The sequence below is a fragment of the Colossoma macropomum genome, unplaced genomic scaffold (genome assembly GCF_904425465.1).
Source record: "Colossoma macropomum unplaced genomic scaffold, Colossoma_macropomum, whole genome shotgun sequence".
Classification (NCBI taxonomy): Eukaryota; Metazoa; Chordata; class Actinopteri; order Characiformes; family Serrasalmidae; genus Colossoma; species Colossoma macropomum.
In genome coordinates, this window is record NW_023494801.1 from 13,351,783 (window position 1) to 13,640,140 (window position 288,358).

At 39.2% G+C, this 288,358-nt stretch overlaps 5 protein-coding genes across 8 annotated transcripts; 3 read left to right on the top strand and 2 right to left on the bottom strand.

Annotated features, from left to right (window-relative positions):
• The first annotated feature begins 13,118 nt into the window (after positions 1-13,118).
• On the top strand, positions 13,119-17,431 carry msl1a (MSL complex subunit 1a). Of its 2 annotated transcripts, none has more exons than XM_036590252.1 (9): positions 13,119-13,204; positions 13,984-14,724; positions 15,046-15,242; positions 15,398-15,657; positions 15,794-15,858; positions 16,195-16,262; positions 16,349-16,473; positions 16,589-16,661; positions 16,904-17,431. In XM_036590252.1, exons 2-9 carry the CDS (start codon positions 14,080-14,082, stop codon positions 16,992-16,994), a joined length of 1,524 nt encoding a protein of 507 aa, XP_036446145.1. In that variant the 5' UTR covers positions 13,119-13,204; positions 13,984-14,079; the 3' UTR covers positions 16,995-17,431. The 2 variants fall into 2 exon arrangements, with proteins under 2 accessions (XP_036446145.1, XP_036446144.1); XM_036590251.1 differs by lacking the exon at positions 13,119-13,204 and adding an exon at positions 13,267-13,561 and having other exon boundaries at positions 16,904-17,324.
• A 5,202-nt stretch (positions 17,432-22,633) lies between these two features.
• casc3 (casc3 exon junction complex subunit) lies at positions 22,634-37,168 on the top strand. The gene is made up of 13 exons (XM_036589771.1): positions 22,634-22,819; positions 23,865-23,889; positions 24,014-24,069; positions 25,573-25,767; positions 26,004-26,152; positions 26,364-26,540; positions 28,920-29,746; positions 31,691-31,752; positions 31,924-32,032; positions 32,195-32,302; positions 33,219-33,424; positions 33,578-33,700; positions 34,901-37,168. The coding sequence occupies exons 1-13, from the start codon at positions 22,634-22,636 to the stop codon at positions 34,937-34,939; spliced, it is 2,262 nt and encodes a 753-aa protein (XP_036445664.1). The 3' UTR covers positions 34,940-37,168.
• A 19,165-nt stretch (positions 37,169-56,333) lies between these two features.
• rapgefl1 (Rap guanine nucleotide exchange factor (GEF)-like 1) lies at positions 56,334-100,533 on the top strand. The gene is made up of 15 exons (XM_036589327.1): positions 56,334-57,541; positions 72,003-72,081; positions 77,580-77,730; positions 78,075-78,172; positions 78,946-79,058; positions 80,340-80,507; positions 81,774-81,871; positions 83,315-83,437; positions 83,853-84,031; positions 85,076-85,166; positions 85,723-85,773; positions 85,871-85,958; positions 91,674-91,738; positions 92,844-92,898; positions 98,439-100,533. The coding sequence occupies exons 1-15, from the start codon at positions 57,160-57,162 to the stop codon at positions 98,561-98,563; spliced, it is 1,866 nt and encodes a 621-aa protein (XP_036445220.1). The 5' UTR covers positions 56,334-57,159; the 3' UTR covers positions 98,564-100,533.
• Positions 100,534-102,922: 2,389 nt separating this feature from the next.
• Positions 102,923-174,957, bottom strand: ppp1r9ba (protein phosphatase 1, regulatory subunit 9Ba). The gene is made up of 11 exons (XM_036589517.1): positions 174,845-174,957; positions 172,124-173,563; positions 126,682-126,814; positions 125,493-125,613; positions 122,838-122,942; positions 117,355-117,490; positions 112,933-113,076; positions 111,909-111,962; positions 111,537-111,766; positions 111,321-111,417; positions 102,923-108,265 (listed from the first exon to the last, which is right to left on the bottom strand). The coding sequence occupies exons 2-11, from the start codon at positions 173,504-173,506 to the stop codon at positions 108,212-108,214; spliced, it is 2,457 nt and encodes an 818-aa protein (XP_036445410.1). The 5' UTR covers positions 173,507-173,563; positions 174,845-174,957; the 3' UTR covers positions 102,923-108,211.
• An 11,112-nt stretch (positions 174,958-186,069) lies between these two features.
• Positions 186,070-208,442, bottom strand: col1a1a (collagen, type I, alpha 1a). Of its 3 annotated transcripts, XM_036589997.1 has the most exons (51): positions 208,228-208,442; positions 206,259-206,450; positions 205,776-205,798; positions 205,454-205,489; positions 204,748-204,840; positions 204,133-204,201; positions 203,572-203,616; positions 203,339-203,392; positions 202,813-202,866; positions 202,370-202,423; positions 202,067-202,120; positions 201,913-201,966; positions 201,762-201,806; positions 201,551-201,604; positions 200,913-200,957; positions 200,713-200,766; positions 200,146-200,244; positions 199,988-200,032; positions 199,747-199,845; positions 199,533-199,586; positions 198,961-199,068; positions 198,369-198,422; positions 198,140-198,238; positions 197,664-197,717; positions 197,254-197,352; positions 196,877-196,930; positions 196,716-196,769; positions 195,349-195,402; positions 195,198-195,251; positions 195,041-195,085; positions 194,826-194,924; positions 194,362-194,469; positions 193,127-193,234; positions 192,980-193,033; positions 192,529-192,582; positions 192,133-192,240; positions 191,820-191,873; positions 191,630-191,683; positions 191,326-191,487; positions 191,126-191,233; positions 190,799-190,906; positions 190,589-190,642; positions 190,345-190,452; positions 190,148-190,201; positions 189,670-189,777; positions 189,282-189,335; positions 189,011-189,118; positions 188,641-188,920; positions 188,283-188,473; positions 187,924-188,166; positions 186,070-187,504 (listed from the first exon to the last, which is right to left on the bottom strand). In XM_036589997.1, the coding sequence occupies exons 1-51, from the start codon at positions 208,307-208,309 to the stop codon at positions 187,358-187,360; spliced, it is 4,344 nt and encodes a 1,447-aa protein (XP_036445890.1). In that variant the 5' UTR covers positions 208,310-208,442; the 3' UTR covers positions 186,070-187,357. The 3 variants fall into 3 exon arrangements, with proteins under 3 accessions (XP_036445890.1, XP_036445891.1, XP_036445892.1); XM_036589998.1 differs by lacking the exon at positions 206,259-206,450; XM_036589999.1 differs by lacking the exons at positions 189,670-189,777; positions 190,148-190,201; positions 190,345-190,452; ... (3 more) ...; positions 191,326-191,487; positions 191,630-191,683.
• Between the last annotated feature and the right edge of the window lie 79,916 nt (positions 208,443-288,358).

Here is a 288,358-nt window from a genome sequence, read left to right on the forward strand (position 1 = left end):
TAATATCACAAAACATAAAGAAGCTTTTACCATACACAATATATAATATTTATTTTTTTCTCACATCTGATATGTTGGAATGGACAAAGGTGTGCCACACACTGTAAAAATGGCTCGTCAGTTCAACCTAAAAAATTACTTCATGTGGTAACAAGCAATTGAACTAGTTTTATTTAGCACAAACATTACACTGATTGAAAGAATCCTTAATTCAAAGTATTTATTTAGGTTGCATAATACTAGTTAATTTTTGTAGGTTGAACTGACAAGCCATTTTTAACAGTGCATTTAAAAAATACAGTGAATGCAATGATTATGAATATTCAACACTTTACATGCTGTGCTACACTAAATCCAATTAGCCTGGCCTAATTATGCTCTCTTTGTAATCATACATGTACTTGAGAAGTGTTTCTTGAGTACTGAAAACACCCATGATACACTGTAAAAATGGCTCCTCAGTCCAACGTAAAAAATTACTTCATGTGGTAACAAGTTTATTCAACCTAAACAAATACTCGATATGAATACGAATGAACAATTCTTTTAATCAATGTAATTTTTTTAGTTGAATAAAACTAGTTTAATTGCTTGTCACAGCATAAAGTAATTTTTTAAGTTGATCTGATGAGCCATTTTTTACAGTGTATGTTCAGAAAAGCATATTGTCTCATATTGTGTTCTAATTTATCATGACAACAACAAATATTGTCATGTTGATCGATCTTATTTGAAAGTAAATTAAAATGCAAGGAGTAAAGGTTAATTTTCTTTTCTCTTAAAAATGATATTGAGTACAAGTGCAAATATTCAGTTTTAGTAACTTGAGTAAAGTACAGATATTCCAAAATAATACCTAAGTACAGTGACAAAGTACAATGCACAATATATCAGAATCAATGTACTGGCAGACAGTTGCTTTAAAAAGTATCAGAATCAAACAGAAGTTTAGATTAGACCAACATTTAATGACATATTTATTGGAAAAGCAGAGCATTTAAGCCAGTAGTGCACAACTCCAGTCCTGGAGGTCCAGTGTCCACCGCAGTTTGGTGATTTATCTTCTCAGACAGATGTGATTACACTCATCTGGTAATTGCCAGGCTTAGTGAGTGTGGTTGAAAAAGGACACCTCCAAGCTGTGCTGGACACTGGCCCTCCAGGACTGGAGTTGGGCACCCTGGTTTAGACGATACTGCGTTACTGTGGCTAAATGGCTGCATTTTATTAATTTTACTGCATTTGTGACCCTGTGGAAATAAATGTTAGCCTGTATTTCTCTGTAATGCTTATCCAGGTAGATCTCATCCCAATTTTTACACCATAAAAAATGGCTTTTCAGATCAACCTAGAAACAAAATCTTGTAGTAACAAGTAATATAAAATAAAATATCAGATATTCACATTGGCCCACAATTGTTATTTGTTTAGTATTTTCCATACTTGTAGAAATAGATTTTAAAAAGTTTTGGTATGATTTTCATGTTTCATAAAGATATTAAAGCAATTCCTATTGCTTGCCTGACTGATTCCTTCATTTGTAGAGAGTTGGTTCTGTGTAGTGCAGGGGCAAAATATAATGAGCTTCCAGAGAGAAACATGAAAGTAAGTGTAAATTAAACGTTATGATTAGTCTCATTATGTACTTTGATGTAGCTTGGTAAGAAAAATATAGCATGCTTTCTATTGTTTATTTTGTAAAAATACTTTATTTGTTGATACCCTAATAATGACAGAAGCATCATTATAAACACTTTAAGCCATGCTTAATCAAAAATCATTTAGTTTTCCCCCTAGCCTACCCAAAAGAAGTCACATGGCTTTCTAATCTAAAAATGGTCACAAGTACCCTGCATAGCCAAGTAACAACTATCCTGAAGCCTGATATTTGTCTGTACTTTTTTCTGTTTTTTATAGATAACAGTATGTCATGCAGTTTTACAAACCACATAAGGACGTCTGTTTTAGATTACCAACAACTCAGTGCAGTTTGAGGTAGTGTGTGATGACTTAGTCTTGCAGTTTGCACAATACTAAACTGGTAACTGTAGGCTTCCATTACTTGTTAGCTACATTAGCCTCATAGCTCCAGTGCAGAGCTAAAAAACTTAAGACACCAAAGAAGTCTTGGTATATTGAGTATGGGGCAAGAGGAAAATTGTATAATTTGTTTTTTGGCTGATTGTCATTAAGTTGTGCAGGGTAGGATATTGTCTTGCTATTTTCAAAATCCAGTCCTTTTCATTTACACTATTGAAACTAGTTCACATATTATGTGTAGTTTAAGTGGGTTTAAATACTTCTGGGTGACTAAATTCATGTTTAAAACCATTATGGAGCACCCAAGAATTAAAGGCATCACATTCAAAAGGCATCAAAAACAGGTTTCAGTGTTGACTAAGAGTTTTCTGGAAGGTCTTGGCTAAACCTGCTATATTTGTTTGTGGGGAAAAAAAATCGACAGACTGGCTCAATAGGGCTCTAGGCCAACTTCAGCCTGGAGACTGCACAAACCTAATAAAAGCCCTTAGGCTACCATTCCACAGTGGTCTGAGGCTATATAAACCTGAACTTGGTCTGAGTTTTACTCACCTTGATTTAAGCTGCTCAAGACTAACCCAGCAAATCTTGTGCCTAAAACGATGCATTCCTCTTATCCTAAATGTATTGGATCAGACAAGTTTGTTGTCCAAAGTTTGCCTCTTTAGCAGGCTAATGTAGCTAACGAATAATTACATGTCTAAATCATAACATTTGCCTAAGAACATGTACAGTTATTAAGTAGTTTTACATAGACTTGCTTGTATGGGTTCCAACACTGGATGACATACTGTTATTTATAAAAATGGACAAAGTGTAGCTAAAACAGTTGCAGCATGTTGAGGTCTGAATTTTATTCTGTACTTTTGTCTGGCTTTATAGATATTTAAATGTATAGACAACAGTATGTTGTACAGTGTCAGAAAGTACATAAGCAAGTGAGATTACTTAATCGCTGAATATGCTTTAAAGCAAGTTTGTGATGATTCAGGTGTTAGGAGTTTGCACAGTGCTTAATAGTAGGTATAAATTCCATCACTTGTTAGCTGTTAGCCTCGTAGCTCCAGGGCAAAACTAAAGAAGGAAACTTTGAATGCCAAAGATGTCTTTACATTTGGAGTAAGTGGGAAATGCAGTTGTGAAACTGTCACTTTAACAAGCTCATCCAACAGTATATGTGACTCAGAGTTTGCATTTTGCCCCCAGTTATAATTAGGAGTTCATTACTCATTCAGTGCCAAACCTTACAGTTTTGTGTGGCTGATCAAGTGCATTTGAGGAAAAGAAGAAAAATTGGGTGAATTTGACTTTTAAGCAACATCATTTTAATCAACATTTTTATTCCCTGTTACAAGAGAATGCCTCTGTTTGGGGTGGGTACCGTGCAGCCAGCTAACATATTCATACAGAAATAGGCTGGATACAAATAGACTGGATTTGGGGGACCTTGAATAGACTACATGACAACCCCAAATTATTGGGTGTTCATTTGTATGGACCTGAACCCTTTTACTCATGACCTTGATGAAATCCACTGTCACTGACAAAACATTTCATTTCTGGTGGATGGAGCTTTTATTTAAGGAAACGTTATTTCGATTCTTGATAGTCTATTGTGATTGCACCCCCATAAATAGACTGTAATGCATGTCCTATTTTAAGTGATAAGCTATACACACACTTCCTGCCTCTCATGTATTGTGTCCAAACAAAGAGACACAATCAGCACGCATTCAGGCCCTATTTCTGTGATGTAGGCTATTTCTCCCCCAAACGAAGTCGAGCAGGTGCCCTAAATAGGGCTGCGTCCGCTGAGATTGGGCTGACCAGGCTCGCTGGACCGTTGTCCTCTTTTTTGGCGTGGGCACGTGGTGTTTTGTTTCGGAAATAGTAGGTCTCAGAGCGATACACGGCTGTAAACATGAACTCTCTTTGAATCCGCATCCACATTGTTGACTCACGCGCGCTGTTAATATTAAAGCTACTGAAGTCTGTTTGTGTTTCTCACTCTGTCGCGCTGCGTGGTCGCGCACGTGACTGCAGGCTGAGCGTGTTTGTCCCGCCGCCCGTTGGCGGAGCGTGTTTCTGTTATTGTTTACAGGAGCACACACCGCTCCAGGTGAGCTGAAGGTGACCAATTCCCGACATCTAGACTGTTTCCCTATCCGATATGTGAGACCGGCGAGAAAGATGAAGCCCCTTCGTTTTCGCCAGCTTTCATTCCGTTCCACCTTAAATGGTACAGGCACCAGAATGTAACTGCTGCACAATTTAAGGTGGAGCCGAAAGTTGGAATAAGTAGTCAACTTCAGCCTCGTTGAACGGCGGATGTTTTCGCCGCGGCCGTTTGTTTGTGTAGCGCGAGAATGTATCAAGGCCACGGGACAAACGCGGATAAGCGAGCCCGCTCAAGTTTATGTCACGTTTGTGCAGCACGATACCTGATTAAACACCACGAGGCCAGGCGATGCGCACGAGGCGATCCCTCTGAAGTGGACTTCCCGACAAAACCTGCACTGTTTTGATCATAAAACCCACACAAATCCTCATTAGGCTCATGTGTCTCCACCAGCGCTTCATCCATAGTGACCAGTTTCGGCAGTGGCACGCAAAGACATGCCCGCGCCCTGACTCTGCGTTTATTTACCAGACTACAGTGTTTCCCATGGTGTCCCCCGCTGGAGTCCCCCTCTGTACAAAACAGTCTTCCTGGTCATTACTTGTGCTGGGAGCAGGGAAAACAACGTGCAGAGCAGAGGACCTCCGGAGCTGGAAAACACTACACTGTAAAACCTGACTGCACATCTTAATGAAAGAATTAAGTTAACACAGCTTAAATACTGCAGAAAGTTGGAGTAGCTTAGAGATAGTAACTCAGTCATTTTGAGTAAGATTGCTTTTTCAGCATATTTTTGAGTTAGGTAACTTTATTTAGATGTATTATATTCACTATTTTGACTTTAAAAAATTAACTTGACTTCACAATAATGAGTTGTTTTTAAAGATTGTTGAAAATTGTGTGTAGCTGGATTGTTTTTTCCCTCTTCTAACTATAGATGCACAGTTGTAATGAATGTTTACTCCATGTTTTAGTCCCAGTTTTAGCCTATTCAGGATTACCCACGTTAAAAGTGATGGTTGCCAAACACGTCTGTGTGTTGTCCTTCTCCCCAGCCTACTTTGCCTGGGTGACTACCTGGTTTTCTAAACTTTTGTGGTTCATGTCACTCAGCAGTTGAGGGAACTAAGTTATCAAGCTCGCAGCTGCTGAATGTGGTTCTGTTGTGGCTAAATGCTACAGAGACTACATCTGCATTCTGGAATAAATTGTCAGCTTTTGGCAAGAGGGTCCAGAGTAATGTTAATTTGGACAAGACATTGTTATCAGTGCCTACTGTTATCATGTCTCTGCAATACAATATGAATTTGTTATAATGATAGCACAGTTTTGCCCAAAGTTGAATTTTCATTTACTTAATTGTATTGAGTTAGTATAGCTATAATGTAAGTCCTCTAAAAACCCAATCATTTTACTATCAGCAAAACAAAGGAGTTAGTACAATTTACTCAGTTTACTTAAGTGTATACAACAATAAACATATGTTTTGTTCATACTCATTTCAGGTAATTATTTCACTTAAACCAGTTAAGACAGTCGGTTTCCTCAAACCATTTGAGTTAACTTATCAGGTTTTATAGTGTAGATGCCCTACCGTTCAGTAAAGGCACTCTCATTCTTTGTATGAATAATGAATGATGTTCTGTTGCTCAACACAGAGAGGAAAATTGAGAGTAACTTGGCCTTACTTTTTTTTGGTGTTCATCTGACAGTTTCTGTCCTCAGTGTTCACGTAGGTCAAGACGCACTGGGGGCCATGGCGCAAACGTTCCCACAGAGGCACGGCCCCCTAAAATCTTTGCCCCTCATATTGAAACTGACACAATTGTATACCCACGATTATCTCCCACTAACTGATAATGTGTCTCATCCATGATAACCCTTTTCAAATGGATCCTTCACAACCTGCAACATACATTCACTATTTATCATTCTGAAATCATAAAATCATAAAGTAAACTTTGGTTTAATGTTAACTGATATGGTACTTCAAGGGCTCTTTAGAAAAGCAAATGGTCCGATGTACAACCATGAACACTCAAAGAACTCTTTGCATAATTAAAGGCTTCTTTGCATCATGAAAGAATTTTTTGGATTGACGGAAAATATGCATAAATGTGCTATAGATGGTTGTATATAGAACCTTTTTAAAGCTTGAAACTGTAACAATAGAAGCGCACTTTTGGGTGCTATATAGAACCATTTTCAAAAAGGTCCTACATAGAGCCATTAAAAGCACATTTTCCATCAATCTGAAGAACACTTTCATGATGCAAAGAAGGCTTTAATCATGGCAATGGTTCTATGTAGCACCATTTTCATTACTAAAGAACCATTGAAGAACCATCTTTTTAAGTGAGTAGCATGCCTTGAGAACATCAACTTGTTTAATAGTAGCAAGTAAATAAGAAAAATGTCATTAAGATTATTTGGACAGATGAAACCAAGATTAAACTGTGCCAGAAAGATGGGAGAAGAAGAGTATGGAGAAGGAAAGGAAGGGCTCATGATCTGAAGCATCATCTGCCAAGCATTTGTTGAGGCAGTGTTATGGCAAGAGTATGTATGGCTTCCAGTGGAACGTAGTCACTAATGTTTAATGATGATGAGACTGCTGAAAGAAGTAGCAGGGTAAATTCTGAAGCATATAGAGGTATACTTTCTGCTCAGATTTGCTCAAATACTGCAAAACTGATGGAATGGCGCTTCACAGTACAGATGGATAATGACCCAAAACCACGAAAGCAACTCAAGAGCTTCTCAGGGCAAACAAATTAAATGTTCTTAAATGGCCAAGTGAGTCACCTGACCTCAACCTAATTGAGCAAGACAAAACTGAAGGCAGAAAGACCCACAAACAAGTAGCAACTGGAGCCAGCTGCAATAAGGGCCTGGCAGAGCATCTCAAGGGGGGAAACTCCACGTTTGGTGATGTCCATGAGCATTCACTGACTGCAAAGGATTTGCATCCAAGTATTAAAAATAAATCTTGTAATTGTTAATTGTTACTTTTGAGCCTGTGAAAACGGAGGGACTATGTAAAAAAGGCTGTAATTCATAAAAGGTTAATGCAATATTTTTGTTAAACCTCTTGAAGTAGAGCTGAAAGTTTACGTTTCAATCACATCTTGACTGCTTTATTTCAAATCAACTGTGGTGGTGTACAGAAGCAAAATTTCCAAAATTGTGACTGTCCAAATACTTATGGACCTGACTCTATGAAAATGTTCTCTGCTCTGATTGACCTGCATTGTGCCTTAATTAAAAAGCAGTCCAGGTTGAAACACTCCTTATAACTTCAGTGGGAATGGGCGGGGCTAAACTGCTGCAGACTGAATGTGTTCGTTTTTGTGACATCTCAGAATCAGTGAATTCTAAACAAGCTGTTTTACATCATATGTCACACGTATGGAGTATATGACCTGGAGAGTGAACGGTGTGCTTTGACAGTTTAACAATTTATACATACCACATTAAACTCAAGGAAAGCAAGGCTGGTTTTTATGATATTTAAATCAGATAAAAACACCAAATTCAGTAAGGCTATTTATCAGTTCTTGTAGAATTACATGTGCAGGTTTTTTGATTGCTGGCCTGTATGTCTCTATATAAACGCATCGATGTAGATTGTACTATACTTAGAGAAACATGTTAGGTTTCAAATTTAAATGTCTTTTCGCGCGAGCCCATAACACGTGTCAGAACCAGCCTATCGAAAGCTCGCGAGAGTCTACTGTTTCGACTAACCCCTAATAAGTTACAAGTGCGCATATAGAGCCTGAATGTGTTCATCTAATCGCCCGTGGTCGTGAGCAATGTGCCCTCTTTTCAGCAAGCGCACTCTGATACTGCTGCAAGCATAGCAGCGCCTCGCGCCCTGAGCGCGCGTGTCTGTCCTCGTGAGGAGGGAATGAAAGCCTCGCACTCTGTCTATAGTCTGTACATAGACATGCCAACGTGCAGCAGCCTTAATTACCACACAGATATGATCATTTGCTGCCATTGTTCTATTTAAAATGATTTCGCACCTTAACATAAAGCCTAAAGGTGTGAATATGAATCAATACCGGACAAAATGACAATGAACAGCATGAACGAGAAGCAGGAATCCACCGTCTTTCTTTATTCGACATATCCGACTGTACACAGCGGACGCGCCGTGATTATTTATTAGCCTAGCATAGCCCGACCGAGCAAAGCGTCGCTGAGGGAAAAGCACTTTCTTTTGGGGCAGCGCTGCTACACTGAAACGGTGAGACGGAGGTTTAACTTCGGATAAATCTGGGTCATTTCTCCGAGCTAAGCCGCCTCCTAACCTACTGTCCGAGTGAGTCAGTAGGCTGCAGCGAAGACTTTCTTGGACGCTGAAGCCAAGCTAAACATAATCTCATGAGCTAGCCTCTCAGCTGCAACTCAGACCCCCACTGTGCTCCGCTGGTTCTGTCTGAGTGGGTGTGCTGGGTCGTAGTCTAGCACTAAACGGGTAAACGAACTGGTCAAATCTGAGTTAGCAGCTGTCTCATGTCGAGAATGTAGGAAAAACGTTTTTTGGGCAGCAAATTGTGTCCTGGCACAGTCACTATAGCAAAGTCCTGGATCCCGTATCAGTGACTGAGGGAGCGTCAATTCTGAGAGCATCATCAAATATCTCAACCAAGAATGGAAGCTCATTCCCGCCAAGAAGAAAAGAAAGATCCTCACATATTTTCCCCATTCTCTGTTTTTGACTTAGTATTTCAAAGTATTGACTAGTTATCCCAAAAATTTGTCTGAGTCCCTCTATATAATGATTATTTTCTCAAAATTTCGACGTAATAGCTCGAACTAATTACTTCTCGAGAGTTTGAGTTATTAAAACGAAATTTCAGTTTACTACGTCCAAATAATACTAAATTTAAAAGGGTAATATTTATATTGGCATAATAAGTCTATTTCGAGAAAATAGAATCTCAAAAGAATATATGTATATATATTTTTTGAATGACGTACTAACACATTATTTTGTCATACCAAGTCAGTGTTTTGAGATACCAAGTCATTATTTCGAGATATTAATTCTTTATTTTGACATAATAAGTCAGAGTTTTAAGAAAATTAGTCATTATTTAGGATACAATAAGATACATTGTCGACAGTTTGCCAGTCTGCAGCCATAAACAGAGAAGGTCCGTGTTTCCCATAACAAAGGTTGTTTTTCTTGAGCCAATAAAAATAGTAAATAAAAATACAAGACCTCAAAGTCCAGCATTAAGATTGATTTCCGCATGTTTTAATTTGGTATACGGGAATAGAGGTGCTCGTAAAAAACTTCAAGGTATTGTTTTTAAAGCTTCACAGATATTGGACATCTCTACCATTCACCTCTACCGGTAGTCAATTCTGTTTACATTCAGTGCCCTTAAACGAGCAATAAGGATATTTTTGGATTCCTCACACCCAGCTTATCTTTTTAATGACTTCCTTCTGGGACAGGCCTGTTCAATTGCCAACTGAAACAAGTATTTGGAACTAAGATGGACTTTAAAGTGTCCCCTACTGCCTGTAATACCCACTACTGTTGGGTTTTCCCCTCTACTGTTGGGTTTTCTTCAGAACCGAAGCAGTAGGCTATTATTTATAAACTGCCTCGCGTGAGTGAATGTAATAGGAAAGGCGATATGTCTGCCTAAACCCGTCGATGAGCGACCGCAGCCTGTCTAGTGTCTGTGTTGCTCTTTTCCTCCTCCACGCCTCTGCGGCAGGGTCCCCGTGAGCCATGTGAGAGAGCTCCAGTACCGAGGACAGTGCTGCGCGCGGCGCAGCGTGACGTCACGAAGCGCCGCGGTCACCGGGCCGGTCCACGTGAGGGGGGCGCTGTTACGAGCGCAGCGGCGCGATGTGGAGCAGCCAAGTGGGCGGTGACCCGGCGCTCTAGTTTCGTGGAAACAGCATCGAGGTGCGGTCAGCGGTCGGCGTACCTACACAGCAAGCGGACGTGTGAGCGGTGGGGCGGGGGTCGTAGGGTACTATTCTCTTTGACTCCTGCTCACAGAGAGTCGTTTCAAAGCTTAAGAAGTCAAGTTCTTAAGGCTGACCTACACGGAGAGGAATTAAATGTAGCCTGAGATGCCCGTTTCTAATAATAAGATCATAAACACCTGACTTCTGTTCTGTGATTGTGCTGACAACCAGAAAATTAATCACGGTTTCCTCCTCACTCCTGTTTATTTCAATGTAACAGTAAATTACAGGTTTAATCACCTTCCTGATAAAATCCCTCCCATTAACTATGTAATTGCCGTCATTTGTTGCTGTATCTGTCGCTCGATCTCTTGCATGTCACTCATTTTATTGTGTAGTTTACTTCACCTTACAGTCCGAGAAGCTACTTACAGAATCAATTTTCCCTCGCAAAGCGTCTTTCTTGCTACCTAAAATACAGCGGTTACAGGCTACAACATTTGCAAATATCAAGCACACGTGATTTTCTACACGTCCTTTATCATCATTCATGGCCATATGAAATACTGGTAGTCAGCTGTCTGTAGCTGCGCTGAAAGCGCCACTACAGTTATTGACATCTTCCTCATTGACATCTTCAACCGTTTGTGAATGAGCGAAGGACAGTTAGCCAAGGACGCCCTCTAGTGGTTACATGCACCACATGCACATCTACTGCTAAAAGCCTGCTGATATTTAGTACTACCTTTCCATGTTCATTCTTAAGAGTGCCTTTCTCTTGAGTTGTGCCTACAAGCCCCCCATCCGGCCAAAAAACACACTAAATGGTAAAAAGCAATGTTTCAAGTGAGGTGAATAGACCTGCATTCATAACCATTTCATTGAAAAGCCTTTTGAAATAAGCCAATGTACCCTGCTAAAAGAAAAAAAAATCATAGAAACCATTAAAAGTTTCTGTTGGTTCCTGGTGGTCTCCAGTAACCACTAATGGTATTCTGTGTTTTCCTGATGGCTCGATATCGTGTAAAAGATTCTGAACGTTTAACAGATGTTCTGGGACTGTTTCCAGGTGCATTTGATGGTTTTCTAATGGGATCTATACCTAGTGGTCTCATTAAGCCAATTCCCATTAGAAAGCAAACTCGTCAGGTTTTAATGGTTATAATTGTCTTTTTTTCAGCATTTCTGCTTCATTAAAACATTCAGATTATTTTGTTTTATGTTGCTAGATTTAATTTTTTCAAATGTAAACACATTCAGAGTGATTTGATATGAGCTAGTCTGTTGTAGAGAGATTATTATTATTGTTGTCATTATTATTATCATTTTTTTTATTATTTATTATTATTAGTAGTAGTAGTACACATAAACTCAAACCAACATTATATGCGGACCTCATAGGAAAAGAAACATAATAAAAAACAAGAATAATATAGGACATTGGCTCTGGTTCCAATCAAAAATTTCTTATCCAATTAGTCTGAATGACTTTATTTACATCTTAACAATTTAGTTATGCAAAAAAGGTGGAATGCTCTTTTAACAGTAGCATATTTCAGGTATACTAACGCTGTGTGATAGATAGCCTTCACACGCATATGAACTTGAGTGGCATCCCATTCTTAATCCATAGGGTTTAATATGATGTCGGCCCACCCTTTGCAGCTATAACAGCTTCAACTCTTCTGGGAAGGCTTTCCACAAGGTTTAGGAGTGTATTTATGAGAATTTTTGACCATTCTTCCAGAAGTACATTTGTGAGGTCAGACACTGATGTTGGACGAGAAGTCCTGGCTCGTAGTCTCCACTCCAATTTATCCCAAAGGTGTTCTATCGGGTTGAGGTCAGGACTCTGTGCAGGCCAGTCAAGGTCTTCCACACCAAACTTGCTCATCCATGTCTTTATGGACCTTGCTTTGTGCACTGGTGCACAGTCATGTTGGGCCCAACTCCTGAAAAACAACCCTATACCATAATCCCCCCTCCACCAAACTTTACACTTGGCACAATGCAGTCAGACAAGTACCGTTCTCCTGGCAAACGCCAAACCCAGACTCGTCCATCGGATTGCCAGACGGAGAAGTGTGATTCGTCACTCCAGAGAACACGTCTCCACTGCTCTAGAGTCCAGTTGTGACGTGCTTTACACCACTGCATTCGACGCTTTGCATTGCGCTTGATGATGTAAGGCTTGGATGCAGCTGCTCGGCCATGGAAACCCATTCAATGAAGCTCTGTACGCACTGTTCTTGAGCTAATCTGGAGGCCACATGAAGTTTGGAGGTCGGTAGCGATTGACTCCGCAGAAAGTTGCCGAACTCTGTGCACTATGCGCCTGCATCTGCTGACACCGCTCTGTCATTTTACGTGGCCTACCACTACGTGGCTGAGTTGCTGTCGTTCCCAATCGCTTCCACTTTGTTATAATATCACTGACAGTTGACTGTGGAATATTTAGTAGCGTGGACATTTCATGACTGGACTTGTTGCACAGGTGGCATCCTATCACGGTACCACACTGGAATTCACTGAGCTCCTGAGAGCGACTCATTCTTTCACAAATGTGTGTAGAAGCAGTCTGCATGCCTAGGTGCTTGGTTTTATACACCTGTGGCCATGGAAGTGATTGGAACACCTGAATTCAATGATTTGGATGGGTGAGTGAATAATTTTGGCAATATGGATAGATAGATAGATAGATAGATAGATAGATAGATAGATAGATAGATAGATACAATGGGATAGCCAGTTACTCTCATGAAACGATAATCCTCATTTTTTACTTTTCCAGGTGGGGTCCCAGTATTGGGTCCTAGTTGGGTCCCCAACTACTGGACTGTTTGATATTTGCTCAGACGTTCCTTTAAAAAGAAAGCTAAAGGACGTCGAATGATTACGCAATGCAACATTTGCATCTTGTTAAATGAATCTGTGCCTAATTGATGATTACAGTATACCGGAGGGCGCCGCTAGGTGGACAAAACCACCGCGCGGGCCAAATAAAGCTCCAGGTCGGCGAGTCGGACAGTAGCCAATCAGATTTCGAGTTTAGCGTGTTGAACGCATGCGCGCTATTTGTATTTTAAAAACACAGGAGAAGCTCGGGTAAGTAGTGAGGCGCGAGGCGCTTTCGGGCGGGGACAGGGCGGTTTAAACAGCGGGTTATTTTAAACTAATTAGCTTCAGTCACTGTCTAGGATTTGTGCTGAAGTAAGCTGTCCACTGTGTCGCAAGGTCTAAAATGGCGTCACCCACTAGCCTTTGCAAACGAAGACGCGGCTAGAAGTGACTGTCATTGTTTATGCTGAAGATCTAAAATGGTGGACACAGCTGCATAGGCAGTGCAAGCTGACATGACGCTGATTTTATATGCCATAAAGTGCTGTTGTTTCGTGCAGATTTTAAAGAGCTACGGAATTATTACACCTCTAAAACCGTGGACGTAGGACAGTAACGGTACATGTACGTAGTAATGAAGCAGTAACGCACAACCGTTTGAGATGCACACACGAACCTGTTAGCGGGGAGTGTTAGCAGGTTAGCTAACGTTAACCAGCTGCACTGTTTTGAAATATCCAAGCTGGTGTGCTAGCATGCTACGTAACCATTAAAGAATAGCAGAAAAAACTCTAGCATGTTCTCGTTGAAGTTCCTGGCTTTTAAATTGCATTGGCAGAGGTCACAGTAGTTACAACCATTGGAGTTATCAGTGTTTCATTGATCAGCTGAAGGGAAACAGTAAAGAAATTGGCAGCAGTTAAAATATTTTAATATTCTCATGCACTGCGTTCTAACGAGGAGTTGTGGAGTCAAGCCTTTACCTTGAGGTTTATTTCATTACTACAGCAAACATAAAACATTTTTTTTTATTTTCTTCTTCTTAGAATGGATGTGGACAAGATGCTTCGACTACACCGCACTCTCTCACTGAGCCCCCCTTAACCGCAGCGGTGGGTGTTGGTAAGCGACCGCCACTCGCCATGACTATGCGCTCCACTGTGTTTACAAGTGGAGGAAACAAGCTGGACACAGACGCCAATGACCAAGGCAAAAAACAAGCGGTAGCTGCTGAATCTCAGACTGGCTTGAAGAAGGAAAGCTGTGAACACCCTGTCAGAGTTCCGGCTGTCTTGAGCACCATTCATAATAGCAGCGAACAGCATCTCCACAGCAAAGCAAAGATCTTCTCAAGCAGTCAAAGTGCAGTGGGCAGACCTGGCCAGTCTCCAACAGTGAGGAAAGGGCAAGAGGAGAACTGGGTGAACCTGGGGTGTTTGACACTTCCACTGGCCAAGCAGATGGGGGCCGAGGGTACCCCAGTAAAAAGCAAATCACTGTTCGGACAGGCCAGTCACAACCACTTGGGCAAGATGGATCCAGTGGCATCCAACGGCAGCAAGCAGCCCAGGAAGGCAGGGCCAGCTGGTGGAGTAGCGATAGCTGGAGTCCCCTCACCAGAACATGGCCCTGATGGAAAACGCCGAAATGTGGTGAAGGGCACCGCCACACAGACTAGCTGCATCCGACAGATCCTGCTGTTACAGCTAGAACTGATTGAACAGCAGCAGCAGCAACTGCAGAACAAGAATAAAGAAATAGATGACCTCAAAGCTGAAAAAGAGATGGTATGCAGAAGCTAACTATGATATTTCTTTTTGGTCTTGCATTATGTTACATTTACACAGGTAATTTACTGTTTCCTACCAACATCATTCTGATACACCAGTGGGATCTAAATGAATGAAATCAGAGAATCGGACCTTTTCAGACAGATAATTTGCCTAAACAACACAACACAATGCAAGTTAGAAATAAATTTTTTTTTATGCATATGCCATGTTTGGTTTTGTAAAAGAATATGCATTATAGACCAAAGTGTTAGCCTAGCTCTTGGCTACACCTGTTGCAGTTTACATAAGCTAATTTTTGTCCATGTTGCCGTACAGTTGATGGCACGCATCGAGCGAATGGAACGGCGGTTACAGGTGGTGAAGAAAGATGGAGTTGAGAGTCGGCCAGCTCAGACTCCTCGTCGCAGGGAGACTGTGGAGCCCGTCTCAGCAGAAGGCACGGGACACTCTGAGGGACAAAGCCACACCCCTAGACAAATGCCTTTTGGAAGGGGTGGCAAGGGCCTGAAAAGGTATAAGTTTGAAAACTTCTGAATACTCTTCCGGCTTCTTTATGAAATGGTTTAGCAACGCCTAAGACCTGCAGTGTTTGGAATGAAAATAATGTTGCTAACCGAAATTTACCATGCAGACAAGAACATGACTAAATGTTCTTTTGCATTTATAGGAGATTCCTTTTCCAAGAGTCCAGGATGTCCAGGTCTAGGCGTGGGCAGCCTAAAACGTCCCCTCCAAAGGAAAGCCAAGCTTTGAAGGAGGAGTCTGAGGATGAGGCAAGTCCTGAGTTTAAGTCTCATGGTTCCTCCCTCGTCGAATCGGAAGAACTGCCTTACATGGCTACGACTGAGATGTACCTCTGCTGCTGGCACCAGCCACCACCGTCACCATGGCGAGATCCATCTCCTGTACAGGAGGACACAGTTGCCGGTGAGTTGAGTCAGTCCTGCAAGCATGCTTGAGCACAATTAGTTTATGCAAATCACTCACAAATCTGGAATGAAATGATGATAATTGGGCAAGGAAGAAGGGCCTTTGATAATAACGTCCCTCTTTCTTGTTTTAGTCCCTTCTTGGCGAGAAATTATTGTGGAACCTCTGGAAGACAAAAAAGCAACAGACATCCCTGAGGTGAGAAACATCAATGCCGAGAGATTGATAAACATTGTTCATCCCTAAGACCACAGAACAGCATTATGTGGCTATTAAATTCATTGAATGACTTGTTTAATTGTAAAGGATTAATACTGGGACTTCAAGTGTACATTAGAGTCTATCAGCATGGTATGTGACCACTTATTCAGTGACTTAGTTATTCTGACTTTGGATTCTAAATTCCGATCTGGGTTGCACCAGTAGAATAAAATTGTAGGAGTGATTTTCTATGGTTTCATTTCTCCATTCTAAGTCTAATACTTTGTATCTGAAAACTGAACTGTAGAGTGACCTAAAAATTATTTCATTCAGAGTCTGGATGACGGAGTTTTCTTGAAGCGGCATTCAAAACTGGAGCTGGATGAGAAGAGAAGAAAAAGGTAAAGTGATGAATCCCCTTTGGGCTCTTGTTGAACTGATTCTTGTTTTTTTCTCCACAAAGTCCCTAATTTCCTGTCTGTCTCAGGTGGGATATTCAGCGCATTAGGGAGCAGCGGATGTTTCAGCGACTCCAGCAGAGGATGAACAAGCGAAAAGTGATTCAGGAGAGTGAGCCAGAGCTACTTTCTTTCTACCCTGAAGCTGAGGATGGTATGTCACTTTAAACTACTACAGTTCACTATGTTTGTTTTGTAAGGGTTATTTCCTTGTTCTGAAAGTCAGTGCAGATTAACCAACAGTGTTCTTGTTTCTCTTTTCCTGCCAGTGGAGTCTATAATGATCACACCATTTCTTCCAGTGGTGGCATTTGGTAGACCTCTCCCTAACATTCAACAACAGTAAGTTTGCTCTTGCCATTCCTAAATGCATATACATGTGCCATAGTACTCTGAGACACTGCTACAGTACTCTGAGACACAGATACGTACATACATTTAATAGAATATTGGCATTGATTCTTAATCAAGATAAAGAAAGTACTCTTGAGCTTTTGTTTACCAACTTTAACATGTTATTTTGTTTACTTTTTCTCTTAGTATATACTGTGCAATGAAATGTTACTTTCTCCAATTTTGTACAGGAATTTTGATATACCTTGGTTGGATGAACGCAGCCGATGCCGCCAAGAAGTGTCCAAAAAGAAGACGCCCCATCGGACCTGCCGCAAGTGAAACAGTCCTGCAGGAGCGATCAGATGAGAGAGGCAGTGGGGTGGCTCACATCTCCCATATCGTGGAGATGCTGCTTCAGCTGTGCTGTCCTGTGGCATGTCCTGTGTGCTGTAGGATCATCTTGGCAATATGCACTCACTCTGCATACCCGATTGCCTTGGTTGCACTTTTGATCTTTAGGCGGACTATGAAGTCATTTTGCTCCTCCGTAAAGCCTTTATTTGGCATTTTTGAGCAAAGTATGTGGCAGTCAAGATGGCTGAAAATCAAGCTTTCAGAAGTTCATGTTTATGGTTGTTTCAACATTGCAAACTGTAACACTTGTTCTCTGGTCACTTTTGCATCATCCCATACAGATTAGCTTTCAAATAAGCAGTATGGACCAAAATTCACCTAACGAAATGAGATCTAACAGAGAATGTCGGACTTGATCGGGTAATTTTCTGTTCATTGTGAATGGATGGTGTCTATCTAAGAAAACATAGTGTATCTTGTAACATAGTGTTGATTCAAAGAATAAGTGTAAAATACTCTAAATGCATCTAAAGATAATATTTCAAATATTAAAATAAGTTCTAAATGAATTGTTAATGTGTTTGTATGTTCAGTGTTATGTTCTCCATGCACACATATTCAGTGTTAATTTTGAGCTTAAACAGTCCTTACCCATAACGCTGCTGCCTTAAATTGCTGTATTTACAGCTCTTTGCCACCCTCTTCATTAGCTGATCATAAGGCATGTTTGGCATACACTGATAATTATATAGTAGTTGAACAGTTATGTAAGGATGATCATCCTCTCTCAAGAATGCTACTAGTGTTAAGAGCCTTGCTGTCATTCACTTGTTTCCTGAGTGGCCTACTCTGTTTTATATTATGTTATGCCATTTTATTTCTCATAAGGTAAGCTCACATATTAAGGATAGGAGCACAGTCTGAGGCAAGTATTCTAGCTGAAAGTAGAAATTGTAATCAGCCCTAATTGAGATACATTGCTGCTGGTTTTCAAAAGAAAACCTCACATCTCCGTTTTTGTTGTTATTTACATAATATACCTCATGTCTCCAAAATGCTAACTTGACAGCAGAAGAAAAAATAAATATAAAAAAATAACAAAAATGGAGATTATTGGAGAAATGAATTAAGAAAGTAATTAAGATTTTTTTGAGAGGATATTTGAAGACATTTCTTTTTCATGAGAATTGCATTTAAGAACTCTGGGCCTTGTTCACCAACTGCTCTTAAGAAGAAAATTTGTCTTAAACCCACTTATCCAGTTTTCTCGAAGATTGTGACATTCACCAATGTTTTCTTCTCTCTTTAAGTACAACCTTAAATTCAAAAATGTTGGGACAGTAGGTAAAATGCACAGCAGTAATTTATAAATGCACTTTGACTCATGTTTAAACAAAACAGTACAAAGACAAGATATTTAATGTTTTACCTTATGAACTTAATTATTTTTGTAAATATGTGCTCATTTTGAAATTGATGCCTGCAACATGTTCCAAAAAGAGTTAAGACAGGGGCAGTTTAAGACTAGAAAAACCCAATAAACACCTTAAACAGGTGATGCAGTCATGCTTAGGTATAAAAGGAGCATTGGGAAAAGGCGTAGTTGATGGGTCAAGGCTCGCTACTTTGCCAAAAAATGCATCAGCATTTGAAAACAATTTTCCACAACGTGCGATTGCATTCAATGAACAGTGTTTGTCGCTATGTCCACAAATACAAGTTCAGACTGTATTATGCACAGTGAAGGCCATACATACACAGTGTTCAGAAACTCTATCAACTTCTCTGGTCTCTGAGCTTGAATATATATTTACAAAAACAATGAAGTATATTGTGTATTTGTATTGTTTTCAATTCAATACAGGTCAAACACAATTGAGCCCTTGCAACTAAAAACAGTATAAGTGACATTTTTGTAAAAATCATATAAGCATGCTATGGCATTGTTTGGCGCCCTGTATTCAAAATTAAGGGTCACTAAAATGTAAATTAGAGGTGGGTGATATGGTAAAAGTATAATATTGTGATACATCAAAAACATTTTCATGATATGCGATATGTCACAATATTTATTTTTTCAGACATCTGATCAGTTGGAGCAGAGAAAAAAGAAGCAGTGGTGCTACATTTAAAAAAACTGTCAATGATTTTTATTTAATATGTGGCACAATTTAGTTGCACTAAATTGAGTTAAACAGGACTAATTTTGTTCTCTTTATAATTAAAAATACAGTTGGTCAGTGTTAATGAAAAAGGTTGCACAAAATAAAATAGGAAACAAAATAGCTAAAAATCCAAAAAAGAGTGGATTGGTTAATACATGGTTTATCATGTAGGGGCTCAATTTACTCATCACTGCTTTCTGTTTTCACTGGAATTTCACATACTTTCCCAACTTTTTTGAAAAAAAAATGTTTGTTTTAAAATATGTCTATATAACTAAACAACTGTATGTTTAGTTAAGACAACATATTATGTGTGTGTGTGTGTGTGTGTGTGTGTGTGTGTGTGTTCCACATACACTGCAGAAAATCCCCTCTGGTCTTTGCCTCTGGGGGTATTTATTATTTTAACTGCTGCATCTAATGAGATGGCGTCTGGCCCCATAAGGCTAGTCCCCCTAAAGACCAGTGACTCTTATCTGGAGGAAAAGAATGTGATCCTCTGTATGTGAGAGCTGAGTGTGTCTTCTCTGTAGATCAGCAATCCAGTTTCTCCAGGAGTTCAACTCATTTCAGCCATCTCCTGAGCTCTGATCAGCTCTGTTACCTCAGAGTGCTTTCAAGAGCGCTCAGTGAAGAGGATTCACTCCGTAAAGGTCCTCTTACCGTCAGCCACTGCTGCCTGTGCAGAGCACTGTTAGGACATGTGAGACGGAGATCCGTTTGCTGGCCAACTGGAGGAGAACCTGAGTGAGCAGCGAAACAGCTGCTTTTTGCTCACCACCTACCTGAACAGTGTTTATAGCCTGTTTCTGCTCCTGGAGCATCTTCTTCCTCTGGATTCTCTGCTGGGATTTCCTTTACACCTCCTTTAACTGACCATGAGAAGACAGATACTATATTCATAGATCTGTTTATAATTATGACCTAAAAGAGTTTATATTAATGGTGGCTAAACAGTTTCACTCTTGCTCTAAAGAGCTTTGGCAATGTCCAGAGGCGAAGCCAAGGAGTGACCAGGGGTGGCCAGTGCCATCTTGTAATGTAGCTTGGCCACATTAGTTATGGAAGGTGAAGCAGTCAGCCATCATCAGTCACCCATCATGGTGAAATGAAGTGTAATTGATGCTTTATTAATTTATATTCGATGGTAAAATGTGTTAACTATCAAAAATTATTTAGCGATAATCATTTATCATGCTAACTAATTTCCTTCTACAGTAGAATACATGCATATGTTGTCGGCCACCCTACACAGTTTGGTAAGCTTTTTAATCATTAGACTCATGTATAGCGAGGTCAGCCTAAATTAATCATTTCTATGGCCTGTCTATATAAAGTTTTAAAGTGAATCTTGTGCGCTGAAAAAAACGATGTATTTAATTTACTAGATTCAAATCATTTCTTCATTATTGACCTAAATACGTTACTCCAACACAGTTTTGTCTTTCAGTTTACTTTCGGCAATAGTAGTATTGATGTAATATTTTATTAATGTGGAAATGATTACAGATTTAGTTATGTACAGAGAAAAAACATGTATCAAGTATGTTTTAATACAGTAATGTTTATTCATTTACTTATACTCTGGGTTTTACCTGGCCACCCCATTTTAAAAGTTCTTGCTACGTACCTGGCACTGTCAAGTACAAAGCGGTAAAAAGAAAGGATTGATGTTGGCAGGGCAAAGTGTTACTGACTGGTCTTACTTATTCATTACTAATGCTGAGAAAGCACAAACTTTGTACCACTTCCTAATTCAAAACACATTCACTTTTTTTCTAAGTAATTTCAAAATCATTACAATTAATTGAGCACTTGAAATCAGTTTAAATTGTATGACTGTCTTGTAGGCTACAAATGATCCTTGTCTAGAAATAGACAAATAGCATGAATAGTTTCTAAAAGACTTCTATTCCTCACCTGTTTCACACTTTTTTCTGCAACAGCTGTAACTGTATCATGGCCTTTGTGTTAATGCAGTGCACACAAATAACAGATGAATCTTTGGTCAGTGCGACAGTAGACCTTCAGCTTCTCCACCACTTCAGCCAGCATGTTGTTTCTGCGTAGAACAGGCCTTGGGGTGAAGGTTTCTCTGCACTGGGGGCAGATGTACACTCCTTTCTGATCACACCTCTTTAGGCAGCCATTAGTACACCCCATACAGAAACTGTGTCCACAGGAAAGAGTCACTGGGTCCTTCAGCAGATCAAGACTGACTGGACAGCTGAACTGGTCCTGATCTAGTAAAATACTGGCCTCTGCCATTTTTCTGCAGTGATCAGTTTTCTATGAACCTCTAAAATCTGACTGAGAAAAATGCCTGAATTAATGTAATGCTTACCTTAATTCAAATGCTCATAACAAAACAATATTGCCTATAATTTTATAATATTGCATGGGTTTCGCTGCTCAACATACCAGCTTTCTAATTAACTAGTTCAATCTTTAATCCTTCAGTCTAGTTAGCTTGTACAGTTTTCTCTGCTGTGTACAGATTGGCTAGTACAACTTGGCGAACTCAGTTTTCCTTCTAGTGTTCCAGTTGGATAATACACTTTCCCCCCTGTGCTCTGATCGGCTATTACAATTTTTCGTCCGTTGCTTTAATCGTCTAGCACAATTTGTTCTCCTGCACTCTGACTGTCTGAAACTCCACTCAGAACCTAATTCAAGTTAATTAGCAAAGACATTTTTATTTCCACCCTCATATAACACCTTGGTGGTAAATGATAAACCGTGGTTCATAATTGATCAAATCAACACTGTTGTAATAAAATAATAGGTCATCTTATCAAATGATTCTTTAGTGTTTTAAAAAAGAAGAACAATAGTAGTACAATAAAAATATAGCTAAAGGGTTTATTATTTATACTAAGTACATATAATGATTTAAACTAATGGTTTGTATTGATTTATAGTCCAGATTTAAACCATATAGAGAATATTTGGTCTCACATTAAACACAAACTAGCTTGACAGTGTTTTTCAACTGTTTAGCCATCAGTGCTGAGTGGAACAATACTGACTCTGTTTCTGTGAAAGACTCTCTGTAAGTTTAGCTACAAGACTTTGACATTTAAAGAAATCAAACTCACGATTTGTTGTTAAGACCATTAAAAGTTGCCATTTTGGGCTTGGCCAAATTCAATTTGATCAACTTTTCATCAGTTAAATTTGTTTATTTTGTTGTTTAAGCACATTTATTGTGTGTTTTTAAGTATTTTATTGAGTGTTTTTAAAATATTTATTCGGATCTATAGCTATATTTAAGCACATTTATTCAGTGTTTTGGTGTGTTTAATGATTTAAATGGGTTAGTATATTTATATTTAACCACATTAATGTTGTGTAAAGCAGCAGTGCAGGGGTGTAGAGATAGTTGACGAGGAAATGACGCACTTCTTAACACCCACATTGCCTTGCGCCTTTCCGCTCTCCCCTTCCTTGTGAGTTAAGATGGCGGACCGGCGACGACGAAGGAGGCGCGCTTCTCAGGACAGCGAAGAGGAGGAGGAGGAGGCTTCGGGCTCCGACAGCGCTGGCTCCGCGTCCCCAGGCGGAAAGCCCCGGGCGAGGCTCTCCGAGCCTGTCGAGGCTCCGGCGGTTCGCGGTGGCTCCAAAAGCGACGTGGAGTCCGAGTGTGTGAGTGTCTCGGGCGGCCAGCGGGGCTCCGGCGGCGGGAGGACCGGGCCGAGTGTCCGGCGGCGGCTTATCTGGCGGGTGAAACGGGTTTGGGGTTATTAACCAACGGACCAACTGGTTGGGGTGGTTAGATAGTACTGGTTGTCTTTTTCACGGTTTTTTTGTGTACATGAGTCACGAGAACGCACCCTCAACCCAGCAGAGCCTCCCCGATGATGCCCGAGCAGAGATGCAGCAGCCTGGTTGTCTGCTGACCGTTAACCGGTTACACAGGCTGTTGGTGGGCAGCAGAAATGGAGAAGATACGCTGAGTCAGAGAACTGTAGTGTACTGTCGATTTTATAGTCCTAACCGTTACTTTTGCCTACGTTCACATTTAGTACGGACCTCATCTGAGTCAGAGAGCTGTAATGTGGCGTAGCTTCAATAAAGCCCGGCGTGTCACTTGAACACATTTGCCTACCTAGTACTTTTTAATGTCTACACTCAGCCACTTTAGAGCTTCTAGAGTTGCCGTTAAGCGAGGTATTTAGAGATTAACGACTGACGCATTTTCCTGATTAAAGTCAGGTTGTGAAAGTGTGCTCTGTCTCTGCACTGGATTGTCTGTTACCTGCCTACAAAAAAGTGTCTGACACTTAATTATCTGTCGACCTATGAGCCATGAGTGTAGAGCTGGTGTGTCTGGGGACGTAGCTGAACACATCTCAGTTTATGTTCGTATTTTCTTTACTGCTCTTATTTTACTTTCATTTTGGCACGTCCTCCGATGTGGATTCGTTTTGCTTCATGCTCTTGATCATGCCGTTTGCCAGAGCTCACCCTCTTGTACACATATTCCTTGGTAGAGTTTGTTTTATGTGGATTATTGTTGTTGACATTGCTTTTATTTTTTTATTATAAAGAATGTAAAGTTTCAAGTAGTTCAGTCAAGTGCTGTAGATAAAGCAGTTATAGGTTCCAGTGCTATGGGAAAAAACAGTACAGAAACTATGATTTGCAGTTAACCAAGAGTCTCACTTTAACTCTTTTCATTCTCTTGTAGGAAAGTGAAGATGGTGTGGGTGAAGGTGAGGTTTTTCTCCACTTTTTGCTTTTTGTTTTGAAGTGCTGGCATCAATGATGTGCTTAAATCAGTCATTAAAGTCTGTGTGGTGTATTCGAATAGCTTATTCTGGTTAATTTTTCTTGCAGCTGTCCTTTCGGACTACGACAGTGCCGATCCGGAGGAGAATGGCTCACACTCTGAGGTGAGTCACCATGGCAACACCAGACTTGGAGGGCTGGTGAGGAAATCTGTCCCCATACAGGGCTTGAGTACAGGACTGATGTTGTGCCTTTGGGTGTTGGGTATTTAAGGTTTATTGGTGTTATGTAGGGGAGAAATGACACACTTGGGTCAAGATTCAATTAGATACTTGACACTGGGTTCACAATTTCATATTATACTTCTATTTTGAACACAGTTTGAATGATCAAAATGATTACTGTGTGCTTGTTGTTGCATAACTTACTAATGAACATGCTATTCTTGGTTGTTTGCAAACTTTGGTGCTCAAACAATGCAGTTAGTAGAATGTTCATTCTCAGCGATGCGTTGTAATGTCTGATATTCTAGCGCAATATCATAGTGTTGCAATGCATTGTTAAAGCCCTTGTGCTGTATAGGTTACAGGTTGTTTAGTGATGTTGACTTTGCTTTGATTGTGTTTTGTGTGTGGTTCGGTATTTTGATGGATATGATCTCTATCTGGCTATTAAGATGTCCTGATATCTGTATCTTTTCTTTGTATTGCTTTGTGGCAGAAGAACCAGATTTGTTCAGTTTCATTGTGCATTGGCTTGATCTGCAGCTGACTGTGCCTTCATGATGAGCAATTTGTAATGTGTTTGACTGTTGTGTATCAAAATTATTATTAGAGAGATTCGTCTGTTGGTCCTCTGTTGAAAGATGGTTTTGATGTTTAATTTCACTGTCATGTGTCAGTGTTTTTCTTGATAATCCCAGCTAAAATTATGACTTATGAATCATGCTGGTTTATGTGGGTGCTTGAGAGCAGAAGGCCTGTACATTGTGTGCTGCAGTTCTCCATGTGCTGAGTTAAATCTAAACAGCCTCTTTTTCCAATGCGGCCGTTTTGCTGGGTGTCCTAGCAACCCTGTTTCCTCAATCTTCTCCACTGTCTGGCTAAATGAACCCCAGTCCTGCACTCGCAGTTTATAGTCTCACTTTAGATGAAGAACTGTTTGCCTTTTTGCTTCCATCTTTTCGTCAGTTTTGCCTGCACAGATATTTGAAGTAATTGGTAGCACCAGTATTTACAGTAGAAAACAGCCTTGTATTGATTTAAAATGCTGTTATTGATCAGGGTGACAATACGGGTTGATATGTTTTATACAAAGCTGATGGCACATGTGACCGTATTTATTCATGGGCACAGACTAATCTTAGTCACAAATGGGAGCCAGATTATTTGAAGTGTAATGCTTTAAGAAAGCTTAGAAACAAGACATGTTGACCTGTTGTATTTTCTCAGCACCAAACAATAGACAGATTAGTCAAGCCCCTTTCTTTTCCTTAATTTGTGTAGCTGGTGTCTTGCTTGAATAGAACCACACCACAAAATTGACTAATTATAGAGAATGTTATGTAACTCTGGCTGAATGTAAATGGCTTGGATTAATCGAACAGCCAAACTCACGTGAAGAAAGTGATGTCTGGTGGTCATCCCTTTAACCTTGTTTTATCTCAGGGAGGAGAAGATGAGGAGGAGGAGGGAGAACACTTCAGTGATGAAGAGGCTGCACGCCCTGCTGCAGAACAGAAAGCTGCAGTGGAAGCTCCTGCAGAGGAGTTGGGAGAGGAAGAAGAGGAGGGAAGGATAAAAGAAGTAAAAGCTGAGGAAAAAGGCAACCTGGCAGGAGAGAGACAGAGTGGAGATGGCCAGGTATGTGATGGAATAACAAGAAATGGCATTTCTTATGGTTTTGTACTCCATAGAAATAAGTGTAATCTCTATAATCTCTGCTTTTCTGCATGGATGTTACTGTTGCCATTGTGTTTTGGTGAAAGGTGTCTTGTCTTGCATAGACACCAGGTGCTGTCTTTTCCTAGCTGGTTATTTTTGAAGACTGTAGTTTGTTTTGGGTAAAGCTTATGTAATAAGTGTGACACCTTTTGCAGGAGAGTACAGATGATCCTGAGAATAAGTCAGCAGGTAAAGCAGGTCAGAAGCTGGATGATGATGAGGACCGGAAGAATCCAGCCTACATCCCCCGCAAGGGACTGTTCTTTGAGCATGACGTGAGAGGCCAGGCCCAGGATGAAGAGAGGTGAGAATGCTGGGAGAAGATGCTTGGAAGTGTCAACAGGTTTAAGAGCTGCAGTGCTGCCCAGTGGAAATTAGTGATTTTATTTTTGATGGTATTGCAAGAGGTGAAAAAAAAAATCTAAGGAAACATCTTTGGATTCTTACTCTCTTGTTTTTCCTTCCTCTGTATTTCTTCTTATTGCTCTGCTTATTACTTGTTACTTCATTTCCAGACCAAAAGGCAGACACAGGAAGTTGTGGAAAGATGAGGGACGCTGGGAGCACGATAAGTTCCGGGAGGAGGAACAGGCACCTAAATCGCGTGAGGAGCTGATTGCTGTGTATGGTTATGACATTCGCAACGGCACCGGGCCCAGCGAAGGCAGACCATACAGGTCCCGAAAACCCAGGTGAGATCAGCAAGACCCCATTCTCTTATCTGCTTTACTGCAAAGCTGTCTTAAGGTGTTTTCAGGCTTGCCGATTGCTCTGTTAATGTGGTTCATTTTGAGGACGTAAGAATACTGCCGTTCAAATTCTGATGTGCACCATATAAGAGACTCTGAGTGAGTCGGTCTCCGTTCTCTTTAGAACAAACTCTGGGGTAGTTTGTTTGGTTTTGTTTGTAGAATGAACTTAAGTCAGACCCAAAATGGCAAAATGTGACTGTTTACATCTTTTGGTAAGATGTGAAATATGTTAGTGTGAACATCAAGCAAAACAGAGTGAAACAATATATCATTTTTGTTTTTGATCCAAACTAGAAGTATAAATGCACATTTAGGAAGCCACAGCCTCCGTTAGGAATTGCATCACTAAAAAAATACATAGAAAAAATTTCTCTGTCTTTAGCTATATCAGCTAGATCAGTGATTCCCAAACTGTGGTACGCGTACCCCTAGAGGTATGTGGAATGACTTTGGTGGTTTGTCAAAAAATTCTAACATTTAATAATCTTTTTTTTTTTTTTTCATTTAAACAGCTGGCTGTACAGCTACTTCCCCAATAACGAATGAACTCCAGACTAACCCACACCTATAATACTGTAATACAGAAGCGTACACCTAAAATTGTTTGTTGTTGTTGTTGTTGTTGTTGTTGTTAAGTATTGTTCGTTTTAAGGTAAACATTAACAAAGACGTTGTTGGACAACGTCGGAAAAAAAGTACTGTATAAGTAAGTAAACATACTCTCAAAAATACAGCAATGGTCTTAAGGCTTAATTGTGTACCATAAATGAGTTTTAAAGGTACACTACGTTTCCTTTTCTAGGCAAAGGGGACATATTTGTACCTTTACATAAGATTTTTTTAAAACGAAAAAGGAAAAAAGTTGGAGATGGAGAATATGGAATAAAAATATGAAGATACCTATGCGAGTATGTTTATATAAGGTGCAAGAGGGGAAGCACAGCAGGACGTTTAATGTGTGAAAAGGGTACAAGACTGTAAAAAGTTCGGGAAGCACTGCGCAAGATGCACCTAATGTTAGCTAGTTAGTTACTTTGCTAATTTTCTGTGTAAGTGGGAATTTTTTTCTGAAATTGTAGATTGTCTGAAGTCTTAATTCTACAAACGAGGCTAGATTCCTGAGGGTAAAAAAACTCATGAAGGACATTAAAACAAACACTAAGAGATGCATAATGTTCTAAAATATTCTTAAAGTCTTAATAATTTTCTTTAAAAATATGATTTGTTTTTGTATGTATACTATGTTATTTGTCATGTAGACTATCAATATCATGTTACATTGATATGTTGTGAAACTCATTAGACGTTTCAGTTCAGTTTTTACCGCCATTTCTCAGTTACAGTCATCCTGTCAGAATGTGCAGACATTCAGTCGTTTTTACTTTGCACACTTCCACATCAGTAAAGGTTCTGGCGCCATTTAACAAGCCTTGAAAATGACCCCAGGTACTATTAATCCCATGTGAATTGACAAAGCGTTTTTACCGACATCATGTCCTGTGGAAAGTGAGTTTCTTTAGTGTGGAGACACTAGAAGAAGCATGTACTTGTGTTCTCTGACAAAGCTAAAGTCAGCTTCTTATTCGCCAGCTTCTTGGTTTTTCCAGTTCCACCTTAAATGGTCCGGCAGTCATTATTGTAACGCTGAGGTGCTAGACTGTAATTGCTGTACCGTTTTAAGGTGGCACAGAAAAAAATTGAACAAGAAGCTGGCAAATAGGAAGCCAACATTAGCCTTGTTGTGGCTAAAATCAGGCCGATATGTAACATTACTGTCCTGTCTCAAATGTACAACTGGGAGCATGTAAACATTACAGAAAACTTTGATTTTATGCAGCCAAGTTAACTGTTTGCTGTGAATTCCCAAGCCAGTGATGATAATGACACACTGCGTTCACTTTAGACAGCCAAAGAAAATCAAAAGTGCTGCATTTTTGTTCATTAGTTTAAAGCACAAGTGTTTTGTGCTTTAAACCCCCCAACATTGGTTTGACAACACCCACTTGATCTCAGAAAGGACCTGTTAAGTAGCTGATCAGTTGGATTAGGTGTGTTGGAGCAGGGAAAGCATTAAATATATGCAGGGCATGAGTATTCCAGGACCAAGGTTGTGAGCCACTGATTTAGTGCACGTGTGCACTTAATCTACAGCTGTTAAAATTTTTCCAGAAGTATTTGCACATGGAATTTCTGTGACCTCAAATCATTTCAATCAGTTGTAATCGCTCTTATTTTTGTAGTGTGTTTATGTTAAAAATGTGAGCTACGTCCTGAAAAAGATACGTTATGTCTTGTGTATTTGCACTGTCCCTTTTCTAGGCACACTGGGTCATTAAACCAAGACCCCAAACGTTACAGAGACAGTGAGAAGCCCACACGCACCTCATGGCAGGGTGCAGCACCTGGCATGCGCAGTACTCCCCCAACCACAGTGACCCTCCACTCTGGCCCTCCCTCTGCTCCCCCTGCAGCCCCCCGGCCTCAGGCTAGGCCCTCCTCCCAGCCGCCTGTGCGCAACTTCCAGGGAGGCAGAGGCCCAGCATCGTCCCACCGCTCTGACGGCAGAGGACATGGAAAGGCCCCCTTTGAGGGGCCCCCGCCTCGCAGCGCTCGTCCCCAGCCTCTTGAGGGTGAGCGGGCACCCAGGCTGAGAGGCAAGGGCTCTCATGGGCCCCCTGCCGAGCGCAGCCCTGCTGTGGTGGTAGAGGACGTACGAAGTGAAGACGAAGAGGAGGGTGAGATTCCTGCTGTGACCACCACCTACACTGCACACCACTACAAGACTGAGAGAGAGACGACTCAGTCACCACGGCGACAGGAATCCAATCTGGCAGCTGAACCAGCAGGCGGGACGGGGCCAATAAGAGAGTCTTCACCTCCTCCAGAAAGGCCTGTGGAGAAGAAATCATACTCCCTTGCACGCAGGACCCGGGCAAAGCCCTCAGACCTCAGCAAGCAAGCATCTCTGGAGGACTCGACACCGTCACTGCAGCCCACCCCTGCAGCTGTCAAGAGCGAATCCTGGCAGGGGGACACGAGCACACAGAGTGGCCTGACAGGACTGGATCAGGACCTGGCACGTCTCAGCATGGCTGGGCAAAACTGGGCCCAAAGCCCACCCTCTTACCTGCCGCCTGAAATGAGGGGTAGGCTCATACTCTTGGCTCTAATTTAGTTCTGTCTAATTAAGTATTATTTCTTTGACTCCTGTAGTTTTTCCCATTTATTTATTTATGTATTTATTTATTTGACATTTCTATTTAAGATTGAAAAGATCAGATTATTGTTTAATATTCATTTCTTGTGTGCAGTTAGCATAAGAGGGTATCAATTGGTTGATTAAGTGATCTTTGTTTTAGATTCATGGGATTTGCAGAACGATAAGAGTTGCACCCCATACACAATGTTCAAGTTTGTCAACTTTTTGTTTTAAATGTTTTAAATATAGTGTCGCTTAGGTCAGGGGCTCTCAACCTTTTCCACCCCAAGGCCCACCTCGGTATGACTATAAAGCCTAGCGACCCACAGAAAAACTAAAATCAACTTAATTGCTCACACTGAAAACCTCCGAATTAGGGCCTGGAAAAGATCAGACTGTCCATTGCACTTTGATCACAGAAACTTGATCACAGAAACTAAGATTTGCAGTTATGTTAAACATATATAAACAAAAATATGTTTGCAGAGGTGTTAAAAAAGGCGGAAAAATTTAAAAAGGTAGATGTAGACTGATTTTGGAAATACTCTTGCGGCTTTCCCACAGAAGTAACTGTTTGGTCTGGAGTCTCTTTAGTTTTGAGGGTTTTAGGGCCTCATTTGAAATAAATCACACTCCACTCACTGGGCCTTTGGATTATCGTCACCACAGTTAACAATAATAATAAACCTTACGTGACATCTTTGTGATTATGTTATCAATTTAAGTTTAACTACTCAGGTTGCTGATGCACAGCCAAAAATCAAATGCAGGTCTCTGCTATTATATTAAGACTCGTCTTTTGTTTTTATCAGCTGCAGCTCAAGCTGCAGAAACGATATTAGAGCAATAATGTGTAAAGAGTCAGACATTAAAACGGGCAGATTATACTGACCGTATACAGCGCTGACATGCTGGCAGAAGCATTTCATCATAAAATGTGTCCCACCAGCAGTGAACTGAACAGCGTTCGTTTAGAAGCAGACAGACACCTGCGCATTTTAACGGACCGGTTCACTTGTTTGATTCAGACCCAAATACGGGTGGAGTGTTGACATATGTCAAAACAGAGCAAACTAAAGCGCACTGAGAAACCTCTCTATCTCTGGCTAACTGTGTGCACTGTACCCCAGTGGCTGCGTTGTCTGAAACTGATGATGTTTAATTAGCCTGCAACTGTGATGTTTTCATTTATTTGTCCCTACTGGCCCACTACGAACTGCTGCCTCCCCCTGAGCACAGGCCCACATACCGCTAGAGGGTGCTTCACAACCCACTGGTGGTCCCCGGCCCACAGGTTGAGTAACCCTGACTTAGGTCACCATTTAGCTCAACGTGAGAGACAATTAATTGTTTGTGTTCTGATATTTCCTTTTCTGTGTTGTATGATATGTCAGTTCATTTAAACCATACATTATATATTATTTTTTTTAGATTTTCTTCCTAATTACGGACGCCTTATTGAAATACTACGATTAGTTCAGATGTTTGTATATTTGAATAACTGCAATTATCCATAATTTAAATACTTTCGCTGCAAATTCCTTGGGCTTGCTTGTCCCAGGATAGCTTAGGCCATGAGATGCCGAAGTCGATCTAGTTGATGTAGGTTAAGTTACTCCCAGTTGAAATTCAAAGGCAGTAGAGTGTATCTTATAACTGGAATATCAAACAGCGTTTATTCTAGTCAACAACTCTGCAAGCACCTCGTCTAACGTTCTGAATTCAGCTCACAGAGACCTTGCTTATTAGCTAATGAGTTGAATCAGGTGTGTTTAATGAGGCAGAATGCTGAAATCTGCAGTGCTGTGCCCCACAAGTACTGGAGTGTGACATGTTGTGGAATGAGTATATTTGTGTAATCTGCATTTCTGGTCTTATTTTTCCCTACTAGGCATCCCTAGCTCTATGCATATGGCAGGTGGTCCTCCTCAGTATGGCAACATTGAGGACATGGTGAGTTCCTAGCCACTGGACAAACCCTTTTACAGGGATCACATGTCCAGCTACCATAAACAATTCTGTTAAGCATGTTGGACCACACTACATCAGAAGCATCTGGAATGTTAGAGGAATACCAGGAAAAACTTGTGTTGACCTTTACGAATACTGATCTATGTCTGGCAGGGTGTTGGTGGTGGCCGGGCTAAGCGGTATTCCTCCCAGCGGCAGAGGCCAGTGCCTGAGCCTGCACCCCTGCATATAGGGGTGATGGAGGGCCATTATTATGAACACAGTGAGTGCATTCCCACAGGCAGCCTTTAGAGGGCACTGTGGGTTTTTTCTTTCAAAACTTTCATCTGTTGGTGATGGTAGTCCTGCAGTTATTTTATTTAACTCTTACTTGTGTAGCATGTTAAGTGTCTTTTGTTGATATTAATATTCTTTTGGCTTGCAGTGCCATTCCAGGGACCAATCTACACACATGGTGACAGCCCTGCTGCCATGCCACCACAGGGTCTGCTGGTTCAGCCAGAGATGCACCTTCCCCATCCCGCACACCCAGGTGAGACAGTGGCCGTTTCTTTGGGTGTCTTATCTCTGCTTAGTACAGTGGTTCCCAACTCCGATCTTGGAGTAACCTGCACTGCTCTAATACACCTGATCCAACTAATCAGCAAACTAACAAGCTTATTCTGAGTGGAAGTGGGCATGTTCAAACGGGGGAAAAACTAAAAGCTGCAGAGCAGGGAGCTGCCAGGACCAGATTTGGGAACTGCTGGTGTCCTCAGTCCCTCCAGTTTTTTCAGACCAATTGTATTGTGTGCTGCAGAAGCTTACAGGGTTCCTATGAATCCTTAGTCCTACATGGTCTTTGAAAATAGTGAGAGAGTGTATTATAAATATCTTTTAAACTATTGTAATTATTAAATTGTAAGGTAATGTTTAAAGACTGGCTTGAAAAGTGTATAGTCTTATTCAGAATAGTACATCAAAACAAAATATCCAATATGCCAATAGTAATATGGCAGTGGTCCTGAGATCAGAAAGTAAATGTTGAAGGACTAGATGGCAAAATCAAATGCGCTGAAAAGACTGTTCGAAAAGAGAGCAGTTAAAAAAAAAGCCATCCACATTGCTTGCAGGCTTCAATAAATGTACTTGACTCATGCAGTGACTGCTCTGTCTTTAATTTGAAGTTTTGTACTCCATCCAGTCTAAAGTATGTTCCACATTTGGCATTTCCATCAACACTTAAATCAGTGCTTCACAAAAGCTGTGGTTGGCTTATGGTCAAAAGCAGATTATTTTTTTCCCCTTGCTGCATGTACTGCATTTGTTCAGACCGTTTACTAACGTGGCGCAAGTGCAGTAGGTTCTAACAGCTGCTACCTGCACATGAACGTGAATACTTTGTACTTGTACCAATTATATTTCACAAATAATTGGCATCATTTAATGGAAAAAGTTTTGTCTTTCAGGCTTGCATCCACACCAGTCAGGAGGGCCTATGCCTAATCCTGCACTCTACGCTGCCCCGCCTGTTTCTATGTCACCTGGGCAACCTCCCCCTCAGCAGCTGCTGCCTCCACCCTTCTACCCCCCACCTGGAGTCATGACTTTCAGCAACACCAACTACCCCTATCCTGCTGGAGCTACACTACCCCCCATGTACCCCAATCCACAGGTGACGATTTCTTTGACACTGTTAAACATCTCAGAGTTTGTCAGTTTAAGAGTAAACTTGTCTGGCATCCTTTTAAATATGAGTCTTGTGTGGGATAATAACTCGCACAGTGTATTCACACACATCCTGAACCTCTCTGTTCATTTTCTTAAGGCGCAGTCACAGGTATATGGTGGTGTGACATATTTTGACACGGTACAGCAGCAGGCCCAGCCCAAACCCTCACCCCCGCGACGCACCTCCCAGCCAGTCACCGTCAAACCTCCCCCACCAGAGGTATTGCTTGAAAACCAAAAAATTCTAAATTCTTCTTCTTCTTCTTCTTCCTTCTCTTCCTCTTTTTCTTCTATTTCTTCTTTTCCCTCCTCTTCCTCTTCTTCTTCCTCCTTTTATTCTTTTTTATTAGGACTAGCCTGAATAATTAGTGCTATTCAGCAAAAGAAGGTGCCTAAGAAATATGTCGGGGCACTTAAAATTATCAGATGATAAGTCTTGTTTATTGTGGCAAAAAAAAAAATTACAGAATTCTAAATTACACTATGAACAAAGAAGCAGCCTCGCTCAACACTTATTGTGGTTCACTGACTGTTGACAGTAGGCTTTGTGTAATCCAAGAACGTGTCCCATATTTTGTAAAGCATCTTAATCTTTTTGTATTCTAGGCGAGCTTTTCAGTTGGAAGGATTATTATAAATCATTTTGCACCACTGATCTTTGACTGGGGGCCTGGACGCAGTCCGGTTAAATAGTGCAGATATGTGAAATGTTTCATTTTTTAACATATCCTTCCCTAATATATGAACAAGTCCATACACAGTGAAAGGACATGCCCTTGTGTTATTGACATTTAGTGCATAGATCTGATCTAGATGGGTCAGGTTTTTGGAATTTCTCAGGAGTGATAAATATCCTATGAACAACCTTCAATAGCCTCTGTAAACTCATGGGAATTGGAGCTTATTAAGGCAATCAAAACAAGTTTGAGGAGTTTTTAAAAATGTAAGCATTGTGATCCTTATCCCAGTACAGTTAGGAAGACCACATGCTTTCCTTACAGCACAGATGATTTCAGTTCATTTGCACCATCACTGGTATACACTTAACATATTTCTACCTACAGGATGCTTTACATTATGGTCAGTTACAAAATGTTACTGTTGAATATTGTTGTCTTTAAGGGTGACTTTTGAGAATGAGTATAGAAATACCACTTTGGAAATGCCAATTAATATTTGAAACCTGCGCAATGCTGTTTGTGACAACAGTTTATAAGAAAAAATAAATATTAAAATAATAATAATAAAATCAATTAGAATGCAAGTTTGATTAAATAAAAGGGTTTTTACTGATGAAAGCAGAAAAGATTTGTATTTTAGAGTATTCTTAAACAGCTAAAGATTCTAAACTGTATATATTGTGAAGAATGGTTTTTAGAGGTTGTCTCATTAACTTTTTGCTTCCTTTGCTGTGCTGCAGGACCAGAGCAGAAAGCCCAGTGAGGAGATTCGCTCCTAGCTGCCGCTGACAGAAGCGGAGGCTGCATCGCTGCCTTCCAGGACCAGCACCACTTGTGGATAAATAGAATTTGCATTCTTGCTTTTTATCTTTAGTGTTTTCCTTTTTTGTTTGTTTTGTTTGTTTTTATTCCTTATTGTTTGATTTCTCATTTGGTCAGCCTTGTCCACATTAACCCTCATGCAAGGTCCTGTTTGCAAGTCATTTCTTGGTCATATCAGTTCTTTTGACCTGCGGTGTTTTTGCCTCTCAGCCAATTGCTGTGTGCTGCCATCACTTTCTCTTTCAAAAAGGCATATCTCGGCCCTTGATGGAAACATACTGTAGAATGCCTTGTAACCATCAGCCTGACATGACGGGAGGTTTTTGCAGCTGTTAACCTTTGTTGTAACTGTCTTCAAATATCATACTAATAAAACCTACCTTTTTCAGGTCAGAAAGGCAGAGAATAGTTAATACTATGTACAATCTTTTAGGTTAGTCATATATGTTAAAGGAGCTACGTGTAAGATTAAATGTGTACCAGTCATGCAGTACATACTTGTTATAAAAGAAAGCTTGAATCTGCATGATCCTACTTTGGTGGAATTTAACAACACTACCACATTTGTTGCATTTGACTGAATGAAACATGACGGCAGAACAGAGGCTTTTGGAATGCCTACTTAGAAGTACAGTCAGCTACAGTAACATTACTATGTTTTTTAAATCCTACAAATAAGTAGTTGCAATTTAAAGAAAAATAAAACAATTCTTGCATGTAGCGCCTTCAATTTTGCATTCACATTCAGCATTAGAAAGCAGTTGGCCTGCCAATCTATGCATTTACTTTAGCTTTTTTTTCCTCCTCCCTCTCTCTTTGTGTTAGTCGATGAAATAAGGCAATACATTTCACTCTGTCAGCTAATAGTGTGGTTTCCGTGCCAGATGGAGAAAGCAGGGGGCCTCGAGCTTTGTGTAACTGTATAATCTTCATCAATAGACAAATTGATTGACCAAAAAAGTAAAAATTTGGCTTCCCAGCTGTGTAAACAGAGCCATAGATTAAAAAGCTCGAGGCATATTAACGCAGGAGTTTGTATTACACCTGTTCAAGGGTCGAATGGAGCACAATGACATTCATAATGATTTGGATCATAGACTGTTCAAATAAACTGGGAGGGTCTCAAACAGATATTGGTCACATGTTTTTAAATCTTTGATACCAGTGTTCTGGTTGTGGTGGTTTTGTTTTTTGTTTTGTTTTTTGTTTTTTCTTTGCCCCACCACAACAGGTTTTCAAGAGTGCTCAACCAGTAGGAGTTGTGTAAACCAACCCTTATGGTGCTAGACTTTTTGTGTAGCGAAGGGTGAATTCCTCACTCTTCCCCACATCTACACCGCACCCTATGAAATCTCTTTGTATTTTTGACATTGTACTGTGTTGAAATAAATACTGTAATACCAGAAAAGAACCGTTAACCTTGCCTGAAAACTGATGTACTTGACAGTGCTACTGCTTGATGATAGCTTCCTAATGTAAGTGTATATAGAATAAATGTATATTGAAGCCTGTGGTTTAAAGAGCAGTAATAGTTGAAACTTGTAGTCATCAGTGGAAAACTGTCACCATGAACAAAGTCGGCAGGGAAACCTAGCCCTGTGTTTTTTTTTGTTTGTTTGTTTTTGTTTTTTTTGTTTTTTTTTGTTAATTTCTAATGGATTAACTGAATGAATTAACTTGCAATTACAAATTGTTTGTCTACTTATTTTTAGATATGCTGAATGCAAGAGTTTTTATTCTTTTTCTCCTTTTAGAGGCACTGTACAGGCATGCATGAGAACATGGATACATTTCTTTGTGAAAGCAATTTTAGATGGGCACCTGGGGCTGAGAGGCTGTTACCTTATACCCCGCTGGGGTCTGTTATGGATGCATCCTTTTAAATGGTTCCATTTATTCGTTCCTGATGACCTGCCAGTATAACTGAAATCCTCTCCTGTGCGCTCTCAGTGTTGTTTAAATGTGGCTCATAAGAAAGTGATGATTCGAGGATGTTACTTTATATATGCCTTAAAAAGTTGAATTGGTTGACATATCTGTTCTGATTGACTAGACCTGCCAACACTGTGAGGGGCTCGTACGTTTCATAGGTGTTTGAATATATTAAAGTGTTTCATTTTTGTTTCTTCTGTTTGTTTTGTGAAGCAATTTTGTCAAGAGAACTATTAAACAAGACCCAAGTGTAATTTCTTTGTGTGTTTTCTTGGGTGGAGGGTGCAGTTGGACAGACGCTGTGTGATGGGCAGAGAGAGGGTCACTTCAACCAACACTGGCACTGCGAGCATTGAACGTGCGAGACGTCTAGGTTTTGTTAAAACGCTCTGTTATCCTGATTGGTATGTGGAAGCCAACGTGGTGCAGATGGCTGCATTTTTTTCCCATGATGAGTAACGTCAACAGTGCATCTTGTTGGGTTTCTCGTCTTTAAAGAAGCTGATCGGTTTCCTATCTGAACTTTAGCTGGGGACGCCAGAACGGAAACCCAGAACAATAAACCACCAGGCTGATTGTGGATTTGTCAGTGACTCTCTGGTTCCCTCGTCACATGCCAGTGCTGACTTTGCCAGGAGCGCAGAGCGAGCAGCCTTCTGCTGCTGCCATCTCAGCCAGGCAGGAGAGCCAGAGTGTTCCGCCCACAGCGCTCCATTACAGTGGAGCTCTGCTGAGCCATTAAAGAGGGACAGGCAGGGCCCTTACAGCTGCGACTCTGCTACTGCTGCGAGTTTGAATTTGTTTGGCTCATGGCGTTTCATTTCGGCTTAAAGGGCCACTCCGGCCCAAATGAAAAATTTCACCATTGATACATCTCTTGTAAACACGCCTACTTGCATTCTGCAGTCGTCTGCAGTGTAAGATTTTTTGGTTTAAAGACTAGGAATACCGCCTTATGGTGATGTGTCCTAAAGGTGGGAGCAAAAACTTAGCTTCAGGGTGGATTATTTTTATTTATTTATTGTAATTTCTTTTCCTTTTTTCTCCCCAATTAGTTGGTGAGTGCAGAAGGAAACTAGATACCTAACATTACTGCGAGGAAGCCAAATACCTTATAGCAATATCTTTTCTCTAGTAACTGTCAAGGCAAACAGCATTTACTGGGATTCCTAATTGTTGCATGTATTGTGTATTTGCATAGTGCATGCTGGGCATTGTAGTGCGAGAACATTGACAGCAATCACAAAACTAGCATGCAAAGCAACTGAAATAAAAAATAAGAAAATTTTGAGATGCACAACAGAACACTGCTTAACAAATAACATTTAAACTTAGTTTTCGGCTAGAATGATGCCTTAATATCAACTCACTTATGATCAAAAATATTAATGCAAATAATGCAATTAATCTGTATGGGTTTGGTGTATTGATTTTCCACGATTTAAGCTGCGTATAGTTTTGCAAGGCAGGACTGTTTTGATTCATTGTTTTTATTGCTGGGAATAAAGTGTGCGTAAATGCAGCTGTTTTACACATGTGTGTACTTGTTATGCAGAGTTTTGGTATAACTGCGGAAATGGTAGATTTGGCCACTTGGAGGCGCTGATCCCTCTGATTTATAACCTCCTGCTTATTCCAAACTTTTGCTGCACTTAATCAATCTTAATAATCTTTAATTCTCAGATAATACAGGGACAGTGTAAAGAAACAACGGAACACAGTTTGCTTCTTAATTTCAAGTGGAAGTGTGAGAGACAGCTGGGCTTTGTTTCAACACTTTATTCTTCTACTTGCAAATAGAAGCCAAGACTGTGCAGATGGCTTTTTCATAAGTAGTAGTTTTGTAGTTTGGGGGGAAAAAATGCTCCAAACTAGCAGAAACCTCTCTGAAACTGAACTGGGACCATTGAGAAGAAAAAATGTGTTCAGACGGTCATTCCTCGTCACTAAACTGAGCAGGTTACCCTGTCTTGGCAAGGATTCAGTTAACAGGAGTTAACAGGATTTTATCGTTGTGTTGGTTAAAGGGTACCGCCACCGATTTTTCAAAGTTTCTGCATAATTAAATGGTCAGCGAAATCATTGAGAATGGTTCGGTGTGAAATGCCCTAGAGAAACTTACCAACTCATAATTGTTCACAGTGGTGGCGATAAGAACCAGACATCTGGAGAGTTTAATGCCTCTAAACGCTTCATCACAGAAAGTTACTACATGAAATTAATATGCTGCCTGATGTCTGAGTCACTGTTTTGCAGCAGTTTTGCCATAAAGTTTTGGCCTAATTTTTTTTTTTTAACATTTATTTTAATCCATTAATGGTGGAGGGATACACGAAGGATGTTCTAAGGCAAAATAGTCCCCAAAGGAAAGGTTTTTTAGTTTTATTACTATTTGGTGACTATATATTTTTTTTAGACTTATGACTATTTTACCATCATTGACATGACATATAAAAAACTACTCGTAAAAATACACGTGTAGGTTCACTGGAAGTTTTGGATAGTAAATATCTATATTTATGTTGTATACATTGGGACCCTTGATTCCAATCACCACCACTGTAAGGGAATCAGAGTCAGTAAGTTTCTCTACAAACGAACCATTTCACATCACTTCGAATGAGTTTGTTTATATCTCAGCCACTGTATGATACATAAATTTTGAAAAATCGGTGGAACTCCCCTTTAACTTACCTGGTTTAATCAGCGCCAAATTCTCCATGTCAGTAGCTGCTGCCCTCGCGCGCACAATCTTACTCTCAATTCAACGGTCACTCAGCGGATTAGCGCGACTGCTACAGGTAAGGAAAACTGTTTATTTATGTTGTTGTTTTTAAAATATAATAGGACAATTTAATGTTTTTAACAGACTTGTAATGATGTAATTATATCATAATGACGTCATTTTGGGAATCAACTTCAGTTCACTGTATGTCAGTTTATTGTGGCCTAGTTTACTCCATCTCTTTTTAGTCAAGCCAGCTATCCTAGCATTATTTCATAATGAGGTAGATCGGCATTTATAGTACTCACTGTTATTTTGCTTTGTTTAATGGAGTGTTTGGGATAGAGTGGTGTGATAGCGAGAAAAAAATGTCAGATGATGAGTGATAAATAGGCTTTTAATCTGTCTTCGTCTGGTAGTGGCTAGCTAAATCAGCTAACAAAGCGCTAAGTTAGCATTAGCGTTAGCTTGTATTCCGCTAGCACTGCATGTGAACAACGTTAAGTACGCAACTAATAGTAAACTAGTATGTAGCATGTACTTGCTATATGTTTTAGAGTTCTTTCCACATACAGCTTATTTAGCTAGCTACTGAACCAAACTCAGTTTTGTTAAAGTGGAACTATAATCAGCTGCAACTGACCTCTGTGCTTTTTGTGTTCACAATGTAGCGTTAAGCGAAGTATAAAGGGAGCTCAGTTCTCTTTCTGGTCCTAATTAGCACTGATGAGATATCTGTTGTCTTTGTTATTATTAACTCATTAGATCTAGGGAGCAGGTTAAACTAGGGATGCACAATAACAAATTTGTATCAGTATCAGCAGATGATTGCGTTAAAAACAGTTATTGGCATTGGATAGATGTTTAAATTTGACTGATATCTTAAACTGATGGTTGGTGACATATCTGTTGTACTCTGGAAGAGCAGAATGTTTAGGTGACACTGGGTTATTATGCTAAAATATCTGTGTTTAGAATAATTAATTTTACTACATTTGCAACAGAAATAAATATTGTATTTCTCTCTTATGGTAATTCAGGAACATGCAGATCCAGTTTTTGTATTTTATAAATGGTTGTGTATCAGCACTGACAGAAATATACATAAAAAATATTGGATATTGACATTGACCCAGAATTCCCATTTCGATACATCCCAAGAATAAACCCACAATTTGAGCACAAAATCCAGGTAAACTTTAGAGTGAAATGTAGAACAGCAAAAGCCTAGTCACTGTTTGCTGAGTAGATTTCTATTTTTTTTTTCATTTGTAAATATACATCCATTCCTGCCGTTCAGGCCTGCAGCACATTTCAAAAGCAGTTGGGACGAGGGCAGTTTAGGGCTAGTAATGAGGTAAAATGATTAAATAATGATGTGATTTGAAACATGTGATGCCAACAAGTGTTTGTAGTCATGATTTGGGACAAAAGCAGCACACACTTTGCCAACAAATGCAAAAGAAAATTATTGAAATGTTTAAAAACAATGTTCCTCAAAGAACGATAGAATGGGATTTGGATAGCTGGAGGAATCTAAAGGAATTTCATTGTGTAAAGGGAAAGGGCGCAAGCCTAAGCTGAATAACTGTGCTCTCTGATCCCTCAGACAGCACTGTGTCAATAACCGTCATTCATCTACAAGTGATACAACCACATGGGCTCAGATTACTTTGGTAAACCTTTGTCAAGCACTACAATATGTAGTTACATCCACAAATGCCCCATATGAAAAAATATATACTCCAAATGTATTTATCACATATATTTTTGCAATGTATGAAAATGGCCAAAATAGGTATATTTATTTGTTAAATATATTTTAAAAATGTATTTGTTTGTATTTGTTATTGACTTTACATTAACCATGAACATATGTGGTAAGACAGCGCTCACACAAAATGTATTTCAAATAAATTCAAGTAAAATTATATTTGGTTAATATGGCAGTCTATTCTAACATATGTTTTAGTATTTGGAATGTATTTCGGCATGGACTACAATGTATTTCAAATGTATTTTAAATATATTAAAATACATGTCCTTACATTTTTTTCATATGGGACCAGTTAAAACTTAGCCTTATGTTAGCAGTGTCCAGAAGCGCCGTCAACTTTTCTGGGCCTCAGAGGCATCTGGAATGGACCATCACACAGTGGAAATGTGTATTGTGGTCAGATGAATCAGCATTTCAGGGCGCCGTGTGTCCAAAGATCAAAGGAGCATCCAGATTAATACCAGCAGTTGTTACCAGATTGCTGTGTCAGTGCCCTTGGCAAAGGTAACCTACACTTCTGTGATGGCACCATTATTGCCAAAAAGTACATAGAGATTTAGGAGCATCATATGCTGCCTTCAGGATGACATCTTCTCCAGGGATGCCAATGCTTATTTTAACAAGACCTTATCCTGTACACATTACAAAAGCATGGCTGCCAAAGAGGAGGGTGTGTGTGATGGACTGGCCTTGCCTGCCGTCCCGACCTGTCCCCAAGAAGACTGGCACGTTTTAAACCACAAATGTGACAATGAAGACTATGCACTCTTGCACACCTTAAAACTTGTTTGCAGAAAGAATGGGACAGAATTACACCTAAAAGACTTCGTCACTTGGTGTCTTCATGCCCTTGAAAGTCTTTTAAGGGTTGTGAAAAGTAATGGCAACATTACAAAGTGGTAAATGTTTTACAGTCCCAACTTTATGAAATATGTTGAAAGAATCAAAATTGAAATGTGTTCATTTTGAAAAAAAAAAACCCAATAAAGTTCATGGGATAAAACATCAAATAATGTGCTGTCGTATTGTTCTCAAAGTAGTAAAAAATAATTTACAAATCACTGTTTTCAGTTTTTATTTTAAATTAACATACTGTCTCAACTTTTTCTAATTTGAGGTTGTAATACAGTATGTTGTTTGAACCAGATGAGCTAAATAAGGCTGTGTAAAACTTGGCACATTTGTTTTTGACTAGAAAGTATAGGAGGAAATATCAGCATTATAAGATTGAAATCTATTTTGTTTACAGTCCATCTTTAGTGTGTCTGATGAATGTGTGCATAAAAAAACTTCCAGAAAATAACTGCTTTGAATTTATGTAGATGAGTATGGACTTTTCCTATTGTTCCAATTGTTTCCTATTAGGCAGGCTTAATTATAACAATGTATGAATAACTCTGCCATGTGGAGGCTGTATTTTAGCCTGGCTAGCTCTCATTTTGAGTTGCTTATGCTTGATTGGTGCAATATTACAGCCACCAAGAAAGTAATAATAATAGTTCTGAATTATGTGACTTATACACACAACCGTATAATTGAAAAATACTAATGATAAAAATGTTATGGTACTTTTCTGTTACAAAAAATGATCTTCATAGTGAATCTTAAAAAATATTTGTCAAAATGCTCAGATGAGGTAGCTAATAGGAATTTGGGATGACCAAAAGCAAATTCTACTTTTTTAACTACAAAAAATATCTCTGTTACATTTTACCCTGCGTTAGGTTGTGCCCTGCTCTCCCCTGCCAGATGAAGTGAAATAAAGTAGCTTGTTAAAGAGGAGTTCCACCGATTTTTTTTAAAATTTCTGGATAATTCAGTCTTTCAGATGTAAACATTCAGTCATTCAAAGTGGTTTGATGTGAAATGACGGTCCTCTGTAAACCTATAAATGTCTTCTGTGTTCCCTTTGTGTGATAATGTTAAAATAGCAGTAAATCTCAAAAAAAAAAGTTTCAGAACCATTTTGTACAACACCTTGTCTCCATCACAAATGGATTTAAAAATGTGTTTTTGTCCAAAACCTCGTCTCACAACTACCATAACTATAATTAAACAATGTTGAAGGCACCAGGCAACATATGTGTTACCATTGGTGTAATAATCTTCTGTGAGACATCTTTGAACTATAACTGTGAGAACCATTATGCTCTATGAAAGTCTGGTTTAAGAATGGAGCATTTCACATCAACCACTACTTTCTTGCATCTTAAAGATTTAATTATGCAGAAATGTTTTTTTTTTTTTTTGAGTATGGGTTAATTTAGGAATATGGAATATTCTTTTAATATTTTTTGGATAAAGAACCACTTAAAGCCCATTCAGTTCTGTGTAAAACCAATAAAACCATAGTACCAAACTGAACACTATTTTTTTTTCTGAAGTGAATGGAAATACAGTACTGCAGATCGTCACCTGCTTCTCACCTCAATGTGAGTATAGATCACATACTAAAAGCTGCATTGCAGCACTGACCCTGTGTCTAAGAGGCTTTAGGTCCACTATTGCAGTAGTGGGTTACCTACTGTACTGTAGGCTGTAACACTGAAACGCTTTACATACAATAGGCAACCCAGTGCTGCAATTGTGATCTAGAAAATAAATGTGGAGCCTCTTGGACTGAAGGTCAGCCCTGCTTACTTGCAGTGCAATCAATTTTTTGCTTCCTTGTTTTTTTTGTATTTTATATACTGTTACAGATCCTGTGTAATTACGCATCACACCATCGCATATGCCATACATCATGCACAACAAGCACAACAATCAGTGTCACTTTTACAGGAACATTTGAGGAATAGCTGAAATAGCCTCTTCGCTGCCTTAACTACAACTTCAGCCCAGTTGCTGGGTTACGTTTCTTTCCTCTGCTTTTTGTGTTTCTGACAGAACAGGCCTCCGGGGCCAAGCGCCAATCATCTGCCCACCGCACAAATGTCTTATTCACAGAAAAGCAGAATAACATAATGAATATTCATCCGATTCACAGCGAGACCTACTGGGTGATTGTATTGGTTGGCATGGCGGTCAGTTTGCGCAAATGTATCTCCTTGACCAATCAGCCAAAGAACGCTGAGGCGGCCCTGCAATGAATATTCATGCACATAGCAGCTGGAGGGAACGCAGAGGCTGCTGTGATGTTCTGGCTGAGACGTTTTAGTACGCATGCATTACTTTAGCATTGCTTTAGCATCACCAGCTCTGTGCTGAAACATGCTGGCAATTCTTTATGACTGACAGGTCTGAGCCACTGCTCGGTGAGAGATAGGGAAGTGGGATCCAAGTTCGTTATGCAATCACATTTGTTTAGGCAGAAAAAAGAGCAACTCTTGCCATACTTACTTCTTCGATTTCCTGTCTGGCTAATGGAGATTTCACACTTACAATGTGTCAAAAAATGTGTTCCCTCTCCTGCTGGCATCCCTCTGTGGCAAAGTCTGTGGCATCACTTAGTGTTCTGATCACTGTCTTTTTATTACTTTCCTTCACTAGTGGCTTTTCCTTGTGTAGGCCTACAGAGGCCCAGACCTTTCTCGTCCACTCTTCCCTGCCATGGCTACCCTTTTAACCCTCTTAGCTCCCCCATTGAAAAGATTTTCTCTAAATAGTCACTCTTAGCTCACTGACACAAAAAGTGTGCATTCAAATCTTTCATTTCCTACACGTGTGTTTGTAAGAAGAAGAGGAGATATTTTATTATGATTTGATGATTGTTGTTGTTTTTAACAAGTCTTATTTTTTGTGTTTGCAAAAAACAAATTGGAAGTGCAGACTTGATCCTGTCAATACAGGATGTATTTTGAATGTATATGTAATACATTACATGCAGTGCTGTGCCAAAGTCAGAAGCCACTTTTCATTTATTACGTTTCCCCTCAAAATACAAGTTATTTAGAAGAAGATATTTTCGAGAACATTAGATATAAGATAATCTACTTGCATAAGGAATGGGGAAGTCAAAGGAAACAGAAGTGAAAAAACAGGAGTTTTCAAAACTGGAGTTTAGAATAGGATTAAAAGATATAGAGGAAATGAGACTCCTAACTACCATGCAAACCCTGGTAGACCACCTAAACTGTCACTGTCAGAAAAACAGTATTTGCCTGTTGCCATAGCCTATTAGTTTGAAAGGATGTGTAGCAATCAAGAAGCTGTTACTGAGAAAAGGAAATAGACAAAAAAGAAGAAAATTTGCATATCAAACAAAGAAGCTGCTGGTGTTCTCAGAAGACAGTAGACTGGCCACTTCAGAACCCAGAGCTCAGTTTCACTGAATATTTGGATTGTGAGACCAGTTTGTAAGACTGAGATTTGGAGGTGTGGAAAAAAATAACTGCAGAATTCTTTGAAAAACTGAAAACAAGACTCCTGAGAAGAATGAAAGCTGTAATAAAGGCAAAATGGGGACAAACTAAATACTGAAAGAAATTCTGTTTTATATATGTTATTGTGTTATATTTAGTATTGTGGACAAATGACAGGCCACCTCAGAGGAATCTTCTATTTCTGTTTTTTTCCTCTGTCATCACAATATTGCAGTTCAGTACAGCATACTCTCCCAGCATTTTTTCTAGCCAGAGAGAGAAGGCGTGCTCGCACATGTTCCGTTCCCTGCGTCTGCACTCACATACACAACCGGTGATACATGAAGCATGCTGGCTGCGCGGGTTTGTTTGGGCTTTCTGTCTGAGCTCACTGGAACGGAGAGTAATTTATGACTCCAAGCTCTGGGTGACGCTCCTCAGAGGGAGAGTGCTGAAATGGGATCAGTGTGTGTCGCCCATATCTTAATGAAGACATTTGGATGCGTGGTTGGCATTTTGAGACTGGACTGGCATTTTGAGACTCTTCATGCGTCCATGCCTCAGGCGAAACTATCAGAGCGTTAGATTTCATCATAAAACCATACTCTCACCTCCAAGCCATATGGGACTAAACATCTAATTACCAGTTTTCTGGACACAAGCTACAATTGTGAACAAAAATATGTACACTGCCCATCAAAAGTTTGGTTTGCTTTTTACAAGAATGTTAATTAATTAAAGAACTCATTTTCTTTGTTGATTTTCAGGTACATACAGAGTAGAAAGCTATAGATTCTCTAGAATTAGAAAGTTTAGAGCTTGCCATTTTTCTTTGTAAAAAAAATTGCAAAATGGAAACAACTGACAAAAGTACTATCTTGGGAATAACACCATTTCCCATACCCAGACCTTGTGTTTAAACCACCTCTGGGGCAGGAACGCAGTGAAAATTTGTGAAAAAACATTACTATTTACATGACTATTTTCAAAAGTAAGCAAGGCATCCTGAACCTTTTGACAGGCAGTGTAAATTAGATGTAGATGAGTATTCATGGTCTATTGACCTTGTCTATAACTAGAAAACCATGAGCAAGTCTTGTAGGCACAGATTGCTCGTAGTCCTGAAATTAAACTAACAATTGTTCAAAAGTAGATTCATTTCAAACTGCCTTTACATTCACACTAATTTAGACATCTTTCATCAGTTCTCTCAGAAATGTTATGTCCAAGAAACTGATCCATGAAGATGCTGGTGAATAAGTAAAGGATCAGAGTAATTGGTCCCGAGTCCTGAATGCTGAATATTACTTAACATGATGTTGGCCCAGTTGAGGCTCTTGTTTAAAAGCTACAGAAGGTCCAATTAGGTGGCTTTCTTTCAGTGCCTCTGTCAACGATGCATTTTTAATGAGTGATGGTGCTGGTGTCTGCATATTTAAGTGAGTTCACTCGTTCTGCTATTGTTCTCCTCTAGAGAGACACATTGCTGGGGTGGGACTGACCCCTCTGGCGTTGTCACAAGGCGACAGCGACCAAACAAAGCGGCCTGCCACTGAGGATGATATCACCGTGTTGCCCCATCCCCCAAACTGTGTGTGTGTATATGTGTGTGTGGTGTGAGTTTGCGGGTGCGTGTGGTGTGTGTGTATGCGTTTGACAGTCATTAGACTCACGCATGATTCATGGGAGCCGTTTGAGAGCAGCCACCCAAAGAGACAAATTATGAGGTTGCTAAACGACATGCGTGTGTTGCGTGACCACAGATGCTCTTGCACCCGGTTGTGCATTGGAAACACCACACTGACACAGTAAAGGAAAAAAAAACAACACGATGCCCCCTTTATCTCAAACACATCTGTGCTTCATAGACAACCTGAAATCAAAATGGACCTTTTTTACATTGACAGTTTCTGCCTTTGGTCATATTAAGCATAATTCCTCATATCATACCATTTAAAACACAAACATTTTTGGTATCGGCAAACTTTTTTTGTAAGTTGAATGAAAAAAGTGTTGTTGACAATCCTAAAATATGACAGACAGTTTCTGTTTCCATAGCTATAGTCAGGACATTTTTCTAAATTATCCTAAATTAGCATTTGTCTGAATTATCTTTGTAAAGTGCAATTTTCTTTTAAGTTTTTTTGTTTTGTCTTGTTAACTGAAAAGACAAAACTCTTTTTTGTTGATCATGTTAAAGTTAGGATTAGGCCTAGAAAATAAATGTATGTGAAACTGAGACATTGCCATATCATATACACCCAGAACATATACATATATACACATACATACGTATGAAACAAATGTATGACATCATGTTTTGGCGCTATATAAAAGCAACGTAGCTGTGCACTTGCCATTTTCACCTCCTTTATAAGACCAACTTTCTCTTCTCTGTTCACCGCATTTTAATTTTATCTCCCTGTTTCTCTATTTATTTCATATTTGACATATTTGAACACTTGAACTACTACAGACTAATCACCTCCATTTTGTGTTTGGCCATTACTTATTTGTCTGATGTGTCTGTAGACAAGTGTGTCTGCCTTTAAATGAGTAGATCCCATATGGATCCAGGCCTTACCTAATATAGACTATATTAAGACATCTATCAGGCATCCAATTAGTGATGACACCTCTCAAAAGACACAGAGCTAAATTATGCGATATGCCCCAGGATGACAGTGAAACATAATACAGTTTAAGTGCTTTTTTGGAGACATTGTCCACATGATGATACATGATGTTACTATTTTTTTCTGGGCTATGGAGAGGGATGTTTCTGTCTAGTGAGCCATTTCCCTGTGTAGTGTGTATGATGCATTCGCCAAAGCATGCGTGGGTGTCAGGGATGGGGGTGAGAGCTCCATACATCACTGCACTGCAGGCTAAATCTGTTTGAAGAGTTAAAGATAATCTGCTTATGAGCGGAACGACTCCATCCACCCTCTCTCTCTCTCTTTCTCTCTCTCTCTCTCTTTCTCTCAACTCACACTGGAGCTGACTACAGACTGTGATCCTGCACACAGGAGACCCTAGTGGTTTCCCTCTGATAGTGTGTATGTGTGGAACAGTGAGTGACTTCTGCCTGGATTTGGCTGATATGTGGTTGTGGACAGGTTTTGCTGGTAGCTTGTCAGGACTCTTTATGAAGTGTGAATGTGATGTGTTCCTTTAGAAAGTGAATTGCTTTTTCAGTGCATGCTAGAAGTGCATATCAGAAGTGGACTGGCCATCATGAGGACCAGTACAGTTTATGGTAGGCCACTATGAGTGTGGGCCGCTGAGAGAGTGGGAAAGAGAGGAATGCATGATAGTTCTCATGTTGTCCCAAAAGTGAGTGGGGGTCGGGGGGAGCATGATAAAAAAGACAGAAAGTTACTTAAACAAGACGCAAAGAAGTGAAGAAATGAATATATGCAATTTGTTTGTAAATCAGAGCGAGGAACTACAGGGCCAAAGTGGTATTTCAGGGTTGTGTTTGGGGGAGAGGTCATTGTGGTTGTAGTGGGCTGGTCTACACAGAAGTCAAGGGCTGAATTTAGTTCCCAGTCCAGCCCCAGAAGTGTTAATTCTGTTGCGCACAACCTAACATGGGGAAAAATATAACATGGATTTAAATGTATGTAGTTAAATGCGATTTCTATTTACTACAGTAGAAAGTGCAATATACTCTGTACCTGTAACCAAGAGCAAAAAATACCAGTTTTCGCATAATGCTGCTTTAAAATGTGCTTTTGGACATCTCGTACTCTCATAACAACCTAATCCGTGCATTTTGACAGCAGTTGGACACAACATTTTTTAAAATAAAAATAACTTTTTCATCATACATGTTTTTGAGCATAGAGTTGTGTGTAGGCTATAAGTCAGTATAGTGTAGGCTATAATTCACACCTATAATATTTTAATGACCCTCTTTTGGCTGTAATGCAATTTTAAAGCATATGCATTTTATATAAACAATTCACTGAGTTAGCCAGGCTAACTACAGCCTCCACATGACGGGGTTAGTTATATGCAGAGATCATAAATGTACTACAAATGTCATGTAAATACAATATATTTCATAATTATCATACTGATAGTTTTTGTTTTACTTTCTGGTCAAAAATAATAATTTTATGATTATATTACAATAAATGCAAATAACATTAATACAATAAGTAGTGATTTTATGTATACAAATGTGTTCGTCTAACCTTTTCTGAACCCCTCTATATTGCAGCCCAGTATTCCTTGCTTAATTGACTGATCAGTGCTTCATTATGTTAAGTAAAGTGTGTTAGTGATGGAAATAAACAAAACTGTGTGATGACTTGGGTCCTGAGAAGACCTTTGTTCTTTAAACTAGCTTACAAGATATCAACTGCTGTTTTCAAAATAATACATTCTTATTACTTTGTACTGTATTTATGTTTAGTTGCATCTATTGTAATAGATATATGGTGTTTGTACAAGCAAATTAGTTGTTGGTGTTTTATTAATAAAACTACTCCTACTACTACTTTTACTATTAATAATAATAGTAATAATAACAATGATAATAAATAATTGAACATTTTACATTTTAACTTTATAGTGAATTATTTATTTGTTGGTGTGTTGGTTTGGGTTAAATAGAGGTAAATGTAAAGTATTAGTTTGCAGATTTAAACAAAGAAAGAAACCTCTTATACACATTATATTTTTAGAAACTAACTGCATGTGGTAGCAGAAAATCAGCAGAGAGAAACTCTATGAACTGCCACTTTATGAAGGCTGGAACAGATGCAAACCTCTCATCTGCACCAAAGCCAGAAAGGCCAGATGACAAGCTGCTGAAAAGAATAGGTATGCAAAGTAGGCCTTTGTTAAGTCAGCCCAGTACTTACGCTCACCAAAAATAGGGGTGTGGACTCAAAGAAAGCTGTAATTCCAAAACATTGGGACATAAATTTGCTTAACCCATGAAATAACATGAAAAGCCACATTCTAATTCATATTTACTACGCAGTATTTGACTATACCACACAAATAACAATTTTGAATTCTGCACAGCAGTAATGAGCTGTGTGCATCAGAACACTGTGGGTTCATGCACATGGGAAAATTTGCAAACAGTGTGCCTGAGTGTGTTGTGTACTTGTTTGTGTGTATGGTGTGGGCTGGCACGGGGTATAAGAACAGCATTGTGACAGCATGGAATGGAGGGGGGGTGTTGAGGGGAGACTTACTTGATGAGTCATCACAGATGTGTGCTCTGGCCCTGTCACTCTGGGGCCAGCGTGTTACGCTCTTGAGGTCATTTGTCATCTGTGTCTGTGCGTGTGTTCATGTGTTTCTGTGTGCATGTGGAGTGGGTTCTCCTTAGCTGTACACACATCCTCAAGAGTCACATTCAATACAGGCAGAGATAAGGTTACGCAATTGCCAAGACAACTGCTCAATGATGTGTAAAGGCCTTTCTTCGCTGTTCTTTGCTCGCTTTCCTTTAGAAGGGGATTACAGAAAGATCTACACAAACACCCCCGCTTAAAATGGAAAAAATGAATCATGTTTGGTCATCACATGCAGTAGAAGAGGACCCAGATAAATGGGAATTGGAACTCTCCCTCTGTTATGACCCCACAGTTTGTTAGCAAACAAAAATTTTGAGCAATAGTTTAGTTTGACAGTGGACCTAAATAACATGACTGCTTTAGACACAGTCATAGGCCACCTTTGAAGAGCCTTCCTTATCCATGGTGCGATGAAACAAATACTCTTTTTGGTAAAGTTTTAAGAGTCAGATAAGTCTGTGAGTGAGTAGTAGATAGTAGAGATGTAAATGATTAACTGATTAACCACTAACCAACAAATAAACAATTGTCTTACCAATGTGATGAGTTAAAAAAAAAATCTTATTTTATTCCCAATATCTGGCAGTTACTGCTTGAATAGGTGGGCTTATCATTCAAGTTAAGGAATATTTTTAATTGTGTTCATGTGGGCACAAAAGGCAGTTGGTTCTGCTAGATGCACCTACTAAAAAATAAGCGTACAGCAAAAAAAGTGGTATTTGGGACATATTCAAGAGGACAAAGGAACTACACCTGTGCACCATATTGAGAGAAAACATTTGCAAATGATAAGAAAAGTATTTAATTTGTCCATGATCTCTGAGAGAAACTGTAATGCATAGCGGTGTGAGGAAAACACACATGGGTGCGCAAAACTATAGGGAAGGATATGGTGGATGACGATGGCTTTTGAGAGCTACTGATGTATGTTGAGCCAAACCATCAGATGTGCTCTAGTAGTTTTCTTAGCGTTAAGCATGTCCTCCTCCATCACCTGGCTGAAGGAGAACAAAAGCCCCTTATTTGGACAACTAAAACAACTAAAACATCCATGCTGCAAAAGAAGCATGAGACAAATTTAGTTTTTCAAAGATTGGAGAGCCAAAAAGGGAAAATAAGCATCAGTATATTTCCATTCAATTTACAAGTGGGCTGCTGGTACCATTGGTCATTTGCTGGAGTATGGGGGAATGCAAGGTTCTGTTAATATATTTTTTTCCCCAAAGCCAATGAATTGAATAGAATACAACTTTTAGATGACTAAAAGCAGTACATAATTTCAACCGAGAACACCACAACATTTTACTCTCTTGCATTTTATGCTCTAGAAGTAACCGTGAAGGTCAAGTGCAGTTCTCTAAAAGGAGACTTTCTTCTTAAAGTCACCAGTTGTAGAGTGAAATTAAGTCACATTTTCCAACTCAGAGACTGTCATATGATCTGAGGTTATTTGACATATGACGCTTGACCAAATCACTGACACATTTTTCTTCAGCACACACACACACAGAGTTCCTGAGTGTACTGGTCATGGTTTTCACACGACACAACTATCAGTAGTAACATAGAGACTGGCAGAAAAGTGATGCAAGTGCCATTCAGAGGAAAGATAGTTGCCACTTCAAAGTGTCTAATAAAATGGAAGCCATTAAAAGGAAAGAGACGTGGATCATGTGGTGAGAGTGAGAGCAAGTGTATGCGTCTTGTTCTGTCAGTGAGTGTGTTGAAAACACCACCACACCACTGTGTCTTAATTTAGCGCTGTGACCAGACGTCAACCGCAGGGTCGTGGTGCTATGCAACACCTTCCTGCATCATGGTTTCATTCTCAAGCATTATTTCCATGGTGACAGTGGAGGATTCTCAGAGAATAAGCCTAAATTTGTATTGTTACACTTCTCACTTCACCTGCTCTAGGCAAATTTCTAAAATCAGTCAAAGGACACTGTTTAATTCAAGTTCACGTTTAGATGTTGGCTTGTTGAGGTCAGCAGTATTTTCCTGGTATTGAAGTGTCCCATAGGTAAGAAGTAGATGTAATGGAATTCTTTTGAATTCTTTGATATGTTTGGTTTTAGGCAGTAATTCATTCTGATGTCCAGTTTTGTCAATACTATTTGGGTAGCCCTGGCCATTTTACAAGTAAATAACTTCAAAAGAATCTACTGATTCTAATTTTAAGTGGTTGATGTAAAATTTCATTGTGCTGAACACCCCCATAATGCGCTGGACCAACACCCTTTTCGGGGGTATCAGGATTGTTTTAGGTGTTTTTTTGCATCAGTCAAGACCTGAGGACTGCATGCCTGCTCCTATGCCAGCAACACTACCAGGTTTCACAGACAAAGTGCTGTTTTTAAATTCCATGCAGTTCCCTTTTACTCTAAATGTCCTATCAATATTTGGAATGGAACAGTTTGACTCAATTCTAGTCTCACAAGCCAAAGTATCATCTATCATCAGAGAGCCTGGTGCATTTCATCCTAACATGGCCAAAAACCATCTGCAGTGACAGGAGAGGGCCATTTGACTGACATTCAAATAAACAAACCACAGACCATGATGTGTAGAGGCAGGCAATTCTCAAAACAAGGCTACAACAAAAAGGTGTGATGCCATTTAGTTCACAAACTTTTTTCTAATTCAGTGACTGTAATACTTTAAATAAGGCACAGTCAATGGCTATTTTGTCAGACTGATAAAACCTGCTACACAGAAGTGTGTACACATGTCAGTGACGATAACCAGTCGATATGGATCTGACAAAATTCTGGTACTTGTGGCCAGTTTAGTGTGCAAAAGATAATAGGCGGTCTGTGTACATTTGTGGGCAGAGTGTCTGAAGCTGAGACTATTTTAATCCAAATGTCTTGCCAGCAATACATTCAGACCCTTTGGTGAAATCCCCTTTAACTCATCAATATCTATCGTGTGCATGTCCATGTTCAGAATAGCAAGATGCCACAGTACCTGATATTGTATCTTTCTGTGTGCTACTGTTTTTAGAAATACTGTTCATTCTGTGAGCCTAAACTAATTAGCTAAAATCAGTATCTTCACCCCCCTGCTACTGACATCTTTCATGTTGGATGATTAGTTCTGGATCACAAACAGCTCTCCAGCTCATCTCAGAGGTGTTCGATGGTGCTCCATCACTCCAGAGAATGCAGTTCCATTGCTCCATAGCCCAGTGCTGGGGAGCTATATATCCCTATAGCTCACACTCGGCATTGGGCATGGTGACCTTAGGCTTTTGTGTGGCCACTCCAGAGCGCCCCGTTCTGTTGAATTGTATATGCACAATTAAATGCCTGTGTCAGCAATGGGTGCACTTAAAGTACTTGAAATCACTGTTTAGAAGGAATGCCTGGTTATTGTTGGAAATGTAGTGTATGTCTATGGCATCATTTTACACATCTATAGAGACAGTTTCAGATCTGGTGAACATAGATGAAAATAATTCTACATCATTGCAAAGTTTTAAATTACAGCTGACAGTTTATATTTTAACCCACATAGTCACATAAATATAGTATGAAAACAATAAAAAACTACAAATATTGGAGAGCAATGTATTCAGAGAAATGCAACAAGACACATCACATGTGTCCTCCATGAGATGAATGTTAAATGAGAGGTTTTACTGCTTTTACTCTGTTTCTGAGGAAATGACAGGAGGCAAAAAGGCAACATAACACTAATTATCGACTTACTGCTTTTTGGCTTACATTTCTTAGGCAAATGAATGTTTAGCCTTGTTATGGGTCTACATCCAGTGACATATCTCGTAATTACTCATTTTAATCAATTTGTGACGTCAAGCATGAAGAGATCCAATTACTGTGCATACATATCCTGTTTGGTTATGTCTTCCATCTGGACCACTTGGCCATAATGACAGGTCTCGCAGAAAGTGGAACCAGTCTCATTAAACAAGGTTGGAAGAGAAAACTATTGATAATTTGGTGGAGTAACAACTCAAGAAAAAGTAGTAGTTAGGGCTGGGCAATGTGACTGTATATATCTTTATCATGATACTTTATGTCACAGTACAATACTTATAAACTGGATTTAGTACGAAATATTGAATTAACGTCATTGTGCTTACAGTTTTGGTGGTATTTTTTTTAAATGTAGCACTACTGGTTCTTTTTTCTCTGATCAGATGTCTGAAAAAATAAATATTGTAATATATTGTGTATCAGGAAAACATCTTGAAGTATCACAATATTATATTTTTGCCATATTGCCCATCTAGTAGTAGTAGTTGCTATTTTTTAACTTTAAAATCTTTGAGTTCCCTGTAGAACTGCAGGGGAACTTATTAGGATCTCTAGAATGTACAAGCATTTTTCTCTTTTTGGGATCCTGTTGGTCTGAAATAGACTGCTAAAGACTGAAAGTGAGAGAGGTATCATCAAGAGGCAAACAGTTAAGGTGGTGTCAACTACTAAACATAACTTCTTGTATAGTGTTCGCAAGTAACTACGCTAGTAAGCTTTTTTTGTTTCTCACAAATCCACACAGACAGACTATTGTATGCTAGTCCAACTTTTCAAAATAAGCAAAAAATACTGTATAGAGAAGGGCTGGCCAAAGGTTGCCTGTAAGGCTGTTTGATTTGGCCTGTGAAAAAGTAACTGTCACCCCACCCAATGAGAAATCAAACATACTTTTATACTTCATGTAACTTTTTGATTTATTTTTTTAATGAATTTTTAAGTATTTTAGTAACAAAATGTAGTGTAATGTTATAAGACGCCTTTTTGAAACCTACCTATCTTCTTCACTGATTTGTCTTTTTGGCCTTTGGCCTGCCACAAACATTGCACTTTGGCCCCCCACGACAAAAAGTTTGAGCACCCCTGGTGTAGAGCAAGGAAACACGTTGGGCATCTCAAGTCATCCATCTCTGGAAATTAGAGACAGCACCTGCCGTAGATTTATGGAAATTTAAATTTGCAACTTTATTTGCGTTTATCTAATCGCGCTCATGTGATCGCGTGCCTGCCCTGTCTTGGGGAAGTCTGTAATTGCTGCTGTCCAGCGGTTGTAGACCTACGGCACCGCCAATAGCTGCAGAGGAAGGCGGGGGGAGAAACGAGGAGGCAAATCCGCCCGTTTTCCGACAAGTCCCACCTGTTAGGTAAGGATTGGTTGGTCGTTCATATTCACAAGAAGGCCGACCCTGGCGCAGGACTTCAACAAAATCAGCCAATACCCGCGCAGGAGGCGGGGAATGTCGGAATACGGGCGGGGAAAAACAACGCTACCGAACCACCGTCGCGCTTCAGACACACACACTCACACACACCCCCGTTGGGTGTGTATCACTGTAGCCCATGTAGGCAGGAGAAAAGCTCTAGACTTCTCACGATCGAAGACAGCGTACCACGTTACAGGAGAGAGGTGGACGAAGAAAGGACGTCGCTGAATCGAGCAGATATGTATTTGTCCAGCCCATTTTAGCCTATTCTCTTTATTAAGGAGGCAGAGTCTCTGCCTCTAACGCCAGCGCGGTTGAGCATCTCTAACAGGCTGACTGCATCGAGGGCAGTGTAAAACGGCGCCGTGTTTATCTGGCCCTGCTGCTATCGCTTATCTCTTCCTAATTTACGTGATTCTGACTTTAACCGCGCTTTTAGCCTACCAGTGCTGATTAGCTAGCCGTCTGGAGCCGCGCTTGAGGGGGGCATGTGCTCTGTTCGTTTACTGCAACGGAAAGCTGTCTGTCTCTCTCACACGACCTGAACGACTGCAGAGGACGGCGAGACAGGGAGCGGCTGCGCTGGAGCACGTTTTTGGGGTTTTATGTTTTGGGGTCAGTAGCTAGCTGCTTGTGGACTCTGGTAGGCTACAAGACTGGAACCCTGTCAGTCCATTTGTAGGCGAGTAGCCTACCGAGACGGTTCATTCTTTAGCGGGGATATTCATATTTCACCGATGGCCGCGTTCTCTTGACACAACCGCGGCAGGGAGTGTAGAGCATATCCTTGTATTTTTGAGTTTTGTGCTAACTGAGGTAAAATGTAAACGCTCGAGATTTACAGAATCGTCAGAATTCGCAATTCAGCATTAATTAGGATCGACGCAAAGGCCTTATCGCTGTATCCCCACCAAAATGCCGGCTGGAATGAAGCCGCTGGAAAAGTTTCTGAAGAAGCAGACCAACGCACTCACTCGCGCCGGGGGCTTCGGGGACAAGGCGGTCGGCACCGGGGCGTCGCGGCGGCGGGCCAGTCTGTCTCGGGTGGTCCCGTTCTTCAGGGAGACCTCTCCCGAGGGCGGCCCGGCGCGGGACGTCTTCAGCCCAGAGACGGAGGAGGCACCGTGCTGGCCGTCCGCCGCCGCGGACATCAGGAGCCCCTCTCTGTCTAGCGACGAGCAGAGCTCCGAGGCGAGCCTGGACACCAGCTGGACGCCTCTGGCCGCGGACACGCCGGAGAACCTGGCGCTGGCGCTGCTGGACAGCGTGGCGGGCAAGCGGTACGGCAACTGCACTGGTAAGAGCCTGTGGTTTTTAAAGAAATAAATATACAGTCCCCTTTACTGCCTCTGTCAGATGCATTATCGTCACCAAACCGCAGCACCGTCGTGACTCCCCACTCATCCCGCTTATCTCGTGCGAGTGGGACGCTGAAGTGGAGGCGTTTGCGCTGCAGACATAACAATTCGCCTCTGCCCGTGTTATTTCCAGCTTATTGCGCGCTAAAAGAAATTCAAGCAGAGCACAACTGCAGCGCACAGTAATATCTGAAACAACGCCAACAGGCCAAGCTACCACACGAGTCCTGAAGTAGAAACTGCTCAGGGCGAAATTACTCCCCATTGCACCACTACAGTACACTACTCTTAAGGTTACATAATAACACGGGAGTTACTCAGCCATTACGGTAAGCTCGTTTTTTGCGAAGAAAGAAGCCAGTTATGGCAAATATGGGTTAAAGCCATGCTGATAGGCTGCCCTTGCAAGACAAAGGTAAAATGAGTAGTAATTAATTTAGCGAGGATCGGCCCAACGAATTTGAGAATTTGAATTGCCTGTGGTTCTACCTGAAGTGGCTTTGCACAGCGTGTCGTGTGTCGCCTCCTTATTTATTAATTCGAGAAACGAGGTCATGTTTCTCGCTTAGCAGCGAGAGTGTTAGTGGTAGAAAATGGCTGGTTATGATCATGTGAAATGTTTAAGGGCCATTTACTCTTATATCCAATATATTCAAGGGCTGCGGTGCGTGTAGTTGGCATCATGATGAGTTTAAGTTCACAGATGCCAATTTACTTGGAAGGATGACATAAAATGACTTTTATTACCAGCCTTTGGTGAGAAATGAGTGGAGAGAGAGATTCTGTTTCATTTTCAGCTGGGGCATTCCTGTCTGGAAGCTGTATTGTTTAGGCTGTGTATGTGGGCAAAGAAAATGATTTCCAAGGTGCTTTCCTTGTGGTTCTTCCTGTTACAACTGTCAGTCAGTGTTTCCCATAACCCACAGCATAGTTTGGAAGGGTGCACAGCACTTGTTTACTGTACCCAGACTAATGATTAACAAGGGCTTAATCACTTAAACACAGCGTCATCGTAAAGGCATGAACATCATGCACCTTGAGAACGCTCCCACTTGTAATGCTATCGATAATGATTTCTTCAGTATTCGTTGCTAGTAATAATTCTCTGTGGTGCAGCAGCGGCAGCCATTGCACATGTGCAGTGAAGTGTTATTGTGAAGTAACCATGGAAACTACAGGGCCCTGAGAAGTATGGCTTTGCATAAGGGCCAGTCTGTGGGAATGGTGCTGTATGTAAAATCAATAGACTGACAAGTCATTTCCTGTGGTCCAATGTATTATTGTCCTTACTTATAGAAGTTCTGCTGCTTCATTGATGAAGCAGATAGCATTTGCCTGGACAAAATTCTCCCTCCCATGAGTCCTATGACTGTCTAAATATGGCTCAAGCTTACTAGTCTTTAAGAGTCAAGGTTGTGTGCTTGTCGTAAAAAAAACATGATACCCAAGGAAATTATTACTTGTATAAAAAAAGTGCAGAAGGTAATGGGAAAAGAGACCAGGAGTACTTATAATGGTAAGCAGTCTTAAAAGGTTTGTCTCATCTGTTTCAGCAGCTGAAATATGTCGGCCAACAAACAACACCTCAATAAATTGTCAGCTGTAGATAGATCACATGTTGGAATTTTTCAATAAACACATTCTTTGGATGTCCCTGTACCCCTCAAAGCATGGCGTCTACATTTTTTTCAGGCCATGTTAAGATACATGTCTGGAATTTAACATTCTGGCTCTATCGCTCTCAGCATGCTAACCTTCTTTCCCTTGTCCATTTAGTACTAAAGAGATCTGGTGATGTGGGGTATAGCTGTCAGAGAAGGTCTCTGTCTGACACAAATGTAATAGTAATAAAAAAAAATACCAAAAAGTTTTTTTGATGCTCATTCAAGTAGCAAAGTGTGGTGCAAAATTGAGTCTGTTCATTTTAAATTCTATTACTGTTAGATATGAATTTGCTCTGGTATCCCCTTTAAGAGCTTTATCTGATCTATATCCAGAGTGATTTATAGACTTAATGTATTGTACACATTTGACGGTTGAGTTGAGAGCGTTTCCTGCCCAACCTGTTACTTGGAACATTATGGTGTCATTTGCAGCACGGTCTCTAATTCCAGAGGTCTGAGAACATTTGAAAAAACACTGCTAATCCTGGATTAGCTAACGATAGTCCCCCAGATTGACTGTCTCATCCAGACCTGTTGTCTGCAGCAGTGAGTCTTTGGATTATGGATTGGGGTGGTCTACTGATCCCAGGTCATGAGGCCAGTGTATCATCCTGCTAAACTCTTTAGACTGCTTTCCAATCAATACCACACAAAACATCTACTGATGAAGCGCCAACAAGTACCAAGTCGATCTACCTAAAAAAGGCCAATATCACCTTAGTGATACCAACTCTCACAACGGTGATACAAGTCAAAGCTCATCTTTAGTTTTGGAGCTCAGTCTCACATCTGCCAAGGCAAGTCCGGGACACATACTCTCAACTGAAACTCTCTATATCATTGCATGGTACGTTTCCGAGAGCAGACAGTGAGTGATGGGAGTGTAGGCAAAGGGATGAAATCAATGTTTTGCAGTTCCCTCAAAGTTGACTGGTTGATTGTTATGTAATTGTGCTTACCTCTGGAACTTCCAGTTGTTGTCCAAACGCACAACACATTTCACAAGCGTGTCAGGGCAGGATTTCAAAGGGCAACATTAGACAAGGTACAGACAACGGTTTGGCAAGCGGTTTCCCTTGATTTGGCTGTACAAGCCGGTTCTGCACAGGGAGATTCTCTTGTGTGAAAGAGGAGTGGTTTGTTCTTTCCACACTTCATGTGTAGGAGGGGGAGTGTTGTGGCTGAGGTGTAACCACCCAAAGCTGCCAACTTTAAGCATTAAGCATAAATTTGATAAGCAATCAAATTTACACAAGGCTCCCCTTACTCTCAATGTGATCAATCAGCCAAGATAAGTTTGCTTCTTTAGTTTTACACTGTAGCTACGGTGTCAGTGTGGCTAACAAGTAAGGGAAGCTTAGCACGCATTTTCCACAAACCTCGACAAGTTGATAAGTGTTCTCAATTAGGTATACTTACGTAGTTTTTAACACTGTATAACATACTGTGATTTATAAAAAGGACAAAAGTATGGACAAAATTTAAACTTAAAGGTTTCTTCCAATAAGCGCCTTACTTTTGTACCCAAACTAATTCTTTAAATGCGCTGTCTGGCTGTTGATTAGCTACATGACATTAGTTTGTTGTCGTAAAAGCCTATCTTTTCCTGTTTTCTTGGGTTTCTGGAAGGATCTAGATTGCTGCGTGTCATAATTACTGTTATCGTGTGAGTCACAGTCCACTCAAGGTGTTCGTGATGGACAAGCATGACATCAGGAAGCCATTTTGCCTTCTGCAACCACAGCTTACGCTGTTTATCTTCAGTGTTAGATCCTCTGCGACTCTGACAGCTGCAGTTAGTTGTGCACGCCCACCCGCTAGCATTCAGAAAATAGATTGGCTCTAACTACACTACCTGCTAAATTAGCTGTCCACTTACAAGCTACAAACTACTGCGTGCTCAACTTCGTTGTTGGAGTATGCTAATGAAGGACGCTAATCAGGTGGACTTAGGCTAAGAGTCACCTGTGCTTTTTGACAGTTGGCTGAGTCATCCGCCACTACACTAATCAAGCTAAACCATGTGGACCCTCTGTGGCCTGAAGCCTGGTTGAGTTAGCTTTACTGAGCCGTCCACACGCCGCCTTTCGTAAGGCAAAGCATTCTTTAGGCACATTTTCAAGGAGTCTTCAGCGAGCGAGAGAGAGAGAGACAGAGAGAGGGAGCTTAGCGGAGAGAGTGCGAGTAAAGAAAGAGATGGAGAGAAGGGGAGAGACACAAGTGCAACGTGAGAGAGTGGTGGCATGGGTCTGTGTGGGAGGAATGTTGCTTTTTTTTTCTGAAAAGAGCGAGGGATTAGGAAGAAATGGCTGCCCACTCACTGGCCTCCCTTTAGAGGGCTTTACATAACATCAGTATTTCTCTCTCTCTCTCTCTCTCTCTCTCTCTCTCTATCTGTCTCTCTTTCTCCCTCCCTCTTAATGGTTGTGCCCACTCGCTCTGTGCATAACCCACGCACCTGGGCCACTCTGTGCTGAAGAGATGGAATGGGGGGCCCCCAGGGCTACTGCTCTTGACCATGTGCAGGATGAATGTGTGTTGCCTTTAAGTGCATGAGTGTGTGTGTGTGTATTTGTGCATTCATGCTGCCATATTAATGCATGTTTGCATGTGTGTGTGTGTGTGGGGGGGGCATTTTCCATGCATTTTTCATGCTCTTTCATGCATGTTTGTGACTCTTATTCATTTTTCGACATGCCAAGTATTTGTGTGTATCAGTGGTTGAGTTTGTATGAAGGACTCTATATGTTCTGATGCCTACAGTGATATTTAAAAGCTTGAACAGCCTTGGTCAAATTACATTTTGTTAATTTTCTAAGAGAAAATAGGTCATTCAATACAGGAAACAAATTTAAACATTGAAATTATTCAGCAAAGTTTGGAGTGCAATTTCTCTATATTTTGCTTAATATTTTTTTTTTTAACATATTGGAAAAAAGAAAAAAAACTAAATAAATTAACATTTTGCACACAATATGTTCAATTGAGCAAATAAATTGTAATTATGCATTAAAGTGTGCAAAATAATCTGTTAAATTTTGTGTTCTCTATGGAGAATGTTAACTTTTTTATATTTACATCACTAATCATCTTAAATAAAGTGCTTCAAATAAAAATAGCTCATCATAGAAAAACATTGAACTGGCATTGGCTGATGATCAAGATTTCAGTATTGGTATTGGAAAGGAAAAAGTGGCATCTTGCCATCTCTACTCACCATTTTTAGATACACAGGGTGTTAATATGACAGTGACAGTGTACTGCAAGTTACATTGCAATATGAAGCAATATAATCACAACATTACCGTTTTGTCCAGATCATGCAACTCAGATGTGTGTGTGTTCAGTGCAAATGTTCCTGTGCACGGAAACACTTCTCTTTAGGCACAGCACCTGTTCACATGGCAACCAGCGCTCTCACTTGTAGGGAGGAGGAGGAAGAGGAGGAAGAGGGGACAGGAAGGAAGGGAAGGGAGGATGAGTGGAGAGTGAAGCGTAGTCTGCAGGGATGGGGCAGTCACTTTGGGTGTAGAGGGAACGCTGCTTTGATAAAGCAGTAAAGAGGGCAGCTCCAAAAGTGTGCCTCGCTCGCCCTAGCTTCCTCTAACTCTCTTTCACTCATGCACTCTCTTTTGCACGTATGTGCACATCAGGTTAAAATAACAGAAAGGAGGGCGCTTACAAAGCCTCTCGCACTCACACAGACACACATGCTCGCACATGCTCATTGTGCTAAAACAGCATTGCAGTAAGGGTGAGCATAATATGCCACGTGATGGTACTTTGAAGGGACAGCAACGGTTACTCTCTTTTTTTGCCACTCTGTTTGCCACATTTCGAATGCGCACACACACGTACAAACAGATGGCCCCAAGTTTCCCAATCTGTGGCTCAAAAGACAGCCCTAATAGCGGCCTATAGGCTCGAATGTGAGCGAGGGATGTGATTAGTGTGTAGTCATCACTGTGGCGAAGAAACAGTCCAATATGTGCAACCTGTGTCTCTGTGATCTGGGCTAAGTGCATAAGCATTTTGTTGATTTTTTTGACCTTCTTAAAATGCAGGCTTATTGTTCAGTGATTAATTTTACGACTAGAAATTGTTGAAATATGTAGAACATCTTTGTGAACTGATGCTGTTTAAAAGACAAACTTCTTATACTCTTTATTATACATAGTATTCAGACAATTGTTTATTTTAGTAATGAATATACTGCGTTGCATTTACCTTGTTTTGACAACATCATGTATTATTGTCATTAAGGTTAAGTTGGCAGTAATAACAGTAGTGCTTTTGGCCCAAAGAACTACAAGGAAAAATCATGAAGAAACCAGAAAAGGTTTTTCATGTCGAAATGGATGCATTCACTCTTCAGAAGCTCATCTAGAAGCCTTGAAGAACCATTTTTGTGTAGTATGTGCTACTACCTTCTACTACTAGCATGTTACTACTTTTAAACAAATAGCTTGTTTAAAAGTAGTAACATGCTACTAGTAGAAAGGTGATTGGCCAGCATGTTAGCAACACATGAGTCATAAGTAAAAAGTCTAATGTGCCGCATAAGTGTGTGGCTGGATGGTGCCATTTTACACTGGTGTAAAATATATTCTCCACCTTAGCTAGAATACAGACATGAAAAACTACACCTGAGCGAACATACTGCCCTGAGTTGCTGGAGAATACTTGGCATTAACTGGAATTGACTAGACATGTTATATAGAGTTATCTGATCCCTTCTTAGGTATTGATGAATAATGAATGATTCCACTGCTCTTAAGTGCCACAGCTTATATTTTTGATTGACGTTTTTTAAAAGGCTGTGGAACTTTTCCAAATATTTTTTGTCTGCAAGGCCAGACATTGATTTGCACATTATTCATATACAAATTTTCTTGCGTGGTGTAAGAATGGCTAGTCCAAAATTAGAAATTATGCAACATTAAGTGTTGATAATTCCAAAGACGTTTTTGCCTCACTTAGTTTTGATGTCGATTTTGAAGTATTGAGGCCGCTGTGACTGTCATCATTGGTAGGCTATGTTAGAGCCCACATCTTTCTTCACTTTCAGCTTGCGTCCTCAGGGGGACGTAAAGTGGAAAGTAGGACATGTGCTACATTAAGAAGTTTGCTTGTGTGTGTTGTGTAGCACTAGAGTACATTTGAAGCTGGTAGGTTCAGTTGATGCATCAAGCGGAAGTGATCTGATAAGGTTCAAGGTGATTTGGTTTTGTGTGTCATTCATGTAGGCTCTTTTTGTTGTTTTAAACGTTTCTTTTCATTGGTAAATATCTGCTATTTTTGCTTGCAGATGTTATGAGAAAGTGTTTGCTGTATTTTACTGCTGAATAATGGAAAAACTGAAAAGCCCAAAGCAAACTTTTTTAACCTCTGTGAGCGCAATCAATACTAACCTTGAGGCTCCAGTATCGCTGAGAGTTCAAAGTTCATGCCCAACGTAGGCAAACAAGTGTGTGAAAACAGACTTGTGGGCTGGTTTGCATGGGTGTTCCCTGCAGTGTATTTGTAACAATGCTGTCAGCCTGTATTACACTGAGGTATAACTCTATAGTATTTGTTCTTGTCTTATGTAATACCTGTGTTAGCTAGGTGCCAAGTCATTGCTCCCAGTGCTCCACACAGGAGGTTTGGAGTGATGTTCGTGATTGCTGCTGTGGGGAGGGTCTCCCCAGAGGCGGTCACAAACTGGGTTAGGCCAAAAATCGAGCTGCTGCTATATTAAGAAAGGAGCAGTGCCTTTTTAGCTTAAGGGTATTTTAGGATTTTTTTGACTTTCTTCATGCTGGCTGGATATTTACACACATTGCTTATCTGCAGGATCCTGCTGTATACCCACATTCCCAGGTCCAAGATGCATGTGCACTATTAGCCAAAAGTATGGAAGCAAGCAGTATTTTTAGATTTTGCAGTGAAGTCAATTTGCCAACAACCAGCTGAACGCAACATATGTTTACTGACCTTTTCTCTAAAATATCCCGTTACTCTGCACTGTTGTACTTTTACTGTGATCTTTTATAAGGGAAAAACTTTTATACTCTTTATATTCTTTAAGTTAAGAATATTTAGAAATTATCACTTCAGTACACACTAACACAGTGGCGTCAGTGTTGCTTTTCACCGTTATAAATGCTTTACTTTTCACATCTTTACATAATATGATTTGTTTTTCCTATATTGAACAAGTTGGCCGCTACTGTATTTGTTAGGCTTTGTGAAGCTGAAACTTACTCAGGAATCCTGTCATAGTTGAGTTTGCTTTGTGAGACAGGCCCCTGATTCAGTCAGTCAAGCCTTCAGAAGCATCTAAATGGGAGAATCAGATGGATGTGATTAGAGCTGCCATAAAACACTGCATGGGTCACTCTTAGGATCTGACAGTCACTGGGCCAAATATTTTTTTGTATTTGGTGCAAGTCAAGCAGGTTGCATTGCACATTTGCAGGCTGTTATTGTTTGCTATCCAGTGTCAACCAGAGGAGGATGGGTTCCCCTCTCAAGGTTTCTTCCTCTTGCTCTTAGGGAGTTTTTCCTTGCCACTGTCACCATTGGCTTTCTGTAAAGCTGCTTTGTGACAATGCCTGTTGTAAAAAGCGCTATATAAATAAACTTTGACTTGACTCTACAAGTGGCGGTATAATCTGTGTTTACATGTTTGGGGAGCTGGGTGTGTGTCGGAAGCAGAGATGGGGACTTGAGTCAGCGCTAGGGTCTTGCACAGTCATTACTGTAATGCTGTTCTCTCACAGCTTGCAGCGAGGTCAGGTTTGGTACAGCATCAAAAAACAAGCCTTTTATTATAAAAAAGAACTTCTGTCTGAGGAACAGAATTAATCACTTAATGTGCTTAAAGAGGCAAAACTACTTGAAATCGTTGGCTAGTATGTAGTTTGGACAGCAGGTTTGCTAGCTAACACACTATAGGTATTATAGCTGACATTGTCAGCCAATCTAGGTAAAGTTTTAGTAAGCTACTGATCACATTCCTTTAAAACTTATTAAAGTTTCAACCGGGTTAGTTATTGTGATAGCTATCTAGCTTACGTGCTGTGTAAACTGCAGAAGCTGTTTTGTCTCTTTCCTTTACTGCAGGTAACGCTTTAGTCCTGCACTTCAAACTGAAGGTTTTTCTATAATCTGTTTGACAGATTGAGGGGTTTAGTTCTACTTGAAGCTGATAACGAGACTAATCTTAAAAAAAAAACCTAAAAGACTTGAGACTAGTCTTGCATCCCAGAGACCTGTCTTGGACTTGGGCCTCAGAGACTCAAGACTCGAGTTGGACTTGCATGAATTGACTTGTGAGCATCTCTGGCTGGGGGAGCAGGGCATCTTCCAAACAAGAAAGATTTGGGAGAGGGCTTGAGATGGACCAGATAAGATGAACAAGAGCAGGCAGCTTTTGAGAATTTGCAGAGACCTCACAAGCACATTCCTCCTATCTCTATCTCTCTCTCACTCTCACTTACACTCTGCTTTACCGTCTCTGCATCTCACTGCCTCATGCCAAATGCTCCAACGCAAGTGAGGGAGAGATGCAGGGAAGAGAAACAGAGAAAGAAAGGAGAGTGTGCGTGGGTAGTGGGGGGTTCAGATGTGATAAGGCCTCCATGGTAACGGCCTGTCTATCACAATTTATATAATCCTGTCCTCCTCTGTTCAACGTGTCTGAAATCTCTCCCTGAAATCTCCATGTTGGCTAACCAACTGATCCTGATCTTAATTTACCATAAATGTGTGAGTGGGGGGTCTTTGTTTTCCGATTTTAAACAGGTGAACTCTCTGACCTCCAGTATGAGAGGAGGGTCAGATAGACATTGCTGGTGAAGCATGATAAAAACACCTTCACCCCCTACTCTGCCACCCACACATATATTTATGACATCACTTGGTGCACCTCTTCATAAGAAGAACACCTCTCGCCTTAGCCTTGAGGCTGTAAAATAGACTGGTATGTAGGAGGTTATGGTTTGAAGTGCATCAAGGCTGTGTTCTTGGTCTATTCCAAAGTTCATGAAGATGGCCTTCAGACGCTTTTCCCTTCCCTGTTCTATCTCCGGGTAGCTTGCTTGTGGTGCTGTGTGTTGGCCATGATTATTTGACCAGAAGAAAAAGAAGAAGTGTTGTTTTTTTCTACACTCTAAAAATCTGTTTTAGCCCTTCTGAATGTGGATTTCATGTGCTTTAAATGTCACAGCACATGTACATGCATACGTCTGCCTCCAAATGCACATACAGATGTGCACGCTAGGTGCTAGTTTTGGTTGTGTTTGCAGAATGGTGATATCTATGTGTGAAGTGAACAGTGGGGGGCTGGATTTGCACTTCTCTCTCGTTTCTGAAACCTAAAAAGATGGGCTTTGTGCCAAACTGGGCAAGAGATTCAGTGCACTTAAAGCTCCATTTTAATGTGAACTGGTGGGCAGAAGGAGAGAGATGGATGAAAGGCGGAGATGGAGAGTGCGGGGGCAGTAAAAAGGTTTTTCACAGAGAGGGAGGCAGAAAGGTTTCATTTCTTATGTCTTGGAGACTACTTCGTTCTAACCTTACATCGGAAGGTTCATTTTTATCATTCAATCAGAGATACTTGAGTTTGTCTTGAGAGACATATACAACTGCATTTAACTTTTTTTAAAGTAGAGACATGCTATTCAGTGTATACATTACTTTATTTTTTATTATTGTTTAAACTTTCAGTAGTAGAGTGGGAGCCCTCCATTAATATTAACGTCTGTGCTAGACCCCTTCATCAAGGATGTACTGATTTCTTTATAACCGAATTGTCTTGATTTTGGATGATTTTTTAGCTAATTTATAGTAGCCTTTTTTTATTAAGCTCAAAGATAACATTTTGTGGAACACACTACCACATTTGAGTATTTTTATTAGCCAAATTTGCAAGAAATAACATTATTTGGTCTGTTATATGTCAAACTGGCATTTACAGGTCTTAAATGAGAAAATCAGTTGCCTGTCAAATAAAATGATACATCAAAAGCAGGGGGCGACTTGCTATTTAGCAGCAGCAGCATTCAATTTAAGTTTAGGCCGGTAACAGAGTCCACATTTTTGGATAAATGAAAATGTGTGAAAAATAACCAACAGGTTTTCTTCTAGTAATTTTGAGACCGTACCTAGCACTGCAGTGGGCATGGGAGGAAACACAGTGAAAGCCTGATCTTTGTGGCAAAAATACAGTAAAAGTTCAAAAAGTAAAAGTTCAGTAAAAGTTAAAATCTGTTGTCTTGTTTAATTTGGCCACAAACCTGTAGTCTAGTAATAAAGACTTAATAATATTACGCAACTTTTTTGCTGTCCGAGGCCCCTTAGCTTGATGCCTTTTATTTTAAATTCTTTTTACCTGAGGCTGTTTGAAACGGCCTGTTTTTCTTTATGTACGACAGCTGAGAGATGATATTGCTTGTGTTTTTCCCGAGAACTGAAGCTGTTTTTTCTGATGTCTGAAGCCTGATGCTGTGGTCTGAGAATGTACATTGTATCATAGAGATGGCTTTTTGTAAAAGCATCATGTCTGCCTGCAGTGTGTTCAACCAGTGCAGCTCAAAAGTCACATTTCTCATCTGTGCTAGATACAATAAATGTGGTATTAATGTAAAATGTCAATTCACCTAAAGTCTTTAAACATTCAAATATGTTAATTTGTGGGAATCTTACTGTTTTCTTGTTGTTTGCATGAAATAAATCAATAAATCATTAATGTGTTTTTTGACAGGCCTAATTCCAATACAGGGTGAGTGCACTTACCTGGCTCACGTTATTAAATCGGACAAAATAAAACAATAAAATGGCCGATTGCCAGTTGAAGCAAAAATCTGCAGATTCCAGTCTAGGGATGCGCATTCCAAATAATTTTGATGTTCAATATCCTGTTAACTGTGAAAAAAGACCAGAATAAAAGGACCTTTTTGTGAAATATATGTAGGGTTTGAGCTGGAGGCTTACTCTTTTAGGTGGTATTACTTACTGGTGGTAAGAGAAAAACATTTGAAAATGTGTTTTAATTGACAAAAGCCAAGGGAAAACGTTTTGTTTGGATGAAAAGGATGCTACCTCTTCAGATGTGAGCTAAAACTGCAGCTAACTGGTACACTGCTGGATGCACAAGGACTTACACAAGAACTTGTCTCCTCAGTGGACAATGTGTCAACAGGTTAGTTTGTCAAAGAAATACATTTCCACTGTTTCTGGACATAGTTAACATCAGCTAGACTACTTATCCTATAGATAAAGCAGCGCTTTCTCTGCCTTCTCAGTCATGTCCTTAATACCGTGTCCTTGGCAGCGTTCACATTTAGTCACTTGTGTTTCGGATTGGTGATTACTCACAAACACAATTTATAGTTCTGTTAAAACGTAAAAGCATACGTTTCTATATTTTCTCTGTCTTCCTGTGCTGAGACGTATTACATACCTGTATACAGCTTTCAGTATTCGAACACAGGCACCTCGGATGGTTAACTGAGTACTTGAGTGCCTGTGCACATCCCTATTCCGATCTGCCGATCATGCACATCTTCCAGTTCCAATCACCCAGTGCACCCCTGCCTTCCACATTTTCTTAGCCAGCCTGAGTTTGGCTGGTAAGAAAGACCAGAAATGTCCCTGAAAGACACACACACTCATGTAGAGGTAGTTTTTGTACTGTGTGTTGAATAGGAGTTTGTATCTTGTATGTAATGTCATTAATATTGTAGTAGACTGTAACACTAGTGATAGGTTTAAATTAGGACTACAGGGAGTGTGTGGTTTCACACACACACACACACACACACAAACACACACACACAACTCTGAGGGACAAGAGACTATCAGAGGTGGTAATTAACCTCATTCGCTCCTCCTCACTCACTCTGTTCCTGTCATTCACACCCACTCTGTTTCTATTTTCTACTGACTTGGGAGAGAGTCCTTGTAACTTTGCATCCCATTTGCTTTTCTGTGGTGTGTACCACTTTGATTTGCTCTGTATCTCTCCCTCTCTCTTTCTTTAGTGTGTTCTTTCTTTCTTTTCTCTACTTCTTTCTTGCTTGTTTGCTCTCTCTCTCTCTCTCTCTTTCTCTCTCACACACACTTTCTCTCTCTCTCTGTCTCTCTCTCTCTCTCTCTCTCTCACACACTCTCTCTCTTGCTCTCGCTTTCTCTGTCTCTGTCACCCCGCAGCCACTTAAGGCAACGTTGCCTTGGCAACCATGGGAAATTTGCAGCTGCGAAGATGTGGACAGGGCCCCAGCTGACACGCCCTCCGTGGCACACACACACACACATTTACAGTATGCTTGGGTACCCAGATATACAAGCATACACAAAATAGGAATGTGAAAAACAGGACTCGTTCACTTTACGCTGAGATGAATTTGAATGTTGAGTACTTTTGTATTCAGTCTTCCAGGAAAAAAATGTAGAATGCACAGGTTCATTCTTTTCCCCTTGCTTACTGAATCCGTGTGTTTAGCCCCCTTTTACGGAGCTCTTAATCCTTTTGTCTCTTTTATTCCTGGGTTTAACTGTTCACTGGTGTCCTTTCACCTGCACAGCTGAAGCCTTTTGACGTCAAAAGAAAAAAGGCAAGCCTGGACCAGTCAGGAACGTCTGATGCTCTTCTGTCCTTCTCCCCACTACACCTACAGCGAGTGCTGATCTGGGGTCAGCTTTGACGCTTTATGTTGACAAGAACTGTGTTGTATTTCCGTTTAGCACGGATTTGGGATCTGGCTGGTTACTCAATGTCAGACTAAACCTGACACAAACAAAAACTGCAAAAGACAAACCATACAGACAAAAAAAGAGCCAAGACGTGACGCCCAGTAGCACAGTACGAGTAGTCATCTTTAATTTTAGCAAGGTATTGCGTGTTTGTTTTGCTGCTCTAACATTTATGAGAAGTCACTTAATTAGTGGAATGTATTCACTGACTGATTATGAACTGGCAATTTTAATGAGTGCCTAGCATGATTTAGTCTGATGTGGGGTCACTGGGGCTGGATGTTTTCTGTTTTAGTTGAATGTTGACTGTCTAATGGTGCATTGCTCTGTGGGTAATAGACTCGAGCTCATTCCATCCTAGTCATTTTCATGAGCGCTTTGTTTTTTGCATACTCTGTGAAGGGGTCTGCTCTCCTGACCTACTTTTTCAGGAGCTGATGTGTTCATTTTTAGGCTGCCTTTTTGGTTCTTTATAAGTGTCAGAGTCGTATTCTTTTTTTATTAATGATTAATATGCTATAGATCCCTCTAACCCAGATGCATAGGCATAAGCTTGACCTCTCAGCAACAGTGAAAAATATTCTTTGATGAACTAGATCTTTCTTTAGGCACACTGTAAAATGTGTGACAGCTTAAAAGCCTTTTTTTATTTTGTAGAGGACCAGTGATAGTTACAAAGGTAAATATGAATACTTTAATTAATATATGTGAGCTTGCTGGGGCTGGTTAAAATATGGGAATGCTTGAGATTCAAAAACAAAACATGACAGTTGGTGAACACCAACTACATTTCATGGAGAGATGTTTGGGTTCGTGACCGGTCTGGCAAGTCCAGTGTGCATATGATGATTAATAATGCCTTTAAGAACTTTGCTGTAGGCTTACAACTTCTGTTTTCACCTGCAAGTCCTTAACTTCTCAGGCATGCTATATTGCACTGGCATTTTTTTCACATGTACTGAGATTACTAATTCTCTCTCTCTTTTTCCCTCTGCAGAAATTCTCCTGGATGACTTCATGTTGACACACCCTATCTTCCTGGCATCCGACAAGTTTCAGCAGGTTCTACTTCAGCAGTATCCTTCATGCAGTGCCAAACATCAACCATGTTTCTGGCACACTTAGCAACCAGGTTGTGTAACCGTGGAAATACCCACAGAAAACCTCTGTATGTTTGTTAGTTGAGGAGCATTTTGGTGATTGGCTAGCAGCAACAGGTTTGGTTTATTTGTGTTGTTGCATGTAGAGTTACATTATTATGGCCAGCATTTTCAATTTTAGTGGTGGGTGTTATAATATTTGAAAAAAAAGGCTTTGGCTCAGAATTATCTAAACATTTAGGGAACAGCGTCTAAAGCAGCAGTTGTGAATCTTCAAAACACTGGCTAGAAAAACACAGGCTTTTCAGCCAAAAATGGAGCCAACACCCATTCCAATAGCAGAACAGCTTTTTTGTGCTCTTAGTCTATGTAGTCTCCTCCCGAAGTGTTCGTCTACCCCTGGCAGGCTGCGTTTTAAATATCACTTCTTTGTGTGAGCACAGAGGCTGGGTATATATGACAGTTCCCAAAATTCTGATGACAACGCTCCATTGTTGGGTGTGTTTCGTTAACCCTTACAAGTCTAGTGTTATGTCCTGTCATTTTGCTTTTTAAATGTAATTACATTATTACATAAATAATTACAGTTAATTGCATTACATTTTCACTAGGCTTGTGAGATTGTGTACAATACACTGTCGTCTGATTGCAGCCTATAGCCATTGGTGGTTAACGAAAGTTTTGGGGGGGTCTTTTTCCGCGGCTTTTTTCTTCAATAACCCGTTTCACCAAGACATGGGTAGTTTTTTGTATGGTTTAATTTTTCTGCTATAGACTTAATAAATTACATGTATACAGCCAGTATAAATTGCTTCTTTTTTAAAAATAAATGGCTAAAGCTTACTGTAAAGCCTTTATTGTACAATACCATTATTGTAGCTTTCCTTTATTGTTATTGTAACCTTTAATTAGTTTTAGGCGATTAATAACCATACTGAGCTTTCGCTGTAACCACAATGTCAAAATCAAAAGCACAGCTTTATCTGTTGTTTACCATATGCAAACATGTCCACGGTCAAAAAGGCCACACAGCGGACATGAACTACACATGAAAAGAAAACACACTACAAGTAATATAAGATTCAGGGCAAATATGATTACTTCAGTGCATTTTAAAGCTTTGGACAGCATGTTTTCTCACTTTTAATTTGTTCAACTCGATTGTCTTGATTGTCTAGATTGCCAGTTATAGATGGCGGTTCAGGATACTACTGCTGAAGCCTAATTTATTCTTATTTACATTCTGTATTGATAGGCTAGAGTCTGTACTTCACTTATTTTTTAATTCCGTTTCGATTTGAAAAATGGCAAAAAAGTCATTTTTTTCCACAAAACAAACCTGTATGCACAACAGTCAAACTTTTTATCAAACTCAAGTTGTAATCTCGTCTTCTACTTACAAAGACAAACATGACACAGACTGAAAGTTTAGAGTCTGCACCTTCTCCGTTTGTTTCAGTGAGCTACATAAGGGATCTAATTAAATGTGGAAGGAGAGGTTTAAAGGCGTTTGCGCCATGGGGGACCTAGGAGGGTTAACTTTTGGGGTTTGTTTGTGTGCATGAACAGAGGACACCCCTTAGTAATGTACTCAGTGCCCCCGCTCTCTCTGCATGACCTACATTCTCAGTGTGAGGGGTCTCAACAGTGAAGCCTCAGTGTAAGCTACAGTGTGTCTGGGGGCTCGTCTGCTCTCACAGCACAAAGCTGTGCCTGGGGAGGCCTGCATGCCTCGCTGCTCCTAATGCGGCGTGTCTGCACCCCGTCTTTTCACAGTACCCTCAGTGTGAGTGCGTATGCATGCATGCGTGTGTGTGTGTGTGTGTGTGTGTAAGGGAGGGGGTAATGTTTGTGCTGCAATCATGACTTCAGAGAGAGGGGTGTAAAAATGCATCTGAAGGTGCATGATAGATTATAATCTATTATGATATTTTAATAGTATTCAAGTATGCACTTTTTTGGCCAAAATTAAATTAAATTTAATTTAGAAACATGTATATACATTGTATTTACATTGTACTTAAATCCCTTCAGATATTGTTTTGAAAGAGGAATTGTTTAGTAAAAACTTTAATAAGGCGTTAATAAGAAGAACGTTTTGGTGACAGTGGTGGTCCCCCCGGGTGTGCTGGTCCACCTCCTCGACATCATCTTATCTAGGTTATTTTGTTAGGTACTCTTTAGCTGCTGCAGTAATAGCCTCATTGTAATGGCATTATTTACTATTTAACACCTTTTTTTTAATCATGGATATTGTCTGTACTTAAAGAACACTATGAAAAGAAACCACGTTTCATTACACGTTTCAAGTACAGTATGTGAAATATTGAATAAAACTCATTGCACCCAAGCTTTTAAATGTGGCATTGTGCATTGTGTCCACGTGTCAAAATATTGTGATGCATATTGTGTATCGTGAAAATATATTTAAGTATCATGATATGAAATTTTTGCTATATCACCCACCTCTAGACCCATTACTTTATAAATAGTTCCTTGAGTCACTTTTGTGTATGTAGTGTATTTTTATAGATAATATTGAATCATCCAAAAATAATCAAACTGAATTGATGCCTTAAATAATTGCCTGAAGATTAGTGTGGTCAGAGATTTACACCACTAATCAGTAAGCTTCCGTGAGTGCCATCATTGCGTTCACTGAAAAAAAAGTAATGCATTGAATTTACTTGACAGTTATTGCTCAAAATAAGTAAACTGCATGACCAAATTGTGTTGATGTCATATATTCAGATATTCATGTGAAAGTGATGTACACAACTGGATCAAGGAAATTCAGTGCATTACTTTGTGGTGTGTCTCCCATCTCTTTTCTCTCTCGCTCCTTTTCTGTCCCTCTTATCTCACCTCGTCCACGCCTCTCTCCAGGTCGGTGGCTGCTGGCCCTAATCCAGCACTAATCAGATCCTTTTGTTGTGAGAACACGTCTGCTTCCTGCTGCGGCCGAAGACAAAGGGAAAACCCCTCGGCCCACTTTCCTCCAGCCACCTCTGATTGGATTAGATATATAAAAAAGAACCCCTCTCTTTTACTTAGCACTGATGGCTCTGTCAGCTCAACACACACACACACACACACATACATTCTCTCTCTCTCTCTCTCTCTCTCTCTCTCTCTCTCTCTTCTACAGTGAATGACTGAGAGATCAAAGCCCATAGGCTCAGTGCTCTGTAACAGTGAGCTGGCTTGCTCCAGACTTTCGTGGAGGCCGAGGCTGGCAGTAAACATGGCTAGCCCCAGCACTATTGCAGCGCAGCAACTGCCCGTTGGCTCGGGCTCATGTTTGGATTCTAACACAGAAGTTACAGCGGCCGTGAATATAGAGTTACTAGATGTGGAATGTCATCAAAGGCAGCTCGTGCATGTGCACTGGCTGGCCATTTAGAACAAGAATAGTGCTTTTAAATGCGGACGGGGTGTTAGGGAGGGATTCTTTAAATAGATCTGAAGAGCAGAGCTGGAGAGAAACAGGACTTGTAAACTTCAGCCTTGCCTCAATTTACTTCCCTGTTGCATGAATATTGAGAAAACATAGATTGTATGTGTATCTACGTGGCAGTAGACATATGTGAATCTAGGGATCAGTGTAATGTGCTCTACCTGGACACTTATTGTTTTGGTCTATTGGTCTTCCTCCCAAATTTCAGTTATTTTACCCTTATTTCTTTGGCTTTTGTGAAAGCCTGTGCAAGGTTTGTTATTGCTTAGTTATGGCCATTTTTATTGTTTGGCCCTTTTGTAAACCTCTCAATTTTAAATTGTCAAAATAAGGTGTAAATCACCGGATTACAGATATAATCAATAGTAACTGTCCTAGAACATTGTAACCGCTTGACCTTGGAAAAGTTTGTGTGAAAGCCTTTGGGGAAATACAGTAGGAATGTATGGTTTGCTGTTTAAAACATTTCATCTGTTGAGCAATGAGTCCTGCACAGTTCCATAGCAAAGCTCAGTTAATAACAAACTACACAAGAGGAGGGAATGAGTGTGTGTGTGTGTATGAGCGTGTTTGTGTGTGGACGTGCTGGGTGTGTTCCTTTGGCTTCACCACTTCTTAGAGGTTGTAATTATGTTGGCTGACTGGCCACATGTTACTGTTTGTGTTTTTCCATCTTTGCATCTGTGTTAGGTGATCAGAAACCAGCTGGATCCTGTTTGTGAGTGACTGTGCCCATGTGAGTGTGTATGTGTTGGCAAACACATACAAATTTGAGATTCAGGTACCTACAGGCACATGCTGATCGCTGTGTTCTGTCTATTCTTACATGTACATCCTCTAATCAGATGCTTCAAGCTGGTCCTGCGTATTTTCATGTTTTGCCTGCTCTAACACACCTGATCCCATTAAACAGCTAATTAACCCTTAGAAGTGGAGAATTATCACTGTTTATTAGACATGCATTAATCAAGAATGTTTATTCTAATGACCTTTTTTTTACAGCCAAAATGGACGATGGACGATTTTTTGTCTGTTTTTTTTAACCTGAAGTTCACACTGTGTGGGCTAAATGAACAGTGCAGTACTTTCTGTTAGCCAAAGTTGCAAAATAAATATATTATTTGCTCTTTAATGGGGCACACTGGCATTTTAAATTCTTAAATGAAACATTAGTTGTCTATTTAAATAACAGTCAAATAAAGTGCTGCATCAAATGCAAGAGGCAACTGGAAATTTAGCACAATGAGTCATGCATAATTATGCTATGACATTTTGGTTTAGGTGTAGCAGCATTCCAGTACAGTGCAAGTCCACGTTCCCTTAAGTGATTTACATCAAAAAACTGCAACACATGGTAAAACAAGACTGTGTGCATGAAAATTACTTTTCATCAAATTCAAATCACAGTAAAATGTTTTCTACTTGCAGACCAATGTGGTATAAATGAATGAATGAATGAATGCCTTAAATCCGCATTTTCAACCAAATTTCTTTGCTTACTTAAATGAGATATGAGCGAGAAATAATTAGGGATTAGGGATAGTATGGGATTTGTGGGCTGATGCCAATATCTTAATAATATTTTATGCGCATATCTGCCGATGCCGACACATAAAATGTAAAAATTAGGACTACTCTGTGTGGAATAGCATTACAGATTAATGTTGGATTGATTTCTATAGGTTTACAAATGCAGTAAAATGAATAAAATGCATATATATTTAGCATATGAGCTCAACATCACCTAATCATTTTGCTCTTCTGGCACAACAAATACTTCAGCAAGTATTGATTTAAAATATTGGTCAAATCTAAATTTATGCAGTACAGAGATCATTCTAATGCCATTGTGCATCTCTAAAAATAATTAATATCAAAAGGAAGATGCAGGTTTTATGTGGTATAGAGTATGAAATCCTAAAATGTTAATCACTGGGTGAGTTTATATTCATATACAGTGCGAAATAGCACAGGTTATGCTGTACTCGAGTGTTGTGTTCCTTGACACTGCACTCAGATTTGGTACGGAGGGCAGGCAGGGCGAAGGCTGGCCCAGCTGGGATGGAGTGGAGAGGAAGCAGGCCGTGCTGAGTGTGGCCTTCCGCTACCTGGACACATACAGAGAACTGCTCCAGGAGGAGGGGGACAGGTCCAACAGCTTCCCCAAGGTACATGCACAAACACACATCCAACAGAAGAGCATTCTAGAGGTTTCAAGTGTTGATGCTGGCGGGAGTCTATTAGGGTTGCTATGGTAACGGAACTGACTAAGCAGTACCTATCTTAGGCAGTAATTGTTTTGGCCAGCATTTCCCAGTCTACCTCTCCTCCAGCAAACATATAGATTGCATTCTTTTCTGTGCAGGTAATCCACACCCATTAAAGTAATCTTCAGTAATCTTTTTTCTTTTGTTTTCAATGAGGGAGACGTATTTTTTGTGCGAAGTGTTTTGGTTGCTCTGTGTTTTATACGAGTGATTTGTTTTCTTAATCTTGCTTACTCTTGATACAGGACCTGTATCTGTGTGCTGTGCAAGAGCTCAGCCGCTTCCCTGAGCTAGTAGAGGATGTCCTAAAGCTCCAGCGCTGGACCGAGATCCTTCATAACCCGTGAGTTGCCTTGTCATATCGCTTCTGTTCTTCTGAGTAGAGCAGCAGATGAAGCATCATTCCACCAGGCACACATACGACAGCATGAATTTAGTCAAAACCCAAAAACAAATTTAGCTTGTTAACTCCTGAATCCAGCTTTATGGGCTTTCCCCAGGCCATGCCGAGGTTCTAAAGAGAACTAAAAAGAGAACACTTCCCCATACGTCCCTGAGTCCTTTCAATAGAAAATGGTAGCGAGCTATAAATCCAATAACAGGGGACATATTGTAGCCCATTATGAAGTGCAAAGCCACGGCTCTGTGAAGTGGCTAATTGGGGAAATCATTGCATCCGGCGATTGCTTTCCTTAAGTGATTTTGCTTTGACTGAGTCATTAAATCCCCTCCGCCATCTAATGAAGCCTGTAAATCCTTTATTTTTTTAATTTGAGTTGAAACTCATAGATGCTACTGTTTGAAAAAACAAGAAAAGGGTGTGAATTAAAAACAGTCAAACACTGTGAGACAGCAAGAATTTCACCTGCAACTCCTGACGAAAGTATCTGAAACACTTCAGGTTTAATGTTTGTGTGGTGTTTTATATTTAAGGGAATGTTTGCATGTTATTTTCTGTTATTTCTTATGTAATTCTTCATAAAGCTGTTTGACCCAGGATGTATTCCACTGTGCACTGCATATAGTTCACTCTTGTCGACCCTGCGTTGTTGTGTTCCCTCATATCGGGCACACTCTGCCTAACTGACCTGCTTTTTCTTTGTTTTCTGTCTCCAGTGCGGAGGAGGACAAGGAGAGTCGGAAGAAACAGGTGCGTCCGCTCTTTCGTCACTTCAGACGCATCGACGCCTGCCTGCAGCCTCGAGAGGCCTTTCGCGGCTCAGATGAGAGTGAGTTCACACCCCAGTTGGCAGCTTATATTGATGCACTGATCAGTGCTGAAATCTGTGGTGAAACGTGCATGACATTTCTAGCCTAGCTTTTTTTTTTTTAAAAAAAAGATCCATATTTTCAAAATTATCACCTAGCTTTTCAAATTATTCCTAATGATTATTCCTTCTTTGTCATTTTGCAATACTTTTACATATTAAACAGAACTCTTTTTAGATTGTGATCCTTTTCTTTGCAAAAATGCTGAGTAGAAGGATCAAAGTATAAAAAATGTTGAAAACTATCTTGGGAATAATACCATACCTCACAAATTTAACCATTTCTTGTGATGTCAGCATTCATCAGCACTCAGAGCTTTTAGCTGTTAAAATAGCCTTTGAGACAAAAAATAATGATTAATAATTTAGGTACTACCTGCAGTTCAAAAAAAGTAAGACAGAGTGAGTGTTTAAAAATATATCTAAATTATTAGTACATCACTGTTTAAAGTTAAGAAAACCTTTGCATTTATTTGAAAAGTAATAGTAAAAGTAATTCACATTGCTCAGAAAATTATAACAACAATGAGGTCATAAGGTCTTAAAGTCTCTGCCACGTTTTGTTATTGCACCATATTCTCATGAATCAATCCAAAGTTATTGAACCAATGACTCAAACCATGTGGTTTTCCAGACTGTAATCAATAGGTAATCCAAAAGAGGAAATAGCTGGTGACTTCACTGCCCTTGCTGACCTGGTGTAGCGTATTTTTAGAGTAGACACATGACCAGCAGAACAGACAGCTAGTCAATGTATCGATCAAAAATGAGTTTCTTTTGAACTGTTCTTAGTGGCTGAAAAAAGAATCCAGATAAAAGATGCTCAGTTTCTTTTCTTCTCATTGCACTTTTTCAATAATGTAATGAAGACATTAACTCTTAGAGGCCAAGATTTTTTTATGTTGTTTTGTCATACATTTAAGTTATTTAACTACTTAGATGTAACCACATTGTTGTGTAATGAGTTAAATTTACATTATGTATCAACAGCTTTGAGTCTGTGTTTTTTCTGTTTGTTTTGTTGTCGAAACACTGCAAAAAAATTATCAAATATGAAATTTAAATGTGAAATATCTCTTCTACTTATTAACACAAAAATGTTATCGATTGAAAGTTGGAAGTTTAGAATCTACATTTTCGACAGAATTTCTCCACTTGTTCCGTTTGATATAAAGTTGCAGCATGCTTTTGCTATCATTGGTGATAACTGGGACTTCTAACACTTAATGCATCTGTTTCTAGTCTTTTGCAGGGTGTATACACCAGACCACTCGTATGTGACCATCCGCAGTCGCTTGTCATGCCGCGTGGGAGAGATTTTGGCCCTGGTGCGGGAGAAGTTGCAGTACAGTGAAGATCAGCCTACCCAGCCCGCTAACCTCATACTGGTGGCAGTCACTTCTTCTGGAGGTAACATAGCTCACATTGCCAGACAGACAGATGTGTACAGATGCATGTACCATACAACCATACTATAACTTCTAAAACTGCAAAAGCCAGTGTGTGAGCTCACTCTCATAACTATATAACTTACATATAGCTTAATGGTATTTACGTGACCATTTACTGTACTTGCTGAATCATAAGCCTTTGATTATGAAGTGAACAATAAACCTACAGTTTAAGGCTGGTTTATACAGTGAAATGTTCATGCATAATTTCTATGCAACTTGACAGTTACATGATGCAATAAAAAAAAAACAATCAAAGCAACACATTTGATTACTCCAGTAGTTAACAATACTTTCATATATACTGTATTCTTCTTGCTATACAACATCATTCATGTGGTGGATTCTACAACCCTCATAAAACATTAATTGTTCTAGCTGTCGTTGTCTATATATCTGTCTTTTATCTATGTAGGGTTCTTTACTATGTATTAATCTGTTTTGCATATGTTAAGCCTTTTGAAAAATGAATGTTAAACGTAACCATTGTACTGTCTTGCTCGTCTTAGAAACACAAGAAGTTCTTTAAGGAGCACAATTAATAATTGAACTACGTAGGTCACGATAACAACAGGCTATTTGAGAATAAATGTTGGCCTAAGCAGCCACTTTTACAGCTGTGTGTTACCAACCAGTGACCAGTTGTGTACAGAAGCACTGTCTCAGAGAAACTTTTTTTGCAGTCATGGCTCAGGAAACTTACAAAATGAAAAACTACTAACTTTGCAGAAAATTGATCAGGAGGATCTCCATTTCTCCCATCCAATAACCATATTCTGTTTTAGTTTCCAGTCCATGGATCAAGTGAAATCAATCTTTGAAGTGGTATCATTTGAAATGATCACATGATTTGTTATCAGCATTTTGACTGGCTGTTTCATTAAACATAATTTATGAAGTTCTGACATTTGCAACTTTTGTGACAGAGTTTCAGGATGGTTTGCATTATGTAGCTCAAGTACAATTTAGTTTTGTGTTAGTTTCAAGCGACTAAAGTTGCATTAGGCATTAATTCATTGCAACTAGTTGTCCTGAGATGATGTTCAGGAATCCCACTGTGTTGTTGTTTTGCATGTAGAAATACAGCTGATGACACAAGCATGCCCTTGCAGGCAGTAGAACGTAGGTGGGATGTGTTGTAGGTACGCGAATCAGCGTGGGTTGAACTTGCGTATTCCACATTAACACCCTGTTGCAATCTGTGCTTGTGTATGTTTTTGCGCAGAGAAGGCCGTGTTTCGTCCCAGCGATGAGGCCGTCTTCACCACCCTGGGTGTCAACACCCACCTGTTTGCCTGCGAGCCCTCGGAGCTGGAGAGCCTGGTGAGAAGCGCCATGGGCATGGGATACTGTGAGGGGGAAACAGTGCCGCCTCTGCAGCAACTCGCTTAAAAGAGTAGTTCAACCAAAATCAGACACACCGTACACTGCAGGCAACACTAACGTTGTAAAGTAATCCTGATTTGATTTGCAAAGGGGTTTCACTAAATGTCTGTAGCAGTAGAATACAACTAACTGATTCTTAATTTGTTTTGCTCCCAGTGATTATCCTGCAGGGTTTTATTGCAGCTCTAATCATATCCATCTGATTTTCCCATTTAGATGCTTTTGAAGGCTTGATTAACTGAATCAGGTGTGTTAAATTAGGAGTTTGAAAAAAATTAAAAATAGGTCAGTCTAAGGAACTGTTATCCACAAAGAGTGTGAAGGTTTTTTACCCATAAAAAGGTTAAATTAAGAGTTCGTAACTGGAAAACAGTGGAAAAACTTTTTGAACATAAAGTTAAACTAGAGGACAGTAAACATATTGTTTTGCAGATTGACTTCGAAATTGAAAAATCACTACTTGCTTCCATACATTTGGCCTGCAGTGCAACGGCAGATGTCAAAAGCAGATCACATGCTAATTTAGTTGAGTGAAGGCCACTCATTAGGTCTAATTAACTTCATGCAGCTTACTGTACACTGTTTGGGGCCTTTGACATCTTATTAGGGTTGTTGGTATTTTGGTTAAACTATTTCTTTAAAACCATCCATCCATCCATCCATCCATCATCTAAACCGCTTATCCTTCTGGGTCGCGGTGGGGTGCTGGAGCCTATCCCAGCTGTCATTGGGCGGAAGGCAGGATACACCCTGGACAGGTCGCCAGTCCGTCGCAGGGCAGACAGACAAACATACACATTCACACACTCACTCACACCTAGGGGCAATTTAGCACGTCCAATTGGCCTGACTGCATGTTTTTGGACTGTGGGAGGAAACCGGAGTACCCGGAGGAAACCCACGCAGACACGGGGAGAACATGCAAACTCCACACAGAAACGACCCTGGTCGCCCGGCTGGGAATCAAACCCAGGCCCTTCTTGCTGTGAGGCAACAGCGCTACCCACTGCGCCACCGTGCCACCCCCTTCTTTAAAACCATACTGCATCAAAATAAAGGACTGATAAGAAAGTGCCATACGTCAGAAGTTCAGAAACTTATCTGGAGTTAAAGGATTGAGGTACACTCTGGTGCTAAAGGATCTGATATTGCATATCTGTTTGTCACTGCTAGGCTAAATGCTTGGAATGTCCTGTGATTTTCAGTCTTAACACATTCCTTTCCAATAATCATCAGTCAGGGAGGCAGACAGTGAGTGATTGCTATGCTGATAAGAATAAGATAACGCAGGTGAAACCATGAAGTTTGGCTTGGCCTGCAAAAACGAGTGGCTGTTAGGAGAGCCCCAGGCTTCTCACCTCCTGTTTGTATGTCCATTAGATGCCCCTCCCTGAGGAGATTCATTGGTCACCGGGGGACAGCAAACTTCACGACATGAGTGCGGAGGAAGTGGCCAACCAGCTGGTGGTGTTTGACTGGGAGCTGTTCAGCTGTGTGCATGAGGTTAGAAAACACATTTACAGCTCAGTGTAGATATTGAGTCACTGTCACTGACTGTAGTCACTAGTAACTAATCGTTAGTCATTTTGGCATTTTTGGGTACTTTCTCTCTATCTCTATCTCTCTCTCTCTTATTCTCTCTGTGTGTCCCCCCTCATTGTTCTCAAAAATACCATTGGATTGGATAAATAAATAATTGTTAAAATTTTATTTGCTTGTTAATTTCCTGTTCTTTTGTTCTATTATTAGCCATTTATCTGTCTGCTATTCTGTTGTTGCCTTGTTGCTTTATAAGGGAAAAAGTGCTCCTGTGTATGATCTCTGTATCTTGAAATATAACAGGACGACTAATTAATTGGTCACAAAAAAGCAGCTGACAATGTGAACTTTATGTTTTTGGTTGTGTGTGTTTGCACAGGTGGAGTTTGTGTGTTACGTGTTCCATGGGGAGCAGGCTCGCTGGCGCCCCCTCAACCTGGAGCTGGTACTGCAGCGATGCAGTGAAGTGCAGCACTGGGTCGCCACGGAGATTCTGCAGTGCCAGTCACTGCCAAAAAGGGTGCAGCTGTTGCGCAAGTTTATCAAGATAGCAGCTCTGTGAGTACCTGTGTGTGTGCAAGCACATGTATTTCCATATTTGTGGGTGTGTTAAGTATATTTGGCTAGACTGTCTTACACATTGAACAAATTTTAATTGGCTAATTCAGAGTAAAGCAGGAGATGTACAATCATTAGTGTAACCCTGTGTCTCAAATTGGATAATTCTGATTTTAGCGTGGACAGTGTGGTCATTTGATCTTCAAATGCAAAGGTGTGTCTCTACAAACAAAGATCAGAACTGTCTGGGCTGTGTTCTTTTCTGTCGGTGTTTATGGATGTGAACTGGCCAGTAAAAAAGTTAGACAGGAAAATTATTGATGCCTTTAAACTTTGGTGAAAGCAAAGGCAACAAACAATTTCTGACCGAATCCAGTCTCATCTCTCATCTAAATCTCCAGAGAACCAAACTAAAATCCTATTTTGGGCATATTATGAACCAATTAATTGGAATAGACAATTATTACTCCAATTCTTGGGACAGTTTAAGGTAAAATAAGAAGAGAACGACCAGCAACAAGATATATGGAAACAATGAATGGGGGTTTGGAGACATTTCTGGTGAAAATGTGAATCTGTAGTTGCACACGACATGCAGAACAACATTTTGTGCTTTGATCCTCTTTGAGCAAATAAATCTGATGGTTATGAGTGCGTCGAAAGAGTATTCAAAGAGAACTGATCTATATGGAATTGACTTCCATATGCAATTGCCTTCACAGCACATAATAGTAATAAAAATGCTAATAATAATAAGAAGAAGAAAAAGAAGAATAGTGTGTTCACAGTGGAAAATGAAGTGGGACATGATGTACTGTTAATACTAGATGATATGCTAGAACCGCTGAAAAATGAAGTGTGGAATGTTGTGCACTGTTTGTGCTCCACGGCCACAGGCTGCAATACATAGCTGCAGTCTTTTTATTTGAATAACTTTATTTTTTTTCCCTAATACCCGAGACACTGTTGAAGCACTATTCCTATTATTATTAGATGTTAGGTTTTTAACCCATGTGTTAATGGACTATGTTGGGTATGTTATAGGTGTAAGCAGCAGCAGGACCTGCTGTCTTTCCTTGCTGTCGTTCTGGGGCTGGACAACCCTGCAGTTAGCCGCCTGCGCCTTACCTGGGAGGTCAGCTCTCTCTCTTTTTGTCTCTCTGTCTCTCTCTCTATTTTTCTTTCTGTTCACTCATTGCTTTCTGGTTTTATATCTTTCTCCCTTTCTGTCTCCCTCTTTCTCTCAGTGCTGTCTGTCTCTCTCAGCTCTCTCTCTCTCTAGATCTGTCACGCTCACACACCAGCTGTCTCTCTTGCACTCTCACTCATTTTGTCTTTCTCTTTTTCTCACTCCCTTGCCTGAATAGACACACACATGCAGACACACGCCTACACGCACTCACACACACTGTTTTGCCTCCTTTCGTTTGGTAAGAGCTGAGTGTTATTCCTGGCAGCGGCCTATTAGCTGTTGTCATGGCAACGGAACTGACTAAGCAGCACCTTTCAAAAGGAAACACTTCCCAAGCCCACCTTTTTATTTCACTGCCAACTGACATGTACTGCTTCATCTCTCTACATACCGCTCACATTACATACACTTTTTTTCGTTTTAGCTGTGAAAGATGTATGTTTTTTTTTTTTTTTTTTTAATTAAAAGTGGACATTAAGTGTGACTTTTCATTTGCCAGGGCTTGCCAGGAAAGTTCCGGAAGCAGTTCCAGCAGTTTGAGAGCATTGCAGTGAGTTTTCTGAGTCATCATATATCACACTGAGTTTACGCACATTGGCTTAGAATGACCCTATTTCTAACATTGTGCGTGCTTGTTTGTGACTCAGGACCCCTCCAGGAACCACAAGTCATACAGGGACCTGCTAGCTAGTCTGAGGGCCCCGCTCATCCCGTTCACCCCACTGCTGCTCAAAGGTAAGCCCCCTAAAAACACACGTGCACACACATTGACACTGCCTGTGGAATGTTTGTGGACATCATGCTTGTCAAAATGTTTTTAATACTAATGAACATGTTTTGTCACCTTTGATTACCTTTTACCACCTTATTGGCAACCCATTCTGAGAATTTGACAATAGCATCTTTAACTAGTTTAAATCTGACATTGAAGAAGTTACAGCATGTGCACATCAATGTTGGCCAAAATGCAACATATCGGTGTGCAGATCTGGAGATTTCTGTTTCTTCTATCTCTATATAAAATATGCAGGAGGCTTCCTATATTGTTGGATGGACTAGATTAAAAGAGTAGATTAAATGGCAGAAATAGCAATTTTTTGTATCAGCCCTAAAGGGTTAAACCACCTTTGGGCCAAAAGATTTTCAGTATGTGCTCTTAGCAGTAAATCTGCTGCCAAAGGAGTTACAGCATATGCATGTCCACGTTGGCTGCTTTGAAACATATCAGTATGTTAAAACCGGAGCATTCTATGTGCTATAATGTTTTCTGTCAGTGTATAAAAGATGCACAAGGCTTCTTATATTGTTGGAGGCACTGAGATTTATTTTGCATGAGTATGTGAGCTCATTAAGAATGCAGTTTCAGTCTGTAAGCACCTATTAGTGTTTGGTTACATGTCTGATATGTGACTTATATGGCTCATTTTAAAGCTTAGCATTTTTTAACAAGAATTATCAGATTGGCATTGGTCGATTTTCAAGGTTTCAATACAAATGTGTTATCTGCCAAGAAAAGATATTTTGCAGACATTTTTGCTTAATTGAAAAGTGGTATTGAAATTCAAACATTACTCCAAATATCCCATTACTGTGATGAGCACTTACAAGTATATATGCACATTACTGATTCATATACATGCATATGTTATATATCACACAGACACTCATGCAGTACATATTATATACTGTGTGCATTACAGAAGCACATCAACTATAAGTGCACACATGCAGCAGTAGTCCAGAAGCTCTGCGGTCCTGCCTCAGTAATCCCTGTGCAGCTGCTGTCCAGATGTGTTCCCATAAAGCGCGCTCCTGCTGCGTCCGTCCTGCTGCCGCCTGATTATAAAGCAGGCTAAGAGGCCCCACTAGGCTAATCAACACCCTTCTGTTCTCCGCTCACTGTGCAGGCAGGAGTCCGGACGCCCTCCCCTCTGGCCTAATACGCACTCTGCTCTTGCACGTTTCTCCTCACAGTGGCCGCTACTGCTACAGCACACACAACACACACGCACACACACACCACCCTTCTCTTTATAATGCACACACTGTGATGTGATGGACATACTACATGCATGGCTACCACTTGTACTGCCCTTAAAAAGTTTGGGGACATCTTGTCTACCTATAATATCTTCAGATCTATCACTGTTGCTTTTCAGTATTTTTGTGATATATAATACGTATCATAATATTTTGTTGTTCTGTGGTTAGATAAGTTAGAACAGACACAATGTTCCAGTAATGTCAGTTATTTTAATGCTATAAAAATATTGTGTCTGTGTTGAATTGAGTGCATTGATTCAATCTTTTAACAATTCAGTTAGGTATTAAATTCATTTCAATTACATTCTGACAATCAAGCAAACCTTAAATAGCTACACTGCTGAAGAGACTCTTCTGAACCTCTCATTAAAGGTAAATTTTAATGATTGTTCAAAATTGCTGCACTGTTTAGTCACTGAGATGTAAACAAAGGCATTCATAGTGTTTGATATGAAATGGTGTAGTGTGGAGAAACTGTTTTTTTTTCAGTGGTGGTGATAGAATCCAGGGCTCACAATGTCTGTCCAAAATTATACAATTATACTGTCCAAAATGATCAGTGAACCTACATGTATCTTCTAAATTTTTATCTGTAATGTTAAGTGTGCTAAAATATAGGCAAATCTGAAAAAATACGATTTTTAAACATATCGTAAAAATAATCAGGCATCAGACAGTATTCATAACCATTTCATGTAATGAGTTTCTGTGTGGGAGCTTTTACAGACTCTTCAGACATCTGTTTTGTATCACCACCACTGTGAACAGTTCTGACTTGGTATGTTTCTCTAGAGTGGCGCATTTCAAATCAAACCACTCTGGATTACTTTTTACATCTTAATGATTCAGTTATGCAAAATCGTTAAAAATTGTAGTAATAATATCCAGAGTATGTTTAGAAAAATGTTGCTCAGTAATAAAGTTCAGAATATCTACAAAGGTTTGGTTAACATAAAACAGTTATTTACTAATACTTGTTAATGCTATTAATACTTAGGGCATCATTTGCAACCAATAGCTTCTGGTCCATCAAATGTCTTTGTTGATATGAAGGGTAGGTTTTGCCTAATGAAGATTCAAGTGGTTTCTTTTCCAAACAATTGTTAAAAGCACATAATATTTGAACACCTGAAACCTGAGTGCTAATGAGTGCTGACATCACACCAGTGCACAGAATGCACCTTTTGGCAAAGAAAAATGCAAAACAAATTTCTGTTTAATTTGATAATTTATTGCAAACTAATTAATAAATATGCTTATTTATTGGAAAGATTTTGAAAAACTAGAGTTACCAAACCATTGGTTGCACAAACACTCACACACACTCTAGTGTTTGCTGTGCTCACACTGTGATTCGGTACACATACACAACGTGCTTTACTACGTGCATGAATGCCATTTACACACACATATTTCCAGGTACCTCTTATTTCTGGTGCTTGAGTTTTACTTCCACTCCTCCTTCTCTCTTGCTGTGCACTTCGTTCTCCATCTTTTACACTGACCCTTACACAGCCAAGCTGCCACCTTCCCATCAATCAAACCACTTCTTTCCTTTTTTTGCCTCTTCTCTTTGTAATGTGACTTTGCTGCTTTTTTCCCTTTCCATCTCTCTTTCTCTCTCTCTCTCTCTGCCTCATTTCACCTCCCCTTCAGCTCCTTCTGACTCTTCTCCAGAACGCTGTCAGTACAGCTCTAGCATCAAACTCTAATCAGAGCTGATCAGCGCTGACAACAGCACAGTGTTTCGTTCAGGCTCTGACATTACACTGGTTGAAAATGCAGGCTGTGTACACTGTACTCTGCACTAACATTGTTGTTTGGTTATTGTTTTGGTGCTGTGTGTTCTCTTATCGTATCAGTGTGACCTACATGTAACCTTTTAAAGGAATAGTTCAGCAAAAAAGAAAATTCCTCTTAGCCCAAATGTATTTGATCAGCCAAGGTATGTTTAGTGTCCAAAGTTTGTTTCTTTAGTTTTGCTCTCGAGCTGTGAGGGTGATATAGCTAACAAGTAATGGAAGCCAATAAGCATCATGCAGATTGTGTACTGTCATCATCACACTCGCCCTAAACCACTTAAGTTGTTGCGAAATTTTAAGCTAATTTGCTTTAGTGGTTATCGTAAAAATGGACAAGTACTGGGTGAAATTCAAGCTTGAAGATGGATGCTGTTACTGTTTTAACTATGCTACATCCTTTAGCCTCATAGCTTTAGTACTAATCTAAAGAGTCAAACTACAGACACTATACATGTTTTGTATGGGGACAGTTGTGTATATTTGCTTTTTCAACAAATTGTTCCTTCAGTAGCTCTTTAAAGCTGACACATCGGCTGACTGTAAGTCAAGCCAGACGTTGTTTCACTGTTCTGGCATGGTTACACTTGCGTTAGTAATGAAGCGGAGAAAGCTGAAGGAGTGTGAGGGAGTGCAGACTGAGAACAACTGTGTTAGTGGTCAGCAGCCTAGAGGAGTGCACGGACATTAAATTGAAGCCCAATCCAGACCCGTGTCTTTGAGACCCGACTTGAACAGGCCCAACTGGTATTGCTAAATTTGAAACCCGACCTGCTCGATCTACTCGAACACACTAACGTTAACAGAGGTGAAGTATCTCAGACAGGATTTTACAGTGTTTTGTTTTGTTACTAAAAGTTTGAGCTGATCAACAGAAAATGCACGCTGGGATAAAGTGGTATTTTACACACCTGTAATACAGTAATAATCTTCATTTTCAATATATTTTTTGAAATTGCTGATTGTACCTGACAATGAACAGCATCCACCGTCCTGTGGTCAACTGTACCGTTCGTCCTGCTATTCTCTCGCTACTGCTGCTACTGCAAAAAACACTCTTTGAGTGAGCTTAAGAAGCAGCTACGAACTTCATCCACGCTTTAAGTCAGGGGCACTTTCTTCTCCACAAAACTTCGGAGCTATACTTTATGACATTGCCGTGCATGTACCTCTCCACCATGAATGGATTTTAAAAAATACATTCTGGGCCAAAACCTTCTCTCAGAGCTATCATATAACAATGTCTCAGATATCATGGTTTTTGTGTAATAGCTTTCTGTGTTGTAGCTTTTAGAGGCATTAAACACTTCAAATGTCTGGTTCTCATTATCGCCGTAATGAAGAATTTTTGATTCTGTAACAATGGCACTTTTCAGATCAAACCACTTTGTTGTTCATAATTTAAATGTGTAGAAAATTTGAAAAAAAAAAAAACATAATAAGTATGTATGTTCCTTAAAAACAATAACTCATTAGAAAGCAAACTAGACCTAGAGTCTGTTGTATGTGAAAAATTGACCCAGCTTGCATTGGAGAGCAGACCTCGACAGCAGCCTTCAGATATTCCATTAATTCTTTGTTACATAACAGAGGTGGTGAGCGGTAAAAGACAGCTGCAGAGAAATGTGTGTGTCTGTGTGTGTAATCAGTTTATTGACAAAGCTCAGGTTTTGTGTAAACTTTATGGCATCTAGACACACATTTATAAAGGGATATACAGGGACACTCATTCTAATAATTTAGGATTCTTTAAGAAACTATTCAACGCATCATGAAATCTCAAATGTCAGCACAGAATGATTCAGTCTGAGTTTTGGTACAACAGAGAATGTAGTTTGTATCCAAAATGAGCATTTATTTTATTAAATGTTATTATAATTATATATAAAAGCAGTTGAACTGCATCAGTGCATTTTAAAATCCCTGGTTTGTTAATATTAATCACAGGGTAACATATTTAAAAATGTTGCAAGTGCATGATAAAGTGTCCTGTCTTGATTAGACAACATCAGTAGAAACATCAGTTGCCCCTTCAGAAATTGGTGTTCTCTGGAGTGTCCTGTGCAGTCACCCTCAGATGATGCTGTTAAATTATTGGTGGCTGTTCCAGATATTTTGGTCTTTTGGGAACTTGCTGGGCTTGTTTTTATGACTCAGCATTGCATTTTTAATGCTTGTTTACCACCTCTGGCCTCGCAGGGTCATGAGGTTACCTATAACCTGAATGACCTTTCTGTCTGCGTGCAAAACCTCCAACCCTCCACCCCATACTTCCTCTAATGAACCACCTGTATTCAGAGTCTTTCTGCTAATGGCATGCAGCATCTTGTTTCAGCGTGTTCTGTCTCACCTTCCTGTTTTCACGCCTGCAGTTGAAGAACGTAGTCATGCTGAAGAGACACCACGGCCTGCTGAGTCTCCCTGCAGCCATCAAACCTGCCCAGCCTCCTCTGTCTCCCTCCTCTCCCTCTCCCTCTCTCTCTCTTTTCATCTGGTGTGTGAGTGCCATGCTGATGCTCTGCAGGGGAGTAGCCGCACGGCTAAGCAAGTGCTGACATGTCATTACATAACCATTCCTTTAACCGTAATCCCTCCTTTCTCTCTGCAGACCTGACCTTCCTTCATGAGAGCTGTAAGACCTTCCATGGGGAGCTGGTTAATTTTGAGAAGATGGTGAGTGTCAAGATCTGTTTGTGTACACACACGCATATACACACACACAAACACAAACACACACAACCTGGAAAACCTATGCATTGAATTTACTTTATTCTAATGTATATATAACATAAATAACATTTTACATCAACACAGTTTTGCCTTTTGCTTTATTTGGCAAAGCTTTGTTGGTGTTATTTTCTTCATGTTGAAATCGTACACATTTTAGTCAAGTAAATTTTACTACATAACTTGCACACATACACAATTTTTGTTTATATACAACATCAGCACATGGGGTCCCATATATGTCCCTTATGTATTATATATGTTAACGTCTCTATATATTAAGGCTGCAATAATTGGTCAACAAAATGGGCTACATCGATTGTAAAAAATATTGTGGTAGGGCTTTAGATACATCGTTTACTGGAAAAAAGTACCATATATTGTTCACATATTCACCGTTCTGACAGATTTCTATACACGCTATTCAGACAGTGGCCATTTGGCTTCTATCGTCTCGTAACATCATAAAAAAGCTCATTTGTTGCTGAATGATAGCAGCATCTAAGTGAGACGAAGTCAGGAAAACAAGACCCGTAAAAGTCACACCACGCAATTCACACTATGCAGAAGTGGAGGTAGCATTTCACAGAATCGCAACAGTGATGCTCACAAACATGAACATAATTGTTTGATTAGTCAGTTATGCAGAAAAAAAAAACAGATTAGAGTAATTGTTAGTTACAGCCCTAATATGTATATGAATTTCAAGGTTGAGTTTCAAAACCCAACCTTAATGTTAGCAACTAGAAATGGTTTGCAACATCAGTTTTAAAGAATGAAACATTTTGTAAAAGCATGTTATCTTGTCAGGACCAACTCGCTAGTCCTGCTAAGGTAGATTACTAGTCTGATTTTCCTACAGAGTCAAAAAGGAAAAACAAACACTCTGTCACACACATACAAACATGCACACAACTTGCACACATATAACTTATCTGCATGCAGTAATTTGTACTTATATCATAATTGATGAAGCAGAATGTCTCTAGTATTTTGTGAGAAGGCACAATGTCTTGAACGTTTTGGAATTTTTTTCCTTTTCTTCTCACAGCATAAAGTGGCAGAGATGGTACGGAGCATCAGGCGGTACAGGAGTACTCAGCTAGGTAGGATTTTACACACACACACACACACACACACACACACACACACACACACACACACACACACACACACACACACTCAAAGACAGATTCAAGCCTGTCAGAAAGAATTACTGCAAAAGGTAGAAGACTCCACCCACCAAAATATGTACACACCTGCACACACACACACACACAAACACACACACATCCACACACGCTCACGTACCCAGACATACACACACACACACACACCTGTCTGAGTGGATTAATTTTGGAGGAGCTCTGCTCCACCCTGCCACATCCCATCTGTTTTGAACAGCACAGCCCTCAGGGCCAGAAAAACTGCAGGCAGTCCTTCAAAACACACACGTACACACACATGAACACACTCATAGTTAATACATTAGCATGCACACACAGATGATTTGAGTACAGCTGTCACACATATCTGATACAAGAGCATCAGTAACTCCTAGCATTATCTATTTCTTGTGACTCTGGGTGTTCTGCTCTGTGGTTGAATTTAGATGCCTTTCTCCAGCTTTCTTTTGTAATGCTTAATTGTGGGATTTAGTAAAAGGAAGCTATTCCTAGATAAGCCTGAAGGAGCAATTTGCATCTGGAGCAGCTGCGTGGCTTCCAATACCTTTATTTCCGACTCTCGTATCATTGTTTGAAATCAAACCAATCAGACAAACAATAGCAGAGGCGCCATGGCAACCATGACATCACCGCTGGCAGAAATGTCGAAACTAGTCATCAGCGCCCACAGCGTCACACCGTCTGCTGAATCTGCCCACTGCACCATAATGACCCTTTGTATGGTCACACCCATAGTAAATATTTCCTTTCAGAATATATCCATGGAGGTCCTCTCAAGGTTTAGAGGCTGTTATTAGCATCACCAAAACCTTTTAATCTTAAATCTCTCTTAAATCATCTGCTGCAACACAACAGAACAGCTGTGATTTCAGGTATTTAGAATAAAAACTGCGTAATCCAGTTCTCCAAACAGCACCTTTCTAATCCAAATAGTTAATGTCCAAGATGATGATTGGTTTCATTCAAAATGTAGTTAGTTTAAGTCTGAATACTGTAATCTGTTCTGGGTCATATGGTTTGTAAGTCAGGCTAACACTGTGAATCAGATCCTGAAGTCTGTTTTATGTTTTGCCACTTTAGACAGACGGTGGGATGTGCTCCTTCCACTATTTAATGAAACACATTAATAATAGAGGGCTATGTTTGGTAGAAGGGTGAGCGGGTCTGCTGTGACAGTAAACAAGACAGCAAACAAATGTTAAATGAGAACCAGACAAATTATTGCAATTTGTCTTTGCAGTGGATAACTCTCGTTGCATTGAACTGGATGCGGGTTTGCAGTTGTTTAATGGATCATATTGCTCAAATCCTAACAAATTCAGTATAGTGTCAGTTAGAAATGAAAGATCAAACGGCTGTGTATCGGTATCAGCCGGTATTTCTCTAACTTAGCCGAACCTAATAGCAGATAAGTGACATAAAACATATAAGGCTTATTTCACCTGAGGCGCCAGAATGTACCTGATGCAGCATTTATGGTGGAACGGGAAAATTTGAACAAGAACAAATAGGCAGCCAACTTCAGCCTCGTCATATCAATTTCACTAGTTGAAAATATTGAACCATAGCATTACACATTTGGCTCCTATTTCACTGTAAACTCACTGTGTGTTTGTTAACAAAGCTTTGATGATTCATTTCTGTTAGCACATTAGCTAGCATCTGAGTACTAATCTTAGCGTACGCTGCACTAGCTTAATAACCTACTGCTTTGGCTGGGGCAGAAAATAAAATTAAGACGCAGAGCTCCAAAAGCGATTGTCAGCCCTTTCTTATTGCCTATTTAAAAGCCCATCCTTAAAGCACAAGGACTCTTTTATCCTCTTAGCTCAACCGGTTGCGAAGGCTCCAGTTATTTCAAAGGTTGCGCCAGCCCGAGGCACCAGAATGTAAATGTTGCACCATGTAATGTGGAATGAGAAAATTTTAACATTTAAAATTTTAAAATTTTAACTGGCGAAAAAAAAGACTCTTTGTCTATTTCTGTTTGACAAAGGTAACATTAACTTATTTTTTTTCACAGAACCAGTAGTATTGTTTTGTCTCGTTGCTAATGTTTGTGATAGCAACTAGTTAGCTTTGCTGGTAACCCACAACCTAGCTAAAGTTAGTTACATTACAAGCTGTGTCATTGTTTGCTTTGATATTATATGTTGGTATTTGTCTGTACAACAGTGATGTGATGTTTTTGGCCTCGAAAATCTAACAAGTGTTGTTCGCCTTAGCAATTTGCGTCCTTTTTTTTTTTGGGTTGAGGTGGGGGGTGGTGGGTGTCTCAGTCCAAATATCGACATTCATTCTCCAGAATCGCTTACTGCGCCTATGTGGCATCCAGCTCCGCTCTCGATCAGTATCAGCTATCAGACGATCGTGCTAAACGACGATTGGCGAATGGTATCGGTCCCACAAACGCTGATCGTTTTTTCTCCAGCGTCAGTGTTGTAACCTAGATATTAACTTAGGATACTAAATTAAGAATAGTTTTGCTTTCTCCACATGAAGCTTTTTGTTGTCTTACAGCAATGATCTTTTCAAATGCTGCATAGCTTAGTTTAGGTCTAAACTTCATTTCTTTCTGAGAACCTGCCTGATTCTATTTATTCGTCCTCATTAATGCCTTATACCTCTGACTGGGCACAGTGTTCTTTTGGCTTAATTATTGGAGTGCTCCCCCACTTCATCCACCTGAGTGGATTATACTTATTGCTTTTCATTAAGGGAACTGCTGGTAATTTAGCAAGGCAGTCACTTCCAGTCTAGCACAGACATGAATACTGTTTGCTCCGGAGTTTCACAATATATTTTAAGTTCTGTGCCTTTTTGAAAAATTACAGCATGGTAAACAAATAATCTTTCAGTTCTTTTTCAAATAGGCTAACACTACAGTGAATTTGTAGCCTGCCTGTTGAAGACTCAAATTGATGGATGAGCAGAGAGAGGCAGGGAACTGACATGGGCCACTTGCTCAAGCACCAAAAAAAAAAGAAAACAAAAAAAAGAAAAAAGAACAGAGTAAAACTGTGAAAACATAAAGTCATGGAGTGAGGTTTTGCCATGCTTTCTAATCAAGACATCCAGCCATCAGACACAACAAAACTAGTATTCACAAGGTGTTGCAAGTCCCCTAAAGGCAGTAGCATCAGCTTGGCTAACCATCTGGCTGACTACTGCTACAAAGAATTAAAAAGTGCTTTTCCTGTGTACTGAATCTACCACTTGTGGCATTGTTACTGTACCTTTTACCACAGTAACTTGGGTGCATCACAGAAACCAGCCAGTATTAAAGTGAGGCAAGATTTGCTTCTAACCAGATTATCTGTGTAGGTGATTTATTTTTATTTTGGCTGATATGTCTTACAATTTGATTTCATAAATAATGTGTACACGTGTGCTACTTTTGAATGTTATGTGTGCACGTCCATCTGCGTGGTAGGGCTACCCACTGTGTATGCGCGCTCATTGGTAAAATATAAACACATGTAACATTAATTGCCTTTATTGCCTGTTGCGTTAAAAAACTACTTTGGCTAACCATGGCTCAGCATTAACACTTTTCTGTTTGTCCATTGGAATGAAGAACAAGGGATGTTTTTGCCTTACCTGTCGTGCATACCCCAATTTGGTTGGGAAGCACCTGCCAAAGTAGCTCGCAAAGAAGTAAGCTGAGAAGTAATTGCCCAACTACACAGCTCACTCACACAATATGTTATAATTTTGTTTTTTTTATGATAATCTTAATTTTCTATAGAGAACATTCTTCTGTGGACAAGGGATTTTGGCCTTCAGACAAGTCCCTGAAAAAGCTTAATGTCAAGCCCTGCTAACAAAGACTGGCTGATTTGGTGCTAAAGAAATCGCAATTCAGTCATAAAACCCAGTGGCTGCACCCCTAATAGTATTGTTTTGGTTCATGCTTTGTGTCATTACACTTAATATTGGTATCAAAGTCAGAGTTCTCAGGCTCAGATTGGTCGTAGCCGTATTACACTTATTACACTTTCGGTTTTGTAAGATATGCATGACTGAATGTTGGCATTCTGTGGCACTCATGGGGATTGGTACCTTGCCATACTAGCCCACTTCAAGCAACATTTTCAGCACCCGCTGATAGCACGTTATTGATGCAAGGAAGTCAGAGAGCATCAATTAGACTGGTCAAAAGCCTGCAATTGTGGCCATTGACATTTCAGACAGCTATGGCACTTCCAAACTGTATCTCACCCTCGGTGAGCTTGAACTTTCAAATGTGACTCAGATGTGGGAGTTAATAGCACTGTAATCACCTCTATAATGTGCACTTGCTGACCACAAGCAAAGAAGGGGAAATTTGCTGCTGCTTTGGGGAACTGCTGCGTTGGGGAACGCTGAATGAGCTTTTCATTCTGATCTGAGTCCAGGTTTAAAATGTATCTTCTAAATGTATCTCATACATTTTAGTCACATTTGAATAAGGTAAATCAGCAGCTTCTGAAGTAGCTGACTTGTGACCAAACCTCATGTGAGTGTATGTGCAGTCTGAATGGGGGCTGATGCAGAGGTGGATTTGCAGAGGTATTTTTTAGCAGACGAGGGGAGGACAATGTGAAGCTATTCATAGCTCCCTTCATCGTTCCTCTCAGCCACAGCCCGTTCTCTCTCTCTGAGCGTGTCTTAGAAACGGATGCTGAGCTCATGCAGTCAGTTGGACCTGTGTGTGTGTGTTGAAACAGAAGAGTCAACATCACCACCATGTGGTGAGACTGAGTATTCCTAGTCATTACAGGTGCATCACTCAGAGGTTAAGTAGTGCCACCTGCTGGTGTGGCGCATAGCTCATTCACTGCTGTCTGGTGGTCTTGGTGGGACATTTTCAACCTTCAATCAAGAAAAAAAGAAAAACAGCAAAAAATGGAGATAGGAAGGCTTTGGACAACACCAGCAACACTGTATTCTTGTGTAAGGGGTCACACTTTATTTGGATGGTCCCCTGTAGATGATCTACAGATATGTGTATTATTACACAGTCTGGTGATGCTCAGTTGATTATCAACAACATTTGAGTTAGGGTTAGGTTTAGAAGTAGGTGTAGGTTTTGCCTTGAGGTTAGGGTTATGTTTTTAATGGAATCTTTCATGTGCAACTTTAAGTTCAGTTGCAATGAATAGATTTCGTTAAATGTTAAAGATATGCTGAACAGAAACAAAGCATCTACAATGGCCCATCCAAACAAAGTGTTACCATTATTACAATTATCATTGTTGATGTTGTTATAAACAATTCTAATATTGTGGCCTTTTTAATACACTAACTTTACAGGTTTCAAGTAATTAGTAGGATGGTAGGAAGTCTACAAAAAAAAGTAAATTTATTTGAAAAAATGACGTGATGCCAAACATTTGAACTGTAGTTGTACATTTATGGTTATAGTTCTTCTATTTAATGAATCTCCTGCCTTCTTTTTCTCTCTCTCTCTCTCACAGTTATGGACGCAGAGCCCTCCCCCTCTCACCTCCAGACAAAGGCGTATGTGCGGCAGTTGCAGGTCATCGACAATCAGAACCTGCTTTTTGAAATGTCCTGCAAGCTGGAGCCCAAAGACATGTAATGGGGCCAATCATCTCCCATCCACACCTTCAAAGCCCCTCCCTCTTCTACATAAACCCCGCCCCCTGATCTGCACTTTGACCAATCTGGAAGCTCCATTCGCTCTGTCTCTGCTGCTCCGTCACAGCTGGACTGCTGGATTGGCCCTTAACTCAGTGACAATGGAGGAATAGCAGGAATACTTGCTGCTATTAGTCTGGACACCTTCAGGATGCTGTGAAACATTCAGACAGAGCTGAATGTTATAGAGCACCTTTGTTCATATCTTACATTACCACCCGCTCTATTAATAAGATATCTGTCTGCATCGATCCACAGTGTTGTGCATCAGTGTGAACAAGAGTTTCCTGAACATTGATGGGCTACATCTGCCCTCGTTTACCTTCTTTCTTTTGCATCTTTTGCTTTTTATTGTATCTGCAAGCTCTGTTCAGTTTGCACTGCCCAACTGAACCAAGTGCGATCATAGCGGATCAGGTGATCAGAGCGAATCCCGCCACTCCTGCGTTTCCTCCAGAAGCTTCAGAGACATTGACTGCGTCTCGACTTCACCTCTTTTACCTCACACTAAAGACCCACTACAACATAAGACAATCTGACCTCTTGAACTTTACCCAATCCCCTTATTTCCTTCCCTCCAACTCAGCCAACAGAGGCACTTACTGTACAACCCCCCCCTTAGCTCTGTGTTAAACAGACACTCTCAGCCATGATTTAATTTAAAAGTATAAATTAAAGTCTCTAATCCAAGACTGGCTCCTTCATGCAGCAATTTCTGTCAGTCCCTCAGCCCTAGACTACTTGCCCTTTTCATTTGTGCACTAAGAGTTAATGCACACTTATCAAGTGCTAAACTTCTCAAGTAAGCCCTGTAAGATAAGGCAGGCTCAGCATTCATTCTAGCTGTATATGAGAAGTGTTTATGCTTTTTTAACCTGTTACAAATCAAACTCTTACAAATTACAGTCAAATGCCTTAGCTTTTAATTAAGATTGTAATTGATACAGTGATTAACTAATAATTCATTCATTTAACTGTTTGTTTACAACCTACTCCTTTTGAACTAGTAGTTGAACAACTTCCAGTATATTAATAAGTTACATGCCTGTTGATCTGCTCTCAATTACTTGATTAATCGATTGACTCATTGGTTAATTTGTATTTACATAACACAACTAGGACTTTGAACAATTTGTATATGTTAACCTGTTAATCTACTCCGAATCACATTTCATCCCAAATCCTTTGCTAAACCGTCATAAGCTATAAGGCAAAACTGGTCTCAGATGGCCACAGGGACAAACTGACTGCTGCTGCCCGTTCCGTGTGAGGTGGCTCATCTTGGATGCGACTCTCAGGATTTCCTCCTGGGTCAGAGCCCTTTGCTGAGGCTGGTCTGCGAAGCCTCAATGTACATACGCCATGTAAATAGCTAAATAAATATGAAGACTCTATTTTATGTATGAGCTACGAGATGGACACTCAAGAAGAATATTTGTTTTGTAAATCTGAGGAAAAAAACGTATGTGTACATTTTAAAAACTAAGATTGAGACCGAGTCTAATGTCCGCAATGAAAAAAATTGTACAGCATATCTTCTTGGTTTTGTTGCATTGCAATTTAGATTTTGTTCCTATCCATAGTGGATGACTTGTATATATCTTCTTGTTTTGTTGCATTTCTTTGGTTGTTTTTTTTTGTTTTGTTTTGTTTTCTATCTGCGATTGATGAATTGTACAGCATGTATTAGGTTTAGTTGGAATTTGTTTTTAGTTTTTTTAAAAGCGGGTAAACTACGATCTCTGGGTGTTGTTTTTGGTTTTTGTACAGAAGTCCGTGTTTACAGTGCGCTCCTCTGAAACTCAGACATGTCCAGTGAGGCGGGGAAGTAGGCGGGGTAGAGGGAGGCGCTGCTCCGCCCCTTCTCCATCTGAAACAAAAACGCATCTAAAATAAAGCCTCTTCTGATGAGCTCATGAGTCAAAGTGTGTGTGTGTGTTGGAGAGAATTTTTTTGTTAAGAATATCAGTTTTAAATGCTATTTATAAAACGGATAGTTCTGGTCCTAAAATCTGATTGGCTGAGCCGCGCATTAAAAGCCGCTGTAAAATATAGACCCTTGTAGTCATGCGTCATTCTGTAGTCCTCTTTATGCCCATATTAGGAACTCCGGGTCTAAGCTCCATTTCTCTATGGCCAGAATAAATGGGTTTTTCGAAAAATCGCCTCTATCGCTCCCTGTGTTAAATAAAAATGTTCAGAACCCGATACGTTTTGTTCTGTGTACATTTTTCTCCCGAATGCCACTGGATCCTCTGAATTACGAGGTCGTTAAAGAGTTGAAATATGAATATTGCTACATGTGAACTAACAATGCTACTGCGCGCTGAATTCACGCCATTAGCCTGGCAGCCTCCTTAAGCAAGCTAATCCAGTACACACCCCGTGATTTCGGCTATCAGAATATCCTAATTATTATTTTAATGCTGGTAACATTTTTCTGAATACATTTTCTCGAGACATTCGCCAGCTTTTTGTTCGTCTGTTCCCGTTCCACCTTAAATGGTGCAGCAGTCACCTTCTGAACCGCTGCGCCATTTAAGGTGGCAAAAAAGAAGCCGACTTCAGCTTCATGGAGGGTTGAAAGGCATGATATGAGGAGGTTTCTCTATTTCCGCTTAACAGCTGAGTAACATTAAATTATTTTTGGTGTTTCACCGAAATAACAGGTCAGTATATTGTCTTATTATTTTTGATGAGGACTTTTAGCCTATCAAAATATCCTGCCCAGAGGTTTTATTTACGGGTATAACGTTACCTGTAATTATGCGCTACGGTGGAACATTTTGATGAGGTAGCACAGCTCGCCTTAATTTCGTGTAGTTTAGTGACATCAAACTGATGCGCAGTAGCTTTAGCTCACATGTAGCAATATTAGTATTATAGCTCTTTAACGACCTCGTAATTCGGAGGATCCAGTGTTATTCGAGAGAAAAATGTACACAGGATAAAGCGTATCGGGTTCTGAACATTTTAATTAACACAGGGGGTGATAGAGGCGATTTTTCGAAAACCCTATTCATTCTGGCCATAGAGAAATGGAGCTTAAGACCCGGAGTTACTAATACGGGAATAAAGCGTGGCGCCGACTACAAAATGAGGACACGACTACAGTGGTTTATACTCAGACCTATGACCGCTTCACAACAACTGAACTGTGTATTACTACGCCACGGCACGAAAAAAACCCTTGTGCTGTTAAAGGATTAATCTGTGACTCTCTTGCTGCTCGTGTGGATCACCGAGTATTTTCATGAAGTAAGAACCCGTTTTTTTGTTTAAACTGAGCGGCTGGCAACTTATGTTTTTAACTAGAAGTAGGCTGGTCAGTTGGCTAACAGACTAAAAGAACAACTCCGTCATTAATATCACAGGCTTGAATTAAAGCACTTAAGGTATGATTAACTGTAAAACGGCAGTATAAAAGCCTAAAAATATCACTTGAATGGATTACACACTTCAAGTGTTCGTGTTTCAGTCAGGAGTGTGTCAAACCCACGCTATGAATTTTGAAATTCTAGCCTCTACAACCACGTAGTGCATCATTTATCGAGTATAGATGTGTCTGAGTCCAAAATGCCTATTTCTTAGCTATATTTTGCACCCTGGGGTGCCGGATCCAGTATTTAAATTCCTACGTAGTGCGCTCTGTGGGGAGCACTTGAGGCCACTGCCTCTTGTGGCGTATTGGTTTATTAATAGCTGCTGTTGTGCTCTTTAAACTGTATTACTGTATTCAGTCATACCAGTAATTTTATATTAACTTAGGCAAGATGATCTTTGGCAAACCTTCTAGATCTAGTCATTAGGGCTATTGCATAGAAACCAGTGATGACCACAATAACACAATAATAAAAATACAGTGAGTCACAAAATAGCGATACGGTTGTATGCAAAAGTATGAATCAAACATCCCTGATTTCCAAAGTGAAAAGAACACATCCTCTACAGAGAACACACTTCTGCACAATTTTAAGGGGAAAAAATAAAATAGAAAACATTGCTTGTATGTGTGTATATATATATATATATATATATATATATATATATATATATATATATATATATATATATATGTTAACCTCAGCAAATAAACAAACTGCGATAAATTTGCAGAAAAATGTTGTATTTAAGTTTGTCCCCTGGTGAGAATCTGCTAACTTATATACACAGAAAATCAACAAAGCAACTCCTTTGACCAGGAGTGTCCAAACTTTTGCATACAACTGTGGCTGCTATGCATAATTATCATAGCATGCTTAATATAAAGCTTAATACACAAAAAACAGCACATTTGCCCCACTGTTCGACACATTTCTGTATTTATTGTTAATGACAGTAACTTATGCAAGATGAACATGAGGCATCTTTCAAATGGAACTTTTTTCTTTCATTCATATGATTGCAACTCAAGACGGGTAAAAAAAAAAAAAGTTAATAGAGAAGGAATGGAGTCAAGTTTTAGTTCACGTAAAACGAGTGTAAAACTCTTATACCAGCATGAGCAGAACTGAGTTCCTCTCTGTACACAGAAACAAGCAAATCTCATCAAAGGCTACAGCGTCTGCGAAGCAAGTCGAATGGAATGTAAGATTAAAAAGTTTGATCAGTCAGTGTTTCACCATTCTGATAATCACTCAACATTTTCCTCGTCCTGCCGTCCAGCTTGGAAACAAAACATCTTTCAGTCTGCCAGTGTTCCTCCTGCTCAGATCCTAACTAGTCCATCCATCGAAAGTTCTCAAATAGGATCGGATCCCTGTATGGATAATCATATTCATCAAAAGCCAAAAGCTGACCCAAATGAAGCACTCTTACTCTATGACACATATGACCCCCAGATACTGATGCACATAATGAATGTTGTCCCTGTGCCAGAACCCAGAGCTGACAATCCTATCACTGCAAACCCATATAAAATGGAATATATTAGGATTTGCTATCAATGCATTACTGAATGTGAATTAAATATGTTGTAAATTATTTTTAAATATGTTACATTTTCATGGGAAGTGTATTAATGTAAGTCCAGTTTACAGTTCCTGATATTTATCCAGCTGATCCAGTCTCCTCCGCTGTGTTGTTTCCCTTGAGATGCAGTCAGTTGCATGCACAATGAAGCAATCACAAAAAAAGAGCTGTATATGTTCAATGTATTTGGTCCATTTTTGAATACTGCTGCCTTAAGGTCATTCAACCTGAGTGGAGTGATCAAAGGTCCAGAATCTGGCTATACTGGCACAGCCAACTTAGAGACAGCAGAGTATGAACAGTCAAACAAACCAGTAAATACAGCTGGAACAGGAACAAGCTGACACTTGCTGAAAGTAATATATTGGAAATATAACATCGCTGTCGTATCAAATCCTCATAGCCCCAGTCTTCTCCATATATGTAAATATAAACACCATTTGAAAATACCAGCTACCCATTACATTGTGTGATCAACAAAAGAAATGGTCCAACATTATATGCAATAAGAAGTTAACAATTTTTTCCTCCTCCCTGAAAGTTGTCCATTATGCAATAGGAAGTTTTGTTATGACAGCGCTGATATATTCCATGCACATTTTGGAATATATCGACAAGATATAACAATATCATTTTAATAGGGGTCCGTCACGCTCACTCTGTCTCTAAAACAAAACACACTGCCTAAATTGCGTCTGAGTCCATCAATGCATTTATGTTTTCCAGTTATCAACAATGCTTTGCCCTCCTGTCTATGTGCAAAAATATTCAGATGAGCAGGGAGAAAAAAACCTGAGGTAGTTCAGGGGTTGTCCGCACGTATCACATTTCTCAAGAGTAAGAGCGCTGTTTTAGGATGAGTTTTGCTGGCCATGTTGTGATGAATAAGATTATATAAGCGTAGGTCAGCTGGGATGTTTCATACAGATGGACCCTGTGGACTATCACAGTGTTAGGAGTGACCAGAGTATCTGAGATGTGCTTAGGGATGTGCTGTATTATGGTTCTTGCTGCACACCATGTGAAACGGCACATACTGCGAATCAAAGTTGAACCCAGAAATAAACCAAAATGAACGAGTTCTAGTTAAACACATTAAAAAACTCTTTATATTCTACTGACATTAACAAAGCTCATCATATATTGTCGCCGGTGATATATTGTCGTATCACTAAAATATTTGTTAAAAGGTCGGATAAAACCCCAGACTCCATTTTCAATACTGCACTGTAAGAGACATTTTTTTGCCATCACAAAACATACCAAGTGGAAGCAATGGATTGAATTAAATCACACATCTTAGAAAGCCATCAAAACTACAGCCACTTATTAGATCTGCCCAAACTAATACTGTCCTTCCAGAATGGAAAGTTAATACTTTAACAGAAATTTAAAATGTTTTCCAGAACAAAGATTTACAGACAGTAGACTCTCTTTCTTATTGCATCCAGAGATGGTGCTCATCTCCATCAGACTCTGAAGGGCCACTACTGGGTTTTGTGGGGTGCTGTCCTTAGAGGATAACGCTGGTATTTTTGAAACTAAATGTATGTTTTTCTCTGTAATGGGTTGGTGCTAGTTATTCCACTGCTGGGTTTCGAAAATTACCAAATACAACTGCAGCAGCTTTGCCATTATACATTTTTTCTATTACAGTAAAGAGCATGCATTTAGTTTTAAAAATCCTGGAAAGATCCTTCAATACTGACCTGAGACCAGTTTAACATTTTGCTTTTAATATGAGGAGCTGGTTCTAGATCAGCTATCTGCCCAAAAGCTGTATTTAATTCTTTACCCAAACTCCAGTTTTCACTATTGTAAAACTTCAGAGAAGATAACTGTAAGGCCTTCCAGATTCACAGAAACAGTCACCAACAACACATAAGTAAAGGCAAAAAGACAGCAGTGTGCATTCAGGGCCACCATCTTAAACTCATCTGAGGCCAGAGTCTCCCTTTCTCTGTGTTTAAGGTTAGGATTTAAAAGGAAACTGCTCCTGGATCAATTTCAGCACAGAGAACTACAGCCACTGCCTCTCTCTAATGGCATATTGAATGCAGTGGTGAAATGACATTACAGTGTCTGTAATTCTCTCAATAATGAGAGACACTTCCTGTGCTTAAATGCACAGTATACGACCAGTATCTCATCTGCCTGTGGGAAAAGGACTGTGCAAGACTGTGACTGAGAAGGAAAAAGGATGAAACCGAATAACAATAAGGCCTGTGATACACAGCCTCTGCTGAAGTGACTAAAGCACTATCCAAGCTGGATTTGTTTCACCAGAGGAGGCTCTGTAATGTAATTTGTAAGGGATTTGACTGGCTGATTTGCCAAATTACCACAGACAGAATGGACTGAAACATTGCAGGGCAGATATAGCCATCAATGTTACATGCCTGGCGCCATGTCTGTTTTGTTTTTTAACAGTATTGGTATCAGGAAAAAGAAAGTAGCATCATGCCATCTCTTGTTTTAAGTTTTAAGGGAATTCATTTTGTGATTTTTAATGTGAAAACCAGTAAAACTTCAAAAATACATTTGCTTTTGAATTAAATAAACTGCCACATAAACTGACTGTTTAGTCCAGTAAAATAAATAAATAAGGGAAAGTAGTTCCTATCCTACAAAATTATTTGCTACAATAATTTTTAGCATCAAAGACATTCAATTTCATAAAAAGACAGATATGCAGTTTATTGCTGAAAACAGTATCAATATTTTCAGGTGAGAATGGTTTCTTAAAAAGAAACATCAGGATCAGGAGTATCATTTTCAATTAGTGGGTCAGAACAGGTCTGTTATTACTGAGGGATCTCCGGATTCAGCCGATTACAGAAGGGCATTTATTTCAGAATTATTACTGTCAGACTATAGAAACAGCAGATTCATACTGGATTAAAATCACTGATCTTGTCAGTAGTCACTTGAGTGAAAGTACATCCCAAGGTAAATCTAATCCAGCTTCAATAGGGTTTTACTCATGAAGGATTTCTCATGTTTGCAGTAAGCTGTTGCTGGGCTGTACTGACTGCTTCAAAGGTTCATATGAGCTTTGCAGGAACCAAACCTGAGGACTCATGCTTTAGTTTCCCATATACAACGTTACCGTAAGCACCACAATCAGCATGAGAAACATAACTCAGCTCTCAACCCAAAGCAAAACTGCAGACACAGGGAAGGGGCAGCACAAGTGATGTTTTTTTTTTGGCAGGAGAAAAAAAAATCCTCAAATCACGTTACACTGCTCCAGTAATACTGTCTAAAGGAAAACAAAGTGTGAAATGTAAGCATATCTTGGAAGTTACATTTTAAATGTCAAGCTTGCACAGGTCTCACACCCTGTTTGCCATTTTTGCTAACAAAAAAAAAGCAAGCGTAAAAGAAATACACAACTCTGCCTCTTTGCCCTGCTAGTCTAAAGCACTATTTGATGTGGATTTGTTTTACTAGAGGAGGTTCTGTAAAGGATTTGACTGGCCGTTTTTACCGAAAAATGTATTTGTGTAGTTTCCACAAATGATCACAGTCTGGATTGATAGGTCATAGACTGGAAGTACACATTAGCATTACACAATTAGGGCAAAGCTCAATAACAATAACAATACGGAGCAAAGCTGTGTCTATTAGCAGGTTTTGTTGTTCCATTTGCTTGAGGTGGATTGGAACACGTCTACTATAGTACATACAATACTCTTAAAAAATAAAGGTTCCAACAAAGGTTCTTTGCACAGTGCTTTTAAAGAACCACATTTGGTTCCCTAAAACACTTTCAATGGCTGGTACATCACAGAACCATTTTTGTAAAGGGGGTTTTTGGAGTGTGAAGAACCTTGTTGAAGTTGAAACCCTTTACATTATGTGAAGGTTCTTTAAGCCTTTAAATCCACATATCTCATCAGTATTCACGTCAATTACAGTACCTCCCCAGGTAATACTAATCCAGCTTGAACTGAGCTTTATACTGGACTACTTTTGTTTATGTTCATTTTAACTGTTACCCATCCCTCTTCCCACTGGCTCATTGCTTAAGCGTTTTTAAATACACTGAAGAATATATACAAACACCATCAGCTCTTCCATCACTGCTGTACAACCAACCCTGGCTCCATTCCAGTGGGCAAAGAAGAGCGACCATTTTGCTGTTGCGGTTCGAACACCAAAAAAAAAAACAGAAAGAAAAACTCAAAAGTCTGCCGCTCACTTTCATCCCCGCCTTTTCTGTTCGCGTTGGCACCGCGCCCAGTCAACCCATGGGTCACTTGAACAGAACTATGCAGAGTTGCTGAGAGGAAGCAGCGTAATGCTTTTTTATTGAGGGCCGTTTAAAAAGAGAGAAAATCAAATACTGTATGAAACTAAAAACATCCTGGGGCCTACATTATGTGGGCTGTCATGAGGACTAGAGGTGGGCAGCCTGTGCCAGGCTTACTGGCGAGGCATTATGGAATTCTTTTTCACCCCCTCCCTCTCCCCAGGAACATCCCTTTAACGTTTCTTGCAGTCTTTTGGTCGTCCGTTGTTGCATGCCTTTGAGAGAAAAACGTAGGAGCGAGGGATGGCTGGGGTTGAAGGCATTTCTCCCACTCTCCCCCTCTCTCTTGTTCCTGGGGGAGGTTTAGGAGGGCTCCGAGCTCTTCAGTGCACCCACCTTCGTCTCCAGGTCTGTGATCTAAGGAGGAAATACAACATCAGTAACTTGCTTAACCTGCTTCTTTACAGCTCAATAATGTGTGGTGCTCTGGAGAGAAAAAGATCCAGTTGACTTTTCCTGTGGTTTATTTTCCAAACAGAGTTTTCAGTTAAAAAATATATTCTGATGGTCCCTTACTTACCTACAAATGCTTGTTTACTTGCTTGTTAACTAAAGCCGGACATGTACAACAAAATTGAGAGCATCTAATACTTAACAGGCTTTTACTGAATGTATTATCTTTTTGTCGTGAGGGTGCGCACACTAGAGAACTAGGCAGAGAAGGGCCTGACACATAAGCTTCAGCTAAAAATAAACACTTAACATCTTGTTATAATGTAACACAAACAAACCTGAAACCGGACCTGACTTGTCTGTGTTTTTCCGCTTCAAAAACACAAACTGTGGATTCATGTCATTCTGTTCTGCAGCAAGAGGTGGGGAGGACTTTGCTGTGAACTGGCAAACTAACATAAAATTATAAAGTAAGTAGGACTGGGCGACAAGGTGCTGTAAACGGTTATGGTCAATGACTGACAAGTAACCTGATGACAATGCTTAAAAGTCAATAATGATTAAATAAAATTTTTTATAATATTATTATATATAAGTTAAAACACTAGGTTATTAATGAGCCTTAAAAAGTTGTTATGTAACAGTAATTTACCCACTGTCCAATGTGACGTACCAGTTCTCAGAACAGAGCTCACAAATGCACAAGTTTGCATTAACAACTATTAAAATGACAGTGAAATAGTGTTCAGTAGATGCTGCATTACTCAGTATTATATCACTGAATGTGTGATTTTTATTAAAGATTTTCATTAAACCAGTTCATGTTTAAAAAGTAAATAAACTTAAACAGAACAGAAAGTAGGTGCAAATATAAAGCAGAGAACCGCATAAATTGGTCAGGGCGGGGGGTTAGTGTTTTTTTCTGTCTGTTAACTGTTTAATTGGCTTTTGCTTAAGTTACAGTTATGTCATTAACCATCTCACACTATATGACTTGTGAACATGTTTTAGTCTTAAAAAAAAAAATGCTTTAAAAAAACTGAATACCCCCTATCACTACAGATAGATCAGAAGGCTAATGACTGACTCATCTCCACCTCTCACACCACCAGTTTATCTGCACTGTCAATCGCTTCAGATGGTGGAACTGGTCAAGAAGGGGGAAATCGGGGCAAAATTGGGCTAAAAATTGTGTGGTTCATGCTCATCTGGCTTAGAGTTATAGTTATAATTAGGTTTAGGTGTTATGGTAATGTAGGTTCAGGCTTCGAGTGAGTGTTAGGTTTAGGATTATGGAAAAGGCAACATAAATAGACATTTGGTTGAATGTTAAGGATATGGTGAGCATGTACAAAGTATCTAAGACTGATCATCAAAATGAAGCATTATCAAAAATAACTAAATAAATACAACCCCATTTTCAAAAAAATTGGGACGCTGTACAGAATGTAAATAAAAATAGAATGCAATGATATATAGATCACGCAAACCATATTTTTAATGGAAAATACTACAAAGACAACATAGCAAATGTTGACACTGAGAAATTTTATTGTTTTTTGAAAAATATATGCCAATTTTGAATTTGATGCCAACAACATGTTCCATAAAAGTTGGACTGTGCTTCATCACTTCTTCTTTTAACAACACTCTGTAAGCATGAACTGATGAGACACTGCTGTAGTTTTAAAAGTGAAATGTTTTCCCATTCTTGCTTGATACAGGATTTCAGCTGTACAACAGTACAACAGTGGTATTTTTCATTTCATAATATGTCAGATGTTTTCAATGGGTGACAGATTGGACTGCAGGCAGGTCAGTTTAGCACCCGAACATTGACATTGTCTTGTTGAAATAAGCAAAGATGTTGTCTGAATGGCAGCATATGTTGCCAAAACGTATATATTGTTCAGCATTAATGTTGCCTTCACAGATGTGCACGTCACCCATACCATGTGCACTAATGCACCCCTATACCATCATGAATACTGGCTTTTGAACTGTGCACTGATAATAAGCTGAGTGGTCTTTAGCCCGGAGGACAGTGTCCATGATTTCCAAAAAGAATTTCAAGTTTGATTTGTCAGACCACAGGACACTTATCCACTTCCCCTCAGTCCATTTTAAATGATTTTGGGCCCAGAGAAGGTGGCGGCATTTCTGGATCCTGTTTAGACGGTTTCTTCTTTGCGTTTTAACTTGCATTTGTGGATGCAGCGACAAACTGTGTTCACAGACAGTGGTTTTCAGAAGTGTTTCTGAGCCCTCGCAGTGATTTCCAGTACAGAACCATGTCTGTTTTTAATGCAGTGCCGCCTGAGGGCCCAAAGATCACAGCCAGCAAATACTGGTTTTTGGCAAAGTCCTTATCATACAGAGATTTCTCCAGATTCTCTGAATCTTTTAATGATATTATATACTGTAGATGATGAAAAGCAAAAATTCTTTGCTATTTTATGTTGAGAAACATTAATGATTAACATGATCATGCAGTCTTTCACAGAGTGGTGAACCCTCTTCATCTTTACTTCTGAAAGACTCAGCCTCTCTGGGATGCTTTTTTATACCCAGTCATGTTACTGACCTGTTGCCAATTAACCTCCAGATGTGTCCTAGCATTACTCAACTTTTGTTGCCCCCGTCCCAACTTTTTTGGAACGTGTTGTTGGCATCAAATTCAAAATGGGCACATAATTTTCAAAAAACAATAACATTTCTCAGTTTCAACATTTGATATGTTGTCTTTGTACTATTTTCAATTAAATATAGGGTTTAAATGATTGGCACATCATTGCATTTTGTTTTTATTTACATTTTGCACAGCGTCCCAAGTTTTTTGGAAATGAGGTTGTAAATAAACAGACAAACACAGAAGGGCTAATTTAAACTCAATTTACTTCTGGCAACAAATTAATATTACTCATATTGCAAAGCAATACTTGCTCAGAGGAAACTAATTCAGCACTGTCACGAAAGAAATTATGTTTTGTTGACATACTGTTTTTAGGTCCTACTATACCTTCTCCTGCAGGCTGTCTGTCTCCTCCTTACGACCGGCCTCGGACTCCTCCTGCGCACGCCGCTGTGCTGTCTCCTTCTTAAGATATTCAATCTCTCTGCGCGTGCACACACACACAGACCAATGTCAATTGGTATCATTTCAAAACTACAAATCTCATGGTTAACAATATGTCATTTGGAGCAGCCAAAGTCTCTACAATCCCTGCACACTCACTTCTGCTGGTACTCTTTGATGAGGCGTTTGGCTTTGCTGTATTTGCGCTCTAGTGTCTGGTACTGGGCCTGCGTCTCCTTCAGGTGCTCATCTACCGCCTGACACAAACTCTGCGCCTCCATCCAGTAGCCTTCCAGCTTTTCCATGCGCTCCTTCGTCTCCCGCACCGTCTGTTCCAGCTGGGCCTTTTCCATCCGCCAACGCAGCTTCTCCTGCTCCGCGTGAGCCAGCTAGAGAGAGTGAGAGAGAGAGAAAGATAAAGAGAGAGGGGGTGGAGAAAGAGAGAGTGAGACAGGGGAGTACACAGTTCTTAAAGACCTTATCACTTGTAAACTTTGTGAACTTTAATACTGAGCTCCCTGATGTCCTTACCTTCCGCTTTAGCTGCTTGATCTCAGCCTGGGTTACAGCATGCTTTATCTGGAGCTGGAGAGAGAACAATGGAGACAAAACATAGAGTGAATGTGAGAGACTATAAAATATATGCTATATCACAGTTAACTTATACAAACTGCACATCTCATTCTACATACTAAATACAATTCAACTGTTTCACTTGTCATGTTAATAATTTTTGTTATCTTAAGTATAGTAATAATTTATACCAGTGTCCACCATCCTCCTGAACATCTGCCTTTCTGCAGGTTTCACCTCCAACCCAAATCTAACACAACTCATTCATCTAATCAAGAGTTTTGATGGATCAGGCATGGCTGCCGAAACCCCAAGGACGAGCAGGCATTTGATTTGATTTGGTTTTGATTTTGACTATTTTCAAATTTATCAGAAAGAAATAATAATAATAATATAATAATCTCTGCTCTCTCTAAACTGCACAGACTGCTGATCTATAGGCAGGGACAGCCCGAGTCAAACTGCAGTAGAACCAATCAAAACCTCTATTTCAGCTGAGGGGTGAGACAGTTCCCAAACAACAGAACCTTTATGATTTTTTTAATTAAGGGCGCTGCAGTTTACTAATTTGTGAAAAAGGTTTTTACTGCGATACACTAACTAATGCACTTTGTCCACACTATGTGAAATGTACTAAATGTTTCAGTAGTTTTTCTGCGACCTTGCTAAATTAGAACATTGTTTTTCAGAGATGTTAGCTAACAAAGTTTGCTACCTGAGCATAAACAGAGACATTATAAAGGTGAATTTCCACTCATACAAGACAAGGCTCCTATCTCTTTAACTAGGGAGAAACATGTTAGAAAATGAAAATGATCACAGTCAGCTTAAATAATTGTAAACATCTCAAATAATTCTGATCATCTCAAATTATTATGATTGTCTCAAATGTGATTTAGCACCTAAAATGTTCTTTTTTACGTCAACTTCCGAAACAAACTAATGGCAACGTGAACCCAGTGTGAACGTCCATGTTGCTGACCTCTTTGAACTTGTGGGCGAGTTTCTCTGGGTCCATCTCCACGGGTGAGAGCATGTCCTCATTTTCAGCCAAGTCAAATACCTCGATAGCGTTAGGGAACATGGGGCTCATCTCCTCATCCTCATCTGTAGCATACTCACCCGTCTGAAACAAAAGAGGAGAGAAAAAAGACAGTGTGAGAGGGATGGTGCCAGTGCTCTGTGTAATTGTGAAATCTGTGACTTCCTGGTTTGGCTGGGTAATTCTCTAACTCACTTACACTAACACATTTCACAGCAACTTCTATCTCTTATTCTCAACATTAAAGATGACAAATAACCCATGGCAATCAGCAGTGAGTGGGAACAGGGCTGCGTTCCAGAGAATTGTTCTAATTTATGCAATGCTGTCACCAGTCCAGCAGTAATTTCATAATGCATTGTTCTTTTGCCAAAAAGGATTGAACAATAATTTCAAGCTTTTGTAGATCTACGACTAGCAGAAGGGTGACAACCCATAAGAAAGAAAAAAAAAAAACAGAAAGGGTTCTTATCTGTACTTTATTCTAGACAACAGTAAAATCAGATGGAAAGACAAAGGAGAGGTTTGCTCAAGCCTACTGCTTCTCAGATGTTTCTCCTGATCAAAAGACCACATTTTGCTGAGATAATAACACTCAAGTTCATCTGCAAATTAACTAAAGGCAGGAGCTCAACTATTTTTCATCCAAAACTACCAGCCTTCTCAGTTTTGATGATGTAATTATTAGCATTTCTATCTGTGCGAGAAACATCTCGTTTCCTTTTCATGTAATGCTGTTTCTCCTAAAAAATTTAGGGAAGAGGAAAAGCTCTAAGTGACTTTGGAAGAGGCTCCATCACTGAGGCATGGATTGGAGGATCCTAATTCACAAAGACTGCTCAACTCTTTCAACAGGAACAGGTACTAAAGTGACATCTCATTTAAAATCTGTGGGAAAGACATTAGTATTTATGGTTGGAAATCTTAGTAGAAAGCACACATTCACTGACAATGATGTGTGTGCATTAGTTTAATGAAAAACAGAAGAGCAATTGGTCCTCAGGTGAATGAGAATGTCAAGGCAGGTCATGATCAGACTGTGTCAGCAAGAGAATTACAAGGACCATGATATTACAGTGGGGTTGCAGTTTACGTTTGAGAGTTCAGTGGTAAAATCATATGCACTGGTATACAGAGATAAGGAGTGATGTACACCAAGAAAAGGATACAGGTCTGAATGCTTGACCCCTACAGTGAGGGGGGCCGGTGGCTTTGTTATGCTGTGGGAGGGCATTTTGCTGTTGCATTTTGTTGCCAAAATTGTCCAAAATAAAAAAAAAGCAAATTAAAATTATTCTGACTAATCAGCTTTGTCCCATGATGAAACATTACTACCCTAACTGGAGTGGTCCCGGCCAAGCTGAAAATGCCCTGTCCACAGGGTGCAAGAGGTTACTTAATGTTTCGCTGGCTATGAAAATGATGTAAATCATATGCTATGAAATGTGGGAGATCTTGGACAATGTGTTGGACAATGCCATCCACCAACATCATCAAAAGACCAAGCAAGGAAATATCTTTGGGGAGAATGGTGTTTAATACCTCCAGTTCAGTTACAGAGACCTGTAGAATCTATATGAAGACCAATTTAAGTTGTTCTGGTGACTCGTGGTGGCCCCAAAGCTGGTGACAATTATCTGCATTTTGTCAGTTGCATTTTGTTTGGCTATCTTAAAAGTCTTTCCACACAGCGTTATAATCATTTGGGCACGAAACATTTTTTTAAAGCTGAATTCTAGTCTGCAGTAGTGAATAGCGAACATTATATTGAAAAATAGGCCTTTCAGAGCAAGATATTTGAGATTTTTTACAGTTGCCTCCACCTACATGTCTCTCCAAAAAAGCAGGCTGTTGGTCGTTTTGCACATCAGTCAAACAGCCTCTTCATGACAAGGTAGGCAGTTCTCGTCCATGTTGTGCAGTGAAAAGCATCAAACTCTCTGTCAGTAGAAATCAGGCTTGAGAGAGTAAGTCTATGGATGTGTGTAATAGAATCATTTGTGACATTGTGACATTTCCAAAACTGGCCACAAGATGGCAGAGTCTCTGCAGACGCTAAATGAACATCTATGAGAGCTGGACAAGATATGTTAATAAGTGGTCTACAAGTGGTCATCCACCATTTTGATCGGACTCTGCACCTGCAGTGTCTATAATATGGACTAGCTGATCAACTCTAGTAGGCCTAAAGGGAAAATTGTGTAAATTTGGTTTTTATCTCCTGTATCAAACACAAAAACAGTATTGAATATATCCTTTAAAGGCCTTATAAGGACCTGCTAAGACAGTGTCATGTCTGTCCTGTGATTCTCAGGGGTTACTAACACAGAGCACCGTCACTACACATATCCCTTCATTTTAGAGGGAGCGGACCTGCAGTGTTATTGTTGACCTCAGTTACTGTAGTCCCACCTGCAGTGATTCCTGAGGCTTTAAACAATAGACTTCCGCTTTAAGTAATGACAGGAGCTGGTGGACTCCTGCAGAAGCACAATGGCTTTCCTCTCTGAGTCATGGCACTGCGTCACACTCGAGAGGAGAAACACATCCCTCCAGGCCTGCCGCCCGCTTCTGTGTGCCGTTAAGACATTTCTAATGACAGCAGCGAAATACCAAGCAAAAGCTAAGCCCCACTAAATGGCTAAGATTAATCAGACGTGACATGTTTGTTCCTTAGCAGAGTGCTACCTGGACAGTATGTATTGTGAACAGCTGCTGCTGAAGCTAACTTCACAACATCTAATGCATGCAAATGATCATTATTTTAAGGTGCTGGAAATGCATATGTACCATGGTCTTGGGTCAAAACAATGCATTGCACACCTAATACACGAGTAGATAGTAGATATTATAGTATATAAGAAGACAGTATATCTTAGTGTAGCACGTAGAGTGAGCCAGTACACACTTAGTATACTATTGGAGCTAATCTTACAAAATATATTGAGATATTTAAAATGCATAAGGCTGTGGTATTTGATCAAATTAATACAATGTATTTTATATCACACAACATAATCTAGGCTTGATGTTGTGGTCTTAGTCATTACAAATGTTTGCCAGGACTATAATCTGGCCATTCAGGACAAATGCCCAGAATGAGTCTACTTACTGTTTGCAATTCCAACATGAAAGCATATGGGCTCAAAGACTGTTCATCAGATTGCTGGTATAATATAATAGTATGCTGCTATCTAATTTGGGCTGCCTATTGGTTACACTGCAAGATATGCTGTTATTATGGTTTACATATAATTTGCATTTAATCTACTCAGGTTTTACACTACTTACTATTTCTTAATCTAACACATTGTCTTGTGCTATTAATATTTATGGTACTGTACTTACTGTTAGGTTCAGAGCTTAGATTTGCACCAATGCGTAGTGTGTGTATTGTAATTCAGTGATTTCTATTAGACTGTCTTGTTTATTAGCACTATACAGTCTTCTACTGTGACAAAGACATAGATGACATACTGTATAGTGCTAAAAACAAATAGGCTCTGTGCTAAACTTTTCAGTAAAAAGTTCTTCTTGATTTTGATCTTGATGCAGAGTATTTGTCTTTCTGAAGAGCCTGTGCTTGTTTTCACACCCGCGTCCTGTCCAACCTGGTCACATCTGATCCTCCACCACTGAATTATTTACCACTTTCCCTTCACACCCAAAAGCTGTCAGGCCTAGAGGAAGAGGAGGAGAGGGCTTGGCCGGACAGCATACCAAGGCGGATGAAGGTGTGAATACTGCATGTACAGGACCAATAATTCACACCTGTCACCTGGGAAAAACTAGGGCAAATTCACCCGCAGGAAAGCCATTAACTTAACAAAATGCTAAAAAAAATATAGTGGCCAACTTCTTGTGGCTGAGTCCCTGATTATATTACTGACATGCAAGGAGCTAATTATCTTAAAGTGATAGTATGGTGAAAAAAAAACTCAGATGTAGTTGATCAGCTAAGACATGTTTGCTCTCCAAAGTTTGTTAGTCTTATACATGAGCTACATATATGTTTATACATAAAACTCCTGTTTTTTCACTTATTTTTCTTTGACTTTCTCCTTCTTTATGCAAGTGGATTATCTCATATCAAATTTTTTGCAGATGATCTTGTGAAAAATGAATAACTTTTACTGAAAAGGCTTTATGTGAATTGAATTATATATTCAATCTTTAACAATGGCTGTGACATGTCCTTGGTCCTGGCAGCCATGTGTCCTCCCTGTGTTCAGGATGTGTTTTTTTACTCAGCTGAACAAGGTCTCAGCCTCTTGCTAATGTTCTTGTTTAGTCTGTGTGTGAAAGGGTTCTCGACAGTGTCTGTGAAGTGTTTGTGTAAGTGTGCTGAGCTTGTGAGCTGACCTCTTCGTCCTCCTCCATGTACTGATTATAGCGCTGCTCCATCATCTCCCTCTGCCAGCGCTCCTGCTCCAGCGTCTGCTGGATCAGCTGCGCAACCTCGCTCTGCTCCCCTGGTTTCTCCCGGCCAATAATAAACCTGCAACACACACACACAAAACCAAGAACCAGTCAGCTCAGCAAAATGGAAACAAAAGAATGGAGAACAGTCTACAATATGACTTCATTCAGTTACCATACCTTTCTTCTGTGATTAACCATACATTAACATCTTCTGTTGCTAACTAAACGTACTGTATATAACTGCTGTCATAACAAATCCTTGTGTCTCTGAAATGGTAAAAATGTTCTTAACATTAATATATGTAATGTACGTTCCAAGTGATTTGAACCATTTTTTATCCCGACCTTACCGGATTCTCAAGGCAATCAAACACTACAGTCGAGGACCTTGGCGTAACACTGAATCGTAAAACAATGACGTCTGGTTCCTATCACCACCACTGTGAACAATTCTTACTCAGTACGTTTCTCAAGAACAGAGCATTTCACATCAAATCACTTTGAATGACTTGTTTACATCTTAACCATTTAATTATGCAGAATTTTTTAAAAATCATGCCTAAGCCCACGGGTGTAGTCTGGACAGGCCATAACCCTTCAGCAGATCAGTAAGATATTCCAGAGCTCAGCCATTAAGAGCATTTTACATCAAACCATTTTGAATAACTTTGTTTACATCTTAAAAATTTAATTATGCAGAATTTAAAAAAAAGGAGTGGAATTTCCCTTTAAGTTCATCATTGACTATGAGGGTCTTGCTTATGACATTTATTGCTCTTAATGGCTTAACTCTGGAATATCTTACTGATCTGTTGAAGTGTTATGGCCTGTCCAGACTACATCCCTGAGCTTACGCAGGCTTACTGCAAACTCCTAGAATCAGTTAGTGGAAGATCATTATCCTGTGTATTATTCCTGTGTAAATATTTATTTGTAACTAAAATGGAACATATTATTTTTATTATTATTTTATTATCATTATTATGAACAATGTCTATTGTTCTATTCATCATGAAACGTACACACAATGTAAAGGGCAGTTGGCATTCTCAAATGGTGTTAAAAAAGAAAAAAAGGAGTTACATTAATGTATGTACTTTTATGTGCATTTTTTATATACATGTTTTCTGAATTTGCACTGAAATTTATGTTCTAATTTGCAAGAAGAGAACTTAAGTATACATCTTGTGGTTGGTGAATAAAATTATTGTGATTCTAAGATTGTGATTTCAGCTGCCTGCTGTTTTAACATGGCCCATTAAACTGCAGTAAACTGAACCAGGAAGAGACATGGTTTTCTATGTAAATGAAAGAAATGCCCCTGGGTTGGCTCATCCAGCCAAAGCAGTGCTTTTACAGTCAATGCTGGGCCATATGTCACCTATGGCCAGGGGTTCATGAGATTTATTGGCCATGCTCTTGATGGGTGGGAAGAACAGCAGGGCGGTTGTCTCTCATGTTGCTAAGCAACGCTCTAGCCAGTGGGGTAGGGGTCTGCTCGGGTAAGCAGTACGCCAAAAGGACAGTGGAGGGAGGAAAGCGCAGGAGGAGTCTTCAACTGACCAGACTCATTCAAGAAAGAAACACTTATATGGATTTTTTTTTTTTTACAGTTGTCAGAATATCATTTTAATTTGTATAGAGTATATGTAAACATCAACAGAGAACTGTGAGAAAAATAAAGAGGGCAAGTGAATGTCTAGAAAGGAGGGTTATAGGTAACGAAATGCTACAGAAAGCTTTTGTTTATAAAGGAGATTAAATAAAGAAGACCCCACCAGTTACAAGCTGGCTTCTTTTGTTGAATGTCAGAGCCGATTTAACTCACACTGAAGAGCTGATTGATATTTTGTTTTGTCAAAATAAATGAGTGGATCTTACGCAGCTGAAAATCCTAAGTTCCCCTCATCTCCTTGGATAATTATGACTCTGCCCACTCATTATCCTAAAACCTGCTGCTTGTTTGGTTTGTTTTCATATAATTCTTAGGCATCTTTTCAAATGTGCCTCATTAGTTTGACGTCTACCTGCCTTTGTTTGATGATGGCTGGTTGAAAGATTAGCCTGGATCTGCCTATCTTGTGGTTTCTGCCTCTCAACATTATAGACATCTAACTTATTTATAATGCAATTTTCATTAATTAGTTTATTAGAAAGTACACAGAGGTTTTATTAAAGCGTGTGGCGCAACCATCTAAGCACTGGCTCCATCATCAGGAGATTGTGAGCTGATCCCTGGTGATGCTACAGCCGTCAGTAAAGTCCAAGACAGACCGATTGGCCCCACTCTCTCTGGGTGGGCAGGATGACCCCCTTTAATCAGTGCGCAATACTAGCCAGTTCAGGCGTCTGTTAGCTGATGAAACAGAACTGGTGGTTAGCGCTTTCCTCCAAGTGCACTCAGCTGTCTAATGACATTGTGTAACTGGCAGTTCGAAAAGATACAGTGGCTGGCTTCACATGACTCGGAGGAAACTTGTGTTTGTTTGCCTTCACCCTCCTGGCACTGGTGGGTGGTATTGTGTGATTGGATAACTAGTGAGAGGAGCTGGATATGACTAAATTGGGGGGGAGAATAAATAAATAAATAAATAAATAAATAAATACTTGTGATATTGTAGTGCAGTAAGTCTCAAGATGCCATGCGTTTCAGTGGTCGTTTATAAAACTTGTAAAGCAAATAGCACAGCAAAATCCTTTAGGAAGCACAGTCTGACTGACTTCTTCAGAGAGTCTTGGCCTGCTTCTTTGATGCGCACCAAGTTTGGAGGGCAGCATTCAAACAAACCACATAAACAGAGGAATCGCACCAGGGTTCGTTCTAATCGACCCTATCGCACCAGGGATCGCTCTAATTGAACCGAACACTTAAGCATGGCCCTCTGTGAGTTGCATTTAAATTCAGCTCATATTTTCCACATTAATTAAATATAAATATGTCATTAATTGTATTACATGTTACATGTTTTATTTTAATTAGTTTTATATCCGTGCTGTCAACTAGCTTAATAGGCTAGCACTGTGCTCTGATCACTGTTGCTTTTGGGTGCATCAGTGAATGAATGACAAACAGGAGTGTTTTGTACATGTTTCTAGTTCAGGTCAAAAACTGAGTGACAATGTAATTAATGAATATGCATGAGAAGACACAGCCCACTGAACACTGTGTCTCTGACTCTGAAAACTGTTGAGAGTGATTGACATACCTCAGGCATGAATATTCTTTCTAAACACCAGCAGAATAGTGAAGGATACTTCTCAACTCATACTGCAAGCTAATCTACTTAGATTATTTTGCGCAAAGAAAAACTATATCACATTATATCTTATCTATCTATATTCTGTCACTGCAAGCCAATAATAATCTAACAAGTACTTTTTGTGCAAGGGCACAGTGTGAAAGATGCAAATGCTCAGTCTTACATAGCAACCCTGCTGCTCTGGAAGCGTTCATCTCAGCAAACTAGCTCAAGGACAGAGATTTAGGTTGAATAATGGTCTGCTGGGGGGGGTGAATTGAACATTTCTATAGGTGTTAATTTAAGCCTGTCCCTCTGCATAATATGTGGTGGTTGTGCTGGTTTTAACAGTACTGTTGTAGTGGAAGACGTTTCTGGCTGTTTCACATATTTAATTACTTACTTTATTCTGGTTGTAAAAGTAAAACCGCATGTTTTGCCTCCTCTTCTAATTGCAAACTTATGAAGCTGAACTACATCTTGTTTTAAGGTGGCTAACATGAACCCAGAAAGGAAAACATGAGACATCAGCCACAGTCAAAAAAATGAAGGATAAAGTTGTCTGAGATGATAGTGCATGTTTTAATTGCATCTCTCTTGATGCTCACAAGATAAGTTACTATCAACCCCTTCTTCAAATGAAAGTAGGAATGCATGATGCAATACAAGGTGGGGGATGCAGAAAAAATGTAATCAGTTTAATCCATTTTCTTTCCAAACAGTATATATTATTGGTGTGTGGAGGGCTTGGCTTATCTGGCGAAACACCACAACCTAGAATCTATGCACAGCCAAAAGCTACAAAAACAACTATGAAATGTTTGTCATAAACCAATGCTGAAGACAGCTTCTAAAAGACCTGAGAGGCTTTCTGGTAGATACAGTTTATCGTCGTGATGAAGTGTAAGACTGATTCTGTTGTCAGTGGAATTCTAAAGTGCTGTAAATTGATCATCATTGAATTTTAAAGATTCCTTAGACTTTTGTATTTTGCTGGCTCACATAAAGAAGAAAAACTCAGACACATCTGTGTAATAAGTACTTCAAAACACAATATTAAATATTTCTGAAGTGTGGGAAGTTGGAATAGTCAAAAAAGAAAAAAGAAGACAAAAATTAAAAAAAATAAATTAGTCAAAAACTATGACTATATTTATTTTTATTCTACTTCTCACATTTTATGCAGCAAAAAGTCAATTAAATAGTATTAAACAGCACTACAGTATTGAGAGTATTCAATAGTATTAAATAGCAAATCCTTTGAATAGTATTCAATAGCATTAAACAGTTACCATTATCGTGATGTTGGCCTTTTTAATACTGATAACACAGATGGCTGCAATATGTAAATGAGCCCTCTAACCAATAACAATGGGCCTCATTCACCAATATCGTGTTCAAATAACCGCAGAGTTGTTCACACCTTTGTGCTCTTAAGTGTGTGCAGATTTTGTTCTTGCCTAAGAACAAATCCCAAGTAAGAATGAATTGGTAAATGTCAGCATCTTCATGAAAACTGCGTAAGTGGGTTTTAAGAAGAAATTTCTTCTTAAGATCAGTTGGTGAATGAGGCCCATTGTTTTTTACAGTACCTAGAATAGTCACAGTTCCAGAAAAGTTCTTCCGTGGGTGTTGCGATAAATCAAGGTATTCATGTAATTTAACAAAAGTACATTATTTTGGTCGAAATAACGCAGGCCAATTGTTAAACATCTCACATTACTGATTCACCATTGTGTTTTAATATACTGCACGATGCAACGCAATTGCGACATATAGCAGCAATATAATTACAGTACTAGTATTTTATGTATATTGTACAGCCCTATTACCAGCAACCTCTCATTTGCTCGGTGGCAACCATCCATTTGCTCTCAATTTCACAGTAAACTGTTCAGGAGTTTATAACTGCAGGGACGTCTGCTGGTCTGGCTTCTGAGACTCAGATTCACTTCGTGTAGCCAAATTACAAAGGCTCCTTGAGTGCACAAATCTGTGCCTGCTTTAAATACATGTACATTATAAACTTCAAAGCAAAGCTACATTACTGCTTTTACCCTAAAAATGCCAGTCCTAAATGAAGGCCTGTCCAGATAACATATTGCACCAGACTTTAAGTTTAAAATCAGATGTCACATGATGTGAGAGCAGAAACGATGTAGAGCTACTCAAGCATTTGCTTACTTGACTTTGCCAGTGGTGTTCCTCAGGACTGATGCTGCAAAATTCTGAGTCACACCCACCAAGCTGGTGCCGTCTACCTCCACTATGAGGTCATTCACCTGGATCCTGGTTCAAGAAAGAAGGGGACAGCAAAAGGAAAGATGCTGGTAAGATAAAATACTAAGCAGAATCTGCTACTGCATTTATGTTAATCTATTTTCATACCATTGAACCAATGAACCCATTTGTTCACTCATTATCAATAACACACTCACTTTTACAACAAAGAATACATTTGACATAAGAACATTAGATGCATCAGATGCATTAGATTCACAACTGCTGACTTGTTCCATTACTGCATTAACTCCTGCATTAATTCACACTGAGGTGTTATATATTAAAAGAAATACAGAAGGTATGTGATATGGCTAAAGAATGACACAGTTGACCTAAAAATTACTACGGCTACATTCAGGCAAGAGTCATCTTAACTAAATGTCTCCTGTAATTCCTGACCATTAAACTGATGAATGGCCTCTGTCAGCCTCCTCTCTATCATAAAACGTCTCTGTTAAAGAGCCTCGTCTGCAGGTTACTCCAACCACAGTCCCTCATCCTTGTTTATGACAGTTCAGACGGCCTGTCAGGACATTCACACAGCTGACTGACAGAAGAGGACCTCTTAGGTGCTACTTAAACAACAGAACATGAGAGGAAGTGTCTTATCGCAATTAACATCATGGGTTTACCAGCTTGTGCCATAGATACTCCATGCTTAAAGAAAACCTTACAAAGATGAAAGCTTATTTTGATTAAACTGCTGGACTGCTTCTCTTAAAATTACATCAAAAGGAAAGTAAGTATTGTAAATATTAATCAGACCAAAACCAGAAAGGAAATGTAATATTTATTACGTTTGTGTGCATTTTGAAATCCTCTTCGAAAACATCTGAAGCACCTAGCAAATGCTGGGTATACATTGCTAAGTAAAGTGCTATTTAGACAGGATTAGTTTTACATGGAGAGGCAGAGTAATGTAACCTGCTCACAAATACAAAACATGTCCAAGCATTTCATTTTATTCTAACCATCTAGCTGTCTTAGGTGAATGCAATGTGTCTTTGGCATAGCCATTAGTTTGGGAATGTGTATGTGTAGAGCTCACTCCCAACAACATCATGAAAAAACCGAAAAACTCTTGAGACTGTTGCAACAAAACCCTTCATTTACCAACATGGCAATTGTTTGGGATTAATATAATTTGAGGTTATTTCTACAGTTTGTTTTATAGAAGGAATGTCCAGTCTGTAAAAATGACCAACGTGGCTGATTAGATTCAGATGGGACTAAAATCACAGAGCAACACCAGCAATAATGACATTATTCCACCTCACCATGTAAACCTAATCACGTCTGAATAGTACCAAAATTAGTTTTTGTTATCCATCAATAATGCTAAAACTAAAATTTAATATCATTGTGGTATCAATACTGATATGTCACCCAGCCCAGATATGATGTTATTAGCAATAACAGACAATCTTGACTTCCTATTGCTTTTATATGGCAGTTTTCCAAAGTAAAGAAAAAAAGTTAAGCAAAAAACTTCTGAACATTGTTTTAAATGTATGGTTTTAATATTGGCAACTGGCAAAAAAAGTGGGATTGTGCAAAAATATGCTGCTGTATATATGTTGTGTAATCAGAAATGAAGCGGCCATAAGTAAACCCTAGCATCTGATCTGATATCCCATTATTTAAATGAAAGAGCATGACCTCTACCTGACCTCTTATCCCATTGTGTGAACTCTGCTCTGTAGGTCTCTTGGGGTCTATACTGCTACCAGATAATCTCAGATTTATGCCAAAGAAAACGTGATTATTTTGCTAGCTTTACAATGCTAGCAAAAACAACCCTGATTATCAAAAACATCAAAATGTTTATGCGAATACTAAAGCTAAAACTTTCCAATAAAGCTGAGTTGACCAAATATGAGGTCTCTCGTTGCTCTGCAGGTTATGAAGGGAATGTTTCTCTGTGGTTTACTCTTTCGTTTGTTGAGGTACTTTGAGCGTTTGCAACAATACAGAGTTGGAAATAGGTTCTCGGTCAAGTGTCAGTGCAGCTGTAAATAAACAACTGAAACAGGTCTTCTTAACCTCTGACTCAAATGTGTTCAGCAGCAGCTGTGCTGTTTAATACACTGGCACTATTACACTTAATACATTTTACACAACAGCTGAATTTCTGCAGAAATAGAAGTTATAGTTAAAGGAATAGTTCTCTGTAAAGCGCTAATTTCTCACCCTAAACGTAGCTAATTGGCCAAGACATACCAATCAACTGTCACCTACTTCCTTTGTAATGTCTCTAGCATCATACAAAACTGCTAAGCAAACTTTTAAATCAGCAGCTTTGCCCTCAGGCATGATGCACCTTTGTTGATCCCTTGGTGACCTGAACATACTAAATCACTTGCGAAGTCTAATATAATAAAGCCATATGCTCTAATAGCCTTGAGAGATTGCGCATGGATGTAGGGAATCCCCTATTACATAAAAGCCTCACAGCTATTTCATCAAAAGTCTTTCCAGTCAATTTCATCCAAATTCTACTTGGCTTGAGCCAAATCCATTCAAATCCCATATAGTTCATTTCAGTCCGTTTCTGACCTTCCATCCCGGTGAGCAGCTCCTCCCTCTGTGACTGTTTTGACGAAGATTCCAAGCTTCTCCAGGCCCATGTCAGCTCCAGCGCCCATTCCGATGATACTGATCCCCAAACCGTCGCCATCTGATAGGACAAGACCACTCATTAACCCTTTAATACAGAGGCTAAATAGCAGCTTTTCTGCCTTTTAATCTACTCTTTACGTTTAATGTGATTTAATTTAACGTGATTTCTCAATTCTGTTGTTGCTTTTATTCACATATGTAAATAATTAATAATCTAAAAAAGCCATAAATGAATACATTTTAATTTCTATATGTCACAAACTACAATTTTAAATAAACAAACACGTGAAAAGGAATATTCCGTTGCTCTAATGCAACAAATTAATACTAGTGTGGTGAACTGCACTGGAAATGTGTGCACATGCTGTCTCTGAAACTATCTCAGTACATCCAACAATAAAGGTAGTATAACAATAAAGTTCTTTTACACAGTGATAAAAAACACAGTAACACAGAAAATATACATCCTGGGGGATATTAATGAGTTGAAGGTGATAAGGTATCTGATTTTATCAATGACAATGTGTAATATTGGACTTATTATTATTATATTACATTAGATTTAACAGACTTATTATTCAGCATTATGAAAGTAAGTTATGTAGTTATAAGAGTGAGGAATTGAAGTTTGGGAACACTGACAGGCCCCAAGGCTTTAACTGCTTGAGCTTCACATCCTGAGGCTTATTATTTACATAGAAAGCTTTGAAAAATAATTATTTTTATGTTATAGGAGTGAACAAAACAAATAAAATAAACAGCAAGACTATTTCTTACGCCTTGCATTATACAGCGGTACCTGTTTGAAAACAGCTGTGCTACAACTGTTTTTAAAGTTTATCTATTTTAGTGCACGTATTAGCAATTAGAGAACCAGCACTGCATGAAAAGCCTTGGATGATCAGTAAAATCAGAGCCAAATACTTACAAAATACAAGAAGGTTTACAAGAGAGCTTTTAGGATTAATGCAATTAGGGACTGAAGTGTTAGACTTATTAGTATTAAGCATTAATTATGTAATTGCACAACAGCATTTCTTTCTTCAAGCAAAAAAGCTCATAAAACAGAAGCTAAAGGAAAGTGCTAAAGTTCTGTGGGGCTGTGCAGAATCCAGTTCTGTGTTACCTTTTTCCAGTTCCACAGGGAAGAGATCCAGTCTCTCCACTCTCTTTTCCAGCTCATATTCTGCTGATGCCGCCATAGGATCGACATCATCATTACGCCGGTCATAGTCCTCGTTAGAGTATGTGGTGAACACCTGGAACAGTTCAAAGGACAAGTTCAAGGGTTAAGCATCTGGACAGAAAGCTTATTTATCAATTAATTATTAGTTTGTCTCTGATACAGACCAGAGCACGTATGATGTGTAAATCTCACAATGATTTAATTTGATGATGATCCTTTAGGAAATATTTAAATGCATCATAAAATCTCACACCGATTCAATTTGAGGGCAAATCTTTAGGAAACTATTCAGCACATCATGAAATTTTAAATTCGACATTCATTCAATTTGCAATACCTTAGGAAACTAATCGGTGAATCATAAAATCTCAAATTTCACACTGATTCATTTTGGTTATGATTCTTTAGGAAACTATTTGGTGCAAATTTTACACAGATTTTAATAAGACTGCAATTTTTTTAAAACAATTCAGTGCAATTCAGTTGAACTAAATATTTTAGTAGGTTTTAGAATTATCTATATAAAAATATACTGAGTGCAGAAATTTGACTAGAAGAACTACTGACACAGTACTGGAATACAGACAATTAAACCAGTACCCCAAGGTGCACTACATTTGAAAATAGCTTTACTAGAACTTATAATTATAATTGTTTACAGTCGATTCTACCACAATAAATATAGTTGGAGGTGGAACAAACACACTCACAGCTCAATATCAAAACAGAATAAGCAGCTGTAAGGTAAGACTAGCTAAACTTTATCTTAGTTAGCGTATTTGCTAACATCAATTTTAATATAATGTCTAACAATAAAACACCTTGCAGAACAAGCTAAGATCAGTTAGCTTTTCTTAGCTTAGCTGCCAGATTAAAAATGAGTCAGAGGACTGTGCAGTGTTTGTGATTAAAATATTCTGTTTGAAGATGAATATTAGTGCAGGCAATCCTTTCTGTTCTTTTAGGTTTGCTAAAACCATTACTGTTGCTGTTACTGAAACTACCTACTGACTGTTACATCCATTTGGTGGGTAATATTTCATCAGTTTGTTCACTCTAAATGTACCTTTTAGATAAATGATGATAAAACACATTTATTGTCGACATGTTATTGGATTACTAAACAGTACTTTAATGGCATAAAACACATCCTTGAGAAGACTACAAATCCCAGCATGCCCTCTGCCTTCCAACAAAGTGACTCTGTTCAAGATACTGACCAAGACACAGCACTAAAAGGACAGACAGCAGACAGAGCTGGCTTTGTGCTCCTCACAAACACCACTCACTCTCTGGAAGTGAAAGGAGGAGAGGAGTCCTTAAATCGATCTAATCTGGATCTCCCCTCTCCATGACAGCATACATTTAATCTTTGAAAGCACTGAACAAAGACCACAGAGTGGTTTGTGTATGTGAGTATGTGTGTGTTTTTGTCGCTTGGCTGCAAGGACAAAAAGCCTTCACTACCAGAGAGAATACAAGCTTTATTTTAATGTAGGTTACAATAGTAGTAGAAGACATTTCAGTCTGAAATGAACTGACCCTTTAACACACTCAACACACTGACTGAAGTGTAGATTCACTTGCTGACATGTAAAAATTGGGTCTAAAACAGAATTCTGTGACATGTTTTGCCTCACTTGGGAGTTGGGTCGCACAATATATTATTTGTTTATCATTACTGTGATACTGTCTTTTGCAACATTGATACCACAGGAGTCTGCAATATGCAAAGGAGTCCTCTTAACTCACTGTGAGCAGTGTTGGGGAAGTTACTCTAGTTACTTTTAAAGTTCTGAGTTTCAGGTAGGACATGAGGTAGGACAGTACATATTAGTTTGATTTTAGCTACAGAGAACAGAAGTAAACACTTCTTCAAGTGTCTCCATACTTAAGGAACTCCTGTTCCACAGTATATCATTGTGTTTTTACTGATATGTCAAAGTAGAAAGTAAGAGGTGCTGGAATCTTTACTGATGTGGGAGTGCGCAATTGGAACAAATGACAAACACGGCGCATTGAAGTGAGACAAAAATCACTGAGAAATTCCCATAAAAACTACATTATCCCACCTCCCCATGTAAAACTAATCCCGTCTGAACAGGACTTCAGATTGGCTTTACAAAGTGAAATTTTGTAGTTGCATGATGGTTGCATAATTTTCATACAACTTGACACAAAACAATTAAAAATTATAGAAGATTTGTTCATTCTTACACTTTACACGTGCAGTATTTTTCATGTACTTTTTACTAGGATTCTTCTCTGTGTGTGTATATATATATATGTATATATATACATACACACACACACACACACACACACACATATATATATATATATATATATATGTATATATATATGTATAAAACTAGAATATAGTGTCATGGAAGCATAACAAGTTCACAGAGGAGCACATCTCGGTCACCTCTTCTGTAGTAACTTTGGATTCCAAATCAATTCGATCTCTGTTTAAAATTGAGGGGTATTAAGAAAGTAAAAATCATGTAGCTATGTAAATCACAATAAAAGCAGGCTGCTTCCTGCTCTTGTGCTACCCACACTCCCGAACAATGTCATGCAGTCAGCTGTTGCAGGTAGCAATTATGCAGAAGGGCAGGCACAGATAATAGCAGGTATATAGAGGAAATTTACAATTGAATTCATCACGCATAATTACTGTTGTTCTCTTAGACACATACGACAACAAGAATTCATACGGTAATGCATTACACTACTTAATTTCAGGAAAAAGTACACTATTGTAATTCAGAACCGGTTGTGAGCATCCTGACCAATCACAGTTCCCTCTGTGGGAGTTTGAGTGAATCAAGACAGTCACATGATTGAACAAACGCAAATCTTTTTGCAAATGCAAACTAAACTGTGTAAACAGGGCGCAACAAAATCGCTGTATGTATTAATATATTTCTGCAATATGGTGATTTGTCCAGTTTATGCAACCCTGGCCTGTAGTAGCAGCACACATTCAGTGCATGAATGAGAAACGAAGAGAGCAAAAGTGGGAAATAATTAAGAATGGGTGCCCAGAGAGCTGAGTTCACCTACAGGTCAGAGAAATATTTCACACAGTTCACACACAAAGTCTTGATTTACAACACAGTAAGTCAGTGCAGTCTAATGCAGGGTCAAGTCTGCAGATATACACCACAATAAGAGAGACTCATGAGGAGGAGCATTAAATATGGGTTATTCCTAGAGAGCATCAGCTTTAGCAATGGGACAGATCCATTACCAGTTTTTCTCTTTTCGCCAAATATATGAACAGTATCTCCAGAGGTGAATTTAAAAAGCCTGTAATGTGTCATGACACTAAAGATTAATAAAGATTAATTAATAAACATCTTTAAAGTTTTTTAATATTAAGTACTAAGCATACTGTATTAAAGCATTTGGACCTGTACAATATAATATATAGATAGCTGTCTTGTGTACACAGTAGGCACAGAGCAGAACGAACACCTCATCCATCTCTGAGATCACTTATTGCTTACAGAGGAGCTAGTGGGCCGATTCAAACAGTGAACTGTTCCATTCATCATAGTTTATTACAGAAGCACAGTGTTCGCAGCACACTGTAATAGACATAGATCCAGCAAATAACTTCATATAGGGCTGGGGGATAGACTTGCAAGAGTACTCATAGTGTAGTATAGCATACAGAAAACTCCACACTATGGGTTCTTTCTATTTCCATAATTGAAATGTTTGCATATACTAAAGTGCATTACTCCCCAATTCAGACAGTCCTGGCTTACAGGTAAACAAGACAGTATAGGTGCAGAACTTGAAGATGTGATCTTTGTCTGTTTCTGAAGGTCACTGTGATGGTGGAATGAGCTGTGGGCTTATAAATATTTCTATAAATAATTCTCTCTCTCTCTCTCTTTCTCTTTCTCTCTCTCTCTCTTCTTCCATTTTGACAGTCTTGCCACTGCAGCATTAATATTTCATCAAATCCTGTTGGTCGAGGATTCCCCGTCACTGCTGATACTGATGTAAAAGAGTTAATCATTTCCTCAGTTGCTCTTCCACTTCCTTACTTTACTAGTTGATTTTTTTTACTTCCTTTGCTCTTTTCTTTCAAACATTCTCTTCCTCTTTGTTGATGTCCTCCTGAGGCCTTGCTCTCTGTCAGCTGTTCATGACATCCTTCCTCTAAATGCATCTCTTTTTCATTTCAAAATCTCTTCTACCTTTCCTATATACCTCCTATATATCTTCTCATCTTCCTCTACAGAGTGGATTTTGCAATTATTAGTCACATTGTAGCCTAGTTAGCCATTTAGCAAACGCTTCTAGCCTAGTTACTGCTAGTGGCTGCAAAATCTGTGCAACAGCTTTATCTAACAATTACTTTTACCAAATATTTTAGGACTTAATCTATTTTTAGGGTGACGATATTTTGGTTTTTGAAAAAAGAGGACACTGGGTGCAGGAGGCTGACATAGGCAGACTAGAATGCAAATGCAAAAAAGCCAAATCCCACACATTTTAGACTACTTAGAATTCCTGGCTGGACGTAGAAAAAGACGACATATGGTCACCGTATGATATATCAGTTGGCTGGTAATATCAGCCCAAATTGATGACCTGTAGATTTATTGGTATCTGTGAAAATATTTCAGACCTTTTTTGGTCATGCCATCGCTGGGATTCTCCACTCGCAATCTCCAGACGACAGGGCAAAACCTTAAACAGATGAGCCACTGGGGAACCTAGCATGAGACACTCTGTTTCACTTTATGACAATATAAAGTAAATAGAGGCTGAATTAAAGAATTTGAACACAAAACAACATACTCAAAATAAAAACGTAAAAAAATTCTAATGAAGAGAACTAATGAAAAATAGAAAAAAGATAACATACAGAAATTGCAAATGTTTATGGGTAGCACCACCCCCAGCACTACAATATTTATAGTATTTATTTTTACTTTATATTTATATAACAATTGGGAACTGTGAACCATATCAGTCACCAAAGCACTGTTTAACTAAAACTACAGGAGTGTAATAGTGAAATCATATATAATCATATATAATGGATGACACTGGATTTTAATTTTTAGCCTTCAAAAATCGGTATTTGTATTGGTCACAAACATATGGAGTCCTAATTAATATACTCTGCACAATAACTTTAGCTTTACAATACGGATGCATGATTGGAATCGACCAAGATGGAAAATGGCAGATTTTTGCTTGGAAGACAAAACTGGCAATCTGCCAACTGATTGTTTTTACTTTGGTCTATCTGTGTTGCAGTTTTATGATTTAAATAACGTGAGGCAGGTAAATGCATTTGAGCTGTATCTGAATGCTGCTGCTATACCTATATGAGTGACTAACTGTGCTAAATAGTCAGTTGCCACTTATTTTCAAGGTAGTGCTTCTTTGATTCATGTTATTTGAATAGGCAATAAGTTTATTATTAAGATTTTATTTTGGCTTTGATTGAATATTATTATAATCTCTAAAAATCAATGAAGGTGAGTCACCACCTTCAGATCGATACACCCCCTCCCTTCAGGTCATCCTTCTCTTTCTCTCATTCCTCTACGGAAAGCACACTCTCAGCATGTATGTGTGGAGGAGAGCAGCAGCAGGCAAAGGCATCGCCCCTCACTGTGAACGCCATCGCTCTGATCACATGGTCCATCTCCATGGTAACCAGCAGCAATCTCTCTCTCTCTCTCTCCAATCTCTCTCCCCTCTCCCCTATCTTTCTCCTTCTCTCTCACTCTCTCTCTCTCTCTCCCTCCCTTACCCTTCTCACATCATTTTTTTCCGTTTTTGTCTCTTCCTCCTGGCTGTGATAAAAGTGTGGGGGGAACGGGGGGAACTCGTCAAGTATCAGCGTCACAGTATCTCACTTTGATATTGAAGAATGCTTTGTACACGGAATACAACCCACACACACTGACACACACACAGACACAGACACACACACACACACACACACGCAAACACTCCTATATGAAAAGAACATCGATCATCAGCATCTCAAATCCTCCTCAAACACAGCCCCCTGCATTCTTCACGTTTCTGCAGATGCTCTTGTTGGCTCAAATGACAGACTAATTTGAGCTGATATTCAGATTTTCCAAAAGAGTTCACAAGGAATGTCTGTTTGGTCACTGCATTTACAATTTTGGCATTGCGCATATGTTTTGAGCCAGTGTATACAGGCCAAGGTGTCTGGTGATATCTGCACATCTTCTGGGACTCGCTCTCTCACCAGATGTGTTTGAGATGCACACACATGACCTCTCTGATCTGTCTTCAAGAGAACTGGCAGGGGAAGATAAGAGAAGAGAAGAGAAGAGAAGAGAAAAGACATGAGGAGAAGAGAAGAGACATGAGAAGAAGAGAAGAGAAGAGAAGAGAAGAGAAGAGAAGAGAAGAGAAGAGAAGGGAAGAGAAGAGAAGAGAAGAGAAGACGAAATAATACCACTTTTTTTCCAATACTAAACCAATGTTGAAAATTTGAGCATCAGTCGACACAGATCCAATATTTTTTTCTTTACAAACCACAAAGTTTTTAAATGAGCTATTTTTAAATTGAAGCACTTCACTCAAATGGCTCACATCCTACATTTTTCTGGTACTTTATTTTTCCCAGATGGGCACTTATGTCATTTTGTAGTTTTATGCACTTAAACTGTCATAATTCTTTTTTACATGACCATTTTTCAACCTCTCTTTATCCTATTGAATTAAACATGTTAATAGGCTCTGTTCTAACTGACTGCTCTGTTCAAAATAGGCAGTTTTCGCAGCTTAGTTTCCACATATAAACCACATTACTGCATTACTTGTATACAAGTAAATGGTGTGTTTTCTAATTTTAACACCGTTCTTTATATCAAACACATTTATTTAAAAATGGCAAAGAAGATTTGTTTTTTCATGATATGAGTAAGCTATCATGCTAACTACCCCACAGGAAGAAATACATAGCTAACAACACACAGCTAACAACATCACATTACACAGTGTGAATGCGAGCTATTTCAGGTTAGATTTGCTACAGGATTCAATCAGATTCTTTCTTTTTTCCTCCAATCCAACATTATCTGCTGATATCAGCCCAATATTGATACCTGGTATCTCTAGAAGAGAGGCAAGGAGAGAACAAATTTGTGCCTTTGTATTAGCCTTATGGTCCAAGCCCTGCCCCAGACAACCAAGACACTATGATATACCCACCATTACATAATGATTCTATTTAAAACTGGTGCTAACATAAGCCTGACATACAGTTCATGTACGCTAGAGACTCAAAGCAACCTTTTCCACCTAATCAATATCACATCCTCCCATGCTAATTTTGCCTAGCCTTTCTCTCAGTCTGCAGTGCGTCTGTGTGTGTGTGTGTGTGCGTGTGTGTGGAATGCAGCTGGTCTGACTGCTGTTATTTATCCAGTTCTGCCTGGCTCAGCCATTCCTGAGCTTTCATACGCAAGCAGAGAGTAGCGTTGTGTTAACATAACAGCAAATGGTACCTCCTCACAAAAACACATAGCACAGACAAATATCCACATATACATAATAGAAAGAAGAGCTTGTTTTATGCAAACTCTCTGTCTCTCTTTGTCTCTCTCACCACACATACACACATCTGTCTCTCTCACATACACACAACCACACTTTATAATTACTTGCTGCTTCCAAACATATGGTAAGAGAATGAATCACACTCCTCATAGAGAGGGGAGAAGGAAAAGTGGTGATGAATGAACTGAAATTAAACTGTGTCTAGAGTGACACAGATTTGCTACTTAATGAATGCTACCAGCACTTTATCCTCCCTCAGTGTGTTATTAGCCACAGCTTGCTGGCTAACCCAGCTAGCAAATGCTAAGTACAGTGTGCTAGGCATGGTGGAATAAACTGTACAGCTTTGCCAGTTGTTTTGCTAGGAAATCAGCAAGAGTGAAGATGAGAAAGTGAACAATCGCTACATGACATACATGAACTAACGTAGCTATGAAACCTATTTTATTGATGTAGCTATAGCTATCATAACTGCTTATACACCAGCTATTGACACCTGGCGACAGATATATCTTAAAATTCTTTCTACTGAGATTTAGGGCTGAAACTAACAATTACTCTACTCTTCAAACTGTGCCAAAACCGTGTTTTCCTGTCATATTGCATGCATTGATCAGCAGTTTCTTCATGAATGATGTAATAATGGATTATCAACCCCAACACTTCCAGCAGTGTGTTGCAATCTACCAGAATGACTGTGTTATATGAACGTTACAGAGCATTATTCATAGTATTCGATTATGTCATTAGGAAGACCACGTCACCATGTTGGTAGGCAAGCTGTAACTCTGACTGTGCTCTCATAGAGCTCATCTCATCACCGTTACTGCAGCTACATCTCTGCAGATGGACAAAGATCAAGCAAAACAGACCAGAATGACCACAAAAAAATGAAATATATGTAGACACTTTAGATGCAGTCTCCAGAAAATGTTACTAGCTAGATTGGTTAGTTCAGAACATGATCATTTATACGGAGCCCTGCTGGTGACATCCCATATAAATTAAAATAATGTGTGGCTACAACTTAGTAAGACGTTGGATTGAGGTAATTAAGTCGTAGTCACAAATTAAAAAAGGCAGGGGGACGAGATCCTACTGCGCGGCCAGGACTTGATAAGGTGTGGGAATGACATAATTAAGCCTTGATACTATTTAGTGTGCTAGTATGCGGTTTGGGACATGAAAATAATAACGCAGTGGGAAATCTTAGCTGTTTAGATTTTAGCTTGTTGTCATTACAGCAAATGAAATCAAGTCAATACACTCAACTACATTGGTTAACATGCTTTAAAACTGCGAATTAAAAAGTTAAAAAGGTGTTTTACTGCCTTTGTTGGATGTGTTATGGCTTGTTATCTCATTACAAACCACCACAGCACTACTAAAAGGACTTGTGGTTGCCTGCCAAAATGATGGCAGCATGACCGTGATGTCATCAGAATACTATCCATTGGCCATTTTTGGCCATTTTCGTTTTAAAATAAAAAAACGCATTCCTTGGCCAAGGTTGGCCTGAAAGCAATGAAAGACTTCTTAAACCATTTCTACAATGTTACTGTAAACCATGGTAGAGGATCAGTGGAAGTTGAGATGTTTAACAACATCTAGGGTGGTGATTTGTTTTTTGACTTAAGGTATCATGAATGCTATTAAGTAAACAAATTTGAATACATCATGCAACACCTTCTAGAAAACATCTGATGACTGCCAAGCACATTGCTGTAAAGATCGTGAGAAGCAGAAAATGCAACCAGCTTCTAAGACGTAACTTTGGAGGTGTTTACAAGATGCACAGAGAAATATCCCTGCCAAGTTCTTTATAAACTAAAAACAAGTCTCCAAAAAAGAGTGGAAGCTGTGGATACACTAAATCCAAACAAAAAAAAAAACTTTTTATAGCATTTGAAAATGCCAGCTTCCTTTTACAATGCGTTAACATCTCATGATTAATGAACCAATAAGCATGGTCCAGACTACTTGGAAAACACCTTCTTACATTTACATTTTCCATTAACATCTTAATCCATTCAAAGTTAAGAACACTTTTCCTTTACCTGTAAAGTTAACATTTTGGAGATTTGAGGTTTTGTGGCGTTACCGACAACATATATAAACCGGATTATGAAGACCACTGTAAACAATGACAGTGTAGTAGCATCTCAAGACTCAAGAAATCACTTAGACGCACACATAAACCTACGTGAACTGCACAACTCATCAGCTGTTTCTCATACGCAGTGGAGGTGAAGAGTAGCGGTACATTTTCATTTCTTTACGTGTGTGGGTGTATACACATGTTTGTGTGGTGACCCATATGTCCATGTGTATAGATGTTCACTTGACTCACATGCTCAGCACTGGGCGATAAGTGTGTATTTTCCCTCGTTCAGTACTCTTCCTCTTATGGATCAAGCAGCCGGGTTCTCGCCTCGCTCATGAGGAGAGAAAACCAGGCACTCCAGGCACTATTTTGACACTCCTAGCCTGGTTGCTATGGTGATCGCCTTTACATGCAGACAGACTACAACACACACATGCGCACACACACACACAGCTCAAGGAGAGCCCCTAGGCATTCTAGGAGGTTGCGACAACTATTCTTAGCACTGTGGGTTTTGTCCATTAATTGCAGTCTATAACCACAAGCCTCCTGTAACTCCAGAAACAAGGGCGGGGGGCGTTGGGGGTGGGAAACATGCATGTGATTACACTGCAGGGTGGCCCACAGGATCACACAGACTTAGAAAGGAGAGAGAGAAACAGAAGCTCAGTGGAAACATGGTTTATTCTGCTTCGTAGTTATTCATCTATTAGCCCTTTAGCTCTGTGGCCCTCTATCTGATATCTCTGACTGAAATGCCTCAGGTCTGCACAATTACATCATCAACCCTGATACCTCTGCTTTTCTATGAAGTGAATAACATCAAACAGCACATCACATGTAACTCTCTTGTTAGCAAGAGGCCATCACTGCTACCAACTCAACTGCCAAAAGAGCCCTAACTGAAATACCCCACAACCACTTCCCTTAAATGGTCTAAAACAAATCCAGTTACAAAGCATTAGCAGATTTTTGAGTGTCCACTTCTGTTTAAAAGTTTGGAGTTACTGTTTTCAATAATATAAAACCATTTTTTGCAGATACATGAACATTAAAATGGTTGCTTCTACTCTACAACTTCATAGGTTGTAACTAATTTGTAGAGAACTGTAAAAAAAGAAGGAATTTTAGATGTGTGCAGATTGACAAACAGAACTGTGAAGATTCTATAATGACTGAGAAATCTGTTTAACACTGAGAATGAAGTAATACTAAACACACAGTGTCTTGCATTTGAAACATGGCAATAAAATCTCCAGAGAAGCAGGTAACTGTTCAAGAAAGTACTACAAATAGATAATCACAGTCTATTATTTATCTTTTGATAATTTCTTGTTGTTGCCAAAAATCTGAAATATTAGATGACCCATACCCTACATTCTTCTTGTATTTTGTTGTTTTCCACTGACATGACATTTGTTTGGGTTTATATACTAAAAACAGTCATAATTCACTTTTACATGACCATTTCTAATGTCTCTTTTTATCTATTAGGATAAAACAGTCTGTCTTTTTTACTGTGCCTTTAAGACTAATACATGCAAATAACCTCTGTTCTGATTGACTGCCCTGTACACTCTCAGAAAAAAAAGGTATGAAACTGTCACTAGGGCAGTACCCCTCTTGTCACTGGGGTGGTACCCTCAAGGGTACATCTCAGTACCTTTAGTCAGGGAACATAATTGTATCATAATCCATTGAAATTATATTGTCTAATATAACGTTTATTACGTTCATTATAACTTGAGTATAAATGGGCGAAGCTACGCTGTAGCTGAATAGTCATCTACATGTAAATGTGTTATTTAGTGTGACATCACAAAATAACAACGTTTTGAAACAATGTTTACATATTATATCAAACCGTTGTCCTTATTTCAAAAAAGTGAGGAAAACTTTCTTTTTCACAATATGGGTTCTTTAAATAAAACATCTTACCTTACTTCTTTCCAAGTGCTGTTTCACTACTGATATCTCAAAATAATACAGTGAGCAGATTAAATGCTATTTTTTCTGTGCACTATAGAGCTCACGTGAAAGTAAACTAATACAGGAATTGGAATTCATGTGATGGTTCATATGAGCAATATCTGACATAAGAGTAATATTTGTCTTGCTATTGAAGTATACAAATGTTCACTCATCCAGATGTTCAATAGTCAATCCTTTTATGTGTAATACTCACCAGATGCAATTCTGAAAGTGTAATATTTGTGCGTGTGGTGCTTTGCATTTGTGTTTTGTACTGTAATGTTTTATTTGTATTTATTGTCTCTTTATCGATCTTCTTGTTGCAATATCTGCTGTGTTGTAATATTTATTTAACAACACTATTTGTTTTTAAATGTCTTTGGCATTGGCTTGCAAAGGTACTAACAGAATACACAATATACACAGAATAACAACAATAAACTCTGAACTTGAACTTAAGCTACCTTCTGGTTTTTCAGTACTTGCCAGATTAACTTGAATGTCGTTTTATTTTCAGTCGGTCTGCAAAACATACCACAGCCCATCTTGATTGCCGAATTGTATTCTGTTTATTTCTGGCTATTTCCAGTTTGTGTGGTTGTTTTGCGTCACAGCTGCCAAATTTGGAATTTAATGTGTCTGACTAAACTGGCAGATCAAATATTATCATCTTATAGACATTATCTATCTACTTTCTGTTTTTGTATGTGCTAAAGTAGAAACCTAGTGACAGATTTCTGCAGTGTAAAGCGAGCTGCTACCTACAAACCTGTGCTGAAATGCAGATTTACTGTAAAAAAAAATGTTGTTATCACAAATAAAAGCAACACTTTCCAACCAATCAGTGTCATCGGAACTAACTGTTGTATAATACTGAATAAAATAACAGAATTTATTTATAATTTACAAGTGATTCCCTGTACCTTTTAAGCAGTAATGATGCATTTTTATATCATTGATCATGACAGCAAGAGTATGATTAAAGACATGTTTCAGATTACTGATTCTAAACCTAGACATTCAAGCACTGTGTGAATGCAACAGCAAGTGGCTTCTGTCGTTCTCAAAAGCATATAGCCTACGACCAAAGAAGAAACAGGAAGCCAGCTACAACAACAGGAAGTTGTGGATTATGATCTGTGTTATGCTGAACTTGGGGAAATGTTGCAAAACTACCATGACTGCCTAACATATAGAAACAGAGATTAGAATGCAGTTACTGACACTGCCCACTACTGACAACTCTTACCATCAAATTATCCTTGAATCACTGGACTGAAAAACAAAAGTCTGTTGCTAAATCGGACTTTAAACACTACTATAAGGTTGTCACTGCTTATTATACTAGTATCAAATAATGCAATATAGAACGTGAAAGTAAACTAATCCAGAAATTGGAACTCATGTAATGTTTGATATAAGCAATAGTCGACATAAGCGTAATATTTCTCTTGCTATTTAAGTATACAAATGTTCACTCATCCACATATGCAATATTTAGTCCTTATATGCATAATACTCGCTAGATGCAATTAGGAAAGTACAGTATTTTTTTGTGTGGCACTTTGCATTTGTGTTTTGTACTTTGGCATTGTTTAATTTGTATTTATTGTCTATTTATTGACATTGTTGATTCAATATTTGCTGTATTGTAATAGTATTTGTTTTTAATTAATCTACTGATTTTTTGTTTTTTAAATAAACATCAAACAATAAAAATGGACCTAACTAAATTAGAACAAAACATGTAGAATCATTTAAAGATTCCTAATTTTTCTTTATTGAAAAAAGTCATCTAGGAAATATTTGAAGACATTTAAAGTGTTAAAAAACAGTTTATCAGGGTCTTTTTCTTACTGTGAATGTAAAATGTGCATTATCACCATGTAAATTACCAACTAATTAACTGTTGAGAATTTTTTATAATTGTGTAACTGAGTTTGGCTGAGTAGGCAGCCCTAAACGAATATATACTCCAGTCAGAACAATCACTTATTACTCTGAAGAGACAAAGTCTTTAGCATTCCATACCATTTCCACTTCATTGACATTTATAGCTGCTATACAGTTTCACCGCTTAGCAGCATGGTGGACCTCTAGGCTCTTCATCCTACAAGCTTCAGAAAGACAACAGGGACAATTGTTCTCCACGAAAGGAAGGGTTAAAAACTGGCAATATTTGTGACTTCCTATGGCCCTTGGCAATGGAAAAAGAAATGTCATATAGATCCCACACACACCACTACACCTCATTTCTGCCTTAAGTACCCAAAAGCACATAACTAGAACATACATCTTTTTTCCACTTTTTCTATAACAGCTTAGTCTGCTCCTGGACATCTATGGAGGTACGGTGAATGTGAATATAGTGAAAAATCAGCAAAATCATTAAAAAGGAAAACTCTAGTGGACCCTATTGATCTTCATCTGTTTACAGTGACAATCAATTGATTAATCACTGTTTTCAGGACCCCAGATTGATCAATGAATGTGATGTCATTCTGTTTGTACGTGTAGATTAGGCTATAACAATAACTTAAATGCTTAGATGGCTTAGCCAGTTTGCATTGAAGTCCCTGTAGTTACTGAATAATAAGCCCTAGTATGTACTAAGCCTGGGAGTTTATGGGTTTATTAGCACTCTTGATTAAAAAAAATACAGGCTTCAAATATTCACAGATTTTTCCAAAGGAGGACTTGAATACTTGTTCTCAAAATAAACTAAAATATTCATGTTTCATAATTAACCTTCATTTCAAGTACGTTTGTTACTGCAGTCAGACTGAAGCTCAGCTGCTTGCGCATTGTATGTTGCTATAGAAAAGTGAGATTGTAGCCCTCTCATTCAAATATAGGTTTTACGACTAATACTCAAGTTTTTGAATCATTTAGGCCAAGCTTATTATCAATAAATCAGAAATGATTAATTGGCAATTTGCATAATGATAATGGATGGTTTATATTCTACTGTTTTTTTCCAAAGTGGAAAGCATCTGGCACAATGCCACAGTTTGTCCGTTTTGTAAAAAGCAAAGGATACCTTTTTTATGGTGCAACAATATGGCAAAATTCCAAAAAATTGCATCAGGTGTGTATAGTTTTGATATGAAAATATTGTGCCCTAATATTGTGCATTTTTGTGTCATTTTTCACACCTTGTTCAGTAACCGCCTTAAGCAACAGAGCCTAATGGACATATCAATTTATCTGTATTTTTTGCATTTTTTGTCTTTTTTTGTCTAGTTTATCTTTTTTTTAATCTTTGAAAGGCTGTGTACATGTTGTTTTATTCTGTTAAGTCCCATGTTAATCAGTACACCATGCTAAAACAATCTTTAGTAACATCCCTAGTTTGGAGGCAAACAGTAAGCCACATTATCATATGTCTCACTCTGTTGAGTCCAGCAAAGTATGCACAGGCAGCTATGTGCTATAGCTGATAAGCAGGCTGTAGAATGATGATAGCATGCGGAACTGCTGAGACTGCATATTGATAATGAATAAATAATCTAGATGGTCTGCAACATGCAGAGGGTCATACACTGTAGAGTAGAAGGGCTTAAGAGAGGGGCTTGTGCTGAGGAGTCGGTCTGTTCTATCCCCCTCTTCATACATCTTCAGATATACATGCACATACACAGTCCAAGAATATTTAATGATCAATTATAGATAATGCAAATGTAAAGAAGGGGTGCATAGTGGTGGGCAATGACATGGTACAGCATGATTCACCTCTTCGAGAACTTCTAGGATGCTGACTAGTGTTGTAGTCAAGACTGCTACAGCAGAGTCCAAGACCATAAGTGTCTGAGACCGAGACCGAGAACAGAATAAGATTTTTTTTTATAAAAAAAAAATTTGTTTGTAGTTAATTGTGCATTTGTTATCATGAACTTTACATATATATATATATATATATATATATATATATATATATATATATATATACACACACATAGAAGTGTTTCAGCTCAGAGTGCTTTCTGAATGAGGCACAATTCATGTCAGCCAGTCAGAACAAAGCATATTTACATACAACAGTCTTTAAGGCACAGTAGCAAAAACAGCCTATTTATTGTAAGAGATAAAGAGAAGATGGAAAATGGCCATGTAAAAATTATTTATGACTGCTTTTAGTTCATAAAACCACACAGACGTAACAAACTCACATTCAGAGGGGAGAATCGAAAAAGCAAGAGAAATGCAGGATATGGGCCCTTTACACTACACTGTTGAAGATGTTGGAAAAAAGTCACTTAGTTGTTGCAACACTACTGTTGTTGGTGCATTATGTCTTTTTCATAACTTCTTAGCTAACTGCAGTAAAAGAGAGAGTAATGCGGTTTTCAGCCACCTGATTCACCATCGATAGAAGGTGAGAAGAGAGATGCAGTCTGTGGCAGTGTATTACTGTTTAAAGCACTTAAAGTGTTTGTCCTCTCCAAGATCTAAGATGAATGATACAGCATGGGTGACCTAGGAGAGTGGTCATTGATTTACACCCACCAACCAATCCAAGTCTCTACAGACCGCATTCTAAAGAACCCAGTAAAGTGATAGTCCAAACAAGCATCCATCTTATTTCAGGAAGAAGCTCTGGCTTGGTAGCTTTCACTGGACTTTATTTATCTCCAAACTACAGCACCTCAGGAAGGACCATTCACACGTCCATTTCTGACCATTTTCTTGATTAACTACCATTTGGAAGTGCAGACTATGCGATCAATTGTCTGTAGAGGAGTAAATGTGAAACTGTAAAGGAGGAACTTGGCCTGGAGCTCTGGGCAGCTTCTGCTTCACACTAGAAGGCTGAATACTCCCTTTGCAGAAGAACTGACAGATGGGCGTAGGAGTCAAGGAGAAACCAGGAAGAACCCAGGACATGTTGTGGTATGAAAACGTCACAGAGATCAGAAAGAGAAGTCGGAAATACATGTAACAAGTTAGCGGGGAAGGAGGGGTTTCAAGAAGAACTGTAAAGACAGAGTTCTCCTAAACCATAGTTACTTTATGAGAATAATTTGAAAAGTAAAGTCTCAAGCATCATTTTAAAATAGTCTAGCACACATAACCTTTACACCTTAGAAGTCTAGAGTTATTAATGTGATTTTGCTTTTTATGTAGTTACTATTTTACAGTACTACAGTACTAATTATACACTTATGTAAACAGAAAATATGTAAGGATTTCTATTTACATTTGATCTAAATTTACACTGTTTTTATCAACACCAGCGATAATTATAACTTGTGAGGGTTAAATATTAGGAACATTTGACAACGTAGTGAAAATAAAGGGGTTCATACTGACATCTTGCCTATGAAGAAGTGACAGTGTCACTGTAGGGGACTGGAATCAGTCATTCTGTTTAGAAAGAGAGACCACTGAAGAAGGATTTCTTCACCTCCTGTGACAGGGAGAGGTCAGATGCTGCAGCGCACACCTCCTGCCCTTCATCTAAGTCTGAAAGATTGATCATTATTATATTGAAATCGCAAACAATTTGTCTTAACAACTTTTAATAGGGGAAATTTAAGCCAGCTTGTGAATGGCCTGTAGATAAGTCAGACCAATCAGAGGCAAACAAACATCCATGAGCTGTGGACACAACCATAACTAGGTGGCAGTCTGGCCAAAAAAAAACTTAATTTATAGAAAATATCCACAATTTAAATCGCAGTCACAATATTGGTTCGAAAAATTGTAATTAGATATTTTACTCAGATCATTCAGCCCTACCTTCATCCTCCCTCTACGACATCTACTACATCTACTGCTCCTTTCATTACAGTGTCTTCTCCCCTCCATTTGACTCTATCCATCTCTCTTCACCATGTTTTATTTATCCTGTCTATTCCTCTTTTGATCTCCACTTCCTACCTCTGTTCCATCCATCTTTTAATGCTGACCCATTGAGCACCGCTAGGGCCGCACAAAACATTGTTTATCATCAAGGTAGCAGCCTTCACAATGGTGATATGGATATATAAGGTCACAATATGCAAATGAGGCCCGATGTACCAAGCCTTCTGCACCACTTTCAGATGCAAATCGTATATGTCATGTATAAACCCTACGTACGATCCTAAATGGGCAGTTTTGGGCTCATGGGCATAGAAAAACGCAAAATACTTTTCTCTTCCTTGTGCATGTGTACTTGAGGGACGACCATGCAAAATGTGGAAGGACTGCACAGAAAATGAGTGGAGATATTGGAGGATATTGGCTGATTACATATTCTGCTCAATTTCCTGACGTTAGAGCTAGCCGTGTGAATTGCCCTCCGCCTTTGAAACCAGGGATAATTTTGCATTAGGGTGTTAGAGATGTGTTGTCGAGAGTGTTGAGAGTAAAATCTCAAGCCAAACAACCTAAGCATTCAGAACACATTGTGACTATTTTATGTCACTAGTGAAGGCAGAGTGTGCGTGCAGTGGGGAATGAAGCTAAGTGGCGCAATTTCCCCCAAAGCAAGAAGAAGCTTTAGTTCCTCAGATCAGCTACAGACATGTTCAAATTCAAGTTCTCGTTTAACTTTGTCTCCTCATTATCTGCTGCCAACAGTGATGGAGTAGTTAGCCAAACAATTCCTAAGAAATTACCACTTACTTTAAACTGTACAAATTTACTTTAGAACTCACTCTACTAAAACTTGTACTAACTGAAAAGTACAAAAGAAAATTCATTTCAGTACATATTTAGAAATGAACAGCCATTCACAATATATCATAAAAAAGCCATGTCACTCTCCTTGCCTTTACTCTGAACAATAAATAGCCAGTTGTACTTCATTGAAATACAGGGCGACTAATGCTGTTTCAACACTTAGAAACTAGCAAGTAAATACAGTTAAAAAATAGCTGCCTCAAAATATTTTTGAGGCATCATTTTCGCTATAACCCAGCTCACAACACTATTATCGTCACTGTTCAAATAAAAACGCATGCCCATTTTTGTCGATTTTTATTTTTCTACATTATCTGAGCTCAGCAGCTGCCCTTCACAATGCGTGAAAATTTAAAGATGAACGGCCCAATAGAAATGCTCCAAAATCACTTTCAATAAAACCTCTTTACATTAACTTACATTAAAAGTAAAGAACATATTTGCCCTCTCCTGTAAAGTTACAATTTTATCTATACTTGTTATTTTTTATAGAAAAGCGTTGTTATGCTATGTATTCAGTGTCCTAAATGGCTTGGTTCTGGTATGTTTGGACCGGCTGGGGCCTCTGAAGATCAATTTGAGAACCGCGGGTCTACATGCTAATGACTATGAACTGTGGTTCAAATTAGTGTTTTCAGCAGTGTAACAATGAATGAGCACTTTAATTTCAATTTAAAAATCTCACTCCAGTCTCACTCCAGCTACTTGAAAATCTCCCTCCAGTCATCTCACCAAAGCTGGCAATCCTGCCAACAGAATACCATTTTTTAAACTTTCAGGTCAGATATACCTGTGTAAGAAGATATGCAGTGATGCGGCCATAATATGCACTTACAGTTCATGTTACTGTTTCACAAACTCTGTTATTCTCGTTGAATGTTTTGGTGGGAACAAAACTTAATTTAATAACACTGCTATCTCTTCTAAACTGTACATTTTGTTTTTACTGCACCTCTTAAACCCGGTGCCTCATGAGCGCACAGTTAGGGGGGCAAGGCTACGTGCTTCTTCCATGAAAAGCTGCAGCCTTAGTGAATCAAACTTTAATTTCAGGCACATTGTGAGAGCACACTGCAGGCGCACCAAGGCACTTATTGTGCTGCATCTGAGCTCATGCATCTGGCCCTGAATGTTTTGTTTTGCGCTGTGGGCATCCTCTGCAATCACAGATGTTCTTTGGGTGTTTAGATGAATCAAGGCAATTGCACGATGCAACAGACGTAATTCACTATGATGGTCAAAATAATGTAGGCCAGTCCTTCACTGTAAAATCAAGGATTCACTGATTTGTTTTTACTATATTTCAAGACAAACAGCATTCAGAAAATGCAGCAATATAACTACAATATAGCATTTTGTCTGTACTGTGCAGTCATATCACAAGGCGCTTCAACTGGATGCTCTGCTGAACAGCAGCACCGATCAGAAGAGACAACCACAGCACGTTTACACAAACAGACCATGCTAGCTGTCAGAGCAATGTAGCAGGTTCAACAGGAGAAGGCCAGTGAAGTCTATATACTTACACACAAAATCATGCTGATAAGGCTCACACACATGTTGTTTCAGTGAAACAGGCTGGATGGTCTGATGGGATGGTCTGATCTTGTCAGGCAAAGCTAAGAGAATTAACTCAAAACCTTTGTTTTAGCCTGACTCCAGGACGAGTTAGCTTTCTTGTTTCTTCTCCCCTCAGTACCTTCACCTGAACAAGCCTGGCCTCAGATCTGCACTAGCAAAACTAATCAAGTCAATGGACAGCAGAAGCCCAAACACTATGATTTATTTAGACATGAAGCCAAGGTAGGGGGATTGGAGGCAATGAGCCGTAGCACCGTAATCTGTCTGGATGTGACGCTAATCCTTGAGAATTGCGCCCCTGGCTTAATCACACTCAGGAACTGCGTCCATGTGCTACCCCTGATCTCTGACTGGATAGCAAGCGCATTTAATGTCTGTTTAGACAAGACATAATCAGTAGATATGGTGGCAGTTATGAAAGTTTAGCTTAGCCTGTCTTCTTTTGAACTCAGTGCAGTTGCTAAGATTGGAATTGGATGCTGAGCATTTGTCACCAGAAGATTCTGCGTTTTGAAAATGTGTCTATCCTCCCATCTTGTGTGTATCTATGTGCATCTACGTGTTGCCTCGAATTTGTAAGAGATGGAAGACATTTGTTTTCTTCTTGGTCAAAGAAGCCCAGAAGATCTGTGGAATGGCACTATGGCCACTATGACCACTTTTTCAGTTCTCTAAATGGACATAGAGGACTAGTGGACAAGGCATCACAGTCTCATACTCACACACTCAAACCTGAGGGTCTCCATGAGGGTCACCTATTACCTTTCCAATAGGCCTGCAACAATACGTCCGCAACTACAATTATGAAAAAAATTGTGTCAACGTATTTGCTAACAAACGAAAGCAATTTATACATTCTCAGAAAAAAAAAGTTATTTTCCAGGGCCACAAACATTGTCACTGGGTTGGTACCCTGAAGGGTACACCTTCAGTATCTTTAGTCAATGAACATACCTATTTCTTCCATTGCAATTCCTTTTTTTAAAGTTGCACTGATTCCGCACACCCTGTCTTGACTCCACACTGTTCCAGACCAGAATTTTTTTTTTAATTTTATTTAAGGTATGAACAGGCATAAATATGCCCCTTTCCTCTTGAAAAGTGAATACGTGAAATGTATTTTTTAAACTTAAAAGGTACATAATTAGACCTTTAGGACTATGTTTAGACTGTTTGTTCCTTGGGGGACTAAAATGCATATGAATAGTAATGGACAGTAACCTTTTGTAGTGCATTACAATGTTCATAAAAGAAGAAATCAGTCATCGCAACAGCACTGTGAATGATGATAATAACATAAAAGTTTGATTACAGAAATCCTTACACACTTACAAATTCTTTTCTCCCCTGTCTCCACCTGTAGCTAGGTCTCCACATCACAATATACTACCAAGCCTGGAGTCTGAAGGCTGGTACATGCTTCCTTCAAGACAGATGAAGTGCCACCGCATCTTCTCAAACCACCACAAACACAACATCACTCATGGCATCATGGACTCATGGCAGTGGAAAGCCATAGAAGTTTTCAACAACGTGAACAAACTGTGGTTCTATAGCAATTGAAAGTAAAACATGATCAAACCACGAATCATTTAGGAAACTTCATTTTTAAGAGTGCAGTTGCAGCCAGAGACATTATAAAGGAGGAGAAGACCACTCATGAGTTGAAAAATGAATGGAATAGCTTGTAACACTGAACATGGCATCTGTTTATGGAGAAAGTCCTGCCCTTCAATAAAAATATCCAAGCTGGAGAAGGCCTTGTTGTTTAGATATCCACACGCACAGTAGCCAAAAACTAATGTGAAAAAAAAAAAACTTTTTTGTGCGCTATTTGAGTGGAACACTACAAACTATTTAAGAAAATGTTGCCAGATTTTACCAGTGATTTCAACATTTTTTTGAAGCATTAGTGTGTGTTTCAGTTTACGGTCTCTCCCCATTAAGAGATAGGAGACTGGTCTTGTATGGGTGGAAATAACTGCCCCTGGTTATTGGCAAGATGGGCACTGAGTGGACAGACTTTCCTTTAGGGACTACATTCAGGCATACATTTGAATGTTAGCATGTAGCATAGCACATTCATATTCTTATTCTGACTCTACTATCTTCAGTACAACATGAGTCTCCCATTAAAGTGTTAAGAGCGAAAAAAGCACTAAAATTAAAACAGAGACAAAAACAGTAAGTAATATCACAGTACCTCAGCACAGTTATCTCTATGTCTGCGTGATACACTAGGGGAAGAAAGCCTATATCGCTCTGAGCTCCCTCACTCCCTGAACTGCGGGTAGGTTCCAACACGTAGCTCAAGGAAGCTCATTTCAGCGTCAGTTATCAGAGCAAATAGAGAAACAGGGCTTGCCGTGTGGGGAGCCAAGTCATATTACCCACTCGTTTAAAGAAACATGACCATAACAATCAGTAGCATGAATTAATAATAGAGGAACAGAACGTCGTTTCCTGTGAGCGGCTGAGTTAACACCCCCAGGCGACGACAGACGCTACCTCCCTAGCCACAATATGCCGTTTTAATGGCTGCGTAAAACAATGGGGGGAAAGGAGCGAAGATGATAAGCGGGGTGAGGACATATATAGTGAAGGCACACATATTCAAGAGGTAGGAAGAATATACATGGCTGCTAGCCTCAGTATATTAGCATATAGTTTTCAGTCACCTTGTTGTCTTCCATCGTTGTTCTCTCACTATAATACCCAGCATGCATTAAGGACATATGCAACCACTAGAAATACCTACAGCGCTAAACCATCTGCTAGTCACTGATCTATAGGCTAATAATTACATTCATGTTGCTGTTTCATGCTTCAATTTATATTCTGTATTGGGAGGATCGAGTCTGCACATCCAGAAGCACACCAAAAATGTCACGGATATCAAGGATATACACAAAAAAGCTAATTCAAATTATACAACCCCATTTCCAAAAAAGCGGGGACGACGTGCAGAATGTAAATAAAAATAGAATGCAATGATATGCAAATCATGTAAACCACATTTTCAAAGGAAAATACTACAAAGACAGCACATCAAATGTTGAAACTGAGAAATTGTATTGTTTTTTGAAAAATATATGCCCATTTTGATTTTGTTGCCAACAACATCTTAAAAAAATTTGGGACGGGGGCATATTTACCACTGTGCTTCATCACCTCTTCTTTTAACAACACTCTGTAAGTGTTTGGGAATTGAGGAGACCGACTGCTGTAGTTCTGAAAGTGAAATGTTTTCCAGTTCTTGTTTGATATAGGATTTAAGCTGCTCAACAGTTCTGGATCTCCTTTGTCATATTTTTCATTTCATAATGCGCCAAATGTTTTCAGTGGGTGACAGGTCTGGACTGCAGACAAGCCAGTTTAGCACCCAGACTCTTTTAATACAGAGCAATGCTGTTGTAATAGCATCATTTAGCATCGTCTTGCTGAAATAATCAAGGCCTTCTCTGAAAAAAACGTAATCTGGATGGCAGCATATGTTGCCAAACAATGTATATATCATTCAGCATTAATGGTGACTTCACAGATGTGAATCCCTATACCATCATGAATACTGGCTTTAGAACTTTGCGCTGATAACAAGCTGAGTGGTCTTTAGCCCGGAGGACACAGTGTCCATGATTTCCAAAAAAAAAATTCAAATGTTGATTTGTCAGACCACAGGACACATTTCTGCTCAACCTCAGTCCATTTTAAATGAGTTCAGGCCCGGAGAAGGTGGCAGTTTCTGGATCCTGTTTATATATGGTTTCTTCTTTGCGTTTTAGAGTATTAACTTGCATTTGTGGATGCAGCGACAAACTGTTTTTTATAGATGGTGTTTTTTTTAGAAGTTTTTCTGAGCCCATGCAGTGATTTTCACTACAGAATCATGCCCATTTTTAATGCAGTGCCGCCTGAAGGCCCAAAGATCATGGCCAGCAAATACTGGTTTTCGGGTCTTGTCTCTTGCATACAGAGATTTCTCTGGATTCTCTGAATCTTTTAATGTTATTATGTACCATAGACGATGAAAAGCAAAAGTTCTTTGCTATTTTATGTTGAGAAACATTATTCTTGAATTGTTGCACTATTTGCACTACTTTCACCAGGGTGTTGAACCCCTCCTCATCTTTACTCCTGAAAGACTCAGCCTCTCTGGGATGCTGTTTTTATGCCTAGTCATGTTACTGACCTGTTGCCAATCAACCACTAGGTGTTTTTTTTAGCATTACACAACTTTACCAGCCTTTTGTTGCCCCATCACAACTTTTTTGGAACATGTTGTTGGCATCAAATTCAAAATGGACTTATATTTTTCAAAAAACAATACACTTTCTCAGTTTCAACATCTGATATGTTGTCTTTGTACTACTTTCAATTAAACATAGGGTTTAAATGATTTGCACATTTGTACATGCATTTACCTCAACCTAACTGATAAACACACCCAATTCACAACTACTTGTTGTGATGTAAACATATGACTGTGAAGGCCAAAAATAATTATGGTCAGCTTAGATAAATGCGATCAGCCCAAATAAATGCGATCAAATGGTTATACAATACTTGTGACAGGCCTAGTTATTATAATTTCATTCTTGATGCTATACAGCTTCCTCAGTTATTATGGAGTCATTTAAGCTTTGTTCATTACTCTGGACAAATATGACATTTCTTAATCTAATAGTTTTCTACTATTTATTTGAATCCTGTAAAGTTGCCCAGGGCTAGAATATTACAAGTATTTATACATATACACTACTGTGAGAAAGTATCTGCCCCCTTCCCAGTTTCTTCTGTTTTGCATATTTGTCATACTTAAATGTTTCAGATCATCAAATTACTTTTAATATTAGACAAAGATAACCCAAGTAAACACAAAATACTGTTTTTAAATTATGATTTCATTTACTGAAGGAAAAATGCTGTTCAGCACTACCTGGCCCTGTATGAAAAAGTAATTTCCCCCTTAGCTACTAAATCAACCAGTTAACCAGTTCAATTGACTGTTGGGTTCAATTTCACGAGCCACACCTAGGCATGATTACTGCCAGACCTGCTGAATCTAAACATCACTTAAATAGAACCTGTCTAGCAATGTGAAGCAGACTAAAGGTCTCAAAAACCAGCACATGATGCCACGTTCTAATGAGATTTAAATACAGATGCAAAGCAAATTGAAATCATTGAAATCTACCAGTCTGGAAAGAGTAACAAGGCACTGCTATGGCTGTGGGACTCAGAGCCAATGTGAGCCAATGTGCACAAATGGAGAAAAGTTGGAACAGTGGTGAACCTTCCCAGAAGTAGTCAGTCTACCAAAAGCACATCAAGGACCCATCCAGGCGGTCGCAAAAGAACCCAGAAAAATATCGAAAGAACTGCAGGCCTCACTTGCCTCAGTTAAGGTCAATGTACACAATTCCACAATTAGAAAGACACTGGAATAAAAATGGCATCCATTAGATAGTTGCAAGGCGCAAACCACTGCTGACCAAAAAGAACACAAAGGCTTGTCTTGCATTTACCAAAAAAACATCTAGATGACCCCCAACATGTTTGGGATAATATTCCATAGACTGAAACCTTTTGGAAGACATGGGTCCCGTTACATTCGGCATAAAGCTAACATTGCATTCCACCCTAAGAACATCATACCACCAATCAAACATGGTGGTGGTAGTGTAATGTTCTGGGGCTGCTTTAATTCTGCAGGACATGAACAACTTCTCATAATTGGAACCATGAATGGAACCATGAATTTTGCTCTCTATTAAAAAATCCTGTAGTAGAATGTCCGTCAGTCAGTTTGTGACCTAAAGCTAAAATGCAGTTGGGTTATGCAGCAGGACAGTGATCAGAAGCACACAAGCAAGTCCACCACTGCATGCTGAAAAGAAACAAAATTAAGGTTTTGGAGTGGCTAAGTCACACTCCTGACTTGAATCCCATTGAGATGCTGTAGCAAGACCTTAAACAGGCAGTTCATGCTCAAAAAACCTCTTTATCTTATTTTAAAATTAATTGGATGATCTGAAACATTTAAATGTGACAAATTAGAGGAGCAAATACTTTTTCACAGCACAGTATTTGCAACCAAACATTCCTAGGTCCTGTGCATAGTATATCCTTTCTCTCCCACCTCTTTGTGACTTTTGTGCGTTCTGAGCAGGAAAAACAGTTCCCAGTCCAACACATACAGGGATGACGATAAAGAGGGAAGTAAACAGAAGAGTAGGGGAAAGGAACGTTTGAAAAAGAGGCGCTGTGGAGGACGGGAAGCTGAGAGAAAGAGGGCAACATGTCAGAGAGGGGAGATATATTTAGAGAGAAAGAGAGAAGATTATAGTGAGCGTGGTCTGAATGAGGAGGCGGAACGTGCGAGGCTGTTTGCGGAAGGGGCTGAAAGAGGGAGAGCACGGAGGGAATGTGCGGGAGAGGAAAAGAGAGAGGAGGAGAGAACAGAGGCCGCAGTGTGCCGCAGGCCTGCCAGATGACTGCTAAAAAGGAGAGAGGGGGAGGGAAAGGAGGAGGGGAAGAACTGGACGAGTGCGCTGGACACTCCAGAGTGACCTCAGCAGCCCCCTCCACAACCCTCACACTAGGGCAGCAAGGGCCTCTTTAAGGGCCTTAAAAACAACCCTTGTTGCATCGCTTGCACTTCCTTTAAAAGCCTGAGCCAGCCTGATAGTACCAAATGGATGAACATGCACCAATAAAAGGTTGAAGCTTTAGCATCTCACAAACAGGCACTGCACAAAAAGCACTCCAACCAAACAAAAAACAACATCCAGAGATAGCAGCTTTTATCAAATTTAATTAAGGTCCTCGTCTACAAAGAAGCGTCGTGTTCACCCTCTCCTTAGTGCTGGAACACAAAGAGCTCTCTAAGGACTGCTGGGCCAGGGTGACATTCCTCCCTCGAAACAACAGCATCAGCAACGGCTCGAGATAGCGCGCCATTTTGTACCAAAGCAAGTATAGTGCAACATCATTATCAGTGCAATATCAGTGTCCGTGCAATATCAACAAAACTATTGTCACTGTCATGTCAAAACCTTTTTTGAGGAAACATCACCTGCCTAACAGAAACAGTTCAAAGATACCTAGAATTTAGGCTAGAGATGTTCAATGAAACTCGGGCACTTAGTGCACTCTAGATGCCAGTATTCCAATACTGAAATCACTAATTGGGTGTTTGTTACGTTTCACCATGGGAAGACAGAGAAAATTTACAGGCTAACAATTCAGTGAAACACAGCAGTTTTGCTAAGCACATTATATTCTGCTACTACGAAACATGAGTGCCTGAACGTGAGCATGTTACTAAGGACGTGGTGCAGAGATAAGGCTAACTACTGTAGTTGATTTTAGCTAGTTCGAGAAACAATGAAAATAACATGTCGGCATATTGTCCACTGAGAAGATATTTTATGTAGGAGAAGTCCTCTTCAGCATCCAGTGCGACACTTGTTCTAATGAGCTCTGTTAGCTCATTATATAATCTGAAGAGCTTTTGTTACTCTGCTGTTTTTGCAAAACAAAACATTTGCTTGATCAAATACTTTTATGCAACAACAGTGCTGTCATCTAAAAAGGTAAGCCTACAACCTTACGTTACTTTCCTTGTTTACGTTTTTTCCCTGCATTTTATCGGATATCCATTCATGATCACTTAAGGATATTCAAATATCAAAATTAGTCAGAATGCATCTGCCTAATTAGGTCTGGGTATCGAAATTCAATGGGCAAATCAAATTTTATGGTGCAGAGTATCAAAAATACAGATTTCATTCAGTACCTAAGTAGTCAGTCTTAGCGTCTGTGAAGTAATAGGTATGCTTGTTTCATAACCTAGCCTGCCAATTGACTGTTTAAATTACACTCACAGCCATACTTTCTTTTTGTAATAAAAAGTATCATAAATGTATTGTTCAGGAATTAATATCAAAGTCAAGATATCGGTATTGGTAACGATTTCAAATGATATCCAGCCCTACTAGGCATTAAATATTTTTTGCATTAATTTACATTACAATTATGAACAGTGTAATGTGTGGCTCAGCTGTTTATTACACAACCTGATTCATCAGACACAGGTCAAATGCTGATCTGACCTTAATCACAATGTTGAATGGTGATTTCACATTCGAAATGTTTTTTTTTTCAGCAGTAGGAGTATTCAGGCATAAAACTAACATCTATTATGCCATGTTTGTCATGTTGTGTAGTACTCTAGCACAGCACTGTATCTCTCAGTCTCACTGTTTGACCATTTGACCACTGACCATTTTCTTTATTTATCCTTGTTTCATCCATCAACGCTCTTTCACTACAATACCCACAATACCCAATAGTGGGAATCCCTACAGCACTCCACCAATCCTAAATGCTAGCAGAGACATTATAAATATAGAGGAGACAATTCACTCATTAGAAAATGATGATTTGAAATGCTAATGTGGCTTTTTGTGTAAAGTTTAAAGTTTACTCCTTATTCAAATAAATAGGAGCCTGGTCTTGCATGAGTGGAAATAACTGCCCAGGGTCAGTGCCAGGGCCACTGAGAGAACAACTAACCACCACACTGCTAACCTGTGTAAGATCTATAAGCTAATACATACAGCAGTGCTGCTAGTTAACGTTAGTAGTACATGTGCTTGCCTTAATCATTAGTTATCTGGCTTTGTCCTACAGTAGCCCACTGACATAGATAGTGAGCCAGCAACTGGTGAAAAAAATCTAACTCACTCAAAGAATCTGCCTCAGAGCAGTTGTAATGCTTCAAAATTTATTTCCACCTTATGGAAACTTCATCAGAACGGGGCTTTCCCAGTATTTAACCTGGGAACCACTAGAATCATCACTAAAGGAGGCAATTTAGTATGTTTACAATAGCTCTATCAATGCTTAATTTTTTATTTTGGCTAGAGTGTTTCTTTAACTCTGGGCCAGTCCCCAGCTTGTGTCTGTTCACTTTTTTCTGGCAAAATTCATTGCACAGTGCAGTTCTATTAAGCAAGCCATTATGTGTGAAGTGAAAGTAAGCAGATCTCAATGTGAAAGATGAGTTGCGAGTGACACACCATAACTTCCTGCTTCCGCCCCTGTCTGTGTGTGTGTTGGTGTGTGAGCATATGTGTGTCTCGGGACATGAACTCCTGTCATATTCTCTGTCATTGGTCTACATCTAAGAGGAACAGCAGTGGCCGTTACTATACTATGAGAGAGTAAAGCAGTGGAGAACCCTCAGGGTCGTCTACAAGTACTGTAGTAATACTCTTATTTCATTGTTAAATTTTGGTTGGAAACAAAACAGTCAAGTACTAAATTCGCCTAACAAAAATGATCAGGATTTAAATTCCTCCTTGCAAAGGAGCTAAGAAACTAGCTCTCCCATTGGATAACCCCTCAGGAGTTGAACTGATTGCCCAACAAGTTAGACTGACCACTAACCTAATTAGGAATAGACATCCAAAACAACCAGTCATGGTTTGCTTTCCAGTGGGTGGAACCAATTTCATAAGAAAAAATTTAGGCCTTTGTGAAGTTCTAGATATGACCAATGCATTTGAATTAGTTGTTAGAAATGGAAAACAGTGGTGGCAGCTCTATGCTATTGAACAATGACTGCTACATATAAGGTAGAATATATAAGGATCAGTATCAGCTACTATACTTAGGACCTCATTGGTATTAGAAAAGAAAAACAACGTGCTATTGTGCCATCTCTAGCAGGAAACAATTGTCTAAGTTTTGATTGTGTTAGACAGTAGATACCAAATGACAAATGTGAAACAATTCCTGACACTCATTACAAATGATTTTGAATGTACTGGGACAGCCGCCGATGACAATGTAATATAAAAATCCTGCACTGTCCTTTGGCTTGACTGACGTATGTGCGTCACAAGTCTCTTTACATGCTTACATAACAGTGAGGCGAGCTGAGGACTGACAAGCAGAGAGAATGAGACAGTCACATTTACACATTTGTTTCACACAGTCTGTCCTCTGTTGGTAGCCTTGGGGCAGAATAAACACAGTATGATCACAACTGTTTCATGTACTGCACAAAAAAAGTAAAAAAAGGGTTTTGAAGCAACTAATATGAAAAACTTACAATGGGAAGGCTCAAGGCTGAGCAAACAGAATCTATTTATCCAAGTCTTTTCTCACTGCAGTGAAAAAAAAAATCAGTTTAGTTCAATGTTATTTTTATAGTTGTTTTTACATCAGATTTAGTCACAAAGCAGTTTTGTCCAGGCCTCAATGTTCCCAGATAGAGTGAACTGAAAAAAACAGACCTACCACACACGCTCAGTTAAGAAATACAAAGGAAACTTAGCATATGGTAAGCTAAGTGTACATGGTACATACAAGCAACATGTCTGTATCCCTTTACATCTATACAGTGGTATTTATTTACATATTTCCAGAATATTTCCATCCACATTGTTACCATTTGTCACTTTCAATGTCAGGTTACTGAATTATGTTTTTGCCCCGTTTCTATCTGAGTACTTTCAATGATGAGTATCAGCTGATGTGGATTTGATCTTTCTGTCTTTACTGATAATACAGCCATACGATATAAGTACTATATGCTATCCTGCCAATTAATGCTACAATTTTAGTATGTGTATAACGTGACATTCTGGACATGTTTTGATGTTTGTATATTTTTTTTAAAAAAGACAATTTTATAATGTACTTAATATCGGCTAATGATCAAATCTGATTGAGCTACCTTTAATATGAAGATCGGTTACTTCAATATTCAGCAGTGAAATGTTAACTTCATGTTTGATATGTGCTTAATGGTATATGCTCTGAACTTACATCTTTGGTGTTTTGTGGACTATGTAAAATAACCTTTGTGTTGTGAATATACTATGATTTCATATTGCTTTAATGTGTTCGGTTTAAAAGAAAAATGTACTGCTGCATGGCCATTAACAAAACACTTCCACAATAGTTTTGTTTTTAACTGCTTGCAACTTGCGATTGAAAAGTGTGGAGGGAGTGCATTTTGTACATGCTTCTGGTGGCATGGCTCTTGCGGTAATTGGCAGAAACCATACTTAGCGAAATAGCCGCTCGCTCACATTTTACATGCTAGTGTTTTCATGATATGGCTAGCTCAATCATAGTAGAAACAGTAGCGCTGTAACATTACACGTTTTCAAATTCCAAATAAAATAGTTTACACTGCAGACGCATCTTCTTGTCATCTCCTCAAACCATTCCACACTTTTGTTCCTCACTTACGCTTATTTATGTCACTGGCATAAGTACAGTGCAACAATAAAAAAAAGAAAGATCTGAACTGATCAGATTTAGTGATATCAGATCTACAATAATATGGCTGGACTGGCTCTGATCCTGATTCTTTGGAATGGATCAGGACATCCCTAATCGTTTGGACTTCAGAGATACCAGAGGGCCTTTGGTGTGTTTTATGTTGTTCACAACTCATCTTGTCTTCTTCTTTGTTCTTTCCTTTTGTTTAATCTGCTTTATGACTATTTCTGTCTAAAGCACTTCAATGCAACTTCAGTTTTTTTTAATGTGCTACAGAAATAAATATTATTTATTTGCTTAATTTCAAATGAAGAGGAACCTCAAAAATCCCTATGATTAAGAAGCAGGTCGCTGCTGTCGGAAGAAAACCCCGTATTTCCATTTTTGTCGTTTTTCAGTTTTTGCCATAATCTGAAAATGCCTGTTGCCTTTTACATTGTGTGTAAATTTCATGAGGAATGGACTAAAAGAAATGTAATGCCAATCCAGGTGGATTTTTACATTCTATAGAGGTTTATGTTTCTGCATTTATGTACCTGAGAAATATGCAGACACTGGCATTGACCCACAATATCCATATCCCACTAAAGTATGCACTAATTTTTTAGTTAAAATAAAATTCTCAGGTTAATTTCAAACATAAAAAAGGCCACCATTGTGTAAATAGGTTCTCCAGTCATTCTGAATCGTACCAAAGTAACTAGATTAAATCATGGTGAAATTTCACTGAATTGTTTCCTAAAGAATCATAATCAAAACAAAATGATGGGAGAGATTTGCAGCACTAACAGGAATGATTCTTCTACAGTTTTTAATAGATATATGTTGAAATCCAAAATGAAAGCATTCTAAACCAGCACTGCAGTACACTGTAAGCCAATGCGTCACAGGAGAATAACAGAGATACAGAGAGCACTGTGTGGCATTTCTGTAACACTTCCTGCAAAGGTCTAACTTACATATGCACTACCCACAATGCCCTTACTAAAGTCAGTGAGAAAGAGAGAGCGAAAACATGTAGGCTATTTATAGAGAGACTTTACGAGAAGAGGAAAAAAGAGAGAAAGGCCCACTAGTTTGGTGGTTACTGTGTCTTCCTGCCTACAGTTACAGTCTATTTCTTGTGTGACCTCCTTTTAAGTCTCCACACTCCATCGCTCCCAAGAGTGAGTGCAAAAAAAAGAAAAATGGCTTAAAATGGACACCAGAGGAACACCATAAAGGTAACTAAGGCAAAGACGTAACTTCCACAAGTCAGACTCTTTACTCAGTAGTCTCTGTCTAAATGAAACTGTCAAGTAAATTAAACAATGTAGCCTGAGATAAAGAGTCAAACTGTGGCAGAAAAAAATTATTTACATATCTCAACAGAATTCTCACTGCAACAAAGATTCAAATCTCAGGTGAATAAACAACAGCTGTTCACTGACTAATTTATCACATAAAGCAGCTCTAATTTACACTTACAAAAGGAATGTAAACAGACGTAAAATAAACATCAAAGTGTATTCTTTCAAGCACTAGTATTGTCTTCTAGTCATATATTTCACTGTTGTTCAACATGCTCTTTTAGGATGAATCGGTTGTAGTAATCCTATTATCCTTATTACTCTTTAACTCAGAATGGCTGCGGTAGTAAACGTCTCCAGTACAACATAAGGCGTAGGATTATTTTTGCACTGTGCAACTGAATGAGAGCCTGGAGCGGAAGAGATTCTTCTAGGATTCATTTAGTGGATTATAGTATATTAAGTATATCTCTCAAACAAGGGGCTCTATATGTGTAGCACTTGGTATTTAGTCCAGTGGTCAAAAGCCTTCTACCTTAAAATTTACTTTCCTGCAAAGTTTAATTACAATTAACCTGTACATGCTCTGCCCACAAATGTATTCTTTTGTAGCAACTGTTGTTAGGTTGGACAAGCATTACAGAATATTAAGATTCCCTTTCAACCAAATGGGAGAGTTTGTTAAAGGTGTCTGCATAATGATGATTTTCCAGTTTAAAATTCTATGTTTTTGAGCTGGACTATGTTGTAGTTAATCGAAACATGGCAGGTTGGAAATGACAAAAAATTGTCACCATGCCAATGTCAACTAGGATATACAAATAAAAAAAACTACACCTGATATGTTCTAACAGTGAGAGATATCACAGATACACAAAGTAAATATAATTTAAAATTACAATTTGTTAAATTTACAATTTGTCTTTAGGTTGAACCAAATCTTTTGATAAAATTCAGTAAAGCTTATCTAAATTTGCTACAAAAAAGGTACAGTTGTGGCAGGAGTATGAAATGGTGAATTCTAAGCATTCAAGCTTTTCAGAAGAACATGAACCAGTGATCACTCATTAAGTCTTGTCAGTACAAAATGTAAACATCTGTAATAAACCCCATTATTGGATCTATTCCACAATGAGAAGCGCTTTTCATTTACTCTTGTAACAGAAATGGCAATACAATCATGATAGCACAATGCTCTCCAGATTGGCTGACCCAGATTGGCTGACACTGTAGACCCTTTAAGCATACTGGATTAATTCTGAGTGCTGAAAATGCCAGCCCAACGAAACAAGAAGAAAAACACAGAGCCCTGATCAATGGTTACTCCTTTTCTAAAAATGCAAGAAATCTCTCAAAGTTCTTTGGTACATGTCCAAGTGAACAATCAGTTTCATGGTGAAGTGGAAGTGGCGTTAGCTTCAGCTGAAAGGGATATTAAAGAGGATGACTTTGTAATTTGAATGCGTCGCATTCATTCAACTGACTCAATGAAAGAGCTCAAACACCTTTGTTTATGGTTGCTAATTTCCAAGCAGGATATACTTACATGTTTACGTTTGAATTCCTGCCTTTGAACAAGCCCTTTGTGGATGTGATTTGCTTTAAAGAAATTCCAGACATCCCTATAGCAGCGCTGATTTCACAGCAGTGACTATATGAATCCAGGCAATACTTTATTGCCTAAAATTACAGACAAACAATGACTAAACCTAAGGCTACTTGTTTTTTGTGTGTGCCAGTCATATTCTGTGCTGCTGTAGTCAGACATTGATTAAGAGGCTGGGCAAAGCTATTTATCAAAATGAGGCCATACATCAATCAATAGCCTTACTCTAAGGCAGCCAGAAGGCATATAGAACTAAAACTGTCCACCCCCATAACTTAGCTAACAACCTCAGCCTCCTGCAGCCAGCATTTATGCCTCTATGAAGCTCTCAATACTTCAGTGCTCAGACTAAAGCCTTTAGCAAGACCCAGCACTCTCATAAGCCAGGTCTTGATTAACTAAGGCTTGCGTAGGTATCTCCACCAAAATCACTGCTGCTAACTGCTGAGCCATCGCTGACAAAGTGCTGTGGAAGTGACATGTTGAGTAACGTGTATTAAGGAGACCAGCTAAAACATGCTGAAGTATGCTAAAACATCTTGTTGATGTGGACAGATGTGGATAGAGTTCCCTTGAAAAGTTCAGTAGACTTGACTTTTCCATTAAAATACCAGTTAAAAAAAGAATGATCTTCATTGTTGTGAAATGAGACCACAGCAAGCCACCACTGGGAGACACAGCTGAGACTGGAGCCAGATTATCCAGCGCTCACAAAAACGCTGAGATCATTCAGACCTCCTCATTTGTTCCACTGGAAATGCACATGTTCTTTTCCTCACATTTCGCAATAGTGGGCACTGGAATTTCACTAGCAGGCAACCTCCCATGCACTGTTAATATTCATCCAAAGATTAAAACTGTGTTCATTCCGTTTGCCGAACACTAAGAAAGTGGAGTTTCTCAATTAAAGCAAGAAAAATAATGAACTGAAAAAGTTTGGAATTGCCTATTACTAAGACTGACTAAGTACAGGTAGTCACAGCATGATGAAAACAATGCTTAACCACATTATTCTCGTTGTATTATTGAGATTGTTGTATGTAGCTCACTGCCACTGTATCTAATGTCACTGATGTCCATAATTTAATTTTTAAGAACCTGAGTATTACGAAAATGGTGTTAAGAAATAATAATATAAATAAATGAAGTTTAAAAAGAATCGCTATAATACAGGCTTAATCTCAATGAAATGTACACAAGGATTTAAGAGATGGTAAAGATGATTTCCTCTATTAAAGCATTTTTCTGCACCCACACAGTGTTGTGTAATATGTGCAGTACTGCACGAAAGTCAGTATCTACACTTTGATTTATTTCATTTATAGTCAAAACAGCCTTTAAGCATAAGTTATTCATTCTTCAGCATCAGTGTTTTGGGAGACTGGCTTTCAGTTTTTTAAATAAATCTGCACGTATATTTTTCCACACCTCCAAAGTCTTACAAGCTGCGTTTTCTGCTTTTCACAATCCAAGTAATCACACATTCAGTGATGCTGAGGTCTCTTTTTTGTCTATTTTCTGTTCTCAGTTAATGGCTTCTTGACAGCTACATATCCTTTCAGACCCTTTCAGAAGGACAGCGGATTTTTTCAGATGTGAAGCAAGAAAAATTTGTAGTTTCCTATAAAAGATACAACTTACATGGTAGTTTGATGCACGGAATGCAAAGGTTAATTATTCCCTGTTAAGATACCTACAACTACAGTGAAGTTCTAACAACAACCAAAATATCCTGCTGAGAGGCTTTTACTCATTTAAAGTGGATTTCCACCAATTTTTCAAAATGACCGCATAATTCAATCTTTGAACAAAGTTATCAGGGTGGTTTGATGTGAAATGCTCCATTCTAGATAAACTTACTGACTTAGATTTCTTTACAGTGGTTGGCAGGAACCAAGGGCTGTGATGTCTGCAATACAAATATAGCCATTATTTATCCAAAACCACCAGTGAACCTACATCTGTCTTGAATATTTTTATATGTATTGTATGTTTATGACAGTAAACTAGTGATAAATCTGAAAAAAGAAAGTTTTCCTTGGGACCATTTGGCCTTACAACACCCTGCATGTACCACTCCGCCACGAATACATTTAAAAATTGTATGGAATTATACAGACATTTTGAAAAATGATTGGAATCCCCCTTTAACCTTTCAAAGCTGTAGTTATTGACAGCGATGACAAAAGCATGGTGTAATTTGATATTAAATAATTCTCAAATGGACAAATGACACAAGTGCAGACTTGAACCTGTCGATAGATAATGTAAATCAAATGTAATTCACCATGGACTTCTAAGTTAACACCAAAATTAAAGAGTGAAATGTGTATCTTTCCCTCCACAGTACAGAGCAGAAAACCCAGATGATAATCTGATTATCACCCAGAATTGCACCCACAACCACTCCCAATCAGTACATTTCATTATGTTGCTGGAGTGAATCTGGACTGTCCTGATCCCTGAGACACCCTGACACCACCTGCGTTCTACAAACCACAGGCTTTCTGGATTAAGGGAACGCTCTATTTTTAACTGGAGGTATGCACTTAATCTGTTTAGGTGATGCAGTACTAAAACAGTCACTTAGAATGCAGGAGTAAGAGAGGGGTCTTCTCTACAGCACATTACAAAGATTAAGAGGATATTAGCATATCATCACTGTCCAATAAAAACCATGTATCTCCATCTTTGTCAATTTTTATTTTTCTGCATCTTTTCAACACACTAGCAGTCCTTCATGATGTGTGAAAATTTCATGATGATTGGACAAATAGAAATGCTTCAAAATCACTTAGAATGAAGCCTCTTTACATTAACTTACACTGAAAGGTAAGAGTGTTTTTGCCCTGTCCCATAAAGTTACTATTTTGGAGATACTTGTTTTTCTTTGGACAGCAACGATATGCAGACTGTATTTCAACAATGACAATGTATTTTTCCTTGGGCTTAAGAAATACTCCAATATGTCCTTACATAGTGTATCATCAAAGCCAATTCACTAGAGGACATTGTGTACTGTCATGCATTTCTGAATAAGCTGCACACATGCAATCCACACTGTTAAGTAATGTCAAGATTTCCCAACATTTAACAGTCATTTTACAGAGTAAGATACTATATTCAGCGTTTTATTGTGAAATCAGTGCAGAATAGGCAGCGCTCTGTCAGAGGACATCAAATTACTATGGAAATGCAACAACTGAGGGTTCAAAAAAGTACACTACGGCAGATACATTAAAGGGGAATTCCACCAATTTTAAAAAATTTCTGTATAATTCAATCACTAAGATGTGAACACAATCACAACAAAACATTTGATGTGATTTGCACTGTCTTAAAGAATACAAAGTCAGAATTGTTCGCAGTGGTGGTGATAGGAACCAGACACCCAAAGAGTCTTGTTTTATGATAGCTTTGAGAGCAAGTTGTGGCCTAAAATCCATTCATTGCAGAGCGCTGTTAGGCAAAACAGTTTTCTTTTCTATTTTACCATTATCAACACTACAGAAAAAAACTAGGTTCATTAGTCATTTAGATAGTCATTGCGACTCCTGGTTCCTATTACCACCACTGCAAAGAAATCAGAGTCAGTAAGTTTCTCTACTCTTAATCATTTCACATCGATCCACTCAGAATGACTGTTTACATCTCAAAAACTAATACTGAAAAATCGGAATTCTGATTCAGATGTGGCTTAGCTTACTCATTATGACAAATATATAATTTCTTGTAATTTTGTAAGTGTTTATCACACTGATTTTATAGGCCATCTGACAACTGTAACTGATTGGCTGTTATTAACAGGTGATATATTGCAGTAAATCACTGTGAATGTAATGCAACTAAAAGACAGTCATTTATTAATGTACAATATCTGAAGTCGTATTTTCAAAAAATGTTACACTGTAATATCAATAGTGATCTTCACATGAGCTGCATTTATACGTGACAGTAGGAGCTCACAAAAAGGCCTTTAGAACTGAATGTTATGTGCAGATTGCAGTTAAGGACAATTCTAAAATTCCATTCCTTAAATTATACCTTGACAGTTCTTTTTCAGGCACACGGTCTTTTGGCCTTTCACTGCAAAGAGTCTCCAGTAACACAATGATTAATCCCTTCACCCTGTTCAGTCTAGGCTGTCCCTGCACTGATCCAGGACCAGTCCCATCTACCTAAGCCCTAAGCTTCAGTACTGGACAGAGAAAATGCCATACTGGTCTGTGACTAGCACAAAAAGACGAGCTCTGCCAACTGGGCTAAGCCGGCCACCTCCTTCCCTGTGACTGCTGGAGCTCTTCCTGTGTTTGAGAGGATAAGAGGGGCCGCCCAAGGCTGTCTGGAATCAGGAAGCACTTAATAACAAGGTCAGCCACAAAGCTGCGCATGCACACGCATGTAGACCCCACAAAGACACGCGCCAAGAGAAAAACAGCACGTAAACATGTAAACAAGTACACCACATACAAAACTTATATGTTATGTGGTCTTCTTTTCTGTTTCTCTGCCCCATTCATTTAGCTTCTGGCAGTACAGTAGGCTGCTGCAATGTTATCTGCGAGGCTGCAATGCTGCTGCTAGTTTACAGATGGCAGATAAGAGCAGGCTAGTCAGATGAGACAGAGAAAGAAATGAGCAAGAAAGGCAGGGGGGAGGAGAAACAAGCAGGGAATTAAACGAATGACAGAGGACAAAATGAAAGGGAGAAGAAATGGATGGTTGGGGTTGGGAGAAGCAACCCTTTCTACATGCTACTGTTTTCTTACAGTGCTCAAGATTAGGATGTGGCTAGAGAAAGCTGCTCCTAGAACAGTGAGTGAAGAGCGTTTAAAAACCTGTGAAACTGCACAGGTCTAGCATATTGGAATCACTTTATACAGTTGTCTGCATTCAAACTGTTTTTATGTTACTCACAATGGTAGTATTCTGTCCATATCATGGAGCCCCGATAGCACTAGGGAAGCCTGTGCAGCACTTCCCTTATGTTTCTAGGGTATCATAGTGGCATTGGCAGATATTTACTTAAAAAGACATTATCAGCATCAGACAGATGTTTACATTTGCCTGATATTTCAAATCCATAAACACTGTATGGCCAAAAGTATGTATGTATGAATGACCATCGCACCTATATTAGCTTGTTGGATATCCCATTCCAAAATTAGAATAATATGGAGTTGCCCCCCCCTTTTGCAGCTATAACAGCTTCCACTATTCTGGGAAGGCGTTCCACAAGATCTTGGATTGTGTTTATGGGAATCTGTGCACATTCAGTTAAAAACTTGCAACTTTGCTTCCAGAGGCAGTTTGGAACTCTGTAGGGAGTGAGGCTGAGCTGCCATACAAGCAATTAATATCCAATTAATATCACTTACAGTTGACTGGGGCAGTTCTTGCAGGCCAGAAATTTCATTGAATTGACTTGTGGCAAAGCAGCATCCTATAATACCTTCATGTTTAAAGTCACTTAGCTATTCAATATGACTCATTCCACTACCAGTGTTTGTCTATTGAGAGTGCATGGCTATGTGCTTGATTTTGTACACCTGTTAGCAATGGGTATGGCCGAGACAGCTGAGCTCAATAATTAGATGAGGTGTCCACATACTTTTGGCCTGATAATGTATGTTGGGCTACTATAATAAAATGTCTGCTTTTTATTAGTTTTATTTTACTATGGAAATAATTGCTATATTTTTCTGTAATGTTAATCCAGGTAGATTTAGTCCCAACTAATTCATTTTAGAAACTGGCATTAGCCCACAATTCCTACATCATTGCATCCCAACTGGTTACAGTAACTTGTGCCTCCCATCTAATGGACACAGTGCTTATTTCACTATATAGGCGTAAATAAGTACTGCAAGACTTTAGACGCGTGTACAGAAACCAAAGCCCTTTCCCCTTACGATCAGTAAGATTACAGGATGTGCGTCAAGATTCAGCACGCATGCTTTCTGCCTCCACAGGGAGCTGGCTGCCACCATACTGGGAGCTTGGCATCGCACAGCACTAGGCACAAGACCCAGCTGCATTCAATTCAGTTTCAGAATGGTAGATCTGATGTATCCATGGAAATAGCCTAATGCCTAACACTGGATGAATAGAAAAGACCACAGCATTAGCATCCCTATGACCAGAAAATCCATGGAGATGTAACTGAAACACAAACACCATCTCACTTTTGCACAGACCATGATATTTAAGACGAGTTATTTAGTATGTGTATGTAACACTTTTTTTAAAGAAAGATTTCCTGAACTATTAAACGGCAAGAGCCCATATGCAGGTTAACATTTCAATTCTTCTCACAACTAACAGAAATATTAGTCTTATAGAAGCTACTATTTTAGAGTAGTTACTGAAAAATAACTACACTTGAGCTGTTAATTTGATTTAATTCAAAGCATGATGCTAGGTTTCAGTTCAAAATTTGAATGATCATTCGGGCCCGAAATCAAAATTCAATAACTGTATGATACTGAATGAATTACTTCAAAACTACCGACACACCTGATACTATTAATACTACTAAAAAAACTTTTTCCTAGTATAAGTGAGCTAAGACACACGCTTGTTCTAGAATTTACACTGCTGACTGCCTGTCTAAATTAGAAGAAATGTGGAAGCATGTTATTTATGTCAGTGCTTCTTAATGAGTTTGCAATCTGTTATTACCAGTAAATACACCCATAATAATCAGCCTAACGATTTCAATGCTTTTTTTACCATGCTACAAAATTATAAGACTAAAGTGGTCAAACTGGCTGATCATACTTCTGTGCTGTGGATACGTGGCAGCTCTCAACTGACAGCTCAAATAAACAAACATTACTGACTGCTGCCTGTTACAGCACCAGTCAGACGTTTTTAAATTTTGTTGTTTTTTCTAAGACCCATGAAGTCTCAACAAATGCATTTACTGCTCATTTATTTGCATGTATTTGCCTCAACCTAACAGATAAACACACTTAGTTAACAATATGCCTATTGTGATGCCAACATATGATTGTGAAGGCTAACAACAGTGGAAATAACAAATAACTGCAATCAGTTCAAATAAATCCGCGATTTATTTAATCAAGCGATTATGTAATAATCGCACCAGCCCGAATCATGTGTGCACTATATATGCATGTTGTTGCACACAGAGAAAGGAGTGCGACATATGATGTTCAACATGCTGATATGGGTTAAGCTGATTATGACCTGTGGTGTTCAAACAATACACCTGCATGAGATGCCATAATTAACACAATGCAGCTTTCACCCGTCTATATGATGTGCATTGCATTTTTACATTTTTGCATTGCATTGTATTGCATCACAATATGTTAAAGTCAGCAAGGCAGGTCTGCAGTTTATTGGGTTGAACGTCCCTAAAAACAGGATAAGGTTTACTTACACACATTATCCACTTGATTTAAACTTGATCTGCATGATACAATATCATGTTTTGAAATACAGTCAGAAAAACTGATGTAATTGCTCTAAGAACTGCAGCAGCCACCACTCTTAGCTCTTAGAAGAGGAAGCAGAAGCTAAGGCGAGTGATTGAGGGCATTTCATTCGCCTGAAGGGAAAACAGTGCTGGAGATGAAGATGCGCAGTTTGTGGATTTGAGGCCAGTTTTCTGTTGCTGTTAATACAGGACTTGTGTGCAATGTCACTTTCTACAGAATCTGACTACATTCTCATGTCCTTTTTTCACTTCCTCGGCCTCTCCGATCTGACTCTCACACGTACCAGAAGAGCTTCTAATGGTGTCTGAATGAATCAAGGCATAAACGTCATCCAAACATAAACATCTTTGTTGGCTTTATTGGCTACTATAATGCAGTACAGCCATCAATCATGCCACACAATCACAATATGCAGCAATATGCAATATGCAAGTGTAATATGGTATTTTGTCCATGCTTTGTATCCCTACTATAAAATACCAAATCCATCTATCCACAAAGGATACAAGGCTCCGCTAAACACATCAAATTATAGTAATACTGTGCCCTGCTGTACATCTTAACTTTTTCCACTGGATCCCAAAAGATTATACAGTATAACAAACACAACAGTCTTTACTCTGTGATAACTGTGTTACTTACTAAGAAATATTTCTCATACTCCTTTCTTATGAGCTTCAGCCCATCTTATTAGCCCTTTGCAGGCAGTACTAACCATTCTGGCTATAATGTCTTGCAGTGTCTGCCAATGTATCATGGGCCTAAGACCAAAAAAGCTACAATTAGGCCATTAGCTGTGCCAATGACCAGCTAATAGGGAGGTACTTGTGGCAAACCTCTACACTGGTCAAGCCATTACACTGCAACAGTGGATCACAAGAGATCCCTGCATTGTGACAGTAAAGTCATGGCATGCCACGACATATTTCATAAGTGACTGCACTAATGCCAGACACTGCTGGGCTGCTCAACAGAATCTGTGGCCAGAGAGCCACGAAACACTAGCCTGGACATCAAGGGCAAAATCAAAGCTTCTCCAACACAGACAAAAAGAAAGTGATGCGAACACTTGATACTGACATTAGTATTTCACTGATAACGTTCTTAAAAAGCTAAATTTCCAATAAATAATATCTGCCAAATTAATATGGACAAATATTAAGCAGACACCAATAGTTTTACAAGGGATGGACAACATTATCGGAGTCATGTAGGTACCAGCTGATAACTGCTTCAGAAACATTATTTAGCTTACCATCAGACAGATGTTTTCATTTGGCTGATGTTTCAAATTGATATGTCATATTTATTGTGCTTAGGAATCACAGAACATTTACACAACACTGGACTTCTGCAGTTACTGTATAATCCTATAGAAATAAATGTTTTATTTTTCTGTAGTCCTAATCTCTGTAGATTGACTTCCAATTTCTATATTTTATAAATATTTATGTTTTGGCATCAGTATTGTCAGATAAGTAGATAAAAAGCATTGTGTATCAGTGCATCCTTAAGTTTCGCTGACTGGTATGACTGAATCCCCTAAAAAGGAAAATGTACAGTATTGTGCAAATGTCAGATACCCTTCATTTATTTACTTTCCAGTCATAATAGCCATTATGTTCACCATTCATTTTTCATATTTCATATTTTTCAGATATTTCTGAGGAGATTAGATATAAGATAATCCATCTGCATAATGAAGGGGAAAGGAAAATAAGTGAAAAGTGAGCAAAAATCAGGTGCCATTTTTGTTTTCACTTTTTTTCCTGACATAGAAAAATTAATAACTTGTACATAATAGCCATTTTGACTGGAAATTAAATAAAGGGTGGTCTCTGACTTATACAAAATATTGTGTCACTAAAGGTTTGTATTAATATGCTCACACTAAAGGTTAGATATGGATGCATCATCTTTGTTGTGATGTTGTTTATGTTCAGGTTTACCACTTCAGTCTACACTGGTATAACATAGTTGTGCAACTGGTGCCAACTTAGCAGTTTCTGTAAGGAATAGCATAAGATCAAACCATTACAGTCTTGAGAAATGAGTGACTCTCAATACATAAGAGATATTTGCTTATTACAGAGCAAGTGTAGATATTTGTCTTTATCATGGGATTTTCAGAGTTTTTGAAAATCCACAAAAGCTTAATAGCAGTTGATCAGCTGATTAGTTGGACCCTAAAATACAGTATTCCTTTTATAGAAATACAGATCTGATTGGGTTAGGTTTGGTGCTTTCATATCCTGTGTCAGTGAATCTGCGGCAAACAACTGGTAGAAGGAAAAAAAACAGCAATGTCACAAGAGTCTTCTTCGGGGTACAAATGCCAGCGTGACTGTCATTGCAAAAGGCACAGGGTGCAACCATGTGATTCTCATACGAAGTAGCTTCGCAAGCATCTGACCAGCATGCTAACAGGAAGAGACTCCATGCTGCAGTGAAGGCACTCACAAACCTGCAGAACGCAGCTGTCAGCAGCTGAGGAGGTCTAGACGTATGCACGTAACACGCACAAAGTGCTTAGCAAGGCTGAAGGAGAATCTACATGCTGTCAGTCACAAACAGCCTGGCTGCCATAGGGCTTGTTTTCTACATAAAGATTAGCCTAAAGGAACAGTTCCATGAAAAATCACATTTACACAATCTACCCCTTATCCCAAATGTAGTCAACTGGCCAAAATTACTATCTGAAGTTTTCTTCTTTAGTTGTGCACTGGAGCTACGGAGCTACAAAGCTAATGTAGCTAACAAGCCATGGAAAAGAGATTTTGGGTGAGACAGACTTCTATTACGCTAGCATCAAAGCAAAACTGAAGGAGCAAACTTTATACACCAAACATGTATTTGATATAGGGTCGAACAAAACTAATCTAATTGTGATTTTTTGAAACAATATTGTGACCGGGATTTAAATTATGATTACTTTCTATATATTGAGGTCCAGGCCTGTTTTTTGGCCTAGAAGACCAGAATTTCCACTTTCTCTAGGTTGATGACTGAAAGCTGAACCTAGTGTACTAGACTTCCAGTTCGTTATGGTTGTGATGTCACAGAACATGGGTGTTTGATTGCTTCTGATTGGGCTAACTCATCTACAGGCAGTTCACAAACTGTGTTATTGGATTAAATTACCCCACTTAAAATTTAAGACAATGTTGTTCATAACACTGGCCATAATTAAAACTGCAGCCTCTGTGATTTGAAAATTGCACACTTTCACATTGTGATTTCGATATCAAAATGATTAATCTTTCAGCCCAATCAACTACATTTGATGTAAGTGGAAAACTGACTAAACAATCGTGTTAATCACTGATAATGTCTAGTGAACACAGCCACTGACCATGAATAAAACTTCCCTACTTAAAAACTGTCAACCACAGATGGCACTGACAGCAGAACCATGTCATTATGATACAGGTATAATATGTAAAATAACTATAAAAAAAACTAAAAAAAATATAAAAAATTGATAAACACATCTACTGATAAACACCCACCCATGGTTGCTTGGAATTGGTCAGAGTACACTGATTCAAAAGAGGACACAATTTCTGAGTACTGCACTTCATCACTAGAAAGGCTTGTTTCTGATGCAGCAGACACAGGGTATTGTTAAGTGGACTGCGTTAATTACCTTTTATGATTAACAAAATTCCAGCAGCCAAAATTGGTAGTTTGATTATTATACCATTACTATGTATATAGTATACGATACTATGATTAACTATCAAATGAAGCACTTCATTAAATGATGCTTGGGTAATTTGGTCTTCCCCCTGGCTGTGGGTTGATTTCAAGTGCTCACCTTTATTGGCCCGGTGCTGAAACGGATCTTTCTGCTGGCTGGAGGGTCATCCTCAAGTGACAGTCCTGGGATTTCAGTGCAGCTGGATTCTGGTTCATACGCTTCATCATCATCAGCTTCCTCATCCTCATCCAGCTGACTTCCGCCAGAGTCCTCACCTATACCACTATAGGCACTGATGTCCACCAGGTCTGCTTCGGAGTAATCCTCCCTATGAGACTCTTCTTCAGCCGCCTCCTCATCTCGAAGGCAGGCGTCTACTGAGGCTGGCCTGTCCTCATCTCTCTGCTCGTCTCTCTGCTCTGCCTTGTTGGAATCCCCATTCTCCAGGGAAGCATGGACATGGACTTCCGCTTGAACCAGTCTACTGCCCGCTTCCTGGGTACTGACACCATCATGTTCCCCAAGTGCACTGGCATCTGCAGAGTTCTGGATCTCACTTGACTGGACCATCTCAGACTCAGGGATGGATCCATCCATTGATGGTTTGATGGATATGTCCGTTTTGGAACTGATCCTTCTGGGACTTCCAGGGACATCCTCCTGATCCTTGGGTAGGGCGCCCTTCTCCTGACTTCCTGCTTGAGGAAACGATCGCACCTTTTTGGGGGTGATCTTGGAATTGACTACTTTCCCTGGGGTGGGGCTAACACCACGAGATGAGAGCGGCGAGGTCGAGGTCGGCCGATGGAGATTGTTGCGCAGTTCTGCTTTCTCGAAGACAGCGCTCAGTTGGCTAACAGTGGGTGACACTGCCTCAACAGGACCACCCTCCCCGTCCAGTCTGTCTAGGGCCTCCGTGCTGCCGTTGAACCGCACGACTACGTCAAGACGGCTGTCCTGGAAGCCTGAGGCACGCTCCTTTTTCAGCAGGATGCGATTGGTGGCGGCCTGCTTCTCCTGTAGATGGCGCTGTTCAAAGATCTTACGTGTCTCTTGCAGCTTGGAGAAGCCTGAGGAGGCTCCACGTGCACCACTTCCATCGTTCTTGCTGTCAAACCGGCTAACACGTTCGGAAACAGTGCCGCCGAGTTTGAGCAGGGTGCTATGATCCACATTTTCATTCAGGCTGCTGGCTCTGGGCAGGGAGAGCCGCACCGTTTGGTCTTTCAATTTGGATGGATCCTCTTCCTCCCCAGGAGAGCCCATCTGCATGAACATGTTCTTGATGCGGTGGACGTTGGAGCCGTACCTGCGGCCCCGGCCAGGAGCCCGCAGCTTCCCCTCTTTATCATCCCCATTAGGGGCACCAGGGTCTTTGACCGGCTTGAGCGCCTGAATTCCTGCTTCATAGGCGTTCCTGTGTGGGGAGGCACTCCGCGCTCCGAGCGGGTTGCCGCTGGTGCTGCCGCTGGCCGCAGACGGGGGTTCAGTCTTCATCATGGTTGATCAAGCGGTGGTGAAGAGGAGCTGAAACGACATAGCCCCCGGCCTCTTCACCTGCATCAGTTGTAGCAAACAGGAAGCGCAGGCAAAACCAGGGACCGTTGTCAACCACAGCATCAAGAAACAAGAGCAAGAGTGAGCAAGACATCCTAATACAGAGGAGGCCTTCACAAACATGAAAGCAAGTACATTTCAGAATTGCTTCTTATATATCATGGCTGGCAGGTAGAGTGAGGGCAAGTAGGTGTTGAATAAAAGATGAACAAAAAGGCTATCCACACCTTTAAGGAAAGCACGTGGCTTCAATCTGCTTTTAAAAACAACATTTTTTATTCACTACCCTGATAACATACAGATCTATATTTTATTTACTAGCTGTTTTAAGAAGCCTATGGCTAGTTAGCCACAGAGGGAAACTTAGAGGTCATAGACCTAGGCGAGTTATATTCTTTCAAATCGGTTTATAAGGTTTGTAATTACAATGTAATTACAATGTGGAAATGCTATGACAATGTAATAAAATTATTCAAATTTTCAGTTTCAAATAGTATAATACAGCTAAAAGACTAATATTTATTATCATTACTAGTATCATTATTACATATCCCAAATAATAATCTCGTTATTTTATAATACTATTATTATTATTATTGTTATTTTTAAAAGTAGTATTTAAATAGCATTATTTATTTGACAATAATTTATAGGACTCGCATGTTTAGGCTAACGTCACTCGTTAAAAATATGTAAAAATTAAAAAATAAAATCAAAATCCGCTGGTGCACTGCAAAGCATCACCATTGAAATGTACAGCCCCATTTAAAGCATTTTATTTAACAAACTTACAAGCTTTCCTAGAACGAGATTCTGTCATAAAACAGTAATAAAACGCACCCTCGTACAGCCTGGCATGGTGTGGTGGGCTTTGTTATGAACCCAGACTGCGACTGATGCCACTTATTTGTCTAGGGAAGCTAAGCTTTAGCCTACCACTCCGACTCACAGCACTACTGACTATTCGGTTATTCTTTTGTGCCTGAAACAGGAGGCTGTACACGCGAACAGCGGCTTTACCAGCAACGGCACTCAGCTCTAATAATCTCGGTCTATGAATGTCAGCTATCGGTTGTCACCGCTCGACAGTAGGACCCTGCGGAAGAGCGAGGCCCTGCTGCCCGCTGCCTCCTGCCTGCTGCTCGGTTAGCCTACGTCGCTTCCTGCATCTTCTCCTCTCCAAAATAACTGTTCTCGCTTTTTGATTCAAACGCAGAAAGCAAAAGACAACCTCACATCACAAAAACAACATCTCGTTCTAGCGTCATTGCGGGGCATTACCTCGTTTCTTGTGTTCATCGAAGGCTGCGGCGCGTTAAACAGAGCTCGCTCCGTCCGCTGGAGAGCCCATTGTGTCCACGAGCCGTTTTTTTCTTTCTCTTTTTTTCAGCACGAGCGTGCAGAAGTGACGCGCCCGCCCTGCCTCAGCCTCGCGCGCAGCACAGCGACCAGCAGCTCTGCCTTTACTCACACATCACCATTCAGCGCTCGAGGAATAGTGCTTCATCTGTGAAGATAGATAGATAGATAGATAGATAGATAGATAGATAGATAGATAGATAGATAGGCTTATACGTCAGCTGCGTTTCGAACCACTTTATGGCCAAAACTGTTACAAATGGATAAACATTTTGCAATGATCACGGTTTTATAAATATCCCCTTTACTGAAGAACCCTTAAAGAAACTGTTTTATGGGATAGATAGATAGATAGATAGATAGATAGATAGATAGATAGATAGATAGATAGATAGATAGATAGATAGATATTTTAGAAGCTTTTATTACTTATTAGTAACAATAACAGAACCCATTTTAGTGCTATACAACCAAAACGTTATCCATCACAGAGAAGAACTATTTAACCATGCAAAGAATTATTAAAACATTAAATGTTGTCACGGTTTTATAACTATTCCCTTTAATGGTTTACTGAAGAACCCCTGAAGAATCAGTTTTAAGAGTGTAGATAGATAGATAGATAGATAGATAGATAGATAGATAGATAGATAGATAGATAGATAGATAATGACAGGCCTACATTTCGACCTGCTACAGAAAGCCTGCAGGCTTCAGTTCACTGTTGGGTGCTACAGAATCCGTTCAGGCATTGGGTGTGTACGAGCGCCCCCGTGAGGTAGACTAAAGTCACATAACCTTAATGTGTTCTCTAGTCTCATGTTCCAAGAACTCCACACAGCTGGACTCGAGAATGAGCCTACATGCTGTCACACAGTCTAAACTCCAAGAATGCGCTCGGACAGGATTTATTTATTACACGGTATTTTTTTTAGCACCCTTAAAATGTTTATTAGGGTCGCTATCTAGGCCACGACATTCAGAAGGAGAGCAGGCTATGGCACATGCAACTTGACGAATACTACCTTAATTTACACTGGAGATAAATTAATGGTACATTATATACAGTGTGACTCCACTCGCATTGTTTACATACTTTTAAAACTGAAATTTTATTAGGCAATAAAAGATGCCCACTTTATTTAGCTTTTTCTCTCAAATCTGCAGCAACGTCTTTTAGTAGGCAATGGGCTTAATATGGTATTTAGGTGACAACAGGATTAATCAAACAAAATGTATCAAATCTGTGCAAAGGCTGCCACTGTTCGACTGCACTGAGACACACTGACCCATTTTGCTGAGATCTGCAGCTGCTTTGGAAAGTGTGACATGAGAAGGGCGGCGACTAGCGGCGGTTCAGTGAAACTGCAGCTCGGTCTGCCCCCCTGCACGACAAAGGCCTGCAGGGTCTTTCACCACTTGCAGGGTCTTTCAGCACCGCAACGCTGAACCCCAGGGAGGCGATTATTCGGAGCTATTCATTTTCTTTTATGGTAAAACAACCTTGAAGACTTCAGGATTTATCTGCTGCCGGAGTACGAGCGCGTTTTTCAGCTCGTTTTATTCCAGTTTGATAGGCCACCTCAGCAGAATTATAAAAGGTTAAAAGGATTTTTCGTAGCTTGACGGTACACACAGCAGACACAAGTGGATCTGTGGTAATCTCTTTTGGCGTCAAATGTACTGCTCATGTCTGAAAATTCACTTGAATCTACGATTCGTAGTTTAAACAACGTTGCTATTAGGCTGCCCCAATAGAAGAATACAGCTTAGGCCAGCATGGCTGGTCACCAGGAAAGTAGGAAGTAAACAAAAGTTATTCAGAATGGTTTGTACAGAAACTTATCAACTCTGATTTTTTTTTACAGTGGTGGTGATAGGAACCAGGGGTTACAAAGTCTACAACACAAATATAACCATTTTATTTACTTCTCAAAACTACCAGTGAACACGTATTCTGAGTTTTATATGCAATAATAATAATAATAATAGTAATAATACATGACATTTGTATAACGCTTTTCTACGACCCAAAGATGCTTACAGATTACAATTACTGGCACAAGAAACAAATACATGAAACAAATACAATGTAATGTGGTTAACAGTAAAATAGAGGAAAATCTGAAAAACATACTTTTTCTTTGGGTGCTAAGACCTTGCATTCCACTCAAGGCTGCACAGATGTATGTGCATGCCATGATTTCATAGCATATGTCATACTGTGCAACTGTCTAGGGTCAAGTCTCTCAATCAGCAATTAAACCTGTATTGTCGTTATACAAGCAGGCTTTGAAAATAATGGGTCAGAAATCAATGAGATGGCATCACTTTGATAGTTTTATACATTTTTCTTTCTTAAAGCTTATTTTTAAGTGCATAAATAATTTTGCCCCAGAACTACTCTGCCAGTTTATTATTAAGCAGGAAAACATTGGAGTGACAACCAGGAGAGCAATAAGTGGCAACTGTAGAATGACAGTGCGCAGAACAACTTTTGGTTAGTCATCTTTTAGTTAAAGGCTTACAGATATGGAATGTTTTACCATTAGAAATCAAAACACAAAGTGAAGTTTTTAATGTAGAAGTGAAACACTGGCTTAACATTGGCTTAAAGAGAAACAAACCTGTGAACATTTTGCAAGTTTTAGTTGATATACAGACATAAAGATGCATTCATCACAAATTTAAGCATATAATTAGGTATGCATGTTTTCTGTATTTTATGTATTTATTCCCTATGTTGTGCAATTAACTTTTTTCTTTATTATTATTTATATTATTATTTTTATTTTGAAGGACTAACCAGGGACCCTATTTACATTACATGTGTTGCATTCTATGTAACAATGTTTATCTGTATTGTCCCTGTCAAAAATAAATAAATAAATAAGTTGTCTTACACCAGTGCACAGGTACCTTTCTGTCATGAATTGATTTTTAAAAATATGTTTTAGGCCAAAGTCTTCTCTCAAAACTATCAGAAAACAATGTCTCAGGCATCAGGCAGTGCATTCATCACCATTTCATGTAATGGTTTTCTGTGTGGAAGCTTTAGAGGCATTAACCATCTGGTTGTTTTCACCACCACTGTGAACAATTCCAACTGAGTTGTTTTTCAGCAAAGAGCATTTTACATCAAGCCACTCTGAGTGAAGTAGAAGTTATTCATTTTTTAGTGTCATTAAAAAGAAGAAAACATATTTAACAGAAAATGACACAAAAACATAAACAATGAAACATAATATTTTTATAATATTTTGTGTGTTCACTGTTTGCCTTTATTAGAGCTTCCATTCCTTTTATGAGACTTGCAGTTTTTCAAAGAAATCTACAGGGATATTTTTCCACACCTCCACAGTTCAGTCTTAAAAGTTGGTTGCCTTTTTTGTTTCTAACCATGTTTCCATGTTTTCATTTTTTTGTCTATGTCCTTAACTCAGTAAGTGCTTCTTGACAGCTACACATCCTTTCAGACCCATATTGAGTTGTCTTCTCACAATGGAATGCTGGACAAAGATTTGTAGATTTTTTCCAATATGAAACAAGAGTGAAGCTTGATTTTTTCTTCTCTCTCAAAGATGACAGCTTTAAATAATGTTTATCTAATAGTGACAGTTTTAGTGGTCTACCAGGTCTTTTGCAGTGACACTTTTTCAAGTTATAATAATAATAATAATAATAATAATAATCTTTAAGAGCACTTTTCTTTCAGGTGGTAGCTCAAAGTGCTTTACAGACAGGAGATAATGTTTTACAGTAATAGACAAGACAATGACAGATCAAGTTAAAAAGAAATACCAAAGAAATGTAGAATTTTAACTGAGCGCGAAGTTAAAGAGATATGTTTTCAAATGTTTCTTAAATGTGTGAACTGAGCTTGACTGTGTAATAAAAGGTGGAAGATGCTAGATCATTTAGAGCCTTAAAAACTAATAACAGAATTTTAAAATCTATCCTGAAAAACACAGGTAGCCAGTGCAGTTCACTCAAAACATGGTTGATATGATCTCTCTTTTTTGTTTTTGTTAGGATCCATGTGGCTGCATTTTGTACAAATTATAGAGGAAGTATTGTTTTCTTAGGAAGCACAGTAATTAACTAGGCTAATTAATCCTCTTGTAACAAATGCATGAACAAGTTTCTCTGCATTGCTCTGACAGAAAAGGCTGAACTTCAGCAATATTTCTCAAATATTAAAAGGCTATTTTAATGACTTTGCTTACAAGCAGGTTAAAACAGAGCTCAGAATCTAAGATTACACTCAGGTTTCGCACTTCAGGTTTGGTATACAAAGCTTAAGACCCAAGCTTCTCATAAATCATTTTTTCTCTTAGTTTTAGTACCAAGTATCAGTATTTCAGTTTTTTCATTATTAGGTTATAAGACATTTTGTGGCATCCACTGAGAAATACTGAAACAGAGCTGATAAGATCTTGAGATCTTAAGGGTCTTGATTATCAGAGGGAATGGAAATGTATAATTGCGTGTCATCAGTACAGCTATGAAAATTTATAAAATGTTTCCTAATGACTTCGTCAATAGGTAACACGTACAAAGAGAAGAGCAAGGACCCTAAAACTGAACCCTGTGGGACTCCACAAAAAACATTAAATACCTTTGATCAATGATTTCCCGGTAAAACCTGTCTAAGCATTAACTATGATTTAAACTATCCTAAACCTGTACCTGAGAGGCCAACCCAGCATTCAATTGGTGTATTAGAATCTTGTGATCAACAGAATCAAAAGCCGCACTAAGATGTAGCACAGTAGGATGCATGCTATTCTTTTTTGGTAGGGGCTTCACCAGGGCAGTTTTAAAAGCATTTGGAAAAGCACCTGTTGACAGAGAACAGTTTACAATAGTTAAGACATCTTGAACACAATTAAAACCCTCTTAAGGAATGAAGTAGGAACAGAGTCAAGATCCTGCGTCAAAATATCTTTTATTCATTTTTTCGAACTCCAGTTTTGGAAACTTTTCTTTTCCATTTTTTATGCACTTATATCTATTTCTTATCTTATATCTAACCTCCTCAGAAATATTTCCTTTAGCCATTTTAGATGCACATGAGAAAGAAATCTGTATGGCAGCTGAGGTGAGTTTGGGCAGTTGTTTGTGTAAATGTTAATGTCGCTTTGAAGGGGAACATAATGTCATTAAGAGCTTTAGGAGCAGCTTTTATTAGGAGAGCTGTAACTGGTTGGTGTTAAGATTGGAGGGATGGAAGAGTTAAAGTGGCAGTAGGGTGCACAAAAGTAAAGGATAGACCAGTTTAATATTGACAGATTTGATATTGTACCTAGTGTTAGAGGCTTCTGTGTAATTTTCTGTTAAAAATATTGTCACAGAGAATAAAACCTCGTATCTCCAATTTTGTTGTTTTTCATTTTGACAGTCTGAAATCACCAGCTATTCTTCATACTGAGCCAAAAATTCATGATAAAATAAAAATGCTTCAAAATTACTTAGAATGAATCTTTTCTACAATAACTCCCATTAAAAGTTTAACACTTGTTCCTTCTCCTGTAAAGCTGAACATACAATGTTTTGTTTTGACAGCGACAATATGTTTACTGCTTTTTTTCTGGCTCTGAAAATTGAATAACTTGTAGTTAATGGCCTTTTTGGAAATGGGAAAATTAAAGAGTGGTCTCTGACTTTTGCACAGCACTGTAGGCTACTGATAAATGTTCCTTGCAATTCTTAAATGAATAAATAAATAAGCAAGCGTGACTAAAATATCTCAACATAAATTTTCCATTTGTGCATCATTTGCTTCTGTAAGTATAATGGCTTACTAGCTGACACTCCTGTCAAATCCTGAGGGTAGAGAAGGTTCATGAAGGTGCACAGCTCATCTAAAGCTGCAATAAGGATCACGTGGTGAGCAGCATTAAATGTTGACTTTGCACTATATATTCCTGGAAGGTGTACAGATGCAGGTGGGTCCTGCTTCCTCTGAGACTGCAGAAACAGCTGAACACTGAACACCGCACGCCCCTTCTTTGCACAGATGTACAGTTGCCATGGCAACACCTCCCCCACATTGCCGCCATGGTGACCCAGATTCTGTGCATCTGTTGTTCCTCTATGTGCTGAACCTGCACTGATACATCTTTAGATGTGCTACTATAAGAGGGGCTCTCAGCATTTCAGGGTATCTGTTTTACACTCCCACACTAAAGTGCTTTTAGGCCACATACTTGATAACAGATATGACAAAATAATGCAACATTTAGATATACATGTTCTGTAAATGGATTTTATAGATGTATCTAACAAACCGCCTGTTGCCTCCTTTAATCTGATAATACAATAATATCGCTTAAAATTACAAGGTCAGATATTGCAAAAAAGAATAGTTATATTGTTTGAGTATGTTTTGTGAATGATGGAATAAGAAATGTACAAGAACAGTTTTCCAATGTCCCACATGCAACTCAATTATTAAATACTGAGGCGGGGTAAATCTACAGGGCAAGCAAACTTCTGGTAGCTAGTTAAATCCTGCAATCTAATTGGCTACTTGATTCCTGCAAAGTGATTTGGCAGTTAAACATTGTCCTCTGATTGGCTAGTGAAACCCTAAAATCTGATTTGCCAGTCCAATACTGCAATCTGGTCATTTAAATCCTGCTCTCTGATTGGCACGTTGAAACCTGCAATCTGTTTGGTCGGGTAAATCCCGCAATGTGATTCCAGCAATCTAATTTGACAGTTTAACACTGTCCTAAGATTTGCCATTAGATCCCTGCCCTCTGATTGGCAAGTTGAACATTGCAATCTGATTGGTCATCTGAATCCTGTAATTTGATTGGCTACTTGATTCCTGCAATCTGATTAGACAGTTGAACACTGTTCTCTAATTTGCTTTTTTGACAGTGCCTTCTGATTGGTCAGTTGAATGCTGCAATCTGATTGAATGCTTGATTTCTGCAGTCTGATTTGACAGATGATCCCTGCCAGCTGAATGCTTAGTCAAACCATGAAATCTTTTTGCTTGTTGAATCCTTCCCTCTGATTGGCCACCTTATTTATGTAATCTGATGAGCTACTTGATTTCTGCAATCTGATTTTTGTTGCTTTTCATTTTGACAGTTTGAAATCGCCAGCTGTTCTCCACACTGGGCTAAAATTTCATGATAAAAATAGAAATGCTTCAAAGTTACCTAGAATAAATCTTTTCTACAATAACTGATTGAATACTTGATTCCTGCAATCTGATTTGACAGTTGAATCCTGCCAGCTAAATGCCTAGTCAAACCATGAAATCACTTTGCTAGTTGCATCCTTCCCTCTGATTGGCCACTTGATTCATGTAATCCAATTAGCTACTTGATTCCTGCAGTCTGATTGGCCATTTTAATTTTTACAACAGTAGAGTTATTATTAGCTGTTATTAGCTTGTTATTAACAGTCAATGAGCAGCAAAAATGAGAATTGTAACCTTTTCTACTTCATGATTTAGTTTCTAACCCTTTTTGACCACTAGGTGTCGATATTTGTCTGTCATATAACAATTAACTTCCTGGCTGACAGTAAAGCATCCTATGAGAGCCTAATGCAGATCATGCAGTGGGGTCAGAGAGCTGGATATAGTAACATGACATCATGATTTGGGTATTGCACTGAGCTGTCAACTTTTCCAGAGAGAAAAATTCAACGCAGGTTCATGATTTCACCTACAACAGTATAGTCATTCCCATGGCCAGACTCTGTTTGATGACTGCATACAACTGTCCATTCATATTTAGCACATATACCAAACCAAGCATAGCCAAAACACGGGATTATTTGAGCAACAACCACCAAATCTGATTCAAATTCAGGCAGTGTGCGAAATACCTCCTGGTATTTCAGGGGTCCCATGTTGGCTGGCTACTCCAGTGTTGGTTGGCTGCTAACTTACTTGCCAATGGCAACAAAATGTTTTGTTGAACAATTCTTCTTTTGTAAATGCTCTTTTCTAGCTTGCTAATGCAGTCTTCTACACACACATTAATGGAGACCATACACATCTCTTATCTTCAGTTTGAGAAATGAGTAACAATTCACTCTTGCAAAATTGGGCACATTTTCAGATTTAGCGCCCCACTGAGGCAGACAAGTGCTGCATCTTTAGTTAGTGACTAAAGACAGGAGCTCACTGATTGTGGGTGAAGCAGGCTAAACAATGACCTTTCCCTGAATTTGTATCTGGGCGTCTATATTCCCAAACAAACATCATAACTTCATGATATGTTTATTTTTAGGGACCCCCAGAATTTTAATTCTGAGATATTCAGGGAGTTACCAAGAGGTTAATCAGGGAGTCTCAGATCCCCCAGGAACCCCTGTATTTTGCACCTTGAATTCAGGTGTTGACCCAAAGCACATAACTGCATGTCATACTGATACTAATAGCTTATACGTGGCTACTTAAATTTTTCCACACTCCTTAAACTTCTTTTTTTTATTCCCATGTTATTGCTTCTCATGTTCCTGTACTGACATTTGGCAAAGTGGCTGAAAGTTTTCCTACAAACCTTACTTTCTATTTTCTTCTGCACCTTCACTAGGAGGTAAACTGATACAAGCAGTGTATAGTAAGCACTACTTACAGGAGAATCCCACTGTTTTTGCAAAATGTATGCATAATTTAAGTGTTGAGATGTAAACAAAGTCATTCAGAGTAGTTTGATATGAAACGGTTCATTGTAGAGAAGCCGATGACACTTTACTGATTTCTTTACAATGTTGGTGATGGGAACTAGAGGTTGCAATATCTGCAGCGCAAATAAAGCCACTAAAACCACCAGTGAACCTACATGTGCCTTCTGAGTATTTATTTGCAATGTTGATAATGGTAAAACAGTGGCAAATAAGAAAATTTTTTTTTTTGGGCTCTATTTTGCTGTGCAACGCCCTGCATGTACATCTCCACCATTAATGGATTTTAAAAATTTGTTTTAGACCAAAACTTTATCTCAAAACTATGGTAAAACCATGTCTTCGACATCAGGCAGAGTATTTGTAATTATTTCATGTAAAAGCTTTCTTTGAAGTGGCTTTTAGAGGCATTATGCACTTTATTACATGGAATGTTTACAGAAATGCTGCCTTATGCTTGCTTTACAGTAGTTTTGAGATAAGATTTTGAGCTAAAACATTTTTTAATTAATTCATGGCAGAGAGGTAGACTACATGGTCAAAAGTATGTGGACATCATGCCATCACAACTATATGAGCTTGTTGGACATACCATTCCAATACCATGGAAATTAATATGGGGTTTGTAGCTATAACCTCCACTCCGATGGGAATGCTTTTCACAAGATTTTGGAGTGTCCATTCAGCCAAAAGAGCATTTGAAGGGCATGACGAGAAGGCCTGGCTCATAATCAACATTCCAATTATCCTAAAGGTGTTCAGTGGTGTTGAGGTCAGGGCTCTGTGCAGGCCACTGGAGTTCCTCCACACTAATCTCTTTATAGACCTTGCTTTGTTTACAGGTGCACAGTCATGCTGGAACAGGAAAGGGTCTTTCCCAAACCGTTGCCACAAAGTTGGAAGCATTTGATTATTTTAAATCTCTTTGTATGCTGTAGCATTAATTTTACCCTTCACTGAAACTAAGAGATCTAGCTCAAACACTAAAAAACAACCCAAGAACATTATCCCTCCTCCACCAAACTTTACTGTTGACACTGTGCATTCCAATAGGTAGTGTTCTCCTGACATCCGCGGTCTGCCTCTTTGTGGCTTGGCTGTTGTTGCCTCTAGACACTTCTGATTTACAATAACAATACTTACAGTAAACTGGGCAGATCTAGCACAGCAGAGATTTCATGAACTGACTTGTGGAAAAGAGGGCATCCAACGTCAGTGCCACATCTTCAGTACGACCCATTCTGCTACCAATGTTTGTCTAAGGAGACAGCATGGCTATTTGATTGATTTTATACACCTGCTAGCAATGGGTGTGGCTGAAACACCTAAAATCAATAATTAAGAGGGGTGTCCACATATTTTTAGCCATATATTGTATATGCATATGCAGGGCATAAGGGGTACCTTAAGAAAACATTTTTTTTTCCAGATTTACAGCTATTTAAGCATCAACATTGTATATTCAAATCCAGAAGATATTTCTGTATAATTAAGCATTTGACATCAACACACTCTTCATGACTTTGTTTACATCTCAACCAACTGCATCAGTGAAATTACCCTTTAAACTGACTCTATGAGCTAAATTCTGTTAATAAAGTACTGAGTAGCCTAGAATGAGAGCCCACAGGCCATATACGTTTCTCTTCACCGCAGTGAAAAACAGAACACTGGTCTAAGTGTGCTACGAAGCTCCCAAACACCCAGTGTTATTGAATGAATGAAAGTAGGGGAATGGGTCGCGTTTCAGTTTCAGGTAGCCCCCACTACGGAAGCCTTCACATACCTATCCACACAATGGCTTCCTTGTATCAAGCAAAACCAGTACCAACTTCACTCCACTCCACCAGCAGGGTCATATCATTCGAGAGGGCGCCGAGAGAGACACATCATCCCTTCTAGCACCAAAGGTTTTAAAGGGAATCGATAAATGGTGGAACATTTTTGCCTGGTCGGATTTTCCTGATTGGATTTTAGTGTGGTCTTCCTGTGGTCATATGAATTCAATAGGAATCACTTTTCATGGTTGTTTTACGCAGCGGTTTAATCCGAGAATGAGGATTTATCTCCATGTGTTTCATCGACGGACTGGATTAGCAGCTAGCTGGCCTGAGTTTTGGATTATTTACGACCGGATTTAAAGAAGCAGCAGCAGAAGAAGCGGCAGAAGAAGCCCGGAGCTGATGCAGGTATGCTAATTCGCGTTGGTTAGCAGGGTTTACAGTAGCATAGCCTAAGCTCAACTCAGTTTTAAATTGACATTTAAAACATTCTTAAACTTAGCTGCCGAGCAAGTACTGCTCAGTGAAGGAAGGCCAAACTCGAATTTAGAGTACTTTTTGGACAAATAAAAAAGTACAATTGTACGACAGCCATTTCTGATACTTTCTTTAATCTTCCTTTCAGTCACAACAACTGTAACAGGTGCAAGCTGTGCTTCATTCAAGTCCATTGGGCAATCAGGGATGAGTCAAGATCACTTCTGACAAACATAAGGTCGACCACTTAACATGCTTTATTTCAGCATTCAAAATAATTAAAAACATCTCAAATTATTATACATATACAAAATAGGTACAGATCCTCTTGTTTTAACCCCCCTATTTGTGTGTCTGCTTCTCTCACTAGTTTTTGGGATTCTCTATTTCTCTTGCTATTCTTTTTTCATCTTTTTTTTTTTATTTTGAAAACCCTTTCGAAACAAAACAAAACAAAAACAAAAACAACAGATCCGAATACAAAAGGGGAAGAAAAAGGGGGCACTGCAAGTAACCACTGGACAACATGAGGGGGACTTGGTAAAGAAACCAAAAGACAACAACCAAAAAGTGTCAAAAGGTGTTAGGGGGAAAAAAAACAGACTCCACCTGCTTATTTCTACCCTTCAAAAAGACTATGTGCATCAGAGCTGTATTGCTGTTCCCTAATTGAATCCCTGCTGCATAGACTGCAGCAGAACACTTTAGCAAGAGATGCATTTGTTACAACTGGACAGCAAGACAATATGATTGTTAGCACCAAAGGCCCTGTGAGCAAGAGTGACAAACAATACATTACTTTTTTTTAAAAAAAAGCACAACTCTAACACACCCCACTAACAGGACCTCATGAAATAGCACCTTTTGCAGCTGTTACTTGCTTGTTTAACCATACTTCTGCCATGTAAAATCCTAACCTGGTGTTGGTCAACACTGGGTAATAATGTAGGTTTCTTTTCTGAGGTAGCCATAAGATATCACAATGAAGTCGAAGCTCTGTCTCTTATTAGTTCTGTTCTTTCTGTGACGCTCAAAAGGAACAATGACGGTTTTTTGTGCCTGTTGGCCACTTGTTCTGATGGGTAGAACACAAAGACACTTAAATATCATTTTACAGATTTATTTAACACCTGAACATGGTACAAAGCATTTGGTTTTCTTTTCATTGTCCTTCCGCAGTGGTAAAAAAAGTCACCTGTATCTTTGATGTTTTTTCCGTTCTGTTTTAATCTCCAGGGGGATTTTACACTTTACAGGTATATATTATTTTCTTGTTGCCAGTGAAACAAATGTGTCTTCTAAAGTATCCTCGGTGTGGGTGGTGGTAAAATAGTGGTCCCAAAAAAAGCTTGATAACACACAACCACTGTCTTCTGAAGCGTAGGTCTAAGCAAGCGGACCATTCGGACAGCCAAATCGAAGTCTAGGGCTTTTTTTAATGCATAGAAATGATTTTAGAGAGATGACTGCTAGAAAAAACACACACACAACACACAAACAATTTCAAGTCCAGATTTCTTTTTTACAAGAAGCAGACTGGGCCAACTTCAATGCCAAATTCCTGATTGGGTGCACCAACGTCCATAGGAGCGATGTCAATAATAGGCAGACGAGATGTTTTCGTTGTTTTGTAGTCAATGACTGTCTTGCCCCATGCACCAGTGTGCGACTGCAGGAAAAAACAAAAAAGAATCATGAGTAACCGAAAATGCAACAAAAAAATCTAATCTTGTTTTCTGAAAGCAAATAACAGGTCTAGTTCTAGACTGGAAAGTTTTTTCAGTAAACAATTTTGACAAATTGATCAAGAGTATGAATCATCTGTGTACATAACTTAAGCTTTTTAACAGATTTGTTTTTTACAAGTGAAATCCAGTAGTCTGCCATCAGCTGTGCTTTGAAAGTAGTGCAACTACTGCAGTGTTACATTTCTAATTTCTCTTGTATACTTGAATTGTATGCCAATCTAGTGGACAAATTGCTGTCTTTGTTAAAATTAAGTGTTGATGTGAATATAGTTTTATATTATGAAACAATTTAAATGACTATTTACTGTAAACTCCCAGTAAGAGAGGTTTTTTAACTCACCGTGCAGCCATCCTCAGTGACGCTGTATGTGAAGCGGCTGTTGCCCTCTGCTCTGATCTCAATCTCGTTGGAGCCTTGGAGCAGCAGAGCCTTCTTAAGATTTCCTGTGGCCTGGTCCATGTAGGCGATGCTGTTCTTGCAGTGGTATGTGATGTTCTGGGAGGCCTCAGTGGACATGAGACGCAGGAAGGTGAGTTGGATGTTGACATCCTCAGGCTTGGAGTCCTCACCACCATATTCGAACTGAAAAAGGAAGTGGACAGACATTATAAGAGTGAAAAAACGCATTCAGAATGTGCCTAATAAATAATACTTCCAGTCAGTCTTGCAATCAGTAAAAACCTGAAGAGGGCCCTCACCTGGAAGCCATCAGTCATGGCCTCTCCGAACCAGACGTGCTTCTTCTCCTTGATGTTCTTGCTTGTGTACCAGTTCTTCTTGGGAATTTCAACCTGTGCTGGGTATACGCAGGTCTCACCAGTCTCCATGTTGCAGTAGACCTTGATGGCATCCTGGTTGCAGCCCTGGTCAGGGTCAATCCAGTACTCGCCTGTTTTGTGTATAACAAAAGTTAGATAAAATACTTGAATAACTGCAGGGTTATATTTTTTCTATAAATTTACTTAATCTGGTAGGTTCCAAAGTGGCCAATTTTCATCATACCATGCAAAAGTCTCTGTGAAGGCACTTTTGGAAGAAGTGCTGCAATTTACGTACCGCTCTTCCAGTCAGGATGGCACATCTTCAGGTCACGGCAGGTGCGAGCAGGGTTCTTCTTGGTGCCATCAGGGCTGCGGATGCTCTCAATCTGCTGGCTCAGAGACTTGAGGGTAGTGTCAACCTCCAGGTCGCGGTCACGCATCACGTTGGCGTCATCAGCACGGAAGTGACGGAAGGGATCAGGGGCCTTCTCCTGGGGCTGGGCAATGAAGCCAATGTCAAATCCACCACCAGAGGGTCCGGGAGGTCCAGGGGGTCCAGGAGGTCCAGGAGGTCCCTAAACCAAAGGGTGATGGAAGTAGAGGTGTAAAGCATGTGTGTGATATATGCTTTGAACACTATGGAATAGAGAGAAAAGGTATCTCACAGCAGGTCCAATTTCACCAGTGCGACCACGAGGTCCAGGAGGTCCAATGGGTCCAGGAAGTCCGCTAATACCGTCCTTACCAGAGGCACCAGCAGATCCAGCAGGTCCCTGTTATTATACAAAGTGGGGGGAAAAAAGTATATCAACATATTCACATATCCCACTTCAATATTTCAAAGTAGTTGATGATGAGAGAGAATCAGTACAATTTCTTGGTATTGGTGTAAATATACTCTTTATTGAAAAGAAGTTTAAAAAAGAAAATACTCACTCTAGGTCCAGCGGGGCCAGAAGCTCCAGCAGGTCCAGCCTCTCCAGAAGGTCCCTATAATGGAACATAATCAAATCATGTCAGACATTTTCTTTTAAAGCTCATCCACAGCTGGCCCATGTGTACTGTCCTAAATTATGTGTGACTTTGTAATATACTGGATGGCATAATCATATAGCAAGGACCACAGGAATATCTGTCTTTGCATTTATAGGTTGATGATCACATTCAGTGTTAAAATGAACATAACCTAAAGAATCACTCTAAATGCTTAAATATTTCAAATCTGTGAATTATAGCAATTTTTGGTTTCATTTACTGCTGTAGAGGTGGCTGCATATGAGACTTGTGGTGCGCTTATCCATCAGGAAAATGGGAAGTCACTTACAGGAGGTCCAGGGGGTCCCTGCATTCCGGTGAATCCTCTGTGTCCCTTCATGCCTCTCTCTCCAGCCTCTCCAGTCTCACCCTTGTCTCCACGGGCTCCAGCAGGTCCCTGTTTAGAGGGATATATGGTCAGACTAAAAGATAACTTATATTTCTAAGGGATGACATTGATTGGCCAAGGTGTTCATGTGTTTCTTTTTTGCCTGGTTTCAGCAATACAGAGGTTTCCGACAACTGTTTCTTGACAAAGTAAATAAGGTTCAAGCCATCACTGTATGTGTCATTGGTCAAATCACCCTGTGGTGGCTCTTGTTGATTGTTGTCAATAATAATTTGGCAACAATGCAACCTCTGTGTTTTTTTTTTCATGCGCAATCTGTGTTTTTTCTTGGAGTTTGCTTAGATCTTCCATGGGTTGATTTTGTTATAAGCATTAATAGGTGTGTGGTAACAATGGAATGATTACAGTATGAACTTACAGCAGGGCCACGGGGACCAGCTGGGCCAGGAGCACCGGCAGGACCAGCGGGACCCTGAAAGAGTAGAGAGATGGACATTGCTGTGAAAAGTCATTGAGACACTGCTTTTCCATCATATATTGATTTAAGAGGGTATCTTTGTTTAAAAGTAGTTGTAGTGGAACTGGATTCGCTTCAAATGTGGAATGACCACTCACAGCCTCTCCACGGTCACCAGTCTTTCCAGCAGGGCCAATGGGTCCAGGAGCACCAGGGGGTCCGGGAGCACCAGGAGCACCAGAAGCACCAGTCTCACCACGGTCACCCTATAGAAGGCAAACAGAGAACTTTGTCAACTGAGGTCAAAGAAAATGACAGAAAGAGCACAGTTTTAGGGCATAATTTGAGGAAAAACTGGTGGCTGAGTAATTAATGTATGACGACAGGATGAGTTCGCCTCACCTTGGGGCCAACAGCACCATCACGGCCAGCAGCACCCTCATTACCAGGAGTTCCCTAGGAGACAAAATTTTCAACAGTTTGGTTTGTCCTGTTTTCGGATGACATCAAACCTCAAGATAGGCTACTAAGAGAATTCACTATAATGCAAAATTATTGATGTCCCTGTAAGCCGTGTGCAACAAGTATGGGTGTACAGGTAAATGTACTCACCTCACGACCAGGCTCACCAGGAGGTCCAGCCAGTCCAGGGGGTCCCATGGGGCCAGGAGGTCCACGCTCGCCACCGGGGCCGCCAGGTCCCTGCTTGCCAGGCTCTCCCTAGCAGAGGACAGGGCATTTGACAAGGTTAATGAATTGAGCAATTCCCTAACATGTCCAGTATATCAAGAAGAATGGGTACCAATGTTTGCTAAGGTTTTAGCATCTTAAAAGGATATCTACTAAATTTGTCTAAATTTGCCATTATAGAATTCTGTTTCACTGACTGGAGATACTAAGGCTGTGATTAGAGAGTTTTCAGTTACTCAGAACACTCACAGATGGGCCAGGGAGACCGGGGAAACCACGCTCGCCTCTCTGTCCAGGAAGACCAACAATACCACGCTGTCCAGCAATACCTTGAGGTCCGGGGATACCAGCAGGTCCCTGCAAAGGACAGCAAATGATGAAGATAACTTGTTATTTGACAATACCTGTGTTTGAGGAGATCATATTTACAGATAGTATGAAAGACTTACGGTGGCACCCTCAGCACCAGGAGATCCCTTCTCACCAGAGGGGCCAGGAGGACCAGCGGCACCAATCTCACCAGGACGACCAGGAGCTCCAGTCTCACCACGATTACCCTTGGGGCCTTCCTTTCCAGAGGCTCCGGGAGGTCCAGGGGGACCAGCGTTACCCTGTGAGGGACAGAGCAGAGGTGGAACAGCATTTGAGTGTTCAGCCAGTAATAATCGAAGGTTCTTTTAGTGATATGTAAACTGTGCAGATAACCGTAGTCGGTTACAGAGTTTTTATTGTGAGCTGCACTGAAGAACTTACAGCAGGGCCGGGAGGTCCAACTCTGCCAGCAGCACCAGGGAAACCAGTAGCACCCTTAACAGAAGAAGTGGAGAGATTGATTCGTCAAAACAGGATATTAATCTTGAAACTATAGAATGTGATTACTTTTCTGTACATATAAAGGTCTAGTACCATTCAAGAAATCTAAAAATGTATGTCTGATACTCACAGGAGGTCCAGCAGCACCACGAGCACCCTTGGGTCCAGTAGCACCAACAGGGCCCTGTAGTGGAGCATTGTTGCATCGTAAATTTGTTGTGGATATTCAGCTTCACTTTTGTAGTTGCAACAGTTTTGTCAAACAATAGCTTAGTGACAAAAATATTCAAGGGGAAAAACGTATCCATAATGTTAATATTTTATGATATATTTCTAAGCATATAATGACAATAAGTCATGATATTGCTTTCATCGTTTTGCTACAAACAGCTAGACACTCAAAGCATTAGCTTTATGCAAGACAGGTTTGGATGTGACATTACCTGAGGTCCAGGGGCACCAGTAGCTCCAGCAGGTCCAGGGGAACCAGCATCACCCTTAGCACCAGTATCTCCAGGCTCTCCCTTAGCACCAGGCTGGCCATCAGCACCCTATTTAAGGAAGAGAGACATGGTCAGCCAGTCTGTTGACAAACTAACATGTTGCATATCATAAACTATTTAGGGTTGCTTTAGGTAGGCCAAAGACGTTTGGTTCAATAAAGAACATCTATTAGAAAAACTGGTACACATGGTACATTTGTTGGAGTTGGTACAATTTTCTACATATATTTGAATCACCTGTCAGGTTGGGTTTCATTGAAATGCCTGAAACCTTACATTATATAATGAGAAGAGTGTGTAAATTTAGGTTGAGTGTGAATCTATGTAGGTACTCACAGGTGGTCCAGCAAATCCGGCAGGTCCAGGGGCACCAGTCTCACCACGCTCACCCTGGGAGTGGAGATTAAAGTCATTTAAGGGAACTAATGTGATTAATTAAGACATTCACATTATCTAACATGTGAATAAATTTGATCAAAATATTGCATCTTTAGCTTTGTCACATTAAAGGTTAATTGCTGTATTATAGTATTGCAAGGCATATCAACTAGTACATGTAGGGATATAACTGCAAAGGATCATTATTGTCCATATTGCGCAGCTCTGTAAAAGGTATGTTTTGTGAAATGATACATGATCATTATTTTTATCATCGAAGTACCCTAATTTCATGTTTAAGTGAGCTAGTATTCAAGGAGACGTGCTCATTGAGAGGAGACAGTGGCGGGGTTTGATACTTTCAAAATGTGTATGCTAAATGTTATCCTGGACAGAGACAAGTACTCACAGGGGGTCCACGGGCACCAGTAGGTCCAACAGGTCCAGCAGCACCAGGCTCTCCCTTGGTAAAAATAGAGCCAATACAGTTAGCCCCAAAGAGGTCAGCTGATTCTGTGATCAATGATTTCGGATATAAAGTTTAAGAGAGACTAACCTTGTCACCCTGAGCACCGGCTGGTCCAGGAGGTCCAATGGGTCCAGTCATACCACGGATGCCATCCTTACCAGGGGCACCATCAGCACCCTTGGCGCCTTGGTCACCCTGAGAAGAGAGACAATGTGACATCAGTTTTCAAGTGTTGCATTGTAAAATAAGTCTTAGAGAATCAAGTTTATCTCTGCTACATGCTACACTAATATGCTTGATTCCAGTCAAGAGGATTTCATGCCAAGGCAGTTTTGTACTGATGAAAAACATTGAATAAATAAATAAAAAATAGACTTTTCTGAATATTCTTCCTATTATTCAATTTGGTGTTCAGACAATGATTAGTGTTTTTACGTTTTTGCAATAGTGGCATTTGGTATCGAGCGTTGTGATACTACACTTGGTATTGGTATTAAAATCAAATTCGTTTTTGTAATTTAATTGTGGCAAGGTGTGATTCAGAGCCATTAGTCAATGAAAAAAAAACATTGCATGTCAGTATAGTGCACTGAGAGGTGGCTTGCTTGATAAGTTTCCCTAAATCATGTCAATTAAAAATATTATATGATATGCAGGTATTACAATACACCTTCAAACAAGAAGCAGCATTTTTCAGATACATGCCTTATCATCAGCCTAACATGTTTGCAGATCAGCTCTGTTTTTCATTATTAACAGTGTGAGTACTGACCGAATCTTCAATGTTGTTAACTTCTAAAAGGGTTATACCTCCAAAATATTTATGGGCAAACTCAGTGGCCGTCTTGCTCTTTTTTGGGGAAGCATTTTATTCCTGCCCTTGGAAATATGTCCAAGTACTGCATTGCTATAGGTCACATGAATATCTGCTTGATTTTACCTTAACACCATTCCCTCCAATTTCATACATGATATAGGGATCTTTTAAGGATTTCTGTTAGGCTTTTCAATTACATATCATTATAATCACCAAATTATTTTAATCATGTCCTATTTTGCATATGAGGGTCATGCCTAGTGACATTACAATCCACTGGATAAGTGGACCAATTAATCTAATTATACAGAATATAAAATAATCTCAAGAACTACTAAGAGCTAGGGTGTCTAAAACCAATAGCACAAGAACTCCCTACCAGCAACCAGTGGTTGGGGAAATTTACTTGATCAAATTATTGCTTGTTATTGAAATTATTGAGTCGAGTTTACTGGAAAATCTAGTTAGATGTGTGCTATGAAAACACAGTTGTGGTGGCACTCACTCTGTCACCCTTGAGACCTGGCAGACCAGCAGCGCCACGCTCACCAGGCATACCCTGAAGACCAGGAGGACCCTGAGCACCAGGGGTACCTGGGGCACCACTCTCACCCTAAATATGTAGAGAGAGAAGTAACGGAAAAAGAAAAGATTATTAGCATTATTATTATTATTACCAGAAATAATTGACTGACAAGGCCTCCATGATTACTACAGATTGTATTTGTTTTATTTTACTAACTGATACCTCAAATAAAAACTGTGTCCCTTTGCATGCTGTCCTGGGTTAGCTTAGGTTACCAAATCCTATCTTAGCGTGATAAAGCATTATCCTAGCAACCTCAGCATCAATTTTACGCGATTGTCCTTACATCAGTCCAGCCTGTTGCTGTGTTAAATGTTTTATATTGCCGAATAAACCTAAAACACATTTGGTGTGACAACAAAGCAAAGACAGGTGACACTCACCTTGGCACCATCATTACCAGCAGCACCAGGAGAACCACGAGGGCCAGCGGGACCAGAAGGTCCAGGGGCTCCACGCTCACCAGGGAATCCTCTGTCACCCTGAACAGAAAAGAGAGATAGAAAGAGGCCATTAGTTATGGAACTAGTGAAGGTCTGCACGTTTGTCAAGTAGAAGCCTTACAACCTGCAAGGCTATGAATGCTGTGAATACTTACTCTGGATCCAGCAAGTCCAGGAGCTCCAGCCTCACCAGGCAGACCCTGCAACAGAGATGATCATGCTTGTATCATCAACAGTCATCCCTTTAAGTACACTAACCTCAACTTCTGATCCTGGCTAGTGCATTGATGCTTATCAACTGGACTATCTTACCTGCTCACCAGGCTTTCCAGGCTCACCAGTAGCACCCTGAGGTCCGGGCAGACCCTGTTACAGAGAGAAAAAGCAAAGTGATGAGAGCACTGATCTTAGGGACCACATAAAATGAGGCGATAGGTCTTTTTTAAGAGAACTATGTGCTCACCTGGAATCCAGGAGGACCAGCAGGTCCCTGCTCACCTCTCTCACCAGCAGGTCCCTGTAGACAAAAGAAAGAAAATCATGGTTTGTCATAGCCAGAAGGTGCACAAAGCAACCACAGTGACATATTAAATGAATCAACTGGAATAGTAGGAGTAACCAGCTATGTGTAGAATTGTCTGGGTCATTGACTGGCCACTTTATCAGATGCACCCTCCCAGGGGTGGCAGCACACCTCCCAAAGTGGTGGGGCAAAACATATTGTTTCAAAAAAAGCAATTAAGCCACTGACTAAAACTACCTCTCATGTTATGCTAATAGCATGTCTCCATAAATCTATTCATGAACAGACCAGTGTTTGCTTCACTGGGTTCAGCCTCAGATGCCAAACTCTGCTTGCTAACCTCTCTAAAGAACATCAGGCTGTTTTTGTACCCAGTTCATTTTCTAAACCCCACACCAATTCAGCACGAAGGCAGGTGCTCTGTTACTCTGACATTTGCCACCATGAAAATAGGAAAAATAGAAGTGTATCACAATGGCAATAGTAATAGTCACAGTTGATATCTCCTTCTTTATGATTAGTTTGTTGATTTAACAGGTCGATGATGCTTGGACAAAAATACGCTCTGCGTAAACCACATAAACTGTGACTGTGTATAAGTTCATGTATTGCAGTAAAAACAATTTTACAAGATCAGTGAGCTGCAGCTGATCTCACTGAACACAAACTCATGAAGGCTTTACTATTTGAAAAAAAATGTCATGCCTTCAGGTTGAAATGGAGATCCTGATTGGTTCTGCTAATAGGTTTAACACTCTGTTCATATGTATTGGTCAAAGCTCTATGTAGTTTAATTTCTTATTGATGTAAGGGATCTGAACTCAGTCAGAAAGTGATGGGTCAAATGCCCGCTCGCCCCCATGGTTCCGGCGGCCCTGCCCCCTCCTTCTTACTCTGTAGGTGTACAGTTAGAGACTATAGTGCTTATTGTATCCTTTACCGTGCACGATTTGTGTAAGTCATCCTGTAGCCCTTCATTAGTGATCAGTTTCTGACCACAGGATCACTGTTGGTTGGATATTTTTAAGTGGTGGACTTTTCTAAACCCAGTAATCCCAGCAACTCAGCTGGTCAGCAGTGGTCCTGTGGTGCTTCCTTTCCACTGATGGATGGAGTAAAGGAGGACTGATACATTTTTGAGGGGCTACAGTCATTAACAATGTGCCTGCCAAGTGCACCTATAAGGTAGATGTACCTAATAAGATGGCCAGTGAGTGTAAATACAAGGTAGTCGTACCTACAAACTGGCAACTAGAAAATGACGAAGCATAAATATTGGGGTATTGTTGGATATTAGAAGTACTTACAGCGGGGCCAGGAGCACCAGGAGCACCAACATCACCATCTTTACCAGGAGCACCCTGCATACATACAAAAACACATCATGAGGAAGAGAAAATACACCCTTAAAATTAATTGCAGAAGTGTTTTTTCTATGTTGTGGAAAGGGAAAGATGTAGATACTTACAGGAACACCAACAGCACCAATCACACCTCTCTCACCAGGTTTGCCAGCCTCACCCTGCAGAGAGTAAAAAAGCATGTTGTCAGCTTTTGTTTGGAAGCATTTGTTTTCCCTTTCATTGACAAAAGCCCTCTGTCCTCCTCATTAGATTCAAGAAAATCTTTGACACAGTTATCAAATATTAAATAATACAGATGTTGCAGTAATCAGAGGCCACTTGCAAATTATTCATCATTTATAGTGCTTTCGTAACTTGGTGCCATATTACTGATCATTTTGTGCATTCCCAAAATGAGTCATTTTAAAGTTTAATCCCAAAGCACATATCTTAGGTTTGTTTTTCATTGGATCAGCGTAAAAGATAAGGATAGGACACTCACAGCAGCACCCTTTGGTCCGGGGAATCCCATAACACCAGGCTGACCTCTGGCTCCAGCAGGGCCTGGGGGTCCGGGGCGGCCATCTTGTCCGGGAGCTCCCTGCCAAGAGTAGAGACATTCAATGTGTTGCTCGTTCATGAGACTATGGTGACTAATGCATGTCTGTGAGGATTTGTATTTCCAAGTATTCTAGCACTGTCTGTTGACTGTAAACTGCAGATCTGCTCTCATTATGTTATCCATTCAGCTGACGTCATGCTCAGACTAGTGGTGTTATTCAAAAAGGCTAAATGAGGTATGATACTGAAGCTGGATTAAAAGGTGGGTAAATGAGGTACATTTGTAATGTAATAATGGGACAGTACATTGTTCATGTCATGTAATACAGACTTTTGGTGATGGATACTTACAGCAGGGCCAGTCTTTCCATCAGGTCCAGGGCTACCAGGGCTACCAGTCATACCCTAAATTGAAAAGGGAAGAAGAAGGCAGCGTATGATTAAATTTATATGTACTATGATTAAAAAGCATAAGTAAATATAATGGTAAACAAATCTATAATTAGTAGAATGGCCACGCCTGTAGAAGGCCAAACCAAATCTGAGCTAGCAACAAAAGTTACTACGTAGAAATGTAAAAAAATATATAGTAAAAGAGAAAATAGCAATAATGAAGATCTAGCTCCATATGCTCACCTAATTTTGGTGCTAACAGATAACAGATTTTTAAGGATGACTGCTACTAAATGGCTGAAAGAAACATGCTTACGTAATTATTTTTCTATCAGCCATCTTGAATGTGCCACCTGATGTTGCAGTGGTGGCCTACTTTGGCAATGTCCACTCTAGCTTTTCTAGTTCTGTTACATGACCAGAAGAACTCTTACCTTTGATCCAGGCATACCAGGCTCGCCGTTGCGGCCAGGCTCACCAGTGGCACCCTTAGCTCCAACAACTCCAGGGCCTCCACGCTCACCAGGGGCACCCTGTCATAAAGGAGAGAACAAGGAATTGATGAGGATTGGCTTAAGCATAGTGGGCTAAAGAGATAGTACTCTTCATAATGTTCTACCTGTTATTAGCTATACTGCAAAATGTGAAACATGTTAGACTCACTCTGGGGCCAGCACCTCCATCAGCACCAGGGAAACCACGAGCACCAGGAGCACCCTGTAGAGAGAAGGGATGGTGGATCAGGCCTGGTGTTTCAGTGCTTAAGCTCAGATGTGTACTGTGGGCTCTGGTAAACATTTGCAAGGCAGCCTTTATTCTTTATCACTCCTACATGTTGATCTCCTTGGTTAGTACTAGAAATATAAAAATGTATAGATGCATTGTGATGCATCAATCTGAAAGTATATTTATTTTTATAACAATATTCAATAAAGTATGCGCTAATGTTCGGCCTATTTCCAAGCTTAAAAATCTAAAGAAACACATACTGTATTGTTTTTATTGTATATTTTCACTAGTATGTAAGAAGTTCTTCCAGTCAAACTTGTGTTTTCAGATTTTATTTTTTAATAATTCTGAATCCTGACAAAATTTTCAATTTCATGCTGGAATGAACTGTTTCCTAAAGAATCAGATCAGTTATTTATAACTCTAATCACTACAGGTGTGACATATACAACACTGAATTACTCAGAAGAGCAGGTGATGAATGTGAATGTGAAAGTGAGATTAGAACAGTCAGAGGGGGACATACACGCTCGCCAGGGGGTCCACGGACACCAGCAGCACCAGGCTCACCACGAGCTCCTCTCTTGCCCTCCTCACCAGGGGGTCCAGGGGGTCCCTGAACTCCAGGTGCACCCTAGGTAATGATAAAAAAGAGAGGAAGTCAGACAAACTGCCAGTTGAATCACCTAACAGCATAGATAGATGCTATCCACAAATGCCATAAATGATGCTGTAGATCATTTCTGATTCATGCAGAATTATAGACAGAGCTGTAAATGGTTCTGTAACATTTGAGATGGCTGCATAACACCAAGAATTAAGTTATAATAAAATTATATCCAGGATATTAATAGTATTCAAAACAAGATACAATCTTGAGGTGGATAACTTGAGAAGAAATTACTGTAAATAAATAATTATTGCATATTACCTATTATTCAATAACTTCTTGATGTTCCCAAAAAATAACATATTTAATAAAACATGTAGTGGTGTGTTCTGCTAATGTGACTGGTGTCTGGTTTACTGTATCATAACAATTATAAAAGCTTTTTTAATTAGGATGACAAATTAAGGTGCTAAAGATGATGTACTTACAGCCTCTCCCTTGACACCAGCCTCTCCCTTGGCTCCAGGGGCACCAGCCTCACCCTATCACACAGGAAACAGAAAGTTTTAATATCCTTTGAAGGACATTATGGCTGCCCAGCGGGGCAAACCCTCATCACAGTCATGTGCATTATTTTTTTCAGCTTACAAATTCTTGAAAAAAAGGGCATTTACTGTTCCAATTAAGCAAACATGTACTTACAGTGTTACCCTTGGGACCAGGGGCACCAGGAGTTCCAGCAGCTCCGGGAGGACCACGAGGTCCAGGGAAGCCAGGAGCACCAGCAATTCCGGGAGCACCCTGTAGAGGGCAGCAGAGATTTAGTGCAACACCTTTGCTGGATAAAATTAATGATTAGACTGCTAAGTCTAGTAATATACTGCCAAAAGTATGCACTGAACTGCTAAATTAAATGATAGACTGCTAAAAAATATCCACTTACAGGGCCACCCTTAAGACCAGGAGCACCATCAGCACCATTGTTACCCTAGAACACAAGAAAAGTGGTGAATGGATCGAAATGAAATTGACGTAATGCTCCAGCTTCCCTATGAAACATATATTTTATAAAAATTCACAGAGTCAAGAGAATCCACTCACAGCGGGTCCAGCAGGGCCAGCAGGTCCGGGGTTACCAGGCTCACCGCGAGCTCCCTGGGGTCCCTCAGCTCCACGACCTCCCTGAGGGCCAACCTCTCCCTGAAAGCAACAGAGAAGAAGTCTGAAGGTCCAGCCTAAATGTTTAAATCAGTCTTCACTGAAGCAGAAATGGCCGTTGCATGACCAAGTGCTAAAGACATGGATCAAATCTATTGTGTGAACCTAAAGCAGGTGCGCCATAAAACAAAGGTACATCTCTAACTGACCTACAATGACCTTAACTAATACAAGCTTTACCCCATTAACTCAATGATCCAGAATCAACACTCCTTTAAGAAGTGTTCTTTCAAACTAAACAAAAACCAGGGCAGCTTTTGGTGGACCGCTGAGATTTATTATAACCAATTAGAATGAATCACTGGGCCCAGTAGCTGAACTCAACTACAATACCATCCAGCAAGTTTATGATGTACAGTAAAAAGGCTTGCTCTATAAAACATAGCATGATCTGCAAGTTTCTGTGCTCTTTCCCTGCCGAAATTGCTTATAGTGATGGAGGACTCTTACCTTAGCTCCAGGGCCACCAGGGAATCCAGGAGGACCAGCAGGACCAGTGGGGCCCTAAATGGAACAAAAACATGTTCAGCCTCATATTGATATTTTCATTCAGTGACATGCAGTCTACAAACAAAATCTGACCCAAATAAATAGTATAAAATGTAATATTATCTGAAAGTGAACAAAATTTTTAAAAAGTGGCTACTTACAGGAGGACCAGCAGCACCAGCAGCACCATCGTTACCACGAGCACCCTGTAAAAACAGACCAGACCAAAGGTGGTTTAGAGCCCTAGTGGTGAACTAGGCTGATAAAACAACATTTAAGCAATATCAGATAATTATTTAATAAGTAAATATATCAGCAGAATATTTGCAGCTGTGGACAGGCTGAAGCAGCATTTGATTGTTTATGTTTTGGTATCAACAAAACAAAAATCTATTAATGAGACAAGTCAAGAATTGGGGTGGTTTTCTCAAAGAGGTCTGTGTTGTCCTTCTTCTAGCTCTATACTCCATCTGACGTCTTGGGACTACTGAGTTCTCCTTCTGAGAGAAATTGATTCTAATTTGGGAATTCAATACTGAAACAAATACATTTAGATTCTAAACTTTAAACCTTCTCTGGAGTCAGCTCACCCTTAAAAAATGAGGGTTCCTAAATGGTTCTTGGCCTAAATGTATGGTTCTAAGACTAGAAGTCTTAGAAGTGCTTCTTCTACGATATCACTCCAAACAACCCTTTTAGGGATCCTTATTGAGAGAATGATGCAAAAGAAAACCTTGAGTATGGGTACCTATGAGTATGTATGTGATGAGGTATATATAAGGGGTGTACAGTTACTTACAGCAGCACCAGAGGGACCAGCACGGCCTCTCTCACCAGGAAGACCACGAGGACCCTGGAAAAGAGAATCAGATATGAAGAGGAGGTCAGAGGTGGTGGAGAATCCTCTTTGTGTCTTCTTGCATTTATAGCCAATGCTTTATGGCATCTAAGCTTTTAAGTATGAAAATATTAAAGATGCTAAAAATATTAGAGATACTGGTGACACTCACCATAGCTCCAGGAGTTCCATTCTCTCCAGCTGCACCAGGCTCTCCCTATGGGGCAAAATCAAGAAGTTATAAAGCACTGCATGATGACACATGCAATTTTATAATGCAAGTATGAGCAAATGTGAGCAGAATTCATTAATCAGTCACCAACCTTGGGACCAGCAGGACCAGTGTCTCCCTTAGCTCCATCTAGACCGCTGAAACCCTAAGAAAGGGAAGATCAAATGAGAGATTTAGGATGACTTGACTGATGCTGACATCCACCAGGCTGTAAATGTGGCCTCTCCATTGGCATGATCACTCACTCTGTGTCCCTTGATGCCAGGAAGTCCAGGGGTTCCGGGGAATCCACGAGCACCCTGTATAAAAGAGAAAGAGAATGCAAAAGATGAGGAGAAGGACTTATTTTTGAAAGATATGTACTTAAAAATTAAGTTTGCTAAGTCGTTCTTGGCCTAGACTTTATAAAAAAACATCTACTGAAAGTTTCTTTAGGGAGCCAGAAGTGGATCTCCTACAGCATCATTCTAAATAGGCCTTTTGGCACTGTTGTCATTTCATTACAATGCTAAGGGCTGATAGAAGATTATAAATGCAGGGACACTCACCTGAGGGCCAGGAGGACCACGCTCACCGGGGCGACCAGGCTTGCCAGACTCACCCTACAGAAAGAGAGATGAAGAAAAAAAGCATTGGAGAAAGAAGACAGAAAAACAGCAGAAACTCTCATAATCTTCAGTAGAGGAATGCCATGTATAATCCACACTACCATGAAGGAAAATATATTTTATAGTGACAACTCAGACTGACTGTGGTAGTGTGAAAGATACAAAATTAGAGATAGGATTAGCTTAACTTATTCTGCTACGCTAACATTTTGAAAGTTAACAGCCATGTGAGCAAAGTAGAAGTGGTCAGAAACTTGAATTGTAAAGGCTAAAAAGAGCAGGTGGTCTGGGATGCTTAAATTTCATGAAGATCTTTTTCAAATTATTTATCTTTGTGGTGTTTTAACGGAAATGCAAAGTTCAAGTTGGACTGAGCCACTCACATCTTCTCCGTTCTTTCCTGGAGGACCAGCTGCACCACGGGGACCCATAGGACCCTACAGAAACCAAGCAGGAGAAGACAGGTTAGACATTTGAAAACATGCTGAACCCATCGCTATGATGCTCTAGAAGAGTAACATTTCACCAAAATGATCAAAAGTGATAGAAATGTATAGCAATATTATTAGTTCAAAATCACCATAGCTATAACATTACATCTAACATGTCATGCATTGCCTCAGTGCAGTGGTAATGTGAGACATTCAGTTCAGCACTCAGAAATCTGCTGACCTTTTGACCTTAGTTAACCTTGTTAATCCCAATTAAATTGTGCATGCAAAATATAAAGCAGAAATAATTGAAAGAAATTGGTAGGAGTAATTAAAATGGATTTATGTTTATGATTTAAGCACCTTATGACCCCAGTAGGGCTTTAACAGTTTTCCAGGGCTCTGGAGGCATTAACCTCTGCACTGAAATCAGCATGTGTTTATGTTTTGTGAGTACTGATGATGTATTCAGACTTACAGGAGCACCAGCCTCACCAGGCTCACCAGGGGGGCCAGTGAAACCTTGGGGTCCCTACAGGAGAGAAACAAAAACACAAATTGTAAAGTCTACAACAGATAACAGTAGTGTAGAAGTGTCTTTGTGCACTGCTTTACTGGTCAGCAGCAACATCTTGCATTTAAGTAGAGCTACATTTAGCAAAAGACCAACAAGCCAGAATCAGATCAATAACAAAGGTGGAGAATACGTACGGGAATGCCAGGAGGTCCAGGGGGACCACGGGGGCCCATTGGTCCCTGTAGGACAAAGAAGAGAAAAGGCAATGAGTTCTCTGTCTATGCTTCATGTGATAATGGGTTGTCAAGTTACTCTAATGTTGCCATGTTATATCATGTTGGTACACTATAGTATAATACTGAATTGAATGTGTGGGCATCAAAACTACAATCAGGTAAAGATATATGTATAGTAGATTAGTGACAAGTTCTTGCAGCCTGCAGAGGAGGCTAAAAGGCCTAAAATATGTTGGAACATAAAACTTAATAGGTCTAGACTAGTGGTGTCTAGATAGATATATGGGTCTAGACCACAGCAGAAGAAAGGGCCACAGCATTGCAATGTTCTAGATTCTTGTTTTTACACATCTGATTCAGTTCATCAGCTCATTTCTGAACACTTCATCAGGTTCACAAGATAGTGTTGTTCTAAGCTAATTGTGGATTTATATGCATTCTAAGAGCAGAAGAAACACAAGTCCATGTGTTTATTAAGGAAAAGCAATGCATTAAACTGGCAGCATTGTGTGTCCTTACCATGGGGCCTGGGATGGATATGCCAGCAGACTTCTCATCAAAACCTCCAGACATCTGAGGAGAAAAGTTCTGTGGAGAGAGTAAAATGTAGAGTTATTATTGTATCAGAGAGATGAATAGAGATCCACAGGACTGACAAATTCCTTGTTCTAATGAACATTAGCACAGATGATCACTGCATTTTTGAAGAAACATCAGAAATGTGTGATGTGACCTATTCTACCATGGTTACAAATTAATCAAGAATGAATTAAGCCTCAAGGACCACATGGATACAGGAGTTTTGTATTGCTTAGATTCCTCTGAACAGAATTTGTTCTAGAGGTTCTTGGTGGCAGATATAGCCTTTCTGTGGTTTACTAAGGAATCTCAGAACGCTGTCCACTCCAGAGGTGCTGAAATGGGTTTGCACTCTAACCTGAGATTCTCTGGAAGAGCTCCCTTGTTATAAATTCTACCCTATGGCTCTCTTGGAGCCAGATCATTGAGTCCAGATTATTCGGTGAGTTAGCAGTAAGGCCTTTGTGGTATGCACTAGCCCTAAGGGCTAGAGAAACTGCTTCTCAGTTTGTGTTATATGTTTGATATTTTCTTTCTCCAGAGTAAGTTACTTACTCCGCCAAGGCCAGGGGGTCCAGGGGGGCCTGGGGGCCCAGGAAGTCCAGGCTGTCCGGGAATGCCATCGTTGCCGGGAGGACCAGGAGGACCCTGTTTGAGGAAGAACGAAAAAAGTGAGTGTGTGAGAAAAGGGAAGCTGGCCTATTAAACCTACAAAGGCAGATCTAATGATGTTTATTTATGTGTGCATTAAGGAAACCTCCTAACTCTATATGGCCATTTAGACAGTAATCTGCAGGATCCACATTAGTAACATTTCCTTCAGACCGCCTAAAGATGCAGGTGGTCTAAAGTCTTTCAACGGTATTCCTTCAGTTTATAAACCATACATAACAAAACTGTTTACATTTTAGATCATTTGCCAAAACAATATGCTAATTAAATATGTTCAGTACAAATTATGTTGTGTTATTGTACATTATTGATCATGCTGTATTACAGTTAATGTAATGTTACCTGGGTTAGGCCAATGCGGTTGGTGGTATAATCAGCTAAAATGCAGCTATGTAGCTAGATGGCTAACTTTAAGGCCTACATGTTTTCATCTTGGCATCAGTAGCCTAAACACATGAATTACCCTAGACTTTCACAGTTAAAATACAATAGCAACAAAATACTCTTTCTTTGCCCTAAGAGCAGGAAACCATGCAGCTTTATGGAATGACAGTCATGGAAAAATGCAGTCATGGAAAGATAAACCTACCCTGTCACCCTTCTCACCAGGCATACCCTTGGGCCCCTATAAAACAGTAAAGTAAAGAAAGAAAGAGCTCCATTAGAATGTGGTTTACCCCCAAAAAAGTAAATAATTTATTAAATGTTATTAAAATATCTCTTATTATTTTAAATGAATGGTTAAGGCAATCTGATTTCACCATAATCTGACCTATACATGGAGAAAATGGCAATGGAAAACTACAAACTAACTGACCAATTAAACCAATAAGTAAAGAAATAAATGTGTAGGTAAATAAACAGAAAATGATGCAATATGGTGGTATAAATGAGGAAAAATAAGCAATTACCTCAACTCTGGGTTCATGGTATTCTACAAAATGAAGAAAATGTAAAAAATTAAAATCGTATAAAAATATAATAGATGAATAAAAGTAAATGAAACGTTTCCAAATGATATAGGACTGCCAAGCCTATGATATTTGCTGATTCAACAAATGACAGCACATGACCCTGTAACCTGTATCTGGCCTCCTGGTTTACTAAGTGGGCCAAAGGCCAAGAGGTCAAACCTACAGGTAGAACTGCGCAAGCTCTGGTTTAACATTGGCAACGTTTAATCCAGAGAAAGACGGAAACTTCAGAAGAGCGATGGTCAAATCTGAAATCCACGAGGGAGAGTCGCTGTTAATCTCCCTTCTACTTTATTTTCCCTTCAAAACCCAAAATGATGAGGCCCAAGCATTAAAGCGCGCGCGGTCCCTGAGCTTCCCCAAACGCAAACGCTTCCCACAGTACAGGAGTGGGCGGGGCTTTAGAGACGGGCTGCGTACCGTCGTCAGGGCAGATGGGGCAGCACTCATCAGGGGGAATGACCGGGTTGGCGCAGTCGCTGGTGTCCTCGCAGATCACCTCATCACACATGACCGTGCCGCTGTCGCACACACAGATCTGGCAGGGCTCCGGTTTCCACACGTCCCTGTCATTGTAGACCTGGCCGTCCAACGTGCAGCTGCTGCCTGTGCCTGAGGACACAGATCAACACAGAGAATAATACAGCACGATGACGTCACAGGACGGAAACAACGCTATTTTAATTTTCGGTCATACGAACCTATCTATCTATATTTTTGACTTATTCCTTTTTTTCATAATGCAGATAAAAGATATTTCGCTCACATAAAGTAAACAAAATACTTATTTATTTAAATAATATTGTCTATAAAGTAGAATTTATTGTTTTGTTTTTAGCACTAGTGTTATAATTTGTGTTGCTATTGGTATTATTATTGATGGTGTTAGGCCTAGAATTGAGAACATAATAATGATAATAATAATAATAATAATAATAATAAGAAGAAGAAGAATAATGATTATTTAAAAAAAAACTTTTTCCTTTTTTTCCTTATTAATCCAAAAGCGTAGGCTATGCCAAAAAAAAGAAAAAAGTGCCCAATCATCGAGCTGTCATCATACTACGTTATAATTATGTTATTACACTGCTATGTTTTTACATTACATTATTATGTTATAAACTGAAATTGTGTCGTGTCGTCTTTTGTAGCGGTCAGCATTTGCTCGATATAAAAGTTCAAGCTCAAAAACACTGCAAGGAAATTCTAGGAAAGCAGCTGAAATCCGTGGCCTCCAGCTGCTGTAATGACGCCTGCGTGACTCTAGGTGGCGCCGTACGATGTGTTTCTTCTCAAGCGAGGATAAAGGCGCAGGGAAAATCTCCACGTCTTTCGGGGTTCGCCGTCTATCATGAAATAACAGAAGACTGTCGGCTTGGCAACGACATACGTTTTCGCTTAGTGGAAAGTCTGCAAGGTCCACATGTGTTTTACATTATCATCAAAACTCCAGAGGCGGGGTGGGGGCTCTGGATGTGCTGCCAAAACGGGCAGTCCCCACTTTGAGCACCTGGGGGCGCTCTAGGACCGCGATACTGCTGCTCAAAGCGCGTAGGCAAGTCACAAATGTCTAACTTTGACTATTGTGAACTCACTTTCTTTAAGCTTTTGGACCGTTTTTCAGCCATTTTTACCTTTAAGTAGACAAAATGACTGTCAGTTCTGATGATCTGAATGTAACTTCACATTCAGCTTTAGGCTACGTGAGATGCTCCATACTCTGGTCCAAAGATGAGATCATCCATTTTTCCATGAGAAAACCTCAAAAACCTCTCACTTTACACCACAAATGTAACATTTTCTTAGCTTATACTGGAAGAATGAACCTCAGGCTGGTCGTTTCCGCTAACTCAGCCGTTTTATGACCTTCTCTTTGCCACGCAAGGAACAGTAATGTCTAAATCGACAGTGTTTCCACTGAAAAGGCGTTTGAAAAGCAAACAGTTCAGCTGGATGTGCTCTGCCACTTTGCTCTTTTCCACTTTTCAGTCTGCCTCTCTGTTTGTCCATAACTTTGCAGCTGTTTAAGCATAGCTCCAGGGCATCACTAGCGCATGGAGAAGAGGAGGTGGTGGAGAGGGGAGGGTGGACGAGTCTCCAAACCTGTGCCAACTTGTCTCCATGCATGCATGCAAGCCAAGGCTCAGTGGATCTCGTGCAGCTCCAACTGGAGCTGCTTCTCCTCTCACGTTCAAATGAACGGAAATTTGGGGAAAAAGTCCATATACAGAGAGAAAACGACCAAGCACACTGAACAGCCCTGCTGGCCTGGACAAAACAGCTCCCACTGCTGCTTCTGCCCTTTGCAGCCTGATCACTGCCCCTCACTCTTTCCTCATCAACCGAGAAAAAGAGCTAAACTATCAAAAGAAGCTGAAGAGATACTTACGGTCGTCCTCGCCTTGCCCCCTTGCCAAAAGCACTGTTGCGCTGAGCAACAGCGCCAGCCGAATATCCACAAAGCTGAACATGTCTAAATATTAGACATGTAGACTCTTTGAGGCGAGGGAAGTTCTTTTTTAGACTCCAATCATACACAGTAGGGTCCGGTCTTCTCTGACTCCAGTCCAGACCCCAGCAGAAACTCCCTACTGCCTAAACGAACTTTTTCCCCACGCTTTTATACTCCTAGGCTTTGGGGAGGTGCCGGGCACACCAGAGAGCTCAGGCATGTTCCCATTTAACAGAAGAAAAAAAAAGGTCCCTCCTTCCCTCCTTCACCAGACGGAGGGGCTGTCTCAGGAACTTTTCTCTGCTTCACCCCAGCATCTAAAGAAACTTGATCTTTTAAAGAAAAGGTGAGGGTTAAGCAAGCCAAAACGCTCCTTCGGTTCATTTGGACAGCGTGCCATGGCTTTAGCAGGGCTCCACCAGGCAGGCCTGCATCTCTCACCTTATGGGTTTAACACTCCTGCTGTACTGCAGAGACTAATGGAAGGACGTTTTGAGGCGTTAATCCTCCATCTGGGTTACTGTTGTTAATTTGCTGGGTAATTCAAAGTGTTTGCCATCCGTGGATTCATTCATATGTGATATAACTTGAAACTGTTTTGTGTTTATTCGCGTTGGATGATGGGTAAATTGCTCTCACCACCGTGAATCGAAGGCTGCTTTCATGAATACTACATTTAAAGGCTTTCCCTGTAATTCTGAAACGACATTTGATGCAGGCTGCTACGAATCACTGTAAGAGCCAGTGTTCCAGACTAAGATAGACTAAATATGGTTTGTAATGGTTAAATTCCACTGGCATTACAATAGGATTTGGCTTAATCCATGTCCGAGAAATTGACCTTAAGTGAGCTAATGAGCTTTTATTTTATTTTTCTCTATTTATTTATTTATTTTGGATGAGAATAGGTCTTTCTGGGCATTTCATGTTCATGCAAAATGAAAGAGATGCTGGCAAACTTCAGCTCCAATACATGTCTAACATTTGAAGCAAATGCATGTTTCATTGCACGTTTTGCACTGTTCTGCTTCCATTTCATCCACTTTTCATTGCACATTATTTCTTCAATGAGCGTTTGCCGCAGACGTATGTCTATAATTAGGCATTTCTGAGCTGCGCTCATTTCAATGGTGAGGCTGTGACGAGGCTACGTGGCTGAAATGCAGGCCTGCTATGAGAACTGCTGCTTCCAAACTACTAAAAACGACACAGAGATGCACCAAAATTACACACACGCACAAAACACCACGAATAACATTAAGTCAGAGAAACACATTTTATTAAAAAATAAATAAAAATGCAAAGTTAACTGATAGAAGAAGATGCTGACCACACTGCAGTCGCAGCGGAGTGCAACGTGCTGACGGACGCGCATGCGCAATGCCGTTATTAAAAAAAAAAGTTCCTTGGCTTCAGCAGCGCTCCATCTCTCCGTCTCTTCCGCAGACACGTCGCATCTGACGGACTAGCCAATCACAGCGCGCAGCTCTCCCCCTCATTTTTCAGCTCCGTGTATTTTCCCCATCCAAGAATCCAAGAGAGTCTCTTTTTTTCCTTTAAAACAACGCAGATGAAAGCAGCGTGAGGGAAACGCCACCTCATCGCCTTCAGGTGCCTTTAGGGTCAGTGCTGAGGAAAGCTCCTGTTCTGTGCACTCTGAAAGAGCACCTTCTGAAGACAAAGGCTGTGCAGATGTTAAGAGAAGGTTTAAGATAATGTCGGATATGTCACTGATACATATTGTTAGGGTGTTGTTTCCAACTGCGTAGACTCTGTAGTAAATCCGAAGGATAGCATGCTGCTAACTGCTTCCATAGTGCACTCTAAGCCTGCCATCTTGGCGAGTGAAATCGTCTTAAAGTTGGTCAAAATGTCTATTATTACTCATTTTGAGACTGTTATAAGAATTTCTAAACTTATTTCTAGACTTATTGTTCTCGTTTTAGGTTTTATCTAGTGAAATTGTCTTATCCTTTAAGCAGATATTTTTGCCTGTTTTGAAATGAGCGCCATTATGTGCTAATAAAATAAGAAACTTGATAAAATGACTTTAAACGATTAAAAGCATTTAGAAATAAGTTGAATACTGGTATAGTATTATTATACGCATCTCAAAATGCGAAATATTAGTTATATTGGCTCGATTTAAGATGTTTTAACTTGCCAAGATATAATTTTTTGCAGTGTATTAAAGGTGTGTTAAAGGGAACCCTGACTGTGAAGACATTTAACCCTTAATATGGCGTGCATGTCCAGTACTAATATCTGTTGTGTGACCCAAGCAAAATGCTTTATTTATTATTAAAAATAATCCTTCTACTAGTAGAAGCCATCTTTGTTGCGCCACCAAGTGGTTGCCCTCTCTCTTGTCCACTGAGCGAGGAACAGCAAGGTGAATATCTAATTTAAGTCAATTTCTTCCTAACCCCAAATGTAGCCTGTCATCCATGTTTGATATCTTAAGTTTGTTTCTATACAAAGCTAATGCAAAAAATATTTTGGATAATGTGTACTTCCATTACTTTTAAGCTAGTATGTGCAAAACTAAATAAGCAAACACATCCAGGGTAAAATTGTGTATGTTAGATTCTTCGACATACCATTTATTTAAAATGAACCAAAGGAACCAAAATGAAATTGTCAACAGGAATGAAAAATATGCACTATATAATTGCCTCACATAATACATTAAAATATGCCTTATATAAGCGGCATAGAAGACTAATTCCTTGTTTGCCACCACATTTGTACTGTAATGCCACAAGCCATATTCAGAAATATTCTGCTAAGTGCATATATGTGTATGGTCACATTTAAATTAAAGTCGACATGCAATTTGTGGTTGTGTAGTGTAGGGTCTGTACATTGAGTTCTAGATTATTAAAATTTCTTTTTATAGTAGATTTCCTAGAAGCTAAAGACTGCAGAAATGAAAAGAATGAAAACAGCTTCAAAGTCCAAGTCTTAATGAGTTTGTGGGGCCCAAACTCAACATTTGAAAACCTAAAAGTTATTTTAAAGTTTTTTTCTTTTGGGTGGCATGTTGGGTTGGACTTGTTAAAACTCATGCCTATATTTCATTATTAAGCATGAAATATCACCATTTCTAAAATGGTGTCTTGCAAATATTCTTGAGGAGACAGTGTTCATTTGAACTTACTCATTGATAAACAATAGGTTTATGAGGTCAACTGATGGATGTTACTCATGGTTGTGAGGCTGTCATTCTGTTCTTTGGTGTTAATTAATGCCATACATTTTCGCCGTAACTAAAGAAACTGAGAACTTTAAGGTGACAGTAGGAACTTGCAAATGAATGAATATGGAAGCAAGTGAGGAAAGCCAAGTGTTAGTGTTTAGGCAAGAAGAGCAAAGCCCTCGGGGAGCTCTCACTCTGACCAAAGCCAGCTTTGGCTGCAGGAGGGTGGGCCAAGCAAAACACAGCACAGAGAGCTTGGAAGGCTTCAACCTGGAAAAGATACTGGGAGATAGAGAGATAGAACTCCTGAGAGGACTGAAAAGATTCTGCCCATAAAGCCTTATTTCACCATGGTGGGTTTATTACAGAGATGGTGTGAGACAGTAAATACATTAAAACACATTGATTTATAATATAGTATTATTTAAGCAGGTGTTATTTGTTTTTTCAGGAGATATTTTGATGGAGATTAGTTATAAGACCATTCACTTGCATAAGGAAGGGGGAAGTCAAAGAAAAATAAGTAAAAAAGCAAACATTTCCAAACTGGAGTCCAAAAATGATCTAAAGATACAGAGAAAAATGTGATGAAGGCAAAGCAGTAGCACACTAAATACTGAATATATTTTCTGTATGTTTTCTGCTTTTTTTCCCCATATGCTGAAGAATGTACTTCATCAAGAAACAGTGTTGGTCAGGGGATTCTGCACACAATGTTTGCTGAATATTTGAACTCTTGAATGTTTCCTGCTTGTAGTATTTTAAGAATGACCATTCACAAACTGTGTAATGCTAGATTGTCTCTTTAAGTCAGATGGGTATGCTAGCGTAGCAGCATAAAATGTGCTCTCCAACCATCATGTCATTAACAAGATCGGTCTCGCACAGTTGGAGCTTCTGGAGTTTGATGAGCGGGTGTCTGTTTTGGCCAAACAGGTGTTCTCACCCTCCCCACACTTTCAAGACCCAGAAGGCCAGCATGACAAAAATACCAGCTTCACACCATTCAGCAGCTTCTGCAGCTGTTGCTCTTTGGAAAAGTGCTCATCCTCTTGGTGGTTTACAGTCCTGTTTCAGAAAAAGGTCAGAATATGATGAACGGTCTTTGGAAACCTGGAAATTTGAGAGTTATGTGGCAGGTGTTGATAGCCATAGGAGAAATGACAGAGTACATGTAATGTTAATAGACCCTCTGACTGGATTAAGGGTTGATTATGAGATAAACCAGGATAATGGAGATCCATAACTTGAAGAATATACTTAATATACTTAATATACTTAAATTTCTCCATCAGATTCATGTGGAACATTGGGCACTGTTTGGAAACCATAAAGCCAGCATAAAGAGCACACAGCTCCTAAACAAATTCAACTCCTGAACTAAGTACAAAAACCCACACTGGGGAATGTCTTGGTCAAAACTCAAAAAACTCAATTAAAGGACAAACAACCAGCCTCCAAAATAGCATGTTGTTTGGCAGTCATGAGAACAACAGTGTTATATGTCGAGCAGAGCGTTTGGATGATTTTAACAACGGTACTTTCATCGCACTTTTCTGGCATATGTGAATGTTTATGTTTGGCGAGGTGCATGAAGTAGTTACTATATTGAGGAGGAAATCAAACGGGGTCATGCATCGTTAACCTTGTGCTGGCGTGTAAACCAGACTATAGATAGCAAAGAATTATAAGTTCTGTTTTGTTAATTTAAAATGCTGAAAATATGTGGAGATGAAAAAGCAAAACAATCTGAAACATTCATAACGCCTCCGTTTGGTGGGGTAGCAGTATAGACACCCCTTCATTTAAATTGCTGCAAAACAACTTTTTTTTCCACACTAATGGCTTTTAACTGAAGAGACCTACAGTTGAATGGCAGCATGGCAATTTAAAGTTACTTTTGAAACATGCCAGTTTAATTTGTGTGCTTAATCATTCATGAGGTCATATGCATGTGATCTGATAAACAGATCTTATCCAGAATTAGTCTTTCATATAGTGAATATGATTGTACACACAAATTGCCCCAGGTGTGAGTGTGTGTGTGTGTGAGTGTATATGTCTGTGTGTCTGCCCTGCAGTGGACTGGCGACCTGTTCAGGGTGTTTCCCGCCTTCCGCCCAATGATCGCTGGGATAGGCTCCAGCTCCAGCCCACGACCCAGAAGGATAAGCGGCTTAGAAAATGTGTGTGTGTGTGTGTGTGTGTGTGTGTGTGATTGCACATACAAAAGAAGCTAAATTTAAAACACATTTATGCTCAGATCCAGAGTAACTTAAAAGTTGGTCATGTTACAAAGGTAGATGAATGTAGTGTTAGGAGTCTTGCCCAAGGACTCTTATTGGTATAGTGATGTGTGCATGCCTGGATGGGGAATTGAACCCAGTTTGCTATGTTGAGGGCAGCGATATGAGCCACTCCACTATACCAGACTCTCACGCTTACTGAGGGTAATCTCGCAAGACGTGACATGATCTCATAATGAGAACATCAGGGGACAACTATGAGAAATTTGGGCTGAGATGTGGGTGGGAATGTTGATTTATTACAATGGGAACAAATTGAGTGTGAAATTTCTAAACGAATCCAAAGCTTCTTGAAAGTGGAGCTCAAAGTAGTCATTCTCTGATAGACAACAAGCCTGTTGTTATTCTATGGATGTAGCGAAGTAAAATTTGCATTGCAGTAAAATCTCCCAAAAAAACTGTCCTCTTGGGAAAAATGCTCTTTTAGCAACCAATAATTGTTTTGCTTGCTTATTGATTGTACTCTGGGTGATAAAAGAGCACAAAAGAGTTTTGGGGTGGGTTTTAGAGGGGGCATACCCTAGTTGGCAGAGGATTTCACCACAATCTAGCACTAAAAGTTTAACAAATTGCCCTCAGACATGTGTTCTTGTTACAAGATTTTGTCTTACCTCACAAAATTAATTGAGGAGTTGATGAACTTACATTTATTTGTCAGGAAGTCAAATGCAAAACATTTTCAACTCTTGTCATGTCTTATATGGTTTAGGCATGCAACCCTGCTTTCAAATGTAGTTTTAGGAGGCATTGCATTAGTATTGGTATCTGTGGTTCTAGTGTTATTTGCCATTTGTGGCATTCAAGAACCCCCAACACTACAACTTCAGTCTCATACTGCTGATATTTATGTGATGTCATGAGTGATATATATTCATAGCCTAGTTATACATTAGACAAATATTAAGCAGAGAGACGGTCACTTTGTCTCCTGAGGCCTCAGTGGTAGAGTAGTCTGTGACAGCTGGATTTACTGCAGGGCAGATTTAAATGTTGGCTCAGTTCAGACAGCATGGAAAAACGCTCCACTCCAGAGCTCAGGCCTGCCAGCAGCTCAAATGCTAACTGTCCTGGAATGGAAATACAGCTGGGGAATCTGAAGAATGAAACCAGGAGAAGAATTCCACTTTGATCCTGCTTTATTCAGCCTCTTTTCTGGTGCATTTTTGCCATTTGTTTACAGTTCCATTTGTGTACCTAGAAAGTTATCACTGGAAAGTAATGCATTTGGTTCACACTGGTATTCAAATGCTTATTGATGCCTTGACATATGCTTATGTGGAACAAATTAGAGCCTGACCCATATGAAAATGTGGTCACTGATGCTGATTTTAAGGAGCTAATAATTCTGATAAGCAATAAAACTGACTGATATGATTTTATATAATTTTCATTATCTTCATTTTGTTCTCTTCATTTATTTTTTTCCAGTTAAATTGTTCCAGGTATTCTTTTTTCCCGGAAGCCTGAACACACACACACACACACACACACACACACTGTCACAGGGGTTGCTGAAGCCTATCCCAGTGGTCATTGGGCGGAAGGCAGGAAACACCCTGGACAGGTCGCCAGTCCATCACAGGGCAGACACACAGACATATACATTCACACACATTCACACCTAGGTGCAATTTAGCATGTCCAATTGGCCTGACTGCATGTCTTTGGACTGTGGGAGGAAACCAACACAGACACGGGGAGAACACGCAAACCACACAGAAAGGACCCTGGCTGCCCGGCCAGGGAATCGAACCCAGGCCCTTCTTGCTGTGAGGCGACAGCTCTACCCACTACGCCTGACCAAATAAATGTTTTTCCATGTGTCCAAAGTTCAGTCTTAGAAGTTGCGTTTTCTGCTTCAGTGATGTTGAGATCTGAGCTCTGGGGTAGCCAGTCCATCTTTGTTTACCTTGTGGGTGTTGTTCTTTTTGTCTATTTTATTTTCTCAGTAACAGCTTCTTGACAACTGCACATCCTTTCAGACCCATAGTGTTATCTTTTCACAGTTGAAGGATGGACAGAAACACTTATTAAAGAGCTGATGCAAAAGTAGAGCTTGATGTTCTCCTCAAAGATGAAAGCTTTAAGTACTGTTTATCTGGTGGTGACAAGGTGGTCTAGCAGGTCTTTCACGGTGGTTTGGAGGCCCATTTTCTCAATATCTTTTAATCCTTTTTTGAACTCCAGTTTTGGAAACTCCTGTTTTTTCACATATTTTCTCTTGACTTTTCCATCCTTTGTGCAAGTAAATTACCTTTTATCCAAACTCCTCAGAAATATCTCATGAAAAATGAATAACTTTTAGTAAATGAAAGATGGTCTCTGACTTTTGTACAGTACTGTATATAAGAAATGAGTTATTTCTCCTCACATAATAGGCATCGGATCATTGCAATGTGAAACAATCTACTTTTAAATATTAGAGATTTGCCAGTGAATGTTTTTTTGATACTGATGAATAAGAATCTTAATATTGGCTGATTTTATCTGAATAACATATCGATTGGGCTCTGGAACAAATGGTAGATTATATAATGAGGCATTTCTTTAAGGCAGTCTGGTGCTAAAATGTAAACAAAACTTAAGGACAGTTACACCTCCTAGTCCTAACACACATAGTCCCCTCACCTCAGCCATTCCTTATGACCTTATAGAGCAGGCAGTGTGTAGGAGCAGAACTGTAGAAGAACAGCTTCACATGGAAATAGAAACTGCCATTTTACAGAACCTCCTCATCTGACCCTGGTCTTTGTAATCTATAGTTCTGTGGTCAGCGTCTCACAGGGTCCAGACTGGTGATTATGGGTGGAGTGCTGCTGGACTGCGCAGCAGCCTGGAGGTTGACTGGAGACAAGCTTTAGCTCTACTCCACCAAGAGGAAGCCTCTTCTTCTCTTTTTCTCTCCTTCGTTTTCCTTCTCTCTCTTTCTCTCTCTCTCTCACTCACTTTCTCTCCTGTGTCATGAAAAACAATAGCTGATTGAGATCGCAGGCAGCAGCAGTTGAAGCTTGGAATGAACAGTGGAAGTCTGTGAGGGAGGATCAGGATTAATTTTAAAAACAGATAGGCTTCTATTGTGGTTTAATAGCAGCTGTAAATCTGTAGGTTTGGATGCAAGTTGTCCTATAACCTAAAAGATCAGATTACAGGCAGATGGGGACGAAACGGTTTGGTCAGCCTGAAAAGAGTTTTATGGCTTTAATTATGTTTATATGACATGTAAACATATTTTATTATAATTCATTAAGGGATCTCCTCTGGTCAAGCTGCACTGGAATAGTTTGTAAATAAAAAAACAAAAAGCATGGATTTTTAATTATTTTGCAAACCCATAGTTACTACAATATATATATATATATATATATATATATATATATATATATAAAGCATTTGTTAAAATACGTTTAAAAATATTTTTTTAATTTATTTTTTCATTTTGAAAATTGAATATATTTTAAAAAAATTATTATATGTTCTGTTATATTATTTAATTGTGCATTGATCTATTTAACCCTTTATTATGGTTTATTTTCTGTTTTTGTTTGTTTCTTGTTCCTTTCCTTTTATGCTTCCATTTAACAACACCTGAGTATTTCAGTGAGTTATGATGGCTTTATGACAGCTGTTTTTTCATCACCCTTCATAGGAGGGAACTAATGAGTACGCTGTAGCCATCTTCACAAAGCTCCTGACCCAGAAGGTGCCTTGTTTTAAAGCCCTCTGCTTTTATGAACGGAAGGCCGTCGTTTGAAGTGTTGTCAGAAGCCACATGTTTGCTGAGAGCGCTGAGTGGCTGTTAGCGGGTGGGAGACGGGGGGCCAACAACACACTCAAGACTAATAATCATACATTACACACAAACACACACACACAACACATAGTTGACGCACATCTGCAGAACAGGAACCGAGGCACCAGTAAATTGGACATTTTGTATGTGTGTGTTTTAGAGGCCAGGTTTAATAAAGTGCTCCTCACTTGAGGGAAGCTTTTATTGTCCATCTCTGCTCTTCTTATGCTACGATCACAGACGAGTCCTCCAGTGGTGCGGTAGCTTCTTGCCCTGTCAGGCTGTAGAAAAGGGGAAAGTTGTGTTTATGGCTCTGTTTCCTGATGTTCCATAAATCATCAGCATCATTTAGACATATCAGCACCTGCCTGCCATGAGCTCTCAGCTACTCACTTTAGGAACTTGTGAGTGAATGAGAAGAACAGTTAAAAAATAGATATAGGTTAGATACTTTCCTTACATACTCTATTTTTGAACTTGCCAAAAAGGGTTCTTTGGAGCAATGGCATAAAAGAACCATTATTGGTTCCCTAAAGAGCCAGTTTAATGATTGTGATATAATTGGTCCATATCCATACTGTCATTTTATCCTTTTATTGTCCATTATTGGGGAAAAATGCTCAAAGCTATTGTAAATGAGATTTTGTGAGTGAGAATAACTTTTTAAAGTTCAAAGAACCACCATGACATTTGGCTTATACCAATTATACCAAAAATACCAAAGGGTAATTACATTCATTTTTCAAAATTAAATGGTTAAGATGTAAACATGTCAATCAGAGTGGTTTGATGTGAAGTGCTCCATTCTAGAGAAACTTCCCAAGACAGAACTGTTCACGGTGGTGGTGATAGGAACCAGACGTCTGCTTTAAAAGCTCTCTCACAGAAAGTTAGTACATTAAATGGGTATGAATATGCTGCCTGATGCCTGAGACGTTGTTTATAGTTGTGAGATAAGCCTTTGACCTGAAATACTAATATGTAAATTATCATTATTAATATTTTTTCAAAAGACACACGTAGGTTCACTGGTAGTTTTGGATAGTAAACAAAATGACCATATTTGCATTGCAGACATCATGAGCCCTGGTTCCTGTCACCACCACTGCAAAGAAATCCGTATAGTACAACCCCAATTCCAAAAAAAAGTTGGGACACTGTGTAAATTCTAAATAAAACTAAATGTAAATAAAAACAGAATGCAATGATTTGCAAATCTCATAGACCCATATTTTATTCACAATAGAACATAGAACACATATCAGATGTTGAAAGTGAGACATTTTACCATTTCATGAAAAACATTAACTCATTTAGAATTTAATGGCAGCTACGGATCTCAAAAAAGTTGGGACAGGGCCATGTCTGCCATTGTGTAGCCTCCCCTCTTGTTTTAACAACAGTCTGTAAAAATCTGGGAAGTGAGGAGACCAATTGCTGAAATTTTGGGAGAGGAATGTTGTCCCATTTTTGTCTGATGTGGGATTCTAGCTGCTCAACAGTCCTGGGTCTTCTTTGCAGGATTTGTTTTTCATGATGCCAAATGTTTTCTCTTGGTAAAAGGTCTGGACTGCAGATATATCCACAACACATCCTCTCACATCAAACCTCTCTGAATTTCTTTCTTTACATCTCAATCACTAAACCCATTTTAAGGTTTTCCATGAACGGTATGCCATGGCCAAGAACCATTTAGGAACCTTTATTTTAAACATGCATAAGATCGAATGTAGCTTGTCTAAACAGTAGTTTTGATATGTGATGAGAGAAGGTTTTTTTCGTGTTTATTTATTATAACCTAACTCTGTTTACTGACACTTTATATTGTTTGTAAACCGATACACCAATTGGCTCATGGCTTTACAAGACAGCATGATGACAGATGGCTGTTAGTATTCATCAGCCTCCTTTGACACATATGCAGACCACAGTGATTAGATGCTCAGATTCATTTTTTCAATATTTCCTCTCATTAAAATCTAACCAATTTCTGCGGTTAGATGCCATCCCACACTTTTCTCCTCTGCTTGTAGCAGCTTGTGTGCAGATGTTTCAGGTTAAAGTGCTTGCAAGGCATTCCTGGATGAAAGTGTAAGTTTAGCATGGACACCATTCAGCCACCTCATTAGGAGGGAGTCTGCTGCTCTTTTAAGTTACAGTATATGATGTCAGAGTGAGGCTTCCTGATAGTACCATGGAAGCATTTCCCCCTAATAAAAACAAACAACACAAACAATACAGAAAAAGAAACGGTTTCACACCTTCACTATACCTCCTGATATGTCAGCAGTCTTCAAATGCATATTTTGAAATGTATGCATAATTCAGAATCTGGGTTGATGATTTTCTTGGAAATGTTTTGGAAGTAGAACTACTTGAAAAGCTGCAGTTTTACTCTCGCAGAGCTCTCTGACTGCAGCCCCATTTATCTTCATGATGGGACGAGTGCTATTTCCTTGAAAAACGAATCCAAAGAGGAGAAAACTGAGCATTAATCATTACACCTCAGTCATTATTAGCCAAACAGTAGCACTGAACCAAATGTCCTTTCTGGACATTTCATTTTAACATTTATTAGCCAAACAGCAGAAACTAACCTTACGTCCTTTTATTTTAAAAGTAGTTTTGAAAACCGCACCAAGTATTGCAAGGTCTTTCATTTCAGTGCTGCATAATTTCTGTTATTCTGCAAAGTCTTGGTAGTTCTTGGCCAGTCTTTTGTCTAAACATTGTCCATGACTTATTTCTTATCATGCTGTCTTTTACATATGGATCTACAGTACTTTCATAAAGTTACATCTTGACCATTACTAGCCAAACAGCAGAACTGAGCCTTTCAGGCCTTTCATGTAAAAAGTGGTTTTAGGAAAAAAACAACAACAGTGCAATAATTGCAAGGTGCTTTATGTGTGTACTGCATAATCTGTGTTATTCTGCAAATTCTTTGGTGTTCCTCAGGGCTCTGCATACGGACCAGTCATGTTTGTATAGTCTTTATGTTTAGAACACCTCTTGTGTGTGTAGTGTAAATTATGTACAAACGCGTGTGTGTGTGTGTGCTTAGACAGTTTGCTCCAAGCTGTGAGGCACACTTCACAAGCTCCTGTTAGAAGTTAAGGGGTGGAGAGGATCTGCTAGTTGGCGCCTGCTTTTACCCAGGCACTTCTGTTGCCCAGCAGGTGAGCAGACTAACACATACAACAGTTTACAACGTCAGGCCTCACTTCAGACTTACTGCACGATCCATAGCCTGCAAAACCACATTCAGCAACATCTCACAAGTGCAGTGTTAGGCACTATTTGATTAAAGAAACCTGCTTGTATGAAAGGCTCTAAAGAAGCCATGGAGTAGATGGAATAGATGCAAATCATCACTTTTCTGGTGTGATCAGGGGTCAGAAAGTACATTCACACAGTTTTCCAGGTGCTGATGTGGCTGCTTTTTCTAGTATTGTAGTTCTCAACTGTGCAGTCAATAGACTGTAGGACTTCTCTCTGTCTAAATGTACTTTCTGGTAATAATGGCTGACATATTTATGAACAAATCATTACATCTTTAATATATTTTATTTAAAAATCAGCTTACTTGGTACATGGAGTTAACTGCCACTAGTTTGACAGGAACAATTTATGTGCAAAGTGGTTATTTTACATGAACATATAAATGTTTTGAAGCATCATATGGTTTTATATGCCTCAATCAAAAGCATCAGGGTGCCTGAACCGAAGTATGCCTTTATTCTACCATATACTATGCCTTGGAGCGAATGAAACGTTAATAAACGTTTGAATAACAGTTAAACCTTTCCCTGAAGAGGATTATCCCTGATACACTGATTAAAATGACACATTCGGTTTACTCGATTCACGTCTATGACATTTCCACATAAATAAGACAAAGACAAAACCATGCGTCTCCAAAATGGTGACTTTAGAGGAGAAAGTAAATTCACAAAAAATAATTTTGGAGCTTTTCTATTTCTCCATTCATCATGAAATTTTAATGTAATGTAAATGGTATCATCAAATTACATAGAAATTAAAAAAAAGGACAAAAATGGGGATATTAGGTTTTGTTCTGACAGCAACTGCAGCAGACTGCTCCAGCCTCTCTGCAGGAAGGAATGCTTTTGCAGGTCATTTCTTCCTGCAGCCATCAAACTGTACGATTCTGGACTCTAACTCCTCTATTCCTCATTCATCATTGTGTGTCTGTGTTATCATCCACGCTGCACTTTACTACTGCTTATTCTGACTGGTTATGCTCTTTTGTACAGTACTGTATTGTACAGCAGTACTGCATTGGGTACTTTATTTATTACTGTGCAACAGTATTGCAACTACCTCATTTGTAGATTATGGTTATTACACTGTAACACTAACTGTCACAGTAACTGTAACTTCTGTAGTACATACATCTGTGCAAAGCTATAGTTGTATGTACACTCCTGGGCAAAAAATGGGCTAAGCCCAAAATATAATGGTTTTTACTGATGTTTTTGACCTGGTCAGAATCCAGATTTAAACCCTATATAGAGTATTTGGTCTCATATTAAACACAAACTAGCTCTACAGTGTTTTTCAACTGTTTGTCAGTACTGAGTGGAAAAATACTGACTCTTCATTCTGTAAAAGGTTGTCTGCAAATTTACACACAAAATTTCAAATATACACACACACACACACACACACACACATACACACATATATCCCTTACTTATGTGTATTCTATGTTTGTTTTGTATGTATTCTGCCGTAACACTTTTATTCGCTTTTGGGGATTAAGAAACTGACATAACAGTCTTTCTACAATACTTGCAGAGTTCAACCTCTTGAAATCCCAGGCTTATTACATACTAAGCCTTACTATTTAGTAACTACAGGGACTTCAATGCAAACTGGCTGAGCAATTCTTAGGTTACAGAAGTGTTTAATAAAACTTTGGGCCTGCTGGTGTACCTTGGCCATGCAAGGAATTATATAAAACACTGTATTAAAGAACAATTAAGTAAAAATTACTAACATTATTAGGCCTTCTGTGAAGGCCTAGATGGTCCTGAGGGATCCCCTCTGCTTTTGTCAATAAAACTCCCTGATAGAGTTCAGTAAGAATCAGATTTCTTAGACAACACTGGATGTGTCACTGAGAACTGTCGTTTCATTCATGATTAGTCTTAACCTGTGTGTGGAAGACCAGGTAAACATCTGATTGATGACCGTAATGCAGGACAATGGAGAGGCAATGGAGTCCCTGCAGAGTGCAGGTTCAAACTCGCACACAGTCTCACTGGACATGCTTAGACCAGAAATACAACTGCACTGGAGTGTGAGTGTGTGTGTGTGTGTGTGTGTGTGTGTGTGTGTGTGTGTGTGTGTGTGTGTGTGTGTGTGAAAGAGAGAGAGTAGATGATACATTTTTAAACCGTAAAGGCATGTGTTGAGAAACAGATGAGACTTCACAACTTATACTTATGTAAAGAGGTAGTATACCGCCGAGGCGTTCAACGAGTGCCGTCTAAATGCAGCTTTTACTGTCTAGAATAATATTACAGCACTCAAATTCCACCCAGACATTTTAGTATTAGCCTTCATTGTCTCAGCCATTTCATTGGTAAGTTCAAATACAGGAACAACTGTGTAGACACAAAAGGAGACCTTGACAAAATGGAGAACAGCAGGGGATAGGAATGAATAGATGGTTAGACATGGGTGCTGTGATACCGCCTACTGAGTTTTTGATTTTGTACATCAGTGTTTGTAAGCATTTAACTGTTGGCCTGCAAAGAGATTATTTTAACAAAGTTCTTGCTGCCTTTTTCCCCACAAGATATCCTATAAATATTTGTAATTTCCCTAAAAACATGGATCTAGTTACCAGAAGAGAATAGAAGTTGCCACATTTACAAGTCATTTTACATTTTTCAGTCATTTTTTTTTTTCTTTTACTTATTGTAGTTATTGTAATTAGATTTCTTCCAGGTAATTTTTGGGTCATCAGTCCATTCACAATGAAATTTTCACACACAAGGAGCAGCTTGCAATTTCAAATGAAGATCAAAACATGAAAAACACACACACACACACACACACACACACACACACACACACACACACACACACATACAGTACAAAATAAGCTGTAAAATATTCATAATTACTTTTCCTTTTGATTTCATTCAGAATATTAGCAAAAAGCTAACCTTTATTCAAGATATAATGATTGAATGGAAAAACTAAATCATGTCATGAAATAAATATTTTTCTTAAATCTATGTGTGCCATAATTGGTGGCACCACTATAAATTCTTCAGAGTAAAATCTAACTGAATTATATTCGCTTATTTTCTGTTTTTCAAGTTCACATGAGCGATTAGGAACACTTAAATGGTCAACCATTACTTCCTGATTCACTGTGGAATATATATGACATGAAACACAGGCCAAATTCCATCTGTCATCCATCACTATAAGAAAGACCAAAGAAAACAGCCATGATGTGCAACAAAAGGTTGCTGAGCTTCACAAATCAGGAAATGGCTACAAGAAAATAGCTAAACAGTTGAAAATGCCTATTTGGACTAATTAAGAAGTTTAAAACAACTGGAGATGTTAAGAATCTGCCAGGAAGACGATGCACAATGAGGAAGCTGGCTTGAGTGGAAGTAGGACCTCTAAGCATCACAGATGGAGAATTTCAGAAATGAGTTAGGTCTTTGGGTCAGAACGTCTCCCAAAGTACAATTAAACTTCACCTATATAACCATATGTTGTTTGTGGGGGTAGCGAGAAAGAAGCCTCTGCTGTCAAGGACCAACAAACTCAAGGGCCTACAGCTACAGCCAGATGTAACTGGAACTTTTCTGCAGGCAGATGAGACCAACATAGAGGTTTTTGGCAACAAACACCAGAGGTGAGTTTGGCGTGTGCACAAAGATAAATATGCAGAAAAGAACCTCACAGCCCCACTGTGAAGTATGGTGGTGGATCTGTAATTCTGTTTTTCTTCCAAAGTCAGTAATAAATTCAAAACCAGACTGTCTCAGTCAGGAAGCTTAAACTGGGCCATAGTTTGGATCTTCCAGCAGGACAGTGATCCAAAGCACGCCTCAGAATCAACAGAACAACGATTCATTGACCACAGAATTAAGTTTTTGCCATGGCCGTCCCAGTCCCATGACCTAAAATCCATAGAAAATTGAAATGGATCTGAAGAGATTCTGTGTGGAGGGATGGTCTTAGATCCTTTGTCATGTGTTCTTCAGTCTCATTAAGCATTACAGGAGAAAACTCAGATCTATTGTCTTTGCAAAGGAAGGCTATGCAAAGTATTAAATGAAGGGGTATCAATAATTGTGGCGCTCATACGGGTTCATATGGGACTATGGGATCTATCTCTCTCTCCCTTTCTCTCTCTCTCTCTCTCACACACACACACACACACACATACACACACACACACACACACACATATATATATATATATATAATTGTATTTTATTTTGTTTTTTCAAGAGTAAAACATACTTTTTACACCTTACATTATCCTTGTTTTTTTCTCTTGCCAATCAGTTATGTTTCTGTGAATTTGAAAGAGTTGTTTTTATTAAAACATCCAACCAGATTCATTTCAGTATAAATGAAACTGCCATGTAGTATATTAATTTTTCATTGTGTGAAGACAAGCACTACTGAAAAGTCACTGCACCACACACCACCAAACAAAGGAAACTCATTCATTTCCACATTTCTGTTTCATTTAAGTGCAGTTTCTCTGGACTTTTTCCACCCCTTAATTTCATTAAGTTCTCTCAGTCCAGCATCTGGACTGCATTACTTTTTTCACATCTCTCAATTATATTTTAGACCAAAAGAATCCCTATAAGAGAAGAACAGCGGCCCCTGTGCTTATAGATGCTAGATATACAGAGACTTTCTATAAGTGCTGTTCTAGGAGTTAATTAGTACTTGAGTTTTTGGACCAGATACTTTTAACTCTTACTCTTAAGTTATTTTCAGTAGCTAAGCTACCAGGGGTGCAAATTTGGGGGGAGGGCAACATCAGGAGGCTATAGCTTATATAAAGAAATTCAAATGGTAAACTGAATAAACAAAGTACACATACAATTACACTTATCATATTGATATCTAATGCTTAACACAAAACACAAATAATATTATCACCAAAGAATATCATACATATTTAGTATAGAGATTCAATTTCGTTGCCTATTACAATGGCTTTATTTTTCTTTCCATCGTATCACTAAAAATCTTAGTCTGATTTGCAGATTGTTGTAAATATCAAGCAAAATACACCAATAATGATAAATATGATGCTAATTAAGAAGAACATGTAAGGACTATCAATTACTGTTATTGCATAAGTCAACAAATGATCATAGTACAGTAAAGAAGTTGAAAACAATTGAATTGACTATAACTAAATGAAATAACAATCTATGTGGGGTTTTAATTGGATTTTTAGACTGTTACTGACAGCCATATAATAACTAATATCTGACAGCTCTTTTGCATCCTAATCAATTCAATAAAGTGAATTTGCACCAGTGTAGGCTACTTTTATCTCTGACGTAACAAGACTTTGGCCTGAGGACAGGTGTAGGCTACTTTAGCCACCTCCAGCAGATACACAATCATGTAAAACAGCAAGAATGAATCAGAGTGGAGAGTTACAGTCTGCTGCCTACACACGTGTTTAATATTCGGGGGACAGGCCGGATGAAGCGGAGCACTGTGCTGATGAGGATTTAGAGGTCTTGCTGCAGACGGTGTGTTTTTCAGCCCCTCGCCCTGCACGCCCGGCAGCCAGGCGCGTCCATGGCAGCGCACCTACTTTGATAACCTGCTCACGTTCCAGACAAATAACAGGGTGAGTGGGGGGGAGAAATCGGTCTCTTTCACAGCCACCTCGGCTCTGGAGACGACTGTAAATGTCTGTCATTAACGCTGAGGTAAAATCAGCCCTAGCAATTACAGGTGCCCACCAACGTCTTCCTCACAGCCATGCATACAGACAGAGACCAGGGGCCTCATTCATAAAACATTAATATGGGCGGATTTGATTATAGCATGATTAGTGAACACTGTGTTTTTAGAATTATTTGTATGCAAATGCTTAGAACTTATCTGGACAGTTTTAGAATGATGAAGAATGTTTTATAACCCCTAGGACTAGAGGAGAAGAAGGCATGGGGGTGGGGGTGAAGGGGGTTGTATAAAACAAGCAAAACTTTTTTGGGTTAAGTAAGCTAAAATAAGCAAGGTAAACATGTTTGATGTCCACTTTCTGTTTGGTCTGTGAACTTGTGACGTAGTCCACTATTGGACAGAACAGTCAAAAGGACAAAAGGATGATAGCAGTCATGCAAATACAACTATATTTATGTATTTATTTATTAAGACATATAATACATATTTTTCATCCAACTCCTTTCATCTTACATAGTGGGGACCAGAATATGTTAAGGAGAGAGAGAAACATGGTGACAACAGCCATCTACAGCTCTGACATGTCAATAGAAATGGAAATCCCTTTACATTGCCTAGCAGATGTGGCATATTAGGATTGCCAGGAATCTGAGAGATGTTACCTCAAAAATGGCTTTAAAGATTCTCATTAAACAAGTGGTACAGCGAAAAATCTAATTATCCACAATTAATTATTAACAATTATCCACTTACCCCAGATGTAGTCAATCAGTCAAGACATGTTTGGTGTCCAAATTTTCTTTAGGTCAGTTCTGGGGGCTAACGTTTCTAACAAATACTAAATAGTGTAGATAGTCACCCAAATACATCCCGCAAACTTCTCTCGACCCTCATCTAGCTCCTCATTAAGGTTGCACAGATTGTCAATGTGGTTTAAACTTACTGTGTACTATAAAAATGAACAAAACCTTACCGCGTAGCTGAATGCTGCTAGCTAACATTTTAGACAACACAAATGCTGTGTAAAAATCTCTGTTCATGTACACGCAGGTATATGGATGCTAGAAAGTATGTTCTCAACACCTGTTGATCCTACTCATAAATAACTGCTAATCTTTAATTTTCTAACTGAATAGGTTAATAAATAGAAATAACACAAATCACAAACATCTAGTGCCCAATTGCCGGTAGGACATTCATGCACATTCACAGAGAGTAAGAATTCAGCACAACACCTTAAGTGTCTAAAGTGACAGCCTGTAGTCTACAGATACACATTGAAGTTTTGTTCATTTTTATACTTATAAATCGCAATGTGTCCTAATCCACACTGATAAGTTAAACCTTGATGTCCTGGATGCTGTTTGAACAGGCTGAGAGAAGTGTGTGAGCATGTTTTTTATGAAAAAGATTACAACGTTATAGAGGGTTCACACTGCGTTTTTCTGAAGGTGGAAAAACAGTGGAGTGCACAATGCTGTTTTTTTCATAGTAGCTAAGCTACACACTGCACCACAGGCTGCGCTGGAGATGTTATAAAGGAGGAGACTGGTCACTGGTTGAAATATGAATGGTAAGGCCTGTAATGCTCAACATGTCATCTTCTTTTAAAGAAAGTCATGAAAAAGAGCCAAACAGCTTGCTGGTTAGGCTGGAAAGGCCCTCTCTCACTGTGGAGATCTGCGTAAGCTCAGTAGCCAGAACAACCCAAAAAAAAACACATTTTTTGTGCATTATTTGAGTCTAATGTTACAAACTATTTATAAGGTTTTTGTTAGATTTTATCAGTGATTTCAACCATGTTTTTTAAACTGTAATTTGATCTTCAGTTTCAAGTATTTGGTCTTTCACCATTTAAAGAGAGAGCAGGCTGCTGTTGTATGACTGGAAAATAACTGCCTGGCGGTGTTGCGAAGATGGCCGCCAGGTGAACAGTCTTTCCTATAAAGACTTTGGCTGTGCTGAGCTGTGTTTCTCCCTGTTGCTAACAACAGCTAGTAATAGCTAACTGGCTAGCTAAAATAAGCCAAACATCCTGCTTATTAATTATAGATCACATAACTGTTGCGTTGTTGTGTGATGGTAAAAAAATTCCCATTGAAATAAATTGCTTCACGCCCAGTGTGTATCACCTTTAGACTTGCAGCACAGTTTGGATGCTAAACATGTATTGGCTGATGGGATGCATCTGGAGGTGAGTGAAAAATAGTGTATATTTTATTTTTATCTAAAAAAAACTAATTTAGCTCTGTTTCCTGCCTGTATTGCAATGGCTTATCTGACCCACTCAAAGTCCTGTCGGGACACAAGAAAATCCACTTACGGCTTCTACATATGGATTATTATGACACCGACTATTGATTAGTTTATTCGTAGTCACTTCTATGAAGTATAGGAAGATGACAGCCCTGATTAACTTTTACGTAAATGTTCAAAGATTGTTGAGGCCACCTCTTCTGGCAGATCAACCACTGGAGCACATTAAAACTCAGAGAGTGTCTGATGCCAGTCAAGGCTCTACAGTGGGATTATAGTATACCCAGAGTATGGGATAATTTGGGAGTCACTCATTGTTTGTATTGGTTGGAAGACAGCACTGTGGCGCTAGGCAAAAAACGGACAGGGAGCTTTGAACAGCCACATCTGTAAGAACCAATGAGAAAAGACCACACAGAGGCGAAGATCACATTCAAGGACTTAAGTTCTTGAGTAAGGATGATACTGGTTCAAAGGTACTTTTGAAAGAACTAACCAGGTTTAACCTTTCAGGCTACATATTACTTTGTGTGCTAGTCAAGACATCCCATCATTACAGCCAGATCTTTCATTAGTTAAGCCCTGAATGGGCGTTGCCACACTCATATGGTCACCTAAAAGCAGTGCCCACCAGGCTGGCACACCTGCTTGCCACGCTGCTCCGGATGCATGCTCCTCTAGCGCCCAACACAAACACAGACAGCTATAATGATCAGGCACGAGGATCCTGAACCGGTGCCATGGAGCCTCCTTGTGTGTGTGTGTGTCTGTGTGTGAGAAAGCCACCGGCAAGACTTTTCCCCTGCCAGCACGGCCCAACCAAAGCAGTGTTTTTGGTGAAATGAAAGGGGAATCTAAGCTTGTTGGGCGGGGCACAATTACAGGGTAGCCGCTCGTCTTCCTCACAGTTCACTGGCAGCACAGAGGATATTAGAGATTCAATGTACTTCTTTTCACATTAAAGTGTTCTCCAATGCTGATCTTTGGAGGTCTCTCCCCTTAAAGCAAGGCAGTACCATGATCCATGAGGGTGAAGTTTCTGTGGTGTACGCAAAGCTTGTTTCAACATCTTTGGAAATGACTGGCTACACTGCACTGCTAAATATCTTAACATGACTGCACTGTTAGAAAGGAAGGTAGCAAAAAGAGTGCTTTGGAGCAAGACCACACAATCACCTCTGGTTCCCTAAAGACCCTTTCAGTGGATGAATCTTGAAAGAAATATTTTGTGAAGTGTAAAAAAACCTCCACAAAAAGCTAAAAGTTTTTAAAGGACAACTTAAGAATGTCTAACCTAGAAATGGTTCCTTGTTAACAACCATCAATTCGTTCCCCTCGTGACCTGTAAGAGCCAAAAAATGTTGAAGTATATTAAGATTACGTGTACATATATATGTAGATAGATATGTACATATCTTAGCGGTCAAGGCTACCTGACATCATCAGCACGTGTGGTGCCCATAAGTGTGTGTGGCAATGTGAGTCTCGGAAAGAGCTGTACATAAACTTGTACCAGATGTCTGTATTGTGAATGCGGCATAGCAGATGAGTCTAGATGAAGAAAAGAAAAGGAGGGTTAGTCTTATAGCTGAGCGAGTCAGAGAGAGAGAGAGAGAGAGAGAGAGAGAGAGAGAGAGAGAGAGAGAGACAGAGAGAGAGAGAGAGAGAAAGAAAGAAAGGCTGTAATTTGCTGAAGCAGTTCAAGAGAGTGGAAACAGAATTGTATTTTTTTCCTTTGGCCTAATTTAATCTCTCTGCCTCTGATTATGTATTTTGTAGTTTCCCCAAGTCTCGGTGCTCATACAAGAACATCAGAGGAAAAAACACTGAATCTGACAAAGTTCTGTAACATATATTGTTGCTATCGGAACAAAACCCTGTGTCTCTGTTTTTCATTTGCATTTTTACATAATATCAAAATGCCTGCTGCACTTTATAGTATGTTAAAATTTCATAATGTATAAACCAATAGTAATGGTTCAGACTTAACTGGGATATAATCGTTTTACATGAACTCACATTGAAAGTTAAGAATGTTGTTATGGTATGGTATGGATTCCACAAGATGTTGATGTTGACGTTATAGATTTTGATGTAAGCCTCACAGCACTCACCCACATGTAGAGAACATGCTGAAGGATGACTCATCTGACCATATCACTTTTTTCCACATCTGTGCCTATGTTTTCAGCACCATTGAACTGCAATTCATGCATTTGTGTTTGTAATGAGGGTTGTATGCACTGCAACCCCACTATAATATCCCTGTCTCTGTAACTATGTGCAGACGTTTTTTGCTGTCACAGTGTGATCATGGCCTGCACTGACATTCTCAGTCACCTAAAGTACAGTTACTCTCAGTTTTTTCTTACATATCACACTAATGCACATGCATCACCGCCATTAAATGTGCACTGTCTATCACAATTTCCAACCATGTCTTACCCACAGATCTAAATGCAGGTGTCACTTCAGTCATTGTTTCCATTGAAACACTAGCCAGTTGAGCAGTGTGTGACTGAATCTCCTGCCATTCGTGCCATCTTGATCCACAGTTAAGGTCAGCTGGGCCTGCTCAGCATTTTTATGCATGTTGCAGAGCATGGTACAATGTTGTTTAATTGCTTAGTTGTATCATGCAGTGTACCTGTCTGTAAGCATCTGCATTCATTATGTTTCTCCAATTATTTATTTAGGTTTTTCATTCATTTTGTAACTTGTCTGTATATATTTCCAATTCTGTAATATTATTGAAAATATTGATATTAATTAAGATTTTACATACATTTTGTAGTGCAACATAGCATAATACATACAACAACAGCAGCCACATGTAGCCAAGCATTATATTAAAGTTCCTTTATTTAGTCTAATTTTGATGAATTTGCATTGAAAGTGATATTTCTAGGCTTTTTTGTTTTGTTTTGTTTTATTTATTTTTTTGTGTATATGTGTAGTAGACTATTTATATGAGTAGATAAAAAAACTTTTAGAAACTCTGGTAAAACTACTTTTACTTTTTAGATTCTTTTACTTTTAGGCCATTAGTAGTTTTTAATAAAAAATGGATCAGTATCAGTATCAGCTCATATTCAAGGGTTCAGTATGGACATTGGTATTGTAAAAGAAATAGTGGAATTGCATCATTTCTACTCCTAACATGCAGTCATATACAAAAGTTTGGATACCCCTTGACAAATTACATGTTCTGTTCATTTTGTAGATGAAAACCTCTACCGTAAACAACATATATAGGTACTTGAATAGCAAATTTTAGGGCACAATTTTTGTATTTATTGGCTGAATTGACATTTGACATATTGGAATAGTATACAATAACATATCAAATGTGAATTAAAAAGTGCACATGTGTGTTCCCTGTAGAGGATGTGTTCACTTATTTTCACTTAAAAAATTGACAAAAATCTGTCACTTTACCAGGGGCACCCCAAGTTTTGCATACGACTGTATGCTGGTTTAATTACTGTAGAAATATCCGAGCTCAGTCATTCTTGCCCTGGGCCAGTCCTAAACCACAATCTTACCAAAAGCCACGCTACCACTTTACACTCATAGCAAAGGCTTGTGTAAGCAGCTTCTTTTAAACACTATTCAGCTGTAACCTTCCATGTTTTTGAGGGGAATATTACAGTAAAATGTGGATATGCATTCATTAATGTGCTCATTATTTGCTTGCAATCTACTGGGCTGTTATCAAACACTGTCCGCACCACACCATTATGAACCTTTTGTTATTTCCCCAGTGTTAAAAATCAGCAGCGGCCAGCACACACAGTCAAAACTGTTTAAAGTTTGGACTCAACACACTGGAAGGCAGAGAATACGCTGTATTGGCCAGACACTGGCCACAGGCCTTTTTTTTCCACTATACCGCTAGACGTTGTGCTGCCCCTCCCACTGGTCTAGATTTATGTCTAATGCCTTGTTTGTATGATCCTGTGCTCACACTGTATATGCTAAAGTAGCAAAAGCCCTCTCACTTGCTCTTTTTCACACACTTCTCATCTCTTCTCGCAGCTTTTTCTGACTGTGCACAGGCACTGAGCGCTATAAGGCAGACAGAAGAGCAAGAGAGTTTATGGAAAATATGACTGCGACTGCACTGCCAGGAACAACAGCGCAGGAGAGAGAGGAGAAGAGAGAGTCAGAGTTAGATCTCTTCTTAAAGTGGGGGAAGGGCCGATGAAAAGGCGTAATCCGAATTTTAGGAAGTAGGGAAGCAAAAAATGGAAACGATCAAGAGGGACTGAGGAATGAAAAGCTTTTCAATGCAGAAATTAGTTTATAGGAAGTTTCCACAAATACAGAGAATAACTTCTATACAATGTGCAACACTGTGCAAAAGTCAGAGACCATTTCACTTATTTTCCTTCGACTCTCCTTTTCTAATATCTTCAGAAATTTCTCCTGAAAAATTAAAAACTTTTTGTATCAGTACTGTACAATGTGGGCCTATGTACAGTCTTAAACTCTTAAAACTTTAGAATATATATACCTTTAAAGCAGAAAGTTCTAGGTAAGATCATTTAGGGATTATTTAGATTATACTAGAAGATCTAATTTTGATCGCATCTATTTTTGGTCTCCATATTTGAAACTTTAACCATCATAACATGGAGACATGCAGTCTTAAAAGCTCCCAGATGGTTTCTGGCTTGGACATGAGGTTCTAAGAAATACCTTTAATTGGTGAAGAACCTTTACATTATGAAGAGGTCCTTTAAGCAGCCTCCTTAAAAAAGTTCTTTACACTGGGGACATCTCATTAACAAAACAAACGGTTGTGCATTGGAAAATTCTTTAGGAAACCAAAGTGGTTTAATGGCACTGCACCAAAGAACTCTTTTTGGCACCTTTATTAAGAGTATATAAATTGCGAGTGAGTAAACCTAGAGGTCTCTAATATTTATTCTTTTTTGGCTACAGCAAAGGATTTTGGACCTTGTGGTCATGAATGTAACATGTTCTCCCTGTGCCACACTTGAAAACATCACATCTTAATAATCATTGCTATATTTGATACTTTATGCAAATGATAAGATTCATTCACAGTTTAGTGCTTCAGAATGTTCCCTTCTTGTAGCTGAAGGGCTCCAGAGAGGCTGAATGACACATCAGCACTGGATGAGTCCATTCGAGTGCCGCTGCAGAGGTGGAGAGGAGCAGTGAAAAGAAAGTAATGGAATCTTCTTCACCAAAAGAACAAAGCAGATGATAGACCTAATATGAGAAGGTATTTTTCCTAATTGAGAGCATGTGTCTTCATACAGTCACAATAGGCATCACAGATGCTTCACTGTTACACTGAGTACCTGGTAACAGACTAGGAAAATTTTAGTCTTTAGTCTTTTATGTTGGTTTAAGATGAGCTACTGCATAGTTTTTGCATTGTTGGCAGTTGTTAATGTGACATAGTGTAGAAGCAAGTAACAAGTTACAAAACTCTTTGCAAAAAGGTTTTATGGCTTGCAACAAAAGTAGTCATTTTTGGTGTTATATACAACTATTTCAAAAGTGTCATATACCACAGATCCTCCATCATAGGAAATACCATAAAAAGAACCAATCATGCACTCAAATCATTCTTTAACTTGTCATGGTTCTATATGCATCCATTGCGTTTACTACGGAACGCATGAAGAATCTCTTTTTTTAAAAGTGTAAGTGTTAGTGAACTTAATTAGAGAACCTGAAATTAACCCCTTAAATGGCTCTTCAGCAAGTCCAAACTTCTATTACATGCTTCTATAACTTACGAATGACTCAGCCAGTCTGCACTGTAGTCCATGCAATTGCTCAATTATATGTCTTAGCATGTAATATGCCTGGGATTTAAAGGGATTAAAGGTAAGCATCAGTGTAGCCATATGATGTCCATCTGGTGCAGAAACATGATTCTTTGTTAACTGATTGAATTTATTACTTTATGCATAAAAAAATATGGGCATATTCTTAGTCTCATTCTCCACAATCGCTGCTCTGGTCTTCCATAGATAACCCTATTTGCCTGCCATTTGGACATCCACCAAGTGTCTTAGTGGAGGTACAGTGCCTTGCAAAAGCATTCAACTCTTTAAAGCATATCAGTTTCATCTGAATTACAACTGACACTTTGATATTCTGCACTGTGATATTTTTTAAAAGGCTGATGCTCAAAATTTAAAGTGTTTTTCGTTTCATGTACAAAAATATTCTGTGACTGAAAAATGCTGTGTGCATAAGTAATCCACCCCTACGCTGGAGAAGCTCCAAGTTTATACAGTTGAAAGATATTACCCTAATGAGGACACAACTGGCTTACAAGTGGTCTTTACCTGTGAATCACTAAACAGTTCACCTTTTCTGAAATAAAAACCCTGTTAATGTAGGTACCACGGGTCAGACTGTGAATCTGAAGGAAGACTGTGAAAATGGCAAAATAGCATTCTTTATCTGAAAGGAAGTTACAGATAAAGTTACTGACGTGAACAAGACAGGAAAATGCCACAAAATAATATCAAATGTTTGGACATCTTAATGAGCACTGCTGGATCAATTATGAGGAAATGGAAGCTGCATCATACCTCCCAGGCACTGCCTAGATAAGGCTGTCCCTCAAAACTCAGGATCAGAGTAAGAATGGGGCTTGTGAGGAAAGCCACAGAGAGGCCAATTATCACTCTGAAGGAGATACGAGTTCAGTGGTTGAGACTGAAGTGAAGATGCACCAGTCAGTGGTATCAAGAGCTTTGCATATCACTGGCCTACATGAGAGGGTGGCTAGAAAGAAGCAGTTACTGAAGAAAAAGCCCATCCAAAACATGTCTGGATAAACTAAGATTAAGGAGAAAGTTTTGTGTTCAAATAAGACAAAATTGAGCTTTTTGGCCACAATTCAAAATGCAATGTGTGATGCAAACCTTGCCCTTTCTTTAGTAAACATTATCCCAACAGTGAAGTATGAGGGTGGCAGCAATGTTTTTTTCTCAGCAGTGATGGAGCATGTTGTTAAAATTGAAGGATAGATTGTGCAAAATACAGGGAGCTACTGCAAGACAACCAACTTCAGTCAGCTAAAGGACTAAAGCTTGGGAAAAACTGCACCTTTCAGCAGGACAGTGATCCCAAGCACAAGGCCAAAGCAACAAACACAGGACTGGTTGAACAACAAAAAGGTGAATATTCTACAATGGCCTACAAGTCCAATCAAATCGAGAGTCTGTGGCACTATTTAAAAATTGCAACCCACAACCATCATCCAAAAAACCTGAACAACCTGGAGCAAATCTGCCAGAAAGAATGGGTGAAAATCACTGCCAAAAATGTGCAAAGCTGGTAGAAACTTACCCCAACAGACTTAAATTGTTATTGCAGCAAAAAAAAATGGTTCTACCAAGTACTAGTCTGAATGCAAGCAGCACTTTTCAGTTTTCAATTTCTTTTTCAAGATCTGCTACAAATAATGAAAACTGACTTTCAAAATTGACTTTAAGAGCATATTGGCTTGCAATAAAATTACCTGCTAGATCAATCTGTTTGTCGTTTAAAATCCAGACAAATTTGATGACTTTTAAGGGGTTAAATACTTTTGCAAAGCATTGTAAGCACTAGTCAACCTCCTTCACCAGAGGCTTTAAAGTTTTGAACCCCCCAAAAAATCTAAAGTAGACTGTAGAGGAAGGCCATTTTGAACAAGCAGTTTGCATCTGCTTGTAAACATTAAATGGCTTGCAAATACACTTTGATAAACAATTTCTAATCAAATTTGGTGCAAATATAAAATACAAAATGACATACAGTAGTAAGAAAAAGTGAACACTCTGGAATTTTTTGGATTTCATCATGGTTTGGTTCCCTGTTTTTCTAACCAAGTGCAACAAGTTTCCATCAGAAAAGAGTTAAGAGATGCTGCCATCTCATAAAACACCCTGATGTGCTACAGTACTACTGGAACAAAGTTCTGTCCATAGATGAGAAAAAATATTCAGTGTACACAGCATTATGTTGGAAGAATGCAAAACATTGCACACCTTCACCAAAACCTCATGTCAGCTGTGAAGCATGGTGGAGGGAGTGTAACAGTGTGGGGCTGCTTTGATGCTGCACATCAATGAGGTCTAAATGGCTTTCCATCACTAAGGGACTAAGTTGTATCAGGAAACAGCAGAATGTCAGGGCATCTGTCTGTGATCTAAAATCCAGAGGTTGAGTCATGCAACATGACTGTGATCCAAAACACAGGGGTAAATTAACAACAGAGCAGCTGAAACAGAGGAAATTCTCTATTTTAGAATTGCCAAGTCACAGTTATGAACTTCATCTCATTGAAAAGCAGTTGCATGTTGTAATCTGATGAAGCCAAGACACTTGGTATAGAAGAATTAATAAGCAGCTAATGACTTTGGGTAAGGTTGCCAAAAAAGGAGGATCTGTTTATAACAATGTTTGTGCTAATGGTCTCAACTAAGGCCTCACTTAGCTGGAGAGCTGGAAAAGAAAGCTGGTCTGATATCAGCAGCTTATAAATGCACATATCTAAATGCGGCTACTTTTAGTTCTGGAGGGACCCCTCTCTTTCTCTCTCTCTTTCTCTCAAATACAAACCTTCTCTTTCAGGCCTGCAGAATATTCCCTGCCCAGACCTGCGCTCTGCTGGAAAAATGTCTCAAGAAAAGTGATTAACTGCTCCCTTCCCCCTTTCTGTGGTGTTCCAGTTGGGAAAATTAGTCAGAGAGTGAGCTCAGCCTCAACGTCTGGAGAGCACATTACCTCCTCTTTCTCTCTCTCTCGCTCTCTCTCTTTCTTTCTGGGTTTCTACTGTTACTGAGTAGGTGAAGAAAAGAAAACACAGTGAATGAAAGATTTAGACTGAGACAAAAATGGCAAAAAATACTTTTATTCACTTTATTTCTTTGGTTTGCTTGAGGAGAAAGTTGCACAACTGCTGCAGTCGCCCAACAAGAGTTACTGTAACATGGACAGCTGCTCACTAAAACAGTGAAAAGAGTGACTTTGCAGCAATCAGTAAACACAACCCAACCATGCAGCAACACTTCACCGTCCATTTAGGGTTAGCTGTCGGATGGCTGCCACTGTGTCCTTCCCCTACTGCTGAAGAAATTCCTGCCCATGGGCTATACTTTTCACCCTGCTAGACGGGTGAGCTCCTGAGATCATCTTCAATTCCCAGAGGGGACATACAATGTGAGTCATATTACGACTATGTACACAAACTCTCTCTGGCTCATAGCAATATTTAAGGGGGCTGGCGCAAATTGGTGTGAATGTACGAAAAGGAGGTGCAAGGGAAGAGGAACTGTCTCTGATACTCTATCAGTGTTTTTTGTGAAAGTTGACCTATCTATGCTCCGCCCACAAGTGTGTTTTTTTGGTAGCAATGGCTGCAAAGTTGGACAAGCTTCACAGAATGTTTGCAATCCTATTCATCCTAAACAGAAATTGTAGAGCACATTGTACAGTACTAATACCAGTGCAAATTCCAAATTGGTCTATATTGTTGGAGCTGCTCAAAATTAGGTGGGAAACGACTACAAATTTGCCACCATGCTAATGTAATTTATCCTAAAAGAGTGAACTTCCACACATTCTACATACCATCTGAAATTGATAAAGCACCAGTTATGTGCTTCAGTTTCTCATCAGGCTGAATGTTCTATTTGTCAATGCTCTGTAAGCTTGTCCAACCTGGCCACACTTGCTATAAAAGTTTTTTAAGCTGGCTAATGTTAACTAAAGGATTTTGTGAAGCTGTTCCTAGATTAGTGACCTCTGACTTGAGAATTCCTCAACACAAATCACATTTTTATATTGAGACATAATGGAGCAGGAGATAAAGGTTCTCTAAAGGTGCTAGTTTACCAGGAAGCTCACTGCTGCAAAATGCTGGACAGTGCGTTAGCAGATGGTGAAGTAAAAGGGATGGAATGTTTTGCAATCGCAGGCAGTAGAGCTGCCAGGCATGCATTTAGTCCACTATTAGAAATAGTGGCAGTGGCAAGAGTAGCACCTCCTGACCAGCGTTGTGTCAACAGTCAAGGCTTCCTGGCATTACTCACACTTTCAACACCATGACTGACCTCAAAGCATCATGGGGAAATATGTCAACAACCATACACTTTCCTTACCATCCAGTATAAATAATAATATTTACAGTTCTACTATAAAATGCAGGAAAGTGACATTTCTTCACAGCCTCTAGACCCCATGTGTCAAACACAAGGCCCACGGGGCATATTAGGCCCGCCATACAATCCTATCCGGCCCACAAAAGTGTTTTAATTTTCTATTACAATGGACATTACTGTGCTCTGACTCTTCTACCTTAATTCTATACAATTCTACACAATTCCACACCAGTCACATCACCAAAATGCATTTCAGCTGCAGTTCAACCACTGTAAACACTTAACATTAACTCAGCTGCACAGAAATTGAGCCCAAGTATAAATGAATGTGCAGTAAAGAAATGAGTCAGGTGTCTAGTTCAAGCATATGGGTAGTTTCACAAGACTGTGCACCTGGGGACATTTAAATTTAGAATATTTCAACTGTAGTGTCATATGCATGTAATATTTCAAGGTCTACTACAAGTGTCTGTATTTTTCTGTTGAAGTTTTGCATATTTTGAATAAACAATGGCCAGTTCAGATTATACATACATACATACATCATCTAAACATCCTTCTGGGTCAAGGTGGGGTGCTGGAGCCTATCCCAGCTGTCATTGGGCGGAAGGCAGGATATACCCTGGACAGGTCGCCAGTCCATCACAGGGCAGACAGACATACACACACAATCACACACTCCCAACTAGGGGCAATTTTAGCATGTCCAGTTGGCCTGACTGCATGTTTTTGGACTGTGGGAGGAAACCCACGCAGACACGGGGAGAACAGGCAAACTCCACACAGAAACGACCCTGGTCACCCGGCCGGGAATCGAACCCAGGCCATTCTTGCTGTGAGGCGACAGCGCTACCCACTGCGCCACCATGTCGCCCTCAGTTCAGATTATAGCACAACATTAATTAAAAATGAAATAAAAACATTTTTTTCTCTGGCCTACAGATTTGATGAGATTTTTAATATGGCCCTTTTACTGGTTGAGTTTGACACCCCTACTCTAGACCATTAAAGAAATATTTCACTCAAACATGTGCAAGTTTCCAATAATAACAGTAGTTAACATTTTTAAAATAGGATAAAGCTAACTGGCCCTCAGTGTTGGCACTGCCACATCAGCATGTTTGGGTGAAGTGTGTCTTTTATGAATAACAAATTAAACTAGTAGAAGCTGATTAGCATCATAAAATGCAATAATGCTAACTGGCATTCAATACTGATATTGCCATATCAGCATGTTTGGGTAAAATATGTCTTTTTTAAATAATGAATGAACCTAGTAGAAACCAGTTAGCAATGTAAAAAAGCAATAATGCTAACTGGTACCCTATGTGCTTTACTAAATCAGCATTTTTGGGAAAGTATCTTAAAAATAAATACAACTAATAAGAGCCAGGCTCTTTAAATAGTTGGCATGCTAATAGTTAGCACTATAAAAATAGGATAATCTTTTTAAGAGTGATTACAATCTTATCATTGTGGATTATTATATGCAGGATCATTTGAACGTCATAAGAATTATTTCAGAATAAAGAGAAAGTAGTTGTCTGAGTGTAACAACACTGTGGTTTAAAGCCAGTAAAAACGTTCAGGAAAAGGAGACAGCGACTTGACTGAATTGACACTAAAAGGACCATCTGTGTTTGGTTGTTTTATTTATGGAACATGTCAAGTGTCCTAAGGCCAGTAGTGCTCAATAATGATGTCCCATAAAGCCTAGAAGGCCACTATTTCCTGGGCGTTTAATTAGCTCGTCCAACTGTTTCATGTTTCATTGGAGGGTCTGTTCAGGTCTGTGTGGCGCCTCAAACCGATAAAAAGTAAGCAAAGGGCTCTCTTAAATTTCATAACTATAGGCTTGGTTAGAGAGAACATCTGTGACACGCAATCAATGGTCAGCAGTCATCAGCTAGTAATTAGCTCTCAATTAGAACTTGAGTTTTAGTGCTTGCTTATAACTTGAGTTAGTTAATCAAGGGTATCTATGTTTCTCCTTGTTCTTCTTTCTTCATCCCTTTGTTGCTCTCTTCTGCCCCTGTAGACAAGCCTCTGGTCATATCTGATATGCACTTCTGTTTTCCATGGACTTGTCGGAATCAAAATGACAGACGGTAAATTGGCCATAACAAGCTTAGATCAGCAGTGTTGGCAGTAGAAAAAGAAATAACCCAAATACTTGGAACAGAAAGAGACAGTAGTCTGCTCTCAAGTGGTAGCAAAGCATGGTTGATGCCAGTGAGGCTGATGATGCAAACAGATTATGGAGATCCTGCAAAGAAACTGAACTTTACTCCCTTTCTACACCACTGCTTCACTGGATAAACAAATCAAATTGCTGTATGAAGGACCACCAACATGTGGTATGAAATATAAACATCACCTCTAGCTGTATCTTAGGAGCAAGGAGGAGTTTAGTTCTTTAACATGCTGCCCCTATGACACCTCGTTCATCCTGGCTGACTTCTATGGCTTGTGGTCAACTGGGATTTGGGAAGCCATGTTGGAAGAAGTCAAAAACCTAATTCAAGAAAAACAATAAGCACTGGAGGAATTCCTAAACAAAGAGCTGTCTTGGTTGAGTGGACAGCTCAACTATACACTAGTCACTAGCGAGAGCTAGGCCTTCAGTTCGGGCCATAAATGTCAGAACTCGGTCAAAACATGAAGAAAAACCCTACAATTTCTGTTACCATCACTACGTGATTCTTGTAGGTGATTTAGACAAACATTTTTGGCAGTTAAAAATTAAACACATTTTTATGTTTGCTTGAAACTTGTGACAGACAGATTAGCATATGTTTTACCTTGTAGTGGTTTCACAGTCACTTCTTCAGTAGAGGCCTGACCAATAGGAGAACATAGTTATCTACCAAGATTCTACAGAGAAAAACAATTAGTGATTGGGCAATTTAACCGTTAACAATGAACAGTGTAGTATGGTAAAACATGTAGAGTTTATGTATAAGCATGATTCTGTTTTATTATAAATCCTATAATCATTAGGCCTCTCTCTGTTATAAGCCATATATATATCAGTCAAGGTTACATAACCAGTCAAGGTTATGGTATTGATGGCATGACATGCATCTAATCTTAATTATCTTATACACAGCAGATATACACTGACAGGTCCAATCAGTAAAGCCATAAAAAGCCTACAGTGGCACTGGCTACCAAAACATTGCCCATATGAAAGCTGTCATTGCAGATTTCCTTTAACTTGTCCATGCCTTCTCTCTTTTGGTGTCATTTTCTCAGTTTACTTTCAGTATGGAGACCCACACATCAATCCCCTACTCTACAGCTTGCATTACGTCAGAATCCCGTGGGGATTGTTGAGTCAGCCTCAAACACCAGACTGTGTGCATGTGAGAGAGAGAGAGAGAGAGAGAGAGAGAGAGAGAGATTTGTAAATGTGATAATTTCCCATTCTAGAAACAGAACAGTCTAGTGGTGCTAGCAGGGGAAGAAAACAGAGTCCATAAGGCAAAAGGAAAGAGAAAGAAAGACTAGGAAAGGATTAATAGTTGATGCAAGAAATGCCCAATTTGCTGTGCTTGTTCTATTCAAGCTGAATCCGTTGCAGAAGTTGCAACTTGGAGACTAAATTCCACAAAAATAATATGCAACCTTCAATAAGAGATTGACTTCGGACTAGTCTCACCTTTCTCTGACCTCAGGTATATCTTTTCAGGTATATTTTACTAGGAAAAAAACGAGGGGTATGAAAAAAACCACAGGTATGAAAAACGAGGGAATGAGGAGAAAAAAAACCCTAGGGTTGACTTGTTGGGGTGAAATTCCTTGCATCAAACAAAACCCCCACCACTAGAATTTTCACTCACATACAGAAAAAAAACAAAAATGCACCCCGCCTACTCGCTGTACTTATAGACCGCCCACGTCACTCCTATTGGAGGATGCTTAGCAGGAGGAAGCTCTCTGAAATCAACTTCCTTCACAGCCACGTCTCACTTGGATGTTTCCCAGCTTCACACAACAATGGCAGGTTTGAACTATGTGAAACTGCAATGCAACCTCCCCTCCATTATCAGGGATCCAGCTTTCATAGGTATCATTCTCATAGCAGCTTTCAGTGGGATTGTGAACCTACAGAAGGTCTTCACAATCTGAACGAGTGCTTGTACTTTTCCAAGCGGTTGGAGCCTCTCTGACTGCATCGAAATGCCACAAGCTAGATCTCTTGTCTACGTTCTACTCACATCTGCTAGCACTTAGTGCCATGTTGGCAAAAACGAGAATCTATCTCATATGTCTGTGCAGCCACATGTGAGAGTCAAGCTCTAAGCATTGTGGAAAGCAGGCCTGAGAGAACTGACAGAGTGGGAATGGAAGAAGGAGAAAAGGGAGAGAAGGAGTAGTAGTGGGTCACAACAGTGGAGGGGTGGAGGGTGAGGTGGAGGGGTGCAGGGAAGGGTGAGGGGGCTCAAAACTCATCACCTTCAATGTCAATATGGTCAGCTGCTCCTAAGGCCCAGATAGCATTCAGACACTTGTACGTGTATAAACACTAACCATGTGTGCAAGTTAATCTGTTGTAAGCAGGTGCCTTCAAACGTAATTCATCCAGGGTAGTACTTTATGCACAGGTAGTCTACAGAAGTCAAGAGTCTGACTTCAGAGCTAAATCGGGGTTGCAAATGAACAGTGCTGGACAAATTGAACTTAACTGAAATGTGGAAATGTCTGTTTGACATTGCAGGAGATATATTTTGACAATGTCCTACTAATACTATTACTTTACAATAGTGCTAACTTCAGCTAGCATCCCAATGTGATTCCAGTAGTTTGTTAGCTCTAATCTAACAGTGAATAGCATGAAATTTTTTTGGCTGTTTAAAGGTTGTGATAGATATATTAGCATGTGTTACCTTGTAGCAGTTTCACAGTGACTCTTTCAGTAGAGAATCTATTACAGAAACTGCCACCGCTGTTTTCCATTTCTAACAAGCCACTGATTAGGCTGGTGCTCAAACAATGGATTTATCTAAAGCATACAAGATTAAGACTAGTTTTTTCTGCACAAAATTGGTCGCTCATACTAAGAATCAAATAGTGATTGGTTGATTCCTTTGTCTCTTTGTAAATATTCTGATAGCTAATCTAACAGACTTCTGTTCAGCACTTGAAGCCCTAATCGAAAGGAGAGCTTGCTTAGCTATATCTGTCTAGATACCACAGAGAGGAACAATTCCTGATTGGCCATATTTGAAAAACTAAAGAACTGAACCATTTTAAACCTATAAATAAAATAAGAGTAATACCTGCAAAGTTTAAATACAATCATAATTCTATTGAGTAAAAACTAATCTAACTAACTAAACTAGTAAAACAATTAGAAGTCTAATTTTTCATTACTAGAAATCAATAGACCTACTCTGAAGGCCTAGAAGACCCCGTGGACTCCCCTCTGGTTTTATCATTGATAACGCTTTATTTGAATATGCCAATGTTATTTAGCATTTAACTTACATTCAACTAAATTCATCTTCATCTTCTCTAATCCTAACACCTAACACCACACCAATCCTAATAGTTTCCAAAACTTTAATCTCAGCCCAAAACCTAATCCATCCATCCATCCACCCGTCCATCTGTCCATCCATCCATCCATCCATCCATCCATTTATTTATTTACTTATTTATTTGCAAACTAGCATTTGGAAATGCCACCTGCACTTTTTACTGTTTGAACATATGATGATGTACCTATAGAAATGGTCCAAAAGTTTACAAGAGTCCAAAAGTTATATGAACAGGTGCTAAGACTATTTTTCCCATCCCCTATAAAATTAACACTTTTTTTCTTACAGCAGCAACAGTATATCTGATGTGTATTACACATAAACCTGGTGGAATTCAAACACATCCTACAAGTTACACTTGTGGTTGTTTAGATCAGGGCTAAGGCAACCTGGGCCCATAGACTGCTGGTCTACGATCAGCTGCCCAATCCATGTAATCACCCACAATAGAACACACACACACACACACACACACACACACACATTTTCTAAGCCACTTATCCTCCTGGGCCGTGGGCACAACAGAACATTAAAGTCAAAAAACTAACCCTGGATCAGCACTTCCTGCATGAAGTGTGATGCATGCGAGCCTGACGTCTGGTCAGCATTCTGGATATATTTTGTTCCAAAAGGCTGTCAAATCCTGATACTTGTTTAGATAGGATGTTTTCTTCATTACTCCAAAGCTCCTCCCAGCAGGCTCTCTGGGTGATGACCCTGCAGAGGGCAGAAATCAAGAGTCAAGGCTCAATTTGCCAGACGCAATAGCGAAGTGCATCAAGTGGTCACTGCCTGCCCTCAGCAAAGCAGGAATTGTTGTTTTTCAATACTTTATATTCCATGAATTAAGAACCGAAAACCTATTTGGCCTCTTCCTTAGAATGAATGTTTTAGTATAAGATTGAAGTGTAGATGCTAATTATATGCTTGGACATCTTTACTGAGAGTTGGACAAGGAACATTCAATTTACCTGCCAAAAAAGAGCAAATATAATGTAGACAAACTTTCATATGTAAGATTAAACAAGTAAATGCAGTTCAAATATCTGGGTATCACTTCAGAAGTAAAAATCAGAAGTAGCTTAAACACCAATAGCTTTGAATGCTAACATCAGCTCCTTCGAGCTTATGGTGCTACTTACAAAAAAGACTTGAGCAATGGAGGAAATGATCACGTGAGTTAGTATCATTTTAAGCTAAAGTGGCTGGGCTTTTTTAGAAGTTCTTTACTGCACTTGGAAGTAAATACCGTCTCAGACCATTAAATCCCTGTACGTTAGCAAAGGGTCATGAAATAAGCTGTGTGAGTCAAGGTTTAAAAAAATGAATACGTCTCTAAAAATGGTTCCGTCTTGGCTTTGCAAATTGTGTCTTAAATGGGGAGAACTTTCCCTTGACCATACCACAGAAATAGGAGGAACGCCTTACTCCTCTAGAATATCCATTTTCCTTCACTTTACTTCTCTCCATGCCTCTCTGTCTTCCACTGAAACAGTGCACATGCATGTAGAACTAAGAAAACTGGCTCATGAAAGGCATATTTTGCTCATACACATTGACATTTTAAGGACATCAGGTCCTTCTAAATGGAGAAGCTATGGAGCTATGGTATGTTTTTTCTACACATTTGACTCTAGGAAAGTTCATTGGTCCAGACATTTGCAGACAGACATGGCTCTTCCAAATGGTACAAATCTGATCCATGTTAAGTTCATTCAGTTTGCTTTCCTAAAACCAGCCTTTAGCAGGCAGGAGGAGAAGAAAAATAAAACGAAAACTCAAGTTTCCGATAACGTGGCACAGTGACGTACTGAGAGAAGAAGAGAATCCAATCAGCCAGACAACACAGACAGAAGAAAGGGGGGGGTTTGTAGGAAGAAAGAGCAAAAGAGAGTGAGTGAGAGAGAGAGAGAAAGAGGGAGTGAAGGAGTCAGAAAAAATGGGGGGGTGAGGGGATGAGGAAAACTAACATTGAGACAAGTCAAAAACACAGCAAAGATCATATTTAAATGAGCATTCTCCCTCGGAACAGTGCAAACGGCTTTGCCGAAGACACATATTGCTTGAATTAAACGGGAGAGAAGAGGAGGGGAGGAGAGAGGCTTTGAATTCTTTTCCATTGAGGTCAGCCCTTTACTGCATCTGAGCAGCCTGAACATTCAGCACTGGCTGTGGAGGCTTCCACGTCTGAGCCGTCGCACTGCTATTGCAGACACCAATGCTTCTCCACCCTGCACAGTTGCTGTTATCTCCTCTTTTTTCTCTTGTGGAAATGGAGGTCATCTACCAAAGGCAGCACTCATCATTCATCTCTTGCTCTCGTTTTTGAACAACACATTTCAGTCAGTGCATCTCAAAGCCACAATGTGGTGGCCAATGTAGCCGGATAAACATGAAATTGAGGCTGAGCATGAGTATCAACTGAAACCATCACACAAAGTCTAAGAGTTTGCTAGAATCTCCAAAGCTTATGTAGATGGCATTTCAAAGCTAAAACTTTCTTCCATCAGTATCAAATAAACTCCAACTAAATAGTTCAAGTCTTAGTGGTAATATAAAAGATGTAATGGGAAGGGGGGGGCTGACTTTGATTTTTTTTTCATCCAATTTTGTCCCCAATTCTTCCCACACGATGCTACCAAGCTGGGAGAGTGAAAATTATAATGTCCTTCCTCCAAGTCAAGCAAATCGTCACAACATCTTTTCTAAGTGCCGCTAACAGCATCACTGGACAACTCAGCACACTTGGAGGAGAATGCTAACTACAAATTCTGTCACATCTGCTAACAGATGCCTGTATTGGTCAGAATAGAGCTGAGTTAATGGGGAGAGGAGGGCCAATTATGCTCTCTTGTACTCCCAGACATGGATAATAATAATAAGAGTAAAGAACTGAGCTTCTTATAAAGCAGTATACCTGCGTTTCAGTAAAGTATTCACTAAAATACTAAAGTATTTCAGTTTTTTCTTGAGTTAGTTGCAGACAATTTTGTGACATCCACTGAGAAATATCTGACACACAGCTGGTAAGCCTGTCATTAGTCTTGATTATTGGAAAGAATGCAATTGTATAATTCTGTGTCATCAGCATAGCTATGAAAATTGATATAATATTTCCTAATGACATCATGACCTAGAGGTAACATGTACAAAGAGAAAAGCAAAGGCCCTAAAACTGAACCTTGTGGGACTCCACAAGAAATGTAACATTTTTTTATGAATGGTTTCCCAGTGAAGCCATGAATTGTCTATTAGGTAAATATGATCTAAACTGTGCCTGAGAGGCCTACCTAGTATTCAAGACAGTGGATTCGAATTTTGTGATCAATGGTGTCAAAAACTGCACTATAAGACCAGAATAGAAGGATTTTGTGCATCAGTGCTGAGCCTGAGGTTATTGAGGTCAATTTGAACCAAAGCTTTCTCAGTACTATGGTTTATAACAGTTTATAAATTTGAAAAATATATACATATGTACAAATAAATATATCAGGATTTGTGGTCATAAACCATTAGGGGTTTAACAATGCATGATGAAATTGTGACATCACAAGGCAAAACTGCGACAATGTGCATCATAAAGGATGAACATTCTACTAATTATGCAATCAAATACAATTCTATTGTTTGAGCACCATATCAATGTCTAACCCCTGCACTCCTCCTGCCTCCCAGCTCTAGTGTTGTTAGCAAGTTACGCAAAATAATTATGGTCTTTTTTTCATTCAAAGTTCAAAATATTGCAAAAATACTGAATCATGAATCCAGTATCGTGAACTGAAACGAATCGTGGGCTGAGTGTAACACCCCTATGAACCATATGATGCTTTCAGCAGTTCAACTGTTATCCATCTTTGCAGATGAAAAGCCTAAAAACATTAAACTTGGATTAGATTAGTTAACTGTAAGCAAATTTTTGCAACTTCTTTAGTCTTATTTAACAAAAGTCTTGGTTTTTGCTGTCATTTTACTATGAATACCTATAATTAACTTATAGCTCTTTCTGTAGCTCTTTCTATCTTACCAATATGTTAGAACACTGGGCTAAACTAAGCAAAGATTCCTTAAGATGGCCAAACTGCAGACACAAGGTTTCTTTTTTGAGTGCATTTAATAGGCATAACAACAAATGTATGGGTTTGGTCTTTCGAGTTTATTGGTTTACTACTTGGGGAGATGCCCTGTGTTTAATAGGCTCCTTTCAAAGCAGCTCACTCACGTGTGTTTATAGGAAGTCTAGCATAGTTTTCTTCATAACAAAGGGAAATGTAAATAATGTTAATAAAGAAGATGAAGAAGAAGAAGAAGAAAGGATATTACACTTAATAGAACATTATAATCTAATTAGGCATTTTCATTGTGTACTACTGTATATCACACTGGGCTTTTGCTGCTGTGTTCATGGAAGATAACTTGCTTCTGAAGTGGCTTTAGGTATTAGGATTAGTGTAACAGAGCAAAATAGTGGCAGATAGCAGCCTTTGGTGATAGAGGAGATGGTGGAAATCGGTGGGCGTTTAGTCTTGTTTTCCCAGGATCATGAGCTCATGCTTTTACCCCAACTTCTCTGGTCATCTGTGCTTTAGCCCAGCCCTCTACATCCTTAAGTAAACAAAGGCAGACGTCTGGGTATAGTCAGCCCACCCCCTTCCCCCAGCCTCACATCAACACACATACTCACACCATACAAATGTCTCTCCCTCACACCATTTCTGAACCATACACACACGACCTCCCACATCCTAAATATACACATACAATCTATTCGAATGCTTCTTCTCTCTCAGATTCCCCACAATTTGATTAGAACTGTGTGCAGTGTCCCATTTGTTGATGTGTTTACTTTGTTTTCCTGATGGAAGACATTTGTGCTCGTTTGCTGCAGATGCTACTTCAGCCAAGGCCGTAACTCTGTCTTAGAGGCACAGTTGTTTAACCATAAGCACCTCCTCATCTGATTTCAAGTGTACATATTTTAACTAAGAAGCTTCCCTCTAACATGTAACCAGTGATCACATCCAGAGAGTTGAGTGAATTCATGTTATTTGCCATGATTCACCCCACTAAAATGTTCCTTCGCTCTCACAATACCACAGGACAGAGTTGTTGTACAAAAAGCTGAGACTGCAGCAGCCATTTAGCTAGTCCAGAGAATTCTTTAGCACTAATGTTTTAATTCAAGAACCAATAGCAACTAATAAGTTTCACTCTAACAGGCATTACAGCACATAGTTTGAGAGACAGGAGAAAATCAAGCTGTTAAAAATTCAAGGTATAAAAAAATTCATAGATTTTTCTGTCCGTCCTTCCACTGTGAGAAGTCAGCTCAACACTATGGGTCTGAAAGGTTGTGTAGCTGCCAAGAAGCCATTACTAAGAAAAGAAAATAGACAGGAAAGGAAAGGAAAGGAAAGGAAAGGAAAGGAAAGGAAAGGAAGAAATTTCGCTGAATGTGTTTTGGATGACTTGTATCGTCAGAAGGAGAAAATTCAACCAACCAAAAAGTATCCCAGAAACAGAAACAGAAAAGAAGCTGTTATAAAGGCAAAGGGTATCATTCTATTTTTTTAATTTTTATTATATATATACATATTGCTGCTGTGGGAAGAAAACCTCGTATCTCCATTTTTGTCATTTTGTATTTTTTTTTACAGAATTTGAAAATGCCAGTTGACCTTTACAATGTGTGAAAATTTTATGATGAACGCAACACCAGAAATGCTCCAAAAGTGCTTGGAAAAAAATCTAATTCCATTAACTTCCATTCACAACTGTGAATGTTTTTTCCTTCTCCTGTAAAGTTAACACACACACACACACACACATATTTGCATATATATATATATATATATATATATGTATGTATGCAAATAAACATAAATACAGTAAAAAAAAACACAAATTTTTAAAATGTAGCTGATCCCTTGTGAGCTTTAGTTCTGGAGTTCTCCTCACACCTCCCAGCCATCACGTGGATTAGTTAAATTTCATCACCAGCACACCTGATTTAACTTAATGAAGTATTGAATAAGCCAAATCATATTCAAATCACACACTGGCATATGTAAAGTAGTTATTAGCTAACAAAAATAGCTTTTTAAATCTACATTTCTCAGGTACCTTAAACTTTATCACAGTACTTTGTGTTTATATAATATAATATAATATAATATAATATTAAGACATAAAAATAGGAATTAAATAAGAATCAATCAAGTAACAATTAATATTAAGGAAACTTATTCCAGTTTGACATGGCTTTGTTTCCAGACCCATCTGCAGTATTTGTAATGAATGTGAATACAGACTGACAGAGTGAGCAGCACTCCAGCTTAGTGCTTTTATTTAGTGTCCAACTCTAGCCTCCATAATCAGCCCAGAGGAGCCACTCCTGTTTACAGTGGCTCAATGGGGCATACTTTCAGGCACAAACTGTCTGTCTAAATCCAAACACGTCAGTACTGAGGCACATTGCTAGAAAAAGGACTACTATTTTCCCCCATATTTGTATAGAACTGTAATAGCACCTAAAAGTCTACTCTCAGCGATGTTTAGGTTATTGAACTGAAATATTAGCACAGGTGCATTCCGCAGCCTAGCTGAATGGCTGCTGGAGTCTCAAGGGCTTTTCGTAAAGGAGCTTGACTCTGTGGTGGCTGTCAGAGAGTGAAACAATGTTTTAGTGCAGTGAATCATAAACTTTACTTTGGAGGACAGGTTTGATATTTTTCAACCTTATTAAAATTGCTGTTTTCCATCATTTATAATCATGAATAACACAACCTTGCCAACAGCTTTACTGCTGCAGTTTCTCTCTGCGGTTTCTCGCTCGGCTTAAACACAGCCCAATGGAGCAAAGCCTTCAAAAACTAAAAAATCTCCTTGGTGAAAATGTTAAACTCAGTGTGGTGACACGTTTGTGTATTTTTTGTTTATTCAGAACAATATAGTATTCATATCATATTTGATTTTTGGAAATAAATGAGCTATCACAACTTTGCGTGTCAGGTTGTCTGGTTTTACCAGCTGTTCATAAGTTCAAATGTAGGCCAGTCATAATGTAAGTGTTTGCTAAGTTCAGGTGTTCACATTATTAAATCAAAATAAGTTGCAACACACCAACTATAGCTTAGTAGTTACTATAGTTTAGTAGTTTGCGCTTAGTAGTTACTAAATATTTACACCTCCTCCTAAGCAGGTGTAAGTGTTGTCAAAGCCATCAGGAACCACATAGATAGCACAAAGAAGAGCAGAAAACCAGAAATTGTTCATTATGAAAGTAATCTATTTTAGCAAGATAAGTTAGCTAATAAACAATAAACACACTGTCATGTGGTTTTACTTTCAGCTCCAAATGTGACACAGGTTTTATGTGTCATGAGGAGATATAAAAACAAAGAAATACATTAACTGTGGATATTCTATTTTACTCCATTTATAAAACTTATTTCCAGTCATCTCATCTATAAAGGGTTTTTTCCCATGGAATGTAAAAAGCCAGTGCTTATTGACTGGTTCTAAACTTGTCATTGTCACGTTGAAGTGACTGAATTTAGTAAAAAGATATTTAGAAAATGATTAGTGTTAAGAACTTGCAAACTTAACCTTACACAAAACTGGTGCAACCCAGTCCTGGTGTAGTAAAGAAAATGGATTTGCAGAAATACAAAACAAAATTACTAAACACCACATAGAAAGCATGTGTTACTATACAATATGTTTCCCATTTTAGAAAAGGATAATGTTTTTTTGTTGTTTTTGTTTGTTTGTTTGTTTGTTTTTATTTGTTTGTTTTTTGAGACAAGGTACAGAGGAGTGACCTGTTTGTCCGTACTATGCATGCATATGGTGCAAAACAAGTTTTAATGAGGTCTGGATTGAAAAAACCCAAACGAATACTTCAACTCAGTGACCTCTCAGGACCAGCCAATCGGAAGCCAGTAAAAAAGAAAAAAGAAAACAGTGAGAGTCTGCACTGGCCATTTGCTTCTCTTCTCTTTCTTATTCTTTCTGTGTATATGCCTTATTTGTGCTACCTCTCTGGCTGTTTCATGTTTTATTTCATTTCAACTCTGATAACTGATAATACTTCCATAAAACATATGATGTGTTTTGTTCTGCCTAATTTGCTATTGATACTTGCTCACTCTCTCTCTCTCATGCTCTCTCTGTTGTTTATTTGGCAGGATCTGCGGGGTAGAAGGAGCATTGCATGGATTGTGTTTATATGAGGAAGTGACTTGAGTCTTGCATCTGGGCCAACTTAGGCCTCCTGTATCCACTAGGAACACAAGACAAGACTGCTGGGCATTTCAGCATTTCAGCTGGAGAGAAACAGAACTGACCATACTAGCTATCTTTTAAGAAATAACAGTTTTTAATTTTTCCAAAAACACTTTTCTTACAGTGAACAAACATTGCCTAAAATCTAACAAGATAATTTATGAAGCTAATATAAAATCTCATTGTCTTCAAGTGATAATCAACTTTGCGTTTATCGAAGGCAAGCAACAAAATCTCTTCTCACCAGTGCAAAGGTGCGTCCTACCTGTGGCTTTCAGACTTGATTCTCAGATGTGCCATCTATAGCTGGAAGTTCCCGTCGAATCACATTGATGGGGTAGGGCCTCTCTGTGTCCTATTAGGCATGGTTACAGAGTAAAGTTAAGTAATCATGCTGAAATAATCTAAAATGTCCAGTTATGCTTTGAACCTTGAGGTGGCAGATTTTACACAGCACTCTACAGTTTATCCTCCAGCACTGGTTTACTCTTCCTGTGGTAGAAAGACCTGTCCTTTTATCAAAGCGTAGCCAGCTCTTCCAGTATCCTCACCTAAAACAGGGGGTCCGGACACAAAAAGAATTACCCATATATGTTGAAAACATTCATAACTAAAATGCTGTACATCTGCCTTTAAGTTGTGTTTTTATCTTCAGTCCTCAGTCTTTTATCCTCATGCTGTATAACATTGTGAACATAAGCTAGCTAGGTTAGCTAACTAAAAAGCCCTATTTTACTTTTAGGAACTTCAACTTTATTTAACATAGAAATATTTTCGAAGAATGGCAACACTATTTCTTGATCAACACATTTCTTGATAAAAGTTTAGCAGTTATTTTTTATGGAAACAGATTTCAGAAGGTAGCTTAGTGTTAGCACCAGCTGCCTGCACAGCTAGCAGGCTAGCTAATGTTTTTAGCTTATTTGTTTTGACAGGTCAATTTTTGTTAATTAATAAAGTTACAATTTGTATCCCTGATCTGTTCTCCTTCTTTTGGTGGCTTTGTTGGAATCTGGACTTGTGTTCCTTGCCTGGCATGTCTTTCCTTTTCTGATATCTCTCTCTTTAAGTTCTGTCAGATGTTAAACCTGCAGAATTTGAAGCAAAGGACAGAAATGGACAGAACCATTCTTAGGTAAGGTAAGGGGTCATGGATTGATAAACTGAAACTACTTTTTTATGAATACTGAATGATTTTTTTGGGTTTACTGTCTACACTGATCAGCCATAACTTTCAAACCACCTCCTTGTATCTACACTCACTTGTCCATTTTATCAGCTCCACTTACCATATAGGTGCACTTTGCAGTTCTATAATTACAGACTGTAGTCCATTTCTTTCTCTGCTTTCTTTGCTAGCCCCCTTTTACCCTGTTCTTCAATGCTCAGGATTTAATGTATATCAAACATTAAATTCAGTCATATGTCCAACTAGTGGACCTCCTACAAGCTATGGACCTGTATAGTCACTACCCCACATTGGGAAATGGCTGAAACTAAAATGGATGTGATAATTTAAAATAGATTTCCAAAAAAGTTAAAGATACTTTTATTAGTGCCTACACAGCTGTTTCAGTGTTTTAGCATAAGACATGTAGCATAAGACGTACTGACGATTACGATGTATGCGTTTAGCTTGCATTTTTTCTAGCTTTCTTTAGTCAGGCAATGTAAAACCATTATTATTAGGTTTTACACAAGTTCAGAGGCACAGCGTCTGGTTTTGACCCAAATTTGATGTTTTGGGCATTCAAAAATGCACATTTTTGTCAGCACAGGAGTGCCCTGTCATTTCTGTAAAGAACAGGCCGCTATAGATAATGAAAGATTGGAGGAAGAGATGGGACATGCTAATGCAGGGACTAAAAGAGGGTTTGCTCTGAACCCAGATGTTTGATGAGCCTCCGTACACTTTGCTTTAACTTGTGGGTGCGCACACACCATCGTCCTAACCCGGGTCAAAAGTGCGCTATAGTATTTCATTGAGCAGTTGTCATACTGTTGAACAGATTTTTATCTATTGATTACATCTTGTCCACTTGCCATGTCTGTTTGCAGACTTGATTTAAGGAGGCGTTCAGGTAGGATGCTGCATCATCAGTCTTGGTGATCTATGATCACCTAAGAAATATAGTAGCCTCTTGTCAGACCTTGGCTTCCACAAATCAAACAAAGGCCAAGAAATGAAATGTTTGAGATCACCAATGATTTTTTAAATTGCTTCCTGAATTGTGCGCATATCTGCGTCTATATTCCAAAGAGCACGGCTGTGATGAAATAGATTAAAAACCAAAAGGAACTTATAAATACACAGCACTGTGCCTCCACAATAAATCCACACGTGATTGAAGAATTAGGTAGAAATACCGCTGGCTAATTTTTCACCACCAAACCAATCTGGAGAGGGAAAGATAATAGAAAAAGTTATGGCCAGGGCCCAAAGTTTTATTACACACTTCTATAATCTTTGAATAGCTCAACCTGTTTGCATTGAAGCCCCTTTAGTGACTAAATAATAAGCTTTAGTGTGTAACAAGCCTGGGATTTTAAGGGATTAAATTTCAAAGCACTCCATCCACTCCCCACTCCATACTCACACACACTCAGGATTTCAGAAAGGAAAGGAGCAGAGAGAGAGCCATTAACAGAGAGAAAGCCATTAACATTTGACTTCTTTCTTTCAGAAAACAAGTGAGCCTAAAGTGCCAAACAGTAAATATGTTACAGTAACGTAAGCTAGCTAGCTAACTAGCAATTAGCCATATCTATGGTGATTAGCTATATTTTCAGTCATTTGTAAAAAGCACAAGCTGATAAAGAAGCACAAAATTTAATTAAAAGCAAGTAAGTTTTGCATTCATAAGCAAGTAAGCAAGTAAGTTTACAGTGTTCCTGTAATCATAACCAAACAAAGTTTGCCTCAGCCCAGCAGCTAACCTGTAAAACACAATGTTAGTTCTAGCCACAGTCACTGAGGGGGAGAGAGCAGCACCTCTTACTTTACTGATGCAACTGAAGACATGAGAAAAGGCGAGCTCACCAAAGTGGGTAGCTAATAGGTGTTCTAACCAGTAAAGCATTTGTTGAGCAGTTTCAGTGAAAATGACAGTAGCTTTTTAAATATATTTATATTTTTTAGTTTTTCTCTTTCAAATTTCCCTCTAATTATGTTGATTGTTTCGAACACAGACCAAATTTCAGTCTAGTCCTTGTTAAAGCACAGCAAGATTGATGATTCAAAGCACATGTTTCTTATTGTCAGCTGTTTAACCCTTAAATGTATTCTTACTAACCTCATAAAGGGATACAACATAATATATTTTTTCCTTTAATTTCTATTCTATAGAGAGGGAACGGAGAGCACTAGGCACGTTACTGTGCCTAGGGCCCAACTTTTGGTTCTACCCTGGTCTTGAAGGCACAGTAACAGAAATAACCTGTTTCTTTAAAAATAGATGTGGTCCTGTAAAATGAATTGGGACTGTTCTTCACACTCATGTAAATCATTGATTGAAAGGTTCTTTAGGAAACCAGAAGTGGTTCTTTTTATGACATCACCTTTTTGGTTCCTTTATTTTTAAGAGTTTTCCGATACAATGGAATTGTCTCAATAAATTCATCAGTCTTGAGAGTTTATCATTGTTGTATGTGGCAAAAGTTTTTCTTATCAAGATAAACGTGCATCCTTACTCAGCGCTTAGGTTTTATTTCCAGCTGTGTCATGTGCCGTTTGCCTCCCATAGTGCGTGGAAATGACTTTCCCTGAATAAAACACAGTGATGAACGCCCGTGTGATGAGGTGGCGGTGTTTATACAATTCAGTGGAGGAACGCTCCAGAATTTCTCCTTCTTATCTGATTTTACCTTTCTAATGGTGCAAACAGCTGTAGTGTCATTTCAGCTGTAATCTAAACAATTACAACCACAGTGTAGCCAAAAGTTCCACCATGGGCATTTAAAATGCCGGTTCTGGACACAAAAATTTCAAATACGTTAGCACATGTACATGTAGTTTTTCACTTGCCTTCTTTTCTTCATTTAAAAGTGCTTGAGAATACAGAAAAAATGAACCGTTTTGACTTTGTCACTGTACATGAACAAAACTGAACACGACAAAAGAGAATAAAAGACTGTTCTGTTAGCAAGTCAGACTATTTAGGCACTAAAGGGAAGTTATTCATTTACTTTACAGATTGCCTATGAAACCTGGCACTGGATGCAGCACTGCACATTTTCATTTTTCTTTCTGCAGCCACGCAGCAGAGCACTCTGGGATAGAATGTGCAGTCTGGGCGCTCTCTATCGGAAAGCCTGATTCATATATCACTCTGTAATCCCTCCAACACCCCTCCCCACCTCCACCACCACCACCAGCCCCTTCCTACCTCCATCTGCTTTAGCAAGACAGGGGAATGAAGACGAAAGAGAATCTGCATCTGGAGTGGCGAAAGGGCGTCCCTGCACATGCCTGATGAAAAAAAACCTGATGCAGGAGTGTCAGTAGAGCTCTCTCATTTGACTGATTAAATCTTTGAGGGTTCACCAGGGACAGCACAAAAATAGCGCAGAGGAATATTCTTTTAATTTAGATGGTGTCAATTAATCCTGCAAAAAAATTACACAAGTGGTTCCAACCACTGAGTGGTTCTCTCAGAGAAGCAAACTGGTTCTTCAGCGGATTTGTACAGTCACTATAGTTTTCAGATAGCTCCAAACTTCTCAGACCTGTTGATGATAAAAACAGAGCAGTCTGGTTCTTTATACACTGTTGGAAAAAAGGCCACTGTGCAGGTATATTTTTGTTCTCCAAGGTACAAACAATGTAAATGTACCCTCAAAGGTACAAAAGGTAGGCAGTTGTACCTTGATTGAGTTTGAAAGGTATTTTATGTTCACTTTCTTAGGCGAACGGTGCATATTGGTATATCTTAACATCACTTTTTAAAAAAAAAAAAATCAAAAGTCAAGAGAGTGTGCTCTGAGTCAACATACCAAAGAAAACCAAATAAAGCCCTTTAAAAAAAGGTGCCACAAAGGTTTCTTTCAGCGATGCCACACCACTTTTGGTTCCCTAAAACTATGGGTCTCAAACCAGTCCTCAAGGGCCACCACATGGTCCATGCTCCATGTCTGTGTTGGTTTTTGCTCCATATCTATGTGTTGCAAGTTAGGTTGGGGCAAAAATCTGGTCCATCTAGGCAATTCTGAGAACCAGTTTGAGAACCACTTCCCTAAAGAACCATGTTTGACTAACTGAGCCGTTTAGAGGCTAAAAGAACCTACATGTACGGTAAAGGTTTTTCTACCAATTTAGGGTTCATCCTAGAACCTTCACATTAAATGGGGGTTCTTAAAACTTTAAAAAGGGTTTCTTCACATTTATTTACAAAAATGGTTCTCTATAGAACCATTAATGGAATGTTTCTTTGGAGAACTAAAGGTGGTTCTTCTATTGCATCACATAAAGAACCTTTTCTGGCTCTAGAAGAACCACTTTTCGTTCCCAAAAAAAGCTTGTGAGTGTCAGGCTAAAAGTTCAGACACACAATGTAAAAGCTCTATGTCAATTAAAGGCTTCTTCCTAGAAGCTTTACATTATGTGTAAGTTTGTAAGAGTTCTTCAGTCAAAGGTTTTAAGAACTATCCTTTAAAAGACTTTTTATTGAACCAAAAGAGGTTCTTCTTTGGCATTGCACAAAAAGAACCCCTTATAGCACTTTTATTTTAAAAGCTTGCTTTTGTTGTGCGCTAAAGATATTACAGGTAAACTCATTTAAGTGAACAGTGAAAGAATGGTGCTCACTGACTGCAGTGTAACTACTGTGATGGTGTTAATTCAGTGCTGTAAATTTTATAGTGTTCACAGAATTAACTGGCATATTAAAGTGACATGTATTACTGCACTGTTAATAATACTCAGCCAGTTAAAATGGCGTGATCAAATATGAGATGAGAGCCTGTGATAATATTGACTGATGGGCATGTGGTCTTGTCCCTGGATTCCTTTGGTCTCGCACACATTTTCTCTTTCAGACGTTTCTCTAGTGTTTATTTGTACAAGATTTGCCAAAGTGGGAGATACCAGAGAGCTGCAGTGCACTTCTACTTCGTAATAAATTTTAACAGCTATGTTCAGAAAGACCTTGCCAAGATTAAAATACAGCTGTAGCTAATATCTGATTTCCTTGCTAAGGGAAACAATAAAGAAATCAAAAGCAGGTTAGATTGTCTTGTATTGTCAAGGTTTCATATGCTGATGTGCAAGTCAACATTTGCATGAGTTTGGGAACACTCCAAAATAAAGTTGCCAAAGGGTTATTTGGGGTGAAGCCATAGAAGAACCACTTTTAGTTCCCTAAACAAACTTTACATGTATGGTTCTTTAACACTGTGCTATGCATTTTTTTTCTTCAATAATGTTGAGGGAAAATTTTTCGAGGAAACACATGTGATTTACAAAACCAGATGCATGCTGGATTTTCATCTTTGTAGGTGAGCAAGCATGTCAGCATTTCTAAAAGTATTTTTATTGTGTTTAAATGCTTTTTATTGTGGAAGCTGTATACTTTTTATATGAAGAAATCTGCAGTTGTGCTGTCCATTTTATCTCAGCACAACTGTCATTGTGAGAGGTGCTAACTCTTTTCACAGCCAGGGATTCTCGCCTCTCCGCTTTCGCCCCTCATTACTCACTAGCAGCTCAACGCAGTCACAACATTTTACACAGAAAGAGCCAAGAGTGTCCCAATTAATCTCGTAATTAATTTAACCATATTGATTTAAATTAAAGGTGTCAATTTCCATTCTGTTGTCAGAATGGCCATTAGGGGGCCTGCAGAAGTAAGTAGCTACAGCTGAATTTAAAAAAAAATATTTCCAAAGCATTCACATGAAAGCTTCTTCATGGAATCAAAAGTGTCTTGTCTACGGCATCATTCCAAATAACCCTTTTTGGCACAGTTAGTGTGGAAGGAGGAGTAACTGCGGTGAGAAAACAGGTCTAGAATGTGATTCAGGCTGAATCGATCAACTGATCAACCTGGAAAGCACAAATAAGAAGTAATATCAAACCTGCAGTGAGAAAACAGGTCTAGAATGTGATTCAGGCTGAATCGTTCAACTGCTCAACCTGGAAAGCACAAATAAGAAGTAATATCAAAAAAAGGAATGTCACCCTACATTAACAATTCCTAATTGTTCATAACAACGTTGTTTGCATTTAAACAAATGTAATATTAAGAAATCATTATAAATAGGATGGATTTCCAGTAGCTGATCCCAAAAGAGCATTCAGGTTTCAGGTTGGTGAAGTCCCATTTCTCCTCCTCCCATCCCACTTCTCTTAGACGCCAGCACAGTGGAAAGCTGGCAGGCCTTTTCAGGAGGATTTGGAACCTCGACCACTTGGACCAGTATACTCCATTTGTCATTTAAACCTGACATTCTCTTGCACTTTAGCCATTTCCACGTCTTCTCCAAAAAATACCTGAGAAGATAGTGAGATTTAATGAGAGTGCTGCTAAAGGATTTACTGTCCCTAACATATCCACATATGGAAATTCCAATCAGTGCTTTCAGCCAACCTGAGTCTTCCAAAAGCATTGTTATAGAAGAACATATTAAGTTCACCTGTAAGTCACCAAGGTAGTTCCTAAACGTATTACAGACAGCCTCGTTAAACCACGGGATAAATATTCATACCTTTGGTGAAAGGCTATAAAATGACTATTACTTTATATTTCAAGTGTAAGCTGCAGGAGGTAGCCTGTCCGACTCAATGTAGATTCTGAGAGAAAGCCACATCTACTATCACTAAGCACACATTAGTCTTCATTATGTTCTTGCTTTGTTCATTATCATTTAAAATCCTCTGTTATGGCATCACCCAGGACTTACTTTTTTCATATTAATTAATATCTCACATTTTTAACACTTTTTTTATTGTATCCTTTAAAAGTGCCCTTGCCTTAATGCCATTGTGAGTACATTCCTGTGTTAAACTAAAGGTTTTTGAGGGGTTGCACAGTAGACCCCTATCTTTACAACTGCACACCTGGACTGTGGCACACAGGTGGTCATTATGGGCAGGTATAAGCCTTGAACAGGTCACCGTACCTTTTCACTGGCTCTAATTATCTCACCTGCAAATCTTCCTTTACAGCTTTAGGTTATCCTGAAGACACACAAAGCACTCTAAAACCATATGAGCACTGTAAACCTGTGGCTGTTTGTACTACATAGTAATTCTTTTGAAAGACGTGCGTATTCTGATGGCAATAAAAAGACAAATGTGACTTTTGCTATGTATGAAAGCCATATGTGCATACTTCAGTTAGGCACTAAAGTAACATTAGAAAGAAGTTTATTCATAATAAAGGCAGATAAGGCATTGTCTTCTGTTCATTTTGATTGTGCCAATGAGTTCCAGTGGACTTGTGCCCAGTTACTTTTACTCAGGACCATTTCAACACAGTGCCCGTCACCACTCTGTGTATTCATACTTCTACTGCTCTGGAAATGTTCCATCATAAGTGCTTAGAAAGAAACTTGATGGGAAGAAATCAGATTTGCTCAGGATAGTGGTTGAATGCAGCTGTTACTGAATGTTTTGTATTTTCTTTTAGTTGTAAAAACTGGCTTTAACCCATGAGAATCAGAATATCTGAGCAAGCTTCTGAACTATGAAATTGATCGAGATTCTGTGAGAAAGACACTTCTGCCGTGGACAGAAAACCAAACGTACAACCCCACATCTCCTACCTAACCTTTACCATTAAGTGTAATTTGCACTTTTCCTTTATTAATTTTCCCTTCAAAAGAACCATTAAGTTATTAGCAGATTAGATATAAAATAATTCAGTTGCACAAGGAAGTGAAATAGTCAAAGGAAAATCAATGGGAAAAAAACAGAAGTTTCCAAAACTGTCAAAAAATTATTAAAAGATAAAAAGAACTCTTAACAATTATGTAAGATCTGGCAGACAACCAAAATCATCACCATTGAAAAGACAATAGTTAAAGCTTTCATCGTTAAGAGATAGAAGAGGTTTTTGTCCATCCTTCCACTGTGAGAAGACAACTCAACACTATGAGTCTGAAAGGATGTGCAGCTGTCATGAAGCTTTTAATGTGAAAAGGAAACTAACTAAAAAACTGACTGAACTTTGGAGATGTGAAATAATAATTCTTCTACTGAAAAAAATGGAAGCTGCAATAAAGAAAGCACTAAATTGAACAAATTGATATTATATTTAGTTGTTGCAGTTTTGTGCTTTTTTTCCTGACACTGAAAATTTAATAAATTAATAATACTTTATGGCCGTTATGACTGGCCTTTAATAATACATAATGGCCATGTTGACTGGCCATTCTCACATCTATACCATTCACATCTAAACATCAAGGATATAAATGAACTCTTCCATTATTGGAACGTTTCAAAGAGTAAAACTCACAGGCTAATCTGTGTGCTTCCACTAAATTTAGGTTCAAATTCCAAAGCACCCCAAAAACCCATTAACCTCATACGATAAGAAAATAGCCAAAGCGTTTGATGTTTGATGACTGAAGAAGCCGACTGCTCATGCCTGTCGGAGGTCCGGGACAGAAAAGAGCACAATGTAATTGTTAAGGCCTTGTCTTTGCCTTGGCAGAGGGAAAGTCAGGCCAATAAAGGGCTGAAAATAAACTGAAATGAGAGGCTACGCAGACGTGGCTGGAGAGCTCAGCCTCACGCAGATTACAGTGTAGACAAACAGCCCTGAATGCTCTGACCACCAGCCTCCTTTCAGCTCAGTCCCTCTCTCTCTCTCTCTCTCTTCCTCCTCCTCTTCCTCCTCCTCCTCCTCTCAACAGAAGGGAGCCAAGAAAAGTGAGGAAAGTAGAAAGAACTGGAGAAAGAAAAAAGAGACACAGCAAAGTGAAGAAATGAAGGGAGGAGGATAGATAAGACGAGATAGAACCAGTAAAAAGGAGAGGGCAAGGTGAGGAGAGACACACTAGGTGCAACATATTTTTGAAGTAGAAAATAATGAAGACATTGAGAAGGTCCAGCAGTACCATCAGTTTCACTGTACACTTAAGACTAAAGCTCCCAAAAAGGGTTATTTGCCATGGAAGAACTACTTTTGGTTCCCTATTGAAATTTTCAATGGATGAAAACTTTTATAAGTAAAGCACTTCATGGACCTGGCCTGCAACTACCTATCCAACTAACTACCATAGCACTAAAATAGCTTTTGTTATTCACATCAGTGACCCTGTCTCCTTGTTAAAGTTAACATGATTAGAAATCATAATGGATTTTGCTTCAGTACAATGACATACACAAAGTATGTGGACACCTATACATTGCACCCATATGAGCTTGTTGGATATCCCATTCGAAACCATGGGGATTACTAAGGAGCTGCACCCCCATTTGTGGCTATAACAGCCTCATCTTTTCTGGGAAGGCATTCTGCAACATTTTGGAGTGGGTCTTTGGGAATTTGTGCCCATTCAGTCAAAAGAGCATTTCCCTCCTCTCCAAAATGGTAACTTTACAGGAGAAGGAAAAAACATACTTTACTTTTAATGTAAGTCAGTGTAACCAGACTTTTTTCCCCAAGTAATTTCAGGCCATTTCTTTTGGGCCATTCATCATTAAATTTACACATGATGTAAAGGGTAGCAGACATTTTCAATTTAGGTCAAAAACTGAAAAACATCAAAAATGGAGATACAAGGTTTTGTTCTGACAGGAGTGATTTGTGAGATATTTTGTGATATGATATGATATGATATGATATGATATGATATGATGAACTCTGATATGATATGATGGACTGTGCTTAATTCGACCAGGGACATGAACTAACAGGCTAAAAAAGCTCAATTTTGATTTCAAATTGACTTTAGGAGTGTACCGAGTGGTATCACTATCAGAGATGATCCTAAAAACAACATATGTTCTCTCCTTTTGTTTATCGCAGGCATTTTGAATGAACACTAAGCAGATCATTTGAGATTTCAATCGACTTCTAGTAACCATATAGGCCACATATACTTGGTGCCAACAGAGCGAATAATATATGGCTTCCTCAAGGACCAGGTTGCAGTTTAATGTACTATAGCATTTATTAGCTGAACTTAAAAGTCAAGCAAATGTGTTCTGATATATTATTACAGCAGTTCTTATGTTCTTATGTCCTGGTGCATATGTTTTAGAATGACTAACAACAAGTCTGTTCTTGTCATGACTGCAGCTCTGTGTGCACCTCTGTTATCAGAAATTCCTCCACCAAGTTTATAGAAACCTACTCATCCAATGTATCTTCTGAAATCACAGGGTATTAAGAGGGAACGGCGGCAGTAACAGCCTCTGCTCCTCTGAGAGGGCGTTACACTAAATACTGGAACACTGATGTGAGGATTTGATTGCATTCAGCCTTAAGCACATTAGTGAGCTACTGATGTAGGATGATTAGTTTTGGATCACAAATCCCATTCCAACTCATCCCAAAGTACTGAATGGAGCTCAATCAATCCAGAGAATGCAGTTGCACTGCTCCACAACCCAATGCTGAGAGGTATATACCCCTGTAGCTGACGCTTGGCATTGAGCATGGTGTCCACAATGGAACACCCTTGTGAGTGCACCTTAAAGTACTCTTAGACGAGATGCCTGGATATCTTTGGACATAGAGTGTACACACAGAAAATTAGTTGGCAGCTAAACCATGCCACCCTTTTTGTTCTATTAATAATAAACATGTTTTTAATAACACAGTATAAACGTCATGTGCACATGATCAGTTATTGTTGGTATTGCAGTTATGAACCAGACTGACACCCGTGGTTAATATGAACTTATTCAAACCAAATTCCATTACTGAGACACAGTGCTGTGTTTTTGCCATTAGCCAGAAAGACTAACCCTAGAGACGAAAGACGAGAGAGAACGGTCCAAACAGGCCGCCATTTTCTCTCCTCTTATTCCTCTGTGATCTATTTCTCTCTTTTTTTATTTAGACAAAAATGGAGCTATTACTTTTCTTCACTTCTGACTTCACTGCTATACACCAATCTACTTTAATTAACAACCTCTGTCAAATACCTCTTTATTTAAAATATTTTCTGTAGAGCTGTTTCTCTAGATCGCTCCATCTGGAGAGCAGCATTTGGTCTTACTAGCTTTTCCCCCGTCTTCTATTTTATAGTATGGTATTTGCAAATGTTAAGCTATGGCCATGTATTTGAAATGAGGCACGCTAAGTAGCATGTCTATGTAATAAATCTAATTTAATGGTGAGGCCACTGAAATGCTAGTTATTAATACCTGTACAGTCTGCAGTGGATAGGCATACTAAGAAACTTGTCCTGGACTGTGGGTTGTTCTATTCATTATGTAGCTGTGCAGAAAATCACACAGGGAAGACTTTCGCAAAGCCATGCAGCAGGAGCACAGTAGAGGGAAAATGCAACTTCTTAAAGCTTGGCTAAGCTACGTTTAAAGCTGGTTGTAATACATTTGATATACATACATAAAACCACACATCATTTGGATTCTGTTTTAGTGCACCAAGTTATTAAAAAACCTTTGTGCTGCTACCAAATAATTGGTAACACTGGACTTAAAACCTGCTTCATAACCATGTCACACAAGATGTCATATGCTGTCATGACAGGTGCCATAATATTTGATGTCATGACAGCTTACGTCATGTGCTAATTTTTGCAAAGTGTACTTTAGTTAGTTTTTGCCATCATGAAATCAAAAACTGACATATCATCACTGTCATGCAAAAACCTTCGCCCCATTTGAAAACTCTACCCTTTAACACCCTGTGCTTTGTGTTAAAATTTTATGTTGAGCAGACTGACAGAAATCGCATAAAATTACTTCTGAAACATTTTTTTACATTTACATTACAAGCTAATACAGTGTTTTTGTTCTTCTGTAAAGTTACCAGTTTGGAGATACAAGGTTTTGTTCTGTCGATATATTATAAGTACTGGCAATGGTAACATGACATGGTTATATACTGGACATAATCTGTCATGGCAGCATATAATATTTTCCTTGACATGTTCATGGCGTAGTTATGTAGTTGAGTTCAAGTAAAGTGTTACCAAATAATCTTTAATTGTTGTTTGACACCCATAGCTTACACTCTTAAAAAAAAAGGGTGACAAAAAGGGGTCTTTGCTATGGAAGGACCACTTTTGATTCCTAAAAAACTTTATTCTAGAGACCTTTTTTTTTTTGTAAATGAAACGTGTGTTTAACAGTAAACTTCTTAAGGTTAAAGAACCTCCAAATAAAGTCAAGCACCCTTATACTGGTTGATCATTAGTAATAAATTATTATGGCTTAATAAATTATTATGGCTTATCATTTTATCGTATTTGGGTCATCATTTAATAAAAGCTTTGCTCCGTGCCTAATGACACCCTGTTAACTGTGGTAAACGCTGCTTTATTGCCTAATTACATCCATAGACAATTTCAATAATTTAAATGGCAAAAACCTTCAGTTGTATTATTATATTTATGAGTATGTGTCTACCAAGCTAATACAGATGAGTAACCAATCATAAGCATTCCATCCTGGTATCACCAAGTCCATCTGGCATCACTTTTTTCATCCCAGGGGTGAAAAATATCATCTTTCTTAGGTAAATCTCTACAGCACCCACACAGGTGGGCTGCATTCAGAAAGTTACCCCACATCCCAGAGCCCTCAAACCAGATGATAAAAGCAGAAACATCCAGCTTCTCCAGCAATTCAGATTGAGAGTATGTGGCCTTAGCCAGGCAGAGCTGCCACAAGTCACTAGGAGTTTCTGGAGGAAGGAAGCGCCATCATCACAGAATTAATGGCAAGTAAGATCCAGAGGAAGGTGGAAAAAGGGCTCTCAGACAGAGGTTCTCAGGTTTAACTCTCAGCTCGCATTTAAAAGGATTCCAGAAGCTTCTGCTCCGGGGACAGAGAAATATGCTCTGATGCGTTCCAGGCCTTTTACGTCAAGAGGGAGAACTATCAAAGAATAATAGAGATTCCTGAATATTTGGCCAAAGTCACTGTACTTTTCTACAGGATAACTATTATTCTCCACAATTGTATTATTAAAGACCTTCACGTTCACATTACCACATAACTTTATAAGTAAGAAGAATCATTCTAAAAAGCCACATTTTTTAACACGAAAAATGAAAAGAAACATTGTCACCTTCACCAGTATGAGCATCTTTGGGTACAATAACAAACTACAAGCATGTAATAATTATTAGAGGCCTTCTCAAGAAGCTAACAATAGTTTTTTAGATGGTAGTAGGATTGTTCTGCAGGTGTGAGTGAGTTTTGTTGCATTGGCTTGCCTTAAAAAATTCCCTCCTTCAGCAATCCAGTGCTATTCCAGGAAGAAAAGACCTGATGGAAGATCATTATGCCAAATGTATTTCTCTCTCTTCTCAGCCCATGAAGGCCTACCAGATGGACGTTTCAAAGATTTTCATTGTTAGTTTGTGTCTTACTCCTACTTTAGGACATTTTAACTGAACCACAGATGTTAGACTTAAGCATTGCAAATGCAGGACATCATTTCACTAAAAGATGACTTGTCGATATATTGGCAAAGAAATGTGTCACTTTGATCATTACAATTTATTCTATATAGTCATTCAGCTATTGAAGTCATACTGAACATTTCGCTCTGACTAAAAGTTTGTTTTTCAGACACACAACTCCACAATATCCTCTACATGCAAAACTGTTAAAACTGCAGGCAGAAAATTCTGCATTGCTAACAAATTCTGCATTGCTGAGGAACTGTGGGATAATTGGGCGTCATGGTGGCTGAACAAAAAGAATAAAGGCATGGTTAATTGCTGGAAAGAAAGCATGTTTTTTGTTTTGAACATATGTGTTAACGTACACGTGTCGGAAACCACAAGTAGGGCCTTGTTACAGTAGCGGATCTTTCAGGAAGTGGCAGGGTCTTTGAGCATTACCTCCATTTTATGACCACCAGCCCATTTTACAAACCCCAGGATCAAGGCACAGGGAGATGGGGTGTGCTGGGTGCCCCTGGTGGGTTAATAGGAGTTTGGGTCCTTGGACTGGTTTGATGGGGTTCCAAGAACCAGTAGGGGTCTTTGCTGTTAAATGGGCAAGGGGGACTTTGGGAACCCTTAAGGGGAGTGAAATGGCCCATTGTTGAGGAACAAAATCCCTTGCCTGTGTGGAAAAGATAACAGGTAGATGCATGTGTCAGCATGGCAGTTCAGCTACCCTTAGCAACTCTATTGTTTGTGTTAATTTTCATAGCAGGTGTTTTTGGAGGTTTTCCTTTTGTGCAGTCCTGAGGGTAATGTTGTGATTTCTGTAATGGTTATAATGAAGATTTGGCTAGAGGAAGCATCTGAGTTGGTAAACAGGGTTAACAGAACCTAGTTCGATTCACTCGTTTTCCCTATTTATACTCAATGAACTCAGCATTCTGAACTCAAATCCTTCAGAAATTCAGAGTGCTGTGTATTCCAGGACGTCTTTATCTCTGACTGGGAAACTTACCCAATAACTACTTGGCATGGATTAGTGTGCTGAAGACCAAGTGCGTGATGTAGAGGTAGTTTTCTTAAAATGTTACTGTCTTAATTTCTTAAATTTCTTAATTCTTGCTAACTAGTTCTAGCCGGCTTGCTCTTAAATAGCAAGCGTGAAATAACTGATCTTTATTTTTACTGCACCCAAGGCCACAAAAGTTGCTTAGCTATAAATGAAAGGGTGAGAGCGATAGAGTTTCCATGACAACCTACAGTGGCTAGCTTGGTTGACTAGCTAATGTTAATGGATATTCATAACCACGTACTAACTACAAGAAACCTAAACTAGAGTCAGCTAGCGTTCAGTAAAATGCTAGCCACTATTGGGTTTTTTGCAATTAGTTTTCACAATTAATGACACTCGCAGAAGCCACAACGTAGCTCAGCTATGAGTAAAAGGTAGAGTTACCATAGTAAAGGTGGCAAACAATGTAGTGGCTAGCTAGGCTGAGGAGCTAACAGTAATCCAGCATCATATATATTCTATACAAGTAACCTAAACTACTTAAGTCAGCTGATGTGGAGGTAGTACTGTTTAGAAGTCTGAGCTAGCTAGCTAATTCTCAAACAAAGTTTTGGCAAGGATTGCTTTTGCAAATATTCACTTGCTTTATACATTTATCCTCTATATCTTGGCATGGATTAGAGTGCTGAAGATCAATTGCATGATGTCAAAGTACCTACAGCTTAGTAAAGCCTACAGTTCAATACTGTTGCCATATTGCATGCCAACATCTTCCACTAGCTGTACAGATTAAAGCTTAGTAGTGTAATAATATTATAAATGTTCTTTTATATTAACATGTGTTATGCACACCTATATTCCAAAAGACAGATTTTCTTCTAAGGGTTCAGTGGGTTTAAGAACACTAAACACAACATAAATCACAGTTTAACTCATGCTTGTCATCTGTCCTACAGAAGCTTGATGACCCCTTTAGCATGAACATCCCAAAGAGGCTGATTAACACTAGGTCTACAAGGCCTGCACTGGCCTGTGGGCCTGCAGGAAACGGGCCGGCTTCCAGCAGTGGTGCTCTGTCATTCTCCCTAAACAGAAGCCTTCATTACCTGACCCAAACGAAGGCTCTGATTAGGACCAGGGCCCATGGTGATGTCTTTCCCTCATGGCCCTTAGCAGGCGACCAGAGACTTCAAAGGTGCCCAAGGACCTTTTTGCGCCTACACATCCCAACTGCCCATAAACCCCCTTATTGAGTCCTGGCGCGATAATAGGCAGCAGAAGGCAAGGTAAAAAGGGAAGATGGTGCGATGGGTCTTTTTTATGACTTTCCGAGCCCGTGGAAACGAGCGGCTTTAAAAAACACCAGGGTCTGTGCCACTAGCAGGGTGGAAATACACAGGGGGGATCCCCATAAAAAAGTCTCTTGAGAGGCTGTAGCTCTGTGTTCTTCAGCCAGCGTGGCAGGGCAGGGTCCACAGTCCCACCTGTACTGACATAACAGAAAGAGAATAGCTCACAAAGACAAAAGGGCAGACACTACAACACCACTGGAACAACTATTGAATGGATTAGACCAGGGTGTGAAATATATAGTAAGATTTGGGGGGGGTCAGCTTTTTCTCACAGCTAATCTTAAAATGCTATTGTCTTCATTTTAGCACAGTTCTAGCTAGCTAGTTCAAACCTACTAGCTCTTAGAAATTATGGAATGAAGAATCTGTTGTATTTTTTACTATTAGTGACAATAGTAGAGGGCACAAAGTAGCTAAGACCCAAATCAGAGAGAGCGTGAGGTAGACCTATTGGCTAGGAAGCGAGCAAGGTAAGTTAACATCAGTAAACTTCCAGCATTATATATTCAATCAGCCCTTTACAGAAGTAATCTAAACTATGTATGTTAACTGTTGAACACAATTACACATAGATTACCAGACTGCGCTATCTAGCTAATTTACAAACAAGCTCACTCCTATTTTATTTGGTGTCCCTCCTTTTCCCCACCCATAATTTGCACCCTGGCTAAGATGCCATGTTAATGGAACTGTATGTATTAAAATTAATAACAAACACACAATGCATACGCACCCATTTAAAGATCTCACTCCAAAGAAATTTTTTCTTATTTTACCCCTTGCCTACTTTTCCATTCTCCTTTTCTCCCATGAGTCACTAGGCCACTCTGACAAATCACAGAGGAATCCCAGCTGTGGCCGATTCAGTGACCTGAAATCAGCTTGGACTTCATTCTAACCACAATGTTTCAGCCTCTAAACTGATCTTGGACCAGCGGCTCTATGTACAGTACGTCAACAGAACCCATTCGCTATTGCAGATAGTAGTGGCTACATATGGGGGAGTGGAAAAAGGATGAGATTTGTAAAAAGGAAGAGATGTGCAGCTGTGCATCCCAGGTTTTGCCCCCTAGTGGTGGTGGTGTGCTTAATTACACATGAAAAACAAAAAGGGAAGTGGTGTGAGTTTTAGGATGTTGGTCTTTTGGAAAGGGTTTGGATGGGGTGGGGCTGAGCAAGGAGACACCAGACAGCAAGAATCAAACTACACAATTTCAGTGGAATAAAGAATACATGGAATTTTTTGTTTAGTATGGTTTTGTATCTTTGTTAGTTGCAAAGATAAATCTCAGCATTGACCAAAAACTCTACAAAATGGTGCTGTTTTTTGGGTCGAAGGAAAAACAATCCTGTTAAATCACTCATAAGTCCATCCAGACTCAAAAGGGGGGGAGAAAAGAAACATGTCTTGAACAGGCTAGGGGTATTTCAGGGTGGGCGGGGTCATACTCTTGCCTGAAGTTGTTCTATTGGTCAGTGCTGGTGCTGAAAGATGAGTGGTTGCTTGAGTTCTACTTCTGTCTGCTAGTCCTCTTTTTCTTTTTTCTCCCTTTTCTCTCCCATCCTCTCATTCCTTTGTTCGCTACTGAGCCATTTGTGTCACAAATTTACTTTCGGTACATACAAAGAACACACAATAAGCTTTTTTTAAAGTGAATATCATGATTTCAGTCATGAAATAATTAGTGAAGCCTTCTTTCAGATAGAGAAATCTATAGAACTGAATTGCCAGAAAGTAAAACAATGAAAACAGGCCAATGTAAATGATGTGATGTTATATATATATATACAAATAAGCCATTATCCAGCATGAAGGAGTGAAGGTGAAGGAAACATACAGGAGATATGCTACATGCTCAAAGAGAACCTGATATTTTTAGCATGGCCAAGAGGCCTTTTAGGTCAGGCCTAATGGAGAATGGAGGTCAAAGGTCACAGGAGAAGAGAGAAAGAGAAATGGAGACTGTCAGAAACCACAGCACTAGCCCTGTTTTATCCAAGGGACATGTGTGCAGGGTCAGGGTCAGTATTCTAATTCTGATTACCTCATTAGAACTGTTATCAGTAACATGATCTAAACTATGTACAATCTACTCCACTACATTTTAACATTAACATGTTCATAGTGGTCTGTGATTGTGTTTTTATGTCTTTAGTTACATACAGTGTATTTCTTACATCCCAATGTAAATAATATAACATTTTTAAAATTACAACATGTGTAAATGGTTACTTGCATATCAGCACACATTTGAAAAGCCATAGCGTAGTTGAAGTCTCTTTTCTGCAAATTCTATACATTTCTATAGCTTGTACTAATATTTGCACTTTTTTTTTATTGTTGTTGTAATTATGCAGTTTTCTTAAGATTAATGAACTTTCTGAATTATGTTCCCAGTATGTTGTGACCAAATACTGGTGCATGAACTACTGTCTGCAGAAAATACTCTGAATTCAGTTCATGAGGCCTTGTTAATTAGCTGATGAGCTGAATCAGGTGTGTTTAACAAGGCATTGTGCTGAAGTATGCAGCCTGCAAGGACTGGAGCCTGACACTTGTGCTCTACAGAGAACACACTTCTGCACATTTTAATGCACAATTACTGTTTATTTGCTAAATTTAACATATTGGAAAAAATAAAACATCAAATAAGGGCTGTGCAAAAGCTATGGCACATTTTATATTTTACTCAGCAAATAAATAGAAATTGTGCTCTAAAATGTGTTATATTTAAGTGTTTTCTGTAACAAATGTGTTAACTTATTTTCAACAAAAAAATAACAAAAAGGTGTCATTTAACTAGGAGTGTTCAAACTTTTCATGCAACTGTAAATACCATAGATATGAGTTGTGGACAGTTAAAGTCAACCTGAAAATAACTTTTTTTTTATCTTGTTTGTTCATGTCCCAGTCATATTAAGCACATTTATTCATATTATATCATTTAACAGACTGTCTTTTACTTTTCCACCAGAAGATTCACATCACTGTATGGGGAAAAAATGTGTTATGATCGGGGTGGAAAATACTTACGTAAAGCATGTTGCTTCTATACTTTTGAAAGATGTACTTTACTCAACAAGTTCTGAAACTGAATTGCTTTTACACAATTACATTTCATTTCTTTTATTTATACTTTTTATTTCAGAACTTCAAAGTACTCATTACAAATCTCACGTTTCTCTTGCATGTAATTAAAAAGAATAATAATTTATCATTTTTATTAAAACATCCGACCAAATTTATATCAGTGTAACATGAAACTGCCCATAACTTTGCTTACTTGTCTTTGTCTGGACCGTTAATGCAGTGTAATGCAGTGACTGCCTATTAGTCACTGCATCACACATCACCAAAAAAGAACACTCTTAATGCTATCTGTTTAAACATTCTCTTTTTACTGCATAAACTTGAGTATGTTTAAAAGTAAATACTTTTCGACTTTCTCTCAAGTATACTTTTGCTTCCATTTTTAACTGAGATTTTGACACAGCACCCAAGCTTTCTCCAAGTACAGTTTCCCTGTACTTTTTCATGCCTGCTAATGATTAGAATAGTTTTATAGACAAGTTTATATATTGGAAAAGCAGGTTGTGTGTTAGCTCTGAATTAACTGATGCTCTGGCTCAAACTTTACATACTACATAGAGAAAAAAACATTCACATCACTGGCAGTATAGGCCATCATGCAGATTCCTCTCTCTCTCTCTATCTCTATCTCTCCCCCTCTTTTTCTCCCTCTCCTGACGACTCATCTAATTGACTGCCACATCAACATCAGGAGCTTGCCAGAATATGTGGGAAGAAAGCTTCAGAGGAAAAAAAAAGAAAGTGCCAAAGAGGGCGGGGCCGATGGGATGTCCTAAGGTCGATCTGAAGAAAGAGGGGTGGAAAAAAGGCAGACACATGTCTTACAGCTTATTTCTATCTACTGAAAGAGAGAGAGAGAGAGAGAGAGAGAGAGAGAGAGAGAAAGAGGAAGGTGGAGTATAGCTCCGGGCCAAATGCAAGAAATGTCTACCATTTTGTCTTTTCTTTTCTGCGTGCCACAACTTAGCTGCTTAAATAGAAAGAAAGAAAGAAAGAAAGACAGAAGGACAGAAAGTAAGAGTGGCTACTGTCTGACTGTGCAGGAAGACAAAGCCTCCTGTAATCACTTAAATGGAGGATGATTTGTCTACTGATTTCTGGCTGAATGAGAGAATATATGGTTGCTGAAGTATAATAGAGAAGATGGTTCACTGCTGTGGTGCTCAATCAGAAACACGCATTATGTTTATTATGTTTATTCTTATAAACTACTTTGACAAACTTTTATTATGCTTGGTGTTCTTTGTTACATTTACACTGCTTAAAAACATTCCAATACAGTGTTTCTTAGCTGTAACAGAGGTCCCTTTGTTTGGATGAATGGTCCTAGGAAAAGCCTCTAACTAGGTTCTCTGAACTTCAAAAATGTTCATGACGGTCACACATCTCATTCCCCCAAAAAATTAATTTAAAGGTTCTTTAGCGATCCAATAATGGTTCTTCTATGGCATCACTCCAAAAGAACCCTTTATTGACACTGTTATGTTTAAGAGGGTTGTATAAAGTATTTAGTGAACTACTATAAAACTAATATGAACATTGACCCCCAAAAGTATCCAGACTCTTCAACTGTTTAACCATTGGTTAAACAATATTGAAGTATTTTTAGGTCACTTCTTAAAATATTGAGGCTTATTGCTAAGTAACTACAGGGACTTCAATGCAAACTGGGTGAGCTATTCATATGTTATAGAAGTGTGTAATAAAACTTTAAATAAAAACCTTAATTAAAACATTTAAGGGGTTAAAAGAATGATATTTGCTTCAGAGAGAGACACTTTTAGCACAACATAAGGCTGATGATAGACTCTTTGTGTGGAGAAAGCAGAAGGGAGAATTCTAGCCAGACTGCACTGAGAGTACTATAAAACACAGAGGTGGGACATCAGTCTGGGGCTGTTTTTCTTCCACTGGTGTCGACAAGCTTATCTTCATTTCGGATGCAAATCTGTGGAATATTCTGAATGTTCTGAAACCAACCAGCTGCCTTTTGAAAGACAACTTTGCCTAAAATAAAACTGTAGCTTGTAATGGCCTGTGTAAAATATACGTAACTTTTTTTTGACATGTATGGCACGGCTGTCCAAATACTTTTGGGGGCACAGAATGCTATGTAATAATGAGGGAAGAACTGAAGTATGGATACACATACAGGCTCTTAGTGTTTAAGACGTTAATCCATATAGATGCATGAAATAACTAGAAGGGCTGAAAAAGAGGAATAGACCTGTGGTCTGGTGAGGAGGAGGTGGGGTGTTTACACTTTAGAAAGCTTATGCATTCTATATATTTCACGGCATGTTGAAGTGCCGTCTAAACAGCGCGCAGTCGTGACGTGCTAACAGCCATTTTGTGGACGACAACATTCTCCCACACAAACAGGAGAGGGGGATAGAGCTTAAAGCTCCAACAGGCTGGACAAGAGGGAAGAAAACAGGGGAGATAGACAGAGGAGGAGGGGACAGAAAGGGAGCGAGACTGGACATGGTCAGGGTCTGCTCTAAATGATGTTAACAGATGTGATGGCAGAGATGCCAAAGTGAAGTATTTAGCAGCTCAGGAAACCAACGGAATGATACGTTTGAAGAGGAGGGATTATAGGTCTGGAGCAAGTGTGTGTACGTGCATAACTGAGAAAAACAATGGTATTTAGTAATAGGGGTAGGAATAAGAATAAGACCCCACTATACAATGTGACCAAATGCAATTCCATTGTGATATTTAAAGACTTGATGTGTCAAGTATTGCAATGTGACATGATAGTGATAAATCATGATTTTTTACTTTTGACTGCAAATTATTTCTCTGAACATTTATCTGAGGAGGTTTATGCTTTGTTTATTTCATTTCAGTCTTTTTACTGTAGAAAACTACGACTCTGAAGTAGCCAAATCAACTTTCAAAACAGATTTTATCCTTACATATTTAATGAATGCTTCAATCCAGAGCAGTTTACAATGGCAGGTGAATGTGATGTTGCAATGTAAAGAAATGAAAAGGTCTCATAGACTTTTACTGGTATATTATAATGGAGTTTCTGAGCCTCTGAGCCCTGCCTGAAAGGTGGGATTGGACTGTATTCTCCTGCATGTAATACACTACACTTTTTAAGACAGAAATGCGTGTCTATTTGTCCAACATTTGACTTAATACATGTTAAAATATTCAGAAATAAATGATAAAATACAGATACGTGGGCCTACATGTGTCCACACTAGTGTAGCAAGCTAACATAGCTCTTAGAGGCAGGCCTTCAGTTAAGAAGATTAATGTCAAAATACAGCCAAAAAAAAAAAAACAGCTCTACAATGATGCTAATTTCTGCAAGCGCCCCTGTGTGATTGTAGTGCATGTCAGTGCTAAGCTAAAGCTTTGGCAGATGTAGCTTAAACACAGACATTTGCAGAAATCCCATGTCTTATTTGAAACTTGTAACAGACACAAAAAACATTTTATCATGTGGCAGTTTTACAGCAACTCCTTCAATAAAGGTGCCACTATTCCATTATAACAGCTGACAAACACATTGGTCAGGCTGACATTCTGACTCTCAGTCAGTGAAATACATAAGACTTCCATTTTTTTCTGTTAAACATTTGAAATCAGAACATGATTGGTCATTTCCTCTGTTAGTTCCTCATTATATTAGTGGTTATTCTGACACGTTAGGCCTTCCGTCCAGCTCCTGGCGGCCTAACCAATGGGAGAGCTAGCTTGGCTGTATCTAGAGATCACAGAGGAAAAAATTCTGATTGGATCATTTTCTTCTATCTATTCATCTTACATCCATTTTACACTATGAATAGAAATACTATACACACAGTTTAATATCCAGTTTAGTATAGTGTTTAACTGGAGCTACTAGCAATTTGTTAGGTATTTAATTTCTAGTAGCTACACTTGAGTTGTGGTTTTAGGGGGTTTATTTGGATTTAGAGGGGCTTCTTGCTAAAATGTTCTTTTCTTAAAATTTTACCACAGCTCTAAATTCTTGAGCCTGCCACTTCCACACCCTCCTTTGACCTCTCACTTGAGAGAAGGGTCAAATAACAGGACACAGCCCATCCCCCCACAGACTTGGCAACCCACATACAACTTAAATATCTGCCTCTTTCTCTTTATCCTTGGTTTGCTTTCTTGCCTGTTCCTACCTGCCTGAAGCTTAGCTTCAGTTCACATTAAAGCCTCTGCTCACCAGTTTTCGCAGCAATCACAAAGAATTTACAGCAAAGTACCGCATAACACAAAACCTGCTCAGGTGCAAGTGTACCAGCACTTTCTGTTTAATCCACTTTGTCTTCATCTTTACACCAAAAACAGAGTGAATTGTCACCATAATCTCAATAGAAACGAATACATAAACAAACCAGCAGTGTAATATTCTCATTTCATGAAATTTCACTCATTAGACGCCTTGAATTTCACTCTCTCCTTCTAACAAATATACATTGTTCATAAAAAAATCTCACTATTGTACAATTTGCAGACAAATCACAGTACATAAAATGACCTCTGACTGTTTTTTCTCTTCTGAAGACATCAAAGACCCTTTAGCCCATGGACACAAACCATAATTTATAGCACTCTTTAAAAAGGTTGATGTCAAAGAGGAAATCCAAGTGATAGCCAGGCCCTTTCATTTTCAACCCCCACCTGTCAGCACAGCCATCACACTGGCACAAAATTACCCACAGCAGCGCTTCAGCAGAGGATCTCAAAGACCCACGGCGAGTCGCAGCTCTCTCCATTCATTACAGGTCAATACAGTATGCTTTGTTGTTTGATTAGAGTGGTCTGAACCCACACAATGTTGCTGGAAAGAAAATCAATCAATCAATCAATAAATAAATAAGAATTTTAAACAATTATTAAAATGTTTCTTAAAAAATAGATTATTGTTTTTATAATACAATACATAACACTGACTACAACAATGACAATAATAATAATAGTAGAAGAAGAAAATTAGCAGCAGCAACATAATCTAAAAATATTAACATTTTTACTAAAGTATGCTATTGTTTTTAATAATATAATAAAAATAAAATAATTTATAAAAATATTTTAGAAATTGAATCATAAAAAAAGAAAAGGAAAATCTTAAAAAACTAAAATGTTATTATTAAAAAATCTTATAAAAAACTATTTAATGTGCATTAAAATATATTGTTGTTTTTAATAAGTCAGAAAGGTTTTAATTAGATTAACAATACAATTAATAAATACAACTGTTATACAATTAAATAGCAACAACAACAACAACAACAATAATAATAATAATAATAATAATGGAGATGTTGATGATAGTGGTGATAGTGATGATGATGATGATGATGGTGATAATGGTGATAATGGTATGCACTCACTAAAGAATCAATTTGTGAAAAAGAAACTCTCTAAATTGGAAAGCTAAATGCAACCAAACAGACTTCTGAAGATGTTGACTGAAGATGACTCATTAATAAGTCTGAATGGGTGTCAGCGATCAGGCAATCTTTATCTCTATCCTCTGTAAATCTGAGGGAATAAATTGAATAATACAGGAGAGAGAAAATACAGCCACAGAACCTCTCTCTCCCCCCAGACAGCACACAAGTTCACATTCCAAATGCTCTTTGGAAAGAGGGATGAGCTTCTTTGGCATCCATCCTCTCTTCCAGCCTCTTTCCTCCCTCTCTCTCCCTCAATCTCTTCTTTCTTTCTCCTTCTCTTTCCTCTTTGCTCTCTCCCACTCCGTGTAACTTAATCAGGCATATTGTGGAGCAAGCTGTCTAAGTTTTAAAAAGTATTCTCAGTTAACCTCACTAAACTGGCCTGCTTTCATAAGCTCTTCACCAGTAGACACTCTCTCTCTCTCTCTCTCTCTCTCTCTCTCCTCATCCTCTCTCTTCTGAAGAAGAGAATAGCCTAGAGAGAGCCTGAAACTGTGTAGATTACAAAAAAATACTTTGAATATTTCTATTGGCCAAAAATATCAAGAACTTAGAGGGATTTGAAAGCTGAAAACACAATGTCCCCATCAGTGGAAACAGTGGAAACAACAATGGCTAAAGGAAACTGCTGCCCCCTTCAGGATCTGCTGTGCATCCTTCGACGCATTCAAGCGATGTTAGAAAACTGTAAGACTGAAGCAAAAAGCTGCTGGTAAATGTATTCGCCTCTTGACCTCATACAGTACAGAAGAAAGGACAGAGTCATCTATCTATTTTCAATCTAGCTCAGTTACCCCTGCGTAGTCTCAGTGGGGTCTGTCCCTGGGGGTCTGTGCAGGGGGAGGGGGCAGAAGGTTCAGCCAGAGGCGAGAAATGGGAGTTGACATATGCTCTGGCCTAAAAGACACTGATCTGCGATCAGCTAGAAAGGACTGATTCATAGGTGTAAATTCCATTCAATTACAGTTCTTCACAAAATGATTCATCAAGCATCATAATATTAATAAGATATTCACAATTAAAATTTGATTTTACTGATCTGGCACAATTTAGAATTTCCTATTTTTAACTAGACTGGAGGAAATATTTACACAGCAGTTAAATATAAATAATAAAAAAATCACACTTTTTTAAAAAGACCATATTCTACATTTTTCATGCACCCTTCCAACCCACCCCACCCCACCAAAAGCAAAATAACTCTCTTCTTCAAGGTGCAAACACCTGCCCCACAGTGAGGTGGAAGCCAGTGACGTGGAAGACATTTTGGGGTGGCATGTGGGGTGGCCAATCAGATTTTGTGGGTGGAGGGGACTGTCCACGCTGGCCATCTCTTCAAAATTGCGCATGGTTTTGCCATACTGACATCACCAGACCCTCTAAATAATGAGGTTGTTAAGGAGTCGAAATACAGTGATCGCTACCATCAACATAACACTGAGGCACACTGAACTGATATCATAAGACGGGCAACTTCACCAACATACCCCACGCAGATCAGCAAACTTTGTCAAATGTGGTTGTTTTGAGGCTTTTGCAGTTTTAGGCTACAGTTTGAGCAGTGAGTGTTCATACGGTGTATTAATGATAGACATACGTTCATACAATGTCATTTCAGTGCACAAGAATTGTTAGTTTACTTGTAGCATGTGTGCATTATTTGTATTTTGGCTGCTAAATGACCTCATAATTCGTAGGATCCAATGACACCTGAGAAAAAATGTACAAAGCATATTAGATTTGGAGCGCTTTTGTTTACCACAGGACACAACAGTGACGATTTTTGAAAAGATCATTCATTTTTGTCATAGAGAAAACCATCTTAGACCCAGAGCTCTTACTATGGGCAAGACTCTGAATACAGAATAACACATGACTTCAGAGATCTACTGACGGATCTATGTAAATGTGTTGTTGTGGCGTCACAAACACAGTGAATTCAAGCTGTTTCAGCACATTAGTTTTTATATTTAGGCATTAAAGGCATGTACTGAAACTGTACTTTCACACTTGCCTTTCATTTTATTGAACTGAATATGTGTCATATGTACTACGTGCTGTCTGTAGTGAGTGTCTGTACCTTTCGTATGCTTGTTTTCATCCTTTTTTGGGACAACAAAAAGTTCTAAACTGAACTGAACTGTCTGCTCTTAGATCTGGTGCAAAACTCAGACAGCACAGGAACAGAGGTGGAAACAGTGCTGTTAGGAAGGGAAGATATGTTGGGGTAGGGTTGCAGAAAGAGAGCTAAACAGACAGACAGGAAGAAAGAAAAAGAGCAAATCTAAACATGTAAAACAGTAGGTGTCGACGAGGTAAAAGGCTTTCAGTTTGGGGAAGAAATGGATGAGCAGATGGAGGAGGGGGCAGGATGAAGAACAGAATCTCTGGACGGAAAAGTGGAAAAAGTGAACACGAGAAGAGAAAAGAAAGCCACATGAAGCTGGCCATGACTCAACCACAACCGTCATCTCCCCAGCATACTGCGCCGCACTTTCTCGAATAAACATGAGGGAGAGGGACACGTTATGATAAACACCAGCATTCAGGAATTTAAAAGATTCTAGAGGAGATTTACTTCAAAACAATCCAATAGCAGAAGGTGATACAAAGGGAAGATGCTATTAAATGCACAGTAACTGAAATCATTCCACCATTTCAAGCAAAAGGAATGGGAACATAGGAATGGATTCATCTCTCTCTCTCTCTCTCTCTCTCTCTCTCTCTCTCTCTCTCTCTCTCTCTCTCTCTCTCACTCTCTCGCTCTCTTTCTCTCTCCACCCTCGTCTCAAATAACTTTTTTTCTGAAAGAGCAGAATAAGATTGGCAGCTGTAGGAATTTGATGAGTTTTACAGCCCTCAAACTGATCGAGATGGAAAGAAATCCATTCATCCAGATATATCAACATCAACTACAGCAAATATGAAGTATGAAGATGTTTGAAAAACTATGAAGATGATTTTTTAAGAACCACAATGAAAAAAACTGAATTGAACTGATACAATTCAAATATGTACCCTTGCATAATTTCCACGTGTATAAAATATAATGTATAGTAAAATTACAGTAATTTACTGTTTATTTACAATAATCATACTGTATTATAAAATTATATATATATATAATGTGTATATTTTACTGTATTTCTAATATACATCTCATATGTGCAATAATGCACACCCACAGCTGTCTGAGAGCCCTCCATTTTGCTATATTATGTAGTAATATAATAACAACTCTAGCTAGCAAAAGCTTGAATGTTCATGTATACTGTTTCATTGTTATGAGAACTATTATGCTATTCTTCACAACACCATACTGCTGTTTACAAATCACATCATGATTTGAACACCACAATACAGCAGTAACATGCACGTGTGCCAGCCTTTAACACTACAAAGACAGTAGTAAGGAGGGCTGGGAGTCGGTCCCGAAAAGAAGTTTTTCTATCTACAACACATATATTGATAGTCCAGCTGTACTTTACTGTAGACAAAGATGAAAACAAGACAAAATGTAAAAATCTAACAAAAATTTGGCCTACAATAAAACAATATTGCTGGTGGTAAAACATCTACTCACCTGAAGAAGTTGACAGAAGAGAATCAGGTAGAGTTTAGCTAGTCACCGTCAGTCAATTTAATTTAGCTCATATTAGCTTTCCAAATCTCATTGCTAAAGTCATATAAAATTAATATCATACTCTTCATTGTTATCAGATGTTTTTCTCTTGTGTCTTATGCTTTTTGGAATCAACTCTTAGACTGGATAGATGGTCTCTTGGAGTCAGAGGGAATCTGAAGATGGGATCAGAAGGAATTATTTAGTTAACAGAAAAACAAAGCACATGATTGGAATGTCAAAACATTGAAAATGCATCCAATTATATATTTAGTGTAGGAATAACATGTCAAAACAGAAAATTCATCTGTCAAACAGTAGATAAAAAAAAAAATAAAAGAACAGAATCTAACTGAACCGTGAGGAATGTTCGGAAGCTCCGCCCGATCACTACAATATTTTTAAACTGGCTGCTCGGGACTGTTTCACTTTCTGCAACATGCTTTGCAAGTAACAGAATTTTTGTAAAATACATTTTCATATATTTTGATCTTTTGCAAAGAACAAAGTAGATTGCTTCACTTTTTCACTGTACATTTATATCAGTTACAGAGTGCCAAAGTAAAGTGAGTCAGTGCATTTATTTATTGTGTTCAGTGCTGAGTGCTGCAGTAAAAACTGCCTCAACCCCACACACACATACCACAGCTAAGCTGTAAGCTCTCAGGGCATCACCTGCCTGGGTGGAGTCAGTCGGAACCTCGCTGACTGGGTGGGCTGATGGAAATGCCAGAGTGTTTTGAGGTGTGTTCCTGACTAAATCTTCCTCAAAGGTGAATCATCCTCAGCTGTGGTACCTGGTGCTTATCTGACAAAGAGAGGCATCCTGCAGAGAGAGATAAAGATCACTTATCGCCATCAATGGTCTCTATATCTGACATCTCTAGTTCTGATAAACGCTAGGATAAGAGGTCTGTTACTCAAAAAAGGAGGTACAAAAACACATCAAGCTGAGAGAGAGGAATAAAAATTACTGAAATCATGAAATATGAAACAAACAGAAAATGCATCTTTTTTGCTAACCACCAGGCAATGGCTTTGTCTGGAACTGCACGAATACATGCAAGAAAATTAAAGTTTAAACTGTTTTGAAACTCAAAACAGCAAACTCGCAGCAAAACAAATCCTCTCCACACAGCTAGGGTTGCTACCTTGGCCCTGTAAAGAAATGCTAACACATGAAACTGCCTGGATTCCAAGACATTTTGTGTCACGGAATTCATTTTTTCCTGGACAGACCACCAAATCCAAAGAGATTCCATGAAAATCCTGTACAGGTAGCAACACACAGCTAATAAGCTAGCTAATGTAAGTAACACAGAAGCAACGTAGCTAATACACACACTGGGTGTTCCTCAGAGTTTTTTAACTTCAGATATGCTACTGTCTTAGCCAGCGCGATCACATAAGTTAGCCACATAGTTTGTGGGCAACAAGACAGCTAACTGATATTACCATGAGCTACTTAGCTACATCAGCTGCAGTTTACTTGTCTAGCAGATAAAGAGAAACATTGGCATCACTCTTAATGGCCTTTAACTCCTTCAGCTCTCTCCAGTCTGCTTGTCTTTGCTCTATTTTGGTATTCATTCACATTTTTGTTTTTCTTTCTTTTTTCATTTATTTGCCAGTGTAAGCCATCATAGATAATGGCAGAATTGAAAACTGTCATGTTATTTTCTCTGCCATTATTAGGTCACAAGGTCTGAGGGCTGTAGCTTACTAGCATAATGCTATAGCCAGGACATGGTCTCCTTCTATGTGCTGTGCTGTGTGACTGACAGGCAAGTAGGCACACCTCCATGTCCTGATTGGTTGGATGTTGATGATCTACATAGATTGCTTTTTTTCTCCAATTTATAAATTCTGAGGCAGACTCATAGACCGGATGTTTTTCCCTGAAAATATATATTTTGTGGACAGCTGTTGAAATGTGAGGAGAATTTTGCCAATAACAACCAATGTCTTCATCTTTATTTTTTTTTTGGTATTATTAAAAAGACAAACAGTACAAATAACTTGCCCTGGCAATCTGAGTTGGTAACAGAAGAAGAAGAAGAAAAAGCAAACATGAATATCTCATTGTATTGTAGCTGTGTTATCTCCATGTGATATCTTCAGTGTTCCTGCAGTGGAGCTGTGTGCAGTGCTGGCCACCCACAGAGCGGCCACTGCTGTCCTGCTGGTCAGACATGTCTAGAGCGGGCGGCAAGACAAGGCGAGAAGACTGCAGAGCCACTGAGCCCTTGCCAGCATAAATACACACAAATCCCCCATACCCCTCAGGGGAGAGAGACTGTCCACCCTCCAAGAATGCTTTCCAGGCAAATCAGAAATCAGAGGCTTGCTCAGGACAGCTACAGGCATACTGCTATCTGTGTGATATCTACTGTTTTCATTTATCTGGCTTTTAAATGACAAATTGTCCTAGATTAACCCTTGTAATGTGTTGGTTCAGGCAAGAAAATCTAATTTACACAATTGTTATTGATACGACAGTGCCACAGTCCATTTAAGCAAGTATATCTGTGATTACTTAACAAGGTCTGAGGCAAGAGTAATGTGTAATGATTTAGGCAAGCAGTGCTAGTTGGTGTACATAAGCTTCTTCTCTCTTACTTGTTAGCTACATTAGCCTCGTAGTAAAAGTAAAGATGGCAAATTCAGACACCTAACACATCTTTGCCAATTGACCACACTTGAAGGAAAGGAAAAATTGTTTGAAGTTGATTTCCGGCCAAACTATCACTTTAAATGTAACAGTAAACACTGCAAATCCACTTATATAGTGTAAAATGATTCCTACCAATATACTGTAACATTAACTTACCTTTTAATCCCCCTTACCCTTAGTGCTCCAAAACAGAGATTCAGTGTTTTTGGAGGTCAGTAAGTACTTGGTCATAAAACAACATAGTTCATGCTTCATTTCCTAATGAACATACACATGTATGAACAAGACTTGTTTCAGCTGTATTTGACTACTTTAAGTTCGCAGTACTATCTTTTCTGTTATATTAATGTAGCTCTGTAGAGCAGTGAACGTTTCTTCCCCATCGCAGGCCTCTGTCCTTACTCTTCCCGTTAGGCCCTGTTGAACAACAGACAAAATTTATGTGCACAAAACTTGGTGCTTCGGCCAAAGAGCTGCTGCTGATATGTTACAGCTTGCTCTCAAAAAACACACACACGGCTCTCGGTCAAAGGTTTTGCAAGTGAATTCATAGGGATGATCAGTGGCTAGTTTGTGTCATGTTGTTTACTTTGTGTGTCTTTGCCCTACCTTCACAGCAGTGGAAGAATTTCATTCAGCAGGACAGGTTTAGGGACCAGCTAGAAAGCATTAAGACTCAGAGACATTGCTATATTGAGGAGAACAACCACCAACTAGCCAACTTCATGATACCTAAATCATTAGAAAATTCCATAATCATAAACAAAGGGGAAAAGCATTTTTGACTATAAAACACGATGCACAATTGTTAAGCTTGCATTTACCGGCTAATGTTAGTTACTATACCAACTGATTGAAAATCACAGCAGGTAAAGACTATTTAACTAGGATCCTACCTTATACATTACTAGGAGTCTAAGCTGAATGGTTGACGATAACGTCCTTGTCGGTATGTTATGGTATTGAATTGTTTTTCCTTTGTCACGGTCAACTATTACTACATGCTAACTAAATCCACCATCAGTTGAAATAGAAATAAAAGCTAATGCTGTGTTTACAACAGCCTAATCTGTGCCATAGTGATAGTGTCCACAGAATATTTGAGATCATCTAAGGAGCTCTTTTATTAGTTTCTTATGTTTATTTAAGGTGATAAAAAGTTCTGAAGATACAAGAACTTATTTGTTTTTTTAATCAGAAATCTGTGGTGCCTGGCTTCCAAGTGAGATGCTTAGGCTATTTAGCAGGCTCAGACAGCCTAGTAGAAGTGCTCTTCCTTTGTCCACTATTGGCTGACAGAGAGTGAGTAGACCTTGGGGGCGTGTGCTTTTCCATCTTGCTTCCACTTACCCAGACAACAGACCAACCACTATTTGTTTAAAGTGAGAATTTGTGCTTGAGCTGTAGAGAGTTAAAATGCTCATGTTCTACATTTTTGTCATTTTATTTTTTTCCCCCTGCAGTCTACTTATCTAAGTAAGTCTAAGTCAGTATGATGTTTATGTTGGTTTATGTACCAAAAATAGTTATTACAACATTATAAATTATTATAAAAGTTACAATAACAAATTTTTATTTCACCCTCATTTTTCCAACCTCTTTTTATCCCTTTCAATTAAACAGCCTATTTTTTGTTAGGCTGAGACCATCCCAGCAGTCAAAAAAATCAGGATACAAAACTAAAGACTTTTTGTTTTTATTAATTTATATGCTGGCTAGGATATTGTAATCTTAACTGTAAAAATAATAAAAGATCATTATATATCAGAAGTATTTAGGGGTCGGTGATACTTTGTTTCCACTGTTTTATTCTGTGCATGTTTAGTTACAAGTTGGGGACAATTTGTTGTATTTTTCTTGTATTTGTTGGTTATTAGTTCATGTTTGCTTGTTTTAGCACTGTTCATCCTTGAAATCCTCAGAGTCCAACAATGAAAACATCAGACAGTAAAACCACACAACTGAGAGTGAATGTTGCACATGTGTGTATGTTGGTGTCTGGTGGGTGGATACCGCTCAGTAATACAGAATGCACTGAATTGACATGATTCAAATAGGAATAAATTATAATAATCAGCACAATTGTGGTGTAGACATTGAAAGTAAGTTCACTGCATTACTTTTTCAGTGGGTTGCAGTCTTATGTATCGGATCATAATAACACACTCTGTGAGCTGTTTGGGAGTAAATATGGAGATTGCAAAAAATCCCTCAAAACAAACCAAACCATGCATTGTCGAGCACTATTTAAGCTACAACATGACTGCATTCTCTGCAGAACTGCTGGCTCTGAGCACTTATTTAATATGTTTTGGTACCTGCTTTGTAAATGCGTTGTTAACATTAAAAGCAAGCTTAATGATCTATTTGTTAACTTTTCTGGTGATATAAAAACACCACTTAGGCATTAGGCATGATAGAATGGACAAAAATCCTTAAAGATTATAACTAATCAACACATAGGAGCCATATACACTATATACACTATAGGAACCAGACGTCTTAAAATTGTAATGACTCAAAAAGCTCATTCACAGACAATTATTACACTTTTAAGCAATGTTTTCATATTTCCCCCGCTGAATTTACACCAATGCTGTGACGTATTTCCAAGAGAAATGTGGTATCAGGGAGTGTCCCTGAGCTATCTAAGCATTTCTCTTGATGATGAGTTGGGGGGGGTGAAACATTTTAGTAGTTAATGTTATGTTTTCCTGACTGCTTGTGCATCATGATGTAACTCAGAAGATATTTTAGAGGTAGAGAAGTCATTTCATTTTGATTAGAATTATAGGGAAACAACATTTTTGTCTTTTAAATGATATGATATGATATATGATATGATATATGATATGATGGTATGACATGAACTAACAATGTGAAAAAGAAAGTCATTTTTGAGTTCAGGTTTAAATGCAAGAAAATTGCAGTCTTTTTTATAAAGACGAACACTGAAATAATTAGATGGCTTGATTTGTCTAAGCTCAGGCAACAGGCAGCACTCCTACAAACAGAGGATTTCTTAAACACGCACACACACAGACAGCTGAACTTCATGTGGAAGAACTTCTCAAACTACACCTACAACTTGTGCAAAGAAAGCAGTTCATTACAATATTGGTGTAAAAGTCCATTTAAAACAATACAGACTGTAAAAGTCTTCAAAAAACATTGCTTTTGCTGCATCTATGCTAAAGTTCTATTGTTCATGAATCTCCACTCTCTGCTGGAAAGGCACAAATATTGGAAGCAGCTGTGGCTGCTTTGGCTGCTTTACAGCTGGAAGTCTCGTCAGAAGGTCAAACTAGCCAACTGAGACACACATGTGGGGAAAATAGAGTGCAGAAAAAGATCCCAGACAGATCTCTGTATTCTCTCTCTCTTTCCCTCTTTCTCCCTCCCTCTCTCTCTCTCTCTCTCTCACACACACACACACACACACACACACACACACACACATATACAGAACAGCATTCCTCCATTGGTGTGAAGGAGGAAATTTACCAAATCTGCTGTGGGAGCTGGCCTTACGAACATGTGGTCTTTCATCCGCCATCTTGCGCAACATTTGCTGCAGGCGTAATGCACTTAGCAAAATGCATCACTTCATAATAGACTAAAACTTTGTCTCTTTACTCACAGCTAGCTGGTTTAAAACTAGATGAATACCAGTAAAGAGACTTTCTAATGGCATTCAAAAACACTTAATTTGAAAAAGGTTAAGATAGATGTGTTAACGAAGTCGTTCAGAGTGATTTGATGTGAAATGCTCCATTCTAGAGAAACTTAGCGAGTCTAATGATTTTAAAAAGGGGGTCACCAACCTTGCTCCTGGAGATCTACATTTTACATCTACATACGTTGAGCCTTTCA

Bases quoted from the DNA above. Each gene is read 5' to 3' on its own strand.
- msl1a (XM_036590252.1), top strand. From the start codon at position 14,080: ATGACTATGCGCTCCACTGTGTTTACAAGTGGAGGAAACAAGCTGGAC. The intron at 14,725-15,045 runs GTATGCAGAAGC...GTTGCCGTACAG, and splicing joins TCAAAGCTGAAAAAGAGATG to TTGATGGCACGCATCGAGCG. The intron at 16,662-16,903 runs GTAAGTTTGCTC...AATTTTGTACAG, and splicing joins CTCCCTAACATTCAACAACA to GAATTTTGATATACCTTGGT.
- casc3 (XM_036589771.1), top strand. From the start codon at position 22,634: ATGGCGGACCGGCGACGACGAAGGAGGCGCGCTTCTCAGGACAGCGAA. The intron at 32,033-32,194 runs GTGAGTGCATTC...TTTGGCTTGCAG, and splicing joins GGGCCATTATTATGAACACA to TGCCATTCCAGGGACCAATC. The intron at 32,303-33,218 runs GTGAGACAGTGG...TTTGTCTTTCAG, and splicing joins TCCCCATCCCGCACACCCAG to GCTTGCATCCACACCAGTCA.
- rapgefl1 (XM_036589327.1), top strand. From the start codon at position 57,160: ATGCCGGCTGGAATGAAGCCGCTGGAAAAGTTTCTGAAGAAGCAGACC. The intron at 84,032-85,075 runs GTGAGTACCTGT...GGTATGTTATAG, and splicing joins TTTATCAAGATAGCAGCTCT to GTGTAAGCAGCAGCAGGACC. The intron at 92,899-98,438 runs GTAGGATTTTAC...TCTCTCTCACAG, and splicing joins GTACAGGAGTACTCAGCTAG to TTATGGACGCAGAGCCCTCC.
- ppp1r9ba (XM_036589517.1), bottom strand. From the start codon at position 173,506: ATGATGAAGACTGAACCCCCGTCTGCGGCCAGCGGCAGCACCAGCGGC. The intron at 113,077-117,354 runs GTCAGCTCACAA...CTTTTGTTTCAG, and splicing joins ACATGGAGGAGGACGAAGAG to ACGGGTGAGTATGCTACAGA. The intron at 111,767-111,908 runs GTAAGGACATCA...CACTCTCTCTAG, and splicing joins TCAAGCAGCTAAAGCGGAAG to CTGGCTCACGCGGAGCAGGA.
- col1a1a (XM_036589997.1), bottom strand. From the start codon at position 208,309: ATGTTCAGCTTTGTGGATATTCGGCTGGCGCTGTTGCTCAGCGCAACA. The intron at 204,202-204,747 runs GTAAGTAACTTA...CTCTCTCCACAG, and splicing joins GACCCCCTGGCCTTGGCGGA to AACTTTTCTCCTCAGATGTC. The intron at 191,488-191,629 runs GTAAGTTCTTCA...TGTCCCTCACAG, and splicing joins TTGGACCTCCCGGCCCTGCT to GGTAACGCTGGTCCCCCTGG.